Here is a 206,436-nt window from a genome sequence, read left to right on the forward strand (position 1 = left end):
CCTTGCTAAACTAATTTATTGGTTTAAATAGTTTTTTAGTGGATTCCTTAGGACTTTACTATATTCAAGATCATGTCATATGCAAATAGAGATAGTTTACTTCTTTCCTTTTTTTTTTTTTTTTTGGCCGTGCTGTGCAGCATGTGGGATCTTAGTTCCCTGACCAGGGATTGAACCTGTGCCCTTGCATTGGGAGCATGGAATCTTAACCACTAGACCACCAGGGAAGTGCCTACTTCTTTCTTTATAATATGACTGCCTTTTATTTATTTTCCTTGCCTAATTGCTCTGGTTAGGACTTCCAGTACTATGTTAAATAAAAGTGGTGAAAGTGGACATCTTTGTCTTGTTCCTGATCTTAGATGGAAAGTTTTAGTCTTTCACCATCGAGTATGATGTTAGCTGTGTTTTTTTCATATATGGCTTTTATCATGTTGAGGATGATTCCTTCTGTGCTTAGTCTATTCCTAAATCAGCTTTTATCATGAAAAGATACTGAATTTTGTAAAATGCTTTTTCTGTATCAGTTGATGTGATCATGTGGTTTTTTTCCTTCATTCTATTAATGTGGTATATTACATTGATTGATTTTCAGATGTTCAACCATGCTTGTATTCCAGAAATAAATCCCATTTGGCCATGATGTATAGTCCTTCTAATAGGCTGCTGAATTCGGTTTGCTGGTATTTTCTTGAGGATTTTTGCAACTATATGCATAAGGAGATTGACTTGTAGTTCTTTTTCCTTGTAGTGTATTTGTTGATATGAATTCTTTTTCAGTGTTAGAGTTTACCAGTGAAGCCATCTGGACCCGGACTCTTCTTTGTTGGAAGTTTTAAAATTACCAATTCAGTCTCTTTACTTGTTATAGGTCTATTCAAATTTGTTTCCTCTTGAGTCTGTTTTGGTAGTTTGCATCTTTCTTGGAATTTGTCCATTACATCTAAATTACCAAGGGCGGGCTTCCCTGGTGGCGTAGTGGTTAAGAATCCGCCTGCCAATGCAGGGCACATGGGTTCAAGCCCTGGCCCGGGAAGATCCCACATGCCGCGGAGCACCAAAGCCGTGCCCCACAACTACTGAGCCTGTGCTCTAGAGCTCACGAGCCACAACTACTGAGCCTACATGCTGCAACTACTGAAGGCAGCACCCCTAGAGCCTGTGCTCCGCAACAAAAGAAGCCATCGCAATGAGAAGCCCGCGCACTGCAATGAAGAGTAGCCCCCGCTAGCTACAACTAGAGAGAGCCTGTGCGCAGCAATGAAGTCACAACACAGCCAAAAATAAATTAACTAATTTAAAAAAATAATTAATTAAAAAAATTTAAAGTAATAAAATAAATTACCAAGGGCATATGACGTTCATAGTATTCTCTTGTAATTCTGTTTATTTATTTAAGATCAGTAGTGGTGTCCCTCTTTCATTTCTGGTTTTAGTCATTTGATCTTTTTTCTTTTTTCTTTTTTTTTTTTTTGCGGTACGCAGGCCTCTCACTTTTGTGGCCTCTCCCGTTGCGGAGCACAGGCTCCGGACGCGCAGGTTCAGCGGCCATGGCTCACGGACCTAGCCGCTCTGCAGCATGTGGGATCTTCCCGGACCCGGGCACGAACTCGTGTCCCCTGCATTGGCAGGCGGACTCTCAATCACTGCGCCACCAGGGAAGCCCTTCTCTTTTTTCTTTATCAAAAGAATGTTTTTTTTGGTTTTGTTGATCTTTTCAAAGAAAGAGAATTTTATTTCCTTGATTTTCTCCATTGTTTTTCTATTTTCTGTTCATTTACTTATGTTCTAATTTGTATTGTTTCTTTCATTGTACTTGTGTTTACTTTGCTCTTTTTCTGCCTATTAAGGTGGAAGTTTAGATTACTGATTTGAGGTCTTCTTCTTTTGAATATAGGTGTTTACAGCTATAAACTTCTCTCTGACCATTGCTTTTGCTGCATCCTATATATTTTGACATGCTGTGTTTTCATTTTCATTTCTCTCAAAGTATTTTCTAATTTCCCTTCTTTGACCCATTGGCTATTTAGGAGTGTGTTGTTTAATTTACACTTATTTGTGAATTCCCTAAATGTCTTTCTGTTATTGATTTCTCTTTTTTTTTGGCTGCGTTGGGTCTTCGTTGCTGCATGCGGGCTTTTTCTAGTTGCGGCGAGCGGGGGCTACTCTTCGTTGCGGTGCACTGGCTTCTCATTGCGGTGGCTTCTCTTGTTGAGGAGCCAAAAAATTTTTAAAAAAAGGGTATTGAAGTCTCCAATTATTGTTGTTGAATTTTCTGTTTCTCCCTTTAATTCTGTTAGTTTTTGCTTCATGTATTTTGGCAGTCTGTTTCTAGGTGTATTTATGTTTATGTATATATGTTTATAATTGTATATAATTAGATATTGTATATTAATTGTATATAATTATAATAATTATATATAATTTAAATCTTTCTAATGAATTGAGTTTTTAAAATCAATCTTTATCTTCAGTAACATTTTTCTGTTCTACAGTCTATTTTGTCTAATATCAGTATAGCCACTCCAGCTCTCTTATGGTTGCTGTTTGTGTAATAATATTTTCCCATTAAAAATTTTAAGCTATTTATGTCTTTGACTCTAAAATGTGTGTCTTATAGATAGCATATAGTTGGATTTTAAAAATCAAGTCTAATAATCTCTGTCTTTGATTCGATTGTTTAATTGATTTTTATTTAAATGATGTTATTGGTATAGTTTGATTTACATCTGCCAATTTGCTTTTTGTTTTCTATATGTCTCATTGCTTTTTTATTCCTCTTTTCCTCCTTTACTTCTTTCTTTTGTATTAAGTGGACACTTTTGGTTTAACATTTTAGTTCCTCCGATGGTTTTTAAATTATATAGGTTTAGATTATTTGTCTAGTAGTTGCCGTAAGACTTACACAGTATACATCTTTGTTTGTCAGAATCTGCTTCAGATTTATGCTTACTTAATTCCATTGAAATATAGAAACGTTACTCCTATACAGTTCTATTACTTTTCCCCCTTTTTGTGCTATTAGTGTTATACATACTGTATCTATATATATTACAAACCTAACAGTATGTCATTATAATTATTACTTTATATAATATTATGTAATGTTATATACAATCTTATATAGACCTTTTAAAGAAGCTGAGAGAAAAAGGGGAGAAAGTATATATTTGTGGAATTTGTTATATTAACTTTCTTATTTACTACTTCTTATTCTCCTCATTTTTTCCTGTATTCTAGTTACTAGGTGATGTCATTTCCCTACTTCAATACAGCTTTGTTCCCACCCACCTCTTTTGTGCTCTTTTTGTCAGACATATTACATTTCTATACATTATAAGCTCAACAACACATACAGTTTTATGCAATTGCCTTTTTATCAGTTAAGAGAAGAAATATGCAATTATACTTTCTTTTATGCTTACTTACATAATTACCTTCGCCAGCACTCTGTTTTTTTGTGTGTTTGAATTTGAATTACTGTGTGGTATCACTTGTTATCTGCCTGAGGAATTTATTTTTTCTTTATCCCCTTAGTTTTACAGAGGTATAATTGACCTTTATTATTTCTTGTAAGGTAATTTGCTATCAACAGTTTTTTTCTGCTTTTGTTTATCTGAGAATGCTTTATTTTGCCTTCATTTAAAAAATATCTATTTTTCCAGAGATTTTTAAGCTCACTTTATATTTGTTATTAAAGATTGTTGACTCTGATAAGGTTGAGAACCAAAGGCACAGAGTAATATTATGAAATGATGAAATATCAACATATTTCTTATTCACAGTTTTTAAAAACCGTTAAAAATGTTTAAAAAATTTTTTAAATAGCAAGCCAATGGAGTAGGGTAATTTGAGACATATTTTTTAAATTGAAATTATTGTAGATTCACATGTGGTTTTAAGAAACAATACAGAGACATTCCTCTTACATTTTGCCCAGTTTCTCCCAGTGGTGAAACTGTAGTATATCATAACCAAGATATTGACATTGATACAACCCACCAATCTTATTCAGATTTCCCTAGTTTTACTTGTACTCACTTTATGTGTGCTTATTAATTAAGGTATACAATTTTATCACTTGAACAGATTTGTGTACCCACTACCACAGTCAAGATTCTGATCGGTTCCAACCACAAGGATCTCTTGTGTTGTCCTTTTGTAACTACATCCAGCCTCCCTCCTGCCCCTTCCCCCTATTCCATCCCTAATCCCTGGCAACACCAATCTGTCCTCCATTTTAAATGTTTTGTCATTTCAAAAATGTTGCACAAGTAGAATCATACATAACCTTTTGGGGTTGGCTTTTTTCACTTTTTTTCACCTATAATTCCATAGAGATTTGTCCAAGTTGATGTGTCAACCAATAGCTCATTCCTTTTTATTGCTGCATAGTACTTCATGGTATGTATGTACCACAGTGTGTTCAGCCATTCATTGTTGAAGGACATCTGAGCTGACTCCAGTTTTGGTCTATTAAAATAAAGCTTTTATGAACATTCATGCACAGGTTTTTTTTTAAAAATTAATTAATTTATTTGTTTATTTTTGGCTGTGTTGGGTCTTCGTTGCTATGCACGGGCTTTTCTATAGTTGTGGCAAGCGAGGGCTCCTTTTCGTTGCGGTGCGCAGGCTTCTCATTGCAGTGGCTTCTCTTGTTGCGGAGCATGAGCTCTAGGCATGTGGGCTTCAATAGTTGTGGCTCATGGGCTCCAGAGCGCAGGCCCAGTAGTTGTGGTGCACAGGCTTAGTTGCTCTGCTGCATGTGGGATCCTCCCAGACCAGGGATCGAACCCGTGTCCCGTATATTGGCAGGTGGATTCTTAACCACTGCGCCACCAGGGAAGCCCCCATGCACAGGTTTTTATGTGAACATAAGTTTTCATTTCTCAGGGATAAATGCCAGGAATACAGTGGCTGGGTCGTTTGACAGTTGCATACTTAGTTTTTAAAGAAACTGCCAAACTGTTTTCCAGAGTGGCTATACCATTTACATTTCTACCAGCAGTATGTGAGTGATCCAGTTTCTTTGCATCTTTTCCAGCCTATGGTATTGTCATCATTTTTAGTTTAGTTATGCTGATCGTCATTGTGGTTTCAATTTGCATTTCCCTAATGGCTAATGATGTTGAACATCTTTTCATGTGCTTATTTGCCATTTGGTCTGTTCGTGTCTTTTGCCCACTTTCTAATTAATTTTTTTCTATTGAGTTTTGAGGGTTCTTTATATGTTCTGGATACTAGTCCTTTATTGGATATGTATTTTCAAATACTTTCTCTTACTCTGTAGCTTTTCTTTTCATTCTCTTTACGTAGGCTTTTACAAAGCAAAACTTTTAAAATTTAGTGAAGTCCAGTTTATCAATTTTTCTGTAATGGATCATACTTAAAGTATCAAATTTAAGAACTCTTTGCCTAGCTAGATCTTGAAAATTTTCCTGACATTTAAGTTTATTGCCCATTGTGAATTAGTTTTATATGAAGTCTGAGGCTTAGGCCAAGGTGTTGTTGTTGTTGTTGTTTTCCTGTCTTCAATACCATTTGTTGAAAAGGCTATCCTTCCTCAACTGGTTGGTTTTGCACCTTTGTAAAAAGTCAGTTGAGCATATTTGTGTGGATCTATTTCTGAATCCTTTATTCTTTCCATTAATTTATGTGTCTATCCTTCTACTAATACCACACTGTCTTAATTAATATAGTTATATAGTAAGCCTTAATATTGGATAGAGTAATTCCTCCCACTTTACTCTCCTTTGACAAGATTATTTTCGTGTTCTAGGTCCCATGCTTTTCCCTATAAATTTTAGAGTAAGTTTGTCTATGTCTATAAAAACTATTGGAATTTTGATAGGAATTGCATTAAACCTATAGATCAATTTGGGGAGAATTGACATCTTTTCTATGTTGAGTATGCTATTTCATGAGCATAGTATGCTCTTCCGTTTATTTAGGTCTTTGATTTCCTTCCTCAGCATTTTGAAATTTTCAGGTACAGATTCTATAAATGTTTTTAAGTGTATACCTAAGTGTGTTATTTTCTTTGGAGTGATTGTACGTGGTATTGTGTTTTTACTTTTGATTTCTTCATGTTTATTGTTAGTATATAGAAATGGAATTGATTTTTATATATATTTTTTAGTGTCTTGCAACCTTGCTGAACTTATTTAATAGTTCTATGACTTTTTTGTAGATTCCTTGGGGTTTTTAATGTAGATAATCATGTCATCTGCAAACACATACAGTTTTATTTCTTCCTTTCCAATCTGTATGTTTTTTATTCCTTTTACTTGCCTTATTACAGCAGCTAGAACTTGCAGTACTATGTTAACTAAGAGTGATGAGGGAGTGGCTGGAAGGGAGGGCTGGACTGAGGGACGTCCAGACATCAGGTTGAGTGGGGTGGTGAGACCAGAGGTCAGAGGGCTTGGAATGGCAGGCAGGATTTGGACTTGAGTTTGTTAGGAAAATTCTTCTGGCTACTGTATGTGGCATTCGTGGAGGAGGCGAGCCTGGAGCCCAGTAATGGGTGGAGGCTATAGTCACCGCCCAAAGCCCCATCTTGGAGCCAGTGACAGAGATTGTTGAACATGGGTTTGAGACAGAATAATGGCCCACGGAGAGTGAGGAAAGAGTAGGTGAGGAGCCATCTTTAAGTCTAGGTCAAGGCAGGACAAGAAGCCCCAGTTCATTTTCCTCACCCCTGTGATGTAGTCAGTGACCAATGGCAGAAACCAACTCTGTATCAGAAAAGCTCCTCTGGGAGAGCAGAGAGGAGAGTAAGTTCTCCAAGAGGAAGGAAAGTAGGGAGGTTCCTAGGCTCCAGAAAAAGGAAACCATGGTGGGGGTGGGTAGCCTGGAAGTATGGCCAGGAAAATTGGAGGGACTGAGGAAGTGGTCTGCAGTGCAGGTGGCAACCATCCGAGCTGCCTGAACATCACACATGAGACCTTCTCCCTGAAGGTTCTTCAGAAGTTAAGGAGGTCCTTACTTGTACTCCTGGTCATGGCAGTGTCCAATGGGCTCAGCTCTGCTTTCCTTTCTGAGGCCTCGTGAGATATGTGAGTGACCAGAAGCCTAGAAAGATCTTAGTAAGAGCATGGTTTCTTGGAGGTTGGTCTTCTGAGTGTAACACTTGTTCCAGTGCTATCTTGGGGCTCTGTGTCTTGGCCAAAAAATTTGCAGGTGAAGTAAGTCTAGAGCTGCAAACAGAGGCCAAGGCTCTGATGGTAGTCCCTGGGGCAGAGTCTCCTGGATGTCATTTTCCTCACTGAAGTCGCTCCATGATGTCTCAGAGTGAAGGCTGAGTCTCAGTCTAGCCTGGTTTATATCCAGTCTCAGAAAGATACCAGACAGTTTTCCAATTTTTTGTATATATCAATCACTAGCATTGTTTGTTTCTGAAGAATTTATACTTTTATTTCTCAATAGGAGGTAATTATTAGATTTCTGAAAAATGTGGGATTTGTTTAAATGAGTCACAGCATTTGGCTGAAACAGAGAGGACTCCATCTGTTGCTTTTGCGTGGTCTCCAGTTCTGTTCTCTGTGACTAAGCTATAAGGGAAGCAGGAGAACTTGGTGTTCTGTGAGCTAACCATGACTGACTGTCAGACACAAGCCTCACCAAGTAAAGATATGGGAAAGAGGACCCTGTTTCCTGAGAGCTTCTCAACTTGAGATCTCTGCAATTAGTCACTGTGTTTGGGTGAGACGGGGTTGGGGGCAGGAGCCAAGGGTTCTTTGTCCACTGACCTCTGGCTCTTTCATTAGTGACAGGTCTTTCTCATGTGCAGAGTGAAAGAAGAGGTATCCTGTGAGTCAGGGGCACAGCACATGGGTTTCTCACACCCCTGCAGCTCCTGTGAGGGGTAGCTGCTCTGTGGGTGGGGCAAGTTGCTCCCAGAGCTTTGTGCTCAATCAGCAGATTGGCCTGCCCTGCTTAGCTGCTCATATACCTGCCTCTCACTGGGCAGCTGGGGCCTGGCCTTCCACACCCACTGGAGGGGCTGGGCCCATAGAGTCGTGCCCCACCTCTGCTGGCTCCTCCAGAACCAACAGCCTGGGAACTCTTGAGCGGCACAGGTGCTACTCCACTGCTCTCTTCTTCTGCTCTAGCCCTGGAGACCTTGTTCTGAGCTGTCACAGGAAGTGCCCTTTCCTCTGTGACTCAGCCTCATCTCTGCCTGTAGGTGGTGTGCTGCCTGGCTTGTGTGTAACCTCAGTGGATTCCTCCTCCTGTGGGGCCAGTTGTAGTGGCTGTGTGGTCCTGTAAGCAGATGCCACCAGCTTAGCCTGATTCCTTCTTCCCAACTGCACAGGGTGTATCACAGGAGTTGCCTGTCTGTTTGTTTGTTTATTTATTTATTTGTTTATTTATTTATTGGCTGGATCGGGTCTTAGTTGCGGCACGTGGGATGTTTTGCTGCGGCGTGTGGGCTCTTCGTCACGGTGCACAGGCTCTTCATTGCGGTGTGCAGGCTTTTCTTTAGTTGTGGCGCGCGGGCTCAGTAGTTGTGGTGCACGGGCTCTCTAGTTGTGGTACGTGGGCTCCAGAGCATGTGGGCTCTGTAGTTGTGGCGCACGGGCTTAATTGCCCCGCGGCATGTGGGATCTTAATTCCCTGACCAGGGATCGGACCAGCGTCCCCTGCATTGCACAATGGATTCCTCACCCCTGGACCACCAGGGAAGTCCCAGGAGTTACCTGTCTAGATTGGCACCCTAGGCAACACAGGCCTGCCAGGATGCATCGTGATTACCGAATTAGCAAGTGACCAGAGCCTCTTCCAGGAGTGAGCCTTGTGTGAGGAGTGCTGAGTGGACCCCGCTCCACTGCTGGAGACAGCCCAGAAGCCATTCGCTACAGTGATACCAGTAGATCTGAAGGCCCAGGGAGATAGATTTCTGTTGGCCATTCTTTTAGCAGGTTTTTGGTGAGCCATACTGTCACTCTGTGCTGAAACTCAAGATCTGACTCAGCCCAAAAAAGTGCTCAGCTGACCTTGCCAGCTCCCAGCGAGTGCAGAGGCCCCCACCCCCAACAACCCCTTCATTTTGGGTTAGGTGCTTCCCTTTCCTGGTACATCCATGAAACAGCTTCTCCTTCCCAGCAACAAGCACCAGTTTGCTTTGCCCTGTGAGGGGTCTGTGCAACACCCTGTGGCTGGTGTTCGGACCACTAGCCTCTGACTGGGCCTACACTGGCCTCCCTGGTTTGCTCTAGCTTCCTTAACTGTAGCACAATAAGATATCCTAGGCTTAACAATTCTGCCCCTGACAATGATCCTGAGGATCATCCTACAGCAGTCCTCAGAGACCTTCCTCATCCCTTTTCACAGCTGTGGAGAATTCCATTATGTTGTTGGACCACAGTGTTATTCAGCCAACTCCTACTGAGGACTTTGGGGTTGTTTCCTGAGCTTTGCTGTCACAAATCGTCCCAAGATGAATTTCCAAGTGCATGTGTCTATTTTATTTATGTGTGTAACCATTATCTCCATCTAGTTCTAAAACATTCTCTTCACCCCAAAAGAAAACCCCATACCCATGAAGCAGTTGCTCCCCATTTCTTCCTCCCCCAGCCTCTAGCAACTGGTAGTCTGCTTTCCCTCTCTATTGATTTACTTATTCTAAATATTTCATGCAAATGAAATCATAAAATATGTAGCCTTTTGTGTCTGGCTTCTTTTTTTCTTTTATAAATTTATTTATTTATTTTTGGCTGCGTTGGATCTTTGCTGCTGCGTGCAGGCTTTCTCTAGTTGTGGTGAGCGGGGGCTACTCTTCCTTGCGGTGTGTGGGCTTCTCATTGCGGTGGCTTCTCTTATTGCGGAATATGGGCTCTAGGCACGTGGGCTTCAGTAGCTGTGGCATGCGGGCTTAGTAGTTGTGGCTCACAGGCTCTAGAGCACAGGCTCAGTAGTTGTGGCACACAGGCTTAGTTGCTCCGCGGCACGTGGGATCTTCCTGGACCAGGGCTCGAACCTGTGTCCCCTGCATTGGCAGGCGGATTCTTAACCACCGAGCCACCAGGGAAGTCCCTCCATTCCTTTTTAAGTCTGAATAACATTCCATTGTATGTATATACCACATTTTGTGTATCCATTTACCCATCCACCATGGGCTTTTGGGTTGTTTTCACCTTTTGGCTGTTACGAATAATGCAGGGATCCTTGAGTCTTAGCAGCCTGGTGGACAGGTAGAGCAAAGACATGTAGACAGGCACTGGGATGAGGTGCGGGGGCTCGGGAAGGAGTCCAGAAGCAGGGTCTGCTCCCATGCCCCAGGGTGTTTGCGTGGCTTTGTTCAGGTGTCCCCTCTTCTGAGGGTCATCCCCCTCCTTCCTCATTTGTATTGTTCTGAACGAGTCAGGCTTATCCATTTGTCTTCTTGGTCTTTGCCTGTCTCTGCACCATAAGGCAAGTTCCATGAGACGAGTGGCCTTGTTTGCCTTGCTCACTGCTAGGTAACCAACATCTGCAGTGCAGCCCAGTGCCAGGCACCCTGGAGCTCTTGATAAAAAGGATCTAATGTTCGGTGAAGCCTCACACTTGTGCTGCCATGGCTGCCATCGTAGCCTTAACCCCTTTCGTCTCCCCAGCTTGCATTTGGATCTGCACTCACTACGTGCTCTGTCCACGTCATCCCAAACTATCCTGGGTCCCCAGCACCTTCTCAGACATTGCCCCCACCTTCTGCCAGGTGAGAGCCTGGCTATGCCTGAGGTTGCAGCAGTCCCCTCAGCCCCTTGGCAGGGCTCTGCAGACCCACACTCACTCGCATGTCCCTCCTGGCCAGGGGGCCTTTGGGGCTGCATGAGCCTGGCTCTCAGACCCTGGTCCTTCCTCTCTTGTCAGCCACAGGCCATATGGTTCTACCACTTTCTCTCCCTCGGCCTTGCTGGCTGGACCTCTCATTACTTCCCACTTCCCTGAAGATTTTGGCATCAGAATCCTAGGCTTCCTGCCCACTCCCCTTGCTGTAAGCCAGGGAAGGAAGGAAGGGAGGAAGGAAAGAGCTAATGTTTTTCTCAGTGCCTACTGTGCACCTGGCATTGCTCTTCCTCAGACTGGGATGACCCTCGTCGCTCTGTTGGCTTAGGCTGGCCTGGGCACTCTTGGTGGGGACGCAGGGCTGGGCTAGTCCCTCAGGGCATTTGCCCTTCCCCTTGGGAGCAGACCTCCTGGACAGGGTCTTACTCATTACTCAGGGCTGTAACTCCATGTGCCATGAAAAGTGTGGTCATACATGTGCTGATGTGCTCACACACGTGTGCGTGCAATGCACTGCACACACAGGAGCACACACTAGTGCCCCACACTCACACATGTGCATGCACAGTCACACAGCGTCTCATCAGGCTTTTTTCTTGGGTCTTAATCACCACCCTCAGACTCACATTTTCCTTTTGAGTGCATCTGTCTTAATGGATTTTAAGCACAGGTAGCTGAGTTTAACACTCTGGACATGTGAACATGTTTCAGGTAGGAACATGGGCATCCCTGAGCCTCTGCTGGTCAGATGCTGAGCCCTGGGAAGGGGAAGAGAGTAGGGAAGGGAGCTCCTGGTGGTCAGCCCGAGGAAGGACCTCTCCTGGTCAAGGGTCCCACCTGAAAGGGACTTTTCCTCCTTGGATGGAAGGTTCTGGCCTTAGGCCAGGCCCAGGGGGCCTTGCAAGAGAGTTAGCTACCCCATGGCAGTCTGGGCACTGGGGTGTGTGAGGGTCAGCTCCTCAAGCAGGAGGAAGGAATAGGCACATGGGGTGAAGAGGGGTAGCGTGAGGGAGCACTTCCTGCAGGAGGCCTCCCTAGCCTCTCACGTTATTGGGAAATCTCTACCAGTGGCAGGCAAAGCTCCCTGAGGGACTCATAGGTGAAACTCCAACAGGAGGGATCTAGAAAGGAACCCACAGCACATTCATGGCCCTCACAGTCTAAGGGAGAGGGAGGCTCAGGAACCAAAGTGCCACAGGTAGATATTAGATTTCTCGTTCTGAGTTAGATCCCTCAGAAGTGAAGGGCAAGAGAACCACAGAGGAAAGACTGCGGAGTTGGCAAAAAAGGAAAAAGAGCCTCCATCCATGTACATTTTAGGCTGACAGGGAAGGTGGAACAGTGGGCACAGTGCTGTTGAAGGCTGGAAGGGTGGTGGGTGGCTTTCCTTTTACAGTTTCCTTTAATGAAGAGGGCATGTTTTTCCTGCTGGAATCTTGAGTCTCATTTACCATCTTGAGATGTCGTTTTTTGTCATTCTGGTTTTTTTCACAAGCCCTGTAAAGAACTGCATTCACTAGATCAACACTTCCTTAGCACAGACCCCATTTGGGCTTGGGTGTTTAGTCCTGTGCTGCATGCAGATAGGGCAGGGAGAGAGGCCAAAGAGCTGCCCTCAGGCACCTCAGGCAGCTGCCCTGTGTGAGGCTGTGGGAGTCTGCAGGAAGGTCTACAGCAGGTTTCTGGGGACAGGGGACTCTGGGGAAGGTCCCAGAGAGGGCAGGATGCTTGAGCTGGGTTTTGAAGTTGACTTGGAGTTTAAGGAAAGGGCCTTCTAGAAAGAGAGCAGAGCATAAGCTGGGAGGAGTGAGGGTCAGCTGAGGAGCCTCAGGACTCCCTGCCTGAAGGCAGTGCAAAAAGAGGAGACTGCGGGTGGGAGGACCCCATTGTAGAGTGCTTTGAAGGCAGAGGCCGAGTGTATCCAGGGTGGGGTGGCAACATGGGTGGGGCTGGTGGCATTTCCCTTGCACCTGTTTCGGAGGTGGGAAGAGTGAGCACTTGGCGCAGTGTGGCTTGTGCGATTGTGGCAGCTGCCTCATGGGCTTTTTTTTTTCTTTTTTTTTTGGCCACACCGCAGGTGGCATCCTAGTTCCTAGGATTGAACCCGTGCACCCTGCAGTGGAAACACGGAGTCTTAACACTGGGGACCACCAGGGAAGTCCCCAAATGGGCTTTCTGAGTGAAACTCCTGAACAGGGCCTACCCTGGTATCTCTGTCCTGGACTTCAGAGTCCTTTCTGCCCCCAGACTGTCTCTCATCAGCCTCAGAAGTCTTGTGGCCCCAGGATTGTTGCAACACATTTACTATCTTCCAAGCCTGGTTGTGTCCGTCACCACCACACAGGACCGCCGATTCCCTAATCATTCACCCCAGGCCATCGGCCATTCAGTCCACAACTACTGAGTCCCCCTGTATGCCAGGCCCTGTGCCAGGCTCTGAGGACCAAGTGGTGACCCAGTGTGGAGGAAAGGCAGACTGCCCCCACTGCTCTCTGGAAGCCTGTCCCCTTCCCCGCATCTTCCTCCAGAGTTTTCTCTACCTGTGCCAGCCCACATCCATTTCTCCTTCTGGGAGTCCCCGAATCCCCCACCCCTCCCCACCACACAAACATGTCTGCACATTTAAGTTCTAATTATTTTGTGTATGGTAAAGTTTTGTGTGTGAGAACACTTGCTTTGAGTTCTCTTGATTGTCATAAATTTGAAATTGCAAGGCAGAGGTATTGTTCAGAGGCTTTCCTCCTCATTTCATTACCTGTTACTTCCGGTGCTGCAGGCCCTTTGTCCAAAGGCAGCATTCTTTAGCGGTTGGAATAGCCCTGCGCAAGAACCAGCACTGTGCCCTGGGCTGTGGGAGCAAGTGACAGAAGGGCAAGCGCCGACAGGGTGACTTTGGGAGATGAGTAGGGATGGAACCCCTTCTATTTTTTCACTCAGCTGAAACCAAGGACCATGGATGATCCTCGGTCACAATTTTCTTTTACCATTTTTGGGTCACAGATAAGTTTTTCCTTATTGTATAGAAACATAAAAAGCAAGCAAGCTCTTACTAGTTAAAAAAAAAAAGTTTAAAAAATTTTAAATTAAAAAAAAGAGCAGGGCTGATTTCTGGACAGAGAGGTTTTTAACATGGAGTGGGCAGACGTTACTTTGGTGTTTCTTTCTCCCCCCAAATACACAATAGACATAGTTTTTGGATCCCCTTGGCTTTCCATGAGAAGGGAGTTAAGGGGTCCTCAGGCTAGGTGGGGTTTCCCTGCAAGTCTGGAAGGGCAAGCTCTGGGAAGCCTCATACACTTGAGGTTTTTTCAGGTCCAGCCCAGTACCCTGTGCACGGCAGGTGTTCAGCCAGTTCACGTATTAATGATGCAGGCACTGGCTTATCTTACTAACTGCATTGTTGGCCCCCATCTTCCTTTCAGTGCTTGGATCGGGGCGGGCATGGAGCAGGTCCTCAGCCATCTTTGTGGCTGAGGGTGTGTCCCGGCAGTCCCTGAGGACAGGCTGACGGCTGAATCCACTGCACTGGGTCTGAAGACAGGGCAGAAGCTTGTCAAGCTTTCTGAGCCAGAGTCCTGGCTTCTGCCATGTTGGGGTTGGAGTGGAGAGAGTGGGGCCTGCTGCCTCCATTGTCACAAAGACTTGCAGTTTTCTCTTATCTCCTGGTTTCAGCAGAATTTGGAAGAGAGCTGACAAGCATAGTGCTTTCCCCTTGGTAAAAGGCTGTAGTAGTAGAATTTGCTGGAGTGAGAAGCAGGGGAAAAGCTGGCTCAGCTTTATGTAATGACTCCTGACTCCTGATTAGAGCTTCCTAGCTTTAAGAGTCCTCTCCCTGAGCCAGAAAACTGGGACACTTCGCAGCTCAAAGTTGTCCCTATGTGGGGTCCCCATGCAGATGTCTGCAAGCCTGGGGCTGGGTGGGGGTAGGAACCTCGGTGGCTTGGGCTGAATTCCTGGGCCACACCTGGGAACCATGGCACTCCTGGAAGACAGGGTTGGTAAATGAGAATCAAGGGCCGGCCTGGGGCCAAAGATCTTGAGAAGGCTGTAGAGAGGGGGCTAAGAATTTGCCTGTCCACCATGTGTGCCCTCAGAAAGCTGAGCCTGGGAGGGGAGTTCATGGGGGTATGTGGCGGGCCTGGAGGTGCCATTGAAGGGTACCCTGGTCACCACAGGCTGGAAAAGGCCAGGGGGTGCCTTAAAATTCAAATGCTATATATGCTGTAGGTCTTAGTACAGGGATGTGTTGGGATTTGCCCAGATGAATGTCAGCATCCTGGGTTCAGTCCTCATGGTGCCCAAAGGGAAGAAGGGTGCCCAAAGGGAAGAAGAGTCCCTAAGGTTGGGGCCTTGTTTCCTCTGGTGTCCCAGGTCAGGCCAGCTGGAAAGCCTAGGAGGTGACGGGGAGAGCCTTTGAGGAGCTGCTGACCTGGGTCTCATCTCTGGGCGGTGACTCTGGGCTTGCCACCTGCCTGCCTCCTCTTCCTTCCTTTGGCCCTCTTGGCTCCCAGCGTGGGCCCTCACCTCTCCTGGCTCCCTCAGGAATCTCCTACTGATGAGCTTTACCCAAGTCTGATGAATAAGTGGGAAAAAGGCATTAGGGCCCTAAAAGCAGTAATGCTCCCCTCCTACTAAGTTCTAGCTAAAGAAGCCAGCTCCTCTATGCACTGTAGTAAAACCCAGTTTTTGAATCCTTTCCCCTTGGAATTTGTGGTAATTGGCTGAACCAGACCTTTGTAAAAGATGATTGATATAAATATGACTGTTTAATTCACCTAAAATAAGAAGTTGCTTTCGAGCCCTACCAGAGTCATTTCCTATAAATCTTGCCTAATTACAAATTATCTTTCGTCGGTTGTTTATAACAACCTGTGTGAACTTCTGCTTCCTTTGACTGGCAAACAGGGATTGCACCCACATTAGATTCTGGGAATCTCTGCCCTTATAGGGTGCTCAGTCTGACCTAAGGGACACTGTAAACAGATAGTGCCTTGCAGGGGCAGCACTGGGACCAGGCCAGAGGGGGACGCATAAGGAGGGAGACCCCAGGAGGCTCCACACCAGAAGTCAGGTTGGAATGGTGCTGTGGAAGTGTTCAGCCAGCCCTCTGGAGAGCCTGTGGGCGTGGATGCAGGAAAGCCCCTGGCCTGTTGGGGAGCTCCCAGGCCTCAGGCAGGGCTTGTGTTAGGGGACGTGTGGGTGATGCTTGAGAGACAGGCTGGTGTGGTAGGCCCAGACCAGCCATTGAGGAGTTTGGACTCCATGGGCTTCAGGAGGTCCAATGCCTTCTGAGAGCAAACAGAAATGTTTATGAATGTGTACTTTTCTTCTTCTTAAGGATAAGATCTAAAGTTTTAAATCAGATTTATAAAGGGACCATGCTTTAGAAAACTTAGAACTTGCACAGATGAAAAGCCAGAAAATGGCATTTGTTTTGTGTTGTAAAATGTCTTTCTGGTTAAATACGATAAATTAAAAGCATCTCTTTGCTCAGTCTCCTTACTGAACTAACCAAAAACTGCAAGAAGCATAAGAAACAGAAAACGGGCTTCCCTGGTGGCGCAGTGGTTGAGAGTCCGCCTGCCGATGCAGGGGACATGGGTTCGTGCCCCGGTCTGGGAGGATTCCACATGCCGCAGAGCGGCTAGGCCTGTGAGCCATGGCCACTGAGCCTGCGCATCCGGAGGCTGTGCTCCGCAACGGGAGAGGCCACAACAGTGAGAGGCCCACGTACCGCAAAAAAAAAAAAAAAAAAGAAAGAAACAGAAAACTCTCTTCAACAAAACTAAGGAACACCTATATGTAGGAATGCAATGAACAAAGAATGGTTTCCAAACACAGGGAAAATTAGTTCTGATGAGGGAGGGCTACAGAAAGGGAAATTTGCTTCTGTGGAGCTAGGGCAGGGAGGTCAGAGTCCAGAGGGCCAAACCCAAGAACCACCTTCTTGGACTGGTTAGCAAAGCCACTATATGTGGGGATGTTTAGGAGTGTCCCTGAACCCTGTGTGATGCCAAGAAGTTACTAGGGAGGTGGAGTTGCTCAAGGAGTTGAGCAGATTCGGGGTGGGGGAGTGGAGGGGAACCATGGGCTGCCAGCAGCCTGAACAATGGAAAGACAAAGGAAAGTTAAAGTAGGTGTAATTGGTATCTCTGGAGAGGAGAACAAAACAAATGGAACAGAGAAATATTCAAAGGTATAATTAATAGAAAACGTTTCCCCCCTGCAGTAAAGGAACACATAAATCTTTAGTTTGAGAGAACATACTGAATTTCAGGAAAAATAGATATGGAATATTAAGTTACTAAACTTCAAAGAGAAAAGAAAAAAGAGTTCTAGAGCACCTAGAGGAAAATGTTAGTATACCTATAAGGGGAACTAATTGGGCTGGCCCAGAGCTCTCCACAGTCATAGTTAGAAAACACAGGGGCTGTACCTGCAAAGTCCTCAGGGAAAGGAACTGTCAACTGAGAATTTTACATCCAGCCAAGCTGTTGTTCAGATAATGACCACAAAGGTATGTTCGGACTTTCAAGAACTAGGGAACATGGTTCCTATGAGCTCTTTTAACATGAATGAATGAATAAAAATTTCTAGAGATACACTCCATAAGACATGAATGGGCAAGCTATGACTAGAGGACTAGTAACCCCTCAACAGAGTCCTAAGGGGGATGGCATCTACCACTCGCTTGCCCTCAGGTGAGCCATGGTTCACACAAGCACCACAGTGCAAGAGACATTCAGCCTTCAGAGTTACACCGAGCTTATGGCATTTGATGGTTCAGCTGACTGATGCCCACACATAGCTCTTGTGACTCTGGGAAGACCACAGATTGGAGGTGAAAATGGGACCAAGGGAAAGGTCAGAAGTAAACACTACATGCATCCTCTGGTCTCTTTCGGGGGATGAATTTGACTCGAGGTGGGTCTGGCCCAGTTCTGAATGAGACACTCCTGGAAGCTGGGTATCACTTGAGGCAGGTCTGAGGGTCTGGTTTGGTTCTGCATCATGGATGACAAGTTCATGGCCTTTGCGCTTATGTGCCCTACTCCTGGGTTCATGACAGAGCTTTCTAATTGGTGGCAACAATCTTTCCCACTGATCTTTCTCAAACCCAGCCCTCCAGGCAGTCTCTACCAATTAATGGGGTTGGAGGAAAGTTACCTTTATTTCCCATCCTTGTTCTGGATTCTGGAGACTGACTGGACCTAAAGGGAACCAAGGCCAAATCAGATTGTCCTGAGAAATGCTCTCAACCTAGTGGACCCAGATAGGCCTCAAGGCTGGGGAATGAGGTAGCCAGGACTTGCTTTCCTTACAGTTACGGCCTGGGTCCCATCTTGCTCTCAGCCTCCTGCTGGTGTCTCCCCTTATGCTTCCAGCTTCCCTGGGGCTGTGTCTGATGGCAGCAACTCTTATCCCTACCAGGGACCCATGATCAAAAAGGCAGGAGGCCACTGGCCTGAAAGCTAAGCAGGTCAAGAAATGTTTTCTTGTGTGAAAACTGGCCATTTTTTTTAAACTCAAACTTTCTGAATTCTCCCATCCATTCCTGAGAGAGTTGCTCCAGGACCCAGGACCTAGATCCTGGTGCCCACCGTTCTGCAGCCCCTGCTTCTCTGCCTGGATACATGGGGGCCGCTGGGCTGGCCTAGAGGTCCTTCCTGGCCTGGACCTTAAAGGAGAAATCCTCCCATAGCATCTTCCTGGCCATAATTGCCTGTTATAGAAAGGTCAGCCAAGAATTTATCAAAACCTTGTTTGAAGCTGTGGGAACTCTTCCGGCTGCTCTTAGAAAAACAGTTTCTTTAAATTCACTCCCCTCCTGGTGAGCAAAGGCAGCCATTTATTTGTGTGAAATATTTCTCTTTCAAATATTCATCTGGAGGTGGCGGGGGGCATGCTCTAGAATGCTGCCATGTGGACCCCGGCCTAGTTTTCCCTTGGGAGCTCACACGGTCTCTTCCTGCTTTTCCTGCCAGTCTGCCCAGCCTGAGCAGGCCCTCCCTGACTGCAGCCGCCAGAGGGCCTCCAGGCTCCTTCCCACGTGGACTAAGGCAGCCACAGCTCTCCCTGGTGGCCCTGCCCTTATGGACAAACCTGGTGTCTGAGCATCTTTGGTCACTGGAGCTTGTCGGCCTCATGCCTCTCTTGGGAGTTTCTGACAGAGGGGAGTCCAGCTTTTGACTGGATTATTCCTCCCAGCAGTGATCATGGTATGGGACAGAAGGCCACAGGGGTACTGAGGAGAGCTGGTGGGGAGGCCGACGGGATTGGTCTTGTGGCGGGGGCTCCTTCCTGCCCTGCTAGCTAGCTTTAAGACTTGTTTCTGATTAGTCAGTAGCCTTAAATGCTGAAAGGGAGGAAACCTGGTAGAAATAGAGCAATTTTTACACCCTCTACCTTTCTTGGCCATCTTTTTAAAATATCTATCCTGGATAAGGCATTTTTAGTCTTCCGCTGCTTGTCTTCCAGCCACTCCTTCATAGCTCTGCCCTCTCCCTCCTTCTTCACCTGCCTGTCCTCCTGTGTCTTTTCCACTTTACAGCAGTGTCCCTCTCCCCTCCTGCTCACCTGTCCTCATCCCAGCCCTCCTCAAGGAGCAGGACTCCTGGAGGCTGCTGAGAGGAGCACTGGCCTCCAGGGCTCTCACTACTGATGAGCCATATCCATGAAGCCAGGTCTTCCCTGGGGCTGGGCTGGGTCCCGATTGTGGACACCTCCCTCCCTCCCTCCCTCCCTTCTGTGCCCAGTGGAGACCTTTGTTAAGGAGGGCCTCCTGGGGAGGGCATTCCTCTGCCCTCCCCAGGAGGCCCTAAGCTACTCCAACCCTGGCCCCCTTGGGACTTGTGTCCAGTAGAGTGTCACACACAAATCTGGATCTCTGGCCATGGATGGGCCCTTGTGGTCAGAAGGATAGAGAGCTGGCCTGTCCTGAGGATAGGGGACTGAGTGGGAGAGGGCTCATGGCCCTCGTGGGTGTGGCCTTTTCCTTCAGAGCTTCTGAGGCTTCTCAGCCCTCAGGGACGTAGACTCAGGAGCATGTTGTTGAATGCTCCTCCTTATGGGAACTTCTCTGACCCTGGGCGTTGTGTTCTTGTTGTTCTCCTTTCTCTGACCTCTCTGTTTCTGATACCCCTTCTGCTCCCGTTAACGTTGATGCTCCCCACAAATCTTTTCTGGACCACTGCTCTCCATGTGATCTTTATCCCCTGAGGCTCGCCTATGAACTGAACCCTTAACTCTCTCAGATAAAAATATCTAGACTTGTCTGAATTGACCCCAAACTCCGACCCATTTCCTGATGTTCCTTGGATGCCCCCCGAAGACCACCAACTCAGCGAAACCAAACTCAACCTAGTGATTTTGCCATTTCACTCCCCAGCCTCCACCCACCAATTGGCTTCTCTCCCTGGATCCTCCGTCTCAATCAAAAGAACCACTCCTCCCTAGACCCCAGGTCAGAATACCCCTGCTGAGCCTTCCCTCCCTCTTGGTCCCTGGACTATCTTTTGGGCTGTTGCCTTATTCTCACTGTCTCCCTACCTCCACCATCTCCCTGACGCAGAGCTGGAGCACTCCCTTGTTTGAAAAGCTCGGAGGCCCTGCTCCCCTGGCCCTTCCTATTTTAGCTCTGAGCTTCCCAGGTAGTTCTGGTAGTTGGGTGCACACTGTTGCCAGGAGCTGTTCTAGGTGCTGAGAATAGCACTGACTTACGCCTTGTCAGGCCTCTGGGCCGTTGCAAGTGCTTTCCCCTCTGCTTCGATTGCCCTTTACCTTGGGGAGAACAGCCCATCCATTAAGACCTGGTTTAGATGTCTCCTAGTCCTCAAAGCCTTGTCAGACTTCTGCCTTCCCTGGACTGTGTGGAGGTGTCTTACAGTGATTTGTTTGCACATCTGTCTCCTCTCTGGACTGGAGGCTCCCAGAAGACTGGATCCCTGTCTGATTCACTTTTTTAAAAAATTTATTTTAGTTAAATATTGAATAGGTATTTATAGAGGATATAAGAACACTGATAAAATACGTGTAAGATGTAAAGGTTAGCAATACAACGAACACCTGTGGGCCCACCTTCCTTTGTAAGAGATGTAATCCATTCTTACCATCCGTACCTATCACAGGGCCTGGAACTATCATTCCAGGGGTCAGTGAATCTTTGCTAATGACTGAATGCTCGAATGAATGAGTGAATGAATGTGGTTTTCTCTATGTGTCTCTCAGCGTTGCTGGCCAAACTCCAGGGGAAGTGGTCATAACTAAGTAACATCACTGCCCTAGCTCAGCCCCACTCTGTGAGCTCACTGCACTGCCATATGACTTCCTGTTTACTTTGCATCTACACTTATTGAGTGTCCACTCAGTGCCCAGCATGGTGCTGGGCCTGGGCTACAGTGAGAAGCAAAATGTCAGGCCGCTTCTGAGGGAGTTTCCACTTAAACAGCTCTTCAGAAGAAAGAAAAAATCCAAAGAATCCAAATTGCAGTGCTTCCCACCCCTCCATAGCCTCACCATGCTCTCCCAGAGGTGGTGTGGGACATGGTTAGGGACATGGACTGGTGGCCTTGATATTGGAATCCCAGTGCCACCACTTACAGGTCATAATAGCTTTGCAAGTTCCGTAACTTCTATGTGTGGCAGTTTCCTCGTCTATAAAATAGGCAAATTGGATCCTACCGCATGGATTTGCTATGAGGCTTAAAGGAGTTAATATGTGACAGGTGCTTGGCACATGTGGTGCTCATGGTGAGGGCCCAATTAGTATCACCATCACCGTGGTCAAGCGGAGTGTTCTATGTGGTGGGACTGGGGGTGCAGCCCCTGGCCAGAGAGGACTCCGGGTGTTGTTCCTGTCATTCTGTCCTGCATGAGGTCAGATCCAGCGGAGGGCTGAGTGCATACCTGTCACATGCCATGTCTCCTCAGCTCGAACACATTTTGGGGCCACATTTTAATGTTCTGAGTCGTGATGTGACTGCAGTCCATCCATCCAGGAAACATGTCTTGAGCATCCAGCACGTGCCGGGCACTGTGCTAGGCTCCGGGGTGCAGCTGTGGAGAAAGCACAGAGGCCCTGCCCGCATAGCGCTGGCAGGCTAATGCAGGGACCACAGAGGGTGCACAGAAGCAACATACATAGTATATGATGAGTCGGAAGGCGCTCAGTGCCATGGGGAACAAAGAGGCAGGAGGGATGGAAGCTGCATTTTAAATAGGGTGGTCCAGGAAGTGTCTCCAAAACGATGCCACCAGAGCAAAGACTTGAGAGAGCACAAGTGCCAGCAGACGTAAATGCCCAGAGGCAGGAGTGGGCCTGGCATAAGGGAAGTGGACACAGGGAGAGAGAGATAGTAGGAGATGAGGCTGGAGGGAAAGGGCCCAAATCTCATGGGGCCTCACAGACCATTGTAAAGCCTTTGGCTTTTCCTGTGGGAGGGAAAGGAAGGTTTAAGCAGACAAGGGAAGTGGTTTGATTTATGTACGTAAAGGATTATCCCAGCTGCCGCATGGTGAAGACTGCCACATAGAGGGGCAAGTGGGAGCAACCCAGCTTGTGCAAAAAAAAAAAGAGGGCACAGTGATTGACAGGTGGAGCGAGGAGGCAGAGGAAGTGGCCAGACGCTGAAGCCCACAAGATTTACTGATGATTGACATGGGCTGAGAGAAGGGAGTCAGAGACTCCAAGGGGAAGATGAGGAGGGGTACATTTGTGGGAAGATCAGGGGCTCAGCTTGGACACAGCAAGTTTGAGGTGCCTGTAAGACATCTCAGTGAAGATGTAGAGTTGGCAGTGAGCCAAGGGAGGAGCTCAGGGGAGGGGTCTGGGCCAGACACACATTTGTAGTTATCAGTGGGGAGTGAGAGTTAAAGCCTTGAGTCTGGGTGGGTCTTGAACCTCAGGGGTTTGTGTACATTTGTGAAATGCTTGTGTGGACAAAAGCTAAGTCCCTGCAGTGTAGGAAGTGGGGTCCCTGGTTTGGGACACGAGGAAGAACCTGCAGAAGAGCTTGGAAAGGTATGGCCAGGAGAGAGGAGGTCGCCCAGGAGAGGGTGGTGTTCCGGGAGGCCAGTGGAGAGCTTATTTCAGGAAGGATGGAATGCTCAGCTCTTTCAAGTTCCGCTGCTGGTCAGGGGATGATCAGGTGGGAGGAGGAACTGAGAAGCGACTGTCAGATTTGATGATGTGGAGGCCACTGGTGACTGTCACCTGAGAGATTTCTGTGGAAGGATGGGCAAAAGCCAGGCTGTATTGGTTGAGAGGAAGGGAGGAGAGGAGCTGGAGGCCGTGAGTAGAGACCACTCTTTCAAGCAGTGTTGCTGTAAAGAGCAGCAGAGAAATGAGGCATAGCTGAGGGGGAAAGTGGGCCAAAGTTCTTTTTTCTTTTTCAAGATGGGAGACACATGTTTGTATGGCCATTGAAATCATCCAAGTAGAGAGGTAAACATGGACGATGAAGGAGAGGGGAGAATTTGTGAAGGTGAGAAGTGGGCCTTGGGAACAGGAGACAGGCAAACACAGTGGGACAGACGCCGAGAGGCCTTAAATGTACAAATTCCCCTCCAGTGGCTCCCGCTTTCCCTGCGAGATGGTGAGCAAGTCGTCAGTTACAGCAAGGAGAGGGAGGGACATGCTGGCGGCTTGCAGATCAAGGAGAGGTGTGAGGAATCATCCAGGAGACAGGAGAGTGAAGGGCTCATGGGCGTGTATTGTGATTGCCAGGTGTCAACTACAGTCACCGTATGATGTGTGAACACACATCAGGCCTCTGTGCAGGGAGCGTTGCCCTTCCAAGTGCAGACTTTGCTGGGTGCAGTGGGCATTGTTTGTTTATTCACTGTCACCACAGCTGAGTTGAAAGTTAACTTGAATTTGGATCCCTAAGTGTCACATAAAATGTCCCCAGAAAGACTACATTGTGATGCAACACTGAATTTAAAAAGTCACTGTGAAAAAAAAAAAAAAAAAAAAGTCACTGTGTACACGTTAGATTGCCTGTCACACCTCACGCAAAACAAACACAGTAGAAATTGCTAAGTTTCTCAGGAGAAACCACTGACCTTGCACAGCCTGAGAAGGGGCTACAGTCTCTTCACATATTATAAGGGGCTCTTCGTAGCTTCTGATTAGCTTTTTTAAAAAATTTTTATTTATTTATTTGGCTGTGCCATGTCTTAGTTGCGGCACACAGGATCTTTGTTGCTACATGCGGGATCTAGTTCCCTGACCAGGGATCGAATCCAGGCCCCCTGCATTGGGAGCGTGGAGTCTTAACCACTGGACCACCAGGGAAGCCCGTTTCTGATTGGCTTTCAAGGGCTGCTTTTAAATTCTAGCCCTAAATAATTTAAGTAAAAAATGAAATTATGAATTTAGCCGTGTGGGATTATTTCTTTACAATACCTAGAAATTAGTCTACTGAAAGGCCCTAGAGCCCAGGTTCCAAGTGTGGGCCAGACATGGCTGCAGCCACCACCACACTGGGCCTCACAGCTGGTGGCAAAGGTGGCTCAGAGGGGCTAGACTCAGACTCTGGTTATCCCACTGAAGAAGAAAGTGGCAGGTCTGTGAGACTGGATGGATGGGTGTATTCTGTTGTTGGTTGATGGACATTCAACAGTGTTTCTTTTTCCTGGAAGAGTCTTTATTAGACCAAGGGTGTGTCTCTTCCCCAGCAGTTCCTCGGAAGGGAAGAAGGACTGCAGAGTGTCTTGAAGTGGGCCTCGCCAGGGAAGCTCTTCGTCTCCCCTCTGAAATAGCTTGTCCTAAGGCATCCTACAGTTGGCTCCTGAATTTTTTTGGCAAGCAGATGGTCTTCATATAAAGGCAGCAAACTTAGAATCCCCTCCTATTAGTCAGACCCTACAAGGACCAGGAACACTGGGGCTGAAGGGGCCAGGCCAGGATGCTCCACAGGCGGCTGTGGCCGGGCCTCTGCAGTGGCTCTCAGCCAGGCTGCCCTGTCGCCTGGGTGCCAGTATCCACCCAAATGAATACAGACTGAAGCAAGTATCGAATTTCAGGGAAGCAATATGAAGCATTGCTTTTGGCTTTTTGTGCTTGGCTTTTTTCAAATTGGAAAACGGGCAGAAATGAACTGAAATTGGGTCAAATGAGAAGGAATATAGGGCATTGAGTTTAGCCTGATGGTTTGCCAGTTAATGGAGATGGCATTAACTGGGCATTGGAGTGCCTCCCCACCCTCACCTCCAACTGCCCGGGGTCGGCCTCTGAAGTGGACAAGCCAGAATGTAACAGACCTGCCAGGGAAGTAGCTCTAAACTAGCTGCATGTTGAAATCACTTAGGGAGGAACAAAATAGTAATGCCAGGGTCCTGTCCCCACAGATTTTGATGTAATTTGTCTGGGGTGCAGTCTGAGAGTCAGAAATTTTAAAATCAGCTTAGGTGTTACTAATGTATAGGTTTAGAGCCTTGGTTTTCAAAGTGTAGTCTGCAGACTATAGTAAAGGCATCACCTTAGAGATTCTTTTTTTTTTTTTTTTTAACAGCTTTATTGGAGTACCTTAGAGATTCTTAAAAGTGCAAACTCCACCCCAGACCTACTGAATCAGACTCTGCACTTTAGTGGGATGTAAGAGGGGACACTCATGAGCCGATCACATGGCCCGGTGCTGACGGTTCAAGTCGGGGGACACTTGTCAGTCAGCACTCGGCCAGTGGGGACTGTGATATGCCACTGGGCAGCAGAGGAGGGTGGCAACGGGGCTTGGCAGAGTCACCTAGGTTGGTGGAGACCTCTGCAGGGGACTTCTCTAAGGTATATCTCTAACATCGTCATTTTCAATGTCATTTCAGCGTTTCCAGGAGACTGGACCCCAAGGAGCCCCTGGGTAGCCAGAGAGCAGCTTCCCCAACCCCGAAGCAACCTTCTGCTCCTGCTCCCAGCCGTGAGAGCCCCCAGGAGACGAGGGCACAGGGCCCAGCTGGCCAGGAGGCTGATGGCCCCCGCAGGACGCTGCAGGTAGACAGCAGGACGCAGAGATCAGGGCGGTCCCCCTCTGTGTCACCGGACAGAGGCAGCACCCCCACATCACCCTACTCCGTCCCCCAGATCGCCCCCCTTCCCAGCAGCACGCTGTGTCCCATATGTAAGACCTCGGATCTCACGTCAACCCCCAGCCAGCCAAACTTCAACACCTGCACCCAGTGTCACAACAAGGTCTGCAACCAGTGTGGGTTCAACCCCAACCCTCATCTCACCCAGGTAATCAGCTCTGTGCCGTCTTCCTCCATCCCACCTGCCTTCCCAGGCCTCCCCGGTTCCCCTTTTTACCAGCTCTCTTTTCCTGGTCATTTCCCTTGGCCATCAGCTTCTGTGTCTTCCCAGGGCTTGTATTCTGGCTCCCAGATGTGGTAGCAGAGAAAAAGTCTTGGCCCCAGATGTCCTGAGGGAAAGGACTGAAAGCTTGGGCTCAGTCCTGAGTAGAAGGCGCTTTCTTACCTGGTCCAAGTTTGACCTGGAAAAATGGCCTTAGGGAGGGTCAACGACAGTCTTACGGACAACTTTTCCCAGTGGATGCTCATTTGGAGAGGGCCACGAGCAGCTGCAGGGCCCAAAGGGAGGCAAGTCTCCCTGGCCGTTGGCCAGCCTCTCTCCCTGACAGTGGGTCTTGGAGAGGGATGCCAGTGAGGGGAGCAAGGTGTTAAGGGAGACAGGAAACTGCCTCCCACCTGGGCTTCAGGAACCGCCTCCCCTGGGCTTCCGTTCCAGTAAGCTGGGGCCTGATGGGGCAGAGCAGCTACCCATCCCAAGAAACAACCTTGGAGTAGAGACCCAGACTGGGGGCCAAGCATCCACATGGAGGCAGTGTCCTACACTCATCAAGAGGCCACTGCAAGGCCATTTCCACGAGACTGGCCTGCGTTCTCCCCCAGAGGACCCTGGGTTCCCAGCCCCACCCTTGCTGTGTTGGGATGCTTTGAGTTGCTGTGGGATGCTCAGCCAAGCCCCTGAGCCTCTCTCTGGTGCCATGGAGGCTGGGTGCCCCAATATACTAGCTGGGCTGGGGCCATGCCTTTGAAATAAGTGGGGTTGTCAGCTTCCTCCCTCTCCTCTGCGGTAACCCACAGAAGTCTCTGGTAGACCCCCAGGGCTCTGCCCTTGGGCCGGGTGGAGAGTGGTGACTGCATGCCCGCAGCTGGGATTATCAGCAGCAGGAGCCGTTTGGACCACATGGGCGGGGGGATGAGTGAGAATAATTGTTCACAGGTCGGGGTCTATTTGTGATATGAGGTGCTGTGGGTGTGGGACGTGTGCTTTGCGAGAGGTAAGTGTGAGATTCCAAGGAAGGAGCTGCCGGTGTGGGGAGATGATTCAGTGCGTTTGCAGTCGCTCCTGGAGTGTGGGGGCTTTCTGAGGAGGCATGTACACTCGTGATTATTATATCCATGATTAGAAACAACCCATCCCTGCACTGATCAGTTAGGTAAGTGTTGCTCCTCAGTATTTAGAACAGTGTGGTTAAGGCCAGGGAAGCTCACCTGGGTGTTTCTGCTAGCGAGAAGCAGGGAGACTTGGCAGGCAGGGATGAGAGAGGCTGCTGTGGGGATCCCCCTCTTGTGCTGGCCCTGCCTCCCAGGTTTCAGCCTCCAGAGATGCTCACTAAAGCAGCAGGACCCGAACGACTCTGGGTGGGGTAGGCGGAGATCAAGGGAGAGCCGCACACGGTGGCACCAGTTTCCTGGTGGGCATCTCAGTCCTTCCCACACAACAAACTCCCCCAGCCTAGGACCTTTGGTGAGGTGGGAGGGGAACCAGCCTTTGGCTGTGCCTGGAAAAACAGCAGAGTGGGAGGACCTTGGCGACACTCGGTCCATCTGCCTCATTGTGCTGGGAGGAAGCCGGGGCTCAGGGCCAGGAGGAAAGGGGCCTCCAGCTTACTGCAGATTCACAGTGTTTGGTGAAGAGCGGGCCTCCGGACCAGGTCCTTCAAGGCATATACATGCAGGAGCTCCAAGACAGGGCTGTTGCTGGTGGCCTTTCCCAGACTTGCTTTCACTGAACATTAGGGGCTGCTGTTCCATGGCATTCAGTTTGGGAAGTGCTGACCATTCTCCAGCTTCTCGCCTGGTGGATGCCCTTTTCTGCCATGGTCTCCAAGCAGAACCTTTTCTTCTTCACAGTTGGCTTTCAGTGGTGTTCCTGTCAAGGAAGAGAACCCTCGGCCCATTTTCCTGAGGGGCTGGCAGAGCCTAGTTCTTGAGTCAGAGCAGTTGCCCTTCGTCACTTCACTAAAAGCAGGTTCACTTCCCTGGTCATGCTTCCACATAACGACAAAGCACATCTGCAAGTTTTGCCCACATACCTGCTGATAGATCCACCTTGGTCAAACCACATCTGTTCTGGCCCTTCTAACATGATGTTCATCAGCCAACAAGGCTGTCTGTGGGGTTGCCCTGGTGTCCTGGGCTGGGCTCCTGCCTGGCCTGAGGTTCTGGGCAGCGCAAGGGGTGGGTTCTGAAGTCAGGCTGGTGTAGGTGGCAGGGGCTCAGGCAGAGTGACCTTTTCCAGGAATTCCAGCTCCAGCACTCACTTCCTTTTTTGATTACTCACTTCCTTTTTTGATTTCTCACTTCCTAGGAGTAGCCCAGCTAGAGTGGAAAGGGGTGGGGGGACTGCCAGTCCCAGCACAGATGCACTACAGACACTGGCCACTGGGCAGCTTAATTGGGGTCCTGTCTGGGGGTGCGAACTTGTGCCTGAAACTGCTAGTGTGGTAATGCCGAGGTAGCCTGGGTCCTGCATCCTGCCTTGAAGGTCACCGAAGCCTCATCAGGGCATGTGAGCAGGCCGCATTGTTCCTCAGCTTTCCACCACACAAGTGACTTGGAGGGTTTCATGCCTCTCAGACCACTAATGAATCTGCTCTTGGATCTTTGGAAATGAGACCATGGAAAATGAACCTTTTATCGTGCGTGTCACAAGGAGAGAATCAGGGGCTGGTTGGTAACTCAAGTTGCAGCACAGATTAGGAATGTGATAGAACTGTTGTGCTGAATGGCTATGTGAGGACAAAGGAGTAGAAAGGAAGGAAAAGACTGGCACTGCTGGGCCAATGGTCACTGGAACTCAGAGTTTTGGTTTTTCTGTCTCATGGCATCTGTCAGCATCTTATTACTTTAGCTGGGTCCTGTGGAAACAGCACACCAGGTCTGGAGGTGAGAATCACATACAGGTCAGCCCCATGTGGCCAGAATAGTGTCTGAGATCTGGAACCACTGCTTTCTGCCCAGTGTACCCAGGGGCTGCTGGATGGGTACCACAGTCACACAGATGTGGCACTTGCTGTCCTGCCCGTGCCCGGGTTGGCTGGCTCTCAAGGCTGTGATGCCTTGAGAGGAAGATGCCTGCCCATGCACTTTGCTGGGGGTCTGAGTGCCTGGAGCACATTAAGATTTCATGGAAGTCAGGGAGCAGCTCAGAGCACCCTCTGTTTACAGTTGAGGAGACCAAGTCTTCGTTTATTCTGATTCATTCTGGAGCAAGGGAGCTGGGGACCCAGAACCAGTAGCTAGGTCTCCAGTTTTACCCCAAGGATTCCCATCCCCATTCTCCTTATTCATAGTCCATTTTTGCTTGGGCTGAGGATGGTTTGTAGCAAGCAGGGCTATCCTGGCCACTCTTCGTGGTGGAGGCTGTTTTTTCCTGGAGATCTCCAGCCCTGGTTGCTCAGGGCAGGTAAATAATTTAGCCTGTTTGAAACCATGGCAAAAGACTGGGGGTTTCCTTGTGGGGTCAGAACATTTCTCACCACCCACAAAAGACCCTCCCTGTGAGGACACACTGACCAGGAAGCCAGAGGTGTTAGCATTTAAGCCAAGTCACTGCCCAGTGATGGGGAAAAGACAGGAAGACTGTTCTCTTCTCTCCCTGGATGTGGGTTCTTACACAAGTACCTTAAACCTCCCGAATGTTTAAGGAGAAGCAGGGTCCAGGGACCAGTCTCAGTGGCTTTGCCGATGCCCCAAGCCTGCTCCGTGCCACGTTAGCCCACCTGTCTGCTCTTCGGTAACTCAGCATTCATGCCTGCCACCCCTTTCTCCTCTGGGACAGAGCCACCTGTTCTGATAGCTGTGGGAAGGAAATGGGTGTGGCCATGAGCCAGCTGGGTGGAGGGGGAAGGTAAGGTCGGGGTGGACAGCGGGGTGGGAGTGAGCTCCTGGAGAGGACAAGCCGTGGCTGGGGGCAGGCATGGCCTGTCTCTGTCAGCCCCCTCAGGGGCCTCCTTGCCCTGTTCAGAGCAGCCCCAGCAGCACATCCTGGCCTGGAACTCCTTCAGTGGAGTCTGTCCTTGCGCTAGCAACAGCATCACAGGAATGAGTGCTGTGCAGAGGCAGGGCTGACTGCACGCCTGTGCTTCCCGGTCGGATCAGCAGAATCCTCTCAGAGCAGCACCTAAAGTGAGGCTGTAGCCTGCGTGTGGGAGGCCCACCCTCTACCCCTGTGGGTAGCAGCAGAGCTGCCACCTTATCCCCAGCCTTCCAGGTCCAGACAGCCCATGTGCCTTCAACCTCCCTTGCTCTAGTCAGAATTGCTTATAAGCCCCTCTAAGAAAACTACAGAAGAGTGATCATGGTCTTTCTTCGCCCGTTCCAAGGTCTAGACTTTGCTGAGATGACGCCAAGACCAAGCTACTGTGCCCTCCCCCATTCCCACCCCATTGGCAAGCCTTGGGCTTAGGCACTTACCCGGGTGGGTGGTGTGGAGAAGGGAGGGAGAGACGCAGTGGCCACAAGCCTCTTCCTCTCCTGCCTGCATCCCACTCTTTTCCGGCAAGGGCTGGGCCACCATCTGGCTCGGGGGTGGTGCTGTGAGTGCAGCACAGATCCCTCTGCTGCAGCCACCAGCCTTGCCCCCTTCCCTCTGCTCCCTCCTGGCCACACTGCTGCCTGGGCCACTGAGGAAAGAGGAGCAGGTGTGAGAAGGACATGGATCAGCGGTGAGCTGAGGAGAGGCAGAGGTGTCCTCCTCCTTCCTGGGCCCAGCCTTCCCCTCTCCACCTCCAAACAAAGAGGAAATGGATCTCCAGGTGGCGGGCCCTTTGGGAGGCCTTTCTCCCCTCTGTACGTCTAGTCCTTGGGTGGTTTGCCTGGCAGTAGCCACTTTGACCCAAACAAATCTCTTGAGTCAGTAGGGAAATGCCCCCCAAGATTCAGCCAGCCTTGGGCAGCCAGCCGTGCTGTCAGTCCCTGCTCCCAGTAACTAGGCCCCTTGGCCGCCTTGCTTGGGCCACTACGGGGTGGAGGCCAGAGCCACTGGGGGCAGGCAGAAGAGGTGGCTGTTCAGGAGTGGGAGTTTTTTATAGCTGTGGCTGTCAGGCATGGCACTTAACTTTTAGCTATGGAAGGGGGCTGTAAAGTTATCTAAGAATGAATGTAAAATTAAATCAGAACAGAAAATACGAAATTTTATTCCTAAAACACTTGATTTTGTATGTGAGGGGAAAAGAAAACAGCATGAAAAAGAATGGAGTGAAAAGGGTAGAAAGAGAGAAATAAAGTAGAAGCAGGGAGAAGGGACAAGAAGGGGAGAGGCAGGGGTCCAGAGGCAGGAAGCGGCAGAGGAGGAAAGCTCCATAAAGTAGCCAGTTGCTGGCTGGTCACCTGTTGGTTCTGCCGTTTCTGCTGTCTGTTAGCTCAAACTTCGGCCTGAGCAGGCCCGCTTGTATCTACTCAGTCAGAGGGTGGCCCTCTCCCTTTCTCTCATCCTTTCTTCCCTCCACAAATGCTTTTTGAGTCCATATATAAGCCAGGAACTGTCCTCAACACTGGAGATTCAGGCAGAGCTGCAGCAGATGTGTTGCTCAGACTTGGGGAGCCTCCGGGCCAGAGGGAGAGGCAGCTCGTTCACCAGTAACCACGCCCGCAAACACACAGTCACACCTGGGGGTCAGGGTTGTGGAGGACCAGGAGGAGGGCTGGTGGGACTTGCTGTGATGCTGTGACAAGACTCTTGGGGACTTCTACAAGGAGGGGAGGTTAGACTGCAGATGTTAGACTGATGCTGGACCAGAGACAGGTGGAGGCAGGGGAGGCCTGAGGGGAAGTACATGGCCCATGTGAGGGCCGGGGTGCAAGCCAGGTCCAGAGGGCAGGCAGGTCCTGCTGGGGGCTCCAGATGTGATGTCAAGGGTTTTGGATGATGGCAGTGGGAAGGTAAGGTATGCATTTAAAAACATCTTTTTGGAAATAGATAATGGTGATGGTTGCACAACATCATATATGTAATTAACGCCACTGAATCTACACTTTAAAATGACTAAAATGGCACATTTTATGTTATGTTTGTTTTACTCCCCTTCCTAGATGTATATGTATACAACAATAGCACACAGACACACACACCCCACACTCTGGCCGCTGTGTGGAGAATAGCCTATAGAGGCAGGCTGGGGCTGGGGTAGAGATGGTCATGGGGTGGAGGGGAACCGTGACAGATTCCTGGTGTATTTTGGAGGCTAAACAGACAGGTTATGGAAATGTAGTGGACATGGGGGTAGGAGATGGAGATGGAGAATTCTTCTGTTTGGGTCGTGTCAAGTTGGAGTTGTCTGTGAGCACCCAAGTGGAGTGCAATAGGGTGACAAATCTAAGACCCTGGCGTGCAGGCAGGTCAGGACTGGAGACCTTGGAGATTCACAGCCATATACTGACATCGGTATACTTCCCACTAAACACTTCAGTAAGCCTCTCATTAGTTAGAGATCAGTATTTAAGGGTTTTTTTTTAAGGTAAAATTTATATAGAATGAAATGTACAAAGCTTAAATGTACCATTCAGTGAGCTTTGACAAAAGCATGCACCTGTGTCACCCAAAGCCCTCCAGTCAAGACAGACAACATCCCCGTCACCACAGAAAGTCCCTTCAGGCCCCATCCCTGTCCATCCTCATCCCTCCTCCAGGGCCAACTGCTGCTGTGATTTTTTATCTACCGTAGATGAGTTTTGCCTATTCCAGAACTTCATATAAATGGAATCATACAGAATGCACTCTTTTGTGTAAGTCCTTTCTCAGCACAGTGTTTTTTGAGCTTCATCCGTGTGGTCAACTCTCGAGAAGCTTGGCTGAGAAGGAGAGGAGAGAGCCTGGACAGTAACTAGGGAAGGTGTGCAGGCAGGAGAGGGTTTCTGAAAAGCAGGAGACAGTGGTGCTGTCTGAGCTCTGAGAGGAAAGCCATGCCTAGGCATGTGGGAGATGGGGCATGATTGAAAGAGTGGGGCCCCCGAAAAGGCAGGTCTAGATCCTGAGTGTGGAGGAGGCATCCTATTATGTGGCTCCTTTTTGAGACACTGGAAGCAGGGCCATCATTTGATCCAGAAGGCAGGGGAAGATGACAGGCAGGGATGGGGATGGAGAAATTGAACCAGCCTTTGTGGAGAAGAGCTAACTGGAGAGATGGAGTGAGTTAACAAGGCAGCTGGGGGGCCCGGGAGAAGCTAGGACATAAGTTAGTTTACAGTGGAGCCCCTTTGCCTGGTACCCATTCAGCTGTTCAGGTGTAGGCCCGGAGAAAAAGGTATGCAGTTGGATCTAATTCTGGAGCAGACACAGGTCAAGAGAGCACAGACGTTGAGCAGAGTGTGACAGGATCGGCAGACCATAGATTTAGCTGGGTAGGAAGGGATGCGAAAGCAGAGGGCCCATGGACGGACAGAAAGCAGAGGCTCGGTGGGGGAGGTCTCCACAAGGCCCCAGGCCCGCTGCAGTGGGGAGGCCTAGGAGATGATCTGGAGGCTGGAGGAGGACAGACACAGGGGTAGTTTGGGAGGAGAGACAGTCTTGGGCGAGGGTAAGCTTGAGGGTGAGGCTGAGGGATAGAGGTGTCAGGTGGGTTAGCGGGTGGCTGCCATCTGCAGTGACTGTGGGTGTCAGTGCAGTGGAAGCCTGGGAGACCAGGGCCAAGGACTTCTGAGACTAGAGGCCTGATGAGGGGGCCTGGAAGACAGCAGGAGCCAGGAGGGGAACAGGGTGGGGAAGCCAAAGGCTGAGCTCCAAGGGCCCTAGGGAGTTTAAAGAGAAGGTGAGGCATTGCCACATTCTGAAATCCAGGGAGTGCAGCTTCTCCTAGAGAGATCATCTGGGGTCCAAGAGGGGTATGGGGATGGGGTGTAGGGGAGTTGGCTCGGTCCTGGACAGGAGGTTTTATAGGACACAGTGGACAGGCCTGGGAGGGAGGGGAGGCCGTCTGGGGTAGGATCGGTGGGGAGTTGAGGGATATCGGGAGGAGGATCAGCAAGGGGATGGATTCTCTCCCTTTCATGGAGCTCCAGGCTAGTGAGGCCTTCCAGCCCCAAGCAGCAATTGGGTTCAGCCTCCACCACCCAAATCCTGGCCTCAGATGCTGGGCAGATTCCCAGGGTCCCCCTCAGGGTCCTGACCTGATGAGATTGGCACAGGCTTCCCCAGTGGGCCAGGCCTGGCTGATCCAGCTCTGGATCAATGTGCCCTGCTCTATGGGACCCTGTGGTACCTGCCCCTAAACCTGAGGTCAACCAGCTGACAGGCCAAGCAGATTGGTGGCAGACTTGGGGCAGCTAGATACTGGATGAGGCAGGTGATGTGTCCAATGCTAGGGGCAGTGCGAGGGCACAGGCCCACCCTTCTTCCAAGCACACAGTGGGCTATGTGCCTCCTGTCGAGGCCTGGCGAGTGACTCACAGCCTGGAAGAGCATGAGGTCACACTGGACGGAGGGGCCCTCCCAGGAATCTCTAGACTTGGCACCAGCAGGGAAGGCTCATTTATAAGCTGCTCCTGTGATGTTTCAACTTGTACCAAAATGGAAAAAAGAATGAATGCAGCATCAGGCATGATGTCAGTGCAGTGATCTGACACCCTGCATGCCCGCTCTCCCAGGCGGGGCTGGGCTCGGAGGCAAGCCACTGCTCTCTGCAGGAAGGCAGGCTAAGTGACGTCTGCCACCCTCCTTCCTTGCTGGTGGGGACGTGGGAGGGGATGGTGGAAAGAGAACCTGTTACTGCTGGGGGCCCTCAGAGCTTCCTGGTAGCCATGGAGGTGACAGTGCGGCAGGCCCCACCCAGGAGCAGAAGCAAGTTCCCTGGGCAGCATCCTTTGGGGCCAAATATGACATGCAAGGCTGGATCCCACCCTTTGGGACTGAGATGCAGGGTGGCAGGTGCAGTGCCACCAGTGCCCCTGTGGGAAAGATGTAGAAACCCCTCCCCCAAAGTTTCCCCACTCCCCTTCCTGCCCCAGAGCCCAGTGGAGGGAGCCGCAGGGAGAGGCCACGCAGACGTGTGGTTCACAGAGCCCCCAGCCTGGTCCCAGGCCTCTGGATCCTTGGTGGGCTGCACTGCCTTACTGCCCTTCTGTGATTGACCAGTGCAAGTAAGGGAGCAGCTGAGAAAGGCTCTTCTCGGGGAGAAAGTCCCTTCAGAGCCAGGAACCCACAAGGCCTGCTTTTTTGAATCTCTGGCCGGCTCCTGGCAGAGCAGGCACTGGCTCCCTATGGGAAACCATGTTCCTGTAGCTTCTCCTTCCCGCATCTGCGGACCAGCTCTTGGCTGCACACCATGCTGAGCCTTCCCATCCCCACTGCTGCTCAGACCCCCACTGGGCTGGGTGCAGGGGCATCTATGCCTCTGAGATGGCACAATGGGTCCCCTTGCTGGCAAGAAGGATCAGCTTGACCAAAGCTGATGTCAGGTGGAACCATCTACCTCAGAGTAGCCCTGGGAAGTCCCCTTAGCTCCATCTTTGGGTCTTGGGACATGAAGTCTGTGACCTGCCCATCTCCTGGCCATGGGCCAAGGGCTTATGGAGATATTTGTTAACAAGACTCTAAGAGAGGTTCCCTGTCACACTGGTAGAAGGCCATGCCCTCTGATTCTGGTGGGCAGCCAGCTAGGAGGGTACCCAGGAGCCACAGACACTGTGTCCAGCCGAGGAAGACTCTCGCTGTTGTTGGTTCCAGAGCCAGGGGAGCTGCCCCAGGCCTGGTCATGTATACCCAGCCTAGGTGGGCAGGTGGGCTGGTGGTGCACAGCCATCTCCCTCCCTACCCAGTGGACAGCCTCCATCCCCCTAACACAGGGTAAGGACCTTGGAGGAGGGAGGAAGAGGCTGAGGATGAGCCCCTCCCAGCAAGCTTCTGAAGTTCCACGGGGGAGGCAGAGAGGGAAGTCTTGCTGGGTTCAGAGTGATCCCCCAGCCAGCTTTCTCCTTGGGTGGCCTTGTGTGCTGGCCCTATCTGCCTGGGCCTGAGCCTGGGAGGGGTTGGGGGAGGGCACGGTCACGGCTCCTGCCGTCTGGAAGAGGCTGGATAGAAATAGCTACGCCCATCTGGGATATGAGTCACTGAGGGGCGTTTTAGCTGTTTCTTGGAGAGGTTCTATTTTAGGTGAGACGCCTGTGACAGCCTGGGTGATGGGGGCTGGGTAAGTGAAGGTTCTGGTGGTGAGTGCAGGAGTTTTAGCACAGGCCCTTGTTCAACCCTGTCCAGAACCCAAAGGAGGGTCACCCTGAAGTCCCAGGAGAAAGAGCCTCACCTCTCAGGTTCCTCTTCTTGGGAAGTCCCACCTCAGGGCATGCTGCAGAGATGGGACCTCCAGTGTGGGCTGCGCACCCACCACAGGAACTGAGTTTGTGGCTGCCGTCCTGGGCCAGGACCTAGGCCTCCCCTCAAGAGGGTAATCATCTCCCAGGGTCCCTCTGAGGGTGAGCCAAAACAGCTTGCCCCTGGGAGCTCCCGCTTTTGATGGGAGTGAACCCCCATCACCCTCGCCAAAAATGACTTTTCTAAAGGAGTCTTTGGGCTGAGTCCCCGGGACACAGATTGTTTCCTCTGTAGCTTTCTTTGTCCAAAGGCAGACAAAACTGCCTTGGGTCTTCAAAGCATCTAGATGAGTTAACAGTTCCCGGCTTGGGGGATGGCTTCACTCCCCAGTGCTGCGGCATCACTGTTCTTATGGTTTCTAGAGCCAGGCTTGGTCTTTGAGTTCCGCAGGGGCAACTTCTAGACCCATGACTTGACTTGGGTGAGGCTAAGCGGTCTGCAGAAGAGGCAGACATGCAAAAGGCCACAGGCTGCAACCTGCAGCTCAGGAGCTGGGCAGGGCTGGCAGGGCCAGTCTTGCCAGTAGTGCCACTTCCAAGCTGGGCTACTGTGAGAGCTGGTGGCTAAATCACACTAGACCTTGTTTTTCTCCACCGTGAAGATAAAATGCAAGAATGCCTGCGAACACGCCCTGTGTGGTGCAGGGTGCCAGGGGGTACTCATCAAAGTGCAGTCTTCTCCCCACTCCTTGGATGCTGCTCTTGGGCTGCTGGGCAAGGCAACCAAGCCCAGGCTTCCAAACTGTGGCAAGTCAGCCACAGCGGCAGCAGCACAGCCTTGTGACCTCAAGGCAGAGAGCAGGGCTGGAGGCACCCCTGAGGGTGGGCAGAAGGAACTTTCTGCCCCAGGGACCAGACTGGACCTTTCCCTGGCAACTGGGCCACTGTGGTGCTTTCAAAGACTCTGGCTGCTCAACCATAGATGAGCAGACTTGGCCTCTGCCTTTCTGGTTGAGAAGGAGAAGCCTCTTCATGGGATGCTGAATCTCCATTCTCATGGCTGCAGCCTTGCAAGAGCTATGCCCCTATTAATAGGTTGTCAGGATTAATCCTACAGCAAGTATTTCTGGAGTGATCCCTGCTCTGTGCCACACACTGTGCATTGTCCCAAGACCGCCTAAACAAGAGCGCATGGTTGGGGCAAGGATACAGGAGACACCCAAAGGGACAAAGTAGCAGAAGCTTTGGGAAAGAATAAGTGAAGAGGATAAACTGGGTGATTACCTACAGAGTGCTTCGGAGGTATTTTCTTTCTTTCTTTTTTAAAAAAATATTTATTTATGTATTTATTTATTTGGCTGTGCCGGGTCTTAGTTGCAGCATGCGGGATCTTCGTTGCCACGTGCGGGATCTTTAGTTGCAGCACGTGGGCTCTTTAGTTGCAGCATGCAGGATCTAGTTCCCTGACCAGGGATTGAACCCGGGCGTCCTGCACTGGGACCGTGGAGTCTTTACCACTGGACCACTAGAGAAGTCCCAGGTATTTTCGATTGTGTGGCCAGGGAGGGCCCTGTTGGTGAAGTGATACTCGGTTGAGACCTGCATAGCTAGCAACACCCGGGGGCAGAGGGAAGAGTGAGTGCAAAGGCCCTGGTTACAGAAGAGAGCTCAGAGGACCACTTGGCAGAACAGGAGGTCCGGCGTGTCTGGGGTGAGACAGCAAAGGCGAGAGGGCAGGAAAGGAGGCCAGAGAGAGGCATAGGCTGGGGTAGATAGGGGGCCTCATGGGTCACAGTAAAGAGTTCCCATGGTTAAGTGTGGTGGGAATTCACTAGAGGGGTTTGAGCCTGTAAATGACATTCTCTGATTTGTATGTGGATTTTTGGAGGAAGATGATATTGGCTCATGTAACTGGAAGTCCGAGGGTAGACTTAAGGCAGAGCTGGATCCAGGGAATTGAATAAAGTCATCAGTTCTGCTCGTTCCTCTTTGTCTCACCTCCGCTTCCAACTGTCTCTTGACTTCATCCTTAGTGCCTCTCTGCATGTTGGGCAAGAAGGCTACTGACCACTCCAAGGCTACGTCCTTCTGATGAGTGAGCCTATCTCCTGTTGTTCACTCACCCAGTAACATGGAAGGACTCTTGATTGGCCCTGTTTGCAAGGTCACATGCCCATCCCTGCACCCCTAGCTGCAACCAGTGATTGGCCCAACCTGAGTCATGAGCCTGCTGTCCTAGGGAGGAGTTAATGACAGAGAGAAACTACACGTCCATCGTGGGAACAGCAACACATGCCTTGTTTATTCTGGAGGCACAGATTATCCCGTTTTCTTTAAAAAAATTTCTCTTCCTTAAGAAAGCAAAAGGTATTTTTATTCTACTTACGTCACTTACATTGCATTACTTTGCCCTCACTTATTTTGCTCTCAAGATTTCTCATTTATATCTTGTCTCCTCAGCTAGACTCTAAGCTCCTCTAGGACAGGAATCATGGTTTCTTTTTATTTTCTATGCCTCCCTCTCGTACCTATTACTCTTCACTTCTTTATTCATTCTGCAAGTTTTTATTGAGTACCTATCGCATACCAGGCACTGTTCTAGGGCCATGCTTTTCCTCCTGGTTTATATTTCAAAAGGTCACTCTGGCGGCTGTGTGGAAACAGCCTGAAGGGGGCAGCAGGGGAAAGAAAGTGACCAGTTGGAGGCTTTTGGGGTCATCCAACCAGGAGGATGGGAGCATGGATTGGTGAGGCGGCATGTGGACATGGATGATGTACGCAGGTCTGAGGTACAGCCAGTGGCATGCATGGGGAGGACCCTGGCAGGCAGTCTGGCAGGCAGTGTGTTGGTAGTTGGGGGTAGGGAGTGTGTGACTGCCTCTGCTCGGCTCCACGCACCTGGCAGCTCCTAGAGGGCAGGGCAGTGCTATCTGTCCCTCAGCCCACCTCCTGGCAGCCCAGAAACACCGGAGCCGGGCTTGGTTCCCCTGCCTGTGCTAGGAGCTGGCCCTGGCTGCTGTGGGCTGCAATGACCTGGACCATGGGCACCCCCAGTCCTGACCACCCTGATGACCATGATGCTTCCTCCTCAGGTGAAGGAGTGGCTCTGTCTGAACTGCCAGATGCAGAGGGCTCTAGGGATGGACATGACCACTGCGCCTCGCTCCAAGAGCCAGCATCAGCTGCACTCCCCAGCCCTGTCTCCAGTCCACTCCCCAGCCAAACAGCCCCTGGGGAAGCCGGAGCAAGAGAGATCATGGGGCCCAGGGGGACCACAGCCTGGCCCCCACCAGGCTGAGACAGCCAGAGCCACCTCAGTGCCGGGGCCTGCCCAAGCAGCTGCCCCTCTGGAGGTGGGGAGGGTGTCTCCTCAGCCCCCTCTCCCCATCAAGCGTTCCACAGCTGAGCCCAGGCCACCTGCAGGAGAGGCCCCGGCCAAAAGTGCCACCACAGCGCCCTCTGGGCCTGGTGCTGCTGAGCCGACCCAGGAGGGCCTCACTGGGAAGCTCTTTGGCCTTGGTGCATCGCTGCTGACCCAGGCGAGCACCCTCATGTCTGTGCAGCCTGAGGCCGACCCCCAGGGCCAGGCTGCCCCCAGCAAGGGGCCGCCCAAGATCGTCTTCAGCGATGCCAGCAAGCAGGCTGGCCCAAGACCTCCAGGCTCAGGGCTCGGGTCTGGGCCAGCACCTGGAGCCAAAACTGAGCCTGGAGCTAAAACAGGTCCTGGATCAGGGCCTGGAGCCCTGGCAAGAACTGGGGGAACAACCAGTCCAAAGCATGGCAGAGCAGAACACCAGGCAGTGGCCAAGGCTGCTGCCAAGCCAAAGACCATGCCTAAGGAAAGGGCCACCTGCCCACTGTGCCAAGCTGAGCTCAACGTGGACAGCAAGGGCCCCGCCAACTATAACACCTGCACCACGTGCAAACTGCAGGTGTGCAACCTGTGTGGCTTCAACCCGACGCCCCACCTGGTGGAGGTAAGAGAGCTGGACCAAGCATGTTCCCTTGGGCCTTGGTGAGGGGCCAAGGCCTGGGGTGATGGGGGGGCATGGGAACCAGAAAGGACTGTAGAAATCGGGGTCTGTAGCAATCACAGGGCTGCCCCTACACAGCTGCAGAGAGTCTATGCTCCCTTACCTGTCCCTGCCCCGGGCCTGTCATTCCACTCAGAGAATTAACTGGCACAGTGGACAGAATAATGGTGCCCACTGCCTCTGATCGGCTGACCAGTGCCCTGAGGCTGGTCCCAGAGGTAGCCAGGTTCAGGAGGCCCTGAACCGGCCTCCCCATTCCTGGCTATCATGGGCATGACCCTCATGGATGATGCCAACCCCCGCTGCGCAGGCAGGAAGAACCTGAAGTCGTACCCTGCCCTCAGTCTGTGACCCTCACAAGGGTTGAAAGGCTGTTAGGCAGAGGGCTGTGCCCCCATGCCCAGGGCAGGGCAGAAGGCTTTCTTACAGCGGGGCAGCCCAGCCAGGCAGTGTCCTCCATTCATCCCCTCGTCTGAGGTCGTGGATATTGATATCTGCTTGTCAAAGCCACAGTCCTTGGTCCACATACTTTCCTGTGGCAGGGCCTAGCCCTCCTTGGGGCTGTTTGTGGGGATGCTCAGAGATGCTCTTCTTACCCAGAGGGAAGTTGGAGGGAGTGCTGGGGTTGGGGCCTGTCTCTCTGCAGTCCCTCTTCCACAGGAGGGTTCTGGGCCCCGTGCAGAGCTGGGTGGAAGGGAGCAGGAGGCCTGGTGCTCTCTTGAAGCTTGGAGCCCAGCCTGGGAGGTTCAGAAGGTGCGGAGGCACCCTGGCAGAGCAGGACAAGCCTGGGCCGGAAGGCTGCTCCTGCCCCTGCCCTCATCTACTCCGCCCTGCTCACGGCCATCCATGTGACCCCTACCTTGGCTGCCTTTCCCATAGCTGGGTGTGTCCCCTTCCGTGTGTGCCCTTGCGGTCTATGATTGGCTCATCTTGGCAGGTGGATGTGTCCCCAGCTGTGTCATATCAGGAGATGTCAAGCCAAGCCCACTCCTCCTGCACACGGTAGCCACCTGAGTCTTGGGGCCCCTGGGCTAAGCCATGTGTGACTGATGGTTGGGCAGAGTGTGGAGTGCAGACCACCGCTGGCCCAGAGACAACAGAGGAGTGTGTGGTTGTAGTCATGGTCTCTGTGGCGCCTTGTTGTGACTTGCCTTGGGCCAGGCCTCCATGGGAGCAGCCCACTGTGATGAGGAAGACTACTTTGGCCGCCACAGGCCATATTTTCCAACATATAGGGAGGAGCAGCCTGAGCAAGATGAGTGACCTCCTCGTGTGATGCCTCATGTGATGCCCTCCAGGTCCTCACTGCCACCTCCCCAAGCCCTAGGTCCAGTGGCTCACTGGAGGATGGCTGGCCTGGCTGCCCAGAGAGGTGAGGGGGTACCAAGGGGTCACCACAGGGCCAGAGGAGCTCCAGTCCGGAGCCAGGCACACACCCACTGCCGGGTGGGGCAGCCTGACACTGAACCCTGTTGGACTGTTGAGCTGGCCCAGCCTGGAGGACCCTTGTCCCCGAGGGACCTCTGGGCCCACATTTCCTCATTAAGCAGGATGTGCAGAGAGGAGGGGAAAACTGTCTCTGTCCAGGAGTATAAATGTTCCTGACAGTTCCTTTCAGCGCCCTCTGGGCCAGGCCAGGGGAAGTGCTGATTCTGCCCAAACAGGAGTGTCTCAGTCACATGCTGACTCTGGGTGAGCGGTCTGGATTCTGATCTCAGCCCCTCATTAGAGGCTTGGTTGTTGCCTCCCTGGCCCCTGGAGCTTCTGCCCTTCGGTAGCTAGCGTTGCCCCTTGCCCCAATCCCTCCATGTCCTGCTGTCTCCATGTCCTGCCCCACTGCCACCTCCTTGGCCAGGGCCACCCTTGCCTCCACAGGATCTGTGGGTTCCATGGGCCTGATGGCAAAGCTGCTGGGCGTCCTGGTCCTAGATCTTCCCTACCCGCAGCTTCTGCTTCCCTGCCTCCTGCTCCTAACAGCAGTCAGAAGATGGCCCAGCTTCTCTGACTCCTTTCTCCTCATGGCTCTGCTTGTTAATGCTGCTATCCCCAGAGGGCCTGTGGCTGCTCCTGGGGAAAGTGTGGATGGGCAGCCATCATGCCCCCTCCCGTGGTTCCCACCATGAGACTGTGCCACCATCATCCATCAGAGGTGCAAGCTGGCAGCCTGGGGAGGCTGGTGGGGAAGGGCTGGTGCTTGGTGTGTCCCCCTCCCGTGCCCTTCCCAGCTGAGGCTCTTAACCAGGCCTTGGGCCATCTTTGGTCCCATCTCAGTGAATGGCCACTTGGCATTTAGAGCAATTTTGTGTTTCCCTGTGTGTTCTTGGTAAGAGGCTCCTGATTTTTCAGCAGGTGGCCCAGACACATCCTGCCTTGGGAGGGAGGTGGAGGGGTAGGTCTGCCTTGGCTGTCTCTCTCCATCTGGCTGTCTCTGTGCACAGCATGAGGCATGTCTGCATGCAGGCTGGGGGCCTGAGGGAGGGCCAGCTCCCCCCTAGACCTGTTAGACCTGCTGTGGCTCCACCTGTGGCTGGAGCCACCTGTCTGGGCTGCCAGGGTGGGAATTACCCCAACTCTCTGAGCTGTAAAACCCTTTTTACCTTCTTTCTCAAGAGGGAGTCCAGAGCATACGATGGAGGAGGCAATAAGACTAGATCCCTTTTCCCTTTGAAATTTTCTCTGAAAAATTAACCATAGTGCTATAAAATGTGAGTCATTTCATGATTAACAGTTGTTGATTCCAAATGTTTTACCTATTTATCTTTTTGAAAGATAATAGTACCCTCTGGCTTAATTTTTAATTGGCTTTCGGTTCAAAATAGAGTTTGTGAAGAAATTAGTGGAGTTGGAGTTGTTACAGTAACACTGCCCGTTTCTTATCTTATTATAATTGCCAAAATACCAGCCGTGGCCTTGAGAAGTCAGGCCTCCCTGGGCAAAGGGCCTGGCACCTGTGATGTGTGGGATGGGCTGGGCCTATTTGGGGTGGGGGCTGCCTCTGCTCTAGACCTGCTTCAGTCTGCCTGTGGGGTAGTGATCTCAGGGAGGCCTGTTTCCTCCCTTGTGGAATTGGGGGCCATAGATCTCCCTTTTAGGTTTCTGTGAGAACCAGGTGAGATGCCATACTTCAGATACTTGTGCGAGGTCCAACACACAGTCAGCCCTTGAGCCAGGAGACTGGAACCAGAGTGTCCTAAAAGAGGGTCTCTGTACAGGAAAGAAAGAGTCCCCACCAGCCCCTACTACCTGGGTATGAATTGACCCCGTGGCCAGTGCAAGATCCTCTTCTCATGAGGGATGGCCACAGGGAATGGACACATTTGGTGCTGGAGCATGAGGAGAGCACAGCCCAACCATAAAGGCAAATGTTGGGGATATCAGGGACGATTCTTCTTATTCGGAGGCAGAGGTCCCAAAAAGGGGAGCCTACGCATGTCTGGGGACAGGGAAGAGCAGAGCAAGGGTCCGTAGAGGAACAGCAGCACCAGCGATGGCCATGCCTGTGGTCCAGTGTGCAAGTCTTGGGCTCTTTTATTTTTAACCTCTGGGCATCCTTTTCTCAGGAGTTCTCATCCACTGCCCCTGGTCTGGCAGTGGGGCTGGGGGTATGTTGGGCTAGGCAGCCAGTCCGGCGTTGCTGTAACCTAGGCCAGCTCCACATGCAGAGAGACTGTGTTCTGCAGGGTCATTCAGGCTGTGTCAGACAGTGCAGGGAGGATGCCCAGCTTCCAATGCAGCCTCGCTGGGCTCTCTTGGCCCATGAGGTACAGCAGCCAGTGATTCCGGAAGGTAGCAGGTCTCACCCGCCTGTGGGGTACCCTACCAACTCTCTCAGATAACTCACTTCCCCTGCCTCGCCCCGAACCCACCTAGCTCCATCTGAAGGTATGCACATCTACGCCTCCCACCGTTATTAGGTGGCGATAGCCCTTGGGGGATTCCTACCTTCCTGCCCCCAGAAAGGAACTGGACAGAGGGAGGCAAGGCAGAAATGGTCATCAGAGCCTCTCATGTTCATCCCCATGTCCCAGATCGTCCCCTGCCCACTTGTCAAAGGGGATAGGAAAAGGGGCCAGTGAGCAGCAGCTCCCCAAGGGCTGGGGCTGGATGAGGGAGAGTATGAGAGAGAATGTGCAAGTGAATGATTGAATGAGGGGGGTAAACACTAAAGGGGGAGAGGGAATGCATGAACAGGGAATGAAGGAGCGGGGTGGGGGTGGGGGCATGAAGTGAGGGGCAGAGATGAGAGCAACGTGAATAAAGGAGGCAGGGCCTCAGTTTGCAGCTGCTTTCCAGCCCCCAGGCACAGCCTGCCTCCCATCCCATCCCCAGCCTTGGCCAGGTCTCCCCTGGCTCCACCTCTAGTGTCCCCAATGCCCTGTACCCTTCTCCCACCAACCCCAGAGGGCTGGGGAAGGGCCTCCAGCAGCTAGTTCAGCGGTTTATTTTTAGCTCTTACCTCACATGCCTCCTCCTGCCTGCCCTCCCTCCCTCCCTCCTTCCCTCACTGCCTGCTATAGCAGAGCCAGGAGCAAGAGGGCCAGCTGGGCAGCCCCTTCTGCAGCCTGGCTGCCTCTGTGAGTAAGCGTGGGAAGGAACGAAACCCCGGGGAGCATGTGACCACAGTTGACATGCTCTGCTGAGGGCTGGGCCTCTGGGCTCAGGTAAGCAGGCCACTGCAGGGGCTGCCTCTGAGCTCTTGGCATTAGGTCTGTCGCCTCCATCCAGGCCACCCTTCCAAGGTGCCCTTGCTTCATTTGGACTGTTACTTCTGAGGTGGGATCTGCAGGCCAGAGGTGGAGGTCGGAGGTTTGCCAAGCCAGCAAGGTGAGCCAAAGTAGATGACAGAACCTTCAGAGGCCTAACCTGGATGGCTGTGTGCATGGACCCAAGGTGGAGTCAGGACAGTGTTGCCTTGGGCCAGCCCACTGTCTAGGCCCAGTTCCTAACCCCATCATGTTGATCCTGGGGCTAGGGAAGGGGCTGTTCGCTCATTTCCAGAACTCTCTCTGGGCCTTTACTAACACCCCTCCCACTTCTCTAGGATCATTTTGCCACCTTACAGTCCTCTCTGACATGGAGGGAGTTCCACTGTGACCTCAGGTGATGCTGGGGGAACGTGGATGGGATTCCTGGCTCAGCCCATCCAGCACTCTCCCTAGGCACCAAGTGAGTCCAAGGCCCAGCAAGTGGCCAGCACCCATTGCTTCATAGGAGTTTGTATGGGGGATACACAGAGCATCAGATAAGGTCCAGGGGAGTCAGCAGTGGTGCTAGAGCCAGGCCCTACAAGGAACAGGGTGAGTACCTGCAGGACCTCTGAAGGGTCCCACTCCATAGCTGAGCCCCTCTGCTCAGGACCTGTGTGTGGAATTGGACCTCCAGGCAGAGTTGGAGCTCCAGTCTCAGGGAAGCAGTCTCAAGGCCCTGAGTAACAAGTTTGTGGAGCAGACCTGTCACTCAATCAACACCAAGGCCCTGCCACCCGCCTGACCTGGCCTCTGCTGGGGCCCAGGGCAGAGATGTGGTGTGTAGCTTTGTGGGCAGGAAATGAGGGCAGAATCATTGATACGGTACTTGCCATGATGGCCTGTGGATGCCAGGCTGAGGGCAGGCATCCTGGAGGTGCCATGCTTCCAAGGCTCTACCAGGTGGGCTAGGGTCTGACTTGGGCCTAGGGGCAGTGTGCGTGGTAAGGGTGCTGAGGATGCTGGCCCACTCTGGGCTGGTGAGGGCCAAGGGCCACCTCTTTGCCCTGTCCCTGGCTCTTTGACCTTGTAGTTCTGTGTCCTCTGGTTCCCCTGATGCCCCATCCTAGTGGTCAAGCTGCTGGTGGGAGCCTGAGTGTCTTGGCACCCCGATGTGCAACAGTAGGACAGTAGGGGTGCCGAGGCTCTGCATCCCTGGGATGAGAGCAGGCACAGGTGTGTGCTGTTACTCTCATTCCCCGCCCAACCCTCCCTCGTGGGCCAGGACAGGGCCTCAAGTCTTGCCAAGGAGGAGCCCTCACCCTGGAGGAGGCTCCTGGGAGACATGCTCCTGCCAGCTTCTGACCTGCTACAGAAATCACCTGCTCAGGGCTTGGGATGCTTGACCCTCTCCCTGTGCAGACAGTGGGACCTGGGGAGTTAGACTTGGTTTCTGGTGTTCTGGGAAATTCACCATTGATGCCCATGTCATACTCAGAATGACCTCTTTGGGGCTCTGGGTTCCAAGAAGGCTGCATGCCAGCCTGTGTGTCCGTCTTAATCATGGCTATGTCTCCAGTCCCCAGCACTTAGACTGACACAGAGAGGGTAATCCTGAAACTGGTGGACTGATGGTTGAGGATTTGATCCCAGCCCAACTCTGGAGGAAGCAGGGCCCCTGGCCCAAGGGCTGGCACACACAGGTCCCGTCGGAAGAACAGCCCAGAGGCCGGGGGAGCAGGAGGAGGCTTTCGCCTGGGCGTCTTTGCTGGCCTAAGACAAGGTGACTTGGGCTGGGGGTGTGAACAGAGGGGACTGCTTAGCTCCATCCCCCACCCCCAAGCAAGGCTTCCCCCAGACAGCCTCCCCTGGCCCCATGAGCCTGCACCCTCCCAGCACAGCCCTTACTTGGGGGTGGAGAAGGATGGTATCTGAGGCCTGAGAGCTCGGAGGCTGGGGCGGGGCAGTGCCTCTGGGAGGTGCTCCTTGCCGGTTGCTGTTCCTGGTCTGCGGGAGCTCTCACCTGGGGGCCTCTGCACCCCTCCCAGAAGCTGTTCACGCCCTGGGGGCGAGTCCCCAGTGCCCCCTCTTCTCCAGACACTGTGCTACTTTTGTAGCCTCCCGTCTCATACAGGTTCTCCGCCTTTTCAGGCCAAGTGAAAAGCTCTCTATGGGGTAAGGAAGCGACCCTTCCTTTGGGTTTGTCTTTTTAACTCTACATATGCCTCTGAAGGATGGGGCATCTGTCATTTGGGGGCAACAAACCTATCAGTCTTTTTCTCCTCGTGCCTTTAGTGTCATGCTTTGGGAGATTTTCTCCTCCTTAAGGTTACAGAAATAGTCACAGGAATAATCTTTGAGTACTTCAGTGTCTTTGTGATTTTCATCAAATTCCTCCTCTCTCGTTTCCGTACAGAAAACCGAGTGGCTCTGTCTGAACTGCCAAACTAAGCGGCTGCTGGAGGGCAGCCTGGGAGAGCCGACCCCACTGACCCTGCCCACCTCACAGCAGCCCCCTGTAGGGGCCCCTCACCGTGCAGCTGGAACAGCCCCTCCGAAGCAGAAAGGGCCACCGGGGCTGGGCCAGCCATCAGGCCCCCCGCCTGCCAAGGCCAGTCCCCTGCCCACCAAGGCCAGTCCCCTTCCTACCAAGGCTAGTCCCCAAGCCAAGCCCCTCAGGGCTTCTGAACCCATCAGGACCCCGAGCAGTGCCCAGGAAAAGAAGACAGGAGTCCCAGCTAAAGCTGAGCCGGTGCTGAAGCCACCTCCAGAGACTACCCTGCCCCCTGGGATTCCTAAAGCAAAGGCTGGGGTGCAGAGGACTGAACCTGCCACCCCCGTCGTCAAGGCAGGGGTTCCAGAAGCCCCCAAGGGTGGGGAGGCGGAGGTCAGTCTCATTTACTTCCCAGGGATCCTAGCTTTCAGGCAGGGCAATCTAGAGAAGGGCTTAGCTCCCTGCGGGACTGGGATGTAGACCTGGGACAGGCCCTTTGGGGCCACAGAGGACAGCAGGGACGCCTAGATGAGGCCCTAGAGGGCCTAGAGCCTGTGAGTTCTAGGCCGATCCTGTGTCTGACACCTTATCGGATGCTTTGCTGGGTTCTGCTACCAGCAGATTTAGTAAAATTTCTCTTTGAGAACCTAGGGCTGCTTGGGGTTTGACATGGAACCTGCAGGTTATTCAAGACCAGAGCAATGGAGTGGGTGGTGGGCCCTGATCCCCCGGGAGGTGGAGGTACCCTTCCCCAGGGCCCTGGGTTGATGGAGAGGGCTGGACTCCCCCCACGAGCCGTCTGCCATGGGGAGTCAGTGTCTGCTTCTCACCCTGCTGCAGGAGCCGGTGGGCAAGCCTTACTCTCAGGACCTGTCTCGGAGCCCGCAGAGCCTCAGCGACACAGGCTATTCCTCCGATGGTGTCTCCAGCTCCCAGAGTGAGATCACAGGCATTGTGCAGCAGGAGGTGGAACAGCTGGACAGTGCAGGGGCGACAGGGCCATGCCCGCCCAGCCCCTCTGAGCTCCACAAGGTGGGGAGCAGCATGAGGCCTTCGCTGGAGGCCCAGGGCCCGGCCCCCAGTGGTGAGCGGAGAAAGCCCCGCTACGGCAGTGGTGAGGAGCAGAAGCGGCGGCCCCACTCCTTGTCCATCATGCCCGAGGCCTTCAACTCGGATGAGGAGCTGGAGGATATCCTGGAGGAAGAAGACTCTCTGGAGTGGGGGCGCCGGAGGGAGCAGCAGGACACAGCTGAGTCCTCAGATGACTTCGGCAGCCAGCTGAGGCATGACTATGTGGAGGACAGCAGTGAGGGTGGCCTGTCCCCTCTTCCGCCCCAGCCCCCATCCCGGGCAGCAGAACTGACTGATGAGGAGTTCATGAGGCGGCAGATCCTGGAGATGAGTGCCGAAGAAGACAACCTGGAGGAGGATGACGCTGCCCCCCCCAGGCACGGCCCCGTCAAACATGGCTCGCAGAAGGGCAGCCCCCGGCCCAGGCCCGAGCCCAGCCAAGAGCAGGGAGCGCTGCCTAAGAGGCGCCTGCCCCACAACGCCACCACGGGCTATGAGGAGCTGCTTTCCGAGGGAGGCCCAGCAGAGGCTGCAGACGGCAGTGGGGCTCTGCAGGGCGGGCTCCGCCGCTTCAAGACCATCGAGCTCAATAGCACGGGCAGCTACGGCCATGAGCTGGACCTGGGACAAGGCCCTGACCCCAGCCTGGACCGGGAGCCCGAGCTGGAGATGGAGAGCCTGACGGGCTCGCCTGAGGACCGCTCCCGCGGGGAGCACTCCTCCACACTGCCGGCCTCCACACCCAGCTACACCTCGGGCACCTCGCCCACCTCCCTGTCCTCGCTGGAGGAGGACAGTGACAGCAGCCCCAGCCGCCGGCAGCGGCTGGAAGAGGCCAAGCAGCAGCGCAAGGCCCGGCACCGCTCGCATGGGCCCCTGCTGCCCACCATCGAGGACTCCTCAGAGGAGGAGGAGCTGCGGGAAGAGGAGGAGCTGCTGCGCGAGCAGGAGAAGATGCGGGAGGTGGAGCAGCAGCGCATCCGCAGCACGGCCCGCAAGACCCGGCGTGACAAGGAGGAGCTGCGGGCCCAGCGGCGGCGTGAGCGCTCCAAGACCCCCCCCAGCAACCTGTCGCCCATTGAGGATGCCTCCCCCACAGAGGAGCTGAGGCAGGCGGCCGAGATGGAGGAGCTACATCGCTCCTCCTGCTCCGAGTACTCGCCCTCGCCCTCCCTTGACTCGGAGGCTGAAGCCCTGGATGGGGGCCCCCCTCGGCTCTACAAGTCAGGCAGTGAGTACAACCTGCCCACCTTCATGTCCCTCTACTCTCCAACCGAGACACCCTTGGGCAGCACCACCACTCCCAGTTCCGGCCGGCCCCTCAAGAGCGCTGAGGAGGCCTATGAGGAGATGATGCGGAAGGCCGAGCTGCTCCAGCGGCAACAAGGCCAGGCAGCAGGGGGCCGTGGGCCCCATGGTGGCCCCTCTCAGCCCGTAGGCCCCCGGGGCCAGGGTTCCTTCGAATACCAGGACACCCCAGACCATGACTATGGTGGGGCTGCTCAGCCGGCCTCGGAGGGCACGCCAGCCAGCCTGGGAGCAGCCGTGTACCAGGAGATCCTTCAGACGTCACAAAGCATTGCCCGCATGCATCAGGCCTCCTCACGGGACCTGGCCTTTGCTGAGGACAAGAAGAAGGAGAAGCAGTTTCTAAATGCCGAGAGTGCGTACATGGACCCAATGAAACAAAATGGCGGCCCACTTACCCCTGGTACCAGTCCCACCCAGCTCGCCGCCCCTGTGTCCTTCTCCACCTCCACCTCCTCTGACAGCAGTGGGGGCCGAGTCATTCCCGATGTCCGTGTTACTCAGCATTTTGCAAAGGAGCCTCAGGACCCCCTCAAGCTACACAGCTCTCCTGCCTCCCCCAGCTCTGCCTCCAAGGAAGTAGGCATAACCTTTGCCCAGGGCCCTGGGACCCCAGCCTCCACAGCTGCGGCTCCTTGTCCAGCTGGCCTGCCACGAGGGTACATGACTCCGACTTCCCCGGCAGGCTCTGAGCGCAGCCCTTTGCTCTCTTCCACTGGCCACAGCTATGGACAGAGCCCAACCACTGCAAACTATGGGTCTCAAACTGAGGAGCTACCCCAGGCCCCCCGTGGCCCTGCTGTCAGTGGACGGGCTGCCAGAGAGAAGCCCCTGAGTGTGAGTGATGGCGAGAGTGGCACCCCGCAGACCTCCCGGGGATATTCCTACTTTGCAGGCTCCAGCCCCCCTCTCTCTCCATCTTCTCCCTCAGAGAGTCCCACATTCTCCCCTGGCAAGCTGGGCCCAAGGGCCACAGCAGAGTTCTCTACACAGACGCCAAGCCCGACCCCTGCCTTGGACATGCCACGGAGCCCTGGTGCCCCCAGCCCGGCACCCACGGTGGCTCAGGGCACACAGACGCCACACCGACCCAGCACGCCTCACCTGGTACGGCAGCAGTCCCCTCAGGATGCCCCCTTTATGGTCATCACACTGGGGTCAGATGCCTCCAGCCAGACCAAGATGGTCCATGCCAGTGCCTCCACCTCCCCAGTGTGCTCACCCATTGAAACCCAGCCCACCAACCACAGCTACAGCCAGACAACACCTCAGCTGCCCCCAGAGCCACCTGGGCCACCTGGCTTCCCGCGGGCAGCCAGTGCTGGTGCAGATGGGCCCCTGGCACTATACAGCTGGGGCGCCCTCCCTGCTGAGAACATCTCCCTGTGCCGGATCTCCTCTGTCCCTGGAACGTCTAGGGTCGAGCCCGGCCCCAGGCCCCCTGGCAGTGCCGTGGTAGACCTTCGCACAGCCATCAAGCCCACGCCCATCATCCTCACTGACCAGGGCATGGACCTGACCTCTCTTGCTGTGGAAGCGAGGAAGTACGGCCTTGCTCTGGATCCAATCCCAGGACGGCAGTCGACCGCTGTACAGCCTTTGGTTATCAACCTCAATGCCCAGGAGCAGACCCATGCCTTCCTCAGCACCGCCACCACCGTGAGCATCACCATGGCCTCATCTGTGCTCATGGCTCAGCAGAAGCAGCCTGTGGTCTATGGAGACCCCTTCCAGAGCCGACTGGACTTTGGCCAGGGTGCGGGTAGCCCCGTGTGCCTGGCGCAGGTCAAGCAGGTAGAGCAGGCAGTCCAGACAGCCCCTTACCGTGGTGGGCCCCGAGGAAGACCCAGGGAGGCCAAGTTTGCCAGGTATAACCTGCCCAACCAGGTGGCACCTCTGGCCAGAAGGGATGTTTTGATCACTCAGGTGGGCACTGCCCAGAGTGTTGGCCTCAAGTCAGGCCCAGTGCCAGAGCCTGGTTCCGAACCCCATCGGGCCACCCCCGCAGAGCTGCGGTCACACGCCTTGCCAGGTGCCAGGAAGCCACATACAGTGGTGGTGCAGATGGGAGAAGGCACAGCAGGCACTGTGACCACACTGCTCCCAGAGGAGCCGGCAGGTGCCCTGGACCTCACTGGGATGAGGCCCGAGAGCCAGCTGGCGTGCTGTGATATGGTCTACAAGTTCCCCTTTGGCAGTAGCTGTACAGGTACCTTTCACCCCACCCCCAGCGCACCTGAGAAGAGTGTGGCAGATGTTGCCCCACCCGGCCAAAGCAGCGGCCCCTTCTACAGTCCCCGGGACGCTGAGCCTCCCGAGGCCCCCACCTACCGGGCACAGGTGGTCGGGGGGCCTGGGCCCCATGAGGAGCAGAGGCCCTACCCACAGGGCCTCCCTGGCAGGCTGTACTCCTCTATGTCCGACACCAATTTGGCTGAGGCTGGCCTCAACTACCACACCCACAGGATTGGTCACCTCTTCCAGGGCCCTGGACGAGACTCGGCCATGGACCTCAGCTCACTGAAGCACTCCTACAGCCTGGGCTTTGCAGATGGACGCTACCTTGGGCAGGGCTTGCAGTATGGTTCATTCACGGACCTACGTCATCCCACAGACCTTTTGACTCACCCGCTTCCCATGCGGCGCTACAGCTCAGTGTCAAACATCTACTCAGACCACAGGTATGGCCCACGGGGAGATGCAGCTGGATTCCAGGAGGCCAGCCTGGCCCAGTACAGCGCCACCACGGCCCGTGAGATCAGCCGTATGTGTGCTGCCCTCAACTCCATGGACCAGTACGGAGGGCGGCGTGGCAGCGGTGGTGGTGGCCCCGACCTCATGCAGTATCAGCCCCAGCCAGGGCTCAGTGCCCCGCAAGGTCTGGCTCCCCTCAGACCTGGCCTCCTTGGGAACCCCACCTTCCCGGAGGGCCACCCGAGTCCTGGGAACGTGGCCCAGTACAGGCCTACAGCAGGCCAGGGAACAGCAATCAGACAGCTGCTGCCATCCACAGCCACTGTGCGTGCAGCCGACGGCATGATCTACTCGACTATCAACACTCCAATTGCTGCAACACTGCCCATCACCACCCAGCCTGCCTCAGTACTGCGGCCCATGGTGCGTGGTGGCATGTACAGGCCTTATGCATCCGGAGGAGTCACAGCCGTGCCACTCGCCAGCCTGACACGCATGCCCATGATTGCCCCCCGGGTACCCCTTGGGCCCACAGGGCTATACCGATATCCTGTACCAAGTAGATTCCCCACTGCTTCCAGCGTTCCACCTGCTGAGGGTCCTGTCTACCTGGGGAAGCCTGCTGCTGCCAAGGCCCCAGGGGCTGGGGGCCCACCAAGGCCAGAGCTGCCAGCAGGGGCTGCTCGGGAAGAGCCTCTTTCCACAGCCACCCCTGCTGCTGTCAAGGAGGCTGTAGCAGCCCCAGCCCCAGCCCCAGCCCCAGCGGCTGGCCAGAAGCCGCCGGTAGATGCTGCTCCTGGGGGCGGCAGTGGGGCCCTCAGCCGGCCAGGGCTCGAGAAGGAGGAAGCATCACAGGAGGAGAGGCAGCGGAAGCAGCAGGAGCAGCTGCTACAGCTGGAGCGAGAGCGGGTGGAGTTAGAAAAGCTGCGGCAGCTGCGGCTGCAGGAGGAGCTGGAGCGGGAGCGTGTGGAACTGCAGAGGCACCGCGAGGAAGAGCAGCTGCTGGTGCAGCGGGAGTTGCAGGAGCTGCAGACCATCAAGCACCATGTGCTGCAGCAGCAGCAGGAGGAACGGCAGGCTCAGTTCGCACTGCAGCGGGAGCAGCTAGCACAGCAGCGTCTGCAGCTGGAGCAGATCCAGCAGCTGCAGCAGCAGCTGCAGCAGCAACTGGAGGAACAGAAGCAGCGGCAGAAGGCTCCCTTCCCTGTGGCCTGTGAGGCACCCGGTCGAGGGCCTCCCCCAGCTGCCACAGAGCTGGCTCAGAATGGCCAGTACTGGCCACCCCTGACCCACGCAGCCTTCATTGCCGTGCCTGGGCCTGAGGGGCCTGGGCAGCCTCGTGAGCCCTTGCTGCACCGGGGTCTCCCCAGCTCCGCCTCGGACATGTCACTGCAGACTGAGGAGCAGTGGGAGGCAGGCCGTAGTGGTATCAAGAAGCGGCACTCCATGCCACGCCTGCGGGATGTGTGCGAGCCAGAGTCAGGGCCTGAGCCCTGTGTGGTCAGGAGGATTGCAGACAGCAGCGTGCAGACGGATGATGAGGATGGAGAGGGCCGCTATCTCCTGACCCGGCGGCGCCGGGCACGGCGGAGTGCTGACTGCAGCGTGCAGACGGACGACGAGGACAGTGCCGAGTGGGAGCAGCCAGTGCGCCGCCGCAGGTCCCGTCTTTCTCGCCACTCAGACTCTGGCTCCGACAGCAAGCACGATGCTACTGCCTCATCATCCACTGCCGCCCCCGCCGTGAGGGCCATGAGCAGCGTGGGCATCCAGACCATCAGCGACTGCTCTGTGCAGACAGAGCCTGACCAGCTGCCCAGAGTCTCTCCAGCCATCCACATCACAGCTGCCACCGACCCCAAGGTGGAGATCGTCAGGTACATATCGGCGCCAGAGAAGACTGGGCGTGGGGAGAGCCTGGCCTGCCAGACGGAGCCGGATGGGCAGGCCCAGGGTGTGGCCGGGCCGCAGCTTGTAGGGCCAACTGCCATCAGCCCCTACCTGCCTGGCATCCAGATCGTCACCCCAGGGCCCCTGGGCAGATTCGAAAAAAAGAAGCCGGATCCCTTGGAGATTGGATACCAGGCCCACCTGCCCCCGGAGTCTCTCTCACAGCTTGTGAGCCGCCAGCCTCCCAAGTCCCCCCAGGTCCTCTACTCACCAGTCTCACCCCTCTCCCCACACCGGCTCCTGGACACCTCCTTTGCTTCCAGTGAGAGGCTGAACAAGGCTCACGTGAGTCCCCAGAAGCACTTCACGGCTGACAGCGCTCTCCGCCAGCAGACACTGCCGCGCCCCATGAAGACCCTGCAGCGGTCCCTGTCTGACCCTAAGCCCCTCAGCCCCACCGCCGAGGAGTCTGCCAAAGAGAGGTTCTCCCTCTACCAGCACCAGGGGGGACTGGGTAGCCAGGTATGGGCACAGGGGCTGGTCCAGGGTGGGACAGGGGTCTCTGCCTAGCCTGGGGGGCCCCACAGGGAGGGGCGTCTCCTGGGGTGGGGGTGGAGTCACCTCCAGCTCCAGAGGCCCAGAGCTAGGAGTCGAGGAACGGATGCACATCTCGATGCACATCCGGTGGAGCCCGCAGCCCAGCAAGGACATCCTGGGCAAAACACACACGCTTGGGCCACCACAGCCATCTAGACCCTGCTAGAAACTTCAGCCTCACCCTAGCACTGCCTCTTCACAGCCCGTATCTAGTCCAGTCCCTGCCACCTCCCCCGTCAGGCCTCCTCAGCTCTCCCCTCCAGCCTGGGCCCCTCCCACTCCAAATCTCTTCTTTGGATGTTTCCTGAGAAAACCATAGCACCGACCTGGCTGGGCTGCTCCCCACTCCCCAGCCCCGGTCTGGCTCCCTTGCCCCACAGGAAGCCAAAGTCCTTTGGACTACCATTCAAGGCCCATTTCAGTGGGCTGCAGCGTGCTCTCTGCCTCATCTTGTCCCATGCCCCTATCTGGCCCTCAGCAAATCTGTTTACACACCTGTCTGCTGCCCTAGATAGGGGCTCCTGGAGTCTAAACTTACCCTCGTCTGTGGCTTTAGTTGCCAATGATGTCCCAGGACTGTGAGAGGTGGCCGGCATGTTAGGAAGATGGAGGTTGCAAGGGACTGACACCAAGGACTTTGAGTGCCAGGCCAAGAGGGGGTTGGGATTTTCTCAAAGGCCCTTGGAGCTCCTGGGTGTTTCAGGCAGGTGAGACAGGACAAGATGGGTATCTTAGAAAGTTTCCTAGGCAGAATATGGGCAGATGGACTCAAGGAAGTGACTGCACGGTGGCCCTGGGGAGACCGCCTAGGAGCCAGAGGCACTGGGAGGTATATTTACCCGTTTTCTGAGTGTGATGCAGAGAGGAGAGAGGTGAGGCGTCGGGGTGGGGTTGTGGAGGTGAGTCTGGGTTGTGGAGAGCCCTGGGGTATGCAGGCCAGAGGGGTGGGGGTGGGATCAGGAGTCTGGGCTGGCAGGGAAGGCACGTCAGAGAGGCAGGTGGTTTTGGCTCCGTGCTAGGGTCGGCACAGAGGTCCTATGGGCTAGCCATGGGGGGGCCACGCCACGATGGGCACTCATGGTGTGAGACCAAATGACAAAAGACAGACAACAGAGTGAGGAGTTCAAGGAGGGAAATTTATTCCATTCCATCAAAGGCCACCCTTCGTCCTGAGGTTTGGGGACACATTATCATTTCCTTTATGACATATGGTGAAAGTAGGTGGGAGGCTTTTATGTAGTTTCTTGGCAAGGTAAAAGGTAAGAAGCCTGATGTCAGTCCCCAGTGTGTTTAGGGGATTTGGGTGGCCCATAAAACCCAGAGGCCTGGGAGCTAGAGACGATGGGAGGACCCAGGACAAAGCTTCTGGCAATGTGGACCTTGAGGCAATGTGGAGCCTCGGGCAGGTGAGGAGGACCCCATGGAGAACATGTTAGGGAGCCCTGACTGGGAAGCCAGGTAGCCAGAGATAGGGCTGGAGAGGCCCTAGAGGAGCCTGGCAGCCTCAGAGAGCGGTGGGCTGACAGGGATGTGGAGGGAGCTGGGGCCAGACCGAGGGCACAGTTTGACAGAGGGTGGTACAGGGCCACGGGAGGAGGAGAGCGGACAGGTGGCTGAATTGCATTTCACTTTAGAGAGGAGAAGGGCAGGAGGCAGAAAAGACTCGGAGCCTGCAGCACCTGACATCCAGTCAGCATGCGCCCCCTGTCATGATCCTCTAGGGAACCTGGTGGGCCCAGGACCCACTCCACTCCTGTCCATGGCCCTCCACTGCCCTTGGCTCCTGCCAGCTGCTAGGACCCAAACCCAGAGCCAGACCTGTACTCTCCTCACCTCAGTACCCTCAGTGGGAGGCGGAGGGTGGCAAGCCTGTTGGAGACGTGCTGTGTGCCAGGCCAGTATTAGACATCAGCACAGAGGGGCATCTGCTGCTTCCTCCCGTCCCACTGCCCCGAGGTCTGGGAAGGAGAAGGCCTGTAAGATGATCACAGGCCCTCCCTCCAAGGCCAGTGGGTGGGCAGGGCAGGCCTCAAGGCTGCCTGGTGAATCGGGGCACTGACGGCGTGGAGCCCAGCCCCTACCCGAGCCCAGGCCAGGGCTCTTCTACCTTGTGCCTGCCAGGCCACCCACACCTTGGGTCTCAGTGCTGCCCGCCCTTCCCTCTGTCTCAGGTGTCGGCGCTGCCACCCAACGGCCTGGTCCGCAAGGTGAAGCGGACACTGCCTAGCCCCCCTCCAGAGGAGGCTCACCTGCCCCTGGCTGGCCAGGCTCCCCCACAACTGTATGCGGCCAGCCTGCTGCAGCGTGGGCTGGTGGGGCCCGCCGCTGTCCCTGCCACCAAGGCCAGCCTGCTCCGGGAGCTGGACCGGGACCTGCGGCTGGTGGAGCACGAGTCCACCAAGCTGCGCAAGAAGCAGGCAGAGCTGGATGAGGAGGAGAAGGAGATCGACGCCAAGCTCAAGTACCTGGAGCTGGGCATCACCCAGCGCAAAGAGTCTTTGGCCAGAGACCGGGGTGGCCGTGACTACCCGCCCTTGCGTGGTCTCAGTGAGCATCGCGACTACCTGTCAGACAGTGAGCTCAACCAGCTGCGGCTCCAGGGCTGTGCCACTCCGGCTGGCCAGTATGCAGACTTCCCTGTCACTGCCGCTGCTCTTGCCACTCCCTCCGGCCCCACTGCTTTCCAGCAATCCCGGTTCCCACCTCCGGCGCCACAGTATGCTGCAGGCAGCGGTGGGCCAACACAGAATGGATTCCCAGCCCACCAGGCACCCACCTACCCTGGCCCCAGCACGTACCCAGCACCTGCCTTTCCTCCCGGCACCAGTTACCCTGCTGAGCCTGGCCTGCCAAGCCAGCAGGCTTTCCGTCCCACAGGCCATTATACAGCCCAAACACCCATGCCAACCACACAGAGCACCCTTTACCCAGTCCCGACTGACAGCCGTACCCCCCACCAGAAGCCACGCCAGACATCACTAGCCGACTTGGAGCAGAAGGTGCCCACCAACTATGAGGTGATCGCCAGCCCTGTCGTGACCATGTCTGCAGCCTCGTCTGAAACCAGCTATAGTGGCCCAGCAGTAAGCAGCAGCTATGAACAAGGAAAGGCCCCTGAGCTGCCGCGGGCCAGTGACCGTAGTGGTGTGAGCCTGAGCCCAGCCCCCACCTACCCCTCTGACTCACACTACACCAGCCTGGAGCAGAATGTCCCTCGGAACTATGTGATGATTGACGACATCAGTGAGCTGACCAAGGACAGTGCTTCCACTGCCCCTGACAGCCAGAAGCTGGAGCCCCTGGGGCCGAGCAGCAGTGGGCGTCCAGGGAAAGAGCCAGGAGAACCAGGTGTCCTTGAGGGGCCCACACTGCCCTGCTGCTATACCAGAGGGGAGGAAGAATCCGAGGAGGACTCCTACGACCCCCGTGGGAAGAGCGGCCATCACAGGAGCGTGGAGAGCAATGGCCGACTAGCTAGCACCCACTATTACAGTGACAGTGACTACAGACACGGGGCTCGAGCAGAGAAGTATAGCCCAGGCCCCGTGGGGCCCAAGCATCCCTCCAAGAGCCTGGCCCCGGCTGCCGTCTCCTCAAAGCGCAGCAAGCACCGGAAGCAGGGCATGGAGCAAAAGATCTCCAAGTTCTCACCTATCGAAGAGGCCAAGGATGTAGAGTCAGACCTGGCCTCCTACCCGTCCTCTGCAGTCAGCAGCAGCCTGGCCTCTCGGGGCAGGAAGTTCCAGGACGAAATCACCTATGGGCTCAAGAAGAATGTGTATGAGCAGCAGAGGTACTATGGGGTGTCCAGCCGGGACCCAGTGGAAGAGGATGACCGCGTGTACAGTGGGAGCAGCCGGTCCCGGGTGGCATCTGCATACAGCGGGGAGAAGCTCTCCAGCCATGACGTCAGTGGCCGGGCCAAGGGATACGAGCGGGAACGGGAGGCTGTGGAGCGACTTCAAAAAGCGGGCCCCAAGCCCTCATCTCTGAGCATGGCCCATGGCCGGCCCCGGCCCCCCATGCGGAGCCAGGCCTCTGAAGAGGAGAGCCCCGTCAGCCCTTTGGGGCGGCCTCACCCTGCTGGGGGCACCCTCCCCCCGGGGGACACCTGCCCACAGTTCTGCTCCAGCCACTCCATGCCTGACGTCCAGGAGCATGTCAAGGATGGACCGCGAGCCCACGCGCATAAGTGTGAGGAGGGCTACATCCTGGATGATTCCCACTGCGTAGTTTCCGACAGCGAAGGTAATGGCAGCTGGGGGTGATTTCTGCAGATGCTCAGCACCTGGGGGGCCTGCCCGCCCGTGGGGCCCTGAGCCCTGAGATGTCTCAGTGGGGCTGGCCTGGCGCCTCACCCAGTGGGCCCTGCTGCAGGCTGCCCTTCCTGCCTGCTGCACCCGCGCCCTGGCCCGGTTGTGGGAGGGGGCTGGGGCCTGGCATTACGCTTGTGGCTGTGGCGCCCACCCTCTGTTTTCCTTGCATGGCTTCAGCTGGGCCTCCCACTGCGGCCAGCCCGGGGGTTGATGGTGTTCTGTTTTTGGTCCCTGAAGCGTATCACCTGGGCCAGGAGGAGACAGACTGGTTTGATAAGCCCCGGGATGCCCGCTCTGACCGGTTCAGGCACCACGGGGGCCACGCAGTCTCCTCCTCCTCCCAGAAGCGAGGCCCTGCCAGGCACGGCTACCACGACTACGATGAGCCCCCCGAGGAGGGCCTGTGGCCACACGATGAGGGTGGCCCAGGCCGCCATGCCTCAGCCAAGGAACACCGACACCATGGTGACCACGGGCGGCACTCAGGCCGCCACACTGGCGAGGAGCCGGGACGGCGTGCTGCCAAACCACACGTTCGAGACCTGAGTCGCCATGAGGCCCGGCCTCACCCTCAGCCCAGCCCTGCCCCGACCGTGCAGAAGAAGGGTCAGCCTGGGTACCCCAGCTCCGGTGAATATTCACAGCCATCCCGTGTTCCATCAGCGTACCATCATGCCTCTGAGAGCAAGAAGGGCTCCCGGCAGGCCCACTCAGGGCCCGCTGCACTGCAGCCAAAGCCAGAACCCCAGCTGCAGCCGCAAGGTCGGCAGGCAGCTCCAGGTCCACAGCAGTCACAGCCTCCTCCATCCAGGCAGACGCCCTCAGCAACAGCATCACGCCAGCCGCAGACACAGCAGCAGCAGCAGCAGCAGCAGCAGCAGCAGCAGCAGGGTCTCGGGCTACAGCCTCTGCAGCAGGCCCCTTCGCAGGCCCGCCTGCAGGAGCAGGGCCAGCCAGCTGCTCGGGGTCCGGCCCCCGCTGCCAGCCAGCCAGCAGGGAAGCCTCAGCCAGGGCCCTCGACAGCCACAGGCCCGCAGCCATCAGGGCCAGTAAGTAAGGCTCCAGTACGTGGATCCTCCCCAGGGTGGATGCTGGGACTGCAGCTTGGACAGCCCCTTGGTTCCAGGCTGGGCAGAGTTGACGCGTGGTAGCTCAGCTATGGGTTCTGTGTTGCAGCCGCGGGCAGAGCAGGCGAACGGCTCTAAAGGGACTGCCAAAGCACCCCAGCAGGGGAGACTTCCTCAGGCCCAGCCACCACCAGGACCTGGACCTGCAGGTGAGCCTGCCTTTGGATGCCCTTGGCTATGACCAAGAGTACCTGGGCTGCCCTCTTCCTGTGCTGACTGGCACCCTGAGCTCCCCTGCACTGCATGCCTTCACTGCTCTCTGAGAAGGTGCCCAGTGCACTGCAGGCCTCCCCAGCAGAAACGAGCCTGGGGTTAGAATGAGCCAATGGGATCACCAGCACTGGGGCCTTAGGGCCCAGGCAGCTCTGGGCAGGGAGCCTCGAAGGTGCTGGTGATCACAGGGCCAGGACCATGGATTCCTACTGTCTCCTTCCTTCCCCTTCCCTTCTCTCCTCTGCCTTCTCATCTTCCTCTGCCTATTCCTCCCTTTCTCCCTCTTTATCTTCCTCAGTCTCCTTTTTGCTGCTTCCTCCCACCCCTTTTCTTCCCACTCTTACCTTCCTCTCTTTATTTCTCTATCCTCCTCTTCACCCTCCACCTCACAGGGTACCCGTGGTCAGATTCCCTCTTAGCTGCTCTCCCACTCAGACGCTGAAGAGCCAGGCCAAGCACAGCTTATGATGGTGGTTTCTTTACCCCTAGGCATGAAGGCTGGAGCCAAGCCTGGAGGGACCCCAGGGGCTCCTGCCGGCCAGCCAGGTGCCGACGGGGAGAGTGTGCTCTCCAAGATCCTCCCTGGTGGGGCAGCAGAGCAGGCCGGCAAGCTGACGGAAGGTACGCACTGCCTACAGCCAGGTCCAGGGTGGACGGCTGCTCCAGGGCCCTACTCTGGCAGAGGTCGGGTCTGGGGACTGGTTCCGGGCTCAGTCACCCAGGCACAGGCCAGCCCGAGGGCCCACCTGCTGCGGCCTAGTGGTTCTCTGGGTAGTCCCTGCCCCTTAGGCTGAGCTTGGCTTCACTGTGCCAAACGGCCTTGACTAGGAGGGAGCCTAGCCCGACTTCCTGACACCTCTCTCCTTTTTCTGTCACAGCTGTGTCTGCTTTTGGCAAAAAATTCTCCTCCTTCTGGTGACCATGCCCTGCAGGGTGAGTATGAGCTGCCTGTACCCACCCTCTCCTGGTGCTCGAGTCAGGGCTCTTAAGTCCTGCGGGGTCTTCTGGGAGGAATGTGGTCTTCAGTAGTGGGTGATGTGGCCAGAGCTGCAGTGTCCTTCCCCTATGAAAGTGGGAGGAGGAAGAGGAAGAGGGACCCTGTGCACAGAGGTCCCAACATGTGGCCAACACAGTAGAGGTCCCCAGCAAAGGGAAGCCAAGGCCAACATCCCTTTGTCCTTTTCTACCACCCCTTAGCCCCCAACAGGGTTCCTAAAGCTATGAGTTGACATTAGGTTGTAGGTGGGTCCCCCTGGGATACAGCTCCTCCCAGCCCTCCTCTGTAAATGCTCCACAGGCTCTTGAAGAAATGAAGGGAGATGATATCATTGCTGTGGAAAAATCTCTGGAGTCAGAGGCCTGGGCGCAGCTCTGGACTCTGCGTATAACAGTGAGTATCAGGACTAGGGTTGGGTGAGGCAGAGGAGGGAGTGAAGGGCCAAGGCCTAGCTGACCAGACTGACCCAGTTCCTGTAAGTGTGAGCCAGGAGGGACCTGGTGGGCTTCCTTCAGCTAGGATGGGCCCAGCTTCTACCTGGGAGGCAGAGACAACTGAGCTGGCTGAGGTGAGTCAGGTAAGTAACCTTGGGAAAGGGGCCCGGCAGAGCAAACCGTGCCCCACAACTTGGGGTCTGTACACTAGGCACTGATTCCAAAGCCCCGTCCTTGAGGCCTAGTGCTGGGACCTTTGCTCCAGACATTCAGATGAGGCTGGAGTCCTCAAACCCTGCAGAGCTTAGCACTCCTTGGTGTGACGTCAAGATACAATTGGCTTCACAGGCTGAGTTCAAGACCTGCAAGGTGGAAAAGCAGAATGAGTGGAGAGGCAGACAGGAAAGGGATGGAGCGGAAAGGGAGGTCACCCAGACAGGAGTCTCAGCTCCAGACCAGGTCAGCCCAGGGAGAGAGTGGAAGGGCCTCAGGATGGGAGCCCTGGCTCTCTCTGGGCTGCAATGGCCAAAGCAGGATCTGAAGCCTCTGCCTAGAGCCTCCTCTGGACCTGGCCTTGCCTCTGGGCGGGAAGGAGGAAGCGGTACATCATGCAGGATGGCAGGGAGGGTAGGCTGGCTGTTGGTGCTGCTCTGCGCACAGCCAGGGACCACCTCCTCCCATTCCATAGCCTTGGGACCCTCTTCCTACCGCGCCTTTGCGAATTCTACTGTTAAAGAGTATGGAGGTGTGGGTGCTTCTCATAGTGAGCAGGTGTGTGTTTGGCAGGGCCAGGCACTCAACAAGCAAATCACGAGGGAGCGCTGGGGCCAGCAAGGGCCTTTGCCCGGGCCTGGCCTGCTTGTGGGAGGGAGCTAGGTGTAGTGCCAAAAGGGCCACCTATCTCTGGAGGACTAGCAGGGAAACTGGAAAGGTCCAGTTTCCCATCCATTTATTCATTTATTCAATAAATGTTTGTCAGGCCCTAGGTAGGTGCTGGGCCCTGTTCTGAGTTCTGGGGATCCAGCAGGGAACAAGACCAAGTCCCTGCCCTCTCAAGCTGACAGCCCGTTAAGAGGGGCAGAGAATAAATAAGTTTTTAAAAAATGAGATTAAAAGATAATTTCTGAAGGTTATAAGTGTTCTGAAGCCAGGGACGCAGGGTTATGGCATGGAGGGGGCCACTCTAGAGAAAGTGGTCAGTGATGGGTAAGGCTCAAGGGAGGAGAAGAGGCTGCTGTGGGATGTGCCCAGTGAGGGAACAGCACCCGCAGAGGCTCTGATGAGACAGATAGGCCTCAGGGACAGACAAAAGGCCAGCACAGCTAGATCCACAGTGGAGGGGAGAGATGGTCGGGGTGACGTCAGAGGGGGCAGGAGCCAGCTGGGGTGGGCTTTGTAGGCGAAAGTAAAGAGCCCGGAACTTATTCTAATTAGAGTAGCCACAGTGCAGCACCTCAGTGTTCTTCCTGCCTTCACCCCACGACAGCGGGCTCCCTGACACTTTCCCACCCAGCTGGATGTTTCCTCTGAGTTGCCCTGAAACAGGTATGAAATCAGAAGTTGTGCTGAAGGGAGGGGAAAGAGGGGCAGCCCATGGACCAGGTCTATGGCAGGACCCACCTTGGGTGTAGGGCACTGTTACCAGGGAGGGAAAGGAACCACTTGCGTCGTTCCTTTTGTTCTGTGTCCTGTCACACGATGTGCGTGGGCTACTGAGACCACTAACTTTGTAATTAAAAGAATCACCCTCAAGTTCTGGCATTTGGCTGAGTGGGCCAAGCGGTCAGTGCTTCTGTGAGTGTCTATCTCCTGGTGTCTTCTGTGGAAATTTCAGAAGTGGGCTGGGAGAGGCTTGTTGTTTTAAACAAAATCCCATCTCCCTCACTCTTAAGAAACAAAAAGCAACTTGTGTTAAAGAAGTGGCCCTTCCTGGCCAACCTGATTCTTTCTTCCTGATCTTCTCTTTATGACCTCAAACCTGCCCAAGCACCCCTCTCCCCCAGCCTCAGTGGGGTGGGATCCCGTGGGTGAGGAGGAGCCAGGCCGTCAGCTTGTGGCAGACAGCTGGAAGGAGTGCGGGCGGGAAGCAGCTGTCCACAGTTCTTGACAAAATTCTTCTGTCTTTCCTGTTTCCTTTCCCCCTCCCCCCTTTTCTCCTCCAAGCATCTACAATCTGGCAAACCTTGGCCCAAAGACTCACACCAGGTGGGACGTGGCAGGCGGGCCTCAGTTGAGGACGGGATGTTTTCTAACAGCAGCTGCCGGGGTGAAACATCTGTTGGTCAAGTGGGACCATTGGCCCAGGGGGACCTGTGATTGTCTTTCCAGAGACCCTGCTCTCCTCAGGGCACCACCTTCAAGGCGTAGCCGTCGTTGGGAGGGAGGAACCCTCTCTTCAGGCCCTGTCACGCGGCAGTCTTGCTGCTCTTCCCACAGCCGCCTTCCGCGGCCTGGCCAGCCAGGCTACCAATGCGTTATACACAGAGTTTGGGCGCGCGCAGCCTGTTTTTGACGGACGCTGCCCTCCCTCCACAATGCCAGAAGTTTTTCCACAGCCTTGGAGAGGGGCTTTGACTGAGGGTTGGGGGCCCTGGGCTCCGTTTCCTTCACATTCCAGCTGGCCCAGATCCCTCTGTGGCCACAGGGCCTTGCCCCCTTCACCCTGCCCCCTGGGTGACACCGGAGCAGACTTCCATGTGGCTAGCGTGGGATTGGGAGAACTTTACAAACATTAGGACCTAACACTGTCTCATCGCTGAAATAAGAGGCCATAGCACCGAAAAGCAGCGTGGGCGCTGGCTGAGGCTTCTCCCAGCCCGTGGGTGGCCGCGTGCTAGCACGCCCGCCACCATCTTCAAAGCCATCACCCCCAGTCATCGTGAGCATCCCAGCGGCACCACCATTGTCTCGACCAGCCGGCTCCTCGTTCGTACACCTGGGGATTTCTTTTGATTTCAAGAACAGCCTTAATTATTTCAGTTTGATTTAAGTGTATACCTCATAAACATTGTTCTTTTATTTCTCCCCCCACCCTTTCTCTCTTCGCTCTCTCGGCTCACCTCCTTGCCTCTCCCCTCCACCACCACCTTGTGACTGATGGTTTGGTTCCCTCTCTGCTCTGCCCCTGCTCAGCATGGGGAGAATATTGACTTAGAAGCAATAGTGGGCAGCAGGCCACCAAGAGCACAACCCCAGGGCGGGGTCTAGGGAGGCCCCTCAGCCCGCCTCTGTTTACCGTGCAACTCCAGTCCTTCTTAAGCCATCACCAGTGGACATGCTCAGAGCAGAGGGGCCAGGGCTTCTGCCAGCCAAGGGAAGGGCCCAGGGCCCTGTGCTGGGGAGTGTGGCACCGTCCATCCACCTGGTGGACTGGGCAGTGTTCCTCCCTGAGGCCCTTCCCTTAGGGGCCTCCCTTCACCTTGGGCACAGCCACAAGTCTCATCTCTAACGTTCTATGCAATGAAATATAAACCCTCAAAGACAACTGTTAATATTTATTAAATTCTGTGTTATGTATAAGGAGTTAATTGCAAACCTGCAATTGAGAAACTGGATAGATATGCTCATATCAAACCCCTCGCTCCCTTCCCCCTCCCCTGCTCCCACTGTGTGTGTGAAATTCTCAGTCTGTGGCATGTTCGACCTGTGGCAGGACTCGCTGCTGCCAGGCGAGTCACCGCCTGTCCCGCAGTGGAGCATGCACAGCTCGCAGCTTCTTTGCACGATTTCATCCATTTTCAATGCTCGACCCTCTTGCTTGGAGTTCTTTTTGTCTCAGAACCTCTCCTTCAGGAGTGCTTCTAGCTAACTTCTGCACGAGCTAGTGAGGACCCGCCGGAATTGCTGCCTGAGCATGCCAGGCTGTGGGCCCGGCAGTACAAGGCCCCACACCCTCTGCAGGTTTCTCTGACCAAGATGTCTCTGAGGAGACATGTGGTGGGAGCCCACACAGGATGTGTGCGTGTGAACATTCGGAAGGTTTGCTGTAGGATTTCCATCTGTAAGTCACTCCCCCACTTATCCCAGCCCTGAGCCAGAGACATCTGGTCGCCCCTTCCCAGCAGGGCACTGCTGAAGAGCAGAGCTGGGCTGCGTCTGTAGCCAGAGGGACAGAGGCCAAGGGTAGGGCCCAGCTCCTGACTGCACTTCTCCTTTGTGGCTGGGAGGCTCAAAGGTCTGTGAGCCAGGAGATCTGGCCAGGGGGCCAGAGAATGCTCAGGAAGAGCTGGAGTTTTGGCATTTGTGGTGAGGACAGCTGACAGTGTCATCTTTGATCAGAGTGCATATTCACATAGACAGTGGCTTCAAGCTGAGTTTCTTGGGAAGCTTCTCAATAACAAAACTTACAGAAGGTTCTGTTGTGACACTCTCTGCATCTGTCTCCAGGACCTAAACTCCCTGCCAGCCCCTATCTCTGAAGCCTAAGTATCCCACTGCTCATCAGCTTCTCTAAGACTGAGCCAAGAGTGTGGCAGGTGGTAGCTGCCCGACCCCTCCAGGCCTGGCCTTCCTCCAGAGTGCTCTGGTTTGCACCATGCATTTCTCAGGGGTCCACATTTCTCATTCTTTCCCATAAGGTCTACAAACCCCTTCAGAGAGGGATCCTGGCCCACCTCTGGCAGCTGTGGATGAGATAGGAGGCTGTCAACCCTTGTGTTGGGCCTAAGACCCTGCCCTTCTGGATTTGGGCTTCACCCATCCAACGGGACACCTGCCTCATCCCAGAGATCAGGCCTGGGCTGTATGAGGCCATCTGTGCAAGGGCTGAAGGAGGCCACCATCTGGCACCTCTGACCACCCAGGGCCAGGTCTTTGTGGGGATGTGCCTAGTGGCTGGATACATGAGGGACTAATGCAGCGATCCTCCCGATAAAAGGCCAAGGGATGGGACCAGGAGCAGGGAACAGGCAGGGAGATGACAGCAGGTCAGCCTCCATCAAAGCTAGTTTCACGCTCTCCAATGTTGACGCTTCAGCAAATCTCCTTTCTGGCCAAGCTTTCTGAGTTTGAAATTTCTGACATCTGCCACTCCCTAACCCCCAGTGTATCCACAGGACACATCTGTGCCTATCACCCCTTGTGAAGGTGGCTGGAGCAGGCCTCTGGGCCACAGGTGTCCTGGCCCTTGTGTGGATACAGCTGTGGCTCTGGGGGCCAGAGGCTGAGGGACCAGCATTCGATGCCTTGGGCAGTGGGGAGCACCAAGCACATTTCCACATGGGCAAGGGGTTCTCTGGGATGCAATCCAGGCCTTCTCTACACCCTCCCCCGACCCAGTGTCATGAACAAGGGCACTGCCGCCTCTGTCTACTTCAGGGCCTAATGCATTCACGGTGACACCCCGCTTCCCCACCATCCACTTAGTCCTTGGGAAGAGAGGGTGGTCTCAGGGCCCATGATGACTGGGCAGCAGTGGCAGCAACCATGGCCTGTCTTCTGGAGCCTGTGGGGAGTTTTCCAGGCAGATTCTTTACCATGACAACAAGGTCCTGGCCTGTTGGCCCCTCCCTTGCCCTCGTGCCCCCTCCCCCCATTCTGTAAATACTTGTCATTGTGGACTCCGACAGGGTCAGAGGGACAGGCCTGACCAACTGAAACTCCTCAGAGATATCACTTCTGTCTCCCTGGGTACCAGCAGCCCTGCTGCCATGTGCACTGGGGTGGCACTGGAGAGCCATGGAAGTCATGAGATAGTGTGTGTGTGTGCATGTGAACAAGTGTGTGAGTGTGTATGTGTGTGTGTGTCTGCCTCATTTGGCCTCTGGGATCAAATCAGCTCCTTCTCTCTAAGTGCAGTGCCCTGGAGAGTGGTGGCCGCCCAATGCCTTTCCTCTGCTAGCTTCCATGTCTTGTTTTTGCTTCCCCTTCACTCCTTCCCTGCCTCCCTTCTTTCCTCTCTCCCTTTCTTTCCTTCTCTCCTTCTTTATTTGAGGGGGGAAGAGTGCTGTACAAAGTCAAACAAACAAGTTTACAGTTGTAAGTGCAATGAATGACCCGAGTCCTCCACATGACCTTGTGAATCGTGTGCCGTCCTCCTGTGCTCTGTGAGAACTCGTGGTACTTCAGTGTCCCTCCCCCTGTATTGTAACAAGGTAATTCTGTGGTATCAGAATAAAAGGACTTGATATAAACAACCTACAGACTGTCTCTGGGATGGTTTCTGAAACGGGAAGGCGTAGGCAGAGGAACAAATCCCCAAACTGTGACAGTCCTATCTTTTCACAGTTAAAGGGAAAAGAGTGAAAAGGCAAAGTTGCAGAAGTACTGGCAAGGCCAGGGCTGAGTTCATACCAATCTGTCCAAAGACAGTGGGCCTCTCCACAAAGGCGCCCCAAGGCAGGTTTAATGCTTGGACCTGGAGGGAGCGGTTAGCTCACTGGGCAGACTGCTGAGGGACTGTGCCTCCACAGCCTTTGAGTGTCGAGGCTGCACAAACAGCTTTCTAGGGCCTGGTTCCCTGGGGAAGCAGGTGAGCAGGTGCTGCCCCCTGGTGTTGCCAACAAGCCCTACACCTGTCTGCCTTGCTGTGTCCACTCCAACCCCCAAACTCTTGGGGGCTGCTAGATCTTAGTCCTTCCCCAGGATGGGAGAGCCTCCTTATCAAAGTAACCCAGAGTTGCTAGAAATTTTTTAAAACACAGATAAATGAAACGAGTATCAGCCTCACCTCTGGCCTTCCCTAAAGTTAGTATCTTGATGCATGTCTTTCCTTCCTGTTTGTGTTTTTCTTTTTCATTTTAAACAGAAGCCAGAAGGCACAGTACTTACTGTTTTCTAGCCTCCTGCTTACTTCTACACATTCATTCCAAGTATTTAGATGTTCATCCTCCAGTGCCCGGCCTCCAGAGAGCTGCACCATGAGTTTATAGCCAGTCTACTGCACATGCCCTCAAGGACAGGCACCACGTTCCCAGTTTTCCTGTTATAAACAATGCTGTAATGAACATCCTAGTTTCCAACTTTCCACCCAGATTGGTGGCTGGGGCCACTCTTTCTGCTCCCAGTTCTGGCCTTAACAGTCCTGCACACACTGGATGCTCACAAGTTAAGTGGCCTCAGAAAGTGGAAACTGTTTTTAGTTAACTAATCCAATGGAAGGAGAAGCTGCAGGCCAGTCAAGTGGGATCTCAGTCAAAGGCAAGGCAGGGTGCAGGGAGCCAGGGCCCTGAGGTGTGGAAGACCAGCCAGGCTCAGGGTATATGGAGGAGGGGACATCCGTTGCTGCTGGCCTGACCGCTGCCCAGCCTCTCCTGCCTTCTTCTGCCATTGTAGCCTGCCCAGTCCAGTGCCACTGTCCTGAGGGAGCCTGCCTGCCCAGGTTTTTCTTTCCACAGGAAGCTCTCTGGTTCTGGGTGGAGCCTGACCCCCCAGGCCCTCTACACCCAAGAACTTGGGCTGAGGCCTGGGAAGGCAGACAGAGGCCCACACGCTCATGATCCCCAGCAAGGTGCCACTGAGCGGGGCGGGTGAGGGCTGCAGGGGCAGATAGCTTCTGGGGTAGGCCTGGTGGCCGATAAGACCAGGCGACACCCTGTTACCTTTGCACCCGCCCTTCTTTGCCCCACGCCCCGGAGCTCCAGGGCTCGAGCTCTGTGGCCCCTGCCAGGAGCGCACCTCTGCCCTTCTTTTCTCGTCGGCCTGAGGGCCCCTCCAGAGCAGGGCCTGGCACCGTCTGGTGAATGCTTGCCCCGTAATGGACCAGAAGGACCCGACAGTTAGCCTCCGGGCTGCGGAAGACCCCAGCTGGGGCTGACTTCGGCTTGCACCCTGCCTCTCACGCCCCCGCCCCTCATCTCTCTTTTCCTCGACTTTACCCTCGCAGGGCTCAGCCCCGCCCTCCCACCCCACCCCCGTGTCTTCGGAGTCCTCGGTCCGCAGCCTCTCAGGACCTGCCCCCGGATGCTTAGGGCCCACCCCCGTACGGCCTCATCTGCCCTCCTCCCGTGGGCCCTGTCGTTCTTCACACACCTCGCCCCTCCCTACAGACCCGCTCCTTTATTCCGTTTCGACAGCGCCACCCCTTCTCCTCGGAAACCCCATTCCCTCCCCTCCCAGTAATAGGCCGGGCCTTGGCCCACAGAGCTCGCCTCTCTCCAGCCTAGCCCACCCCGAAAGGCCTGCTCCTTTCCCCGAGGTCCCTGCTCTTCCCCTCCGGGACTCCTGGAGCCGCAGCTCCAACTTGTTCCTCGCAGGCCCCACCTCCTTACCATCGAGGCCCTGCCCCTCGTCTAATCGTCCTCGCTCATTCGTCGAAAGTCCCGCCCCTCTCACTGTGCGGCAAGGCCGCGGCGGAGACTGGCCGGGCCTCTCACTTCCGGGCGCCTGAACGCCCCGCCTCACCCCGGCGGCCCAGAGCCACCATGGAGCGGCAGGTGAGGGAGCGGCCCGCGGTTCCCGTGGTCTTTGCAGCCCGGGCCGGGCCTGACCCTGCTGTGTCCCCTGCGCAGGTGCTGCTGAACGAGCCCGAAGAGGCGGCGGCGCTGTACCGGGACCTTAGCCGCCAGCCCGCGCTGAGCGCCGCCTGCCTGGGCCCGGAGGTCACCACGCAGTACGGGGGTTGTTACCGGACGGTGCACACTGGTGTGTGTATGGAGGGGAGTCGGTGGAGAGGAGGGGGGCGTGGAGGGCTAGCTGCCTGACAGTGCACACGGGTGTGTGGAGAAGGCCGGGCTTGGAGAGTGTGGGTGTGGAACAGTGCATCCGTAAGAGGTCTGTGCACACAGGTGTATGGGGGGGCGGCCTATTTGGGGTATTATGGGATGGTGCCCATGAGTGCAGAGTGTGGGCCTTGTAAGGGTCACCCCCGTCATCGTATCCCACACCTGCTCTCAAGATTCTAGGGTGGATGCTAGGAGCAGTAATCGTTTCTCTCCAAGACGTTGTCAGCCTAGGCTCTGGAGGCCTAGACTTGAGAGTTGTGGCCAAGTGTTGCCCATCCTGCCCCCCAGAATATCTGGAGATAGACTGAGAGAGGTGGGGTAGGGGAGGGGGTAGCCTGTGCTGGGACTGGTCAAGTTGAGCAGCCTCATGCCTCTTCTCGCAGAGTGGACCCAGAGGGACCTGGAACGCATGGAGAACATCCGATTCTGCCGCCAGTACCTGGTGTTCCATGATGCGGACTCAGTGGTGTTTGCAGGGCCTGCGGGCAACAGTGTGGAGACCCGGGGCGAGTAAGTTTGAAGGAGGAAGCTTGTAGGCAAGGCCATGGCCATCTGCAAGCCTTTTATGAATGCCCACCCTGTGCCTTGGTGTGGGTAGGGCCCAGAAGGGAAGCCAGGAGCCAGATCCCTGACCCTTGGGAGCTCAGGTAGTAGTGACATGGTCACAAGCATTGGAGGCTTGCTCCAAACTTGGGCTGGGACTAGAGTCCCTGCCCCAGGGAAGGGAGGCAAGGCAGCTGCCGTGGTAGGGCTAGAAGGGCTGCAGGGGCGGTTGTGGGCCAGAGCCTCAAGAATCTTGTCTAAGAGGTTGTGGCCAATAAGGGGACAGGATGGGTTATCACTGGGTGGGAGGTAATACTGACCTGCTCCCCTACATCCTCCTCAGGCTGCTGAGCAGAGAATCTCCTTCAGGCACCATGAAAGCTGTGCTGCGCAAGGCTGGAGGGCCGGGCGCTGGGGAGGAGAAGCAGTTTTTGGAGGTAAGTCTGCATAGGACCACGTGGTGGGTAACTGGGGGCTCAGTCCCACGGATAAGGCTCTGTTGGAGGATAGGCAACCTGACTCCCAGATGTCCTTAGGTTTGGGAGAAGAACCGGAAGCTCAAGAGCTTCAACCTGTCAGCGCTGGAGAAACATGGGCTGGTTTATGAGGATGGTGAGGCATCTGGCTGGTGAGCAGGCAGGGCGGACAGGAGGGGCAGCCATAGCCCAGGGCTCCCCCTGATCGGCCTTCCTTGCACCCAGACTGCTTTGGCTGCCTGTCCTGGTCGCACTCGGAGACACACTTATTATACGTGGCAGAGAAGAAGCGCCCCAAGGCTGAGTCCTTCTTTCAGACCAAAGCCTTGGACGTCAGTGGCAGCGATGACGAGGTGGCCAGGCTGAAGAAGCCAGACCAGGCCATTAAGGTGCTCATGGCCATGGCCAGTCCATGAAGGCCCCTCAGGGCAGTGCTGGGGTCCACTATGCTCTCTGCCCACACTGTGCCTATCAGAACCAGGGAGGTACTGGCTTCTAGGGGGCAGGGCCATCTCCTGCAGGACAGCCTGGGCAATGAGTGTCTTGTGTTCTCAGGGGGATCAATTTTTATTTTACGAAGACTGGGGAGAAAACTTGGTTTCCAAAAGCACTCCTGTACTCTGTGTGCTGGATGTCGAGAGTGGCAACATCTCTGTGCTTGAGGGGGTCCCTGAGAGTGTGTCCCCTGGACAGGTTAGTGCTGACTTGGCCTACATGACTCCGAAAGTCTGGGGCCCCTGCCTGAGCTACTGTCCCTTGTTCACACCTGCCCTGTGGTCTTGTTTACAGGCATTCTGGGCCCCTGGAGATACAGGTGTTGTGTTTGTGGGCTGGTGGCATGAGCCCTTCCGGCTGGGCATCCGCTTCTGCACCAATCGAAGGTGAGGACAGTCGAAGGGGCAGGGCAGGGGGCCTTGCAGCTCAGACTGGCCTTGAAGCTGAGTGTCTCTCTGGTGGTTCCAGGTCAGCCCTGTACTATGTAGACCTCATCGGGGGGAAGTGTGGTAAGTGCTGGCACCTACCTGTGCTTCACTGACACACACTGGCCCTGGCAGCCTGCATGATGCTTGCATTTCTGTCTGGTCCAGAGCTCCTCTCGGATGACTCTCTGGCTGTCTCTTCTCCCCGGCTGAGCCCAGACCAATGTCGCATCGTCTACCTGAGGTTCCCATCTCTGGTCCCGCATCAGCAGTGTGGGCAGTTGTGCCTGGTGAGCTGGGGTGGGGGTGGGGGGAGGTCAGCAAGAGGAGGGGATGGCAGATGAGAGCTGAAGGGTCAGCTTCATCTCCCCATGGCCTCCTCAGTGGACCTCCTGTCCTGGGTACAGTGATGGTGTGAGTTATGCCTTTCCTTCTCTCCAGGCAAGGCCTGGAGGCTGAGAGTGCTGTCATGGGGGCTCTGCACAATCAAAACTCACCACCTTGAGAGCATCCTCTGTCTACGAGAATGCTCCTCCCTTTGCTTCTCATCTGCACGTGGCCAGGCTCTGCAAGGGGCTGGGATATAATGGGCAGTTACAGAGTCTCAGTCCTTGTAAAAGGGCCCCTCCAGACATCTGCTCCAGGTCACCAGAAAGGAGATACATTAGGCCTCTCTCAGGTCCTCCCCTCCCTGCCCTGAGGGCACTGCCAGTCCCCTGGTGAGCCTGACCATTGTGTTCTGTTGCAGTATGACTGGTATACCAGGGTCACCTCCGTGGTGGTGGACGTTGTGCCTCGGCAGCTGGGAGGTAAGGGGTGTCGGCTGGGTGGGTGCCAAGGAACATGCAGTTCTGTTTTCCTGCCATCTGTTATCCCTGCTCAGGGCCAGCCTCCTCAGCTCTTCCTGCCTGGGTTCCTTCTGAAGTCTCCCCGCTGCTGGGCCAGCCCCAGGTTCAGCCTCTGCAGGGGGTGGGGCCATTACTATAGGGAATGGTTCTCATAGAAGGTCAGCTGGACCAAAGCTGAGATCCGAGTGGCCCAAGCTGGCTGAGGCTTGAGATTATTTCACTTGTGCCGCAGCCCATAGATTTATCTTGTTTTTCCAGTGGCTGCTTAAAGCCACTGCTCCTTCAAGGGGTCTCGGAAAGTACACTAGGTCGGCAGGTCCTGCCCCAAGGGTGCTCATTCTCCCACTCCCAGCCCCCACCCCAGCGTTTGTCTAGTCCAAACCCTTGAGGCAGCAGGGTCTCTGGGAGGGTGGCTCTTGGCTGACAAGCTCCAGTCACAGTCTCGGGTGCTCACAACTCTTCTTGGGATCCCAGACTATCCCAAGGACGTGAGGGGTGAGTCTCTTGTTTTCTTAGGCCGCCTGGTCAGTTCCAGGAGTCAAGGACAAGGGATGGCCTCCTTTTCCTGTCTTTGGGTTACAGGGATGCAGCAGTGGGGACCTGGTCTGAATCCGAACTCTGCCCCTTATTAGCTGTGTGTTCTTGGACAGTATCCTGACCCCCTGATCTTCCATTTATTTATGTGAGGAGAGGGCGGTTGTTCCTGCCTTCTTTGTAGGATTGTAGTGAGGGGTAAATGAGTGATGATGTTAGAGGGTAGGATTTATTCAGGCCCGAGTGCCAGGTACTCTGCTAAGTACGGTTAGAGACAGACAGGTGTCTTGGTTACAGCATCCGCTGCCTCCTAGCGGCCCTTAAGAGCAGCTCAGAGGAATGCCAGTGCATTCAGTTTCTATCAGAAGCTCTTCAGCTCCGCCTCTCTTGGGCCCTCAGAGGCCTCTGCCCCTCAGCCCCCTCTTCAAGCAGTTCCTCATTGCCTAGGGTACCCCCATGTATGTGGCTGTTGTTCTGTCACAGTTCTGGGGCCCCAGGTGAATTCCCCAGCGACCCGGGCTGTCTCATAGTCTGGACACACACACGCACGCACGCACATACACACACACACACACACACACACACACACTCATAGTCTGGACACACACACGCACGCACGCACACACACACACACACACACACACACACACACACCCATAGTCTGGACACACACACACCCCTCCACTCTTGGACGTGGCCCCCAGCTCTCTGCCTTTGCAGAGAACTTCTCTGGGATCTACTGCAGCCTTCTGCCTCCGGGATGCTGGTCAGCTGACAGCCAGAGAGTGGTTTTTGACTCAGCTCAGCGCAGCCGGCAGGTGAGGAGCCCTGACTGTGTTGAGAGGCAGCCCTCAACCAACCCCCAGGAGCTGTGGGCCTGGGACATAGCACACACACACTGCCAGGTGGACCGCCCAGCTCACAGGTCTCCCTGGCCCCTTAAGGCCCTGCCTGCCCCTGTCCTGGACTCATTTTTCCTTGAGGGGGCTGGCTGCCCTGGTACCCCACAACAGAGCCCTTGGCCCTTTCTCCTGAGGCAGAGATGCAAAGCCCCCACCCTCAGCATTTCCATGTGGTGGGCAAGGGGGCTGCCACTGGGGCGGGCCCCTGAACACCATACGGGGAGCTGATGGAGATGGGACAGCAGCTTTCTCCCAGGGACTGTGTGGGGACACCACAGTGTGCCAGACTCCTTTGGGGTTAGATATCGTTTGGTCCTCAGGGTAGCTCTAAGGGGCTCAAAGGCATTCCTTATCTTGCCCAGGGTCACTTAGCAAGTTGTGATGGAACTGGGATTTGAACCCAGGCCCTCAGGCCACTCCCTACTGCACTGAGTAGCTATCACCATACTCACTCACAGCTCTGGCCTTGGCCCAAGGGTCCCCAAGAGGGTAGAGAGGAGGTGGGGGCAGGACCCATAGGGCTGTTGGATGTGGTACCACACATGGCCTCCTCTCTGCTTCAGGACCTGTTTGCTGTGGACACCCAGATGGGCAGTGTGACCTCTCTGACGGCTGGTGAGCAGGGCTGGCGAGTGGGCCAGCCAGGCCAGGGGAGGGACTGGGACTGGAGCTCAAGCATGTGGGGCAGCACTCTCGGCCACTCTGCACCACTGACTGTCCCACAGCCTTTACTGACAGTCTTGCGAGGACCCTGCCTATGCAGGACCCTTACCCAGCCAGCAGACTGCCTCCTGGCTCTGCTCTGCTCCCTGTGTCCTGGCATTGCCTCAGCACGGCCCCCACCCTACTTCTCAAACCCACAAAATTCTCTCTTGCCAAGATCTGCCAGAGTCATCCTTCCCTCTCCCCAAACCTCAGGCAGAGGCACCTCTGCCAACCCAGGGCGCAGAAGCCCTGGGTTGGCTCCCTGATCTTCCTCTTACCCAGGCCTGATGATTCTGCACCTAAAGTGTTTTTGAGTCCTCCACCTGCCCTGGCTGTACTCACTCCTCCACAAAGCTACCAAAGGATTGTTCCCAAACTGCATCTCATTGTATAGTATCTGCTTAAGAATCTGAATCTCCTTGGACCCCACTGCCTAGAATTAGCACCTCCCCCCCAGCCTTCTGGGCCTAGCTGCCACCCCTGCAGACGGCAGTCATCAGGTGGTGGGTGGTTGTGCCATGTGGTCTGGTGTGTCCCCAGATCTGGCAGTCCCAGGGGACAACCAGCGCCTGCTGGATGAATGGACTGAGAAGGCGGCTCACCCAGAGCTGTGTGCGGTTATCTGTGACAGTCCCTCTGTGGGCATCCCTTTGCTTCCCAGGGAATAAGGGGCACCTCACTATAAAGCCTCCAGCCTGGGACTCTGGCTCTGCAGGGACTGGGTGGGAATAGTGGTGGCATCTGCCTTGTCCAGGGGGGTCAGGTGGAAGCTGGAAGCTGCTCACAATTGACCGGGACCTCATGGTGGCACAGTTCTCCACGCCTAGCCGACCCCCATGCCTGGTGAGTGTTGGTGGGCCCCAGGCCAGGAGGCAGGGATTCGGTGCAGGCAGAGTTCCCCAGGTCAGGGAACTGGCCCGAGTCTGACTGTGGCTGGTCAGCATGTGAGAGGCCAAGGTGTGGACCCAGCCCAGTATAGTCCACGAGGGTCTGGCACTATGGGGAGAAACTACTGGGTTAAGGTTTGCTCTGTTCAGAACAGGGTGCCTGGGAAAGTGCTCAGTCCTCTAACATAACAGCCTAGAAGCTGAGGAGGGAGGGGTACATATGTGTGGTTGTGTGAGTACCTGTGTATATACCAGCTCATGACAGGAGTCCATGCTGGGCCCTCTGGAGGTGGGCAGATGGCCCAGTATAATGAGAGCTGCCCACTCGCACACTGGTGGAAAGGCAGGGAGGCAGCCAGGCCACCTGTGACACACTCTTTCCCTTTGGCAGAAAGTTGGGTTCCTGCCTCCTGAGGGGAAGGAGCAGGCGGTATCATGGGTGTCCCTGGAGGAGGCCGAGCCCATTCCTGAAATCTCCTGGAGCATCCGGGTACTACAGCCACCCCCAGAGCAAGAGCATGTGCAGTATGGTGAGCTGGGCAGGGGCAGAGGGGCACCTTCTCCAAGTTCCCCAGCACAGTGTCTGTGGTCACCTTTCCCGTCTCCTGTCTCACATTTTGGGATTTTTGAGATTACCTCTAAGAGGTATTTTTTTTCCTCTTGTGGACGGTCATGGGGAGTAGTGTCCAGGCATCTGAGCACCTACTTTGGGTATCAGACCTGGGCATCACCAGGCCAGATCGTCTGCAGTGGGATAACGGAGCCCAAAGAAGACAGGCCTGTGTGAGGCCTCTGTGACCACACCTCCTCCAGAATGTTGTCCTTGCAGAGACTGGGACTCCCTGACTAGGGCAGAAGGAGCATGAGCGTCCTGGGGTCCATGTGTCACAGTGTGGGCTACCTTGGCCAGGTCTCTTGTTTCAGAGGTCAGCTGCAGACCTGCAGCTACAGCTGAGGCCTTGGCTGGGGAAGCCCCTCGGCAGTAGACCTGGCTCTGCTGATTGCTGCTTTTCCCCTGCAGCTGGCCTTGACTTTGAAGCAATCCTTCTGCAGCCCAGCGACCCTCCAGATAAGACCCAGGTGCCCATGGTGGTCATGCCCCACGGTAGGCAACTGGCCTAAGGGTCCCTGCCCTTCCACAATCCCTCCTAGCTAGCTCTTTCACCTTCTCTCTGTTCCCTATCTGCAGGGGGACCCCATTCATCCTTTGTCACTGCCTGGATGCTGCTCCCAGCCATGCTTTGCAAGATGGGCTTTGCAGTACTACTAGGTGAGGGAGCAGGGTGCTGCACCTCTGGTAGAGCTGTGGGGTGGTGGTGATGGTGTGGGCCTGGTCTGTACAAGCACTGCGGGTACCACCCTAGTCTCCAGGCCTCTGGTAATCACTATCAGAAACTGCCCTGGCCAGTCTCTGGCTCCATGGCATGGTGATAACATGAAGTAACTTGCAACTGCCACGGAAAGGGTGTGTGGTCACTGGGCAGTCTCAAATCTCTTGGCCCCTTCCCCTTGAGTCTGGTGCAGCTAGCCTCAAGGCCTACTTCACATATAGGTGAAAGGGCGCTGGGAAGGTCACTTGACCACCCTGTCTGGTCCCTCCCTGGCCTCCAGTGAATTATCGTGGCTCCACGGGCTTTGGCCAGGACAGCATCCTCTCCCTCCCCGGCAATGTGGGCCACCAGGATGTGAAGGACGTCCAGGTAGCAGGGGCTGGGGCTTCTGGACGGGCTGGGGGTGTGGCTCCATTCAGCTGGGCAGGCAGCTGGCTGCAGCATGATCTGCCCACCCTGTAGTTTGCAGTAGAGCAGGTGCTCCAGGAGGAACACTTTGATGCAGGCCGTGTGGCCCTTATGGGTGGTTCCCATGGTGGCTTCCTGTCCTGCCACCTGATTGGTCAGTACCCGGAGACCTACGGTGCCTGCGTGGTGCGGAACCCTGTGATCAACATTGCCTCCATGATGGGCTCCACTGACATCCCTGACTGGTGGGTGTGCCCAGAGGTCCCCGCCCTTCTCCCCCCTCACTACGTACCCTCATGGAGCTCCGGCAGGCCCCAGAGCTCCTGGGCCTGCATCATCTCAGTGTCTTGTAGGTGCGTGGTGGAGGCTGGCTTCCCCTACAGCAGCAACTGCCTGCCAGACCTCAACATGTGGGGTGAGATGCTGCACAAGTCGCCCATCAAGTACACCCCTCAGGTACGCAGCCCTCCCCCTGCCCAGTGCACCACCAATCTGTCCAGGGCCCCGGGCCCTGCTCACCTCCACTCCCCACATACCTAGGTGAAGACACCAGTGTTACTGATGCTGGGCCAGGAGGACCGGCGTGTGCCCTTCAAGCAGGGCATGGAGTATTACCGTGCCCTCAAGGCCCGAAACGTGCCCGTTCGGTGAGTACAGCAAGACAGCCCTGGCAGCTGGTGGGCAGGTGAGCAGGGAAGGATCCTCAATCCTCAAACATTGCTGCCCAACCCTTACAGGCTCCTGCTCTATCCCAAAAGCACCCATGCACTATCAGAGGTGGAGGTGGAATCAGACAGCTTCATGAATGCTGCGCTCTGGCTGTGCACGCACTTGGGCAACTGAAGCCCTACCACTCTATATGAGCTGGGTGACATATGCCACACTTGGCTCTTGGAGAGCCCCAGGGTCTGGCAGAGCGGCAAGAGGCTTCCTGGGCTCTGGACTTCATGGATGGGTGAGCCGAGGAATGTGGGCTATATACTCATAATAAATGAGGACACAGAGTCTAGTTCCTGCTGGTACTTTGTACCAAGCCACCCCTAACCCCAGCCCCACCCTTGGGGTTCAGAGACCATAGGCCCTGGGTATGGTAGCCATAAGGACGGCAACTACTTCCAGCGTGAGAGGGGAGGGGACAGCGAGAGGCTCAGCTGCTGCCTGTCCTGGCCAAGTAGGACTCCACCAGGCTAGCTCCCTCTACTGCAGCCCCTTCTGTTAGAAACTGCCCTACACCACCCTTCTCCTCCCAACAGTTTATTTAGGGGACTAGTGAGGCCCTGCCCTTCACAGCACCCACAGGCTAAGGTAGGGCTAGGGTCAGATCGCCCAGCCCAAGTTGTGTTGGACTCTGCCACTCAGGCCCTAATGAGGAGTTGCCAATTCATTCCCTAGAAGTAAAGGCTAAGAAGCACCCTGCACAGGCATAAAGAGGAAAGGTGGCTTTATGTCTGACAGAAAGCTTCGTCCTCCCCAAGGCCCACAGGATTGAGGCTGGGACTAGCCCAGCCTCATGACCTTGTGAATCCAGTCCACAAACACAGAGACACGCATGAAGATGGATGGCCAGCGGGGCCGTGCGCACACTCGGTTGGGGATTATGATTCCCTCCAGGACCCAGCAGTCGTGAGTAAAGCAGGCAAGTGGGCCCCCGTAGTCACCCTGGTAGGTGCAAGAACTGGTGAGGGCCTGGACCATGGTAGAGACTAGCCCCCTTCGGGGTGAAGCAGTACATTTTCAGCTTGCCAGGGGCCCTGCCACTGACCTCACAGGCTCCAGCAGGGGCCAACAGTCCTTCAGTGCACATCTCACTCTCGCGTACGCGACCTCGGTGCTTGATGTTACATTCCCGGTTGGAGATGACATTGAGGGAGGCTATGTTCAGGACCGTGTTGTCCCCTGTACCTACAGTGAAGAGAATGGGAAGAAGGATAGGGTCTGTGGGTAGTACACAAGGCTGGGCCTCTTGGCCTGGAACAGTCCATGCCCCTGCAGTGTACTCTTACCTTTGGTCTCGCCCCAGCCTGCGATCTCACACTTGGTGCCTGGAGGCACCACATACCACTCAGGGGGCAGGCAGATCAGGGCCACACACTGGTTCAGGGTCGCAGGTCTTCAGCAAGAATGACGGCATTCAGGGTCTGAGGCCACAAGGCCCAGCCCCACCTCACACCCTCTTGACTTGTCACACACCTCTCCAGCTTGAGCAGAACAAGCTGGGAGCCAGAGGGCCCGCAGACCATCTTGGCCATTGAGATGCGCTGCAGGCCTGGCTGCCCGGGCTGTGGGTCCTGGAACAGGGTGCCTAGCCACACCTCATAGCCAGTGAGAGGCCCATGGCTGAGAGAGAAGCTCTGCTACATCAGTCGAGACTCAATAGTCTGCTGCCCAACACTCACCCATTGGCTTGCCTAGGGAAGGTGGCTAAGGGGGAGAGGAAGGCATGGGGTTGGGAGTCCCCAAACCCAAGGAAGGCTCACCAAGAGGAGAAGCACTGCCGGGCAGTCAGAACCCACTGCTCCTTCACTAGGGAGCCTCCGCAGAAGTGCTGGCCCTGCCTGGAGGAGTGCAGGTTAGGAAACGGTCCTGAGACACAGACACAGGCTGGACCTGCCATGTCTTGGCTAGGATCTGTGAGGCTGGGGCAGGTTCCCGCCCCCCTACTGGCACAAGCACAGAGGATGTAGCATCAGCCCCTGTCTTGGAGAATCAGGCAGTTGTGCCTCACCGGTTGCGCAAGCTGACTGTCCAGGGCGAGTTCCCAGGCTGGCCGCCCACCACACGCAGCTTGGAGCGCCATGGGTCCAGGCGGGTCACTCTCTTGCCACACTTCTCAAACAGCACCTGGTCTGGGGGATAGAATGTGCTGTTTGAAACCCCGGACTGGATGGAGATGGGGGGTAAAGGGACCACGACGCATAACTGGCCCAAGTCCGTACCAGGGGGCTCCAGGATGGACGGCGGTTGGTCATCATCTGAAAGACCCAAGTTCAACCGCGTTAAGGGAGCCAGCCTTTGGCGGTGGAGGTTAGGGGCGGGGCCCCGGGGCTGTGTCTCCCGTGCTCACCGCAGCGCCGCAGTGCACAGTAGTCGAACGTAGTCCCCGGATCTGTGGTGTAGCACCAGGGCCCGTGACTATCCCCGTCTGGGTTCCTGCAGAAGTTCTCCTCCAGTGGTGCGTGTGGGGCGGAGGTGGGGGTGAACCTAGGCGGGAGGGGGAGCAAAATCAAAGGGTAATCCCAAGCCCTCGCAAGCCTCCAGTTGCAGAGCCGAGGCATGCCGCCCTAGGGTTAGTCCCGGGCGGGGCCTGTGGCCTCGGTCTGGGAGGCACCAGGCGCGCTGGCGGACTTACTGCGGCTTGTGCGGCGTCCCCGCGGACCAGCGCTGACACCGGACGCCCTTTCGGGTCTTGCTGACTGAGCCGCGGTACAGTTCCCCCGCGCCATGGTAGCAGTCTGCGGCGGGCGGACGGACGGGGGCGACCGTCAGCCGGTTCTCGCCCCAGCCCTCCGGCCCCGTGCGTCCAGCCCCAGCTCAGGCCTTACCCTCGGGCCGCACGTCGTCGGTGCAGCGCCGGATCTGGTAGCAGAAGGCCACGCGCATGCCAGGCCGCGATGTGAAGCACCAGGGCGCCTCCGATCCGTCGGGGTTCCGACAGAAGTTCTCCCGAAGGTCCCTGAGCAAGCACGCAGCTCAGCCCGGGTGGGTCCCAGGTCATGGGCTGGCCAGCCCGCCTGGGCGGGAGCCCAGCCTCCAGCTCCTCCCCAAGCCCCGCCTCCTTTCAAGCCCCGCCCGGGGCCCCCCTCAGGCCCCACCCGCAGGAGTAGCAGGCTCCCAGCGGCGGCCAGCCAACTCACTTGCACGCATACTTTTCCGGCGCAAAGCGATGCTGATGCGGATGCTGCGCGTCCCAACGCTGGCAGGGCACGCCCGCAGCGGTGGTGTTGACCGTGCCCCGGTAGCCCTCGCCTTTCCCGCGGAAGCAATTGAGCGTCGTGGCCTCCCGGCGCGGCTGTGCCTCGGACCCTTGGATGGATCGAGGCCGGTCGGAGCCCGAGTGGGAGGTGAGACTGGGGCTGGGGCGGAGCCCCACTGTTGTTGGGCCACCACCGGGTCACGCCCAGCCCCTCCTCTAGTCCCAGCCAGGCCACGCCCCCACGTGTCCCAGGTGCCCTCCCAGGCCCCGCCCTCACGCTCTACCGCAGCGGGGGAGGTCGCAGAACTCTCGCTTCATCTGCGGGTCCGCGGTATAGCACCAGGGCCGCTCCGAGCCGTCCGGATTCCGGCAATAGTTGTCGTCCAGACTTTTGTCCAGGAACCTAGAGGCGGTAGCCGGGCGTGAACAAGAGCCTGGGACTCAGGCCCTGTCTGGCCCCAACCAACTATGTGCTGCCTTACATCGCCCCGCCTCTGGAGTGCTGGGCCCTCCCCTTGCCCGCCCTCCTCCTGCCGAGCCCGCCCACGCGTACTTGCGGGGCTCGAAGGGGTGAGGGTGCGGGTGCTGCAGGTCCCAGCGCTGACACTCGCGTCCTGACTCCGTGCGGTCCACTGAGCCGCGGTAGTCCTCGCCATTGCACCAAAAGCAAGCGGCTGGAGACACAGGGCCGATGGGTTCGTGGACGGGCGTGGGCATGCTCCTCCCGCCCCAGGCTTGACCCGGAGCTGCTTACCCTCCCGGCAAGACTTAATGCCGCAGCTCTGGAAGCGCACGGCAGGGTCTGTTGTGTAGCACCAGGGACCTCTGGGGTCCCTATCCGGGTTGCGGCAGAAGTTGTCGTCCAAGCCATTTCGAAGTGTGGGTGTGTACCTGTGAGAGTAGCAATACAGTGCGTACTGGGGGCAGGCGCCAGGCCGGCAGGGACAGAGGGGAGCTGCAGTCTGTCTCACTTGTGGTCATTGGGGAACCTGTGGCTCCAGCGCTGGCAGGGTAGGCCACCCATGGTGATGGCCACGGTGCCCCGGTACTCGACCCCATTGTCCATGATGCAAGTCCGAACATAGACTGGGAGCAAAAGACCCAGGATCAACAAGGCCTGAGACCCCAGCAGCCCTCTCCCCAGCCCGCCCTTCTCTGCAGCCACTCACTTTTCTTTTGGAAGAGATCACAGCGCCTGGAACGCTGCAGCCGTGTATGAGGTGAGTGCTGGGTCCATGGCAGCAACTGGCAACCATGGCTGCTCACATTGTAGTGGAAGGCCCTGGGAGGAGGAGCCACAGGGTAACTCAGTGCCCAGGTTCCCCTACCTCCAGTGTTATCTAGGTCCTTTGGCCACTCACCTGCAGTCCAGTAGGGGCCCACAAAGCCCTGCACATTCCTCAGCATTTGCCACATCTTCTTGCCAAGGCCTGGGCCCCACTGTGTGTAGCAGGTGTTGCAGCTCCGTACCCCAGAGCACCTGGAAGTCATTCAAGGGCGAGCGCTGCCCTGCAGGGTGGGCATGCGTGTCAGCACATGTATATCAGCACGTGCACACTTTATTCATTCAGGGGATCAAACTACAAGGCCTCTGGAGTGGACCCTGTCAGCCCATTCAAGGGTCAGACCCCTGTACTGGGTGGGAGAAGCAGGCCCAGGCATGATAGTTATCACTAGTGCACCTGTTTAGTGGGCAAGGCACTAGGCTCAGCTGTAAAACATATACTCTGAGAGCAGTGGGTGATGGTGCTTGCCCCATGGAGCTTATCCCATCTAATTTCTCAGATGAGACTGAGAAGGCTCAGAGGTATCTTATTAACCATGCAGAGGCCCAACCCAAGCATTCTGACTCCAAGTCTAGGCTCTCACTAGCATAAGGGCATATGCTAAATTAGAGAATTAGATCTGGCTCATAAGGGGTAATTGCCTGCACGTGTGCCTGCGTCTGTGTGGCCCTAATACTGCCTCAATGCTACAGCAGACTTTTTAACGCAGGCCTGAATAGGCAATGTGTTTATGTGTTCCTGGGGCTGCCCAGCTCTGTGAAAGAAGCCAAGGTCACTCGCTGCTCCATGCCCAATAGGAAAGTAAGTTCCTGGCTCAAAGAGCCGGATGGGCCTGGGGCCAACCCCTTTCTGAACGCAGATGGGGATCAGGGCTGAGGGGAAGGGCACTCACCAGGGGCCCCTAAGAACCCCGTCAGAAGCAGCAGGAGTGGGAGCCACCCCATCCTCCTGGCTGGAGGCTGCACTGTGACCCACCACAGCCCCATCCGGGAAGTTGTGAAACCTGTCCCTACGGGATTGGGTGGCTCTGTCTCCACACCCCCACTGTAGACTTGCTGGGGCCTGACCTGAGACCCAGTGGCAGGAATGGGGGTGGTGCCAGGCCTTAGGCCCTATAGGTGAGGTACAAGTGTCCTCACTCTGGCACATTTAGCCCCCCGAGAGGCCTCCCTATGTAGTGGGCAGTGTTGGAAAGGTTCAGTGGGGACACTTGAGGGCCCCACTGCCCCCCTCCCTTAGCCCCACCCCCTCCCCCTCCCCGCACCCTAGGCTGCTTTGAAGGGAAGGGCAGTGTGGACATGGTTGCTGCCAGAGGCCTAGGTTCCAGCCCGAAGGTGGTGATATTAAACTTTTCTGAGCTTCAGCTTTCCCCTGTAAAGTGGAGAATATTCCCTGCCCCAGCCTCAAGGAGCCTGCCCCTTTTGCTGTCTTATCGGCCCCAGCTGGAGGCAGGTCTGCCCACGCCCCTGTCAGCAGAGCCCAGAGAGGCTCCCCTCGCCCCGCCAGAGGTGCCATCCCAGGGAAGATGAGCGAGGCCACCCTTCTGGCCTGAATGGAGGTGAGGGTGACAGGTGGCAGGGACCCTGGGAGGCACGGCCTTTCAGACGTCCTAGGGGACCTGTGGGCCGGACCTCCAAGTACGGGTAGGAGTTGAGATAGGTGGCCAAGGTCTCTCCCAGGACACAGCGTTACGACATGGCTGGGCCAGGAGCTCCTCCTGCGTAGGCGGGGGTCGGAGGCGTCTGGGCAGTGGGGCAGTGGGGCGAGGCGGGGGCCGGGAACGTCCCAGCTGTAGGCCGCGGAGGGAGCCCGCCCGCTGGAGGCTGTGGAGGGGGCCCTCTGGCGGAGGTCGGGCGCGGGTCGGTGCGCGTGCGCGGCGGCCGCGCGGTTTGGCCCTGGACAGGCGCCGTAGCTGAGAGCTGGGCGGATGTTGTGAGCCCGGACGCGGCGGCCGAGGCTGGGGGTGAGTGTGAGGGGCGGCCGGGCTCCGAGGGGGGCGGGTGTCCGCGGCTCCCCTTGCGGCCCCAGCCCGTCTAGTGTGAGGGCGCTCGCCGCGCGAGGGGTCGCAGCCTGTGGTGCCAGACTCCGGGCCGGAGCTGGCCTGGAGGATCCTCCGGAGCTTGGGGCCGGGCAGAGGCGACTGGGGGAAACAAGCGCTGCCCTCGCGTCCTTGGGATCCGAGATGGGGTCGGTTCGGTTACAAGCCTTGAACTCTCGGCGGGGCTGAACAGGATCGACGTGGCAGGGAGCCCCCGAGCAAAGTCAAGCACCGCCTCTCACCTGGGTCCTCAGCACCTGACACCCGGAGTGGATGTCTGGAAGGTTTGCTCATCAGTTGAGTGACAGCGTCTAATCTGTCCTGCACCTGCTCTGGTGTGAGAGGGCTGGTGGTGGGCGGCAGGGCGGGGAGTCACCTTTCTGAGGGGCAGGAGTGGTGCCGCCTGGGAGTGGGCAAGAGTGTGTGGCGGGAGCAGAGGACCTGTTTGGGGTGAGATAAGAGAAGTTCTGTCTAAGGCAGTGCTGGAGGGCCAGCCCCTAGACCAGCACTGACTAATAGAACTTTATGTGAGGATGGGAATGTTCTTTATTTTCGGAGTCTAGTCCAGTAACCATTAACCACATAGGGCCACTGAATCCTTGAAATGTGACTAATATAATTGAGAAATTGACTTTTTAATTTTAATTGAAATTTAAATACCCGTGTGTGGCTAGTAGCTGCTGTGTTGGACAGCACAGCCCTAGATCAGTGAACCAGGCACCAGGGACTTAGTGCAGCTTCTGAAGCAGCTGTAGCAACACCATGGTATGTGAGGGATGGACGGCAGTGGGGACAGTGGCGCCTGTGAGGAGGGCAAGGGTGGTGCTCTGATGGGGTAGGAGGCTGTGTGTTTGATTGGGGGCAAGAAAGCTAGCAGGCCTTTGAAATAGAGAAGGGAGGATTCTGGAACTGAGGAAGGGGATCCTGGCTTTGGATGTAAGCAGGACTTGTAGCTGGAGATGGCACCAAGGCCTTGGATGGTGGACTCTACTTGATGTAGGGTTCTCTCTTCCAGATGTGGACCCACAGTGGCTTACAACCGAGAAGGATACAGGGGCTCTGCTCCTGGGCCACCTCACTTTGGACCCTTGGGTCTGATTTCACGCTCGGCAGAAGCATTTGGTTTAGTTTAACAAACATATATCTGGCACCTGCTCTCTGTTGGGCCCTGTGTGAGCACTGGGACATGGTGGGGCCCTGTCACATGGCCCCAGACCCCCTCCCCCCCACCCCCCGTGTAGGAAGCTGGAAGCCCCTGCTTTCCTTTGCCCTGGGTTGATGTGTGTGTGAGTGTGCATGCAGTGGCTTCACCTGCTCCCAAGCCTTCCTGACACCACAGGATTGAGGTCAATATGGGGGCCCTTGGCTGGCTTCGAATAGCCAGGCTCTGCCTCTGCTTCAGCCCCCAGGACCACTGGCTGCCCACGAGAGATGAAAGATGGCGTCCAAGGGGGCCGGCATGGCTTTCTCCCGAAAGAGCCACAGGCTGACCTCAGATGCTGAGAAATCTAGGGTCACAGGTAAGGGTTGGAAGGGCTGGGATGAGGCTCCTAGTGCTGAGGGAAGAAGGAGAGAGGCAGCAAAGTCCCAGGTGCATTGAGCCTCAGGCCTTCCTGCACCCCCTGTACCTGTGAGTCAGCTCTTCTCCACTAGCAGCCATGGAGCAGGGCACCCACCGTGACTGCTCCGCTGACTCCTGTGGCTGGCCTAGGACCAGGAGCCTCTGTGGCCAGTAGGGGCTGGGAGCCACACTGACCTTGTGTCCCTTCTCTCCCTTATGACCTGTGGCGCAGGCATCGTGCACGAGAAGCTACTGGACGACTACCTGCACCGCATCTTTTCCTCTACTGATCGTGCACCCACGGCAGCCACCAGCAGGTATGGCCAGGTGGATCTCCCTTCCTCACTCTGTGGGACCGGACCAGAGGCTGGAGACTGCATTGTGGGGAAGGAGGCCGGGGCTCTGGGTAGGCTGGCTTGGGTTCCGTTCTTGCTCTGCCACTCCTGGCTGTGAGACCTGTGGCCAGAGAGTCCGCCTTCTGGACTCCGCCTCTTCCTTTCCCCTGGCAGTGCTAGTACCTTCCTTCTGAGAGTATAGTGGAGGTCAGGGGCATGATGTGCACTCAGCATGGCACTTCGCACCTATTTTACACTCAGCATCTGGTCCATGTGCACCTGCCCTCACCACTGTCGCACCCTGGCCCTCTGAAGCCTCTGCTTGATCTGTACAGCACAGATGCCACCAGCCCTTTATTCCTTGTAAATTTAATGTATTTAAGTTTAGTTCATATCAGAACTACAAGTGGGGAATTCCCTGGTGGTCCAGTGGTTAGGACTCTGCACTCTCACTGCCGAGGGCCTGGGTTCGATCCCTGGTCGGGGAACTAAAATCCCGTAAGCCACTTGACACGGCAAAAAAAAAAAAAAAAAAAAAGTTACGAGTGCCCTTTAGCAGAAACTTACATAGAAAAAGAAAAAGCAACTGTCATCTTCTTATTCTAATATAACCATTTGAGTGTGATTCCATTTTGTTTTCTTTACCTCACGATGTATGTAGTTTGGGTCATGCTGTGTGGAAAATTTTTTTTAGATTTTTGTCACTGTCAGCTTTTTTAAAGTTATTGAGGAATAATTAACATACAGTAAACTACATGTATTTAAAACATACAATCTAGTAAATTTTAACATGGATAACCTGTGAAACCAGCAGTGCCATGAACATATCCCACACCTCCAAAAGTGTATAGTTTAAATCCTATTTTTGTCATCAGATGTTATTCCTGAATGTTTTTCTACACTACAGATTGATCTCGGTGGGCATCTTTTAGGTCCAGGAATCTGCCTGATCACTGCCCTAGTTTAGAGGGGCTTTTGTTTTTGTAAACAGTGCTGTATAGACGCCCAGGGTTGGAATCACAAGGCTAGAGTATTTGAATTGCAATCACTTTTAGGACTGTTGCTGAATTTCTTCTTCAAAGGGTTCTGTACACTCTTTTTTTTAAAAATAAATTTATATTTTTATTTTTATTTATTTATTTATTCTTGGCTGCATTGGGTCTTTGTTGCTGTGCGCGGGCTTTCTCTAGTTGTGGCGAGTGGGGGCTACTCTGTTGTGGTGCATGGGTTTCTCATTGCGGTGGCTTCTCTTGTTGCGGAGCATGGGCTCTAGGCATGCAGGCTTCAGTAGTTGTGGCTCGCGGGCTCAGTAGTTGTGGCTCGATGGTTCTAGAGTGCAGGCTCAGTAGTTGTGGCGCACGGGCTTAGTTGCTCCGCGGCATGTGGGATCTTCCCAGACCAGGGCTCGAACCCATGTCCCCTGCATTGGCAGGTGGATTCTTAACCACTGCGCCACCTGGGAAGTCCGGCCTGTACATTCTTTCTCCCTGCAGTGAGGCATGGGTGTCCCCATGTCTCAGCCCCCTTGCCAGCCAGGGCTATTCTGTCTTTCACAGTCTCTGCTCGCTGGGCAGACCCAAAGGGCAGCATCGTTCCCTGTTCCATTTAAGCAGCTGTGGTGACCAAAGGGTTTCTACTTGTGGAGGGCTGCTGCCCACCTCCACCCCAACCCCAGCCCTGGCCTGTTCCCAGGGCCATCTGATCCCTACCTCATGTGATACCAGAAATGATCCTGCTGCCACTGGTGCCGTGGCTGCCAGGAGGGAGAGCAGGTGGCAGAGCCGTTAGTCAGTGGTTGTGTGGATGCAGAACTCTGGGCTGGAACCTGGGCAATCCAGAAAGGGTAGGCAAGTGCTGGGGTTGGCCAAATGGGCAATGTTGCAGGCGTTCACTGAGGCTGAGTGTCAGGTTGGCCACCCGAAGCTGCTCTTAAGAGCAGGCACAGGACTAGAGCAGCCCTCCCAGGTGTGGGCCTGTCAGAAATTCTGTTGCAGAAGCCTGCTTGATCTCTGGGCGCATTGGGGTGTTGAGAGACAGGGTTGGCTACAGCCTTCCATGTTACTGGCGAGGCACCCCATTGCACGGCTGCCTGCTCGCCTTGGCCTGGGGCTCAGTAGGAGTAGGGAGGAGGCTTCATGGATCTCCACCTCCTGTAGCTCAAGGTCAGTTGTAGCTCACAGTGTGGGAACATGTGGCCCCTGGGCCTGGGTTGAAGCTACCTTGCCAGAGAGTCAGTGCTTTGGCCCATCTACGTGCCCTTCCAGAGCCTACTCTCTAGGGGGATGAGTGGGGTGGGAACTGGGATTAGAGTTAGAAGAGCAGGTGCCAGCAGTCTGTGGGCTGGATCCAGATGGGCGTCAGGCCTCTGCTCTTTGAGCCCTGCTAGTCAGCACCACCTCATTCCCTGCTATTCTTAGCAACTGAACTCAGGACCTAGCTGGCCAGTGTTAGAGCTCTTTCTCCTCTGGGCATGTGTGCTGGGAGGATGAGGGGGCCACTCAGGCAGATTTTCCTAGGCCCTTTGGCTGGGGCAGCTGACAGATAGGCAGGCTGTGTGCTCTACTCTCCTCTACAGGTGGGTCCAGGACAGAGCCAGCCAGAAGCTAAGAGGGCTGAGCCCTTTATCCTCCCAGGACATGCCTCATTCAACACACAGGCTTCCCTGGCTGGGACCACAGACCTGGGGTCAAGGACTGGACTAGCTGATCTTGGTACTGACCATCTTGGGGATCAGCACTGCTCCCAGCCTTCCTTGCCCAGGCATAATCAACAAGCCACCTCCAAGAGTGGGGAGGTTATGGGCTACGGAGGGCGCATTATTCCTAGGAATCTTCACAGCATCTCTGAGATACAGCTCTTGTTCCATTTATACAGATGAGAGGATTAAGGTTTAGAAAGAGTTCTTCCTTCTTTTTTTTTTTTTTTTTTTAAACAGTCTTGAGGTGCACCAAATTTAGTGGATAATCTATTCTTCTGACCCCCAGCATGCCAGAATCTGGGACTGGTACAGCCCTTTTTCTGGAGTCTGGGCAGCCACCCTCCTAAGCTCAGGAGAAAGGGACTGGGAGAGGGATTTAGCGTCATCTGGCTGGTTTCAAGGACTTTTGGGACCCTCGCAGCCTCTCGCTCTCCCCAGGAAACTCCTGAACTTCCAGAACCTGCCAGAGCACCTGGACCAGTTGTTACATGTGGACGAGGAGGCGGAGGAGGAGGAGGAGAGCCAGGGTCGGTGACAGCCTCAGGAATGGGACTGGGGAGCCAGGGCTGGGCCTGGGGGGCTCAGTACCCTCTCTGCATCTGTCAGGCCCTGTGCCTGGCCCAACCCCACACCCTCTTCTCTCCTTTCCAGGAAAGGTTGAAGGGCGGCTTGGCCCGTCCACTGTGGTCCTGGACCACACGGGTGGCTTCGAAGGGCTTCTTCTGGTGGATGATGACCTCTTGGGGGTGAGCGAGGGCAAGGCGTGGGGTCCCAGATCCAAGCCCCTCCTGACACAGCCCCAAGCTCCTCCTGATGTGGCCCTGGTCTCGACCTTTCTTGATGGGGCTGCAGCCACAGACCCCTCCTGATGTGGACTATTGAGTCCCCAGCTCCCAAACCCTCCTGACATAGCCCCGAAACCCTCTTGGTGTGACCCCAGCCCCAAGGCCTTCCCAGCATAGCCATGAGCCCCTCCTGTCATGCTCCCGGCCCAAAATCCCTGCTGACGTGGGTCTAGCCCCTTCCACCCTGTTCAGGCACAGGACAGTGTTGGCCACGACAGGCATCGCCACCAAGGCGAGCCGAGTTGGAGTGGGGTTGCTCTCCCTTGGGGCGGCACCCCGTATGCCCGGGAGGAGGTTCACCACCCCTGCTCTCCACCCAGGTGATTGGACACAGCAACTTTGGTACTATCCGCTCTACCACATGCGTGTACAAAGGTGAGACCACACTCTGCTGTGGCCCAGGGAGTTGGGAGGAAGTTTGAGGGCCCGGGCCAGAGGCAGGAGGCAGTCTTTGTTTCCCTGCTGGGTTTGACGTGACTTTTTCCAGGGAAATGGGTCTACGAGGTGCTCATCTCCTCCCAGGGGCTCATGCAGATTGGCTGGTGCACGATCAACTGCCGCTTCAATCAGGAGGTACATGTGGGAGAGGGACCCCTCCCAGGGAGACCTTCTCTTGGCAGCAGGCCTCATCAGGGCTCAGGCAACCCCCCAACCCACATAGGGTCTGCTCAGCACCCTAATCTGGACTTCCCTCTGGAGGAGACATAATGTGTCCCACCCCATCCCAGGGCAATCCAGCCCCGAAACAGCCCTCACTCCTTCCCTCAGAGCATCAGCCCCATTCTGTAGAGCCACGTGGGTCCAAGGCTGGTGGCTGGTGGGCTCTGGCCCTGCCCCTCCCCACCTCCCCCAGACCTCACAGACAGTTCCTCCCTAGGAGGGGGTTGGAGATACACACAACTCCTATGCCTACGATGGCAACCGGGTGCGCAAGTGGAACGTGACCACGACGAACTACGGGAAGGTGAGGCCCGGGCCCCCTGCAGCCCAACTGGCCCATGTCCATCCCCACAGCTTGGTGGGGGCCACTGGGCAGCGCTGAGGGAATGTAGGGCACCAGGGGGAGGGCAGGGACTGAGGTCCTCTGTCCTTGTGGCCAGTCTCCCCTGGGTGGCAGTGGAGACACAGCTGGAGGGGGGCAGAGTGGGCAGGCTGCTGGGCTTCTGCACATCTGTAAGTCTTCCTCCCCTGGCAGGCGTGGGCAGCGGGGGACATTGTGAGCTGCCTGATCGACCTGGATGAAGGCACGCTGTCCTTCTGCCTGTGAGTCTCCTGCCTCTATTCACAGGCCTGGCCTCTGGGGCATCCCCAGTCTGCCCTCGTGTTCCAGGCCCTGTAAGGGGCCAGGCTGGCTTCGGTAGCCTGAGGGTGGGCAGCCCCCACAGAGGCCTGCTCACTGGTCCATTTCAGCCACATCCTTCTTAGCACTGGCTCATGGACCCTCCCTTCTGCTCCAGGAATGGTGTGTCTCTGGGCACTGCCTTTGAGAACTTATCCAGGGGCCTGGGCATGGCCTACTTCCCAGCCATCAGCCTCTCCTTCAAGGAGTCTGTGGCCTTCAACTTCGGCAGCCGTCCCCTGCGATATCCTTTTGTGAAGAAGGCTGTGGGCTGCTTGGATGCTCTTGAGGAAGCCAGGATGGGGGTCCCCCTGCTCCAGGAGCTCTGCGGGCTGGTGGCAGGCCCTGCTGCCGGGAAGAGTGAGTAGGGTACAGCTGAGGTGGGTGCTGAGGACAATGCTTGCAGCAACCTTGTTAGGTGGGTACCATTGCTGTCTCCACTGAACAGGTGAAGAGCATAAAGTGGCAAGAGAAGTTTTGCTTCACAGAGAAACGGGAGGGTTGTGATGCAAACCAGGCAATCTGACCTCTCAGCCCTGCCCTGGAGCCCAGGCCCTTCTGCAGGGGTCTCAGTGGGAGGGGGTAGGTATTCTGAGCCACAGATCAGGTGTTGCTGGCTTAACTCTGTGGCACCTACCCAGTGGTGGGCTATCGGCCCCTGCAGGACCCACCAAGCGCCGACCTGGTTCGGGCACAGGAGTTGCTGGGCTGCTTCCAGGCAGTGCTGAGCGTGGAGCTGGACCCCGTGGTGAGCCAGCGTCTGGGCCGGGTACCCTGGGGGCTTTCTACAGCCCTCTGCCTCTCACAGTCCCTTCCTCCCCGCCCACACAGCAAGGGCGGCTGGTGGAGAAGGAAAGCTCTGAGTGGCAGTTGCAGGGCCAACCCACCGTCCTCCTCACACTGGCTCACATCTTCCATCGCTTCGCACCGCTCCTGGTGAGGGGACATTAGGGAGGGGAGAGGCGGGCCATTATAGAAACACCCCTGCTGAGGGCTGGGATGCTGAGGTGCATGAGGTCCAGCAGCATCACCTGTCAGGGGCCCCTGTGACCAGAGCCCTTAAACCCCAAGGATGTCACTGGGTGAGGAGGAGACACTTCCAGCTGAGGGTATCAGGGGGCTTCCTAGAAAGAAGATCGAGGGGTGGTGACATCACAGTCCAAGGGAATGGCATGTGCAGAGCCCCAGAGGCGTTGTTGGGTAGCAGCATTTCCTGTGTCTCCATCAGACCCCAGAAGGGCTCATCCATGACTTGGGGTTGCTTGACGGGGACCAAGAGTCCATCTGTGGCCTTGGCCACGTGCCAGGGCAGGGGGGCCCTGAGTGGGGCAGGAGGCTGCCACCTCACTGGCACCCGCCCTTGGTGCAGCGCAAGGTGTACCTGGTGGAGGCCGTGCTCATGAGCTTCCTGCTGGGCGTCGTGGAGGCGGGCACCCCCGCACAGGCGCAGTCTGTGGTGCACCAGGTCCTGGATCTCCTGTGGCTCTTCATGGAGGTGAGGCGCCGGATATCAGCCCTCAGGCCAGGATGTCAGGCTCCACTGAGTACAGGGAGGGTGTTGGAGAAGGCCGCATAGATGGCTGTCCCGGGGCCTGCCCTCAGCGGGTAGCTGTGCAACCTCACCTCCCTCTTCCAGGACTATGAGATGCAAGATTGCCTCAAGCAGTTGATGATGTCCCTGTTGCGGCTGTACCGGTTCTCGCCCATCGTCCCTGACCTGGGCCTGCAGGTAGGAGCTCCTGCCCTGGCCCTGAGCCCCCTGGGCCTCACCTGCCCACTCTGAGCACCCTCTCCCCACAGATCCGCTACCTGCGGCTCACCATTGCCATCCTCAGTCATGAGAAGTCCCGCAAGTTTCTGCTTAGCCACGTCCTGTATCCTCTCCTTGCTACTAGGCAGGCCAGACATGCGGTGCCCTCTGGGGTCAGCAGAAACCAGGGAGGGTAGTGTGCCTCTGCCCAGGGTTCCCCACGGAGGCTCAGGAAGACCAGAGCCACCCAGCGTGTGAGTCCTTGTTCCAGGACCCAGCCTTCCCAGCACTTTCTCTACAGAGCAGGGAGGGTAGAGCAAAGGATCCAGGCTGGCTGGCTGGCTGGCCTGAGCAGGGATTTCCAGATGCCTGCAGGCTCTTGGGCCACCCAGAGGTGGAGGGTGGGGGGCAGGGGGGAGCCATCAGCGCCTGCCCTCTTCAGCCAAAGCACTGCACTTCTATCTGTGCTCCATGGCGGGGGTTTCTATGAAATCTTCTCGAAGGAGTCAGCTCCTCCTGTTTCCCTATAACGTTGAGAACTGCAGGTGCAGGAGAGAGAGCATAGCTTCGGGCCCCTGGCTGGGAAACCTGTGCTAGTAGCTGTCTTCTCTCTGTGGGGTCCTCAGCCTCTAGGAGGCAGAAACAAATAGAGAGGCTGCCAGGCCCTCTCTCCAGCTGTCCCACCGTCATCTGTTCCTGTGACAAGTCTTCATCGTGCCCTTGCTTGGAATTGGGCTTGGTGGGTTTGACAGCCACAGCTGTTTCTCTGGGCTCACAGTCAGTGGTGACAGGCACACAGCAGCGATGGCACCCTGAGGACAGGGAGAGCTGTGGTGGGCATATCCGGAGGTGGGTAAGTTTCGGGAGGGCTCATGAGGGTGTACGGGGCACCTTGTGGTGAGCGGAGCTCTGCCTTAACGACCACCAGCTTCGACGTGCTCCGGTCCGTTGTCTTCTTTTACATCAAGAGCCCCCTGCGTGTGGAGGAGGCTGGCCTACAGGAGCTCATCCCCACCACCTGGTGGCCCCACCGCTCCAGCAGGGAGGTGGGCAGCCCTGACTTGGGTGGGCGGTGGTCACAGTGAGGGCTGACCCGGGGTGTCTGAGCCACCTGTACATGGCACGCGAGGCCCCTTCCTGGGCTGGGGGTGGGAGTAGGGGGTCTTTTGTCTGAAGTAGACCAGGGTGAGCCTTGCCATCTTTCACCCCCCTCCCCTGCCCCGCCCCTGCCCAGGGCAAAGACAGTAAGGAGGTGAAGGACGAAACCTCCGAGGAGCGGCTCCGGCGGCGTGCCTATGAACGGGGCTGCCAAAGGCTCAAGAAGCGCATCGAAGGTCAGCCCCGTTCCTCAGGCACTGGGTAGGGGGTGGAGGATTTCTGTGCCTGTGTACTTGGGGGCACTTGGTAGTGACCATGCTTAGGTTGGACTTGGGGATCCCTGGTGGTGGAGCCTCAGTCCAAACCTGCTCCCCCTGCCGGTCCCCGGGAGCCTGAGGGCAAGGCCCTGCCTGAGGAAGGCTGTCCTGTTCCCCACCCCACCCCCAGTGGTGGAAGAACTACAGGTCCAGATCCTGAAGCTGCTGTTGAACAATCAAGATGACAACGGGGTAAGTGATTCCCAGACCCCTGTGTGGGTCCCTGGCCAGGAGGGGTATCAGACCGGGCCTGGAGATCCAGAGGGCAGGGCTGGGTCAGGCTCTTGTGGCAGGGTGCAGGCTAAGTTGAGTCCGGTTCGGGGCCAGGATCCTCAGCTCATCACAGCCTTGGCTTTCCTTCCCCCGAAGGGCGAAGCTTCTAGGTACATCTTCCTGACCAAGTTCCGAAAGTTTCTGCAGGAGAATGCCAGCAGCCGGGGGGTAGGTATCCCCAGGCCAGCCCACCAGGGCCCCCTGGCTTTGTCGCAGCATTTGCACCTGTAATTCTGGCACTTCTGCATTTCCTCCCCACCTGCCGCCCTACCCTCTCTGCTCAGCCCAGGGTCCTGGGGCAGGGCCTTGGATGAGGAGTGGGCTGGCCTCCGGGCTGCACAAATGCATGTCTTACACCTGTGCCTGCAGAACATGCCCATGCTCTGCCCCCCCGAGTACATGGTCTGCTTCTTACACCGCTTGATCTCGGCCCTGCGTTACTACTGGGACGAATACAAGGCTTCGAATCCATGCGCTACCTTCAGTGACGGTGAGTGTGGCCAGGGCCTCGAGTTGTAGACGCTGGGCAGAGCCAGCCCCAGGGCAGCCCCTAATGTTGGTGTGGAGTGATAGCTGAGGGCAGGGCTGGGGGGAGCTGTCCCAGGCCTCCTGCCTAATTGAGTCCTACCCACTGGGCGCGGAGGCCTTGCACTTGGACGGTGAGCCCGTGTTTGCTCTGATGGTCCCCTGGGTTCCTGTCCTCTATGGGCCCTGTTCCTCAGTCCTTGCCCACTAGCCCTCTGTGCAGTCCTTTGTCGGGGACGCCTTGGGTGGGCTCTGAGGTGCTGGGGGCCCTGTGTTTGTGTGGGACGGAGTCCCCAGTGGTCAGTGGAAGCAGCCTGCATTGGGCAATCTCCCATAGGGCTGGGTCAGGGCCCTCTCTGATTCTCACCTGGGTGACCAGCAGCCAAGAATGCCCCCTTCATCCCAAGTTGTGCCGTTGCTGGAACTGACCTGAAATGGTAGAGGGCGGGGTGGTAGGGGAAGCCTGGTCAGGTAGGTGGCCTAGGCCAGGGGTCCTGCTGGGCTCTGACTGCTGGCCCGGCCTCCCAACTCCTCGCAGAGGCCTACATCCCGCCCCAGGTCTTCTATAATGGCAAGGTGGACTACTTCGACCTGCAGCGCCTTGGAGGCCTCCTCTCGCACCTTCGGAAGACCCTCAAAGGTGCGCGCAGGCTTGGGCAGTTAGCAGGGCAGGATGGGGGGTGGTTCCTGAGCCAGCTCGGCCTTGAGTGCTGAGCTGCGCTGTGCCCACCAGAGGGCGCCCAAGTCACTCCACCTGCTCTGCAGCAGGGAGATGCTGATGGGCCTCCTCTGCCCCGATCTTGTGTCCAACTATTCCTTCCTTCCCTTGCACATCCACCCCAGAGGAGGTCTGGGAGCCCTGTGATGGAATAGGGGGCAGTGTGCTGATGGAGGAGGGAACCATGGGATCTTGGTGAGGGAGTTGTTGGGGGGGCGGGGGCCGGGGGGCGGCTCGCATTTGCTGCCTGAACTACTTTCAAGGATGAGCACAAATGTCTCCAGTGCAAAGGGCTGAGAGCACAGTGTGAGCGGTGGCAGGGATGCCAGCAACGGCCCAGCATGGCCTGGAGAGAGAAAGCAGCTCGCGTGCTAGAGAGGAAAATGAGAGGCAGGGAGTGATGGGAAATGAGGCCAGGGAGTCTGAAGGGCAGAGTCTGAGGGCCTTGTGGGCCACAAAGCGGCTGTAGGCTCCTTCCAGGGACAGTGGTAGCTTTGGAAGGTCCTGAAGCAAGGGTGCGAGGTTGGGGGGTCTGCGTTGTAAGAAGCTCCCTCTGGCTGCTACAGTGTGGAGGGTAGAGTGCAAGGGCCAAGAAAGGAGACAAGGAAGCCAGTTGTCCAGGCAACAGAGGAGGCAGGGAGGGTAAAGGGGAGGGGACAAGGATGACCCCAGGCTTCTTGCCAGAGGCTGTGGGGAGGAGGCACCATCAGGAAGAGGAGCTGCAGGAGAGGACAGTTTAGTATGTTTGAGGTGCCCAATGATGCAGCCAGGATGAAGGCCTGGGCTGGAGGAAGCGGTGGTGTGTCCAGCTGTCAGCGTAGAGGTGGGGACAAGCCTGCGGTGAGGACCGGACCCCCTGGGGAGTGTGCAGAGTGAGGCAAGGAGAGCCCTGGGCAGCTCTGGATTTCCCTTTGTGGGGCAGGACAAGGAAGAAAGCAACGGAGCAGTCAGAGAAGTAGGGCCCTGGAGAGAGTGAGGTCATGCAGATAAAGACAGGGAGTGATGGGGTCGTGGTGGGGAGAGCCTTCTGCCTCACTCAGCATGACTCGCCCTACAAGACACAGGGCCTTGGGATGCAGAGTGAAGGCTGGGTTGGAGCAGGTGGAGGGTGAAGCACAGGCGCAGTGGTGAATGGGGCCCTGCAGGGCCTCCTGCCCTCTCACTGTCCTCAGTGGTGCCACCTATGACCCCTCTGCCCTCCACTGGTCTGAGAGCCCTCTTGTCATTCCTCCTAGATGACCTTGCCTCTAAGGCCAATATCCTGATCGACCCACTGGAGCTCCAGGCGGCCACCATGGATGACCTGGATGAGGATGAGGAGCCAGCCCCGGCTGCGGCCCAGGTGCCGCGGTAGGGGCAGGCAGGGGGCTTTGTGTTGGGCTGTCCCTCTATCATAAGGGCAGGGGTGTCACACGGGGCCATCTCCCCCTCCATGCAGGCAAGGAGCTTGTCCCCAGGCAGGTTCCCTTGCTGTAGGTGGAGGCATGAACTGACGGGTGTGGTGGGGCATGCCTCCTGCTGCTGAGCCCCTACGAGACACAGGGCCTTGGGATGCAGAGTGAAGGCTGGGTTGGAGCAGGTGGAGGGTGAGGCGCAGGCGCAGTGGTGAATGGGGCCCTGCGGGGCCTCCTGCCCAGCCAGCCGGTGCCCTCTCGCTGTCCCGTTCCCCAGCCTCACATATCAAGGGAGCCATAAGTGGGCCCGGGTCCTGGGATTGCTGAGTGGCGTCTGGCCTCCTCTCTCCACCACAGCGCCCCATGCAGGCCCTGGCCATGGGGGGTGCGCTGCCCCTGCCTCGGCCCAGCTGGCTCAGTTCTCCAACCCTGGGCCGAGCCAACCGCTTCCTCAGCACAGCAGCTGTGAGCCTGATGACCCCACGGCGGCCTCTGAGCACCTCAGAGAAAGTGAAGGTCCGCACACTGAGCGCGGAGCAGAGGACCCGTGAGGACAGTAGGTGCCAGACAGGGCCAGGCGTGGCGCGCTGAAGGATCCTTCTCTCCTGTACAACACTCCCCCGGGGCAAAGCCAAATACACCCCATTCCCTCCTGGTCCTGTGGCCTGGCAGTATGTCAGGGGTGTGGGAAGTGCACTCTGAGGGCAGGAAATTGATGCTACAGAAATAGGTCCTGGAATGCAGCACCTTCCCTGCCCCGGCCCACACGTTCTCCCTGCAGGTCCCTCCTTGGGCCCAGGCAGGGGGAGAGGGCCTCCTTCTCCTCCTATAAGGCCCATCATGGCTCCATAGGCTTAGAAGAGAACTGGAATGGCTCCGACCCTGACCCTGACCCTGTCCTTCCCTACTCCCTAGTCGAGGGTAGCCAGTGGAATGAGGGCCTGCTGGTGGGGCGGCCCCCCGAGGAGCCTGAGCAGCCCCTCACCGAGAACTCCCTGCTGGAAGTCCTGGACGGTGCCATCATGATGTATAATCTCAGCGTTCACCAGCAGCTGGGCAAGGTCTCACACCACTGGTCCATGCGCATGTTATGTGGTTCTGGGTGTTTGGATGCATGTGTGTGTGCACCCACACGTGCCCACGTGTCTCCAGGGGTGCCTGGGCGTGACTGTGCACGTAAGCATATGCCACAGCAAGACTAGTTTCTGCCAGTGCCGTTTGGGCCTGACCTCGTTGACTTCTGTGGGAGGGGGCTGTCCTGGGCCTAAGGTTAAGGGTTTGGCAGGGCTAGGGTCCAGACTGGGTGTGGAGAAACCTGTGCGAAGTGCCAAAGGGTCACCCTGGATGTGGTGTCTGGTGCTCTAGATGGTGGGAGTGTCCGATGATGTCAATGAGTATGCGATGGCTCTGAGGGACACAGAGGACAAGCTCCGCCGGTGCCCCAAGCGGGTAAGGTGGATGGGCAGGTGGGTCTTTGGGAGGGCAGGGCATTAAAGAGGGCAGCTTGCTCGCTGGGGTTCCCCAGGGAAGCCCATGAGGGAAAGCTGCTATCCTGCCCCTGCCTCTGGGGTTGCCCAGCAGTTCTCCTCTTCCCCACCCCCGCCCCGGGCAGACCACATCAGTGAGAGTGGGGCTGGCACCAGGGCTAGGCACGGCCTGAGCCCCGTCAGCCAGCCATGGCCTGTGCCAGGGTGCCCCCACCCTGGCCACTAAGTGCTGACGCACACCCACTCTCCTCATCAATTATGGATTCGACCCTGAGTACTTCCTCGGCCACTTGCAGAGTCAGCAGGAAGCAGGGCCTCCCTCCCTCCCTCCTTCCCTCCCCTGGAGCCCCTCTGCCGTAGCTCTCTGGCCTGGGGAACAGAGCCAAGAATGCCCAGTCTGGGCTTTCCTGGCAGCCCCTGGCTCCCACCTGTCTACAGAACCCTGCGCTTGTCCAGGGCAAAAGCAGCTGCCGGAGCTGCAGTTCTAGCGTGGAGTCCCTGGGATGTCCCAGCCAGGGGCTCATCTCACATGCCCTCAGCTGCGTCTCACTTCCACATTCTGAGGGGCACCTGTGGCCCTGTCTTGCTCAGGCTCACCAGCAGGTCAGAGGCTGAGGAGGGTTTTGAAGAGTGGAGCTGGGTCCGCCCAACCCTTTGCCTGCCCCGGGCACCAGTGGGGCCCCTGCTAGGCTGCGTGGGTCTGGGCACGGGGCCATGTCCTGATTGTCCTCTCCTCCCTTCTCCTTGGGTGGCAGAGGAAGGACATCCTTGCAGAGTTGACGAAGAGCCAGAAGGTTTTCTCAGAAAAGCTGGATCACCTAAGTCGCCGTCTTGCCTGGGTCCATGCCACCGTTTACTCCCAGGTGAGCGGTGTGGCCTAGGCCAGCAGCTGCTGCCCTCCCCAAGCCCCCGGACTAGTCACTGATTGGGCAGGGTTGTGCCAGCCCCTCAGTGCTCCCTGCCTTCCTGGGCCTCTGGCACACACGTGCCCCCTCCCCGCTCCTCATCCTCCCTCCCCACCTAGTGCCACATCCCCTGAACTTTTCATGCCCCATGAACTTAAGTAGATGCCATTTGTAGACCCCACTTCCCCATGCAGCTCATAACCCTCCATTCAAGGAACAGCCTGTCTCTACCTGCCTCCCACTGTCCGCTGCCCCTGCTCCTCTCCCAGCGCATCAGGGGCTCTGTGACCTCTCCCAAGCCTCACCCTGCATCTGCATCTGCTTCTCTCTGACTCCCCTCCCACTCGAGGCCACTGGCTTGTTCTCTTCTCACTCATTCACTCACTCGTTCATTTATTAACATGCCCAGAGCCTGGAGGATGCCAGGTGCCATCCTGACACTGGGGACACTCAGTAGTGAACCAGAAAGCTGAGTCCCTGTCCTCCCGGGGTAGACGGACAGACGGTGCACTCCCGCAGCGACCATGTTTTGACTCCCGCCACCCCAGGCCCCGGACCCGCCGCACTTGTTTTATCTCCCCACCTTCCCTGACGTCTCCCCCTCCACAAGTGAGTGCCTTGGGATGCTCCCCAGGTGCCCATGTAGGGCATCTGTTCACCTTCTTGGGCGTGCCCCTCCCCCATAACTGGGTGATCAAGGCGCTTGGTATCCCTGTCTATACTGCTCTTTCTTCTGGTGACTCCTCCCCAACCCAAACCACCTCTGCCTTTTACCCCTCTGTTCTCTCTTGCCACAGACCACCTTGCTCCAGCCCCACAAAGATGGTCACTGTCATCCCACCACCAGGATTTCATGCCTGTCCACCTCCCTAGGCAATCTTGCCATCCCCTCCCACACTGTCTTCTTAGGAACCTCACCCTCCCATCTTTGTACCTTCTTTTTAAATTGTGATAAAATATACACAACATAAAGTTTACCATCTTAACCATTTTAAAAAGTTGCGGTAAAATACAATATGTAACTTATCATCTTAATCATTTTAAATGTACAGTTCAGCAGTGTTAAGTATATTTATTGCTGTGCAACCAGTCTCCAGAACTCTTTTCATCTCCCCAAACTGAAACTTATATCCACTAATTCCCATTCCCCCCTTCACTTCAGTCCCCGACAACCACTGTTCTACTTTCTGTCTCTGTGAATTTGACTGCTCTAGTACCTCATATAAGTGGAATTTTTGTCACTGGCTTATTTCACCTAGCATAATGGTCTCATGGTTCATCTATGTTGTAGCATGTGTTAGGATTTCTTTCCTTTTTAAGGCTGAATAATATTCCATTGTGTGTATATACCACATTTTATTTATCTGTTAATCCATCTATGGACATTTGAGTTGCTTCCACCTTTTGGCTATTGTGAATAATGCAGCTACGAACATGGGTGTGCAAATACTTTTTCAAGATCTTGTTTTTTAATTATTTTGGGTATATACCCAGAAGCAAAATTGCTGGATCATATAGTAATTCTATTTTTAATTTTTTTGAGAAACTGCCATATTGTTTTTCATAGTGGTTGCACCATTCCCACTAGCAGGGCACAGGGTTCTGATTTCTGCCTATCCTTGCCAACACTTGTTTCTCAGAAATTTTTTTTTATTAATAGTAATCCTAATCTGTGTAAAGTGGTATTTCATTGTGGTTTTGATTTGCATTTCCCTAATGATTAGTGATGTTGAGCATCTTTTCATGTAATTATTGTCCATTTGTATATCCTTCTTTGGAGAAATGTCTATTCAATCCTTTTGCCCATTTTTAAATCAGATTGTTTTTCTGTTTTTGATTTGTAGGAGTTCTTTATATATCCTGGGTACCAACCCTTTAGCAGATTATGATTTATAAATATTTTCTCCCATTTTCTCTTTTGATTGTGTCCTTTGATGCACATTTTTTAATTTTGATGAAGTCTAATTTATCTATTTTTTTCTTTTCTTGCCTATGCTTTTGTTGTGATATCCAAGAAATCATTATCAAATCCAAGGTCGTGAAGGTTTTCCACTATGTTTTCTTCTAAGAGTTTTTAGCTTTTAAGTTTAGGTCTGTGACCCATTTTAAGGTAATTTTTGTATATGATGTGAGATAATGGTCCAACTTCATTCTTTTGTATGTGGATATCCAGTGTTCCCAGCACCGTTTATTGAAAAGACTGTCCTTTCCCCATTGAATGGTCTTGGCACCCTTGTCAAAAATCATTTGACCATATATGTGAGGGTTTGGGGGTGGGGGGCTCTCTATTCCATTGGTCTGTATGTCTATGTTTATGCCAGTACCACACTGTTTTTTTTTTTTTTAATTTATTTTATTATTTTTGGTTGCGTTGGGTCTTGGTTGCTGCATGCGGGCAGCATGTGGGATCTTCCCGGACCAGGACTCGAACCCATGTCCCCTGCATTGGCAGGCGGACTCTCAACCACTGCACCACCAGAGAAGCCCTACCATAGTGTTTTGATTATTGTAGCTTCGCAATAAGTTTTGCAATCAGGAAGTGTGAGATCTGCAGCTTTGTTCTATTTCAAGATTGTTTTGGCTATTTGGGGTCCCTTGAGATTCGAAAGGAATTTTAGAATAGATTTTTCTATGTCTGCAAAAAAAAAATCCATTGGGACTTTTATAGGAATTGCATTAAAACTGTAGATTGCTTTGGGTAGTATTGACATCTGACGATATTAAGTCTTCCAGTCCATGAACGTGGGATGTCTTTCCATTTGTACCTTTTAAAATTTCTTTGAGTGACATTTCATAGTTTTCAGTGTTTCAAGTGTTTCACTTCCTTGGTTAAATTTACACCTGTTTAATTAATTTTGATTCTAATGTAAATAGAATTATTTTCTCAATTCCCTTTTTGGATTGTTCCTTGCTTGTGTATAGAAACACAATTGATTTTTGTGTGTCGATTTTGTATCCTGCAAATTTCCTGAACTCGTTTATTAATTCTAATAGTTTTTTGGTGGAATCTTTAGGGTTTTCTACATATAAGATCATGTCATCTGCAAACAGAGATAATTTTACTCTCTCCTTTAAAAAAATATATATATATATATGTGTATATATATATATTTATTTATTTATTTATTTGGCTGTGCCGGGTCTTAGTTGCAGCATGCAAGATCTTCATTGCGGCATGCAGGCTCTTTAGTTGCAGCATGCAGACTCTTAGTTGTGGCATGCATGTGGGATCTAGTTCCTTGACCAGGGATCGAACCCAGGCCCCCTGCATTGGGAGCGTGGAGTCTTAACCACTGGACCACCAGGGAAGTCCCATACTCCCTCCTTTCTAACGTAGATGGCTTTTACTTCTTTTTCTGACCTAATTCTGGCTAGAACTCCCAATACTATGTTGAATAGAAGTGGCAAAAGCAGACACCTTGTCTTGTTCTTGATCTTAGGGGAAAGCCTGTCATTCTTTCACCATTGAGTATGATGTGAGCTATGGACTTTTCATAATACAGCCTTTATTATGTTGAACTGCCTTTTTTTTTCTTCTACATTTGCAACGCTTACCCTCTTGCCTCCTGCTCCTTCAGCTTCTCCCATTACTAAAGGAAAAGGCCCGTGATGCCTTTCTCTCACTGTACATCTGCTTACACTACTGCTTTCTCCTTCCTTCTCTGTGTCTTGGCTTCCTCATCTTCTCTTCACTCTTTGCCCAGATCAGGCTCCTCCACTTTTCTGAAATAGTCTTGCAAGGTGTCTGTCGAGCTCCCCCCCTCCCTTTGTGGACACATCTCCTCTCCCATTACAGTGGCCCCCTTGGCCGCGTCGGTGCCATTGCCATCCTTTCCTCAGACTCGGTCTTCTCTGGCCTTCGGTGACGCCAGCTCCTGTAGGCCTCCCTGTCCGTGTGTACTTCCAGGCCTAGGGCCACCCTCTGACTTCCTGCTTACATCTTCTCGGGCTCTCAGGTTTGAGAGCACATCAGAGAGCTGGTGGAAAGTGCAGCTGCTCTGGCTCCACTCCAGGAGATGTGGTGCTATGGGTCTGGACTGGGGCCTAGGGCCTCACTCTGGTTGGTGACCCCTCCTGGCCCCTTTTGTGGGATAGACTATCTGGAAACCATACTGTGGGGAACTGGGCCCTTGGCAGGTTTTGTCTGCTTTCCGTGGCCTCTGTTCCACCAGCAGTCATGCTGCCTTTGACCTTCACACCACCTTCTCCTCTGAGCTCCAGACTCATTTTCTGCCTGCCTCCTTAACACCAACTCTTTGGGGGCATCGCTGGGCACCTCATGCTCCACATGTCCTAAGCCACATCCCCTCTGCCCTTCACCAGGCCTGCTTCTCCCCCAGGACTTCCAGCCTCCATGGAGGCTCCATTACGCACAGAAATGTGGGCCCTGTTCTTGTTGCGACCATTCCCTTGCCCTCACAGCCAATCGGTGCATCCGCATGCCTGGCCATCCAGTCCCTTTGCTGTCTTGGGCCTAGCCAAGGCTGTAGCTTCCTCACTGCCTTGTCCCCACTTGTCCCTGCAGCCCCTTCTGCTCTGGGCAGTGTTCCAACACAGGCTTCTGGTCACATGGCACCCTCTCGCTTAACACCTTCTGTACCTTAAAAAATTGCAACCCAGGATTCTGGTTGGGGTTGTAGTGCTGCCCTATCCAGGCTGGTGGCCTGTCTTGCCTGCCCAGTACAGTGCTTGATTGCTCCTACCTGAGCCACTGCTCCCACTTCCTGGAATCCAGTTCTCATGTCATGTTCCTGGGAGGCCTTTCCTAATCTCCAGACCGGGCCACACCCCCTGTGACCCCTCCCATGAACAGCCCAGCAACACCCTGTGTGCCTCCCACAGGAGAAGATGCAGGACATCTACTGGCTGCTGCGTGTCTGCCTGCGGACCATCGAGCATGGAGACCGCACAGGTCCTCTCTTTGCCTTCATGCCCGAATTCTACCTGAGTGTGGCCATCAACAGCTACAGTGCTCTCAAGAATTACTTTGGCCCTGTGCACAGCATGGAGGAGCTCCCAGGTGATGGGGCCATTCAGCCTGGGAGGGGACAGAAAAGGGGGCCTCTGGAGTGAGCCCTAGAAGCCCTGTTCTGAGCCCTCGTGGCCCAGCCTCACACATCCCACGTGGGGAGGAGGTGAGGCTCTGCCCAGCATCACACAAGCATTTGCAAAAGTCCCACATGGTGGAGAGCCCTGTCCTAGTACCAGCAGCCATAGAACCAACAGCTCCTCCCTGGTGTTAGGAGGGAAACAGACGAAATGGAGTACAGGGTGTGGGGATCACCCCTACCCCAACCCACCCTGCCCCGCCCCACCCCACCCCGGCTTTCACTTCCTTCTTGGTGCTTCTGTGGCCCAGGAGCCAGCTGGCCTCTTACCCTGCTGCCCTGGCGCTGGCCATGGGGTGTGGCATCCCATGCAGGGGCAGAGTGGCTTGTCTTTGCAGATCACAGCAAGGAGTAGGGGGGCCCTGCTGGTGGCCACATAGGAGTCTGGGCTTCTTGCAGACCACTGATTCCAGGCTGGGCTTGGCAGTTTATGTCTGGACTAGGCTGTGGGCTTTTACGCTCCTGGCCTGTCCCCTTGCCCTGCCCTAGGCCTCAGTGCAGGCTTTGTCCTCAGAGGCGGGGCTGTGGGTGCCCAGGGGACTTTGCTGAGCCCTCCAGTGTGTGTGCTGAGATGGGTTTGAGCCCAGGCTGGAGGACTCTTTGTCAGGACCTATCCTCCTGCTGGGACCCGCCCAACGCCCACAATGAGTCTGTGCCTTCAACTCCTACCAACTGTTAGTGAATGCCCTGCCTAAAGTCCCCAGATGTCAGCTTGGGCCCAGACTAGCCCTTGGAGCTAGCTCTGGAGCCCACTACCCAAGCCCACCCATCAAGGGGTGTGCCTGCCTCTGGAGTTCGCACTCCCGATCAGCTCATCCTACTACCCAACCCTGCAGGCTATGAAGAGACCCTGACCCGTCTGGCTGCCATCCTTGCCAAACACTTTGCCGACACACGCATCGTGGGCACTGGTGAGGTGCCCGACAGAGGGCTGGGGGAGACGGGGACGGACGGGATGGTACCTCTGGCTGGCTATTCTCTGCACACAATGCCAGCCAGGTGGGTATGAGGCATGGGCACCAGGGCTCATGCCAGGCACCTGCTGAGGCATGACCTGTCCCAGCAGATATCCGTGACTCGCTGATGCAGGCCCTGGCCAGCTACGTGTGCTACCCAAACTCTCTGCGGGCCGTGGAGCGGATCCCTGAGGAGCAGTGAGTGGGGGCCCAGGGGCAGGGGGGCACGCACTCTGCCCTGCACAGCACTAGCGTCACCCTGTGCCTACCACCCATTGCTCTCACAGGCGTATCGCCATGGTGAGGAGTCTCCTGGCTCCCTATGAGCAGCGGCCCTGGGCCCAGACCAACTGGATCCTGGTGCGGCTCTGGAGGGTAAGCCTGGCTGGAGAGGAGGTGGCTATGGCTGGCTGGAGGGAGGGGTTGCCCTGCCCCACTGACCTCCCGCCAACTCCACCCCCAGGGCTGTGGGTTCGGGTACCGCTATACACGGCTGCCACACCTGCTGAAAACCAAACCTGAGGATGCCAATTTGCCCAGCCTCCAGAGTGAGTATCCAGGTTTGGCAGGCGGGGGCCCTCACCCACTGCTCTTGCGTTCTCGCAGACTTTCCCACTTCTTCCAGCCTCAGTCCTGGACTCGTGTTGGGCCCCAAACCCCCTGTGTATCCCCTGGGGTCTCCATTTCCCTGCTTCCTCCCAGTCTAAGGACACTCTGGTGCTCTTGAGTCTTGCTCTCCAGTCCCATGTGTGCCCTTTGGTCCTGAACGGTCTGCATGTGTCACAGTGAAAAGGGGCAGCATCTTCCCAGGCTGCTGGCAGCTTATGCAAAGTGATGACCCTATCCCTTGCCCTCTGAACCAGCTCCCTGACCTCCAGCCTTGTCCCAACACCATGTCCTTCTGCCCCTTTACTTTCACTAGCTGGTGCCAGACCCTGGATACCTGAGTCAAGGCAGGGGCACAGACTAAGGGTTGGCCAGGGCCCCAAAGGGTGTCCATGGGGCTTCCTGGAGGAAGTGGCCTTTGGTTGGGAACAAAGTCTGCATTTTCTGTCCTGGGCCTATGGTCCAGCAAAGCCCTGTGAGCCTGAGGACCTTCACTGGGCCCAGCCCAGGGTCTTGGGCTGTCTTGCTTGCAGAATCTGCCTGCCACATGCTGTACTCACCCCACACAGTGGCTCTCTTTAGCCCATGTGGTATGTTTCTGCCCTTGTGGGAGTGTTTGGGCCTAAAGGGGTCCCCAGAGGCCAAGTTCCTTGTGCAGAGTCACACAGCAAGTCCTTGCCAGTTGCCTTGGTCCTGCCTCCAGGGTGGACCTGAGCTGCAAGTGGAGAACAGCAGTGGGGCCAGATATGCATCCTGCTGCTGTAGGAACTATTGATTTGCAGCGGGGGGAGGTATGCCTAGCCCGGTGTGGCTGAGGGCTCTGGTTACTGCTGCCTGTCAGCCCAGACTTGGCGCCCACCACCTCAGCCGTATGCTAAGGCCAGGCCAAGGGCAGCAGAGGACAGTGGAGGATGGCAGGGCTCAGAGGAGGCTCTTGGGAGAAATGGCCTTGATACGAGTGAAGAGGGGTCTAGGTTGCCCCGTCTAGGTCTAGCCCTTCCTGAAGGGCATGTGACTGAGAACTTTCTGGGGATCAGGCTGGGGCTTGGGGGCGGTTCTAGAACTGGGGGTGGGGGAGGCATTGGGAACAACTGCAGCCTGTGGTTGGCCCAGCAGAGGGAGGGGACAGATTTAGCCCTGACCCCCAGGCAGCACTGCACCCTGTCCCCCTGCCTTCAAGACCTGAGTGTTCCCAGGGAGCTGTCTTTCTGCCCTTACACCAACGGCCTGTGAGTGAGGACAGAGGCAGACGGGCAGGGGCCGCTGACTGGAGTCCCGATGATGCCCCTCCCGATGTCCCCACAGAGCCCTGCCCCTCCACCCTGCTGCAGCAGCACATGGCAGACCTGTTGCGGGAGGGTCCTGACGTGGCACCCAGCTTCCTCAACAGCGTCCTCAACCAGCTCAACTGGGCCTTCTCTGAGTTTATCGGCATGATCCAGGAGGTGGGTCACGGAGGGACCTTGTGGGCCAGGGGGTTGCAGAGGATGAGGCACAATCTGCAGTGTGGCCAGACCGCTGACTGCTGCCCCCATGTTGGTGGCTCAGATCCAGCAGGCTGCTGAACGCCTGGAGCGGAACTTTGTGGACAGCCGGCAGCTCAAGGTATGTGCCACCTGCTTTGACCTCTCGGTCAGCCTGCTGCGTGTCTTGGAGATGACCATCACGCTGGTGCCTGAGATATTCCTCGACTGGGCCCAGCCTACCTCTGAGATGCTGCTGCGGCGTCTCGCACAGGTGTGTCCATCTGGGCAAGGGTGGTTGGGACCCTGGGGACACCCCAGTGGTGTGAGCCCACCCATCCACCAATGTGCTCCTGCCCTCACAGCTGCTGAACCAGGTGCTGAACCGGGTGACAGCTGAGAGGAACCTGTTTGACCGCGTGGTCACCCTGCGGCTGCCTGGTGAGGACCTAGAAGCCCTGTACCCAACACACCACAGGCCTTGGTTCCTCTGCCAGGAGCAGTGCTGCCTGATTCTACATTCTGCACTGGGACAGCCTGGCTTGGCACCCCCAGCCTAGCTCAGCCTTCTGTGGGGAGGAGGGTGGGAAGTGTGAATGACGATGATGTCAGCTGGGCAGGGATGGAGCCCCTGCAGCGGGACCACTTGGGTAGCTCATCCCCTTCCTTCCCTTTCCCTTAGGCCTGGAGAGTGTGGACCACTACCCTATTCTGGTGGCAGTGACAGGCATCCTGGTACGACTCCTGGTGCACGGCCCAGCCTCAGGGTGAGTGTTAGGGGCTGGGGTCCCCTGTGGGTGCTGGGCTTGTCTGATGGGGAGGGGGCTGGGCAGGGCCTTCCAAAGCTCATCTCTCACATGGACTTCAGCGTCAGGTCTGGAGCTGGAAGGAAGGTAGTGAGGTATGAACTGAGTAGGTGGCGGCAGCAGCAGCAGCAGCAGCCTAAAGTAGGAGAATCCAGGAGCTCCACAGAGCAGGGTGCCCTGGCCCATGGGCAGAGCCGCTGGCTGTGGCTGTGCCTCAGGCAGGGGCAGGGGAACTAAGACTGTGCTAAGGGCGGGGTGCCATCCTGTGATATCCAGGGACACACTGCTGGGGTTAAGAGCTGAGCACACATACTGCCATCTGTGTCTGTGAAGGCTCCGACGACGAGCATGTACTACCTTTATTAAGAAATTCCATGATAGCTGGATCCAGGACACTTGTGGGCCCCCCAGCTCAGCCCTCACTCAGGAGGGGTTCCCAGTCCCCGCTTCCCTGCCTCCCTGCCGTGGGAGTGGTGAGATGCATATGAAGCCAGGGCACTGCTTCAGCCATTAGGCTGATACCAGTGCCAGCCCTTAAGAGGATTCTGCCCTTGGGAGACAGCAAGTTCTGGCTCAGCCCTCCCATCTTAGCCATGCTCAGCAGGCTTTTTACTGCTGAAAAGCTGGGGGAACAGGTCATTGGTGCCCCTTACCATTGTCTTGTGAGCCCATGGGAGAGGCTCTGCCCTCAGAGTGCCAGTGATGCCCCTGGAGGTCTCTTGAGGAGCCTTGCCTGCTGGCCTTCTCACCAGACTGCATGGACTCGTGAAGCTTCAAGTAGCTTGAATGTTGGTGCGTGGGGAGTCACATTTCACCAGAGGGAGGGCTTGTAATTCCTCTTTCCACCCTCGGGGTGGGGACTCAGTCTTCCTTTGAAGTCTTCCTCCTTTTCCCCTGTGGGCCACTCCTGTCCCCTTGGGAAGCAGAAGGTGGTTATGCTTCAATTCTTCACCACGACTCTCCTTGATGGCTGCCTTAGCCCCTGCGGGTGAACCTGGGGCTCTAATGCAAGGGCTCTTCCAGATGGCCCTCGGTTCCAATCCTCATGTGGGCACAGGTAGGCCCTGCTAGGTCCTGGGATGTTTTGGTCCTGTGTTGCTGGGGAGAAGCAGGAGAGAGTTGGGGACTTCAGCCCCTCTACCAGTGAGTGGTGTTGCTGTGGTTTATGTCGAGGCCCACACAGGAGGCTGGAGGACCAAGCCCAGTGCTTCCCACCAGCATCTGGCACTTCTCTGGGCAGCAGCGGGGAGCAGGGCAAGCAGTGGGCAGGCAGTGGCCTTGGTGGGGCCCCTGGGCAGCCTAGGTCATCACCAGACCCTCAGAGCCTGTGGAGCTAGTGGACTCAGAGCCAGCCTTGAGCCGCAGGCCCAAGGGATTGTGGAGATCAAAGTCTTCAGCTACCGCTAGCTGCACACGACCATTGAGGCTTCTCCTGCCAGGTTCCAGAAAGACCACGTGCTTGTGGACACTGGCCTTGCGTCTCGGTGCGTCGGGCGGCGTGGTGCTGAGCACTGAGGACTGTGCGCTCAGCTCCTGGAGTGGGCTGGGTGTTCGGGGCCAGCGGCGGCAGCGGCAGGTGTGATGGTAGCAGCTGCGGCAGCCGGGGCAGGGTGGCGTGAACAGGTAGAGCAGCACGAGCACCAGGCCCACGGCGCAGCCCAGCAGCGTGGTGAAGCCCGTGTTGAAAGTGTCAGGCTCAGGGTGTGGAAAGTGCACACTTACGTTGTACTCGTGTGTCTGGTTGTGATGCAGGTGGGGTCCAGTAGCCAGGCACACAAAGACACCCTCGTGCCATGGCTGCACGTTGCTGATGGCCAGGCTGCCATCAGCCCGCACTGCGATGCTGCCGTTGCGAGACCCTGGTGCCACAAGCAGCTCATGCTGCGGCGAGACCCAGGCATAGTGCACGGCTGGGGCGCTGGTGTTGCAGTGTAGCCTCAGGGACTGCCCCACCTGCACATGCAGCTGTTCTTCAGGCTGCTCTAGGCCCCGAGCCAGGGCAGCTGAGCAGTTCTCAAAGACACGGCTGTGCTCAAAGAAGCGCACGCGGGAGGTGGGTACCTTGAAGGCCAGGCATGTGTACTCGCCCGCGAAGTCGCTCACAGCGCTGAGCCCCCGCTGGTGCCAGCGTTGCAGCAGATGGTAGAGACGGCAGTCACAGGGTAATGGGTTGTTGTGCAAGTAAAGGCCGTTCTTGAGAAAGGCTGGCAGTGAAGCCAGGTCAGGTACAGGGATGCGTCCTAGGTGGTTGGAGGAGAGATCCAGAGTACGTAGGTGGGTCGTGCCCAGGCCGTGCAGGTGATTGAAAGAGAAGGACGCAAGTTCATTGCAGCCCAGGTAGAGACGACTGAGCGCGCCCAGGCCGTGGAAGGCCTGCTCGTCTAAGTGTGCCAGGCGGTTATTGAACAGAAGCAGCATCTTGAGCTCCCCCAGGCCGTCGAGGTCGTGGCGGCCCAGGGCCCGCAGGGCGTTAGATGATAAATCGAGCAGCCGCAGGCCGCTGGCATTGGTGAAAACTCCCGGACCTAGCGTATCCAGCTCGTTGTGATTTAAACGCAGGGCGCGGAGCCGGGAGAGGGGCGCCAACCAGCCGGGGCGCAGGCGCTGCAGCGCATTGTGGCTCAGGTCGAGGTCTGCAGCTGCAGCTGGTAACGCGCCCGGCACATCCTGCAGCCCCAGGCCGGCGCAGCTCAGGAGGTCGGCAGCGCAGACACATTTGTAGGGACAGTTATGAGGCGCACGGGACAGGAAGCCCTCGGAGTCCAGGGTGCTCATTAATCCGACACGCAGCATGCACAGCAGTGTGCCCTGCAGCACCAGCCGGGCCATGGCGGCGGCTGCCAGGGGTGGGACAGGGCAGCTTGGTGCGGGGCGCAGCTCCGAGACTCACCCACTTCACATCCGGCTAGAAGTGCGGGGCGCTAAATGGCCAGTGGCCAGCGAGACAGTATGCGGGCTCCGTCCCGCAAGGCCGACCGCTCCAGCTGCCCGGCTCCAGATTTTGGGTTGAGTTGGGGCCACGCTCTGCTCAGCACTCCCTTCTCAGGCTTCCCCAGCTCTCTCCTGAGTGCCTTTCTGAGCACTCAGCTTCTAAATACTCTCCGGGAGGCGATTTCTCGGGGGCGGGGCCTCAGGCTCCCATTGGCTCCCATTGGAGGGGCGGGGTAGCCGCGTCCCCCGGCGTTCATAGGCCCCCGCGTGGCCGCCAGAGGGTGAGCGAGTTGGGCCACAATACCCTAGCCTGAGCTTGGCTGGCGGCTTTCCAGAGGGCCCGTCTCCCGGAACCCTGGGAAGCATGCCTTTAAGCTTCTTGTGTTGTGTTTCCTTTTAAGGGTTAACGTTTATGAGGGGGCAGGTGTTTTCTTTGAAGGGTTAACGTATATGATTGGGCAGCTGTTTCCTTTTAAGGGTTAACGTAAATGAAGGGGCAGGTGGACTTCCATTATCTTCTGGTGGTGCTCCCTTAAACTGGTACCCGACAATGTGGGTCCTTACTGGGATCTAGGACTTTACTGGGAGGACTGGAGAGAAGCAGGGAGACTGGGTGGAATGAACCAGGCAATAATGCAAATAGGCTGGACTTTCCACCCCCACCCCTCCGAACAGATACTGATTTCAGACAGGCCCAGCTTCTGACTACCCTTGTACCCTCTCCCACCTAGGACAGAGAGAGCCACATCAGTGCTCCTGGCTGATCCCTGCTTCCAGCTCCGCTCCATATGCTATCTCTTGGGGCAGCCAGAGCCCCCTACCCCTGGCACTGCCCTGCCTGCCCCTGACCAGAAGCGCTTCTCCCTGCAGAGCTGTGAGTAGGCTGGGGGTGGGTCAGGGAAGAGAGGGATTTGGGGCTGGGCCAGGTTAGTAGTCTTAAGAGGAGCAAATTCCCAGGCAGTGAGTACTCAAGAGGCACTGGGTTCTAGGGCCACATTTGGCCTGACACCTCCTACCACCCGCCAGACACAGATTACATCAGTGTTGAGGAACTGGCCCAGGTGGAACAGATGTTGGCACACCTGACCTCTGCATCTGCCCAGGCAGCAGCTGCCTCCCTGGTGAGTGGGGCCACAGCATACGGGTCCACACAACCCCAGTACACGTCACCACAGCTGTGTGCGTAGTGTACACCCAACTTGTCTGGGCACCCGACCCCAGCCCACCCTGCCCTCTGCTCCCTGCAGCCCACCAGTGAGGAAGACCTCTGCCCCATCTGCTATGCTCACCCCATTTCTGCTGTGTTCCAGCCCTGTGGCCACAAGTCCTGCAAGTAAGTGGGCTGCACGGGCACAAGGGGCTGGGTGGGGAACAGCAGGGATACACAGGCCATCTTTATGCCCTCCCCTGTTGTAGAGCCTGCATCAACCAGCACCTGATGAACAACAAGGATTGCTTCTTCTGCAAAGCCACCATCATGTCTGTAGAGGACTGGGACAAGGCAGCCAGTGCAAGTGCCACTTCCTCGGCTGCCTAGGCCTACCTGGCCCACACAGCAGGAACCTCTACCCTTAAACTCAAACCCAGGCTGGGCCCTATTTATGAGCCCCTTGCCCTGTCCCCCACGACCCCCACCATGCCCTATTTGTGCCTGAGCTTGACTTTCAGTCAGGGCCACAGTGAGCATTAAATTATTATTCCATACAGTCCTGGCCCAGCCCATCTTGAGGGAGTGGGCTTTGTGGGGTATGCCCAGCAAGGATCTTGCCAGATTATGTCCACAGGAGAAGGCGGGTGTCCGATGGCTTCAACCTTGTCCAATCCTCCCCAGTCAGATGGCAATGAGTCCAGGGCCTCCTGATGTGTCGAGCCAGTGATCCCCTTGCCAGTGGGGAAATGGGGGCTCAGCCAGCCCCACAGCATCCTCACATGATGATGCGGGGCTCCGGCACCGACTCACCAATAGACTTGTGGGGCAGCACACTGGCCCCGTTGAGGTAGAGCTCGTCGTTAACTATGACGTCCTCACCCAGCACTGTCACGTTCTCCATGCGCACCTTGGGGGGAGGGGCAGGCCTGTCAGCGAGGCAGAGGCATTCCCCCACCCTCCCCATCTGGCCCAGCCCGGAGGCTTACCCACTGGCCCACGCGGCAGCGCCAGCCTACAATGCAGGACTCAAGCCAGGAGTGGGAGCGAATGTGGGCATCTCGCAGCACCGTGCACCGCCGAATGCACACACCATCCTCCACCACCACACCAGGACCCAGACTCACATTAGGGCCAATGCTGCAGTTCTCGCCAATACGGGCACTTGGGTCCTGAGGACAGCGGGGAAAACACAAGTGGGCCATCTGTCCCCCAAGGTTGAGGGGGTTGACAATGCTCTGGGCAAGGGCCTCACCACCAGCACGTTGCCCACAATGCCGGGGCCTGAGCACAGTTGCTCAGGCTGCTTCTGTCGCAGCGACTGCAGGAAGAGGCACATGCCGGTGAGGAAATCCTTGGGCTGCCCAATGTCCATCCAGAAGCCTGTAGGGAGAGAATGCATCAGGGGGCTCAGCCCAGCCACAGACCACCCCCACCCTGTGGCCTCCCTGCCTCACCCTGCAACTCCATGGCATAGAGCTGCCCCTCCTTGGCCATGACAGGGAAGATCTCCTTCTCAATGGATGTGGGCTGCAGCTGTGGGAGTGGGCAGCTCATGAGCAGGGTCATGGCAGTGGTGGCCTGCCCTACCCCAGCCCACCCAGCAGCTGGCTTCTACACACCTGGATGCGCCGTAGCACTGGAGGGCTCAGGATGTACATGCCTGCGTTGATCTTGTTGGAAACAAACACCTGCGGCTTCTCCACGAACCGGTGAATGCGGCCTGTGTCCGCCTCACACACTACCACGCCATACTTAGAGGGTTCCTCCACTTTGGTCACCTGAGTGCAGGGGGACTTCAGGCCTAGTCCAGGGCTCCTGAGCCTTGATATACATGCTGTCCTAAATTTCAGGGGCTTTGCCGAAAATGCTTAAAGGCACAAACTGCACAGCTCTGCAACCGCAACACCAAGGGGCAGTTCAAGGCTGGAGGATGGGAGAGGCTAGGGAGGCTGCGCATGGGGACAGGTACATTAGAGCAGAAAGACGGGCTCTCTTACCAGAATTGAGCCCTCCTGGCCATGGTGCCGGTGGAACTGCACCATGGCTTGAAAGGGGAAATCGCAGATCACGTCACTGTTGAGGACGAAAAAAGGGTCTGCAGTCTCAGAGAGGAAGTCACGGGCCAGTGCCAGGGGCCCAGCTGGGGGAGAGGAACAGGTCACCATCATTTTGGGGGTCTGAGCCCCTGGATCCAGGCTCAGCAGTCCCCATCCAGGCTGAGTCTTGCTCCTTCCCTGGCCCTAAACCCTCCCCAAGGGACCTTCCTATCTCTACTGACCTGTTCCTAAAGGCTCCTCTTCATGGGACATAGAGATTCGGATTCCTAGCTGGAAGGAAGAAGCCCCCCGTCAGGTTCCTCTCACCACGGTGAAAAGTTGAGCGGGGACCAAGGGAAAGAGCGAGAAGTCCGTGCCTCACCCTTTGCTCCTGCGCCTTCATTTCCTTCTCCAGCACCTGAGACATATAGCTCACAGCCAGAATCACGTGGTCCACGCCGGCCTGTGGGCAACAGAACAGCGCCGGCCGCCAAGCGGATTCAGCCGAAGGCACAGGTGTCCCCGATCCCCAATCGCTGGCCGTCCCTCATCCTATCAGGTCCTACCAAGATCCCGGCCCCGGGCCTTACCGCGGCCAGCGCCTCCACTTGGTGCAGCAAGATAGGCTTATTGCAGAAGTCCACCAGCGGCTTCGGGATGCTTAGCGTCAGCGGCCGCAGGCGCGTCCCATAGCCACCCACCAAAATCAGTGCCTTCATTGCGCCTGCGGGCGGCCGGAGAGTGAGTCCCGGGCTCCGAGGTGTCCGCGGCCTGCCTGGCGGACCCCTGCCGCACACTCCCGCCGCTGTGCCCGGCCCCTCGCCCTTCACCCGCCAGACTGACCAACTCTGGCTCTGCCTTGTCCGCCCAGTCCGCGCTGACGCTAGGGCCGAGACCGCAGCAAACCTGGACACGACGCCGGACGGAGACCGACTGCCTCCCAACTCGGGCCGGCGGCCGGCGGGAAGTGACGTAAACTCGGGCGGCCCAATCAGCTACCGTATACGTGGCACACAGTCGGCGTCGAAGCGCCGAAACGCGACGCTCCGGCCGACGCAGCCAATGAGAACCGAGCGCGCCGGGCTACCATGGGGACCGGGACCCGGACCTGCGAGTCAGCTGGCCATTGGCGGATACGAAAGCGGAGCTGGCGCCAAGGGCGAGGCTTCTTTTGCGCTGCGCCCCAACCGCTTCCGGCCCCTCCCCGCCTCACCGGGCCGGCCGGGCCGGGGAGGGGCCGAGGATGCGGGCGGGCCGGACTATGCCAGTCTCCCGGAGGCCGAGGGGTTTCTCAAAGACACGGACACGCCTCGGTTTCTAGCGGCTTTATTTTGACATACACGACCTCAGACACAAGCGGGGCGGGCAGCGCTAGGTGTACAGAAAGGGGCAGGCTCAGCCCAATGCCGGAGCAGCCCCTCCCCTGCACGCAAGGTCCCGAGAAAACGCAACCGCGCCCAGACGCGACCGGAGCCACGTGTCATATCCGGGCGCAGGGCTCGGGCGGCGTGGACAGGCTTAGGCAGCTTCCAGGAAAGTGGAGTAGAGAGCGGTCCTCCAGGCGAGGCCTTGCAGTTCCCCGAGAAGCAAAGATACCAGGCCCTTCCCTTGGTTCTCCCCAAACTTTTCCCCATTAAAACATTTTTTAAATCGGCACGAACAAAACCAAATTGAACAGTTTTAAAAGTTCAAGCAATCTGCATCTAGGGGGGGGTGCACGTGGCGGTATGTTAGCAAGTGAGCAAAGGATACGAACTAGCCCAGGCCTTTGGCCCCTTAAGGAGAATCCCCACGCCCACTGTACAGGCCCGGATGTGAGGGAGGGGTGGCGTCCCGGGCAAGTTGCAAAACTGGTCCCCTTCCTCTTTAAGCACCGCCCATCCCACCCCGCTAGGGGGCTGGTGTCGACTTCGCCCAGGGAAGCACTATAGAGAGGGGTCGCTTGAACGCCCCAACCCGTGATCCCATCTTGCACTTTGGTCCCAAGTTGGGGCTGGGAAGGCAGGGCCTGGCAGGGACAGGGCTCTCTAGCATGGAACAGGGCGAAATGGTGGCAAAGAGCGTGTGCAGACACACATGCCCACCACCCACCAGAAAGCAGGGCTGTGTCTCCCAAGTGTTCAAAAGTACTGAAAACAAGGGACTCTGCCCTGGGGGAGAAGCAGCAAATCCCAGCCCTGCTCTTTTAGTGCCAGGCAAACACTGAATTTAAGTCGGTACAGCCTCTCTCGCGATGAAGAGCGGAATGGGGCAGCATCTCCCATAATATACAAACTCAGGAAGCACAGCACATCCCCAGGCTGGAGAGGCGCCATCAAGTGGGTCCCGAGTGGCCCCAGACCCTTTGCTTTAGCCTCTGCCTTACCAGGAAATGACTATCCACACTAATGAAGAGCTACTGCCCCCATGGATGAAGCCACAGAATAGTACAGAAGATGGTCATTACTGACCAGAAACAGGCAAGCTGCCCCTCCTAGCCCCAAGGAATGGGAACCTGCCCACCAATGGCACCAGGGTCAGAGGGCCGAGAGAGATGGGATCCCATCAAGGAGCCCATTTAAGATGTGTGGGGCTGCATCTCTAAGGACCAGGAAATTAGTCCATCAGTTACCAAGGCCTCTCAGAGACATAGGCTGGCAGGCTTACCATTAATGCCCCAATAGGGACATGCTAAAAGTGACAATGACAGTGGCCCTAGACTCAGAGGTGAGAGCACTAACCTCAGCAATGGCTAGGTGAGTGCAGTATCACCTGGCCACATGTGTTAGAGGTGGCAGGTCTCTGTGCCATTAAGGGCTGGCAGCAAAAGTTATGGGCAAGGAATGGGTCACCCCCTGGGCCTTCACTGTGCTACTGTCAGTGTTGAGTGTTGAGGGGGCCACACTCCAGGCTCACAGAGAGGGTGTTGGGCCAGCAGGGAAACACCTCCTCCAATTCATTTTGCTACCAGTTCTTTTAGAAAAGGTAGCACCTGCTGAGGAAGGGCACAGGGGCAAAAGCTCACCTCAGAAATGGTAAAGAGAATATTTTGCTGAGGGAAGCATGAAGAAAATCAATATTTACTGATGAACAAGGCTACACCCCAGGGGAAAGATCACAGGGGCTGGTAGATGGACAAATGGACAGACTGATGGACCCCAGTACTGATAAGACAAAACTCTCATTAGCAGAATCTGGGCACCTGCACCCAGCACCCAATGTCCCTATAAGCAAACAAGCTTAAAGTTCTCCCTCACAAGCCTGGAGCTCCTCACATGGGCTGCTGCCTTGAGCTTGGCCTGGGGAGAGGTGAGACCCTGAGCGGACCACAGCCTTTGAGCCCTGGAAGGAGCAGCCCATCCAAGGCAGCACAGCTGCCCAAGCTAGAGGAAGAGGACTCCTACCCACAGCACAAGGACTGCAAATACTAGCTGGGTCAGAGCCATCAGAGGCCCTGAGGCCTGCTGGAACACTGACTCTCCTCAGCAAACAGAGCAGGGCCCCCTCCAGTGGGGCAAGAGGGGATGGCCTCCTTAGGCAAGGGATCTTGGTGAGAAACGCTGGCTGGGCTGTGCAGGCAGGAGGAGGAGCAGGTTCAAGTGCCAAATAGTGCCTGGGGATCCCAGGGCCTGCCCTCTATCATTGCTGGCTTCAGCACAGCTTCATGAATCTAGCCTCATGCCAAGGTCAGAACCGAGAAGGGTCCAGCTGTGTGCAGTTGGCCCTGTGGTGCCCTGGGGACATCTGTTACAGACCTGGATGATACCCACAACACAAGCTACAAAGTCCCCCAAGAGATGGGCACCCAACCCTCTACTACTGGGAACAAGGGATGAGTGAGCATGGAGGGGCCCTGAGCCAACCCAGGGCTTCACCCCACAACTAGCAGGACCCTGCAGCCACAGACCCCAAAGACCTAGGCAAGAGAAACCAATGTCCAAGGGCAACCTGTCCCTGCTGCCAAGCCCACCAGGGGTATCTCTTCCTTCCTAAGTCAGCCTGGACACAGCAGTCAGAACCATAGAGCTAGGAAGCCTGGCTGAGAGGATGTGTTCTGCCCTCCTTCACTTTATATATATGCATTCCAGGCTACAGCTAAAAACATTTCTTTTAGTTTACACCAAAGAGAAATATAACCCTTTTAAAAGCAAGTCTGTGTGTCCTCATGGCGAGTTCAGAGCAATGGTCCCTGCCTGAGGGTGGAGAGGAAGGGGTTCTGGAAGCCCAGAGCTGGGCCTACTGGTTCTCGTCCCGCATCTGTTCCATGATGCTGATGAGGTTCTCCAGGCCAAACACATAGCCTCGGTCAGGCCCATCATGCACAGTGGGGTCATCTCGGAAGCCCTTGAATGTGCTGTGTGCAAAGTCGATCATGCGGACATCCACCTTGGGTGGAGAGAAGGGGCCCACCTCGGGGCTGGTGCTGCTGGGGCTGGTGCTAGGGCCACAGGATGGTGCCATCTCAGGGAGCCCTGTGTCCAGGTGCTTGATACGCATTTCGGACCGGCGGTCCAGGTAGGACTCAGACCGGCACTCCTTACCATCATAGATGACAAGCAGGGAACTGGAGTAGAAGCGGTAGGAGGCCTGCCGCTCCAGTACAGCTTTCAGGCCTCGCAGTTTGCTCAGGATGGGCTCAAAAAGGTCACGCCGCAGGTCCAGGCCATTGTGCAGGTACTGATAGAGGGCATTGCGGAAGCCTTCAATGGAGAGCCCACGGCCATAGTACTTGTTCCTGCAGAGGTAATGCCCCGTGTCCAGCTGGTACACCTGAAACCCCAGGAGACAGACAGGTGAGTACCAGGGAGGTCTGATGACCTCACGGTGCCCTGGGCAGGCACTATCTGGAAAGTACTTCTGACCAACCTGAGCTTTTCTGCTCAACCCTACACAACTAGAGTAGGCAGGCCAAGTTCACCCTAAGTTTTCCTGTGGTAAAGCCAGCAATGTGCAGAGACCAGGCCTACAGGTTTTCTGTCACTACCTTTGGAGCCCTCCTCCAAGTTGCCCCAGGAGACCAGCTGGACTCAAACTAGGAATTATCTTGCTGACAGACAAGAGTCTTACTTGCCCCAATATGAAGGCAACAGGCTCTCACAGTGGTTCTGCACTGGAGCCCAGACCAAGGTCCCCAGGTAAGGACAAGAGGGCTCAGGGAACATGTCTACAAAAACGCACTCAGCACTCTGTAGGGGACTCACCCTCTCGGAGGAGATTCTGGACCACTGTGGGCCAGGAGGACACCTGGCTCGGATAGCAGGCAGGCACACACACAACCCAAAACATGCAAGCAGGAGCACCTAGGCTCTCACCAAGGATGACTCACCTGCATGCCACAGACCCTGACACCCAGCGTAGCTGACGTACTTTGCTCGCACTTCCGCATCTGCCGGGCTGCCTTCTCGGCTGATGCATCATCACCATGCTGCCGGGTGCCCATCTTCAGGTCCAGCACACAGGGATACTTGAAGTGGTGCACCACGTTCTCAAGCAGGAGGAACTCTGGGCCACAGTCAAGGGGAATAACCACCAAACTCACCATCAGCCTCAGCCAGAAAAGCATAATCCCATTTTTCTATAAAAGGAGGCATTCCATTCTAATGTAATCTGTATTCACCTCACAAACTCTCAAATGTGGATTTCAAACCACTGGCTTATTATTTCTTTAAAAAAATTTTTTGTTGCGGTAAAATACACGTAACATTTATCATTTTAACCATTTTTAAGTATACAGTTCAGTGGCATTAAGTACATTCATATTATTGTGCAACCATCACCACCATCCAATCTCCAAAACTTTTTCATCTTCCCAAATAGAAATTAGAAACTGTACCCATTAAACAGTAACTCCCATTCCCCTCTCCCCTGCCCCCATAACCACTGTCTACTTTCTGTCTCTATGAATTTGCCTGTTCTAGATACTTCATATAAGTGGCATCATGTAATATTTGTCCTTTTGTATCTGGCTCTTTCGCTTAGCAAATTGTTTTCAAGGTTCATCCATATTGTAGCATGTGACAAAATTTCATTCCTTTTTATGGCTGACTAATTTTTCATTGTATGTATATACCACATTTGTTGATATCATTTTTATTTTATTCTTTAGATCTGTCTTGCAGGCATACAATAAACCAAAGAAGATTTGGCAGTTTCACATACATCCCTGGCACCATCAGTAAACCAAGGCCCTGCTCAATCCAGTGTCTCACTCAGGCCTAAGAAGTAAGGAACTTCCTTTGTAGCACTACTACAAAAATGATAAATCAGATTTAACATTCCCAAACAGGAATCTTTAGAAAAATCTGGATTTAAATTTCTATCTTGCCATTTTCTGAATAAACTTCAAACCAGTGGACCATATATTTAAACTTATCCCTTAGTACTTCTAGGATCTTCTGCTTAAAATGGCTCTGTGGTCCTGGCCTCCTGGCATTTATATCCATGTCCTCATCTACATCTCCTGTCTGCAACAATCTTAAAGATACAGGCCTGTCACATGTCTGCCAAAAGTCATCAGGGCTCACAGCCTGGCCCTCAATTCCATATTTGGGACTATGTAGCAATCACATGGTCTTGGAGGATAAGACCCTCAGCATCACTATGATGATGAATATTTTAATATCCACTAATTCTTTAAGGAGTAACACTAAAAAAATCATTAAATATGGCTTTTAACTAGTCTCATCACCTGCTATAAGCTATAAACAAGTGACAGTAAAACTCAAAGAAGGTTGCAGAAATATCTCACAATGCCTGAGAGCACTGGATCCTGCTTCGGCCACTCACTGGCTCTGAGCACAACACTTAACCACCCTGTGCTTCCATTTACTCGTCTGTAAACGGAAATCATAACACTTCCTCCCTCAAAAGACTTAGGAAAACTGAGTAAGTATATATGAAGTGCTCAGCATACTTCCCTCAGTTTCTCAGTAAGATTTATTTATTGTCTACTGCTTCAAAACACTAAATGATTTTAAGAATTCCCATTTCATAATACTTTTTACCTTTGGTATCTTAAAAAACTGTTTCATATTGCACAGGTATAGTGTTTAGAAAAAACATACTAAAATCAAACATATTACTTTTTAATTATTATCTTTTGGGAGGGGAGAAATACACACATGTACACGTGTACATATGCGCACGCGCACACACACACACACCCCAATTCTAGACATGCACTGATAAATATGGTAGCCACTATCCATGCCTGGTGATTTAAATTTAGATTTTAATTAATTAAATAAATAAAAAATTCAGTAACTCAGTCACAGCAGCCACATTTCGGTTACAGTGTAGCTAGTGGCTACCACAAATTTCAACACAGATTCAGAATACTTCCATTGTCACTGACAGTTCTATTGGACAGCACTCTTCTAGACTGCCAAGTTTAAGCTTCAGTCTTACCAGCCCCAAAACGCAGGAAAGAAACAACATGTTGATGAAAATAAGAAGGACAAAGAGGAAGAAGAGCCTATGGAAAAGGGAGATGAGAACAAAAGAGGAGCCCCTGAACAGAGAGGGCGCTGGCCATGGTACTGTTAGGTGCCCTGACACAGGACTCATGGTCCCAGTAGCAGGCACTGCTGGAGAAGCAGTAACAAGGATACTGTAGAGTTTTCGGTCCTTGGACTCGGAGCGCATGCGGCTCAGCTGCTGTTTGTGACAGCGCAGGCTCCAAGGGTTGTGGCTGATCTTCTCGGAACTCAGACCGCTGTTGCCATCCAGCATCTGGAAAGGGACATCCGAGTGGCTGTGTAGCTCCACCTTCGGAGTCTTTGCCTCCTGGGGGCTAAGAAGGAAGAACATACCCATTGCTAAGGGGCTCAGACAAGTCACCCTCTGGGGTCTCACTACACAGGGTGGGGGAGGCCTGGATCAAGTCTAATGTGCCACGCATAGACCTTCCTGAGGGGTGACACGGGGCCCAGATGCATGAGCCCATCAAAGTGAGTAAATGGTATAAGTACTAAGGAGCTAGGGTGTGCAGCCTGTGTTGCTAAACTCATCTGATCTGATGTCAGAGACAAACTATGTGCTGCCACATCTAAGAAAAGTCCCAATTCCAACTTCTAGGTCAAGTCACAGAGCATCCTATTCACTGAATTTTTTTTTTTTTTTTGGCCATGCCGCACGGCTTGCAGGATCTTAGTTCCCGGACGAGGGATCAAACCCAGGCCCTCGGCCGTGGAAGTGCCGAGTCCCAACCACTGGACTGCCAGGGAATTCCCTCACTGAAACTTATTTTTGAGTGATATTAAATATATATAAAGTAATTTAATCATACAATTTTAATTTCACTTTGGTTCAAAACGCTCATTTTTTATTTACATTAGTTTTATTTTTTTTACAATTCAGTTTTTTGGCTTTTTTTTTTTTTTTTTTTTTTTTGCGGTACGCAGGCCTCTCACTGTTGTGGCCTCTCCCGTTGCGGAGCACAGGCTCCAGATGTTCAAGCTCAGCGGCCATGGCTCAGGGGCCCAGCCACTCCGCGGCACGTGGGATCTTCCCGGACTGTGGCACGAACCCGCGTCCCCTGCATTGGCAGGCGGACTCTCAACCACTGAGCCACCAGGGAAGCCCTGGCGTTTTTTTTAGTATATTCATGAGGTTATAAAACATCACCACTATTTAATTTTTAGGAATTTTCATCACCCCAAAAACAGACCTTGTCACCATTAGCAGTCACTTCCCATCTATCCCTCCCCCTCAGTCCCTGGCATCCACTGACTTTGCCTTCTGTCTCTTGGACAGAAACAATGGATTTGCCTATTCTGAACATCTTATATAAATGGAACCATATAATATGTGGTTTTCTGTGACTGGCTTCTTTCATTTAACATAAATGTTTTCAAGGTTCATCCATGTTGTAGCATGTGTCAGTACCCCATCCCTTTTTATTGCTGAGTAATATTCTATTGTATAGTTATACCACATTTAATTTATGGACACTCAGGTTGTTTCCAGTTTTCGGCTATTAGGAATAATGCTGCTATAAACATTTGTGTACAAGTTTTATGTGTGGATATATTCCTTCAATTCTCTTGGGCATATACCTAGGAGTGCAGTTGCCAGGTTTAACTTTTTGAAAAACTGCCTAATTGTTTTCCAGAATAGCTGCACTATTTTACATTCCCATCAGCAGTGTAGGAGGGTTCCAATTTCTCCATATCCTCATCAAAACTTTTATTGTCTATCCTTTTGATTATGGCCACCCTTGTCAGGGTTCACATTTTTTTGCATGATATATCAAGAAAAATAATTCTTTGTAGACTGTTTTCCTAATCTACAAGAAAAGTCAATTTCCAATGCAATAAACTGAACTTCAGATTCAGGGAAAGGATTAATAGCTGATATCAGAGTCTCAGAGAGATATGACACCCAAACCCTTAAGGAACACTAGTCTGGATGCCACTCATTGCCTTTGGGCTCTGACATCCTGCAGGTGAGAAAGGAGCTGGAACCTCATCGTGGACCAATGCATTTCCACCTCTGTCTTGGGGGTGCGAGACATAACAAAGCTGGAGAAAACAGGGTGTTCTTGTTCCCAAAAAGCTGAGGGAACTTCATTCTCTCTTGACTAGCTACAGCCATACTCAGAAGGAGGCATCACTGGGGTGATGTGACATACAGGCGGCAGCCTGCACCTATGTGGGTGGCCTAAGAACATCAGCCACCTTCCCCCAACCTTGAGCCTTACTTCCCCATGATGTATCAGGACTCTAGAGATATTCTGAGTATATCAGGACCAGACATGAACCACCAGTCCTGCTTACCATCCCCTTACCTCTCTGAGGTTTCAAGGGACAGGCTGGCTTTCTCCTCCCTGTGGTCACTGCCACTGCCTGACCGGTGCAGGCTCCGGCGAGAGTGCTTACGCCGAGGTTGCTCCCGCTCTGGTGTGTCATCCTGCTCCACGGTCTCACTTTCCACATAAGGGTAGGCCAACAAGTTGATGTAACCATCACTGTCCCCCTCAAAGCAGACTGACACCACTCCTGTTGGAGAAAAAAAGGCAGCCAGTCAACAAATGTCTACAGAGATTGGGTCCCTTCAGTTCAGACTGCTGGCACATACTGTCCCTCAGCACACTGACATCACCTGCCCTGTATCAACTGTGGGAACAATGACTAGCAGACATCTTTCCAAAACACAGCTGACCACTAATCCCCCATTCTAAGTCTAACCACTAATCCCCCATTCTAAGTCCACTATTTACCTTTGATTTTGGATAAATCTATATATTTTTCCCATTCTCTTGTCTAACCCTCTCACTTTCTTTTTTCCTTTTTAATAAATTTATTTATTTATTTATTTTTGGCTGCGTTGGGTCTTCGTTGCTGCGCATGGGCTTTCTCTAGTTGTGGCGAGCGGGGGCTACTCTTCATTGGGGTGCGTGGGGGTTCTCATCACTGTGGCTTCTCTTGTTGTGAAGCATGGGCTCTAGGCGCGTGGGCTCAGTAGTTCTGCATGTGGGCTCAGTAGTCGTGGCTCACGGGCTCTAGAGCATGGGCTCAGTAGTTGTGGTGCACGGGCTAAGTTGCTCCGCGGCATGCGGGATCTTCCCGGACCAGGGCTCGAACCCGTGCCCCCTGCACTGGCAGGCGGATTCGTAACCACTGAGCCACCAGGGAAGCCCACCCTCTCACTTTCAACTACTGCCTTCTGTACCATTCAAAAGAACTGTATTTTCTAGGTGACATCCACACTCGACATAATTTAACCCTCTACTTATTTAACTGCTCTATGATGCTGTCATTTCCTATGTCCTCCTCTAGATCTGGTTTCCTTCTGCCTGACAATGTCACCTTGAGAGACATCAAGACTTCTCAAAGACAGTCCCCAAAATATGTCTTCTGCCGACACTGAACATCAGGCTATTCTAAGCTCAACAGGCAGAACTTCTGCCTCACCAAACCACCAGCATTCCTAAGTTGAAACACCTATTTTCCATGCTGTACTCATGCAAAACAGTTTGTTGTGTCCATTTTTATCAAACAGGTTTTCATAATTTCTTCTGGATCATTACCAAACGAGTTGAAACACAATACCTAGAAATCAAGGAGTTGTTATTTGTTCTTAAAAAGGTCGAGGCTGCCCTTCATCTAACTTCCATATCCAACCCTCTGTCAGCTACACTCCTCGTTTACATTCTTGGTGTGCAATATCAGCATTATTGAGAATCAGTGAGAAGCATTTAGGAATATGTCAGTATGCTAGACCAAGAATATCCTTCTCTTTGGCCCATTTCCTTCTCCAGGAGGGCACTGCCCCAATCCCTGGTCTCTATTAGGAAAAAAAATCCTTAAGACATTAAGGTGAAATCGATTTTTCTTACCTTCTCATTACATTGCTTAAATGTACACCTCACTTTAGTGAGCTTCACAACTGTGTCCTGGCTTCCTTACATAGATGACTGCCTCTCCTACAGGTTTCTGCCTTTGTAACTTCTTCTCTTTGTCTTTTCCAGAGCTTCAGTTATGTTCAAGTTTGAATGCCCTCTGGTCTACAATATTCTTTGTTTCCTGGGCTCCCCCTCGTACTCTGATCTAGAGTGTCCTCCAGGCCTGCCACATAGCTCCCATGCTGGGCCCCTCCTTGCTGCAGCTGACCAGAGTGAGAATTGTTCCTTCTATGTCCTCTCCTTTTCCCTTCTTTCTTGGTTTCCTCCTTATTTGAGTGGAATACATCTTCAAGTAACTTCCTAAGAGTGCTCAGGAGGTCAATTTTCTGAGTCCTTTGCAGGACTTTATTCTATTCCAACACTTGACTGATAGTTTGGCTGAAGACTGAATTCTATGTTGTCTGAAAATAAAGACAGTTTTACTTCTTCCTTTCCAATCTGGATGTCTTTTATTATTTCATTTTCTTGCCTAACTGCACTGGCCAGAACCTCCAAGTTATATGTCAACTAGAAATGGAGAGCATGGACATTCTTGTCTCGTTCCTGATCTTAGGGGTTAAAGCAATTGTCTCATCACTGAGTAGGAAGCTAGCTGTAGGTTTTCATAGATGCCTTCTATCAGCTTTGAGGAACTTTCTTTCCATCCCCACTTTGCTAAGAGTTTTGTTACTCCTGTTGTTTTATCAAGAATGGATGTTGATACAGATGGCCAACAGGTACATGAAAAGATGCTCAACAATGGCTAATTATTAGAGAAATGCAAATCAAAACTACAACGAGGTACCACCTCACACCAGTCAGAATGGCCATCATTAAAAAATGTACAAATAACAAATGCTGGACAGGGTGTGGAGAAAAGGGAACCCTCCTACATTGTTGTTGGGAATGTAAATTGGTGCAGCCGCTATGGAGAATAGTATGGAGGTTCTTCAAAAAACTAGAGTTGCCAGATGATTCAGCAATCCCACTCCTGGGCATGTATCTGGACAAAACTGTAATTCAAAAAGATGCATGCACCCCTATGTTCACAGCAGCACTATTCACAATAGCCAAGACATGGAAACAACCTAAATGTCCATCAACAGATGAATGGATAAAGATGTGGTACATATAGACAACGGACTATTACCCAGCCATAAAAGAGAATGAAATAATGCCATTTGCGGTAACACTGATGGACCTAGAGATTGTCATACTAAGTGACGTAAGTCAGAAAGACAAATACCATATGATATCACTTACATGTGGAATCTAAAATATGACAAGAACTTTTCTACAATACGAAACAGAAACAGACTCACACACAGAGAACAGACTTGTGGGGGTTGGGGGGGGAGGGATGGATTGGGAGTTCAGGATTAGCAGATGCAAACATATATAGAATGATTAAATAACAAGGTCCTACTGTATAGCACAGGGAACTATATTCAATATTCTGTGATAAATCATAATGGAAAAGAATATGAAAAAGAATGTACATATATGTATAACTGAATCACTTTGCTGCACAGCAGAAATTAACATAGCATTGTAAATAAACTATACTTCAGTAAAATAAATTTTAAAAAAGAATGTATGTTGGATACTGTCAAGTACTTTTTCTGCACTTACTGAGATAATCATATGATTTTTCTTTTTTTAGTTTATTGATATGGTCAATTACATTAACTTTTGAATGTTAAACCTACCCTGCATTACTCCTATGGTAAACCCTACTTGGTCACGACATACTGTCCTTTTAATATATTCTTAATATATTCTTTAATATATTCTTAATATATTCAATTTGCTAAAATCTTGTTCAAATTTTTTAGGTTCATCTAGGACATTAATTTTCTTGTAATGTCCTTATAGAATGAGTAGAGATGTATTCCTGCTTCAACTTTTTGAAAGAGTTTGTGTAGTATTTCTTAAATATTTGGTAGAATTCACCAGTGAAGTTGTGTGGGCCTGGAGTTTTCTTTGCTAAAATGCTTTAAATTCCAATTTCAATTTATTTACTACATAGGGCTATTCAGATTATTCATTTCTTCTAGAGTTAGTTTTCATAGTTTGTGTGTTGCAATAAATTGTCTATTTCATCTAAGTTGTAGAATTTACTGGCATAAAGTTGTTCATAATATTTTTATTTTTTTTAATATCGGTAGAAACTGTAGTGATGATACATCTGTCTTTTTTTTTTTAACATTTCTTTTTTGATGTGGACTGTTTTTAAAGTCTTTATTGAATTTGTTACAATATTGCTTCTATGTTTTGGTTTTTTGGCCGTGAAGCATGTGGGATCTTAGGTCCCCAACCAGGGATCGAACCCACATCCCCTGCATTGGAAGGTGAAGTCTTCACCACTGGACCACCAGGGAAGTCCCACATCTGTCATTTCTGATATTGGAAATTTATGTCTTTTCTTTTTCCTAATCAGTCTGGCTAGAGATTTATCCTAGCCTTTGGTCTTTAGTTTTCACTGATTTTCTTTATTTTTACTCATTTTCCTACTGAATTGTCTTTTTTCCTATTGATTTTGAATTGCATACACACACACACACACATTCTAGAAACAAATCCTCGGTCAGTTTTATGTGAAGTAAATAGCTTTTAATTTTCTTTAAAAGTGTATTTTGATAAAACTTTTTAATTTTATATACTCAAATGCATCACTCCCTCCTTTAAAATTTCTTTTTATCTTGCAGGGCCATCTAAAGCTATAATGGAAACCTTTAATTCTCTGCAGGCACGTACCATTGAGTACCTTGACACAGAGCATCATACCTGATCAAGGGAGAAGTGGTTATGCTATGGGTCGAACAGGAAGAAGAGCCTTCCAAGAGTGGGTAAGATCTGGTAATTAAATGAGCCATGCAACCTACCACTAGTTTAAAAAATATGTATTTTTTTGATCCTAATTTTTTTTTTTTTTTTACCTCATTACTCACACCTAGAAAGAATTCAGGTAGGAAAATGAAAATCAATGGTCCTTTACTTCATTTGATATAAGTCCTAATTTTCTTGGCATTTTTAAGATTGGCTTAAACACAGAGAATTACATTTGGGTAGAGGTTTTCGGGGTTTTTTTTTTTTACTTTTAAAAATTGTGGTAAAAACATATTTAACATAAATTTGTCATTTTAACCATTTTTAAATGTAAAATTCAGTGGCATTAAGTACGTTCACAATGTTGTATAACCACTTTTGTTACCTATTTCCAGAACTTTTATATCACCTCAAACAAAATCTCTATACCCATTAAATAACTCCCCATTTCCCTCTCACCTGAACCCCTGGTACCCTCTAATCTACTTTCTGTCTCTACAAATTTGCCTACTGTAGATATTTCGTACAAGTGGAATCATGTAATGTTTGTTCTTTGAGGTCTGGCTTATTTCACTTAGCATAATGTTTTCAAGGTTCATCCACCTTGTAACACGTGTCAGAACTTCATTTGTTTTTAGGGCTGAATACTCTTCCAGCGTAAATATATGCCACATTTTGTTTATCCGTTCGTCTGTTCAACCCAATCAAACACTTGGGTTGTTTCCACCTTTTGTCTATTGTAAATAATGCTTCTGTGAGTATTACAAGTATCTGTTTGAGTCTCTATTTCCAATTCTTTTGAGTATATACCTAGGAGTGGAATTGCTGAATCATATGGTAATTCTGTGTTTAACTTTTTGAGGAACTGTCCAACTGTTTTTCCATAGTGGCTGTACCATTTGACATTCTTACCAGCAATGTTCCTATTTCTCCATATCTTTGCCACTCTTTCTTTCTCCCTTCCTTTCTTCCTGTCTTCCTTCCTTCCTTTCTTTTCCTTCTTTCTTTTAATGTATTTTTATTTATTTATTCAAATTAATTTTTATTGGAATATAGTTGCTTTACAATGTTGTATCAGTTTTCGTTCTTTTTAATAGCCATCCACTGGTAGTGAGTAGTCTCTATTGTGGTTTAGATTTGCATTTCCCTAATGACTAATGATGCTGATTATCTTTTCATGTGCTTATTGGCCATTTGTGTATCTATTCTGGAGAAATGTTTATTCAACTCCTTTGACCATTTATGAATAGGGTTGTTTCTTAACTTGTTTTTTTTAACATCTTTAATGGAGTATAATTGCTTTTGTTTCTTAACTCTTAATTGGCAAAAAGAGGTAGACTAGTTCTTAGAAGTAGTTGTTTTTTACCTCAGGGCTTTTGTCTATGAGAGGAATGGAATGTCCTTTCCATTGTCCTTTGCCCACAGCTGCTCCTCATCCTTCAGTCCTTTAAGTCTCCCCAGACACTCCTTCCCTGATCATTCTATATCAAGTGCTCTGTTTTGGAAGCTTTATTATTTTCAATTACAGAACATGACTTATTTTATTCAAAGTACTTATCACAATCTATAATTGTTTTGTCTATAATTTGTATATTCTTTGTTTCTCACACTAGCATGCAAGCTCCATAAAGGTATGGGCCTTTTTTGTCTTTTACTCTAATGAGCACAGGGCTTGGCATCTAGTAGATGCTCAGTAAGTACTGGTAACAGAAAAATGAATGAGGCAAAGTTTTGAATAACTATACAGAAGCCTAGAACCTCATATTTAGTACTATTAAGAAGTAACACTTGGGCTTCCCTTGTGGCGCAGTGGTTGAGAGTCTGCCTGCCGATACAGGAGACACGTGTTCGTGCCCCGGTCCGGGAAGATCCCACATGCCGCTGAGCGGCTGGGCCCGTGAGCCATGGCCGCTGAGCCTGCGCATCCGTAGCCTGTGCTCTGCAACGGGAGAGGCCACAGCAGTGAGAGGCCCGCGTGCCGCAAAAAAAAAAAAAAAAAAAAAAAAAAAAAGAAGTAACACTTGGGATTTCCCTGGTGGCGCAGTGGTTAGGCGTCCAATGCAGGGGACATGGGTTTGATCCCTGGTCCGGGAAGATCCCATATGCCGCAGAGCAACTAAGCCCGTGCACCACAGCTGCTGAGCCTGAGCTCTAGAGTCCGCGAGCCACAACTACAGAGCCCATGTGCCACAACTACTGAAGCCCACGTGCCTAGAGCTCATGCTCCGCAACAAGAGAGGCCACCAATATGAGAAACCCGTGCACTGCAACAAAGAGTAGCCCCTGCTGGCCGCAAGTAGAGAAGGCCCGCACGCGCAACAAAGACACAACAAATTGAAATGAAATGGAATGGAATGGAATGGAATGAAATGAAATGAAATAAAATATTAAAACAAAAAAGAAGTTAACACTTGGTAACTACCGCTGGTCATACTAAATAAATGAAAATCCCTCTTCAAACCTACTGCCAAAATATAAAATATTACTGGCATTTTTCCTTAGCTGAGTTTTAAAAATACCTGTACCTCTGGAAATAAATAAATAAATAAATAAATGTGGGTTAGTTTAATAGATGTATTTTCTAAACCTGTGTGTTCAAAGGGGCTAAAGGCAAAGATATTCCAGTAGCAATCAGAACATCTAGCACCAAGATCTTGTTTTTTCTAAATACCATTCCTAAAAGGAAGAAGAGGTTGTTGCAGAAGTATTTGATTCCTGAATTGGGACAGGAAAAATACAAGATGAGCTTGGAAGATCTTGCAGTAACTGAAAGTAAAGCAATAGTCAAAAATGATGGGGGGGGCTTCCCTGGTGGCGCGGTGGTTGGGAGTCCGCCTGCCGACGCAGGGGACGCGGGTTCGTGCCCCGGTCCGGGAGGATCCCACATGCCGCGGAGCGGCTGGGCCCGTGGGGCATGGCCGCTGAGCCTGCGCGTCTGGATGACTGTGCTCTGCAACTGGAGAGGCCACAACAGTGAAAGGCCCGCATACCGCAAAAAAAAAAAAAAAAAAAAATGATGGGGGGGTGCTTCCCTGCTGGCGCAGTGGTTAAGAACCTGCCTGCCAATGCAGGGGACACGGGTTCAAGCCCTGGTCTGGGAAGATCCCACATGCCGTGGAGCAACTAAGCCTGTGCACCTCAACTACTGAGCCTGTGCTCTAGAGCCCATGAGCCACAACTACTGAGCCCATGTGCCACAACCACTGAAGCCTGTGTGCCTAGAGCCTGTGCTCTGCAACAAGGGAAGCCACCGCAATGAGACACCCATGTACCACCACAAAGAGTACCCCCACTCACTGCAGCTAGAGCAAGTCCGCACGCAGCAATGAAGACCCAACACAGCCAAAAATAAATAAATTAATTAAAAAAAAAAGTTAAATCACTAGTAACAAGGTATGTACTTTGTGACATGATGAACTGAAGAGGACACAGGATCATTTCTATCGCCCCAAAATATTAGGTTGGCCAGAAAGTTCGTTCGGGTTTTCCTGCGACATCTTACAAAAACCTGTATGAACTTTCTGGCCAACCCAATATACAACCTCAATCTAATTCTGAGGAAAGATAAGACAAATCCAAATTTAGGGACAGTCTACAAAATAACTACTAGTACTCTTCAAAAGTGTTGAGGTCAGGACTTCCCTGGTGGTCCAATGATTAAGTACCCACCTTCCAATGCAGGGGACACGGGTTTGATCCCTGGTTGGGGAACTAGGATCCCACATGCCGCAGGGCAACTAAGTACACATGCCACAACTACTGAGCCCAACTCTCTACAACTAGAGAGCCCACGTGCCATGACTATAGAGCCCATGTGCTCTGGAGCCCGTGCGCCACAACTAGAGAGAAGTCCATGTGCCACAACAAAGATCCCGCGTGCTGCAACTAATAAGACCCAATGCAGCCAAACATAAATAAATAAATATTTTTTAAAAAGGGGGGGGCTTCCCTGGTGGCACAGTGGTTAAGAATCCGCCTGCCAATGCTGGGGACATGTGTTCAAGCCCTGGTCCAGGAAGATCCCACATGCCGCAGAGCAACTAAGCCCATGTGCTACAACTACTGAGCCTGTACTCTAGAGCCCATGAACACAACTGCTGAGCCCACGTGCCACACTACTGAAGCCTGCGCACCTACAGCCCATGCTCCACAACAAGAGAAGCCACCGCAATGAGAAGCCCGCGCATCGCAACGAAGAGTAGCCCCCACTCGCCACAACTAGAGAAAGCCCGTGCGCAGCAACAAAGACCCAATGCAGCCAAAAATAAATAAATTTATAAGTGGAAAAACAGCCAAAATTTGAATAAAATGTACGTATTAGTTAATAGTATTATACCAATGTTCCTTTCCTGGCTTTGGTAATTATAAATTATACTATGGTTATATATATTTTTAATGATGCTTTTGCTTATTGATACTAGACTACCAGCCTAAGTAAAGACTCTGATTTTAGTATAAGTCCCTTTAGTAACAATCGGCATGAAACAGCATCATACTTAAAATCTAAACCCTTTAAAATCAGGTACTGAAATTCACTTAAGGAACTTAAGGGCAGTGTTAAAAAGGGCCAGGTTTTTACAGGTCCTCATCCACTTCTGCACGTTGGCTGGCACCATCACACTGCAGCCTCCTGTCTGCTGGAGAACAGACCACAGCACAATTTCTGCCACAGTGAGTTCATTCCCAAGAAGCCAGGAGCTCTTCCCAAAAGCTGAATTCATGGAACAGAACACACTGGCTTCCCTCTTCTAGCTGAAAAATAGCTCTATCTACCCAGCTATCTATAAGGGTTAAACTTACAGCATTATGCTTCTGGCCAAACAGAAAACAGAAAATGTGCATGTTCCCTTCTCCTTCAATGGGATACATCATTTGGATACTGAACTTCATCTGAGTCTTTAGCACATTCTTCCAAATTAAGAGTAAAACCCAGCACTTAAGAAGGTTTTCTAGCGTGCTCTTGACTACTGAATGTGTGTCAACAGTAGAGAGAGACTCTAGTGGTCACAGAGCAGCCAGTGCAACACAAGCAGAGAGAGGGGAAGGGAGGGGTGGCTGGGTTTGTGTTGATCAAGATGTCTTTCAGTGCCCTGTAGTCTCTTCCAAACACTGAATTTAAGCCCAACGCATTGGTAGCTAAAGCAGTGGGTTCATCAGCTTGGATTATGTTGGTAATATCCAAATCCACATCTGGCATCTGAATCAGCTTGGAGAGACCATCGACTACAACTTTCAATTCATACAGATACTTTAGAATATCACCTTGGTGGAAAAAATAAAGTATCTTGGCGGAACTCAAGAGGTTGAAGACTCTTCCTGCATCTAGCACGGGGCTGATGGTCCCGCCATGCATACTGGGGAGCCAGTACGTGCATCTACACAGAGAGGTGAGCCACACAATGACAGGGCTTTACTTGGTACATCAGTATCATGGGACCATTAGAGGAACTCTTATTATTTTTGCAACTTTTCTGTCATTTTAAATTTATTTCAAAATAAAAAGTAAATGACTTCCCTGGCGGTCTTGTGGTTAAGAGTCCATGCTTCCACTGCAGGTGGCATGGGTTTGATCCCTGATCAGGGAACCAAGATCCCACATGCCACGTGGTACAGCCAAAAACAAAACAAAAAAAGGTAAAAACCCTATAGTATCAGTCTTTGAAATACATGAATTGGACCCATCATATCTTCCATTTTCTCTGAATAAACTGGACTTCATTTGACTTAAAAAGAAGAGATCAATTTTAGTTTAGTTGTATTTTTGAGAAAGTGTATTTATTCTTCCCTAGTGAAAATGCAGCCTGAGGAAAAAAAAATCAGGTAGATACTAAGGATTTGCTATGGCTTTTAAAGACTTCTGTTCCCCAGTCTGAGAGAAGGTTGGGGGAAAAACTGAACCAATATATGACTGACAATCCTTCCCTGGGTGGCACCTTGAAATTCTAACTTGTCCCAATTCTGGTGGTTGTGATTTAGAAAACATTTCTTTGGAGCCAGGGGCTCAACTCCATTTTAAGTGTTTTTTTTTTCCCTGAGCATCAGAAGAACTCCATGAGCTAACAGGGCTTGTAGTTCTCTTTCTGGTTTTGGCATATTTATAGCAGAAGATTTGGCCATGGATGTGTTGAGTGTGGATAAGTAGGTGGCTAAAGCTACATTTATAAAGCATTTATAACTGTTGTTTCTTAGCCACTTAGAGACAGCAGTGTGTGTGATTCTGGCTTCTCTCTCATTTTGCAGCCTTAGAATATTTATTCCTCCAAATTTGATATTATTCTGATTCTGTTTTGAAAATAATAACAAACCATACAATTCAAAACTGCACAAAGGACTTGAACAGACATTTCTCCAGAGAAGATACACAAATGGCCAATGGCACATCAACATCATTCATTAATCATTAAGAAAATGCATATCAAAACAATGAGACACCACTTCACACCTACTAAGGTGGCTATAATTTTTTTTTTAATGGAAAACAAGGGTTTGTAAGGATGTGGAGAAACAGGAACACTGTTGGTAAGAATGTCAAATGGTACAGCCACTATGGAAAACAGTTTGACAGTTCCTCAGAAAAGTTAAACACAGAATTACCATATGATTCAGCAATTCCACTCCTATATACTCAAAAGAATTGGAAACAGAGACTCAGATAAATACTCACAGAAGCATTATTCACAATAGGCAAAAGGTGGAAACAACCCAAGTGTCCATCAACAGATGAAAGGATAAACAAAATGTGGCATATATTTACACTGGAATAGTATTCAGCCATAAAAACAAATGAAGTTCTGACACATGCTACAAGGTGGATGAACCTTGAAAACATTATCCTAAGTGAAATAAGCCAGACCCAAAAGGAGAAACGTTACATGATTCCACTTGTATGAAATATCTACAATAGGCAAATCTGTAGAGACAGAAAGTAGATTAGGGGGTACCAGGGGAGGTGAGAGGGAAATGGGGAGTTATTCAATGGGTATAGAGATTTTGTGATGATGTAAAAGTTCTGGAAATAGATAATAGTAATGGTATATAGCACTGTGAATGCATTTAATGCCACTAAATTATACACTTAAAAATGGTAAATTTTGCTGTACAGCAGAAATGAACAAACATCATAAATCAATTATACTTCAATTAAAAAAAAAGACAAGGTGTGTCCACTTAAAAAAAAAAAGGTTAAACTTTATGTTACGTGGACTTCCCTGATGGTGCAGTGGTTAAGAATCCACCTGCCAATGCAGGGGACACAGGTTCGAGCCCTGGTCCAGGACGATTCCACATGCTGCGGAGCAACTAAGCCCGTGCGCCACAACTACTGAGCCTGCCATCTAGAGTCCGCACACTACAACTACTGAAGACTGTACACCTAGAGCCCGTGCTCTGCAACAAGAGAAGCCACCGCAATGCGAAGCCTGCGCAACGCAACAAAGAGTAGCCCCCGCTCACCGCAGCTAGAGAAAACCTGCGCACAGCAACGAAGACCCAACGCAGCCAAAAATAAATAATTTTAAAAATGTTTATGTTATGTATATTTCACCACAATTAAAGATTTAAGGAAACAAAAGTCAATACCAATATGGATTGGTTTTTCTAAATCGAGGATCCCCCAAGTAAAGGATGATACAAACATGACTGAATTCATACTGCTTTGGAAAAGTTAAAAAACAGAACAGAGCGGCTTCCCTGGTGGCACAGTGGTTTAGAATCCGCTTGGCCAACACGGGGGACACAGGTTCGAGCCCTGGTCCTAGAGGATCCTACATGCCAGGGAGCAACTAAGCCTATGCGCCACAACTACTGAGCCTGCGCTCTAGAACCCTTGAGCCACAACTACTGAAGCCCGCACACCACAACTACTGAAGCCCATGCACCTAGAACCCGTGCTCAGCAACAAGAGAAGCCACCACAATGAGAAGCCCACGCACTGCAACGAAGAGTAGCCTCTGCTCGCTGCAACTAGAGAAAGCCCGCGCACAGCAACAAAGAACCAATGCAACCAAAAATAAATAAATTGGATAAATAAATTAAGAAAAAAAACAGAACACAGGGAATTCCCTGGCGGTCCAGTGATTAGAACTTGGTGTTTTTATTTCAGTGGTCCGGGTTCAATTCCCGGTCAGGGAACTAAGATCCCGCAAGCCATGTGGCACAGCCAAAACAAAACAAAAAACAGAACACAAAAAACATAACTTACACGTGAGGGGCAATCATAAAAATATATAAACATAGTGACAAAAATCAGATTTGAAAATCAAGTACCTTAAATTCTGGTATATATTCACGGGGTTCTAGTCTATAAAGTTAATTTACATTTTAAAACAGATTATTTTTCCTTTAAAAGTTAGGACCCTCCAGGCCCCAATCCTTCTGTAGATTTCTTACCATCAATTCATCCCCCAGCACATACATACACAAGCTCCACAGAGCCTCCTCGCCAGCTGTCTCATCGCCTTAGCCTGGAAAGCATCCAGTTCTTCCTCCTCTGGGACCAGAAAAGTGCTGCCCCTTCTCTCCTAGACCATTCCAGCAAACAGGGAAACCTCCTTGACAACAGCATGCTCTTCACCAATGGGACTTAATGCTGTGAATTCTTCTCAGGTTTACCTATCAATGAATTCAATTTTCAAGATCTAAAGACCTTGCTGATGGTTTCAGCTTCAAATTTTGCTTAACAAAGTGACTCTGCTGCTTTGAGACAACAGAGACCTACAATCACACCACATGGCCATCAGAACAAGGAAAACTGAGCTGAGGGCCTATAAGCTGCTGCCGTCTCCAAACTGGCCAGTGACTGACCTTTGTACTCAGGGGTGAACTCCTTCATTTCGGGAGGGAGGGACTCGTAGAAGCGCTGCTCCCGGGAGATGAGGGGCTTGCACACAGTGTGGTCGTCGTAGCGCATCATGCTGCTGTGTCCGCCCACCTGGTGGATGAAGGGCTCCAGGAGGACTCCCCGGTCTCCGGCCCGACTTGCGTTCTTGCCATACTGCCCCACTTCCATGGTTTGACAAACACACATTGCGTTGGGGGCCAGTTGCACACTGAGAGCAGAGGATGCAGCACATGAGCCACGAAAGGAGAGCTAGGTAGAAGATCCTGGCGAGCTGAAAACCAACGGTCAGAGTCTGTTCAGCTTATTCTTCTCTCCTAACAGAGGGAAGAGAGGAAAAGAGGGAATCAAAACACCAGGCAAGCCACAGTTTCCCTGGAGTTCACAGAATATCCACTCCTGAGGAAAAACAGGGATTCTGTCTTGTTCCCTGCTATGTGTTCCCCAGTAAGTACAACACTGCCTGATGCATGAGAGGTAGCTGAGTCAATTTTTGTTGAATGATGTAATTTTGGTCTCTTCCATCCGTCTTTTTATGCACAGAAGCCCATATTCTCTTCCTTTCCTAGTTCTCAGATCCCTTCTAAGTTCTCTAAAGGATTTGATTTTAGAGCTACAGTATGTTATAGCCATCAGGAAGGCAACTATCCCTGTTCACTTCACATTCAGTTAAGAGCTCAAGAAAAAAACAGAAAGCAACACCAACTCACTCTGTTTGGATTTCTCACAATACTCAGTACTGGTAAGGGTCTCTCCCTGACTCAAAGGAAGGGTTTTTGCCTGAGAAATCAGGTCACTCTAGATTCCCAACTTTTCTGCTGAAGGTGCCAAGGACAAGACAGGGAAAGCCATTCCTTCCTGAGTTGCAGAAGCATAAAAAGGTTTTGTTTTGGGACTTCCCTGGTGGTCCAGTGGGTAAGACTCCGTGCTCCCAATGCAGGGGGCCTGGGTTTGATCCCTGGTGGGGGAACTAGATCCCACATGCATGCCGCAACTAAGAGTTCACATGCCAGAACTAAGAAGACCACGTGCCGCAACTAAGATGTCTGCATGCCGCAACTAAGAGCCCTCATGCCACAACAAAAAGATCCTGCATGCCACAACGAAAAAACATGCCACAACGAACATCCCACGTGCCACAAATACGACCTGGCACAGCCAAAATAAATAAATAAATAGTTTTAAAAAATGTTTTGTTTTTCTGAAAGGAATTCAGGCTTCGTATTTCTTCTACTTTAAATTTATGGCCATCAATTTATGACCATGTCTAGCACCACAGAGCTTCCCTTTCTGTTTGACTCTAAGGACAAAGAAAAGCTCTTTGTACTTAAATAACCTCCTTTTAATGTCAGTCTTCTCTCAAGAAAGTTAATATAGTGGGCAACTTAATACTGAATATATTTTAAAAACTAGGAATGTAGTAGGTAGCGGGGGTGGGGGAGGGAAGGATTGGGAGTTTGGGATAGCAGAGGCAAACTATCATATATAGAACAGATAAACAAGGTCTTATTGTACAGCACAGGGCACTATATTCAATATCCTGTGATAAACCATAATGGAAAAGAATATGAAAAAGAACATATATATATATATATATATATGTATAACTGGGTCACTTGGCTGTACAGAAGAAATTAACACAACATTGTAAATAAACTATACTTCAAAAACATTTTTAAAAAATTAAAAAGGAATGTAGTAGGCAAGACAACATCTGAAAGATCAAGACTAAAAAAGAAAAAGAAAATATAGAGCAGAAATATGCTTTTATCTGCAAGATATAATAAACTATTTTTTTTCTGAACCTCATAATTATGGGCAAAATGAGCTATACAAGAACACTGTTGCAAAACTGCAAAATTTTCTTAATCCAAAGCTGCCCAGGAAACTATGTTCTATTTCACCACTATCAACAAAAATAAATTATTCTCCATTCCCGCTCCCACAAACAGATCAGCACCACTTTAAAACTATTCATTTTTTAGTCCTCCTTCAGGATAAGGCAACTCCCTGCCCCAGGGAGTTTTCTGAGACTCCATTCTCTTGAAACAAGAGTTCGATGTACACCTCTGCGACTCCTACGGCACCCTGTGCCAACTCTAAGGCAGCAATAAATCACTGTACTGTCATCTATTTTGTCATCTGTCACCACCACCAAACCATTCTCTCTTAACTCCATCTAGGATCCAAGGCATTTCCTGGCACACGGCAGTACTCAAAATGAGGTTTGTTAGAATGAATTAAAATAATTCCAGGAAGAGGACCACAGTGAGTAAAAGCACAACGATATGAAAATAAAATATGAAAGCACAGTGGCAGTGCTTAGGGCAGAAAGTGGGGGCAGGAAGCAATTGCGGAAGGCTTATCTCAGGGTTCCTAGAGGTGCCCACTGTGGCAGTGGACTCTAGCTAGCAATGTCAATCGGCTCCTGCCCTGGCTCCTCTTCACCCTGGGATTGCCTCTGACCACAGATGGGATACCAAGAAGGTGCCAGACTTTCTAGCCTGGGTCAGTGGGTATCTGGTTTAGGAGAGGGGTCAACAGTGCCAAGTGCCCCAGAAGAGTTGGACATTAGGGCCATTCCCTGGACTCTGAGAGATCCGTGGCATCCTCTGCAGCCCCCACAGGACTGAAAGGAAGAAGTTCAATCTCCAGTCAGATGTAGACTTTTGATATTTTGTTTCCCCTTGATGTCTACATAAAATCATGGTACTGTTTTTGTGTTTGAAATATTTTCTTAGAAGTAAACATGTAAAATATACCACATTTCTATAGCTCTGATTTGGCGTTTCTTTTTAAATAAACTGGGAACCTGAAAAAGTGGAAGTGCCCAGAACTCTCTCAACCTCTGTAAAGCCCTGGCCTACAAGGTGTGGAGACTTGTATGTCACTTGAAGGAAGAAACTTCAAGTTTCCTCATGAAGACATGCCCACTGCCAACCCTGTGGGATATGCCGACGTAGGTGAAGGGCTTGGGCTTGACTCACCTACCGCCCAGCCTTGAAAGTTCTGGAAATAGCAAAAGCTCTGACTCTTCTTGATAAACAATCAGAGGTCGTTCCTGAAGTCTGGTGTCCACCAAGGCCTGCTGTAAAAACCGTGGACTGAGAGGGCTATGGACGATGGTGTCTGTCTCCACTATTCCTTTCCTAATAGAGTCCCAATCTTGTTCAGGCAGCCAAACCTCAAGGGAATGTGAAATTCCATTCTAGCTCAGGGAGAATCTTGAACAGTACCTCAGTTCTTACGAGCTTATTTAGGAAAAAGCATGTGACTCTCTTCTTCCCAATGAGATGAGGAGAAGTTGGCCAGGGATTCTCTGGGAAAAGATACCTTGCTCTTAACACGAGAGAGGGGTACCTCCTCTTCCTCAGGATATTATTCTGTCTGCACGTGATATCGGAGACTACTGCAGCCACCTTGTAACTCTAAAAGATACTTGCCTAAGACAAGGCCAACATGCTGAGCATACAGAACAGGAAATAAAAATCAGGGCCCATGAGGCTGTCACTAAAGTACTGGATATCCTGTTATGTAACAAAAATAAATTTCCCTTTATGCTTTAAGCCAGTCACATTAGGATGTTCTGTCACTTGCAGTCAAAACCATCATAAATGAAAGGACAGAAATAGTTGCATCAAAATCCCCAGATCTCCAGTTAATACACTTTGCACATAAAGAGGTCACTAACTGTTTTCTGATGACAATAAGGAAACTTCCAACAAATGAAGAACAAGCTCTTTTCACTAATGACAAAGGGCATATTCTCCATAAGCCCCAAAATGAAAAATGTTGCTCTATAATCTTTAAAGTGTCCCTGAAGTCAGAGAATGTGAATTACGTCTGGTCCATAGCGCTGGTACCAAGATACTAAAAAAGAACCTGACCAACAGAAAATTCATTCTCTCATACGTAGAAATGAACCTGTCCAAATATCCAAATAATTAGTTTAGAACTGATTCTACTATGCTTCAACAGGAGGCAGACCATAAAAGAAATTGATACTCTTGCCACTTCAGGACCTTACTGCTCATTATTTTTTTTTTTACAAACGGATCTAAATACCATGTAGTCAATAAATCATATTTCCCAGAGTGTAATTAATTCTCAAAGATTTTGCAGACTGTGCTCTGCAAATACATTGACCTGATTTCAAGTAGTTTATGCCATTCAAGATGTCAATAGCTTCTGCAGTCTTTTCTAGACTTAAGAAACTACTAGCATAAAGAAAAACTTGTGGGGACTTCCCTGGTGGTCCAGTGGTAAAGAATACGCCTTCCAACGCAGGGGACATGGGTTCAACCCCTGGCTGGGGAACTAAGGTCCCACATGCTGCAGGGGAACTAAGCCCATGCACCACAACTACTGGGTTCGCGCGCCTCAACCAGAGAGGCTGTGTGCCGCAAACTACAGAGCCCAGGCACTCTGAAACCCACGCGCCACAACTAGAGAGAGAAAACCCACACGCCACAACTAGAGAGAAGCCGACGCACCACAACTGGAGAGAAGCCCACGGGCTGCAACGAAAAGATCCCACATGCTGCAATAAGACCTGACGCAGCCAAAAAAAATAAAGAAGGGACTTCCCTGGTGGGGCAGTGGTTAAGAATCTGCCAGCGAATGCAGGGGACATGGGTTCAAGCCGTGGTCCAGGAAGATCCCACATGCCGCGGAGCCACTAAGCCCATGCGCCACAACTCTGAGCCTGCGCTCTAGAGCCCACGAGCCACAACTACTGAGCCCGCGCACCTAGAGCCTGTGCTCCACAACAAGAGAAGCCAATGCAATGAAAAGCCTGTGCACTACAACAGAGTAGCCCCTGCTCGCCGCAACTAGAGAAAGTCCACACGCAGCAACAAGACCCAACGCAGCCAAAAATAAATAAAAATTTTAAAAAATTTTCGAAATAAAAAAAATATATAAAAACAAAAATATATAAAAAAAGAAAAACTTGTGAATTCTTTAAAAGCTACAAAGTATCAAAAATATCACATAACAGCAATCATGAGGGACTCTGGTTTCACTGCCATGGGTTTCACTGTTAGTTTTTTCTTTTTTTTTTTTTTTTTGTTTTTGCGGTACGCAGGCCTCTCACCGTTGTGGCCTCTCCCGTTGCGGAGCACAGGCTCCGGACGCGCAGGCCCAGCGGCCATGGCCCACGGGCCCAGCCGCTGCGCGGCATGTGGGATCTTCCCGGACCGGGTCACGAACCCGTGAACCCTGCAACGGCAGGCGGACTCTCAACCACTGCACCACCAGGGAAGCCCTCACTGTTAGTTTTTAAACTAAAAACAAACCAAAAAAAAAACTCCCTACCAGAATGTGTTTTTGGTTTGGTTTGGTTTTGTAAACAAAACTCCAAAGGTTTTCCCTGGGGAAAACTTTATAAATGGTACTCTTTTTCCCTATGTGGCATCTTAGATCTGCATCACTACAGAAATCATGGCCAAGTTTCACTTTTCTGTGTAGATGTGTTCCCATGTAAATATGTTTCCAAGTTACCTGTCTTGTCTACTTCCCAGGTAACATAAAGAATTCTCTCTGGAAAGGTGGAACTCCTACAGATACAGACCTCTATGCTGGCAAGCATTGGTTTCCTGGGTGTCAAGGAAAGGAATGAAGAATAGTGCTTGAAAATTACAAATTAGCCACTTTTTTCCCCCTATTTTTTGGCCATGCTGCGTGGCATGCGGGATCTTAGTTCCCCAACCAGGGATCGAACCCGTGCCCCCTGCAGTGGAAGAGTGGTGTCTTAACCACTGGAAGTCCCAGGGAGTCCCACAAAATAGCCACTTTAATTTCACTTCTCAGACCAGGGAAGTCCCACAAAAGAGCCACTTTAATTCCACTACTCAGACAGACCCAGGAACCATACAGTGTGGAGGAACTTGTGAGCTGCTATCCCAGTTTCTAAGACCAGCAGAAAGCTGGCATTTATTAAAAGCATCTCCAGGACACAAAGAGGTTCCCACTTTCCCCAGTCATCCCAATGGCCCTTTTCTGTGACTGACAAACATGCAGAAGTGAAAAGCAATTGCAATTAGTATTTAATTCCTACAGCCTAATTCTTTGACATGAAAATCTGAAGTGGCATTTGCCCGGATTCAGGGTTGAAGGGAAATGTACTATTTTCCTTCCTCTCTCTACACCTTTTTGTCCTTGGCATAAATAGGGTATTTCTCATTTTGGGGGCATTACGGAGTACTGAAAGGAAGTAATTACAAGGAGTTACATTCTTAGGGTTTTGACAAGAATCCTTAGGAAACTGTCTTAATCCGTCTGGGCTACTGTAATAGAATACCATAGAGTAGGTGGCCTATAAACAACAGAAATTTGTTTCTCACTGTTCCAGAGGCTGGGAAGTTCAACACCAAGGCAATGGCAGGTTTGATGTTCGATGAGTAACTGTGTCCTCACATGGTAGAAGGGATGAAAGGGCTCTCTGGGGCCTCTTTTATAAGGGCACTAATTCCATTCATGAGGGCTCCACCCTCATGACCTAATCAGCCCCAAAGGTCCCACTTCCAAACACCATCACATTGGAAATTAGGTTTCAACATATGAATTTGTGAGGGACACAAACATTCAGTCTAGAGCAGAAATCAGAATCAGTGTTTTAAGTGCTGCTCCAAGAGTACCTGTTCACTCTTTTTCTGATGAGACTTCACCATTTCTGCCATGACTAGATAGAATACCTGGTGAGGAAATCTTGTTTTTGTGAAAAGGAAACTGCCCTTTTCTATGGAAATAGTTTGTAGCATTGTGTGTATTGGATTGAAAATTATTTTACTTTAAAATATTTAAAAATAAGAAAATTCCCATTGTGGAAACATGATACATTTCAGTATTTAATAGTAAAGCTCCTATCTGATTAACACAACCTTGAATAATGGAAATTAATCAAGAATATTATTTAATATTATGCATTAGAGTAGACAAGACCACTGTGTTCTGACTACCATGTCTATTCTTACTGGGTTGTTTGCACTGGGGTCTGAATCAGGTTCTAGGGGAGGCAGGAAAAGTATAGCACCAAGCTAGGATTTGGAACGTTTGGCAAAATCATGTGGTGATTAAAATTGTATGACCCAGGACTTCCCTAGTGGTGCAGTGGTTGAGAATCCACCTGCCAATGCAGGGGACACGGGTTCGAGCCCTTGGCCGGGAAGAGCCCACATGCCACGGAGCAACTAAGCCTGCAGGCCTAGAGCCCATGTTGCACAAGAGAAGCCACCGCAATGAGAAGCCCGCACACCGCAACGAAGAGTAGCTCCTACTCGCCACAACTAGAGAAAGCCCACGTGCAGCAACAAAGACCCAACGCAGCCATATATAAATAAATTTATTTATTTATTTAAAAAAAAAAAAGACTGTGCCCAAATGAAAGGACCACTGGCTTAGCTTGTGGGGTTTTCAGTAATAGCTGCATTTTATTCAACACTGTCACCAGCCTCAGGAGCAGAGCAGAGGTCTAAATACCTGAGGAAAAGGAGCAGCAAACATTCTTCACAAATGTGGATGCTGGAGTAAGAGGGGCTTAAGTAGCAGCAATTCCCTCCATATATCCTGGTGACTGATGTTCAGAGAGGAAATAATGTAGTTTGTTTGAATCAGTTATTTTAGATCATTGGAAGTTTATATTAAAATGGTTAAAATTTTGTCAGCTTATGAATGGACTGCTCCCCCAGAGGTCATGGAGTTCCACTGCTCTGCCTATGAATTTGTATACCACCAGCTACAGAAGTCTATATTTGTTTGTCCTTCATTTTCTTTAAAAAACTTGGTTCCACATTTCACTGCATAAAATGGGAAGGAGGCTATTTTTAAGAAGAACTTGCTGAGATTCTGAAATTGAATTTTTTCCACTGGTGTACAGCAAGAAATGAAAATAAATTTGCACTTTAAAGACACTAGTTAACAAAAGTTAGGTTGACTTTCTGGTTATAGTTACTAACTCCTTGAACATATAATTGAACTCCGAAATGAATCATGTTCTAATTCAAGTAAAATAAAGTTTCTGATATTGCTGAAATTTATATATTAATTTGTTTTCCTTTTTCAAAGCAAAAGCTGTTGGTTAGGTAAAATGACTGTCAGGTGTTATTATGGCTTATAAATTAATAAATGGGATATTTAATTCGTAAAAAAATTAAAATGGGTGAATTGTGGTATATTCATACAGTGGAATACTACAGAAAAATGAAAAAGAACCAACTACTGCTAAACACAACACAGATGAATCTCACGGGTGTGATGTAGCAAGAAAGAATCTAGACACAAAAGAGGCCATGTGGTGTGATTCTATTTATATGAAATTCAAAATTATGAAGACCACAACAGTGGTTTCTCTGGGAAAATACTAATTGAGAAGGGGCACGAAGGTAGAGGTGACAAAGATGAGTACTATACATATCCACTGAGCTGTGTATAGCTTTACTATAAGTCAGGACTTAATAAAAAGGAAAAAAAAATCAATAGTAGTCTCCTATACTAGCAAAAAACAATTACAAAATGAAAACTGTTTAAATATATCCCATTTACAACGGCAACCAAAACTATATAAAGTACATATGAATCTTTAAAAATTATGACAAATAAAACTTGACTGAAGGACCTAAAAGAAGACATAAATACACCATATTCATGTGGGGGGGGCTCGATATTGAAACGTAATGCAATTTCAATAAAAATTCCAAGAGAGTTTTCTGACAAACTTGACAAGCTGACTTTATATTCATATGGAGGAGTAAAGACCAAGTAATGTAGCTAGACAGCAATGTCAAAGAGAAATGAAAGGGACTTCCCTGGTAGTCCAGTGGTAAAGAATCCGCCTTCCAATGCAGGGGACACAGGTTCAATCTCTGGTGAGGGAACTAAGATCCCACATGCCGCGAGGCAACTAAGCCCGTGCGTCACAACTACTGAACTCACGTGCCTCAACAAGAGAGCCCACGTGCCACAACTAAAGAGTAAACCTGCACGCCACAACTAGAGAAAAGCCCGGAGCCACAACGAAGAGCCCACGAGCTCTCAATGAAAGATCCTGGTGTCGCAACTAAGACCCGAGGCAGCCAAAAAAATAAATAAATATTTTTTAAAAATGTTGAAACTTATTTTTTAAAAAAACTTAAAAAAAAAAAAGAGTGGGGCTTCCCTGGTGGTGCAGTGGTTGGGAGTCTGCCTGCTAATGCAGGGGACACGGGTTCGAGCCCTGGTCTGGGAGGATCCCACATGCCACAGAGCGACTGGGCCCGTGAGCCACAACTACTGAGCCTGCGCATCTGGAGCTTGTGCTCCGCAACGGGAGAAGCCGCGATAGTGAGAGGCCCGTGCACCGCGATGAAGAGTGGCCCCCGCTTGCCACAACTAGAGAAAGCCCTCGCACAGAAACGAAGACCCAACACAACAAAAATATATAAATAAACTAATAAACTCCTACCCCCAACATCTTCTTTAAAAAAAAAAAAGTTAAATTCTTACCTTCTGTGATAAGATGTATAGGTTAGTTCTAAAATGGATAAATCTATAAATAGTAATATGATATTAATTTAAAAAAAGAGTAATGAAAGATGACTTGCCCTCCCCAATAGCAAAGCTCTTTATGAAATTATAGCAATTAAGAAAGAGTAGGGCTTCCCTGGTGGTGCAGTGGTTGAGAGTCCGCCTGCCGATGCACGGGACACGGGTTCATGCCCCAGTCCAGGAAGATCCCACATGCCGCGGAGTGGCTAGGCCCGTGAGCCATGGCCGCTGAGCCTGTGCGTCCGGAGCCTGTGCTCCGCAATGGGAGAGGCCACAACAGTGAGAGGCCCACGTAACGCAAAAAAAAAAAAAAAAAGAGTATATTTTGCAAAGAGAACCAAAGAGATCTTAGGAACACACATGGGAGTGTGTGTGTGTGTGTGCCTGAAGTAATATTTAATTTAAATAATATTAAATATTTAAATACCCATTATTCAATTGAAAAAGATGATCTATGTCATAAACAGGCTACATACAGATAAAATTCTATCCCTACCTCCAACAATAATCCAAAATAAATTCCCAACATATAAATGTGCAAAATAAAACTTGAAGGCAATAAATACAAAATTTAAATGCCTTTTGACAATAGATTAAGTAAAATTCCATAAGACATAAAACACACAAACCACAACAGGAAACACTGATAAGATGCCATTAAATATTTTTTTAATTTTAAAAGCTTTTATTGAAGTATAATCTACAAACCATAAAATTCACTTAAGTGTACAATGCAATTATTTTTAGTAAATTTACAGAGTTGTACAACAATTCCCACAACCCAATTTTAAAATATTTCTATCACTCCAAAAGATCCCTCATACCCACTTGCAATCCCCCCTTCCTACCACCAGCCACAATAAAATTATTTTCTGTATAAGAGAATCATAAGTGAAGATAAAAGTCAGACAAAGAAATGATATTTGCAATATTTATAATTAGCAATATTAGTAAACAATATATGAAGAACTCCTATAAATAAAAGTGGGGAAAAAAAAGAAAATGGAAAAAAAGAAAACACTCAGATGGCTAATAAACATGTGATAAGATGCCCCCCTTCACAAATACCAGAGGAATGCAAATTTAAACAGGAAACCATTTCAGTTCTGTAAGATCAGCAAAAAATACAAAGTGTGAACATACCAAGCACTGGCAAACCGGGGAGAAATGGCTCCTCTCCTATTCTGATTATGATAACACAAAACCAAAGATCTGTACTCTCCACAACCCAGCACGTACCCAAGATGGCAGGTTCAAGGATGTTCACTGCAGCATTGTTATAACAGAAAAATGGGAAACGATTTAAATGTTCATCAATGGGCAAATGGATAAATGAATGGGTATATTCATAAACTGTATAGTACTGAATTAATAATCTACATATGTCAACATGAATACATTTCAAAACAAATTGGAAAAGCATGTTTGGAAATATTTCTAGTATGCCATCACTGTAAATTTTTAATACATAAAACAGTATTATACATGAATTTATGGACACACATATGTATTAACGACAACAATGATATGGAATGGAAGAATGTGCATCAACTTTACAGGAGGAAAGGAAAGGAGGGGACTGGTATCTAGGAAGAAAAGGGAACTTCAGCTCTTTTAATAATTTTTAATTTCTTTTTAAAAAGTCTGAAACAAATATGGTAAAATGTTAACATTTTTTAATCTATGTGCCCAGTACACTAGTATTGTATTATTCCCTGAACTTATATTTCATTAAATAAAACAAAAAGCCTTCACAGTGCTAAAAGCCTGATGTCAATACACAGCACATGACAGGAGAAGAACATACTAGCAATGGTTCCCAAAGTGGAGTATGAATACCATCACAGTCCCCTGGAAATGGGAAAAAAATATTAGAACTCCTTGATTTGTTTTCTTCACTTGGCCTTCAAGCACCACACTCCCCTCATCTTCCTGTTACTCAATCTACTTTGCTGGTTCTTTCTCTTCTTCCCAGCCTAACGCTGGAGGCCTTGGGGCTCAGTCCTTGGTTCTCTGTTGTCTAGCTACACTTTCAGTTCAGTCCTCTTTCTTGAACACCAAATTCATATATCCAACTGCCTATTTGATCTAGGAAGTTTAAATTTAACACTGCTGACAGAACTCATTTCCCCCCACCCCCAAAAAACCTCTCCACCTGCAGTCTTACCCATCCCCAGCTCCATTTTCACAGCTGTTCTCACAAAAATCCTGACAGGCATTCTTGATTCCTCTTTTTCTCTCAAACCCCATGATATCAGTAGGGTGTCATGTAATCCTACCGAGTCTATCTTCAGAACAAGTCCAGATCCAACTACTTCTTACCATCTCTAATGCTACCACCTGGTGTGATCACCAACTGGTATCCAGCTTCTATCATGGCCTTCCTGCAATCTGTTCTCAACACAGCAGTCAGTGACTCTGTTAAACTGACAGTCAGAGCATTTGACTTCTCTGTTCAAAATCCTGCAATGGCTCCCATCTCACCCAACACCTTGCCATAACCTATAAGATCTGCATTCCTCCCCACCCCCATTTTCTCTCTTATCTGATTCCTACCCCTTTCCCCTTTGCTTATTACCTCACTCTGAGTCATACTGGCTAGACATACAGGAATATTCCTACTTTAGGGTCTTTGCACCAGCCATTCCTTCTGTCTGGACCATTCTTCCCCCAGATATCCAAGTGGCTAACTCCCTTACGTCCTTCAAAAATCTTGGCTCAGGACTTCCCTCGTAGTGCAGTGGTTAAGAATCCACCTACCAATTCAGGGGACAGGGTTTCGAGCCCTGGTCCGGGAAGATCCCACATGCTGTGAAGCAACTAAGCCCATGCACCACAACTACTGAGCCTGAGCTCTAGAGCCCGCAAGCCACAACTGCTGAGCCCACGTGCCACAACTACTGAAGCCTGCACGCCTAGAGCCCGTGCTCCACAACAAGAGAAGCCACCGCAATGAGAAGCCTGTGCACCGCAGTGAAGAGTACCCCCACTCACCACTAGAGAAAGCCCGTGCGCAGCAATGAAGACCCAACGCAGCCAAAACAAAAGTCTGTGCCCAAATGTCTCTCTCAATTAGGTCTACCCTAACCTCCCTAAGTTTAAACTGCAAACCCGCCTGGATGTTCCATCCCCCTTAATCTGCTCTACTTTTTCTTTTTTTCATGGCACTTATCCCCTTCTGACATGTTATATATTTTATTTATTGATAATGTCTGTGGTTTATTATTATTATGATGTCAACTCCATGAAGGAAAGGCTCTTTGTTTTTTCACTATATTTTATCCAAACTGCCTGGAGCAGTGTCTGGCATGTGGCAGCCACACAATAAAAACAGCTGAATAAATGAATGTATGTATATGATTATATAACAGATGTGTACAGCAGAGTAAGTATACAACATATGAAAAATGTTTATGACAGGACAAGGTCTTTTTTTTTTTTTTTTTTTTTTACTATTAGAATTGTAAATCAGAAAAGTTTACAGACTTCTAACCTAGGGCTACCAAACCCAGAACAAAGAGTTAACGTGCCTTTACAGAGAAGTATGTTGACCAAAGGATAGAATTCCAAACCAAAGAAATAAAAAGAACGCAAAATTCTGTGTTTTGACTCGAAAAAGAGTTGATATATGAAAGAAAAAGATGTTTAAATGTACCTGGATAAGAATGACAACAACAGAAACTAAACTAGATATGGAAGGAAAAAAGAATCATCTTATGAGGGAGGATGATTAGATCATTTTCATTAATGATACAAAAGAGAAACAAGGGGCAAAAAAATCAGGCAAACATACAGATAATCTCAATTATAAAGAATAAACCACATCAAAGAACTTGAACCAAATTTAGGAGATATAAGTAGTTTTGTTTGTTTTAATTCAACAACACAGCAAAGCTAGAAAGTGGCAATGAATAAAAGCACTGGCAAAGAAAGAGAAATTGCAATCAGATATGGTGGTGAATGAGGTCCAAACTATTTTAAGAACTAGGAAAGCACTGTCTTCACAGCAAGAGAAAGACAATACCTGGTCACCTACTTTGTTAATCGGGCAAGCACAGACACACACTCAAAATGCAGACCAGCAGACATGCACTCTAAGGAGCTTGGTTAGAAGTAGAAATTCTGGGACGTCCCTGGCGGTCCAGCGGAAGACTCCGCGCTTCCAATGCAGGGGACAGGGGTTTGATCCCTGATCGGGGAACTAAGATCCCACATGCTGCGTGGTGCGGCCAAAAAAAAGAAAAAAGAATTGGAAATTCTGTTGCCGATGTATTTTTATAGCCTGAGATTAACCACTTGGGTTTGATATACAATCTTTTTGTAAAGAGAAGCATACTTAGTACCTTCACATTGAACAAGGTATATTTGCAAATTTCCTCAAATTTTCATTGAAACTGGTTTAAAAATCCAGTATTTCTACTACCTCTTCTAAAATTAAATATACCCACTTAAGCACTAAAAGCATAATGACAAAGTATCACGCCCTTAAAAAAGCATATGAGGGCTTCCCTGGTGGCACAGTGGTTAAGAATCCTCCTGTCAATGCAGGGGACACAGGTTTGAGACCTGGTCTGGGAAGATCTCACTTGCCGTGGAGCCGCCTAAGCCCAATCACCACAACTACTGAGCCTGCGCTCTAGAACCCGCGATCCACAACTACTGAGCCCGTGTGCCACAACAGTTGTGGCTCGCGGGCTCCAGAGTACATCCTCAGTAGTTGTGGAGTACGGGGCTTAGCGGCTCCGCAACACATGGGATCTTCCCAGACCAGGTCTCAAACCCGTGTCCCCTGCATTGGCAGGAGGATTCTTAACCACTGCGCTACCAGAAAGTCCTACTTAGTCTTTTAAAAGTAATTTAAACTTGATAAGACAGGAATGCTAAGTAAAATGTTGGCAATAATGTATCTTTCATTTGTTTTTTACTCTCCGATACAATCCAAGGGAAAAACAGCAAAATCACTCGTAACTGAAAAGAACACAATGGACTGATAAGTCACTCTAACAGAAAAGAACAACACATAAAGCTCTGGTTGCATAGCTCTGGACTTTATGAAAACTAATTTCTAACTATTTCAGAAATAATAAGCTAATATGGACTCTAACAGGAAAAGATACTGAAATACTCTCAAATTCAAGGACAGAAAAACCCAAAACTACAGCTGAAAACTAACATGAAAGTATGTTTGTTCTCTGAAGCATATAAAATCAAGGGAACCTAATGCTTTCCGAAATTCAGGTCGATTAGTGCTTTTACGTATGAGACTGTAGGTACTGATATAGATTAGGTATATTTATGAGGGTGAAAGAGAACAATCCTCCTTCCTTCACCCCTAAGGACTGTTTCAAGCAGATGCTCACAAACCTCTCCTTTAAGGAAGACAGAAATATAGGCATCGTTCTTGAGGTAAGTATGGCTGCCAACCTGAGCCTGCCCTTCCAATCTACCAGGGACTGGGACATCCCTCACCTAGAAACCAGAAATATGTGCAAAGGCCTAGAGCAATCTGGGAGGTTTGAAAAAAGGAGAAGGGGGAAAAGGCTTAAAGGTATCTATTTTGTTTATCCTCAGAGAAGAGGAAGGATTGTTTAGACATCTTGGTCCTATCCAGGAGCAAGGGACACAGTGGCATCCTCCTCAGGACACCAGGCTGAGAGCAAACATGGAGGAAAGGAAACTTGGCAGGATGCCTGAGATGTGCCAGCCCATCAAGAAACAGCCAGAACAGAATTAATTTAGGACAAAGAGAGAATCTAAGTAAAATCCAGTGAACCCCTTTCCTTCTTTTACTGTATTTCTAAAGATTAGAAACTTGTGCTTCCCCAGACATATATATATATGTATATGTGTATATATATACACTTTCTTTCTTTTTTTTTTTTTTAGTGAAGATCCTTTTGAAAGTGTCTATTTCAACTTGCTCAAAAGAGTGTAAGTAAGGAGGTTTCAGGACAGAATTTTAAGAACACAGGTCCAAAGTGATATAGGGAAATCAAAACTAGAAAACACCAAAAAGGGGAAACAAAGGCACCCCATCCTTCTCACCAGAAACAGTGTCTGCTCACAATTTGTACGGGATTATTCTTTAACAAGAATCCAAAGAAATACCCGTGCTGTGACTAGTCAGTTCAGACAAGCCATACCTGGATCAGGTAAGTCTCTGCCTAGCACAGTTAGAACTGAATACAAACATGGTCATACCTAGAAAGCACACATGTAGAAGGATAGGAGAAATGGTTCAAAAAGGAACACAAAACCAAAGAACACTTAAAATGAGACTGTCTAAAATGCTAATGTATGGAATGGGGAGCTTTCCAGACTTATTATCTCATACTACTGATCCCACTGAAGACCCAAAGCTGAAGACAGAAGCTTCTGCACAACTGAAAGATGCAAAGGAACAGTACAAGGCTTGTTCTAGCAACCTAGGTTCCTGACATGACTGGTAACTCTAGTTCCTTTTCTTTACTACCATCCTATTGCAGCTCAACTAAAAGAGAAGCTGAGCACAGTGGGGGCAAGCTGACAGGGCTGAGGCAGAAGTGAACACACCCTAAGGTGACTGGGAAACTGATGTAGACACCTCCCTACTTGAGATTTCCCCCCACCATAAAATTTTTTTTGAATAAAATCTGCTCTATTTCAGAAGAGAAACAAAAGAAAAATAATTCTTGTCACTCACCCAAATTTCAATTAGCTGTAACTCTGAGTTTATAACTGGAAGTCACTCCAGGTACAAATCTGCTACCTTGTACTAGTGATATTCACATGTGTCCTGTTAAAGAGGTAAAACATGGAAATAAAATCTCCTGTACCTAGGACAGGTGAAGTCAAAGTTCTAGTCACAGCATTGAGCTTTTCAGATTACTTGGGGGCCTCATGTAGATCCCCCACCCCCTGCCATGAAAGATGACTACTAGCTTAAAACAAGAAAATCTCCAGAGTAAGGAATTAGGCAACCATAGAATAGCTCCTGTCTTTCCTGTGACATCTCAATGATACCACACAACTGTTAGAACTCCAAAGGAGTTTTAAATCACCGAATTCTGTACTATTTAAAAGAGGCACACCAAGAGGCAATATACACCTAAAAATCAAAGATGGCTACAATCCAGAGGGCTGCCTTTGGTGGTGAAATCACATACTTAAAGGTCTTGATACTATACTACTCTGCAGATTACCTGAAACTATAATCAAAAACCAAATTCCTCAGACATGGGCACTGTATTGTGTTCAGCTGTAGTTGGGGGATACAATGAAGTGTCCACCACAAAATATAGCACTGCTGAGTTTTGCTATTTTGGGATAATCTGCGGCTACTCCCACAAAGGGGCTGAGACCAACTTAGGTTCTCCTCCAAGGACCATGTTCTTAGTATCCTATGTTCCTAACCTCCTGTGAGACCTCTCCCCTTCAAGGCCCATACAGCATATTTCCTTATATAGTCAGACATTCAGAAAACAATGCAAGGAGATTTCAGAGCACAAATTCAACAGGTAGTCCCTCCACTTAGAACCACATACGATTCGCGGCCACACTATGACATATCTGAACATCTATCCTGTGGGTAAAGATTTTATTAGCAAGTACCCAGAAGCAGATGAGCAACATGCAAAATGACAGTGAATGTGGGGAAAACCTGTAAACAGAAGAGGCAAATGACCTGTTTAATGCCTCACAAAATGCAACAGAGTTTGACTGCTCTGTCAAGACAGATTCTGTCTTCTACCTTCCAGTGAAACACCAGAATTTTAAAAGGTACTTTTAAGCACCTTTAAACATCAGAAAAGAGGGACTTCCTGGTGGTCCAGTGGTTAAGACTCCGAGCTCCCAATGCAAAGGGCCTGGGTTCGATCCGTGGTCAGGGAACTACATCCCACAACTAAGATCCTGCATGCCGCCAACTAAGATCCCGCATGCCGCAACTAAAGATCCCACACGCGGCAACGAAGATCACATGTGCCGCAACTAAGACCCGACAGAGCCTAAATAAATAAATAAATGTATTTTTAAAAATCAGAAAAGAACTTCTATCTACCTCATAAATAACTCATAGTTCTAGATAGAGAAGGGACTAACTTTCACCCACACAACAACTTCCCAACTCAGGAAAGTGTAGAGATATCTCCAAAGAAACGTCACTCCTTAAGAGCATGTTCCAAATCTCTCCACTCTCTCAGCTTCCTTTCCTGACCTTCATGTGATACAAGGAACTGAACAGCGTGAACATGTAGAGAGCTCTCATGATTCTGGGAGTCAAAAACTATATTAAAAAAAAAAAAAAAGTGGAACTCAACCTGGAAGCAACCATCAATCCCATGATTAGTAAGTTGTGTACCCTTCAATACACCAATTCACCTTATTTTCCCTGACAAGAAGCTAGCCTTGAGACTGTATGTCCTACTTTTCAGGGTGAGGTAATATATGAGAAATCAATTTAAAAATATATACTACAGGGACTTCCCTGGTGGTCTACTGGTTAAGACTCCATGCTTCCAATGCAGGGGACATGGGTTTGATCCCTGGTCAGGGAACTAAGATTCCATGCCACGTGGTGCAGCCAAAAAATTAAATTAAAAAATATTAAAAATGTAATAAAATCAGTGTTCATTAAAAAATAAAAATATGTACTATACTGATGCAGCTAAAGCAATGCTAAAATTTTTTAGCTTTAAAAGTAAAAATATAAAATTAATGACTTAAGGTTCTCCTTAATAAGCTAGAAAAAGACCAAAGTAAGTAGAAGGAAATAAGATACAACGAGAACTCACTGAGAGACAGAGAGAGAGAGAGAATGAATAACAGAGCCAAAAAAAAAAAAATCAATAAAGCTGATAAAAATCTCTAAAGAAACTGATCAGTGAAAAGAAAACACACAAATTACCACTATCAGGGATGAAAAACAGAGATATCACTTCAGATCCTACAGGCACTAAAAGAATAATAAGGTAATATTATGAACAACTGCATACCAATAAGTTCAACAACTTAGACAAAATGGATAAATTTCTTAAAAAATACAATTTACCAAAACTGACACAAGATTAACATAAAATCTGAATAGACCTATATCTATGAAGAAAACTGAATTTATCACAACTCTTTCCACAAAGAAAAGTCCAGACACAGATGATTTTACTAGTAAATTCTATCTAACATTTAAGGAAGAAATAACACCAATCTTGCACAAATTCTTTCAGAAAATGAGGAGAGAAAGAACACTTTCCAACTTGTTTTATGAGGTCAGGTAACCCTGATAACAAGAACTAAAAAAGAACCATAGAGAAAGAAAAAACAAATGAAAGAAAAGAAAGAAAGAAAAAAAAATATATATATATAGGCCAATATCCTTCATGAACACAGACACAAACATCCCTTTTAAAAGTTTAACAAAACAGGGACTTCCCTGGTGGCACAGTGGTTAAGAATCTGCCTGCCAATTCAGGGGACACGGGTTTGAGCCCTGGTCCGGAAAGATTCCACATGCCACGGAGCAACTAACCCGTGCACCGCAACTACTGAGCCTGCGCTCTAGAGCCCATGAGCCCCAACTACTGAGCCCATGTGCCACAACTACTGAAGCCCGTGCGCCTAGAGCCCATGCTCTGCAACAAGAGAAGCCACTGCAATGAGAAGCACACACACCACAACAAAGAGTAGCCGCCGCTCGCCACAACTAAAGAAAGCCCGCGCGCAGCAATGAAGACCCAATGCAGCCAAAAATAAATAAATAAATAAAAGTTTAGCAAAACAAATTCAGTGACATACAGACGGAATAATATGACAAAGTGTGGGATGCAAGGCTGACTAACTATCTGTAGAATCAATCAATGTAATCCATCATATTAACAGAAGAAAGGAATAAAACCATACAGGAAGACACTCAACAAAATTCAACACCCACTCATAATTTAAAACTCTCACAAATAAAAATTTGAAAAAAACTTCCTCACCTGCTCAAGAGCATTTATGAAAAACCTGCTAAAGAGCATTTATGAAAACCCCCAAAAAACTATAGCTGACATCACAGTCAATGTGAAATCCTGAACATTTCCCTCATATAATCAAAATAAGGCAAAGATGTCCATTCTCACCATTTCTATTCAACATTTTATCAGTCAGTATAGTAAAGCAAGAAAATTTTTTTTAAAGCATAAAGACCAGAAGAAAACAAGACTTTCTCTATTCATAGATAACCTAATAGAAATACTTTATACATAAAATACATAGAAAATACTTAGCTATCTACAAACAACTTCTGAAACTACTATGTGAATTTCACAAGATCATAGGATACAAGGTCAATATACAAAAGCCAACTATATTTTTCTATGCTAGCAGCAAACAATTAGAAATTAAAAGACAATTTAGTGGATTAATTTCATATAAGACGGTAGAGAAGGAGGCTTCAGGAATCCATCCCTTCACCCAAACAACTAATGAGCTGGCAGAAACTGTCTGAAGTAACTTTTGGAACTCTGGAGTCTAGCTGGAAAACATGAAACTTCCAAGGTAGAGCCTGATGAAGAGGCTGGTGAATACTGGTAAATTTAAGCCTTTTGTGTAGCACCTACCCAACCCCCAGCCTCACAGCAAGCAACAGTGGCATGGCTACCTTCATTCCGGATATAGCTTGCTGGAGGCTAGGGTGGACACAATAAAGATCTTGTCCTCCAAATATTGGGGTTGTGTGTTCTGACTGATGACGGCTGCTTTTGATCACTGAGGAGCAGGCAGAGGCTGGTGACCATTGTTCCAACACCCACAGGCTGAAGCAGCTTCCAGGAGAGTTAAGAGAACAGTACTTGTTTTCATTTTTCCCCCTTTTGGGAGCCAGACATTTAAGGAAATCTTTGTCAGGTCACTGTATAACTGCAGATATAACTGAACAGAAACTTCAATTATCACATACAATAAGGAATACACATTTCGAAAATTTATCTGTAAAAGTCACAAATGGAAGGCTCTCACACTCAATGAGCAAAAACTAGCAACACCTGAGGAGTGGGAAAGTTAGACTGCTAAAGTTACCACAACAGGGACTTCCCTGGTGGCGCACTGGTTAAAGACTCCATGCTCCCAATGCAGGGGGCCTGGGTTCAATCCTGGGATCTAGTCAAGGAACTAGATCCCACATGCATGTCACAATTAAGATTTAGCATGCCACAACTAAGGAGCCCACCACCCGCAACTAAGGAGCCCACCACCCGCAACTAAGGAGACCACCTGCTGCAACAAAGACTGGCACAACCAAATAGACAAATAAATAAAAAATAATAATTTTTTATTAAAAAAATTAATAAAGTTACCACAACATAATACTCAAATGTTGTTTTACTCAAATGTCGTTTTAACAAAAAATTTAAAAACATACTAAGAAACAGAAAATCAATGCCTGATCACAGGAAAAGGAGAATCTGACAAAAAATACAAAACACCGTGGCCTCCCACCTTCTGAGACAGCCTACACTCTGTCTGTGAAGAGTGTTTCTCCCTTTGCTGCCCTCACTTTCCAAGACAACCCCATGCCCTGGGGCCGCTCTTGCCTTTTGAGATGGACTGTATTCTGTCTACAGAATTTGTATCTCTAAATAGATCTACTTCTTACCAACAAAACAAAACAAAACAAAAGGGCTTCCCTGGTGGCGCAGTGGTTGAGAGTCCGCTTGCTATGCAGAGGACGCGGGTTCGTGCCCTGGTCCGCGAAGACCCCACATGCTGTGGAGCAACTAAGCCCTTGCGCCACAACTACTGAGCCTGCGCTCTAGAGCCCATGAGCCACAACTACTGAAGCCCACACACCTAGAGGCCGTGCTCCACAACAAGAGAAGCCACCGCAATTAGAAGCCCAGGCACCGCAACGAAGAGTAGCCCCAGCTCGCCGGAACTAGAGAAAGCCCGCACAGCAATGAGGACCCAATGCAGCCAAAAATAAATAAATTAAATAAATAAATTAGAAAAAAAAGAAAAGAAAAAGTCACTAGAGGGATTCAACAGCAGATCTGAGCACACATAAGGAATATCAGTGTACCAGAAGGTAAAACAACTGAAATTATTACACGAGAGGCAAAAAGAAAAAAGAATAAGTAAAAGTAAAGAGTTTGAGGGACCTGTGGGACACTCCCAAATGTAACAATATCTACATTTTAGAAATTCCAAAAAGAGGAAATAAAAGGGAAAAAAAAATATTTGAACAAATAATGGCCCCAAACTTTCTAGATCTCAGGAAAGACATGAGTATATATGGGCAAGAAGCCTAATGAAGCGTAAGTGGGATCAACTCAAAGATTCACACCACACCAAGACACATAAAACAAAAACACACTATAAAACTGTTGAAACCCAAAGACAACAAGAGAATATTTAAAGCAGCAAGACAGAAGCAACTGGTAATGTACAAGAGAACTTCAATAAGATTAGCAGCTGATTTCTCCTCAGAATCCTCCAGAAGGCAGTATTTAAAATCCTGAAAGAAGAAAACTGTCAACCAAGAACTCTATACCTGGATAAACTATCCTTCAGGAATGAAGGGAGGGGCTTCCCTGATGGCACAGTGGTTAAGAATCCACCTGCCAATGCAGCGGACACGGGTTCGAGCCCTGGTCCAGGAAGATCCCACGTGTCATGGAGCAACTAAGCCTGTGTGCCACAACTACTGAGCCTGTGCTCTAGAGCCCACGAACCACAACTACTGAGCTCGCATGCCACAACTACTGAAGCCCATGCACCAACAGCCCGTGCTCTGCAACACGAGAAACCACCGCAATGAGAAGTCTGCACACCACAACGAAAGAGTAGCCCCCACTCACCACAACTAGAGAAAGCCCGCGCACAGCAATGAAGACCCAACGCAGCCATAAATTAATTAATTAATTAATTTAAAAAAAAGAATGAAGGGAAAATTAAGATATTTCCAAATAACAAAAACTGAAGGTGTATGTTACCAGTGGACTTGTCCTATAAGAAATGCTAAAGGGAGTCCTTCAGGCTAAAATGAAAGGACAACTCAAAGCCATTAAGAAAAAAATATACACCACTGGTAAACATGACTACATAGATAAACATAAAAGCCAGTATTATTGTATATTTGGTATGGTTTGTAATTTCTCTCTTCTTCCTAAATGATTTAGCAGACGAATGCGTAAAACTTATAAATCTACGTTAACAGGCATACAATGTATAAAGATGTAATCTTATAAATATATGTACACATAAATTAATAAAAAGAGGGAGGGATAGAGGTGTATAAGGGCAGAATGTTTGTATAAACTAACTAGGTTGTTATCAGTTTAAGATGTAAATTTTAATCCCCAAGATAATCACTAATAAAATAACTTTAAAACATACAGAAAAACAGAGAATGAAAATGATTCACTACAAAATAAAATCAACTAAATTCTAAAAAAGATGGTAATGGAGGAACTGAGGAACAAAAACATGCAAGACACACAGAAAACAAAAAGATAAATGAAAGTAACTCCTTCTTGATAGGTAATCACAATAAATGTAAACGGACTAAACTCTCCTACTGAAAGGCAGAGATTAGTGGAAAGGACTTTAAAAAAATATCAATCCATCTATATGTTGCTTACAACAGATTCACATTAGATATGAAGACATAAAGAGGTTGACAGTAAAAGGATGGAAAAAGATATTCCATGCAAATCTTAATCAAAGGAGAGCTGAGGTGGCTCTACTAACAGCAGATAAAATAGACTTGAAATTATAAAAGGTTACAAGACACAAAGGATATTAAATATTGACAAAAAGTTAGATACAGCAAGAAGAAATAACAATTATACATGCACATAACAGAGCCACAAAATGTGTTTTTGGGAAAACGAGTATAGTAGTCTTGTTCAGGCTTCAGAGGCATAAGTAGGCCTCTGACTGACTTGTGACCCTGCCTGGACTGCGTGACTGCTTGCACACCTAACAATTGTTACCAACGAGTCAAGTAACAATTATGATAAGAAAGGGAGTGGGTTTTGGAATTTCTTGAGCCCTGGGGACCTGGCCAGTCCCCGGGGTCTGGAAAATCTTGTGACTCAAGCAGTGAAACCAACAGCATTGTTACAGTTACATCAGAGCTTCATTTCTGCACACAAACTGATGATATCAGTTTGTGGCCTGGGATTATAAATGGAAGCCCCCAGAGCTGCAATCTGAAGTCTCACCTGTGGGGTGGACGCACCACCCAGGACCCTTCCCCACTGGGACTCCAGACTGCTATTACTCGGAACTTCTCAGCTGCTGTTTGAATCTGGATGTAGGTGTCGGCCCAATCTGGTGATGTACACTCTGTTATATCTCTCGAATACTTTTATTCATCCTCTTCTAATGACTGTATATTGAACTTAAGTAATCTTCTATTAAAAAATTAATTAAATCTGTTCAGTTGTGTGAGATGAGTGGTTATTTTGCCAGCAAACCCAACGAACCCTGAAACTGAAAGCAGGTTTTTGGCAAAACATTAAATTGGCGCTGTGAGCAGGATTCGTACAGCAAAATGCCTCTCTTTAAAAAGAAAGAAGTTAGTTAATCAGGTTTTTATTCCAGGATGGGACGAGCTCCCTTACAGCTCATTAGTGGCAGAGTGGGGCATATCGACTGGACTGTGTGAGAACTGGAGATCTAAATCTAAGCGAGCCGAACCTTTGGATGTGACTATTTATAGCTCACGCTGATAGAGAAAGGGCAAGAATGTACCACACAGGTTGGATCCTCCTTTCTGCCTATCGTAAGGTGCATTAAGCTAAGCAGAAACTGGTTGAAGAGAAAGCTCAATTGGAAAAAGATCTGTGTGACTTACAAGGACGACTGTGCATGATTCAATGCCAAATTTATATTCTAGCTGATTAGGTTTCCACTTTCCAGTCGGTAGCCGAAAAAGCCACTGTTAAAGTTGCCCAAGCCACATATCGAAAGTGGCGGGGCAAAGTAAAATAAAAGGTACATCTGGCTATAGCTAAAGCTGGAGTAGACTGGGACCCAGATACATGGGAGGGAGGTATCTGGGATGATAGCTCACAATCAGAATCTGATGAAAATGATGATTTGGGATGGAAGTCAGCCCCACAGTCAAAGGAAGAACTGAAACCGCCTAACTTTAAGACACAGCAAGCTTGGCAGCGTAAAATGGAAACTGATGCTCAGAGGAATGCAATAAAAAAAGATACTCTGGAGGATTATACTCAGCATGAGATTAACGATATTTTAAGACAGTTAACTGAAAGGTCAGGAGAGCCTTTAATTACTTGGGCAGTTAGTACCTATGATGCAGGGGCCGCTGGAATATTAACTGATGATGGAGATGCTCATAAATTTGGCACCATTAGCAATGAGTCTTTTGTGCAACAGGCTGTTAGAGATAAAGCTAATCGCCCAGTAGATTCCAATCTATTGGAAATAGTCGCTGAAGGGTGCCTTAAGAAATATCCTATAGAATCTGCTTGGCCTGGAAGGGACCGTCCCTGGTACACTCTTAAAGACTGTGTCCAGAGACTAAAGGAAGACGCTATGAAAGGTGCTATTTTTATTGTACATCTAGATAACATGTCTGACATTCCCCTGACTGTACAAATGAGAAATAAAGTTTTTAAAACTGCTCCTCCTACTTACAAGCATGTAATTGTGACTCTCCTGCTAAATGAGACAGGTAATCCCATCTCCAAAGTCATTAAATAAAGTACAACAATTGGGAGACTTGGGAGAGTGGAACTTTGAAAAGAAAGAAGAAGATAAAGAAAGAGCAAGACAAGCAGACAGGATATCTGGAAAGGACACGTTCCTGGCCCTTATTACAAATGGGGTCCCAAAAGACTGATGGAATAACTACAAAGGAATTATGGGAAATATTTTTTTTTTTTTAAAAAGAAAGGGACCAAGAGACTTTTTTTTTTTTTGGCGGTACATGGGCCTCTCACTGCTGTGGCCTCTCCCGTTGCGGAGCACAGGCTCCGGACGCGCAGGCTCAGCGGCCATGGCTTACGGGCCCAGCCGCTCTGCGGCATGTGGGATCCTCCCTGACCGGGTCACGAACCTGTGTCCCCTGCATCGGCAGGCGGACTCTCAAACACTGCGCCACCAGGGAAGCCCAAGACATTTTAAATCTCAAGCAGAAACTATGAGAGATCTGTCTCTCTGGGTATATGTGTATGTCTCAGTATGTGTCTTTCTCTTTGGATAATATTACTGAGGTTAATTTATAAATGAGCTCTATTTAAATGGCTTAAAGCAAAGTAAGTGCTTACAAATCAAACAATTCTAAATACAAGAGAAATTAAGCTACATGAATTTTAGGTTCATGTGAAATGGGAAATAGTCAATATTAAATTAATACCTGGTATTAATGTTTGTTAATCTAATTAATATAGACATGTGTTAGGAGTCATCAACATTAAGTGTAATGCTTTTATTGTGCCTAGGTTTAATATAAGCTACATAAAATCTTGTTATATTTGTTACAGATTTGTCAGCAAGTAAAGTAATTTGATGTGAAGAAACTTTTTTTTTTTTTGCGGTACGCGGGCCTCTCAGTGTTGTGGCCTCTCCCGTTGCGGAGCACAGGCTCCGGACGCGCAGGCTCAGCGGCCATGGCTCACGGGCCCAGCCGCTCCGCGGCATGTGGGATCTTCCCGGACCGGGGCACGAACCCGTGTCCCCTGCATCGGCAGGCGGACTCTCAACCACTGCGCCACCAGGGAAGCCCCTAGCTGGCTATTTCTGAATGGGAATATAAAGTGATGGATATAGAAACTGATAAAAAAAGTTTTGTGGAAAGTGGACCCCAAGAAAAGAGTTTTGTGCATGGTCAGAATTGACAAAGTTTAAAATAAATTTAACTGAGTAAATGAATTTTAAAAGTAAGCAGGTGTAAAACTTGAATTTGGCTTTTCTCTCTCTTAAGAGGACAAGATTTCTTAATATGTTGAACTGCCTTTGATAACAAATTTTAAGTTTTCTTACCTTTTAAGTGAGCTGTTCTATATTTGCCTTTGAAATCTTATATTGTTACTTATATTGTTACTTTGGTAAAGTAAATAAGTATTAATTCACAATGATCTATGAAGATTATGGCACACGTAGATAAAGCTCATTCCCCCTCTTAAAAAAAAAAATTAACCCCTCGTTGTCAGACTTTTGCTATCCTGTTGTCCTCATAACATGGCAACGGTCTACTCCTAAGTCAGAAAATTTAAAATGGGTAAACAATAGCTGTAAATCAAACAGTCAGGGTTATGGGAAATCCAAGACGGTCCCTTGGCTTTTCCTGGCTCCCTGACAAACCTCATTCTTTATTTGATGGGATAAAGCCTTCCCTGGCAGCAGGGTTAATGCCCTCACAATGAAAAAGAAAAAAATTATGTTTCACTGAATATTAAATTCTAGTTTTGTTAATTGAGGTCTGTGTTTGCCAAGATTCACTTCCGAGATAGTTCCTCGTTGTTATGTTTTATTGGTAAAAAGTTTAATTGAATTATTCTAAAGCTTATCTCAGTAGTCTATCTTTGAATGGAGATCAGACGCCCCGTGACCTACAACCAGGGCACACAGAATTACATATGTCAATCAATGAACTGTATACTAATTGGAGCTTATGACAAAAACAGCAAGGCAAAAGAGTACCTCTGGGTTTTTGGAACAGAAAATTCCCAGAAGCCGGAAAGAACTATACTACCTTTGAAAAACAGCTACTGGCGGGCTTCCCTGGTGGCACAGTGGATAAGAATCTACCTGCCAATGCGGGGGACACAGGTTCGATCCCTAGCCCAGGAAGATCCCACATGCTGTGTAGCAACTATGCCCGTGCACCACAACTACTGAGCCTGCACTCTAGAGCCTGCGAGCCACACTACTGAAGCCTGCGTGCCTAGAGCCCGTGCTCCGCAACGAGAAACCACCACAACGAGTAGCCCGCGCTTGCCACAACTAGAGAAAGCCCGCACACAGCCCACACAAAGACCCAACGCAGCCAAAAATAAATAAATTAATAAAAAGAAAAACAGCTACTAGCATGTTACTGGGCTCTGATACCAAACAACTGACTGTAGATCACACAATTATATTGAGACCCCAAGTGCCCATTATGTAATGGATTTTAAGCTCACCAAAGACCCACAGAATTGGGCAAGCCCAAGAGTCTACTATAGTCAAATGGAAATGGTATATACAGGACTGGGCCAAACCAGGCCCACAGGGTGCCGCTGTTTTACATGCAAGGATTTCTAAAATTCCAATTGAAGGTCTTGAGCAAGAAGCTATGATTAGGGCTTCCCTGGTGGCACAGTGGTTATGAATCCGCCTGCCAACGCAGGGGACACAGGTTCGATCCCTGGTCCAGGAAAATCCCACATGCTTTGGAGCAACTAAGCCCGTGTGCCATAACTACTAAGTCTGTGCTCTAGAGCCTGCGAGCCACAACTACAGCGCACGCGCTGCCGTGCGCCTAGAGCCCGTGCTCCGCAACAAAAGACACTGCAATGAGAAGCCCACGCACCGCAATGAAGAGTAGCCCCTACTCTCTGCAACTAGAGAAAGCCCGCGCGCGGCAACGAAGACCCAATGCAGCCAAAAATAATTAATTAATTTAAAAACAAGAGGCTATGATTAAACCCGAGTTAACCGAGTCGCCTGTAAAATGGGGAAAGCCCCTTTGACTCTTTAACTGAGAAAGAAAAGAAACATGCCTGGTTTACAGATGGCTCAGCAAAATATATAGGATCTGTTCATTACTGGAAAGCAGTAGCCTACAACCCAGTCACAACTGAACTGTTAACACTTGAGAGGGAAAAAGCAGTCAATTTGCTGAACTATATACAGTATATCAGGTTTTGAAAAAGAAACTTAACATAATGTCCTATTTATACTGATTCCTGGTCTGTGGCCAATGGATTAGCAACTTGGCTTCCAACGTGGGTTAAAAATAATTGGCAAATTCATTCAAAAGAGTTGTGAGGGAAAGAATTATGGGTGGATATTTAGGAAACTGTCCAGAAAACTAATGTTTCAGTTTTTCATGTAGACGCTCATAGTACTCCCATTCCACGGAATGATGGTATAATTCAATTACAGATGAACAAAATCAGATCCAGACGATGGAAGTCGACCCACACTCTAGTGAATTCAAAGGTTTGGCACTTTGGGCACATGAAAAATGTGGCCATCTGGGAGAAAAAGCTACATACAGGTGGGCTCAGGATCAAAGTACTTCCTTGACTATGGATCTCATTAAGCCTGTTATTTTACAATGTCCAATCTGCCAACATGTTAAACACAGGAGCTTGTCACAACTAATAAAAGGACAATTGGCACGTGGCAAACTGCCTGGGCAGATATGGCAAATTGATTACACTGGCCCATTAATCTGTGATAAAGGCTGCCAATATGTGTGCACTGCAGTGGACACCTATTCTGGATACTCGGTGGCCATTCCATGTGGAAAAGCCAATCAAACTAACACTATTAAAACATTAGAAATAATTAATTTGTACTATGGTGTTCCACTCCAAATACAAAGTGGTAACGGGTAACTTTCAAAGGTGAATTTGCCCAGGAACATAATACACAATAGATTTTTCATATTCCATATTATCCTCAAGCTGCTGGTTTAACTGAAAGAATGAATGGATTGCTAAAGGAATAAGTGATTAAATTGGGACAGGGTTCTTATAAAAATTGGAGGACTAACTTAAATGCTGCCTTAAATATTCTGAACAATCGTCCAGTTGGGTTTAATGAGAATGACTCTACCAAATCTACAAATTCATAGGATGGATTTCCATCCAGAGATAATTGAATATTGGGAAATTTTACCTGGAGCATTAGCTCCTTTTCGAGCCTCTCCTGAGGCAGCAGGCCTCCATTTGCATTCTATGACTGAGCAGAGGCTTACTAAGAGAATGATTTTTACTATATCAATTAGCATTGGTATGAAAATGCCTCCTGGACATTTTGGGCTAATTAAGAAATGCTCTAGCTTAGCCCTTAGGGGCATCTGTGTCCAAGGAGGAGTGACTGACCCTGAACTATCAAGGAGAAATTAAAGTGATTTTACAAAATGAAGGTAATGATGATTTATTAATTAATAAACACAACAGGGTTGCTCAACTACTTATTCTCCCCTGTCTAATTGGAAAATCAAGAAAGGAGAACCCCCTACTTTGTTAACTGTCTGGGGAGATGGAGGATTTAGATCCACAACAGAGCACAATTCAATTGGAGCTAAAGGTGAAGCAACCCAATGGCCCTCCTATACCTGCTGATGTAATTGTGCAGGGAAAGGATGACACTGTGTTGGTGTTGATCCCTGGACAAGAAAAATGAAAATATGCGCCATTAACCCATTGTTATTCTCGTGAATAGACCGTTTTTGGAAGCTTGACTGTAATGTGGATCGTCACCCATGCCTTAACCCCAGGATATCTGCTTTGGTTGAGAAAGGATAAAGAAGGAAAACGTTGGGGAATCTTCTGTTGGGAAAACATGAGCCACACCCGAACTCAAGACAACTTCACCTGCCCTGCAAACAAGGCCTGTCCTTTTCTAATTATGACTTTCTATGGCTGTCAATTTCACGTGTTGCCTACTGTTTTTGGAAATGAATATTGGTTGCCTCATTTTGCTGGAAATTACTTAGATTTTAATAATCACAACCACTTATTGACAGACTGTGAAAAGACTATTCAAGGATTGCTTTGTGGCCAGACTGCACACATCTGGGAACCCTGTTTATTAGAGAATTCCATTAACTACTGTGAATCGACTATATTTCCTCAATCTTATAGTATGTTTTTTGACGTTGCTCCCCAATTTGTATGTATTATAACTGATGATATTAACACAACTTCTAATTATCAGCTAGGAAACCCTTTTTCAGGATGTCTAGCACATACACTTATATTGGAAAGGGACAACTTATTTCTTTTCCCCCATACACACACAATTGTTGTGGACTCAAATGTTAATTCCTACTTTACCTGTTCCTAATATTAACCTACCACTTGAACCTTTGAAAAAGGTATTACAGTAAACAGCGTTACTACAGAAATTTATAGGTAAACATAACTGTACTTTGTTCGAACACTCTATTGTTACTACTATTGCAGCTAACAATAGATGTGGGAGTTAATGTACAAAAGCATACTTCTCATACTTGGTGGGACTTTTTCTTTACTCAACCCCCCAAGGCTCGACAATTGTTCTCTGCATTATTTAACCCACTGCTTGTATTTTTGATTATATTACTCTTACTCACTGTTTGTAACTGTTACTTATCTTACCGTATTCGAAAAACTGCTCGTGTTATATTGCCTTATTCTTAGGCTCTTCAGCCTAAACAATCCTAGAGGCCAAATCTTGGGAAAACTAGTAAAGTAGTCTTGTTCAGGCTTCAGAGGCAGAAGTAGGCCTCAGACTGATTTGTGACCCTGTCTGGACTGTGTGCTTGCTTGCTCACCTAACAATTGTTACCAACAAGTAGCACTTACGATAAGAAAGGGAGTGCGTCTTGGAATTTCTTTAGCCCTGGGCACCTGGCCAGTCCCCCGGGGTCTGGAAAATCTTGTGACTCAAGCGGTGAAACCAACAGCATTGTTACAGTTAAATCAGGGCTGCGTTTTTGCACGTAAACCAAAATCACAGTGTGCGGTCTGGGATTATAAATGGAAGTCCCCAGAGTTTCAATCTGAAGTCTCACCTGCGGGGTGGACACACCGCCCGGGACCCTTCACCACTGGGACTCCAGATTGCTGTTACTCGGGACTTCCCAGCTGCTGTTTGAATCTGGATGTAGGTGTTGGCCCAATCTGGTGATGTACTCTGTTATGTCTCTCGAATACTTTTATTCACCCCCTTCTAATGACTATATATTGAACTTAAGTTAAATAATGTTTTATTAAAAAATTAATTAAATCTGTTCAGTTGTGTGAGACGAGTGGTTATTTTGCCAGTGACTCCAACGAACCTTGAAACCAAAAGCAGGCTTTTGGCAAAACACGTGTGAAGTAAAAACTGATAGCACAGAAGATGAAAAAAAGACAGTCCTTCAAGAATAGTTGGAGATTTCAAAATCCCACATTCAGAAATGGACAGAACAATATCAAAAACAGATGGAATATCAATAAGGAAATAGAGGATGTGAACAACACTGTAAACCAATTAGACGTAACAGATATATATGGATATTCAACCCAATAACAGAAAAATAAATCTTCTCAAGTGCACATGGAACATTCTTCAGGAAAGATCATATGTAGGCCAGAAGACAAGTCTAAATACATTTTATAAGACTGAAATAATACAAAGTATCTTTTACAATCACAACAGAAACTAAAAATCAATAAAAAGAAAACTGGAAAATTTACAAATATGTGGAAATTAAATAACATACAACCTTGAACAACCAATGGATTCAAGAAATTACAAAGGAAGTTCCTGCCAGAGCAATTAAGAAAAAGAAATATAAGGCATCCAAATTGGAAAGGAAGAGTAAAAACTATCTGTTTGCAAATAACATGGTCTTATATATAGAAAACCCTAAAATTACATACATACACACAAAACCACTGTTAGAGCTAATAAACGAATTTGGCAAATTTGCAGGATACAAAAGCAACACAAAAAAGGAGCTGCATTTCTATACACTAGCAAAGAACAATCTGAAAAGGAATTTTAAGAAAACAATTCCATTTACAATAGTATCAAAGAGATACATAAATCAAAGATATACATAAATAATGAATTTAACCAAGGAGATGAAAGACTTGTATTCTGAAAACTATAACATATTGTTGAAAGAAATTAAAGAAGTAAATAAATGGAAAGACAGCCCATTTGATAAACTGGAACTTTTACTATTGTTAAATGACAAAGACCACCCAAAGAGATCTACAGGCTGACTGAAATCCCTAACAAAATCCCAATGGCGGTTTTATAGAAATAGAAAACCCATCCAGAAGTTCATACAGAAATCTCTAGGGACTCTGAACAGCCAAAATTCTTGAACAAAGTTGGAGGAATCACATTTCTTGATTTCAAAACTTACTGCAAAGCTACAATAATCAAGACAGTATGGTACTAGCATGCAGACAGATATATAGACCAATGGAACAGAATAGGAAGTCCAGAAATAAACCCTCAAATATACAGTCAAATGATTTTTGACGTGGGTGCCAATACCACTCAGTGGGGAAAGGACAATTTTTTTTCTTTCTTTCTTTTTTAAATTTATTTGGCGTGCTCTTAGTTGCGGCAGGCGGGATCTTCACTGCAGCATGTGGGATCTTTAGTTGCAGCATGCGGGATCTTGAGTTGTGGCATGTGGGATCTAGTTCCCTGACCAGGGATTGAACCCGGGCACCCTGCCTTGACAGCATGGAGTCTTAGACACTGGACCACCAGGAAAGTCTCAACAATCTTTTCAATAAATGGTGTTGGGAAAACAAAACAGCCACATGCAAAAGAGTGAAGTTAGACCATTATTTCACATTATATACAAAAATAAACAAAATGGATCAAAGACCTAAACTTACAAGTTAAAACTATAAAACTCTTAGAAGAAAACATGGGTGGGGGGAACTTCATGACCTTGGATTTGATAATGATTTCTTGAATATCACAACAATAGCACAAGCAAGAAAACAAAAAAATGGATAAACTGGACTTCATCAAAATTAAAACTTCTGTGCATCAAAGACACTATCAAGAGAATGAAAAGACAACCCACAGAATGGGAGAAAATATATGCAATCCCACGTGTGATAAGGGATTAATATCCAGAATACAAAGAGAACTCCTACAACTTAACAACAACAAAAATAAATGACCCAATTAAAAACTGACCAAAGGACTTAACTAGACATTTCTCCAAAGAACATATACAAATGCCAATAAGCACATAAAAAGATGCCCAACATCGTCATTAAAGAAATGCAAATCAGGGCTTCCCTGGTGGCGCAGTGGTTGAGAGTCCGCCTGACAATGCAGGGGGCGTGGGTTCGTGCCCCGGCCCGGGAAGATTCCACATGCCACGGAGCAGCTGGGCCCGTGAGCCATGGCCGCTGAGCCTGAGCGTCCGGAGCCTGTGCTCCGCAATGGGAGAGGCCACAACAGTGAGAGGCCCGTGTACCAAAAAAAAAAAAAAAAAAGAAATGCAAATCAAAGCCCCAATAAGCTACCACTTCACACCCACTAGAATGGCTATCATCAAAAAAGCAGAAACAAAAGTTGGTGAGGATGCAGAGAAATTGGAACCCTGTGCACTGCTGGTAGGACTGTAAAATGGTGAGGTCACTGTGAAAGACAATATGGTGGTTCCCCAAAAAATTAAACAGAGAATGTCCATATGATCCAGCAATTCTTTTCCTAGGTATTCCACCCCTAACCCAAAGAACTGAAAGCAGGGATTCAAACAGATATTTATACACTAGTGTGCATTATTCACAATAGCCAAAAAGTGAATACAACCCATATCCATCAACAGATGAATGCATAAATAAAATGTGGTATATACATACAATGGAACGTTATTCAGTCATAAAAAGGAATGCAATTCTGATACATGCTATAACATGGATGAACCCTGAAAATATTATGCTAAGTAAACAAGCCAGGTACCAAAGGAAAAAAATTATATGACTCCACTTATATGAAATATCTAGAATAGGCAAGTTCATAGAGATAGAAGTGGATTAGAGACTGCAAGGGGGTGGGGGGCAGGGGGAATGGGGTGCTACTATATAATGGGTACAGAGCTTCTATTTGAGATGATGAAAAAAGTTCTTGAAATAGACAGTGATAATGGTTACACAACATTATGAATGTACTTAATGCCACTGTGTTATACATTTAAAACAGTTCACGTGGCAACTTTTATGTTATATGTATTTTACTACAATTAAAAAAAAATATTCATTTACCAGTATGGAGTTTCCTCTAAAAAAATAAAAACAGTAAAAAACTAAAAACAGTACTACCATAAGACCCAGCAATCCCACTACTGGGCATATACCCTGAGAAAAACATAATTCAAAAAGAGTCATGTATCACAACGTTCATTCCAGCTCTATTTACAATAGCCAGGACTTGGAAGCAATGTAAGTGTCCATCAACAGATGAATGGATAAAGATGTGGCACATATATACAATGGAATATTACTCAGCCATAAAAAGAAACGAAATTGAGTTATTTGTAGTGAGGAGGATGGACCTAGAGTCTGAAGTAAATCAGAAAGAGAAAAACAAATACTGTATGCTAACACATATATATGGAATCTAAAAAAAAAGGTCATGAAGAACCTAGGGGCAAGACGGGAATAAAGACGCAGACCTACCAGAGAATGGACTTGAGGACACAGGGAGGGGGAAGGGTAAGCTGGGACAAAGTAAGAGAGTGGTAGTGTATATATGGACATATATACACTACCAAAGGTAGAACAGATAGCTAGTGAGAAGCAGTCACATAGCACAGGGAGATCAGCTCAGTGCTTTGTGACCAGCTAGAAGGGTGGGATAGGGAGGGTGGGAGGGAGGGAGACGCAAGAGGGAAGAGATATGGGGATATATGTATATGTATAACTGATTCACTTTGTTATAAAGCAAAGTGAATACTCCAATAAAAATGTTAAAAAAAATTTTTTTAATAAATAAATAAATAAAAATAAAAACAGAACTACCATATGATCCAGCAATTCTGCTCCCAGGTATATATCTGGAAAAACTTAAAACACTAATTTGAAAAAATATATGCACCCCCATGTTCAGAGCAGCACTAGCTACAATAGCCAAGATATGGCAGCAACCCAAGCGCCCATCAACAGATAAATGGATGAAGAAGATGTAGTATATGTATGTGTGTGTGTGTGTGTATATACATATGTGTGTGTGTGTATATATACACATATATACACACACACACAAATGGAATATTACGTAGTCATAAAAGGGGAAGAACTCTGCCATTTGCAGCAAAGTGGATGGACATAGAGAATATTATGCTTAGTGAAATAAGCGAGAGAAAGACAATACTGTATGATATCACTTATAGGTGGAATCCAAAAAATAATACAAATGAATGCATACACAAAATAGAAAGAGACTCAGAGATACAGAAAACAAACTAGTAGTTACCAAAGGAGAGACAGAAGGGAGGCAGGGCAAATAAGGGGTATGGGATTAACAGATACAAACTATTATGTATAAAATAGATAAGCAAGAAGGATATACTGTATAGAACAGTGAGTTCTTGCCATTATCTTGTTATAACTTTTAATGGAGTATAATCTGTAAAAATACTGACTCACTATGCTGTACACCTGGAACTAATATAATATTGTAAATCAACTGTACTTCAATTAAATAAAAAGAATAATATTGACAAAAAACAATTCATTTACAATAGCACTAAAAGAACATTAAATATCTTGGAATAAATTTAATGAAATATATGAAAGACCTCAACATTGAAAACAATCAAACAATGCAGAGAGAAATTGAAGTCATAAATAAATGGAGATCTATATAATGTATATGGATTAGAAGACTCAATATTGTTGTCAATTCTCTCCAAATGAATCTATAGATTCAATGAAATCTCAACCACAATGTCAGATTTTTTCACAGAAATTGACAAATTAATTCTAAAGTGTATATGGAAATACAAAGAACCTAAAATATCCAAATCAATCTTGATAAAGAATAAAGTTTGACAACTTATACTACCTGACTTCAAGACTACAGCAGTGGGGTACTGGCATATAGATAAATAAAACAAGCTACAGCAGTGGGGTACTGGCATATAGATAAATAAACAGATTAATGGAACAAAACAGAGACCCCAGAAATAGGCCCATACCTACACAGTCAATTAATTTTTGACCAAAGTACTAAAGCAAACAGAGGAGCAGAGAAAGTTGTGGTGATTTTAAACTACATCAAATTTTTCAACATTCCTTCCCCCAAAAGGCAGAGCCCTCCTCTCGCCTCTCCCTGAGTATGGGATGGACTTAATGACTTCATTCTAATAAACAGAATATGGCAGAAGTGACAGTATGTGACTAGATAAGAAGCTTCTTCCTTACTGTTTTGGATCATTCACTCTGGAGGACAGAACTGCATACCAGGAGGGTACTCAGAGAGCCCACATATCAAAGAACTGAGGACTCCTGCCAAAAGCCAAGTAAGTCATCTTGGAAGCAGATCCTCCAGCCTCAGGCAAACCTCTATGACTGGCAGCCCCAGAAGACATCCTAACAGCACCTTCATGAGAGACTATGAGCCAGAATCACCCCGCTAAGCCCCTCTTCAATTACTGAGCCTCAGAGACTGAAGTAATAAATGTTTGCTGTTTTAAACTGCTAAATTTTGGAGTAATTGAATAGATAACAAATACACAAGTCTTTTCAGCAAATGGTGCTGGTACTGGGACAAGATATCCATACTGGTGGAGGGTGGGGAGAGAGTTTGAACCTCAACTTCAATCTTACACAATACACAAAAATTAATTCAAGGAGGATCAAAGACCTGAATGTAAAAGCTAAAACTGTAAAACTTCTAGTGAAAACACAGGCAAAATCTCCTGCACTTAGAGATAGGCAAGGGCACAGAAAGCAATAGCCATGAAAGAAAATATTGATAAATCAGACTTCAACAAAACTGAAAACTTCTAATCTTCGAAATATACTTATAAGAAATAAATAGGCAAGCCACCATGCACTGGCAGAAAATTTTCACAAACATATATCTGACTGGTATTCAAAATATAAAAAGAGCTCCTAAAACACAATAATAGATGGAAGTTAACAGTTCCATTTTTTTTAAATGGGCTGAAAATCTGAACAAGTATTGTACTTCACAAAGGAAATATACAAATGACCATTAAGTAGAGACACCAGTGCTCAACATCATCAGTAATCAGGTAACTGCAAGTTAAAACCACAAGGAGATATCATAATACTTTCACAAAAATGGCTAAAATTCAAAACACTGACAACACGCTAAATGTTGCTGAGGACGTGGAACAATCACAACTCATATATTCTTGGTCGGAATGTAAAATGGTACAACCATTTTGAAAAAGGTGTTAATGTTTCCTATAAAACAAGACATACATCTACCCTATGATCCAGCAATTCATTTCCCCTCAAGAGAAATGAATGTATATGTTCTCCAAAACCACTTGTACAAAAATGTTCACAGAAGCTTTACTTATAAGTCAAACCCTGGAAGCAGACCAGATGTCCATCAACAGGGGAACAGATCAACAAACTGGAATGTTCATGCGATGAAATACTTCACAGCAATAAAAAGGAATGAACCAATGATACAGGCAATAGCATGGATAAATCCCTAAACAGTATACTGCATGAAAGAAGCCCTATACAAGAGTACACAGGATATTATTCCACTTATATGAAATTTTAGAACAAGCCTAACTAATGTATGATGAAAAAAGTCAGAGAAGTTGTCTCTGGCTAGAACAGAACAGTGGTTTAATCACTTACATTAAAACAAACTGAAAACATAAGGTGGTAGCAACAAGAGAATTCTGTTAAGAAAATACTTATCAAATTATTAATAACTTGGGACCTCCCTGGTGATCCAGTAGGTCAGACTCCTAATTCAGGGGGCCCGGGTTCGATCACTGGTCGGGGAACTAGATCCCACATGCATGCTGCAACTAAGAGTTCGCATGCTGCAACTAAGAAGCCTGCATGCCACAACTAAGAGTCCTCCTGTTGCAACTAAGAATCCCACATGCCACAACTAAAGATCCCATGTGCCACAACGAAGACCCGGTGCAGCCAAGACCCAGTGCAGCCAATATTTATTTATTTATTAAATAAATAAATTGTTTTAAATTAATAACTTGTTATATAGTGCTGACAAACAGCAGTTTACCAGTTATCAATATATTACCTCTTTGCTCCAAACCCAAACATCATGGCCTGCTCTGCAAAAATGGAGCTAAACCCATTAAATATTTTCCTTTGCCAACTGATGTTAAACTTTATCAGTAGAGGACACGGGAGAGACACTGCAAAAAGAGGAGGCTTCTCTACATGGTTCCAGTATGCTCCTATCACCAGGCCCCTGCCAGCCAGTCAGCTCCCCGCACTGTCCAGTCACTGATGGGTGCCTGACACCTGCAATGCATAGTGGTCAGCAGCACGCAGTGTCCAGTAGCTTCCTCTAACACCTCACTCAAGCAGTTTTGCGGCAGAGTGGTTCCAGCAAGACACCCCTCCATAAATGGCTTTCTCTGACATCCAAGAGGGTAGATTTCCAGCAAGTTCTGGAGGATAGATTTCCAACATGTTCTGCCAGTGTGACACTACAATGACTTTCTCGGCCATCCAGTTAGTCATGGCCACCCTATCCTCCAACAAGATATGGATTTCAGTCCCAGAAGGGTATCTTCCTTAAGCACCCTGTATCAGCCCTACAGGTAGTAGCTATTCACTCTACTTCTTACTAGCCAACCCATCACTACTCCAATCTCCTGTTACCTGTTCAAATTACTGTGTGGTTTCTGAATGGACCCTGAAAGTTGTTTCAATGAGTTGAAAAGGCTAAGTAGCATACACCTAAAATGATAAATTTTATTACCTACATAAAATCCACATGCTTCTGCTTTATTCACAATCTACCAATGAAAAGTAATACAACATTGTAAACAGTCAAGTTAACATGTTTAAGGGCCTAAGGAGCCCTACCTGGTACATTCTGCTTCATGAAGTTACTCAAGCTTAATATTCAGCTCCCTGAAGCTAAAGGCAGCATTTTCTTTGGAGCCACTCATGAAATAGCTAACACAACCACATATTTTATAATACACCTTCCAAAATACGGAAGAAACTTATCATTCATTTCACTTTCTATGCTAAAAAAAAATTGTATTTTTCATGCAGAATATCAAAAACCAAAACAGCCTAGGCATGCCCTGTGCTGGCCTGAAAAATCTAGTGTTCTACTTGGCCCTGACCCACACAATATCCTCCAGTTGAGCAGTCTTTATAAGTTTCAGAACACTTTTCACCAAATCAAGTTTGTGTCTAAGTCGCAATTATAAAGTCTCCAAATCAGTCGTGAACCATTAAAATAATATCTGCAAAAAAACCTTTTTAAAGTATATAATCAAATATATGCTGAGTACCCAAAATGAATGAGACCCTGTAGAATACTGTAGTAATAAGACAAACACAGTTCCTGCCCTCAGAAAACTGAAAGTGAGGATGGAGAGCAGGTAGAGAGGAGAGGCAAATAAGCAATTTTAAAAGAGTATGGGGCTTCCCTGGTGGCGCAGTGGTTGAGAGTCCGCCTGACAATGCAGGGGACACGGGTTCGTGCCCGGTCCGGGAAGATCCCACATGCCGCGGAGTGGTTAGGCCCATGAGCCATGGCCGCTGAGCCTGCGCGTCCGGAGCCTGTGCTCCACAACAGGAGAGGCCACAACAGTGAGAGGCCCGCGTACCACAAAAAAAAAAAAAAAAAAAAAAAAAAAAGAGTATGATAGGGACTTCCCTGGTGGTCCAGTGGTTAAGAATCTGCCTTCCAATGCAGGGGATGCGGGTTCGATCCCTGGTCGGGAAACCAAGATCCCCCATGCCGCAGGGCAACTAAGCCCGTGCACTGCCACTACTGAGCCCACGTGCCATAACTAGAGAGCCCACACACCACAACGAAAGATCCCGCATGCCACAACTAAGACCCGACGCAGCCAAATACATAAATTTTTAAAAATAACATTAGAAAAATAAAACAAGCTATAGGTTAACCATTTGACAAGCTTCCCCTTTATCTGATCAACACCATAAGGTAAAGAGATTAGGTATTGTCAATCCAATATTACAAGCAAAGTAGCAGAGAAATCAGATGACTTGTCTTAAGTAAGGCTCCACAACTAATACTTGAAATACCAGCATTCACCTTCCTCACCTGGTTCCAAGAAGAGTTCCAAGATGGATCTTTTCAATCTAGTCTGGGGAGGCAGGCACCACTCCTGTACAGGATTGAGTGAGATTAGTACTCTAGGCAGTAAGTACACAGGGAGGTTCATTTGCCCAGAAAGTTTACTGCATTGGGTTTCCCTGGTGGCACAGTGTTTAAGAATCCACCTGTCAATGTAGGGGACACGGGTTCGATCCCTGGTCCGGGAAGATCCCACGTGCCGTGCCACAGAGCAACTAAGCCCGTGTGCCACAACTACTGAGCCTGCACTCTAGAGCCTGCGAGTCACAACTACTGAGCCCGCGCGCCATAACTACTGAAGCCCACGCGCCTAGAGCCTGTGCTCCGCAACAAGAGAAGCCACTGCCATGAGAAGCCCACGCACTGCAACGAAGAGTAGCCCCTGCTCGCTGCAACTAGAGAAAGCTCCCATGCAGCAACGAAGACCCAACACAGCCAAAAATAATAAATAAATTTATTTTAAAATTAAAAAAAAAAGTTTACTGCCTTAACAAAATGATGTGGGGACCCCAAACCTTTCAGACACTAGAGACAACACTCCTGTGCCTTTTTCACACTACAAGGAAGCAAGGCCACAGAATGTGAGGAAGAGAAACTAAATAGTGGGGACACCAAAAGTTTCAGAACCAGGCTTGCCCTTAAGAATATCACATATTTTCTCTACAACTTTAGACATCACCTAGAAACTGAACACAACATTGTCAAAGTCCCCACACTCTAAAATAATGTCTAAGACTCTGAAACCATCCCACCTGAAGAAAGCATGGTATCTGGAAACCTTCACATTATAGCTCCAATGTTTGGGTGATAATATAATCTTGGAGGGTTTCAAATCTCCCAGGAAATACGCTGAATGCTGACAACCAGCATCAATACATGGTCAGGAGAAAACTTTGAGAAGAGCGGCTGAAATTGTATCCTTAGGTAATATGGAAGAGAAAAAACCACAGCATCTAAATCCAGTAGCAGTTGCTATTTGCATTATAAAACTAATTTATAAGCCAACTCAAAAGAAATGAGGTCTCCCACCTTCCCCCACTCTCTATCCTGGCAGAGGAGAAACCATACTGGCATCACCAGTTCAGCTACCAAGACAATGCTATAGTTCAGATGCAAGGCCTCTGTGGGGCTCCATTAACAACATCTGTTAAGACAAAATTTGAATTTTTTTTGTGGGGGGGGCCGTGTTGGGTCTTCATTGCTCCACGCAGGCTTTCTCTAGTTGTGGCGAGTGGGGGCTACTCTTCATTGCAGTGCACAGGCTTCTCATTGTGGTGGCTTCTCTTGTTGCAGAGCATGGGCTCTAGGAATGAGGGCTTCAGCAGCTGCAGAACGCGGGCTCAGCAGTTGTGGTGCGTGGCCTCAGTAGTTGCGGTGTGCAGGCTCTAGAGCGCAGGCTCTGTAGTTGTGGCGCACAGGCTAAGTTGCACTGCGGCATGTGAGATCTTCCCAGACCAGGGACCGAACCCATGTCCCCTGCATTGGCAGGTGGATTCTTAACCACTGAGCCACCAGAGAAGTCCAAAATTTGAATATTTTAATAGGGAAAACTGAAGTAATAATAATACATAAAAACAAAAAAATTGACTTGGGAAGAAAGTACAGCCAAGCAATGCTGTCAGTATACCAAAGCCACTCACATAGTCTTCAGCAGACCCAGCAGTCAGACTGGATACAGGGAGCAAAGGGTACAGTTATCAAAAGGCTCCAAGATGAGCCCAAAGGAGAAACAAAGTCCTCTGCATAGCTTTTAGGGCTTATCAGTCAAATGAAGAATATCGGAACCAATTATCTGAACTTTTTTCTAACAAAGGATTTTACCTTAATCTCAGGTTGTATGAGGACTAGAAAATCGACCTGCTTTGTTCAGGGGGTATGACCCTAACTACAGTCTTATACTTGAAAAGATAAAATTCTTAAAGGAAAGTTGGTTTTGATTTGCTTTCATCACCTTCAGATAAGGATTTTTACCCTCAATAAGTTTTACAAACAGCTCCAAGGTCCTTTGCCCTCCCACAGGGCCAGTATTTCAATAAGGACCACATACAGCAATAAGGTTTGCTCACAGCACAGATTATAGTTTCCCAAGTAAAATGCTTACCTACCTAAAGCCCAATTTCCCAGGTATCAGGCCAGGGTGCACAGCTGTTGAGGAGGAAAGGAAAAGTTGTCCACATTTAAAAGATGAGGAAACTAGGGACTTCCTTGGTGGTCCAGTGGTAAAGAGTCCACCTTCCAATGCGGGGGACGCACGTTCGACCCCTGGTCAGGCAACTAAGCCCGCATGCCACAACTATTGAGATTGCGCACCTCAACGAGAGGGAAAACCTGCACACCACTAGAGAGAAGCCCGTATGCCTCAACTCGAGAGAAACCCGAGCAGATGCACACCGTAACGAAAAGATCCCGCATGCCTCAACAAAGATCCCGTGTGCCGCAGCGAAGAACCGATGCAGCCAAAAAAAATAATAAGGAAAATAAATATTTTTTAAAAACTGATATATCATTTAAAAAAATAAAAGATGAGGACACTAAAGCACACAGAAGGTAATCAGATGAAAGCTAAAGTAGGAAAAGGAAAGCTTTATTTGGCCCACTTTATAATAGGTTATGAATCTAAACATTCGCCTAAGCTCACAACAAATATGAAATGCATGTTACTCTTCTTTAAAAAGAGCAAGTGAGGGAATTCCCTGGCCGTCCAGTGGTTAGGACTCCATACTTTCACTGCCGAGGGTCCGGGTTCGATCTCTGGTTGGGGAACTAAGATCCCACAAGCCACGCAGCACGGCCAAGGGGAGGAGGACGGAACAAGCATTTCACTCTAGAAAAACAAACATCAAGATCTATTTTGTATAAAAAACAAATTATATAGTAGCTTTATTCATAACTGTCAAAACTTAGAAGTAACCAAGATGGCCTTCAACTGATGAACGGATAAATAAATGGTGGTACACCCACACAATGGATTATTCAGCACTAACAAGAAATGAGCTATCAAAGCTCTGTAAGGACATGGAGAAATCTTAAATGTACATTACTAAGTAAAAGAAGCCAATCTAAAAAGGCTACATACTGTATGACTCCGACTACATGACATTTTAGAAAAGGAACAGTAAAAAGATCAGTGGGACTTCCCTGGTAGTCCAGTGGCTAAGTCTCTGTGCTCAAAATGCAGGGGCCCAGGTTCCATCCCTGGTCAGGGAACTAGATCCCACGTGCCGCAACTAAGAGTTCACATGCCGCAACGAAGATCCCGCGTGCAGCAACTAAGACCCAGCACAGCCAAATAAATAAATAAAATATTAAAAAAAAAAAAAAGATTAGTGATTGCCAGAGGCTGAGGGAGAGGAAGGGATGAACAGAAGAACAGATTTTTTTTAGGACAGTGGAACTATTCTGTATATACTATAATGTAGATATATGTCGTTATACATTTGTAAAAACCCATAAAAGGTACATAAACTACAGACTTTGAGTGATAATGATGTGTCAATGTACGTTCATCAACTGTAGCAAATGTACCACTCTGGTGTGGACTGTTGATATGTATGAGTGGGGCCTAGGGGTATATGGGAACTCTCCACTCAAATTATGCTATGAACCTAAAACTGCTCTAAAAAACAAAATCTATTTTTTATCTTTTTAAACAATTTTTATTTATTTATTTAAGTTTTGGCTGCATTGGGTCTTCATTGCTGTGCACAGGCTTTCTTTTGAGGCGAGCAGGGGCTACTCTTGGTTGCGGTACGCAGGCTTCTCATTGAGGTGGCTTGTCTTGTTGCAGAGCACAGGCTCTAGGCGCACGGGCTCAGTAGTTGTGGCTCACGGGCTCTGGAGTGCAGGCTCAGTAGTTGTGGCACATGGGCTTAGTTGCTCCGCGGCATGTGGGATCTTTCCAGACCAGGAATCGAACCCATGTCCCTTGCACTGGCAGGCGGATTCTTAACCACTGTGCCACCAGGGAAGTCCCCAAATCTATTTTTCTTAAAGCCAATTTTTTTGTTTTGTTTTTGCTCTTTTATTTTGTTTTTTTGGGCCACGCTGTGCGGCATGAGGGATCTTAGGTCCCCAACCAGCGACTGAACTCATGCCCCCTGCAGTAAAAGCACACAGTCTTAACCACTGGACCGCAAGGGAAGTCCCCCAAGAGCCAAATTATTCAAATGTTCTAATTTTTTATCTGGGTGGTTGTTAGGTATATACAGGTGTAAAAAATCATGTAATTTTGTGTACTTTATATATTTTTTATGCTTCAATAAAAGTTACTTTAAAAGAAGACAAAAATTTAACAGGGAAATCTAATCATTTGAGGGGCAAAAAAAAAAAATGTACTTAAACAAACACTGAAGCAGAGCCTATTTATCATGACAAGGCATGGGCACTGTCTGAGCACTGATACTCCCTGGCTGTGTGGCCTAAACATTATTCTCACTTCATTTCGTCAAATGTAAAGTGAATGTACTACTACTTGTCTCATAGGTCTATTAAAAAAGAAATTCCTTCTCTTATCCACTTAGTTATTCAAAAGAAAAACATGAAGACCAGGGAATAAAGATTCCAATCAAACAAGAGGAATACTACATATTAGTTCTCTCTCCCAACAAACTATAAAAAATACAGTAAACTGGGGACTTCCCTGGTGGTGTAGTGGTTAAGACTCTGCGCTCCAAATGCAGGGGGCCCGGGTTCGATCCCTGGTCAGAGCACTAGATCCCACATGCATGCTGCAACTAAGAGTTCGCATGCCACAACTAGAAGATGTGTCCTAAGGTAATTGCTTCTTCACTTTAAGCCGTTTGGTTCATGAAAGGTTTCATAGGAGCACTCTACTTCCATCTGAAAGCACTCTACTTTCATTGGAAATCAAGGGAAATATGTATTACAGCTGAAACAAGATGGCAGCGTGTCACCTGATTCAACCTCAGCTGGGAATGTATACCAGGCAATTCAAATTTTTCACCATTTCTGGTCTGCAAAGGGTTTTCTCTGATCACTGGAGTGGCTCAAATTTTAATTCATCACCAAACTTTAAAATCAGGAAATTTCACATGAAAATCCAGATTTCTGGTTTTCCTTTAAAAAAAAAACCCCAAAATCACAAGATCTGGTAACACAACAACTGGCTAAAACTAAGAAACAGTGCCCCTTTTCCAATAGCGCCTGTGGTTGCTAGATCACCGAAGTCCCCACCACTCACCACTGTCCTTACACCCTGCTTCCCTAATTTACTGCGAGCTAGCCCTTGATGTAAATGCATCGTTTACCAACCCAGATGCTCATAATATACTGATCTTCGTATGATCAGTCCTAGTCACAGCAGTATTACTCCTATTGTCACTACCCGTCTTAGCAGCTGGAATTACCATACTATTAACTGACCAGAACCTAAACACAATCTTCTTTGATCCTGCAGGAGGGGGAGACCCAATCCTGTATCAACATCAATTTTGATTCTTTGGTCACCCCAAAGTATATATTCTAATCCTTCCTGGCTTCGGAATAATTTCACACATTGTAACCTACTACTCGGGAAAAAAAGAACTTTTCGGGTATATGGGAATAGTCTGAGCCATAATTTCTATCGGGTTCTTAGGCTTTATCGTATGGGCTCATCATATATTCACAGTTGGTATAGATGTTGACACACGGGCATATTTTACATCAGCCACTATAATCATTGCTATCCCCACAAGAGTAAAAGTCTTTAGTTGATTAGCAACACTTCACAGAGGGAATATTAAATGATCCCCCGCTCTAATATGAGCCTTAGGTTTTATTTTCCTCTTCACAGTAGGTGGCCTAACTGGCATCGTTCTAGCTAATTCATCACTGGACACTGTTCTTCATGATATACTATGTAGTCGCCCACTTTCACTACGTACTTTCAATAGGAGCTGTCTTCGCCATCATAGGAGGATTTGCCCACTGATTCCCACTATTATCGGGATACACACTTAACTCAACATGAGCAAAAATCCACTTTATAATTATATTCGTAGGTGTAAACCTAACATTCTTCCCATAACATTTCTTAGGCTTATCCGGCATACCTCGACGATATTCCGACTACCCAGACGCCTACACAACATGAAACACTATCTCATCCATAGGCTCTTTCATCTCACTAACAGCAGTTATACTAATAATTTTCATTATCTGAGAAGCGTTTACATCCAAACAAGAAGTATTAACAGTAGACCTCACCTCCACAAACCTTGAGTGACTAAATGGGTGTCCTCCGCCATATCACACATTTGAAGAACCAGCATACGTCAACCCAAAATGATCAAGAAAGGAAGGAATCGAACCCTCTCTAATCGGTTTCAAGCCAACATCATAACCACTATGTCTTTCTTTATAAATGAGATATTAGTAAAACCTTACATAACTTTGTCAAAGTTAAGTCACAAGTGAAAATCCTGTATATCTCCATAGCATATCCCTTTCAACTAGGCTTCCAAGATGCAACATCACCCATTATAGAAGAACTCCTACACTTCCACGATCATACATTAATAATTGTTTTCCTAATTAGCTCCCTAGTCCTCTATATCATCACCCTAATACTTACAACCAAACTAACACATACCAGTACAATAGACGCCAAAGAGGTAGAGACTGTTTGAACTATCCTTCCAGCCATCATTTTAATTCTAATTGCCTTACCCTCCCTACGAATCCTCTACATAATAGATGAAATTAATAACCCTTCTCTCACTGTAAAAACAAGAGGCCACCAATGATACTGAAGCTACGAATACACCGACTATGAAGACCTAAATTTCGACTCTTACATAATCCCAACATCAGACCTAAAACCAGGAGAGCTACGACTACTAGAAGTGGACAACCGAATAGTCTTACCCATAGAAATAACAATCCGAATGCTAGTCTCCTCCGAAGACGTATCACACTCATGAGCTGTGCCCTCCCTGGGCCTAAAAACAGATGCAATCCCTGGACGCCTAAACCAAACAACCTTGATATCAACACGACCAGGCTTATTCTACAGGCAATGTTCAGAAATCTGTGGCTCGAATCATAGTTTTATACCAATCGTTCTCAAACTAGTACCTCTAGAGAACTTTGAAAAATGATCTGCATCCATACTATAATCTGATTAAGAAGCTAAACTAGCATTAACCTTTTAAGTTAAAGATTGAGAGCCGGGCTTCCCTGGTGGCGCAGTGGTTGAGAGTCCGCCTGCTGATGCAGGGGACACAGGTTCGTGCCCCAGTCCGGGAGGATCCCACATGCCGCGGAGCGGCTGGGCCCGTGAGCCACGGCCGCTGAGCCTGCGCCTCCGGAGCCTGTGCTCCGCAACGGGAGGGGCCACAACAGTGAGAGGCCCGCGTACCACAAAAAAAAAAAAAAGTGGCATCTTAGCCAGGAAGCGGGTTGAGTCGCATAGCCCCTTCTGAGATGCAGAATTGCTTTCTGTTCTCAGGCTTCAGTCATGCACTTTGAGCAAGTTCTACTGCCTCCTGCAGAATGAGGAATGGGCCTCCATAAGGTGCTAGAGTGCAAGCACTCCAGGCAGCGTAGGAGGTGGAGATCCATGGCCAAATTCTCATTTCTACTTGCCCATTCCCTCCATTTCCCTATTTAATTAGAGGGTGTTCTAACTCAGACAAATTTAGCACATTTTTGTAAACGTTTAGTCCTTATCTACTACATGCAGGTACAAGACACAAAAACACAATCTCTATAGGAAAGGGGTTAGGTCTAATCAGAGAAAACAATTATTCTCAAAAGAGTATATACTGTGTTTTTTTGTTTGCTTGTTTGGTTTTTTAATAAGGGCAATGATACTACTGCAGTTCAGAGGGAGTGGAGTATTCCCAAGAACTGGAATGTTTCGGGAGTGTTTCATAAAGGAGGTAGGAGGGATGTGAGCTGGACTCTGGAGAAAAGAGAAGTGACACTGAAGGCAAAGAGGGGCAAAAGCCAATGGATTAGCTGGTAAAAGGATCTGTCTAAGTAAATATCATGTATGGAATGTTTACCAAACCATCTGGTTAGTGGGGTTAGGACAAACCCTGAAGAGGTGGGTTGCGGCCAGCTGGGCAGCAGCACCTTAAATGCCACATTAGGACATCAGATCTCATCCCATAAGTCTGCAGCAGTTTGACTTTGGTGTAGGATCTCCATAGTTGTGAATTATGTCTGTTGCTCATAACAGTTAAAAGTGTTGACATTTACAGGTGAATTATGTAAATACAAAGTTAAAGTAGATGGAAGGGCCACTATTCTAACATCCCTACTCATCTGCACTTAAAAATGCCCAGCACAGAAGTACTGCTATTAATAACATACACTGAATCAAGCAAGCATCATCCAATACTCATAAGTATTCATGAGGCAGTAAAAGCATTAAACAAAGGCAATAAAGTTCTTGGATATTCTATAATTTCCTTGGGGCAGCAATTCTAACACAGGGTTAGACTACGAATGGACTTTAATGGACCCCCTGACCTCCCTAAAATTGCATGCAGAAGTTAGTGTAGTGAAGTTGACTGAGTGGATCTGTCTCTTTCTATATCTCTAAGAGGTCAGATACCCAAAATATGTTAAGAGCCTAACTTAGGGTTGTTTTAATAGAAAACAGCGAGAATCTGGGGACTTCCCTGGCGCTCCAGTAGTTAAGACTTCGCCTCCCAATGCAGGGGGTGTGGGTTCCATCCCAGGTTGGGGAGCTGAGATCCCACATGCCTCACAGCCAAAAAACCAAAACAGAAAACAGAAGCAATATTATAACAAATTCAATAAAGACTTTAAAAATGGTCAACATCAAAAAAAATCTTTAAAAAAAAAGGAAAGAAAACAGCGAGAATTTAACCCTGTGGCAGCCTTAACTTTCTAAAGGAAGTGTTAATGGGGGGGGGAGGGTTGGGGGGAAGTTAGATTGAGGCCATTTTGAGAAGTTCCTAATATTTTCATATCTCCCTCCTTTCTTGTAAAGAACTGCCCAAGGAACTAGTCTCACCAAAATCAAAACTCATTCAACATTCAAAAAATGGCCCAAGGGAGGGTAATAAAATATCTAAAAACTACTCACTCAACTTCTCTCTCTTCTCACAAGTAAGGGAAACAGCAAGAGGCCACCAGCTGCCTCTGGTTTCAGCATCTTCTCCAAAAAGATCTCCTGACCAAACAGCTAGTTTCCTTCAAAATAACACATTCTGAGGCGACAAGATCCTGACACAAACCCACAAAGTATTGTTGTTTGACTTCTTAGTCGTCTCAGGCAGGCTTGCTGTAAGACCATATACAGGAGCCTATGCTGAGAAGCCAAAGGACCACAGGGAAAGAGAAATGTGTTTTGGAACACTCAGAACTCTTCCTAGACCTGCACACCTTGCCCAGCGTCTCTAACCCTCCTACCCTCACAAGAAGCGGGGGCTGGCGGTCTGTTTTCATTGCGCAAGATACATTTACTCTATTAAAAGTTAATTTGGCATTCACGAGACAAAAAGAAGTTTCATTTCTTTTTCTGATTCTAGCACACTCCCACATTTCCTCTGTCTCCTGATTACACTTGCCAGATTATCTCTTTAGGAGATAAAATCAATCAACTCACCACCATAATATTCACTTTCTCCCAGAGGCAAAAGAGCCTTACCACAACTCCAAAGAGTGGTGGTCCAGAACCAAAGAAATTCTGTCCCAAAATAAAATTCGGGCATCATGAACATTTAACCAGGCCCTTCAGGAAGAAGCAAACGGTAAGCTCCGAGAAGCACAGAAGGCAGGGGCCGGGCAGAGGGCCTTCGCCCTGTCAGAATCACAGGGCCGTCACACTGGCCTGCCTGGTTCGCGGGGGCTTTCGACTGTTTCGTCTAGTCTTAGTCTCAAGCGGTCTGAAAGTCAGTCGCAGGAGCGACATCTAAGAAAATGGTACGTGTGTTTCTCACCTGGGAACAACACAAGACCCCGGAGAGCATCAAGCTGGCACTGGACACGTTTCAGCGCTGCGGGTCAGCGGAGCCCAGGGCTGTAGTCACAGAAACTAGTTTCCCGCTACACCTCGGGAGCGGGGCTCTCGGACCTCCACCCCGAGGCCGTCCTCCGACCTCGGCACCAGCATCTAGGAGGCTCCACGGGCGGCCCGTCAGGACGATCGAGCGATGCTCAGCCGATACCCCTTCCCTGCGCGCGCCAGCTCCAACCCCGCGCCCGCCGCCGCCCGCCCCGCGGCGTCAGGCCGGTCTTTCGGCCCGGCTCCTGTCACTCACCGGCCGGCCCGGGCAGCGGGCGCCCACGGCTCCCCACGGGAGCTGGGCCCCCCCGGGCCTCCAGGTTTCGACCCGCCCCCTGGCAGGCAACGCAGGTGGCTGAGCCCCGCAACAGCGGCCCCACACCGGCCGCTCGGACCACCTCCCGGCGCTGCCCACTAGGTACGGATCAACAACAAGATGGCGGCCAGCCGAGGGGGCGGGGGCCGGGCGTCATAGTAACCTGGACGGCAAAGAACCCGCCCCCGGCTCAGAATATCCCCAATCAACAACCTCTTTGCCCGACGCCCAGGAGAGTGCCTCCCGCTGACAGGTCGGCCAGCTTGTCAGTCAGACCCTGCCTCTCGCGGCCCGTGCCGAACGCCTCAGCACGTGACTGTGACGGCACGGGTTGGCGCATGCGCGCCGTTCCCGGAGTTGCTGGCGGCAGAGCTTTCACGGGGTACTCCGAGTCCGTACCACCCTTGGCATCTCTTAGTATGCCGCCCCCGTGCGCAGCCGGCAGCGTCTTCTTCCACGCATGCTTAGGGAATGTTTGCTGTGTGCTACATCCCTTTTTTTTTTAATCACTCACCCTAGAAGGCAGGACTTGTCCCTCCCTAGTGAGGAAGCTGAGGCTCAGAGGGGGAGGCCGGGCCAAGGTTACACCACCTCTGGAAATGTAAGCACCAGGTTTCGTGCCTCCTCTTACCGGCTCCAGTGTATAATGCCCTCTTCCCAGCGGCTTCCCTAGGTTTGCCCTTCATCAGCCTTTTGTGCTGCCCCAGCAGTCCCTGGCCTGTTGCCCACGTTTGTCCTGCCTGGAGTTCAGTCCCCAATTCAGTCCCCAGCACAAGCCCTGGCACACAGCGGGCACTCTTTCTTCCTACCCTAGAGCATCTCGTCTTGACTTCTTATAACATCTTTTGCCCTGGATTGTCATGATCTGCCCCCGAGGCCAACTATGAGTTTTGGGAAGACCGTTACCCCCCATGCAGAGAACCTAGCCCTGGGCTTGGCATCTGATGCAGTCGCACAGCCTGACCCACATCAAGTACCTGGACTAGCTAGTTTTGTTACTATTGAGGCTTGGTTGCCCCACCTGCGGAATGAGGATAAAAATTAAGCTCCTCAGAGATGAGGATTTAATAAGCCCTTAGAGCAGGGTAAAGTGCTCAGAAAAAATCCACCTGCAACCCCTTCCAGTAAGGGCCTGCTGTCAAGTTGCTGGCCCTGAGGCCAGCTCTAACACCCTCACTTTATTGGAAGCACCGTGAAGCATATTTTTCCCACAGAAGGCACTCAGCTTCTCCCTCCACCTGGGGTACCATAACTGGCTCAGTAAGGGAGGATCTCTGGTACCCTAAGATGGTTCAAGTCCACAGACCTGACAGAGGGGAGAAGATTGAGAGAACCTGGGGACACCACAGTAAAGGTAGCCTCCACCAAGACAGCAGGTCCTCTGGGAGAGCTGTCAGTAACCTGAGACCTGATGCCAGGCTGGGTATTGGGAGTGAGCTAGCACTGCACCCAACAGAACCCCCCCTCCTGCAGGCTACTGTAGGCCACCCGGCCATGTGCAGCAGCTTAGCTCAGCACAGGGAGGACAGAGGGCCCTGGAACTAGAAGAAACAGATAAGGAGGAAATGGGAACACCTGCTCAAAAGGGGGCTACTCTCAATCCCTCCATGGCCACCCATGCCACAGGGTGCTCAAGTCTGCACCAACCCTCACCTCAATGCAAAAGCTCCAGATCCTTTTCAAGAAAACCTCCACATACAGTTGGCAAACTGCCCTGGAAGTTGGTGGGGCTCTCAAACGAACAATGCCCTCCTTTCAGTGGGAAAAGGAAGCTCTTGGGCCCTTCCCATCTGCCAGAGCAGGTGTCCTCTGAGGGGACAGGCCAACTGGAGGCCCCCTCAGTCCCCCTCAGTCACTGGCAAGGATAACAGCTTCTTACATTTCAGAGCATTGTACAATGCCTTCTTAAAAGAAAAATAACCTTACTACTCCCTACAATGTTTCCACAAGACAGGGCATTCTCCAAGTGAGAACAAGGAAGCACAGATCTCAGAGCTTCTCCCACATGTAAGTTACAAGGCTAGGACTCTTCTCTTTGTAATTTTGTTTATTATTGAATCAACTTGAAAACACATAATCATGTGAAGAAGAAATTCCACAAATATGATGCAGCTTCTTGGCCTCAGAGCCAGCGCCGGGCTCCTGTGTGCGTGTTGAACAGGTAATCTCTGCCTGTACCTAAGCTCAGATGGTCAGGGGAGAGGGAGGGTACTGCTGGCTTCAGCAGAACTACCTCCATCCCCTAAGGACAGGGAAAGGTATTCCAGGACCCTTGGTGTGACCCCCTCCCTTCTGCTTGATCCAGCTTGTCCCCTCCCTCCTTTCTCAGCACATCCTTTGAGGTCTGGCTCAAATGCACAGGAAGCATCCATGATTCCCCAAAACTGGACACCAGCTCCCCTAAGCCCAGTGCCAGATTACTCTGCTATAATTCACGGTGACAGCGGAGCATTTGGGGGCCTCTTCCCTCACCACCTTTCCCCCTTTCCCCCATGGGCAGGAACCAGATCACGTTCGCCAGGTGTTTGGCAAACACTGGCTGAGGGGTGAGTGGGGGTGAGAAGAGACCCCATTCAGGGAAACAGTAGATAGGATGCCTGGTGGGAGGCAGAGATACTGAAATGGGGTATGGAAAGAAAGTGGGCCCAAGTAGAGAATGGTTTGGAAAGAGGGGGACTCACGGGGGTCCTGTGCTCTGCCATCAAAATGCTGCTGAGGTGAAGAATGAGAGGGTGCAATGAGTTGAACCCTGCCCATGGGGAGCAGGTGGAGGCCTGCCCCCAGAAGGGTCAGGAGCCCACCTGCCTCCTCCATGCTGATGGTGCTGGTATGGGCCCTCCCACAGGAACAGCCATCCATGGGAAAAGGGGCAGGCTTGGCAGGGGAGCACTCTGCAGCAACCTCAGTGCCCACTGCACAGGATGGTAGGTTGACATACCAGGCTCATGACACTGCTGGGTGCCTGGGGTGTCTCCATCCTCGGTGCCTCCATGAACCCCTCAACGGACCCCTCAGTTCCCTGGATACTGGGACAGAGTAGGAGCTGGAGTACAGGATAGGGCTCTGGGCCCCAGCCTGAGTTTAAGAGATGTACTTCCAGGCATAGAGGTATGCAAAGGAGGCTTACCTGTTCAGCAGTAGAGCCTGGGTTGGTTTGCTTGGTACCTGTAGCACCTGGGCCAACCTAAAATGCCAGGAGGAGGGACCAAGCAGTGAGAGCAGCAGACCTGCTGGCTCCAGAAACCAGCACCATTCATCTGCCCCTTTTATTGGGGATAGCCTATGTCTGTATGCAGTGCCCACATTGTTACTCCCACCTACCCCTGGGTTCAGTCCTGTGCTCACAAGAAACTCAGAGTCTAAGGGGAAGGTCAGGTTTCAAATGGAGGGCAGGGGTCAGAAATAGGGATAAATGCCCAATGCATGACAGACTCAGATTCTAAAGCCCTGGGCCTCATCTCATTCCAGGACTGGGTTCTGCCAGCGATGGAGACAACTTTCTCCCAGTGTATCTCTGCCTCTAACCTGATGACCACTGGAAGGAGAGCAGTCCCGAATATCAGTTTGTCTGCTCATCAACTTGGGCAATCTTGGGTAAAACCAGCTATCACAGATGCGATCCATCTGCGATCCAGCCCCCCAGTGGGCTGGGGGGAGGCAGTCAGTACAGGGATAGCAACCCTACCCCCACAGGAGCCTGCTGAGGAGCCAGCCCAGAGCCAAGAGGAGAAGGGCACTGGTCACTGTCAGCACCACCACAAACCAGGGCTCCGGCTGCCAGAAAGCCTCCGTGTCTGTCACAAGCAGAGGTGTCATCATTGAAGTCACCTGAAATGGGGCCACAGCTTCACCACTGCCCTACCAAAATGCCCTGATCATCCAGCCTTCAAAGCCCTCCAAGGGCTGGGCCACCCCGCACCCCAGATTTCTCTTCTGTATTGCCAGGCTCTTTGCACTCAGCAGTTCCCTCCAAAATGCCTTCCCCCATCGTTCCACCTGGAAAACTAGGTCCCTGCATCCTCCAAGATCCTTTCTTCCCACCCACCAAGGGCCTGAGGACCCCCCTCACTGTGGCTCTGTGGGTGCTGGTGGCCACTGTGCTGGCCCTCCAGGGAACTAGATGCACAATGACAGTGGCTGTGGTGCTGAGGTGGGGGGTGGAGGGACCTGCATCGGCCACACGGATCAATAGCTCATAAGTATGGGGCTGCTCTGGCCAGGAGGGCCCCAACATGAGGTCGTTGAGCACCAGGACAGCTCCTTGCAGACTGAATTGGCTCCAACTATTCCCTGAAAACAGAGTGGCAGAAGAAGGGGACCATTGCTGGCCTGCCTCTCCCCCACAGCCCAGTGGTCCCCTTGGCCCTCACCTCCCACAATGCTGTAGGAGAAAGCCAGGCGCTGTGGCTCTTGGGGCACCCGACATGACACCCTGGTCACCTCCATGCTGCGGCCCAGGTGAGTGTGGACGGTGAGCTCCTGAAATGGGGGCTCACACTCGGGGGCATGGTCGTTCACATCCTGCAGGCAGGTAGTCAGATCACCCACTCCCAAACCCCCAGGCCAGCCCCTCAGCCTCCTCCCACCACAGCCAGAACCTTGGTATCAGGCAACAGGTTCCAAAGCTTTCCACAGTGAGACCCCACCCCTCTCCAGCCAACCAGTGGAGGAACCTGAGACAGAGTGCAAAAGCAGAAGGCCAGAGGGAGATATGAACTCTTTCCAATTCTTTCCAAGGCTTCGGGGCTCAATTACCTCCACCTCAATGGTAATTGTGCAAGAGCCTGAGCGGTGGCAGGTGGGGTCCTGGTCTTGGCTATGGTCAGTCAGCAGGACAGTGAGCCTGTGGAACTTCTGCAGCTCATAGTCCAAAGGCCCCAGGAGGCGAACCTCCCCTAGAAGGGGTGGCCACTGCCTCAGCTTGCAGAGTCCACTCTGGCTTCGCCCCTCCATCCCAGCCCTGGGGTGGGAGTACCGCTGAGACGGTCCACAGCAAAAGTGGCAGACCCGCCAGGGGTGGAGTACTCAATGCTGTCGTGCGGGTAATCCATGTCCTTGCCCACCACAGAGCCCAGAAGAGCGTGGGGCCCTGCATCCTCACGAACCCGGAATGTGCGTGGGACACAGGCTGGGGAGAACTCGTTGACAGGTGTTACCATCACCAGTACTGGCACCTCAGCTGGAAGCCATTTGGCAGTCAGGGAGCTGGCCTGGGTTGCCCAGCCCTGCCCTGGCGGCTTAAGGAGGTAGAGGCTCTGGAAGGAGGAAGGACAATAGCCCTCCCCTGCCAAGGGGTCTCAGCGAGGAGAAATGTGCCTCTGCCAGGGGTCTTTGGTGGAGACAACCCTGCCCTATTGGTTTCTGAGGGAAGAGAGATGACCCCATCCTGAGAATAGGAAGAAGGGTATAGAAGAACCCGGTCCTGAATGTCCAGGCCTGGGCATGGTCACTCACTGGTCATCAGAGGCTGACCACCATCAAGCACCAGGATGGAAGCTGCATGATGAAAGCAGGCGCCAGGAGTGTCACAGTCCAGTGTGGCATTCACCTAGTCAGAGGGGCCAGAGGGTGATGCCCAGCCAAGGCCTGGGAGAGCCTTGAGCCACACTGGGCTGCCTCAGGCCAGGTTACTCACAGATAGCCTACCCTGACCCTCCGTTTTCCAGACTGTAAAGCAGGTTGGCTCCACCACCATCTCCTTCACCCTCATGGTCTCGGCTCCCGCAGACCATTGGCCCACCCCCGCTTCCTGTTCAAGCACTCTGCACATGGGTCTGGGATCGGGGACTGGGCACCTCCAGGACTCTGTCTTGAAGGCAGAGGCTGGCTGCGCCAGCAGGGCTGTGGAACAGTAGCTGGTAGTCCAGGGTGGAGCCAGGAGAGTCCGGGTCAGTGCAAGTGAAGGTATTCAGCACGGTGCCCACAGGCGTGGTCTCGGGGATTTGAGTCCTGGGAGCAGAGGGCAGGGCGGCAGGGCGGGAGCTGGGGCTGGGCGGCGAACCATGGCTCTACCCAATAGCCAAGGTAAGGCTCCCATATACTCACGCCAGCAGCGCTGGTGTGCAGCGCGGGGGCCAGCGGTTGACCGACTGCACGTCCACCTCGAAATCAAGCTCGGCGCTGGCCCACGGCCGGAGACGCTCAAAGGCCTTCACCCGCAGCCTAGTGACCGCGGCGTCTGGGGCTTGCGCCAGCTCCAGGGGCGACGTTGTCCGGACCACTCCGTCGACTGGGCGGGTTGGGAGGGCGGGGGACGCAGAGTTCGGCCCCGCCCCCAGCTCAGTCCAGTTCCCACCCTCCCACGGATCCGCTGGCGGGGGAGGGCGCAGAGACTGACCACTTGGCCGCCTCCTCCAAGGCTCGCTTCTAACTTCGGGCCCCCAAACGCGACCTCGCCCCAGTTTCTGCCTCGGCACCAGCCTCGTTTACTCAAGAGAGCGATGAGGTAGTGCGGGTCGCTTCTAGACCAGCCGCAGAGGCATCCCCTTACCCGCCCTCCGTGCCCCTCACCGCGTCCGATGGAGAAGAGCCGGCAGGGCACTGGGGAGAGGATCTCGTAGCGCACACCGAAGCCCCGGGCCTGGACCTGAACCACCTTACTTCCGGGGACCAGGTTCTCCGGGATGGTGATATTCTGGGCTTGCTGCCTGGACCAAAATGGGGGCACTGGCTCCTACTTTCTCCCGCCACCCCGGCGGGGTCTGCGGACCCCTCCCCTGGGTCTTCCCTGGTATAGGAGCCAGCTGGGGATGCTCAAGCAGCCCCACACCTTAACCCTACTCCTAATTCCCTGGGGCTAGGTCCTGCCTTCCCCACTGTTCCCAGGGTAGGGGAACCTTACAGGAAGGAGACCTGGCTGGAGGGAGCAGGCAAAACTTTCACTGTCAGCATCCCACAGCAGCTTCGGCCTTGTCCAAAGTTCACCAGGATCTGAAGCTGGAAGACCTGCGGTGCACACAAAACAAGAAGGGAACCACGGTGTGTGTCTACCTGTATATCTGTGCCCAGTCGTCCCTTCAAATAGGGAGCGCCACCTCAGGACCTCCGCAAGGAACCCCGACACTCACTCCTCCCTATGACCTGTCACTCTGCTGACAGATATTCCTTTGTGTCTCACTCTTCTGGGTCATAAGTCCTTCTCTTAGGATGCATACAGCCCCCAAAAGAGTAATATATGAATCATTCACAATGTGAATTATCATCTTAGAGTTGCTAAGAGTCAGTCAATAAGACATGGAAGTTTTAAAGAAGGAACTTCTCTAACCTCCTCCAGACTACACTAGGCACTGTACCCAGAGCTTTCACTTCCTGTGTGACTGCTCAGAACTTTCTCCTTTCTATAAGGGGCACCATGGGCTCCTGGAGCCAGGGATCCCTCTTCTTTCTAGAACTCCAGAGCCCAGCACAGAACCAGGCCAAGGTGGGAGTACAGCCAGCATGGGGCAGCAGGTACAGGTATGGGCTATGTCTGGAAAAGGCAGCATGATTGAGGAGGTCAGGAACAAACAAACTTCCAGGAGGTAGTGGCTCTGCCCATTTTATGCCCAATTCATGGATATCTCCAGGTCCCAAGTCATGCTCACCTTTTGAGCCTGGCCTTTGAGGCCCTGGGATGGCGCCTGCAGCCAACCCTGCCCATTGATAGAGAAAGGTCCAGGGAAGTATGGCGGATCCTGGGCACTGGTGATGCTCATCTGACAGGACAGAGATGCTGGAGGCCCCTTCCCCAACCCTCAGTGCCCCAAGCATCCCTGTCAAAGTCCCCCAACAACCCAGCAGGTAGCTGCCCACTCTCAACTCTCCCATACCCTGCCACTGCCACTCTAGCCTGGGCTCCCCCGGGCCCTGATCCTCAATCCTCTCTGCTTTTAAACTAATTATTTTGTTTTTAATCTAGATTTCTTTTGGAAATCTGATACAGAAATTTCATGATACAGAAATTTCATGAAGAATTCAGAAGAATTTAAAGAAGAACTCAGCCCCTGAGATGTCCTTATGGGAACAGCCATAGTCATTGGGGGTGGGCAGCCCTCAGTGGCTCTCTCCAAAAACATGCATCATTGCTGAGGCTCAGCTGTAGACTAAAGAATCCTTCTGCAGGCTATGCTTGGCCAGGCAGGGGCTGGGCTTGGTCTCCGCATCTCCCCACGACCCTCCATCCTACCCCCCACTACCACCACTGCCCATGTGCAGGGCTCACCTGGGCTCCCTGGCCTGGGAGCAGCAGAGTGTACAGCCGGGCCCCAGGTTTGACAGTTTCTGGCACCTGAATGATTTCCCCAGCTGGCCAGAGGGGAGGTCATGGGGGGTTCTGTTCAGGTCATGCCTGCCCACACCCCCTGCCTGCTGTCCCTGGCCTCACCTGGGCTGGCAAATCGACCAGCACACTGGATATGGCCAGGGTCCCGCTGCACATCCACAGACAGTGGCCCCTCCATCACATGGTTGCCACATGTGAACCGCAGCTGCAGTTCATAGTGGTTCACTGTCAGGGCATCCAGCCGGGCCGAGCTGCTCAAGGTCATCTGTGGCAGGAGGCAGTGCCCTGTGGGGCCTAGGATCTCCATCCCCCTATGCCACCTCTGGCTTTGTGAATTTAGGGTCTGTCCTTGTTCCCCCATGGTCCCCAGTTGTGCCCATGACCCTACCTTGCCCACATAGATCCCCTGCCATCTAGTTAGGCTAGGTGGGTTGAAGAAGGTGGTGGGTGGCTGCACATGGAGCAACTCCAGGGTGGGTGTGTGTGAAGAGCAGTTGAAGGAGAAAGACTGAAGGATGGTGCCAGGTCCCTGGCTCTCAGAGACATTTATGAACCAGGGCAGGGAGTGGAGGTCTGTGAGGAAGAGATGATTCAGGCTGGAGGCCCCCATTCTCATGGAACCATATACACAATCAGAGTCCCTCCTTTCTGCCTTAGGGCCTGGCCACATCCTGGAAACAAGCAGCCAAAGTCCTTCCTTGTCCCCCACATCCAACCATGGGTCAGCTCATTTCACAGACTGGGAGTGAGAACTTGGTCGAGGAAGCAGCCAAGAGAAGGAATGAGGGTCAGGGATACAGATCTTTGCCATTTCCTGGCTCCCCCCACCCCCTGTCCTCCATGGTAGCTTATCTGAGAGGGATCAAGACTCCACTGTGGAGTCAGGGGGTGAGAACTGGAGTTCCCCCACCCACCAGCTCCTCACCAGAGACAACCAGAGCAAGAAGAAGCACCAGGGGCCTGAGCAGCACCATAGTGGCCTGAAGATACAGACAGCAGAGGAGACTATAGAAAGCCAGAAGTGTTTGTCAGGCCCAGCCCGTTGCCAGGTCAGTTGCTCAAACAAAGCTGGGCCTCCAAGATTCTAGCCCTGCCCATCCCTAGTGACTGAGCTCTAGACTCTACAGCCATCAAGAGGCCTGGAAAACTCCATTTTTTTTCACTGCTCCCAATGAATTCCCCTATTTATTACTAGAATTCAAAGGAGATGTGAGGGGAGAAGGATCAAGCTTCAGATAGGGAAACTGAGGCTCAAGGAAGTCTTGGTCATGCAGTCCTTGGAGACAGAGCAAGCACAGAACCCAGGAAAACTGGGCCCAGGACCTGCTACCCCACAGAGTCTGAACTCCAGCTGCCCACTCCCATTAGAACATTATCTGCCTAGGGACTTCCCTGGTCGTGCAGCAGTTAAGAATCCACCTGACAATGCAGGAGACACAGGTTCGATCCCTGGTCTGGGAAGATCCCACATGCCACGGAACAACTAAGCCCGTGCACCACAACTACTGAGCCTATGCTCTAGAGCCCATGAGCCACACCTACTGAGCCTGCGTGCCACAACTACTGAAGCCCGTGCGCCTAGAGCCCATGCTCCACAACAAGAGAAGCCACTGCAAAGCCTGTGCACTGCAACAAAGAGTAGCCCCCGCTCACCGCAGCAATGAAGACCCAACACAGCCAAACAAAAAAAAGAAAAAAAAAGAAAGAACATTATCTGCCTATAAAACCTGAGCCCAACCATCAACAAAATCTCTCAAAACCTGTGTACATTAAACAAACAAAAGGTATCCTTGGTGACAGAAATAAAAATGGTGGTTACTTTTGGGGGTATCAATTGGAGGGGGCAAAAAGTGGCTTCCTGGAGTGGCTGGTGATATTCGATATCTTGATCTGGGTGACAGTTGCACAGGTGTCTACAGATTTTAACATTTATAGTGCTGTACCTTTGAGAGTTGTCTGTTCATTTTATTTACATTATATGTCAATGTTTAAAAGGTTGTCTACACATGCCCTCTCCAGTTCTTCACCTCTCACTCTCTTTTCTACCCACTATAGTTGAGCTTGTCCCTCTCTCCATAAAAATGCCCTTGTTGGGGTCCTCAGAGACCTTCAAACTGCAGTTTATTCTCTACTCTTACCGCCTCGGCAGCATTTGATGCTTGCTCCCCTTGGCTACTAAGTGCCCACACTCTCTCAGCTTCCTCCCACCTCTCTGGCTGCTCCTGCTCAGTTCCTTTGCTGGTTCTGCTTCATCGTCCCTACCTCCACCCAGTGGAGTGTTCCAGGGCTCAGTCCTGACTGCTGCCATCCTCTGTCCACCTTCCGCCTCACATCCAGGCACATGGCCTTAAACACCATCCACTCAGATTGGTTCAAGATGGTGGAGTTGAAGGACGTGCACTCACTCCCTCTTGTGAGAGCATCAGAATCACAATTAGCTGCTGAACAGTCATCAACAGGAAGACACTGGAACTCACCAAAAAAGATACCCCACATCCAAAGACAAAGGAGAAGCCACAGTGAGATGGTACGAGGGGCGCAATCACAGTAAAATCAAATCCCATAACTTCGGGGTGGGTGACTCACAAATGGGAGAACACTTATACCACAGGAGTCCGCCCACTGGAGTGAAGGTTCTGAGCCCCACGTCCGGCTTCCCGACCTGGGGGTCTGGCAACAGGAGGAGGAATTCCTAGAGAATCAGACTTTGAAGGCTAGAGGGATTTGATTGCAGGACTTCGGCAGGACTGGGGGAAACAGAGACTCCACTCTTGGAGGGCACACACAAAGTAGTATGAGCATTGGGACTCAGGGGAAGGAGCAGTGACCCCATAGGAGACTGAACCAGACCTACCTGCTAGTGTTGGAGGGTCTCCTGCAGAGGCAGGGGGTGGCTGTGGCTCATCATGGGGACAAGGACACTGGCAGAAGAAGTTCTGGGAAGTACTCCTTGGTATAAGCCCTCCCAGAGCCCGACATTAGCCCCACCAAAGAGCCAGGTAGGCTCCAGTGCTGGGTCACCTCAGACCAAACAACCAATAGGGAGGGAACCCAGCCCCATCTATCAGCAGACAAGCAGATTAAAGTTTCACTGAGCTCTACTCAGCAGAGCAACACCCAGCTCTACCCACCACTAGTCCCTCCCATCAGGAAGCTTGCACAAGCCTCTTAGATAGCCTCATCCACCAGAGGGCAGACAGCAGAAGCAAGAAGAGCTACAATTCTGTAGCCTGTGGAAGGAAAACCACATTCACAGAAAAATAGACAAAATGAAAAGGCAGAGGACTTTGTACCAGATGAAGGAACAAGATAAAACCCCAGAAAAACAACTAAATGAAGTGGAGATAGGCAACCTTCCAGAAAAAGAATTCAGAATAATGATAGTGAAGATGATCCAGGACCTCGGAAAAAGAATGGAGGCAAAGATGGAGAAAATGCAAGAAATGTTTAACAAAGACCTAGAAGAATTAAAGAACAAACACCTAGAAGAATTAAAGACCAAAAACAAACAGAGATGAACAATACAATAACTGAAATGAAAAATACACTAAAAGGAATCAATAGCAGAATAACTGAGGCAGAAGAACGGATAAGTGACCTGGAAGACAGAATGGTGGAATTCACTGCTGTGGAACAGAATAAAGAAAAAAGAATGAGAAGAAATGAAGACAGCCTAAGAGACCTCTGCGACAACATTAAATGCAACAACATTCGCCTTATAGGGGTCCCAGAAGGAGAAGAGACAGAGAAAGGGCCAGAGAAAATATTTGAAGAGATTACAGCCGAAAACTTCCCTAACGTGGGAAAGGAAATAGCAACCCACGTCCAGGAAGCTCAGAGAGTCCCAGGCAGGATAAACCCAAGGAGAAACATGCCGAGACACATAGTAATCAAATTGACAAAAATTAAAGACAAAGAAAAATTATTGAAAGCAGCAAGGAGAAAACGACAATAACATACAAGGGAACTCCCATAAGGTTAACAGCTGATTTCTCAGCAGAAACTCTACAAGCCAGAAGGGAGTGGCATGATATACTTAAAGTGATGAAAGGGAAGAACCTACAACCAAGAGCACTCTGCCCGGCAAGGATCTCATTCAGATTCGATGGAGAAATCAAAAGCTTTACAGACAAGCAAAAACTAAGAGAATTCAGCACCACCAAACCAGCTCTACAATAAATGCTAAAGGAACTTCTCTTAGTGGGAAACACAAGAGAAGAAAAGGGCCTACAAAAACAAACTCAAAACAACTAAGAAAATGGTAATAGGAGCATACATATCGATAATTACCTTAAACGTGAATGGATTAAATGCTCCAACCAAAAGACACAGGCTTCCTGAATGGATACAAAAACAAGACCCATATATATGCTGTCTGCAAGAGACCCACTTCAGACCTAGGGACAGATAGAGACTGCAAGTGAGGGGATGGAAAAAGATATTCCATGCAAATGGAAATCAAAAGAGAGCTGGAGTAGCAGTACTCATATCCGATAAAATAGATTTTAAAATAAAGAATGTTTCAGGCTTTATAATTTCGGTGAAATTATAAAGATCAGAGCAGAAATAAATGAAATAGGAACAAAGAAAACAATAGCAAAGATCAATAAAACTAAAAGCTGGTTGTTTGAGAAGATAAACAAAATTGATAAACCTTTAGCCAGACTCATCAAGAAAAAGAGGGAGAGGACTCAAATCAATAAAATTAAAAATGAAAAAGGAGGGGCTTCCCTGGTGGCACAGTGGTTGAGAGTCCGCCTGCTGATGCAGGGGACACGGGTTCGTGACCCGGTCTGGGAAGATCTCACATGCCGCGGAGCGGCTGGGCCCGTGAGCCATGGCCGCTGAGCCTGCGCATCTGGAGCCTGTGCTCCACAACAGGAGAGGCCGCAACTGTGAGAGGCCCACGTACCACAAAAAAAAAAAAAAAAAAAAAAAAAAGCAAAAATGAAAAAGGAGAAGTTACAACGGAAACTACAGAAATACAAAGCATCCTAAGAGACTACTACAAGCAACTCTATGCCAATAAAATGGACAACCTGGAAGAAATGGACAAATTCTTAGAAAGGTATAACCTTCCAAGACTGAACCAAGAAGAAATAGAAAATATGAACAGACAAATCACAAGTAATGAAATTGAAACTGTGATTAAAAATCTTCCAACAAACAAAAGTCCAGGACCAGATGGCTTCACAGGTGAATTCTATCAAACATTTAAAGAGCCAACACCCATCCTTCTCAAACTCTTCCAAAAAATTGCAGAGGAAGGAACACTCCCAAACTCATTCTACAAGGCCACCATTACCCTGATACCAAAACCAGACAAAGATACTACAAAAAAAGAAAATTATAGACCAATATCACTGATGAATATAGATGCAAAAATCCTCAACAAAATACTAGCAAACAGAATCCAACAACACATTAAAAGGATCATACACTATGATCAAGTGGGATTTATCCCAGGGATGCAAGCATTCTTCAATATATGCAAATCAATCAATGTGATACACCATATTAACAAATTGAAGAAGAAAAACCATATGATCATCTCAATAGATGCAGAAAAACCTTTTGACAAAATTCAACACCCATTTATGATAAAAACTCTCCAGAAGGTGGGCATAGAGGGAACGTACCTCAACATAATAAAGGCCATATACGACAGACCCACAGCAAACATCATTCTCAATGGTGAAAAACTGAAAGCATTTCCTCTAAGATCAGGAACAAGACAAGGATGTCCACTCACACCACTATTATTCAACATAGTTTTGGAAGTCCTAGCCATGGCAATCAGAGAAGAAAAAGAAACAAAAGGAATACAAATTGGAAAAGAAGAAGTAAAACTGTCACTGTTTGCAGATGACATGATACTATACATAGAGAATCCTAAAGATGACACCAGAAAACTGATCGGTGAATCAGCTGATCAATGAATTTGGTAAAGTTGCAGGATACAAAATTAATGCACAGAGATCTCTTGCATTCCTATACACTAACAATGAAAGATCAGAAAGAGAAATTAAGGAAACAATCCCATTCACCACTGCAACAAAAAGAATAAAATACCTAGGAATAAACCTACCTAAGGAGGTAAAATCCTGTACTCAGAAAACTATAAGACACTGATGAAAGAAATCAAAGATGACACAAACAGATGGGGAGATATACCATGTTCTTGGATTGGAAGAATCAATGTTGTGAAAATGACTATACTACCCAAAGCAATCTACAGATTCAATGCAATCCCTATCAAATTACCAGTGGCATTTTTTACAGAACTAGAACCAAAAAATCTTAAAATTTGTATGAGACACAAAAGACCCCGAATAGCCAAAGCAGTCTTGAGGGAAAAAAACGGAGCTGGAGGAATCAGACTCCCTGACTTCAGACTATACTACAAAGCTACAGTAATCAAGACAATATGGTACTGGCACAAAAACAGAAGTATAGATCAATGGAACAGGATAGAAAGCCCAGAAATAAACCCACGCACCTATGGTCAACTAATCTATCACAAAGGAGGCAAGGATATACAATGGAGAAAAGACAATCACTTTAATAAGTGATGCTGGGAAAACTGGACAGGTACATGTAAAAGAATGAAATTAGAACACTCCCTAACACCATACACAAAAATAAACTCAAAATGGATTAGAGACATAAATGTAAGACTGGACACTATAAAACTCTCAGAGGAAAACATAGGAAGAACACTCTTTGACATAAATCACAGCAAGATCTTTTTTCATCCACCTCCTAGAGTAATGGAAATCCAAACAAAAATAAACAAATGGGACCTAATGAAACTTCAAAGCTTTTGGAAAGCAAAGGAAACTACAAACAAGACGAAAAGACAACCCTCAGAATGGGAGAAAATACTTGCAAACGAATCAATGGACAAAGGATTAATCTCCAAAATGTATAAACAGCTCATGCAGCTCAATATTAAAAAAACAAACAACCCAATCCAAAAAATGGGCAGAAGATCTAAATAGACATTTCTCCAAAGAAGACATACAGATGGCCAAAAAGCACATAAAAAGCTGCTCAACATCACTAATTATTAGAGAAATGCAAATCAAAACTACAATGAGGTATCAGCTCACACCAGTTAGAATGGGCATCAACAGAAAAATCTACGAACAACAAATGCTGGAGAGGGTGTGGAGAAAAGGGAACCCTCTTGCACTGTTGGTGGGAATGTAAATTGATTCAGCCACTATGGACAACAGTATGAAGGTTCCTTAAAAAACTAAAAATAGAATTACCGTATGACCCAGCAATCCCACTACTGGGCATATACCCAGAGAAAACCATAATTCAAAAAGACACATGCACCCCAATGTTCATTGCAGCACCATTTACAATAGCCAGGTCATGGAAGCAACCTAAATGCCCATCGACAGATGAATGGATAAAGATGACGTGGTACATACATACAATGGAATACTACTCAGCCATAAAAAGAAATGAATTTGGGTCATTTGTAGAGACATGGATGGATCTAGAGACTCTCATACGGAGTGAAGTAAGTCAGAAAGAGAAAAACAAATATCGCATATTAACACATATATGGGGAACCTAGAAAAATGGTACAGATGAACCAGTTTGCGGGGCAGAAATGGAGACACAGAGGTAGAGAACAAACATATGGACACCAAGGGGGGAAAGTGGTGGGGTGGGGGTGGGGGGATGGGATGAATTGGGAAATTGGGATTGATACATATACACTAATATGTATAAAGTAGATAACTAATAAGAACCTGCTGTATAAAAAAATAAATAAAATTCAAAAAATATATAAGTGAAAATAAAAATAAAAGCATTGCTTAATTAATGACTTCTCTTTTGGGAAAAAAAAAAAAAATACCATCCACTCACTTTGCCTCCCAGATCCAAAGCTTCAGTCCTGATCTCTCTCCCAGGCAGCAGAGTCACACACCCAGTGGCTGACCCCGCATCTCCTCTTAGATGCCTAACAGGCATCTTAAGGGTCACATGTCCACAAATGATCATTTGATTTTCGTCTCCAAGCCCACTCTTCTCCAGTCTTGCTTGGATTGATTCATGGCCATTCCATCCAATCAGTTGTTCAGGCCAGAAATCTAGGAGTCATGCTTCATGCTTCTCTTTCTCTTCCAATACTCATGCATCAGCAAGGCTTGATTTTTAATTCCAAAACATTCCCCCAAGGGACCCCTTTCTTTGCAGCCCAGGTGATGCTCAAAAGCCCCCATTGCTCCCCATCACACCAAGAACAAAACCCCTTATTCCTTTCTAAGACTGCTAGGAGCCTGGTTTTGCTGACCTCTTCACTCCCCCAACTACCACCATCAGAGATATCTAAGTCTTCTTTATGTTATGTCCTGTCTAGCTCCTGTCCTCTCAGGGCCTGTAACTGGCTGATCCCACCACCTAGAATGCCCCTCTTCTTGA

At 50.4% G+C, this 206,436-nt stretch overlaps 8 protein-coding genes, 1 non-coding gene and 1 pseudogene across 33 annotated transcripts; 4 read left to right on the forward strand and 6 right to left on the reverse strand.

Moving 5' to 3' along the window:
• Positions 1-36,142: 36,142 nt before the first annotated feature.
• Positions 36,143-68,307, forward strand: BSN (bassoon presynaptic cytomatrix protein). Of its 5 annotated transcripts, XR_003431130.1 has the most exons (11): positions 36,208-37,611; positions 39,402-40,286; positions 47,445-47,915; positions 48,363-55,007; positions 57,254-59,330; positions 59,636-60,447; positions 60,575-60,674; positions 61,228-61,359; positions 61,617-61,671; positions 62,036-62,128; positions 64,333-68,307. XR_003431130.1 is itself a non-coding variant. In XM_027098658.1 (10 exons), exons 2-9 carry the CDS (start codon positions 39,432-39,434, stop codon positions 61,655-61,657), a joined length of 11,133 nt encoding a protein of 3,710 aa, XP_026954459.1. In that variant the 5' UTR covers positions 36,143-36,191; positions 39,402-39,431; the 3' UTR covers positions 61,658-61,671; positions 62,036-68,307. The 5 variants fall into 5 exon arrangements, 4 of the variants coding, with proteins under 4 accessions (XP_026954459.1, XP_026954458.1, XP_026954460.1 ...); XM_027098658.1 differs by lacking the exon at positions 36,208-37,611 and adding an exon at positions 36,143-36,191 and having other exon boundaries at positions 62,036-68,307; XM_027098657.1 differs by having other exon boundaries at positions 62,036-68,307.
• A 1,909-nt stretch (positions 68,308-70,216) lies between these two features.
• APEH (acylaminoacyl-peptide hydrolase) lies at positions 70,217-79,392 on the forward strand. Of its 2 annotated transcripts, XM_027098674.1 has the most exons (22): positions 70,217-70,541; positions 70,617-70,749; positions 71,213-71,339; positions 71,716-71,809; positions 71,909-71,984; positions 72,074-72,237; positions 72,404-72,541; positions 72,638-72,729; positions 72,812-72,852; positions 72,937-73,058; positions 73,517-73,577; positions 74,871-74,968; positions 75,616-75,667; positions 76,512-76,600; positions 77,036-77,174; positions 77,666-77,749; positions 77,834-77,914; positions 78,256-78,344; positions 78,438-78,628; positions 78,737-78,839; positions 78,924-79,030; positions 79,121-79,392. In XM_027098674.1, the coding sequence occupies exons 1-22, from the start codon at positions 70,530-70,532 to the stop codon at positions 79,224-79,226; spliced, it is 2,199 nt and encodes a 732-aa protein (XP_026954475.1). In that variant the 5' UTR covers positions 70,217-70,529; the 3' UTR covers positions 79,227-79,392. The 2 variants fall into 2 exon arrangements, with proteins under 2 accessions (XP_026954475.1, XP_026954474.1); XM_027098673.1 differs by lacking the exons at positions 71,909-71,984; positions 72,074-72,237 and having other exon boundaries at positions 70,388-70,541.
• Positions 79,393-79,800: 408 nt separating this feature from the next.
• MST1 (macrophage stimulating 1) lies at positions 79,801-84,721 on the reverse strand. The gene is made up of 18 exons (XM_027098675.1): positions 84,475-84,721; positions 83,658-83,805; positions 83,466-83,578; positions 83,268-83,382; positions 83,051-83,187; positions 82,850-82,970; positions 82,581-82,699; positions 82,238-82,406; positions 81,926-82,056; positions 81,733-81,835; positions 81,448-81,584; positions 81,320-81,355; positions 81,109-81,229; positions 80,861-80,938; positions 80,574-80,720; positions 80,387-80,493; positions 80,146-80,285; positions 79,801-80,042 (listed from the first exon to the last, which is right to left on the reverse strand). The coding sequence occupies exons 1-18, from the start codon at positions 84,566-84,568 to the stop codon at positions 79,881-79,883; spliced, it is 2,178 nt and encodes a 725-aa protein (XP_026954476.1). The 5' UTR covers positions 84,569-84,721; the 3' UTR covers positions 79,801-79,880.
• RNF123 (ring finger protein 123) lies at positions 83,374-114,441 on the forward strand. 10 transcript variants are annotated; one of them, XM_027098666.1, is made up of 40 exons: positions 85,424-85,545; positions 85,814-85,904; positions 87,023-87,140; positions 87,414-87,498; positions 90,653-90,741; positions 90,866-90,960; positions 91,380-91,434; positions 91,547-91,632; positions 91,937-92,023; positions 92,255-92,322; positions 92,517-92,642; positions 93,032-93,146; positions 93,230-93,334; positions 93,768-93,893; positions 94,035-94,127; positions 94,199-94,272; positions 95,077-95,194; positions 95,383-95,482; positions 95,694-95,755; positions 95,933-96,004; positions 96,206-96,326; positions 96,900-97,001; positions 98,315-98,421; positions 98,831-99,029; positions 99,389-99,534; positions 99,839-99,922; positions 100,716-100,823; positions 105,708-105,885; positions 106,810-106,884; positions 107,040-107,127; positions 107,208-107,304; positions 107,393-107,477; positions 108,841-108,980; positions 109,084-109,272; positions 109,364-109,439; positions 109,681-109,765; positions 113,467-113,609; positions 113,762-113,856; positions 113,983-114,068; positions 114,152-114,441. In XM_027098666.1, exons 3-40 carry the CDS (start codon positions 87,059-87,061, stop codon positions 114,270-114,272), a joined length of 3,963 nt encoding a protein of 1,320 aa, XP_026954467.1. In that variant the 5' UTR covers positions 85,424-85,545; positions 85,814-85,904; positions 87,023-87,058; the 3' UTR covers positions 114,273-114,441. The 10 variants fall into 10 exon arrangements, with proteins under 10 accessions (XP_026954469.1, XP_026954468.1, XP_026954467.1 ...); XM_027098668.1 differs by lacking the exons at positions 85,424-85,545; positions 85,814-85,904 and adding an exon at positions 83,374-83,516; XM_027098667.1 differs by lacking the exons at positions 85,424-85,545; positions 85,814-85,904 and adding an exon at positions 85,030-85,140.
• TRNAE-CUC (transfer RNA glutamic acid (anticodon CUC)) lies at positions 87,932-88,004 on the forward strand. Its single transcript has one exon. It is a non-coding gene; the product is annotated as a tRNA-Glu (tRNA).
• On the reverse strand, positions 110,127-113,468 carry AMIGO3 (adhesion molecule with Ig like domain 3). Its single transcript, XM_027098676.1, has one exon. The coding sequence runs from the start codon at positions 112,631-112,633 to the stop codon at positions 111,104-111,106; it is 1,530 nt and encodes a 509-aa protein (XP_026954477.1). The 5' UTR covers positions 112,634-113,468; the 3' UTR covers positions 110,127-111,103.
• GMPPB (GDP-mannose pyrophosphorylase B) lies at positions 114,411-117,130 on the reverse strand. 2 transcript variants are annotated; one of them, XM_027098688.1, is made up of 9 exons: positions 116,765-117,130; positions 116,304-116,384; positions 116,164-116,212; positions 115,883-116,025; positions 115,505-115,663; positions 115,340-115,418; positions 115,138-115,265; positions 114,872-115,054; positions 114,411-114,792 (listed from the first exon to the last, which is right to left on the reverse strand). In XM_027098688.1, the coding sequence occupies exons 2-9, from the start codon at positions 116,346-116,348 to the stop codon at positions 114,661-114,663; spliced, it is 918 nt and encodes a 305-aa protein (XP_026954489.1). In that variant the 5' UTR covers positions 116,349-116,384; positions 116,765-117,130; the 3' UTR covers positions 114,411-114,660. The 2 variants fall into 2 exon arrangements, with proteins under 2 accessions (XP_026954489.1, XP_026954488.1); XM_027098687.1 differs by having other exon boundaries at positions 116,512-117,130.
• Positions 117,131-117,233: 103 nt separating this feature from the next.
• Positions 117,234-189,889, reverse strand: IP6K1 (inositol hexakisphosphate kinase 1). 10 transcript variants are annotated; one of them, XM_027098681.1, is made up of 8 exons: positions 189,675-189,841; positions 181,542-181,581; positions 179,404-179,467; positions 138,915-139,265; positions 125,688-125,898; positions 123,511-123,692; positions 121,227-121,402; positions 117,234-120,670 (listed from the first exon to the last, which is right to left on the reverse strand). In XM_027098681.1, the coding sequence occupies exons 4-8, from the start codon at positions 139,135-139,137 to the stop codon at positions 120,137-120,139; spliced, it is 1,326 nt and encodes a 441-aa protein (XP_026954482.1). In that variant the 5' UTR covers positions 139,138-139,265; positions 179,404-179,467; positions 181,542-181,581; positions 189,675-189,841; the 3' UTR covers positions 117,234-120,136. The 10 variants fall into 10 exon arrangements, with proteins under 10 accessions (XP_026954482.1, XP_026954481.1, XP_026954480.1 ...); XM_027098680.1 differs by lacking the exon at positions 181,542-181,581; XM_027098679.1 differs by lacking the exon at positions 181,542-181,581 and having other exon boundaries at positions 189,354-189,841.
• Positions 134,493-136,599, reverse strand: LOC113615823 (aminoacyl tRNA synthase complex-interacting multifunctional protein 2 pseudogene; annotated as a pseudogene).
• Positions 189,890-191,763: 1,874 nt separating the features above from the next.
• On the reverse strand, positions 191,764-199,473 carry CDHR4 (cadherin related family member 4). Its single transcript, XM_027098846.1, has 18 exons — positions 198,383-199,473; positions 198,097-198,259; positions 197,935-198,017; positions 197,318-197,428; positions 196,576-196,679; positions 196,245-196,381; positions 195,780-195,963; positions 195,530-195,683; positions 195,189-195,282; positions 194,710-194,913; positions 194,490-194,629; positions 194,105-194,255; positions 193,804-194,024; positions 193,420-193,562; positions 192,862-192,918; positions 192,673-192,760; positions 192,416-192,443; positions 191,764-191,912 (listed from the first exon to the last, which is right to left on the reverse strand). Exons 1-18 carry the CDS (start codon positions 198,662-198,664, stop codon positions 191,857-191,859), a joined length of 2,400 nt encoding a protein of 799 aa, XP_026954647.1. The 5' UTR covers positions 198,665-199,473; the 3' UTR covers positions 191,764-191,856.
• Positions 199,474-206,436: the final 6,963 nt, after the last annotated feature.

The sequence above is a fragment of the Aethalodelphis obliquidens genome, unplaced genomic scaffold (genome assembly GCF_003676395.1).
Source record: "Aethalodelphis obliquidens isolate GAN/ISIS:26980383/991018 unplaced genomic scaffold, ASM367639v1 scaffold125, whole genome shotgun sequence".
Classification (NCBI taxonomy): Eukaryota; Metazoa; Chordata; class Mammalia; order Artiodactyla; family Delphinidae; genus Aethalodelphis; species Aethalodelphis obliquidens.

Bases quoted from the DNA above. Each gene is read 5' to 3' on its own strand.
- RNF123 (XM_027098668.1), top strand. From the start codon at position 87,059: ATGGCGTCCAAGGGGGCCGGCATGGCTTTCTCCCGAAAGAGCCACAGG. The intron at 87,141-87,413 runs GTAAGGGTTGGA...CCTGTGGCGCAG, and splicing joins TGAGAAATCTAGGGTCACAG to GCATCGTGCACGAGAAGCTA. The intron at 97,002-98,314 runs GTGCGCGCAGGC...CATTCCTCCTAG, and splicing joins CCTTCGGAAGACCCTCAAAG to ATGACCTTGCCTCTAAGGCC.
- CDHR4 (XM_027098846.1), bottom strand. From the start codon at position 198,664: ATGTGGCCAGGCCCTAAGGCAGAAAGGAGGGACTCTGATTGTGTATAT. The intron at 197,429-197,934 runs GTGAGCCCTGCA...CTGTCCTGTCAG, and splicing joins TCCCAGGCCAGGGAGCCCAG to ATGAGCATCACCAGTGCCCA. The intron at 194,914-195,188 runs GTGAGTGACCAT...AATGGCTTCCAG, and splicing joins TGGTCAGCCTCTGATGACCA to CTGAGGTGCCAGTACTGGTG.
- AMIGO3 (XM_027098676.1), bottom strand. From the start codon at position 112,633: ATGGCCCGGCTGGTGCTGCAGGGCACACTGCTGTGCATGCTGCGTGTC.
- MST1 (XM_027098675.1), bottom strand. From the start codon at position 84,568: ATGGGGCTGTGGTGGGTCACAGTGCAGCCTCCAGCCAGGAGGATGGGG. The intron at 80,494-80,573 runs GTGTGTGACAAG...TTCTTGCTGAAG, and splicing joins GTTCTGCTCAAGCTGGAGAG to ACCTGCGACCCTGAACCAGT. The intron at 80,043-80,145 runs GTCAGTGGCAGG...TGCACCTACCAG, and splicing joins CCCCTGCTGGAGCCTGTGAG to GGTGACTACGGGGGCCCACT.
- IP6K1 (XM_027098680.1), bottom strand. From the start codon at position 139,137: ATGTGTGTTTGTCAAACCATGGAAGTGGGGCAGTATGGCAAGAACGCA. The intron at 125,899-138,914 runs GTCAGTCACTGG...TTTCTCCAACAG, and splicing joins GTTCACCCCTGAGTACAAAG to GAGTGGTGTCAGTCTGCTTT. The intron at 123,693-125,687 runs GTAAGGGGATGG...CTTCCTTCTTAG, and splicing joins TCCCTTGAAACCTCAGAGAG to CCCCCAGGAGGCAAAGACTC.
- APEH (XM_027098674.1), top strand. The intron at 75,668-76,511 runs GTGAGCAGGGCT...TGCCTTGTCCAG, and splicing joins TGTGACCTCTCTGACGGCTG to GGGGGTCAGGTGGAAGCTGG. The intron at 77,175-77,665 runs GTGAGCTGGGCA...TTTCCCCTGCAG, and splicing joins GCAAGAGCATGTGCAGTATG to CTGGCCTTGACTTTGAAGCA.
- BSN (XM_027098658.1), top strand. From the start codon at position 39,432: ATGCAGAGGGCTCTAGGGATGGACATGACCACTGCGCCTCGCTCCAAG. The intron at 55,008-57,253 runs GTATGGGCACAG...CCTCTGTCTCAG, and splicing joins AGGGGGGACTGGGTAGCCAG to GTGTCGGCGCTGCCACCCAA. The intron at 59,331-59,635 runs GTAATGGCAGCT...TGGTCCCTGAAG, and splicing joins CGTAGTTTCCGACAGCGAAG to CGTATCACCTGGGCCAGGAG.
- GMPPB (XM_027098687.1), bottom strand. From the start codon at position 116,640: ATGAAGGCACTGATTTTGGTGGGTGGCTATGGGACGCGCCTGCGGCCG. The intron at 116,026-116,163 runs GTCAGTAGAGAT...CCTCTCCCCCAG, and splicing joins AGAGGAGCCTTTAGGAACAG to CTGGGCCCCTGGCACTGGCC. The intron at 115,055-115,137 runs GTGAGGCCCTTG...CGCTGTCCTCAG, and splicing joins TTGTGGGCAACGTGCTGGTG to GACCCAAGTGCCCGTATTGG.